General features: G+C 42.5%; 1 protein-coding gene across 3 annotated transcripts; it reads right to left on the bottom strand.

Moving 5' to 3' along the window:
• Positions 1-2,337: 2,337 nt before the first annotated feature.
• On the bottom strand, positions 2,338-234,961 carry SMS (spermine synthase). 3 transcript variants are annotated; one of them, XM_087871352.1, is made up of 11 exons: positions 233,020-234,961; positions 175,668-175,788; positions 171,944-172,034; positions 170,291-170,355; positions 167,482-167,657; positions 166,343-166,497; positions 165,446-165,535; positions 19,219-19,333; positions 16,847-16,926; positions 5,484-5,599; positions 2,338-5,015 (listed from the first exon to the last, which is right to left on the bottom strand). In XM_087871352.1, the coding sequence occupies exons 1-11, from the start codon at positions 233,066-233,068 to the stop codon at positions 4,976-4,978; spliced, it is 1,098 nt and encodes a 365-aa protein (XP_087727478.1). In that variant the 5' UTR covers positions 233,069-234,961; the 3' UTR covers positions 2,338-4,975. The 3 variants fall into 3 exon arrangements, 2 of the variants coding, with proteins under 2 accessions (XP_087727478.1, XP_087727479.1); XR_015728251.1 differs by lacking the exon at positions 16,847-16,926; XM_087871353.1 differs by lacking the exons at positions 16,847-16,926; positions 19,219-19,333.
• Positions 234,962-243,793: the final 8,832 nt, after the last annotated feature.

The raw sequence follows: 243,793 nt of genomic DNA, 5'->3' as shown, positions 1-243,793 counted from the left end.
TTTCTAGCGAATCTAAATCGCACGGCACAGCTGTTCCCACCCCCTCACTGTTCTGCTTACCTTCAAATGCCTTTTCTGCATGAAGCGTGCGGATGGTGAACAGCCAAGATTAAAATACATACAATATGAAAATTAAAATAATTTAAAACATGATTAAATTAATTTGGCTTCCCCAATTAAAAAACCCCTTACCCATAAAATTAACCTGTTAAAAGTTTTAAGCCAGCCTGGCTTGCTGAAATAGAAAAGTCTTCAGGGCCCGGCGGAAAGTACGGAGGTCCGGGATCAGTCGTATCCCTGGGGGTAGCTCGTTCCAGAGGGCGGGTGCCCCCACAGAGAAGGCTCTCCCCCTGGGGGCCGCCAGTCGACATTACTTGACCGACGGCACCCTGAGGAGACCCTCTCTGTGGGAGTGTATTGGCCGATGGGAGGTTATCGGTGGCAGAAGGTGGTCTTGTAGATACCTGGGCCCTAAGCCGTGGAGCGCTTTAAAGGTGAGAACCAATACCTTGAAGCGCACCTGGAACACCACCGGGAGCCAGTGCAGCTTGCGCAGGAGAGGTGTTACATAGGAGCGCCATGTCGTCCCCACAATCACCCACGCGGCAGACTGCGACCGGTCGGAGAGATAGGAGGAGAACCACCGTAACACGGTGCCTCCCACTCCCAACCCCTCCAGCCGGCGCAGCATGATACCATGGTCGATGGTATCAAAAGCTGCTGAGAGGTCTAATAGGACCAGAACAGAGGAGCAACCCCTGTCCCGAGCCCTCCAGAGATCAACCAATGCGACCAATGCCGTTTCCGTGCTGTACCCAGGCCTGAAGCTGGACTGGAACGGATCTAGATAAGACAGTTTCATCCAGGTACTGCGGGAGCTGTCGCGCCACCACACTCTCAACAACCTTCGCCACAAAGCGAAGGTTGGAGACTGGACGGTAGTTTGCCAAAACAGCCGGGTCCAGAGAGGGCTTCTTGAGGAGGGACTTCCATAAAACATTCTTTGAACTATTTCTCCCAACATGTCCAGTACATTCTACTCCAATATAAGAAGAACTAAAAATTAGGGCAAGAAGGGAATACTTTAAAATGAGAACTCATGTTGATTTCAGTTTTGAAATAAAATCCTGAAACATTACATTATGTGTGAGTGAAACTGCTGGAAACATTCCATAACCTATGTATGAATGAATCAAAATTGTTTCCTCTCTTTTTAGGAAAATGTAAGAAATTAGTTCTATGTATTTTTAAAAGGTAGCTCTAGGTTCATTATAAGCGTTGTATGACTTTTGCCTAGGGTTGCCCCTCCCCCCCGCCCGGGCAAGATAGGTGGCAAATACATTTAACAAATAAATGAATAAATTTCAAATCAAGACATGAGGGTATTTCAAAAAACACTATAATTAAGCATATTTAAATATATGTATCTTACAATTCAATGAAAACCTAGGTATCTAAAATGTTCTGCTTACTTGTTACAGATCTCCCAGCTGTCAAGGCCATCTCCATGGTGACCCACAGTGGCCAGAGGGAGGGACTTCTACAACCCTTGAAATTGTTGGGAAATGTGACTGATGACACATCTCGGGGGGAGGGGGAACAGGGTCAGAGCCGGGGTGTGAATTAAGTGAGATCAGAGTTGGCTTCACTTAGAACATGCCGACATGAAGCTCCTAATAAATAACTGGATTTCTTTTGAAGATTGGCTTGAGGCTCATGATTTAATTAGGGTATCAGTTGGATACCCTGACACCAGCTACATTTTATCACCAATTTAAAAAAGAAATTAAGAATGCCAACTGATCTTCAGAAAAATGAAAATGATAGCTTTTCATTCATCAAAATGATTAATTGAAAGTTTGCTCTTTATCATAGTTTAAGTGGCTTCATTCAACACATAATTCAGGAATTGTAATACAACTTGCTTTATATATCTAGTTTATTAGTATATGAGAACTTCAAGATGGTAAATTCCAGTGTTTATAATTCAGTGCCTGAATTATAAGGTCAGGATTATAATAGACTATCTTCTCTTAACTACATCAGGAAATTATTTCTGAATTTCTCCATGTAGTGCAGGGGTGGGTTCTACTTACCTTTACTATTGGTTCGCAATGGGATCGCTTGCGCACGTGCCTTGCTTCTGTGCACGTGCAGATTGCTTCTGATGATGTCAGGGTCAGTGAGCGGAGCCTCCCGCTGGTTTTACTACTGGTTCTATAGAACCGGTCCGAACCCGGGGCAACTCTCACTGATCTAGTGTATTGGTCTTTCATTAGAAATGGAGGGAAGAGTGTCTTCACACTTATTTTGGGAGCCAGTCTACAAACAAACTTCTTTAATTAACAAGAAAATAATTTTATTGAATGATTTTTAAGATTGAAAAAAAAAGGAATGATACATTTTAATTCTCTCTTGCTTTCTTATTGCATCAACATTACAATAAGAACTATATCTCAACTATTTTCAGGATCTGTTTATAGCAACACAATGAGCAAACAAAAAATCAGTACACACAGATTTTACAAAAATATAATTTCACACCATGTGCAGAAGCATACCGGGAGACATTGATCCAATAATCTAATAGGCTTCCACATGCATATTCAAATAGCATATGTGCTAATTGATGGCTTAAGACCAATAAGATTTATCCCATCCATATGGTTGGGCTCAACTGGCACAAAATATAAATACAAGATTCCTAAATGTCTCAGATCAACATGGTACACCAGAAATGTTTTAGGTCTAGACCACACTGAATGAAATGGGACGTGCCTTGTGCTGTACAAACTAATCTCCCATTTATCATAGATAAAACTGGTTAAAGGGTGAGTATCAGGTCCACCATCGTGTCCTGCCATTCTGTTGGAAGGGAGGAGGGGAAAGGAGGCTTGCTGGCATTTTCACATGCTTATGCTTTTGCTTTTGCTGTACTGCTTGGGAATTAGGGAGGGTCGTTGTCTGGACTCTCTCCCAGCAGGTTCCAGCCTGGTTTCAAGGCTGCCATGCCCTGAGGGTGAACTGTTATCGGCCTAGTATCTCAGCTTTCTCAAAACAATCGTGTGGCATCACACTGGATACCGGTGGACTGGTTAGCAGGGGTTGGGCTTGGGGAAACCAAAGAATTGCTTTGTGTGGGACTTTTCAGATTCTACCTTGCTTTCTTGCAATCACTTTCTCTCAGTAAAAGTTCTTTCGATTCAATTTAATGGATTTAAGAGTCTTGCTTTCCTGAGGGACCAGCTGGGGCAGGTCCTTACTGCGAATTTCTAGCATAGTGTCTATTTTTAATGTATATTTCTCTCTCTAGGAATATTAGTATCAAAGCTAAAAGAGCATGTAAGCACTAAGAACTCTTACATATATTTCAACTGTTCATATTTAATTTGGAAAAATAGTCCACCCCATAGTTTTAACAGTTGTTTGATCTACTATTCTACCCTACTTACAATAAATACGCAGACTGATTTTGATTGACATTTCAAACTACATTCTAGTTAATTCTTTGACACTATATTCATTTATTTTTTCAATCAATCACATTTATGTGGTCACCCATCTCACAACAAGCGACTCTGGGTGGTGTACAATAATGGTGTACCAATAATGGTACAACACTATACCATTATTAATTGGCTCGTAAATCTCTTTGCAAGTGGAAAGATAATGATTTATATCAGATTAAACAGATGATGAAAAAATAAACTAAACAGTTCATTCCTTCTATAACCAGGGTCAAGTACTTTCATGCTAATTCTTATGCAGCAAAAACATAACATATTCTTCGCACTATAAGACACATTATTTCCCCCCATAAGTGGGTGGAAATGTCTGAGCATCAGTCTGTGCAGCATTCGCAATATAGAGTGAATATTGTGGTGGGGGGAGGGGGGGTTGGTGCCAACTGTCACCGCCTGTCATTGCTGCTGCCATTTGCTGCCGCCGGGGAATGCTGGAGCCTTTGTTGCCAAGCAGTTGATTTGCGGTTGGATCGGCCTCCCGGAATACCACCGATCAGCTGTTCTAGGTGGCAGGGATTGCCAGCTCGGTCTATCACCGTTTGCCACCTAGAACAGCTGATTGGCGGTATTCCGGGAGGCCGATCCAACCGCCAATCAGCTGCTCAGCAGCAAAGGCTCCAGTGTTCCCTGGCGGTGGCAGCAGCTCAGCTCAGTTGACCAGTGGTGGGCACAAAGGAGTGGAGCTCTCATGAGCCATGTGCTGGGCTACGATAGCATGCTAAAGCTGATCAGGCTGTTTGCTACAAGGACGCTAGCCAGATAAATACTGGATGGATGCTGGGAGGCAGAGGCAGATTCCTCCCCCCCCCTCCCAAAGCTAATGTGCGTCTTATGGTCCGGTGCGTCTTATAGTGTGAAAAACACGGTAGATTTTAACACTACCATGATGTTAAATTATGATAGTGCTTTTGTGTCACTTTTTCATGGTGAAATTTTATTCACCATGAAAAAGTTGTAAAAATCGCAGTGAGTTAGAAAGTATTATTAAAAAAATAACATCTACTCTTAATTTCTTTCAGGGATGCAAAGTGATCATTTGACAACAAATGCACAAGTCACACCATGATTATTAAACTGATGAATGTTGAAGAAAAAAAAATCTACAGTATCACACTAAATTCTAATATTGACTTTTAAAACCGGTGTTCAAAGTTCTAAAATAAACATAATAAAATGATCACATTCTAAAGGTTCAGTGCATTCAGCAGCTATAATTTTGCTGCTAATTCAGCTAAGTTGACTTTCAAAAATAACATACTAGTTCATCAAAATATACATTGTGCATTTGCTTTTAAATTAAAATAATAAAAACCATTTAAAGAATTATCAATTGATAGTATGACTAAGTTTCAAAATAATCTACAGCATATAATTTAGAGTCAAGACGCCAAGACAAAGCATGTGGCAAGCCTACACATTTCATGCAGCATGTGTGGCGCAGTCTTTCAGCTTCAAATATCAGTCTTCTTCCAAACAGTATAAAATACCCATCTAAAAAATAGTCAAGGAATCCAATATTTTGTTTTCTCACAAGCTTAGTTTCCCAACATGTATAAGAAAATATCATTTCAAAATAATTCTTCATTACTTCCAAAATAAAACAAGAAACTCATTTTAGCATGTTACATCCTTTACATCTCAGATATAATTTTTTTTTAAAAAATGATTATACTGCTAAGCAGAAATTCTTTGATGATTCATTAAGACATTAAAATTATGATTGCTGAAGCATCAGGAAAACTTGTATTAAAACATTGTAACAGAATGTTAGTGTGTACAAATATTTGTATATTTGCAGGATTATGAGTTCTAACCCAAGAATTTCTTATATTAAGACAGTACACTGTGTTAAGCAATAATATAATTTAGGCTTAATGTGTCATTCTGGTTAAGGCAGCTATGATTTAGCACCAACTGAAATAGGATTGTTAATAAACATGGTTTCTTATTGAAGGATACAGCTCCATGTATGAGGGGACACATACAACTTCTTTTGAGAATTCCACAGGACAATATAATCTGCCAAGCTGTTCTTCATAGAGAGACAAGGCTTCTGTGAGGTTGACACAATTTCCCTGCAAGGGAGCAGGACAGAAAAAACAGTGTGTCAAACAATCTAGTGGATGGGCAGAGGAGACAATTAAATAAAAAGAAACATTTCATGAATTGGTTCTTTATTATTAGAAGACTTTATAATGTGAGCGTGCATAACTATAAATATATATTATAATGACTATTGCAACAAAGGTGAAGCATAAAAAGGGAAAAATAAGAGATTATTTTTACAAAAATAGTGACTAGGCAATGTATCAAATGCAACAAAGGCTATTAAATATTGCCAAAAGATAATCTTATACAGCATACAGCAATTAGAATAATGGAATATGAATGTTCCAAGGGCAGATAACTAAGGATATATTTTATTATTTTACTGCTATTAAAAAGCTTTTTCATTAAAAATACTTCATATTTTTGTTAATATATAAAAAGTGGAAGCTATCAAAAATATTACAGAATAATAGCAAAATATTATTTAAACAAGATCAAAATGTTACATAAAGCTTGGATAGTAATCTAAAATTAATCACAATCAGCAGTGGTTATTTGGTTCTGCTGTCTTTTACAAAGCATATAATTTTGCCCACATCAAATTAAGTAGAATAGTACATAAATAACCTGTGTGTATAATTTAAAAATCACAAATAGAAAAAAGGCACTAGGTAATTTATGGGACAACATACTGAAGTTGTTTAATGTCATGACCAAATCTATATAATGTGAGTAGTCCAAAGTCTTGTTTAATAGACCATCATTCTTGTTAACAAATTCTAATCAATATCTTCAAAAATAAGTAAAACAGAAAAGACAGCAGGCAAACCAAATTAGATGAATGAAAGATGTAATTATTTAAGATACTCAATATGCAACATTGCATTTAGCAAAGTTCATAAATTTCTTTTCTCTAACAGTATTTATATCAAGAACAGGTAATATTCCACATTTGATCTGTATAAATTCATTATTTAGGATGATTTGTTTATAATCAATTTATGCTCTTATATATTCAGTATACAAATTATGTATACTGTGCTTTAAAGGAAAATGAATGTGAGATAGAAGAAAGATTCAACCCTGAAAAGTATCTTATAGTTGGCAGCTGAAGTGGGGTGCGTGCAAGATCTGCCCACAAAGTCTGCACAAAGTAAGCTAACTGTGTGCAATGCCTGAAAGAGATTTAAATGCTTCAGTTAACATACTTATACATTTCTCTACCTTACGTAGGTTAATGTTTTCTAAACAAATGTATCATGTCATTTCAAATCTTTCCACTAATGAAAAAGAAATCTCTAATACAATCAAGTATATAGATATGATAGGGGCTTTGCTAATTCAGGTCCATATTACAATTTAAAACTATTAGTATTGCAAGTCAACAAGAATATAGGACTTTAAAATGGGCAACGTGGCTAAAATATGGATAATTAACACCTGGAACTGATTGCAGTTGCAATTTAAAAGGAAAATGATTGCATTTCACTAACATAATTCAAACAGGAGGATTTTTTTAAAGGAAAACCTTCTGAATCGTTTATTTACCTCTAAATCATCCAAGATTTTGTAAGGCTGACCAAATATTGGCCACACCTTCTCCTGTGACACTACTACATTTCTAGCTGGTCTTACGTGGCTTTTTAAAGATGAGGAGGTTGAATTGCAGTCCACGTCTCTTTAAACATTGACGCTCCTGCTTTAGAATTTAATGCACAAAGGTACTAGGATGGAAAATACCTCTGTAAAAAGCATGTACCCTGGCTCAGTTCCTTATCTTGCCATGCTAGATAGGGATAATAAGGTTTTTATTCTCAATAACCCCAGAAAATGCCAAGTTAGGAAGTCTAAATTTCAACTATCTAATTGGAATGACATTAAGATCTTGAGTATACCTCATGAGGCATACCTTGAATACTAACTTCCAGAGCATTTAATTTTCTATTTGAATTCCTATATATACAAAAGAATGTATGTATGTATGTATGTATGTATGTATGTATGTATGTATGTATGTATATATATATATATATATATATGTATGTATGTATGTATGTATGTATGTATGTATGTATGTATGTATGTATGTATACACACACACACACACACACATTTCATGTCATACTTTGGCATATGAATCTCAGCAGCCATTATGGAATTATAGGGCTTGATGAGCAAAACAGTTAAGTCATCTCATCATAAAGCCAGGTTCTCTCCAATAATTTTTCTCTAGGGAAACAAATGTCCAAAAATCTTGTAATCTTTACTATAGCAATTGTTCTGAAAGTTGGCCTGCTTTATTTATTTATCCTGCTTTAATGTATAAAATGAAATGAAAACAACTTATAAAAGTTACAAAATTGAAGTAAGCCACTTTAAGTTCTAGCACCAGAGACCAGGAGTCTGACTTCTAGGCTTACGCCTAAAAACCATTTGAGTAACTTTGGGCCAGACACTTCTTTTCAGCCCAACCTACCTCATAGGGATAACTGTTGAGGAAAAGCAGAAAGCAGGGATTCCAGGTATGTTCATCCCCTTGATTTTACCAAATATAACAAGGTGGGATAATGACATAACTATGTGGTATGAAACATTAAACTATACTCTTATAATTATAGTCTTTGGCTTTTTCAGAAAAATATTTTTTTTTTAATTTGGACATTTTGGCAATACTGAAAATTAAAAACTTTGAGAACCACAGAACATATATATATATATATATATATATGATATATATATATATCCTTAATAATGCCTAATAATAAATAATAGCCTGACAAGATTGTGTATTTTTATTACATCAAGTATATTTGTGATCTAATACATATTTAAGATTTTAAAGACTATCATTCTACGAAAAAGCTAATACTGCCACAGTTTTATCAGATTACATCACTCACAACTTAATTTAAATGTACCATATAGTTTAAGTCTCTGAATGTGTTAGTTGACATTTTTAGTAATAAAACCAGGGGTGAAATCTAAAATTTTTCCCTACCGGTTTTGTGGGCGTGGCTTGGTGGTGGGTGTCCAACTCAAAGTCACTCACAGCCATGCCCACTCAGTCACAAGACCCCCTCCCACCAAGCCACGCCCACAGAACCCAGTAGGAAAACTTTTTAAATTTCTATTCTGCCGGCGGGTCCTTACCTTTCTCCCGCGGCTCCGCCCACCTGCCCCATTCCCCAACTCCTACTGCCCACCTTTCTCCCGCAGCTGGCTGTCAGGGAAGGCAAATGCCCGAAAGGTACCGGAGTCGCTCAGTCTCCTTCTTGAATGAGCTGCTCTGGTCTGTGCGCCGGCTGCACAAACGCACACTGTTTATTTAAGTCACTCATCAGTGGCAGGTTGGGTATGCGCTTGTGCAGCCAGCGCGTGGACCAGAGCGGATCATTCAAGAAGAAGAGTGAGCGACTCCGGTACCTTTCGGGCGCTTGCCTTCCCTGACAGTCAGCCGCGGGAGAAAGGTGAGCAGTAGAAGTCGGGGAATGCATCATTCCCCGACACCGGCCTTGCCGTGGAGCCACCCTTTGCCGCGCGGCTCCGCCCACCCGCCCCATTCCCCAGAGTCGGGGAATGGTGCATTCCCCGACTCCTACTGCCCACCTTTCTCTCGCAGTTGGCTGTCAGGGAAGGCAAGCACCCAAAAGGTACTGGAGTCGCTCACTCTCCTTCTTGAATGAACCGCTCTGGTCCATGCACCAGCTGCGCAAGCGCAAATCTAACCTGCCGCTGAATTAAATAAACAGTGTGCACTTGCGCAGCCGGCGCGTGGACCAGAGCGGCTCATTCAAGAAGGAGAGTGAGCGACTCCAGTACCTTTCGGGCACTTGCCTTCCCTGACAGCCAGCCGCAGGAGAAAGGTGGGCAGTAGGAGTTGGGGAATGGTGCATTCCCCGACTCCGGGGAATGGGGCGGGTGGGCGGAGCCTCCAGCTTCCATTGCTACCGGTTCTCCGAACCACCGGCCATCATCACTAACTACTCACCCGAGCCGGTCCGAAGGAGCATTTCACCCCTGAATAAAACTCTGTCTAGTAGTCATATTCAATAATGGAGTGAAATGGTATTCAGGCACCAGTAAATAAGCTACCAAATTTTATACACTAAGCCAGAGTTGTGGTATGTGGTTATAGTTAAGCACAATAAAGAAAAACAATAAAATCACAACACAGTATAAGCCACAGCACATCAGGACAATGTAATGCTTAATTTTAAAATATTAGTTAACCTCAGCGCAACCACAATTTAATCAGTATATAATTAATTTTTAAAATGAGTCAATTACATTTTAGCAACAATTATGAATTTTTATGTCTCCTAGTGCTGTATTTGTCAGGTATGCTTCCTTCAGTATCCAGGAAAGAAAACCCCAAAGTCAAGCATTTTGAAGAATTTGGTACTTTTACTGAATAAGAAATGATTAACAACCCAGTTAAGCTGGAAGTGAGCAAAACGCGCGAAATGCATCTACTAAGCTTCTTCCCCCCCTCGTGTTTATAAATCCTCAGCCAACCCAAAGGTCTTCCAAAGGTCAGGTGGCAACATGTCTGGCAGCGTCATCCATCAGGAATGTCGAGACAGTTGGTCAGCCGTCCCCTTTTGAAAATACAGTTTCGATTCCCACGAAGTCCCCTCCTACAAAGACAAACCCCCTCCTGCTCCCTTCCCCCCCTTTGCTCCATACCTAATCCCTCCCCGTTTCTTATGGCAGCTGAAGCAGGCAAGCTGAGGCTGACATTCGGCCCCCCTTGCAGAAGAGACGTTAGTCCTAAATAAAAGGAAAGAAGAGAGAGAAAAACAGAATATATACAATGATTAGGGTTTATCAGGGTATTTGGTATAGAATTGTTGTACTTTCTTGGGAGCTCGGACATCCCGTTTATTTACCCATTCAGCCTGAGATAGTGGAAAATGTTTCCAGGCAATCAGATATTGGACTTTACCATGGTGTTTTCTAGAGTCCAAGATTTCCTTAACCTCAAAATGTTGCTCCCCTTCTATGAGAATGGGAATTGGAGGGGTGCTTTGATCAGGCCTTAGGGGAGATGAGTGTTCAGGTTTCAATAAACTAACATGAAATACAGGATGTATCCGTCTCAAGGTTTTTGGCAATTCCAATTCAACTGTCACTGGATTAATCAGTCTAATCACACGGAATGGTCCTACATACTTAGGCCCCAGCTTTTTGGACCTCTGGGTGGTTTGTAAGTATTTGGTAGACAAATAGACTTTGTCCCCTATTTTATAAATGTGAGCTGGGGACCTTTTCTTATCGGCTTGCGCCTTATGAGCTCGGTGTGCTTCATCTAATGCCTTGCGAGTCACTGCCCAGGTGCTCTTTAGTTGTTCAATCCAATCCATCAGGGAGGGATTTTGGGGATCATCTTGAGGTAACTCGGGAATGGGTACAAAATCCTGGCCCGATGCGACCTTAAAAGGGGTGAATCCGGTGCTACTGTGTACAGAATTGTTATATGCCACTTCTGCAAATGGCAACAAGTCTACCCAATTGTCCTGTTGGTAATTTACGTAACACCTAAGGTATTGTTCGAGCACCCCATTGGTTCTTTCACAAGCCCCATTTGTCTGAGGGTGGTGACTGGAACTCAATCCCTGTGCGGAGCCTATCAATTTCAAAAATTCTCTCCAGAAACTGGAAGTAAATTGCACACCCCTGTCAGAAATTATTCTTTTCGGAGACCCATGTAGTCGGTAAATCTGCCTAATAAACAGTTTTGCGAGGGTTTTTGCTGAAGGGATCTTTGAGCAAGGGATGAAATGTACTTGTTTGGAAAACAAATCAGTTACTACCCAAATGACAGTGCAGCCCTCACTGTCTGGTAAGTCCACAATAAAATCCATAGATATTAACTTCCATGGGGCGTTTGGTCTAGCCACACTTTGCAGTAATCCAGGGGATTTTCCTGGAGGTCTTTTAGCTGAGGCACATACTGGACAGCTAGCCACATATGCCTCTATGTCTTTTTTAAGTGCAGGCCACCAAAACTGTCTTTTAACAAGATGTAAAGTCTTGACAAACGCAAAGTGTCCTGCGGCTTTGGCATCATGAGCATATTTCAATATGGTCGGCCTTAATGTGGTCGGAACATACAATTTCGATCCAACCCAAGCTAGTCCGTCGCGAAGTGTGCATTCCTTCGAGTGGATTTTAAACCACTCGTCAGCTTTTAGCGCTTCTCGTAACTTTTCGAGTAAATCCCCCGAGAGTTCTGGATTGGTTTTACTCTGTGCTCTGGTAGTGACAGGTGTTGCCAATTGAGTTAAGGGGATCATCGGTTGAACCACTTCCTTCTTTATGCTGTTGTACTGTGGCAATCTGGAAAGTGCGTCCGCCATGAAATTTTTTCCGCCAGGAAGGTAACGTAAAGTGAAATTGAATCGTTTGAAATGTTGGGCCCAGCGTGCCTGTTTCGGTGATAGTCTGCGTGGAGTTTTTAATGCTTCTAGATTCTTATGGTCAGTCCACACCTCGAAAGGGTGTTTCGCCCCTTCTAAAAATTGTCTCCATGTTAACAGCGCCCATCTAACTGCAAACGCTTCTTTCTCCCATATGGCCCATCTCCTTTCTGTCTCGGATAGTTTACGGGATGTGTAAGCACAGGGTTGTAATATTCCATTCTCGTTCTTTTGCAAGAGTATTGCTCCTACGGCGACGTCGCTAGCATCAGCTTGTACTACAAAAGGTTGTTCTATGTCGGGGTGTTTGAGCACAGGTTCAGCTGCAAACAAGCGTTTCAGTTTTTCGAAAGCGGCCTGACAGTCCATAGTCCAGTCTAGTGGTTTCGAGGGTTTGGGTTTTACTTCCCCTTTGGTTTTTAGCAAGTTTGTAATTGGTAGTGCGATTTTCGCGAAAGAGGGGATAAATTGTCTATAAAAATTAGCAAACACTAAGAAACTTTGTAACTGTTTACGGGTGCGCGGTGCGGCCCATTCCATTACTGCCCGGACCTTTTCCGGGTCCATCTCTATTCCCTCATGTGATATACGATATCCAAGATAGTCGATTTCTTGATGAAATTCACATTTATAAAGTTTAGCATAGAGCTCAGCTGCTCTGAGTTTATTTAAGACCGCTCGAACCAATCTTACATGGTCGGCCATGTTGTCAGAATAAATTAGGATATCGTCCAAATAGACCAACACCCCCTTATATAGGTGTTCATGCAACACTTCGTTGATCAACTGCATGAATACAGCCGGGGGCCCCTGTAGTCCAAAAGGGAGTACTCTAAACTGGAAACATCCCAGTGGGCAATTAAATGCTGTCTTCCATTCATCTCCTTCTTTTATTCTCACTCGGTAGTATGCCTCTCTTAAATCAAGTTTGATAAAAAATTTTCCCTTCCCTAAATGGGCCAACATGTCCTTCATAAGTGGGAGGGGATAGACATTTTCCACGCAAATGGCGTTCATGTTTCTATAATCAACAACTAATCTGAAGGATCCATCTTTCTTTTCGCGGAACATTACTGGCGCTGCCACCTTGGGTTTGGCTCGTTCGATGAATCCCCGTTCTAAGTTTTTGTCAATAAAATTTCGCAATTCCCCCAGTTCCCGAGGTGTCATGTGGTATATTTTTGGTTTGGGAAGCTTCACCCCTGGTAGTATTTCAATGGTGCAGTCAGTGGCTATGTGGGGAGGTAGAGCATCCGATGCTTTTTCACTAAACACTTCCTTGAGGTCCCAATATTCCTTTGGAATTTTCTCTTCTCCCTCAATATAGTTAATGGCTACTGCTGCCCTTTCTGGTCTTATGTCGTCCCTTAGGGAGGGGCCTTCCTTTTCCGGAGTAGGTTCTGCCGTACGGATGCGCAGGACCCCCGTTCTCCAATTTACTCGTGGGTTCCATTTACGAAGCCAGGGCAGTCCTAGAATGAGGGGCCTTTCCATGCCAGGTGCTACGATAAAGCTGAGCTTCTCTACATGATTCCCCAACTGCAGTTCAAGGGGTTCGGTCATAAAACTAGCTGGGCCCCCTCCTGCAATCGATCCGTCTAATTGACAAAATGCAATGGGTCTTTTTAAAGTTTTCAATCTCAGTCCCATTTCCTCCACTACTTTGGGGCTAATTATGCACCTAGTGCACCCAGAGTCCAACAGGGCTAACAATTGCGCGTGAGTTCCTGTGGAGGGCACCCTTACTTCTACGGGGATGAGTAAGGGTTCTTCCGTGCGACTCACCCGTTCGTCGGTGTCAGAGTCGGAGTCCGTCTCGCTGTCATCATCATTGGTCGGAGTTCCCAACTCACCCTGGTTCCGGGGAGTGAACTCAACGACTTCTCCTTTCAGGGCGGTGCCGCGGGTTTTGGCGGGTATTTTATCGCCTTTCTTTTGGCTGGTCCCGGTGGCTTTTGGCGGTGGTTTGGAGAAACATTCGGCCGCCCGGTGACCCTCCTTCCCACATTTGAAACAGGTGAAGGGCTTTGACTTGGGTTTGGTTTCGGTTTTCCCGCCAGTCATCTTGGGCGGTCCCTTACGGTAGAAAGAGGATGAGTGGTCTCCCATTCGCCTACCTCGGAGTTCGTTCCGTTTCAGCTCGATCTCCACATCCTCAGCTACTATGTACCATCTATCCAAATCATCGGGGACCCCCATGCTCCTGCAGTCTCAATATATCTCTTCATTCAATCCATCTTTGAAGCTCTCCAAAAGAGCCATTTCTGACCAGCCTGTCATATAGGGTGCCAGTTCACGAAACTCTTGGGTATACTCTGCCACCGGCCTCCGGCCCTGCTGAATGCTCTTCATTCTGAGTCTCGCCTTTCGTTCGGCTAAATGGTCTTCAAAACGCCTTCTAAGGGCCCTCATGAACTGGTTGTAATTTCTCAGCAAGGGGGAGTTGTTATTGTGGAGAACCACCATCCACTCAGCAGCTACTCCCTCTAGGGCATTCGCGACGCCTCTGACTTTTGCCGCCTCTGTTTCGTAGTCCTCCCCCCAGTCCTCCATGTGGTTCCACACTTGGGTCAGGAAAAATCCCAAGGTTTTTGGATTCCCATCAAACTTCCCAGGAAGGGGGGGGGGATTTTTGGCTTTTTTCGTCTGCGGGGAGGGGCCTGCAAGGCTGGGGTTCTCTGGCCGGCTGCATCTCTCCCTCGAGCTGCCGAAGCCTGGGATGTTCCCTCCTCAAACTCTTCCTCTCCCCCGCAGGCTGTCTCTTCGCCCCCCCCGGGGGCCTGCTTCCCCCTTCTCCACAGGAATTTCAAAAGACTCATGGTTTTTTCTGCTTTCTTCCACATCACGGATAAGCTGCAAGGCTTGATCTATCATGAGGCGTTCCTTGTGCTGTTGCATCCACACTGCCTCTCTTTTCCGGGGTCTGGAAATTGTCACTCCCCGGGGTTCTTCTCCCCAGTCCGGCAGTCTCCCCACACCTTTTGACCATCTGGCCTCCTCCGTCTCCAGATGAAGTTTTTCTAACCATTCTGCAGTCTCCTTTTCCGACTGGAAGGCAGTTGAACTGGCTGCCCCCATTTTCTCTTCTCCATCACTCCCCCGATCTGACATGTTTGGATTTACAGTCCCCTCGGTTTTGGTCCGGGATGACTGGTTGTGACTTCCAGCTTAATGTCAGGTATGCTTCCTTCAGTATCCAGGAAAGAAAACCCCAAAGTCAAGCATTTTGAAGAATTTGGTACTTTTACTGAATAAGAAATGATTAACAACCCAGTTAAGCTGGAAGTGAGCAAAACGCGCGAAATGCATCTACTAAGCTTCTTCCCTCCCTCGTGTTTATAAATCCTCAGCCAACCCAAAGGTCTTCCAAAGGTCAGGTGGCAACACATCTGGCAGCGTCATCCATCAGGAATGTCGAGACAGTTGGTCAGCCGTCCCCTTTTGAAAATACAGTTTCGATTCCCACGAAGTCCCCTCCTACAAAGACAAACCCCCTCCTGCTCCCTTCCCCCCCTTTGCTCCATACCTAATCCCTCCCCGTTTCTTATGGCAGCTGAAGCAGGCAAGCTGAGGCTGACATTATTACTTATTCTAGTGCTTTTTAAACTAAAAGACTTTGTTTTCAATGATTAATAAAAATGGAGAACTTTTTGTATTATTGGAGACCAATGGAAATAGTAGTTCTGCACACCATAGTTTTTAAAAAATCTAATAAATGCCATCAGTGTGATGCATAGTTAAAGAAGTGGACTAGGCAATGGAAGGCCAGATTCTCAATAAGTGACATTAGGTCAGTCACTCCCTCTTAGTCCAACCCGCCACAGCGGGCTGTTTTGTGGGGAAAAAAGGAGGAACTCTTAAGCTGCTGAAATAAAGACAGAATATAAATCAAATAGATTACATATATAATAAAACTTTTCTTCTTAACTGGAGTTCTTGACACTTATGAGTAATTTAAAATTATAGAACTAATCATAATCAATTTGTCTCCGCATTTCAGAGGCATAAGAGAGTGTAACCTGAAATATAATTAATCAAAAGTTCTGGAAAGATTGGGCAAAGTTTGATTGGGCCAGGAGATATGTCAAGCTGGGACTTGGATGGCAGCAATGAGTGAAGGAGGGTAGATGATGCAAAGAGTTGGAAAAATCTGACAAAATGTAGCTGGCTCAAGACAGTTAGCAAAAATTCTGGAATGCAATGATTTTCTCCTAGGTTAGAGGTAGTTTAGTGTAGTGGTTGAGACATAAAGCTAGAAATTGGAAGATCTGAGTTCTAGTTCCGCCTTAATAATGAAGGCAACTGGCTGACATTGGGCCAGTCACTCTCTTTCAGTCCCTTGGAAAAAGTAACAGCAAGCTACTTCTGAAATTTTGCCAAGAAAACTGCAGGGACCTCTCTAGGTAGTCACTAGGAGTCAACACTGACTCAAACAAACAAACAAATCGTGGCAGAACATTTATCTCATACATATTCCAACATTTAAAGTAGGATACCTCTGTCTAACTTTACTTTAACCAAAGAGAAAACTTATCCCTGTGGAAGAAATGCAATTAAGTAAGACTGGCAAATATTCCATTAAAAGTCAAGTGTGGCTCCCAGGATTTTTCCATTTCAAGAGAATGAAACAATCTTAGCTTCTGATCGAACTCATCTTCAAAAAACAAAACAAAACAAACCACCTATTCCTGATTCACTACTTTCTGAAGCACAGCATACAACTTAATACTAGGCTTTGGTATTACCCTTTACTCCAAACTCACCCTAACATGCCTATGTACAAAGCCATCTAAACAAGGTTCTTTTCAAAATTCCCTATAGTTGCATTATCTACAACAATTCCACCTGTCATACCTGGGTGAAATATTTTCCATCAGGTTTCAAGACTCTCATTGAAAGGTCCAGAATCATTCGTAGAAACTCCCATGTGGAATCTAAATTTAAACGTACTAATTGTTTAATTAGAAATTGAATAATTCATAAATGTTAAGTGATGAGAACAACTACAATTTGCAACATCAGTGGATTCATGTTTGATTTTTAGGATACTCTGTAAATAAAAAGGCATGGAACTTCCTTTAAACATTTTTATAAATATAGGACAATTATTTAGAAAACAATTTCCAGCATTGCAGAAAAATCTATTAATAATTTGTATTTTTCTCCATTTTCCTCCACACCCCTAATATGCACACCTTATAAAACTATACTTCACATACACACTTACCTGTTCTATCTATCTCTATTCTTCAGATGTACAGTAAGTTACTCAACTACAAGAGATTTTCAGAAGAAACGATTGATAATAAACCTTGCAAGGGAATGCATAACAGCATCTTGCAAAGGAATGCAATCGCATCCCACCAAAGATTTGGATGTTCCCAATCGTGCTAGCTTTTTGTAAGGTATTAAGGACCTGGCTGTTCCCCAGATGTTTGGACCAGATGATTAGTCATGTTCTGCTGGTTAATGCTGGCTGTTTTGAACTGGCTTTTATTTTTGATTTCGGGCACTATATTTGGTTTGTTATTGTTTTTAATCCATGCAGGGGTGACATTTAGGCACAGATCCTTGGCCGCCCCCCTTCATCCCCAGCCACCCAGCTCAGCCCATTTACAGTCAGTTTTCCTCCTCCACTGGCCCTCCCCTGGCTATTCTCCACAGCCAATGGGCCTCTTGCCCTTTCTCCTTGCCTATTTGCCCAGGCACAATTTGGCTGCATGGGACAAATAGCCCCAAGCCAATCAGGTGGTTGGCAGAAGCAAAGGTGCTGCAGGGGTAGCGTGCAATTGGCGATCGCAGGGGCTGGGGGGAGGCAACGTGTGATGCAAGATTTTTTTAAAAAATACTGTGGCTACTCAAGTTTTGGGGTCTTGCACATCTGTCACGAGGACCGGAAGGAGGGGGAGTGGTGGCGGGAGTAGCAGAACTGGGGCCATTGGAGGGGGGCAGACAAGCAAGAGTGTGTTGGGGGGACCGAAGAACGAAGCCGGCACAGCTTCTGGCACTGCGGGGGAGTGGCTGAGGACGCAGCAGGTGAACAGCAAGGCTGGTGCAGTTTCTGTGATTGCAGGAGGTATGGGGGATGCAAGAGAATGGCAAGGCTGGTGTGGCTTCTGCAATTGCAGTGGGCATTGAGGGGAGAGCCGCAGGTGAATGGCAAGGCCAGTGAGACTTATGCGATTGCATGGATGCTGCAGGTGGCATGACAGGTGAATGGCGGTGGCACGCAGCTTGGGGGAGCCCTGCCATTGCCACTCCTGCCTGATGCCTAACAGGCAGTTCTGCTGCCCCCAACCCGTGTATCACGTCCATTCATCTGCCGCGTCCCCCCAGCCTCCTGCAATCACGTAAGCCGTGCCACCCTTGCTGTTCACCTGTGCCCCTCTCCCCATATCCAACTGCAGAAGCCATGCCAGTGTTGCTGTTCACCTGCCACAGCCCCCCAGCTGCCCCCCACAATGCCAAAAGCCACACAGGCCTTGCTCTCTTCCCCTCTTTCGTTGGAGCTGAGTTGCAAACCAAGCTGCCTTTGTGAAGCTCCCTTGAGACACTTCTCTCTCCCTTCCTGGTCCCCCTAACACACTCTTGCCTGTCTGCCCCCCCTTCCAGTGGCCCCGGCACTATTCCCACCACCCCTCTTCCTTCTGGTCCTGGTGACAGATCTACAAGGCCCCAAAATGTGTGGAGCAGTCACAGTACTTTTAAAAATAATCTTGCATTGAACGCTGCCCCCCCCCCCATCTGTGATTGCCCATTGCACGTTGTCCCTGCAGAACCATTGCTTCTGCCTGCCACTTGATTGGCTGGGAGCTATTTGTCCCGTGAGCCAAAGGCCCAGGTCAAATGGTGTCTGGGAGAATGGGCAGGGACGAAGGGCAGGGTCCATTGGCCATGGAAGGGCCAGCGGAGAAGGAAAGCTGGTTGTAAATGGGCTGAAGCGGGTGGCTGGGGGCAAAGGAGGTGCGACTAAGGGTCCATGTCTAAACATCCCATTCTGTCCTCGCACACTGCACACTAACCACTGTTGTGAGATGTGTGATCCTCCCTTCAGATTTTCCACTAGAACCTATGGAGGCTGGAGTAAATCTGTAGAAAGTAGTTCTGTATGAATAGACAATTATCTTCCCCAATTTGAGCTTTCTACATATTCAGACAAATGCCCCAAAGGTATTATTTTTAATAGGAAAATAAAGCAGAAATATAATAAAAGTTTAAAAAATAACCTTCTTCTGGAGATGTGGAGATTGGAATAGCTGTCAAATCGTTAATTACATAATCAAACATTCTTTCTTCTTTGGCATATCTCTTCAGGACTGGGATACAATCTTCTATTAGTACCTAAAAAAGTAGTAACATTTTGTCTAAACATAATAATAATGTCCATAAGGTGACTAACTAGCACTTTCTGAAGTAGTCATGATGAATGAAGTAACCCAACTCTTCATCAATTCAACTGTTCTGTCACCCAAGAAATCATGAACTAGTATCAATATAAGGCCTCTTATAGATCTACATTATTCAGAGATTTGTTCTCTATAATCAAGACAGCTCAAGTCTTGATTTATTTTTTTTATTTTATGTCAAATTTGGTGGCAACAGAGGAAGCATAGTTACATTGCAAAAATAGCAGGCTACATTGCAAAAATAGCAAGCTCTGCTGAGCCCCGCAAAATCCAGCCAGCAACTGCTGTCAGGAGACCCTATGGAGTCAAAGCCGCCTTGTAGGGGTGACAAAGAAAGGAGAGGCGCTTTGTGGACCACAAGGAACTTGCAATTTCCTCGTTAGGTCCGAAGCAAGCTCTCCTCAGTGGCAGCAGGGACGATGACCATTTTTGGCAAGTCACAAGCTGGGACAACTGGGACCATAAGATTTTTTTTTTTTAAAAAGTTTTTATTTTTTACACACAAACATTTAAAAATAACATAACACATAACAAATTTAAACAATTTTTAATCTTTAAAACTAAAATTACCATTTCTATACCTTCTTTTTGCCATACTGTTTATTTTCATCTATTTTTTACCAATATCACCCTTCATTTTCATCTCTAATTTTAACCAAATTCCAATTTTCCCTTCTATTCTATATTAAGCCCCTTCTTATTGTCATCTGTTTTTATATCCATCATCAGAATAATTAATTTTATGATGTTACAATTGTTCAATTCTTGTAGAAATAATGAACCCACTTGTTTTATAACTTACATTTTCTTAGCTAATACAGTCCAACATTTTAATATAATCAGTTACTTATGTAAATATCTTTTCCATTTATATATTCAAACACAAAAAGAAAGAAAAGAATATAAACATAGCTATTCCAATTAGTTCCATTTTCATACATCAAATAATTTCCCCATATATTCCTCCAAACCACATCTTAATAATTTCTACTTTCATCACAATATGCCATTACAAATATTTCATCTATTACAATTTCCATAATTAAATTTAAAAATAATCTGACTGTTATCCTCTACTTTCTTCCCCTATGTATTGTTTTAAATCCTCACTTAATCATTTTATGCACACCACCATAAATCATTAAAAGTATTTCAATTATTACATTTTAAACTTATTCATATTTCTCAAAGAAAAAAAAACAAAACACATCATTATCTAGATTTCAAAAATATAAATGATAATATTCCAATTATTGTACAATTCATTTTCACCATCATATACTTTATCATTATTTCTTGCTACAATTCACATTTCAATTCTAAATGTATACCTCAAATTCCTCTTTCATTTCTTTCTTCTTTTTTCCCTTTTCAATTTTATTTTTACCTTTTTCTTTCCCCTTTCCTGCACTTTAAAATCCTGATCTCTCTTATTTTGCCTATATTTCCCATTGTTCCCTCTCTCTTTTCTCTTTTTTTAAATTCACCACTGTTTAGCCCGCTGTTTAACCCAATATTGACATTCTGTATATCAAAGTTCTGGATTCTTCTCTTCTGCCCTATATTTCCTGTTGTTTTCCACCCTCATTCTCTCTTTTTTATTTTTTCACAGTAAATCCCAGTGTAATCATTTGAATTCTTTATATCCTTTCTGTTCCACTCTTCTTTCCATATTTGTCTCTTTCTATCCTCCCTATTTCTTTCATTGTTAATCCCAATGTAATCTTTAAAAACCTCTTTTTTATTATTACTATCCACATATTCAAATACATTTTCACATTTGGTCTCATTTTCTTTATCTTCTTTATCTTCAGCCTCTGTGTCTCGCTTTTCCCTCTTTGTTTCCTTGTCAGCTTGAATATGTTGTATCTCGTTTTTTATGTCCTCAGATTTTGATTCCCCATGTATCATTGTAATTATTTCTCTTATTTCCATTTTCCATGAGAAGTACATCGCTTTAATCATTTCTCTAATTTCCTATGCCATTTTATTCTTTTTAAATTGATATTGTTCCAATTTTAAAAGTTCAGTAGTATTCCTCCCCCCCCCACAAAGTCAAGCTGCTTGCAAACAAAGGAATCCTCCCCAAAGGTTCTCATGGCTGTTATCTGTAAAGTTCACAATTTTCCAAGACACAAACCAAGTTCCTTTTTGCTCCTGAAGGTGTCTCTCTGTAATCCACAATTTCCGGTTATCTAACAAGTATCCATTTTGTTTCACTATATTAACAGTCTTAACCAGTTTCTCTTTTTCTTTTTAGCTTTAAGAATACCAAGTCAATTTTGAAGTCCAGTCCAAATTTAAACAGGTCTTTTCTTTTCTTTTTTCCTTTTTCCTTTTGTTTATTCAGCACTTCTATTACAAGTCTTATTATCTATTCTCTTTTTATTTTTCTTAAAGTTCATGAGAAAGAGGAGAGAAAAAGGATCTAATTATTCCTTTCCGATCCTTTAATCAATCTTGGGGCAATTTCTTTCATTTTTAAAATTTTCCAAATTATTTTCTAGATCGTTTTGTTTAAAGGTCAATTTTCTGTTTGGGTTTTTTCCTTTGTCTCTTTAAAGATACACTCCAATATCCTCTTTTCTTCCCCCCATGCTTATTAGCCACCGTTTTCTCGCTAGGTTTTTTTTTTTTTTAAATTCCTTATTGTGAGTTTGCTAACACTCACCCGGCTCCAAAAACTCCATTCAATTTACCACTCCTGCTCCATTCTTAGTCCGGTTGCCCCAGCTTCGTGACAGCTGCAATGGCTGCCGCCCCCCGCCGCCAAGTCATAGAGAGCTACCTCTGAACATCAAGGAACTTGCCTGTTCCTTTTGGTCTTCCAAGGCGCCTCTCCTTCATCCCCGTCCCTACAGGACGGTTCTGGTCCGAAGACTCCTTGGCGACGGTTCGTCGGTCCGGGTTTTTGCGGAGCTCATCGGAGCCCGCAAATTCTCTGACTGTCTCACCGCGATGCTTCCGGTCAAATCTGGGACCATAAGATTTGTGCTGGAACGGTCCATGGACAGAGCATTGAAACTGGGTAAGATAACTTCCAATTCTTACTCTAAAGACTTAACTTTACAAGAATGTCAAAACATAATCTCCAAGCATTAAGGAAGTGGCAATTAAACACACAGAGAAGATTAAAGACTGAAAATTAAGAGACAAAAGAAATGCCCAAAGGAAGCTTTAAAATATAGAAAGCCTGGAAAAAAGCTTAAACAATCTGAAAGATGATTTTTGGGAGAAACTGTCTTTTATTTGTATCTTTAAATCCCTTGGATTTATTGGATAATCAGCTGTTTTTGACATACTGTTTAATGTTGGAGTTTGGAGCAGGAGAGCCATCTACTGGACAAAGAGGAGCACTACAGCGTGAGAACTTTTACTGAAACTGAGGAATGTCTAATACACATAACAGAAGAAAGTAAACAATACCTGGAAGGCAGCCTGACCTTGATTCTATTTTAGAAGACGATTTGGATATTTTGAAATACTTAGTGAATTTCTTTTCTTTTTTGAAGATTTTTAAGATGAACTAAATTGCAAATAACTAAACTCTTATTGAAACTGGTTATTGGATTGTGGACTTGAAAGATTGAAGGAAACCTAGTGGATTAATTTGGATTTGGATTATTAATGCTATTTGACAGAACATTCTATGAGGCAAAAGAAGAAAGGTGATAGAAGAAAAGAGAAAAGAAGAAAAGTTAAATAAGACTTTAAAATTTGGACAATTGGGAAGACAAATAACTGGAAAACCAAAAGGCTTTAAAATACTGAAGAACTTTAAAGATTATAAATCTAGGGCATTGGTGAAATCCATTTTATTTATTGCCAGTTCTGTGGGCGTGCCTTGGTGGGCATGGTGTGGCTTGGTGGGTGTGGCAGGGGAAGGATACTGCAAAATCTCCATTCCCACCCCACTCTGGGACCAGCCAGAGGTGGATTTGCCAGTTCTCTGAACTACTCAAAATTTCCACTTCCAGTTCTCTGAACTGCTGAAAATTTCCACTACCGGTTCTCCAGAACCTGTCAGAACCTGCTGGATTTCACCCTTGATCTAGGGGATTTGGGGGTATAACTATGGGATTGACTAAACCCTATTAATAATTGGCTCTGTTGGAGTTTTTAAATATTGAGACGTTGGAACCATAGAGGTATATTGAGTAATTTCTAACAAATTGTTATAAAATGGATTATCAGGGGATAATACAGGTATATGAAGAAATAATTTTGATGCTCAAAAGCATGCATGAAATTATAAAGAACAATAAGGAAACAAGGGGATTGTCTAAAGATAAAGAAATGAGTGTAGATGTCTCTCAACAACTGGGGGGAAAAGATGAACATGATATTCAGAAAATAGATGAGAAATTAGAAGCAGCAGTGGAAGAGAAAAATCAAAATGAGATGCAAGAAGATAATAAAGAGAAAGGATTGATAAATAGGAATCAAATAGATAATTCCTTAAAAGTTTATAATAGAACAGAGGGGAAAAAAAGAAAAATATCTTTAAAAAAAGGTTTAGAGAAAAAAAAGAAAATTCTTATCAAAAAAAAAAAAAAGGAAAGACTTATGGATGAGTGCTCAAATGATACAGCAGAAAGAGACAAAGGGCAACCCAAAGGAAATATTCAGTGGGTATAAAAATATCAAAAAAAGCTATAAGTTTATAAGAGAGAGAAATAAAAGGGTGATTAAAAAGTCAACAAATGATGGAACTCCAAAAAGGTTAAGAGATGATGGATAGTAATATTAATAAAATGGAAAAGTAGAAAATACAAATAGGGAAAATAGTATCATATATACTAAGAGATAATACAATTTATTATAATTAAAAATAAGCTAAGGTTAGAAGGTGGAAGTTTAGGATTAGGTAATCTAATTGTATTATTAATATTAACAGTGTATTAAAATATATTATGAACTTAAACTTTTAATGATTAGAAATTGTGGGGACCTTGAGATATAATCCCGGATTGATTCAATTTTGTTAATATTTAGTAGTCCTAGACATTTGGTCCTAGACATTTGGGATATTGAAATTATGGTGAAATAATGAATAATTTAAAAAATATTAAATATTAGTGACTTAGTAGGAGATAACAAATACATGGTGCAAAGAAATGTTACTTATGTTCAAATGAATTAATGGGGAAAATGATAAAGAATTATAAAAAGAGAATGGTATTGTTGAAATTGGAAGATTGGGATTATGCATACTTATTTGTATTATTATTGTTAGCATTGTTTAAAAAGGACATTAACCAAGTAAATACACTGTCCATAAAATATGCATGGTGTGAAAGGAAAACTGCAAATAAAACTTGAATTAAAATAAAAATAGATCAATCAATCAATAAGGCAAATCTTAAATAATAAGATGGGGGAACTGGAGCTCCAAAACTTTTTTAAAATATAGGGAGGAAAGGGATAAATAAAGCTAACATAATATTAAGCAAGCAAAATAAATAACAAGGTATAAAAACAAGCACAAAAAGGCAGAAAAAAGGATAGGAAAAAAAAAGATACAAAACTTTTTACACTTAAAAGACTCAGCAAAAAGAAACAAACTCATGGAACAAGTGACTGATACTATTGTGGTATGCAATATATGTTCCATGTATGTACTTATGCCCAGTGGTGGGCTGCAAATTTTTTAACAACCGGTTCTCTGCCCTAATCACTGGCTGGGTGGGTATGGCCAACTCAATGTCACAAAGGGGTGCTTTGCCTTGCCTGCCTTCTTATGACCATGGGGATGCTGCAACGGTCATAAGTGTGAAAAACGGTCATAAGTCATTTTTTTCAGTGCCCTTGTAACTTTGAATGGTCACTAAATGAACTGTTGTAAGTCAAGGATTACCTGTACAAAAATACAAAAAGCTTCTTTGCTTGCAAAAAGCTGTCCCTAAATACCAGTCATCGGATTAGAAATGGGGGAATACACACTGAAGATCAATGAGTCACAGCCGTCATGGAAACCTAGACCATTCTGTCTGAATACCTTCCTTTTCCTCAGCAATACCTGCTACCCGGAGTTACAAATCAGACAGGTTTCCAGAGCACATTGAGGAATTAAAATAGTTAAAATACAAGGATAACTATCAGCAGCCAAGTTACTCTTGCTCATAAAATGAAACCCTTTAGCAGAGAGGTCATTTAAGCTCTCCAGAAAGTGGGCGGGCATATTTGGGCTACAAAATGCCCAGCTAAAGAGACAAATTAACAAATTAATGTATTGAGTGAGGGCTAATCCCAATCTGCCTTTGTTCAGACCTTGCTGCAGGGTATTTTTGCCTATGAATATAACTACCGTATTTTTCAGAGTATAAGATGCACTGGAGTATAAGACGCACCTAGATTTTGAAGAGGAAAACAAGGGAAAAAAATAGAAAAAAAATGCATCCGGTTTTTGCCCTCCCTGGGCCCCAGGAGCACTCTGCAGGCCTCCCAAACCATCTCCGCGTCTCATTTTTGCGAAAAATGGGCCTGTTTTTGGCCTCCCAAATCCGCCACGCATCCTGTTTTTGCCCTCCCAGACCCTCAGGAACACTTTGCAAGCCTCCCAAACCCTCTGCGCATACTGTTTTTGTGAAAAACGGGCCCATTATTGTGGTCCGAGATAAAGAACTTACTTTGGAAAGGAGAAAGTGTGAATCAGGTATTACACATCAGTCACACAAGAAGAGCACGGTATTCAAAAAGAGAAGCCATCTTCTGGTTGGTGATTCAATTGTAAGGGATGTAAATTTAGGAAAAGATATGGAGGTTTTGAAAAAGGTCAGGTGTCTGCCAGGTGCTACTGCCAGCAGAGACAAGAGGTGTATTCTTAAAATAGTCATGAATGCCAGTAAGGACTGTGATGTTGATGCTATTATACATCTTGCCACAAATGATCTGTCCCAAAAGAATGTATTTTCTGTGCAGAGTGATTTCCAGAGCTTGGGGTATGAATTTAGTAGTATAGGTTGTAGGCTTAACTTTTCAGAGGTTTTACCAGTATATAAGGAACAAAAAGGAAAAGGCCAGCATGTAGCAGTTTAATGTGCCATTAAAGGAGTGGGGTAAAAAGAAGGCTTTGGTTTTATTAGTCATGATGTCTGCAGCTGGTCTGATGAAAAACTGTACAAAAGAGATGGATTGCATCCATCAAAGAAAGGGAGTTACTTAGCATTAAATCCACAGATTTTCTGAATAAACATTTAAACTGAACTGCGGGGACTGAGAATTGATTGATAAAAAACATTTCTGTCCCCAGCAATTCAAAATTAATAGGGTTATCGGTGCATGTAACATGGATGTCTGTGGGTAAGATTATCAGCCCTGCTGTCAAGCAAAACCAAGCATTTAATAGTGAGTGCCATACCATGTGCACTAATCAAACAAGTGGCAAGAAAGTAGGGGCAATCAGGCACAACACAGGTTATGTAGACAGCAAACACAGGGTAATGGGCTCAAATGTCTATACACCAATGCACAGAGTATGAGGAATAAACAGGGTGAATTAGAAATTCAAGTAAATGAGGGCAGATATGATATTGTTGCCATTACGGAAACTTGGTGGGATGAAACTCACAAATGGAACATACAGCTAGAGGAAGTAGATTAACTTTTTGCTAGTCAAAAAACTAAGGTATGTAGGAAGCACATCATAATAGTAATGGGGGATTTTAACTATCCTGACATCAACTGGGAGACAAACTCTGCACCAAGTGGAAGATCCAACAGGTTCCTAACAAACCTAGCAGACAACTTTGTTTCCCAAAAAGTAGAGAAGGGAACAAGGGGATCAGCCATATTGGACTTAATTCTCACTAACAGGGATGAAATGATAGAAGGTGTTGAAGCTACAGGAACCTTGGAAATAAGTGATCACGCAATATTGGAATTCAACATTATGCAAACACAAGTAGTTGTCAGATCTGTATATCTGCCATTCTTCGTGGAAGAAGGGGGGATTTGGAGTGTCACATCTAGTTCTTTTCCTAAGCATCCAATTTCTTGCCTGATCCTCTTTGTATAAACTTTACCCTGATTTATAACCATTGCCTGGCACCAGGAATCCCTGAAGAAATCTCACACCTCAGAAAAAGGGGGGAACGAGTGGATTGTAAAGGGGGGAACGAGTGGATTGTAAAATGACCCTGAGAAACTCTTCGAGAGGGCGTGGCTGGCATTGGACGATACGGTGTGGATTCTGGAGCTCCAGAAGACCACTGATATCCCAGCCGATTTTGGAGATCCCTAGGGATCATAGCTGTTTTGAAGGGACAGTGAAGAAAGAAGACGCAGGCTGGCATGGATAGGGAAAGAGCAAGTTCCCTGAAGTGCCGGCATTAGTCTTCGACCCATTGGCAAAGGAAGGCAGCCATGGAGCTATCAAAAGCCAGAGCTGAGTGATTGGCCAACTCAAGTCCCAACGAGCAATTAGCGGCTAATTTGGACTTGGGAATTTAAGCGGAGGAGAAAAAAAAAAAGAGGAACTTTAAAGTTAAAACGAAAGCCCTAAAAGAAATCTTCCACCTGGATTTAAAATTGGATTTTGAAAGAAATAAAAACAAGACAAGGGAAAAGGAGACAGAGGAACATTTTTTAAACAATAAAAAGATTTTACTCGGAAGAGAGGAAACGGGCATTATAAAATGAATACTTTGTTGCCAAAAGAGTTGTGAATTGAAGAGAGACATCTGCTGGAGGAGAGATTGTGGGAAAGAGCCATAGGAGTGTACAGCTGAAAAGATTAAGAGAAGCAGAGAGGACAAGGACTGAGATTGTGATAGCTCAAGTGAGCATTTGAACTGAACACTTATCTGGAAAGAAAAAGGAGATATCGCATGGACTTTGAAACTAGAAGTATAAGTAAATGAAAATAATAAATTGGAAAATTCTAGCCTTCTAAAGTGACAATATGGAGAATTGGGAGGATGAATGTGAGATATTAAGGGAGATGTTTGAAAAAATAAGAGAAGCATTTAAGGAAAATAAAGAAGCAGAGGATTGGTTAGAATGCAAAAAAAAAGAAAGAGAAAAGATGAATGAGAAGCAAGAGAAACAAGGAGAAAATATTGAAAAGGAAATAAATGAAAATAAAGATAAAGATGATTACACTGGGATTAACAGTGATAGAATAAAAATGGATAAGAGAGAATACATCTCAAAACTGAAAAGAAGAGAAATAAATGGGGATAAATAAATATTGAGAGGGAAAATTAACAGAGTGAAAATTAAAGAAAACAGGCAGAAAGGGAGATATAAGAAAAGGAAAAGGAAGAAGGTAAGGGAATGGGAGAAAGGGAGGAAAGCATCAAGAAATGGGATTGTGGAGAGTTTAAAAGAAAATGGTTAAGAGTCAGTGAAAATATTAATATGTTAATAAAGAAAAGGATGTTAGTTGTAGAAATTATATGTGAAAATACTGTTTAATGTAAAATAGATTAGTAGATGAAATGTGAAAAAAAATGAATTGTTTTTGATGTTGAAGGAAGCACTAAGGGGAGAGAAATAAAAGCAACAAAAGAATTAATTGAAATTAAGATGGAAATTGAAATTGAAATGTAAAATTGAATGAAAATAAAATGTTAGTAAATGATGTAAATGACAGACTTGTAAGAAGTAAAACGGAAGAAATACATTGTTAAAGCGAAAAAAGAAAGGATTGGAAGATTATTTTAACAAAGGTTTCAAGGAAAAAATGCAATAAGTTGAAATATTTGTTAATAATTAAAAAGTGGAGGGGAATTTCAAGTAATATTTTTAATAAATGAGGAAGATCGGGGTTGCCTGGACACCATAGTGGAAAATATTAAATTGAAAATGAATGCAGCAATAGAGAGAGGTGAAAGAGGAGTAGAGAGTAGAGGGATGGAAGAGAGGGGAAGAAGGAAGAGAGGGGAAATCGGAGTAGGAGAGAGGGCAAGACAGGAAGGAAGAAAGGAGGAGAAGGAGAAAGGAAGAGGAAGTAGAGAGAAGCAGGAGAGGAGGGAAAAAGAAAGTAAGAAGGAAAGAAGAGAGGGAGATGGCAGGATTGAGAAGAAAGATTGCTGTACAACAAAAAAGATGAAATGGAAGAAAGGCAACCCCGAACATATAAGATAAAAAATGAATGGATAAAAAATAAAAGAGAATAAATATGAATAAGCAGGAAAATTAGAATTTGAGGGTGAATGAAGATGTTGTTTATATAAGTAAGCAAAGAAATATTGAGATATGATTAAAAAAAGAGAAAAAAGAAAATTGTGGCAAAAATTGTAATTGAGTAAAATGTATTTGAATTTGATAAATTGTATAAGATAAGATATGGCCAATACTCTGTTCAAAAAAGATGTGGGTGAATGGGGGGGGGGGACCAATAAAACTTGATTTAAAAAAAAGAAACTCTTCATATCTGTTTCTCAGAGAGGCTGATGCAATTCGTATTCACACCTGCGGATTGGCTGGAATCCACATCAGAAGATGGGCAGAGGTTCCTAATTTCTTTTATCCTGAACTGCATGCCCTGAGGGACCCCAGAGCCTGCTTTGAGCTTTGACTTGCTTTCATCCCTTTCAATAAAAGATTCCTTTTGAAATACAAAGTTCTCAAGAGTTTGTACTTTCTTGGAAGGGGGGAGAAGCTGGTCCTTACATAAAGCAGGCTCTGCAATAGTGGTCAACCCAGAGAGAAATCCCCCCCCCTTAATTTCCACTCTACCGAGGAGACCCTGCAACAATGTCCAAATGAAGCAGCGAGCAAGGAGAAATCGAGTGCTGGGGAGAAACCTCAACAACCACCCAGCCAGACACCAAGGATATCGAAGCTGTCCTGGGAAGCCCCATAAAGTCCCGATGGTCGATCGGTGTAGGAAAAAAAGACAGCTGGGATGGAAGAGCCAAGGGGGTGACCCTTACCCACGGCAGCCATAAACCTGGGTGGAAAAAGGACCTGGAGGCCCTCTCCGATCAGGAAGAGCTGACTGAGCAACTACTGGCGGATGATCGACTGAAGCAGTACATCAACCGTATTGTGATGGAAGCCCTGGAAAATCTCAATGTTCAAGGTGTACAAGGTTGCCCACAAAGGAGAAAGGGCGGATCAGTAGCTGAGGAAATTCGAGCCATCACCCCAGACCCAGCAGCGGCTGACTAAGCAGATGACCAAGCCGGTGGAGCAGCAGCTGTGTCAGGTACCCAACTTCCCACAGTCCCAACCCAGGCGATCGTCCTCGGCCAACCCAGGGGCCCACAGCTAGAGAGGAAAGCCCCTCCCTTGGGGGTAAAATTTGACGGAGACCCCCAAAAGTTGGGATTTTTCCTGGCTCAAGTCCTCACTTACAAGAGTATGGGCAGAATTTCCCAACCCAGGGGGCACGAGTATGAATCGTTATCCTAGCCCTAGAAGGGGCAGTGGCCAGATGGATGGTGAGCCTCTACAACTCCGATGCTCCAGAGCTACGAAACTTCGATCAATTCATGACAGCCCTGCGCCACCATTTTGAAGATCCCCTAGCCGATCACAAAGCCCACGACCGCATCAGAGTCGTTAAGCAAGGCCGCCGTCCTGTAGCGGAATACACTGAAGAATTCCGGGACCTGGCTGGTCAAGTTGACTGGCCAGAAGATATTCTAAACTGCTGGTTCAAAGATGGACTCAATGACGACCTGCCTGCCTGGCCCGTGGCGCCCCTAACCGCCTGCATGAATGGTACCTGATGGCAGAGGAGGCAGAGATTGACATGACCCGAAACCAGTACCGCACCGGCAGGGCCTGGAGAAGATCCCCACCCCAGGGGAAGAGGGAGCCATTCAAACTCCAAACTGCCATGGCACCGAGGCCATCAGGTTGTTTTAAGTGTGGGAAGGAGGAGCACCGCACAGCAGAATGCCGGTTGAAAACCCCTGCTGGAAAGCCTGATCGCCTGTCAGGGGGGGAAGCCTCCAAAACCCAACCCCTGAGGAAAAGAAACTGCTGAGAAGCCGAGAGGAACAAAGTCAAACCAGAGTCTTGGACTTTAATTTCAATAAACTTAGAGAGAGCTTGGGAAGAATTCCATGGATGAAAATCCTCAACGAGAAAACAACTGAAGAAGCTTGGGAAATTTTGAAAATTGAGATTATAAAAGCCCAGTCTAGCACAATACTAATGAAGAAGAAAAATAATAGCTCTCAAAAGAAACCAGCATGGCTGCATAAAGAACTCTCTGACAAATTGAAAGATAAAAAGGACAAGTATAAAAAGTGGAAAGAGGGGTAAATAACTAAGGCACAATATCAGCAAATAGCCCGAGCCTGTAAAGATGAAATGAGGAAAGCCAAGGCTCACAATGAACACAGGCTTGCGACTAAAGTAAAAAATTTTTTAAAAAAGCTTCTTCCAACATGTTAAAAACAAGAAAAAAGTCAAGGAAACAATTGGCCCATTGCTGGGAAAGTGGCAAGAAAGTGACAAGCAACAGGGAGAAAGCAGAACTACTTAACTCAATTTTTGCATCTGTGTTTACACAAAAGGAAAAAATAGTCCAACCTATCAAAAACAGCACCACAAAAAACAGATTAGGAACACAAGTTAAAATAGGGAAGAACATAAGTGAACACCTGTCTACCCTAGACGAATTCAAATCACCAGGACTGGATGGATTACACCCCAAGGTTCTGAAGGAACTGGCAGACGAGATCTCAGAACCACTGAACTATATCTTTCAAAGATCCTGGAGCACAGGGGAACTGCCAGAGGACTGGAAAATAACTGATGTAGTTCCCATCTTCAAAAAAAAAAAAAAAAAACAGATCCAGGAAACTACAGACCTATCAGCCTGACCTCAATATCAGGGAAGATTCTGGAAAAAATAATTGACGAATTACCGAACACCTAGAAGCAAACAAAGTAATAACCAAAAGCCAACATGGGTTTGTCAAAAACAGATCACACTAGACTAATCTTATTGCATTCTTTGACAAAGTGACAAAATTAGTGGACCAGAGGAATACTATTGATATAATTTTCTTGGACTTCAGTAAAGCATTTGATAAAATAGAATAAAGTAGAAAAATGTGGGTTAGACAACATCACCACCAGATGGATTTGTAACTGGCTGACCAACCACACCGTATGCAGTGGAGTACCCCAAGGCTCTGTTTTAGGCCCAGTACTCTTCAACATCTTCATCAATGACTTGGACGAGGGGATAGATGGGGAACTCATCAAATTTGCAGATGACACCAAGCTGGCAGGAATAGCCAACACTCCAGAAGATAAGCTCAAGATACAGAAGGATCTTGACAGACTTGAACATTGGGCGCTATCTAACAAAATAAAATTCAACAGTGAAAAAAGTAAGGTTCTACATTTAGGCAAGAAAAACCAAATGCACAGGTATAGTATATATGGTACCTTACTCAATAACTGTGAGAGGGATATTGGAGTCTTAGTGGACAACCATTTAGAAATTAGCCAGCAGTGTGCAGCAGCTGCCAAAAAAGCCAACACAGTTCTGGGCTACATAAACAGAGGGACAGAATTAAGATCACGTGAAGTATTAATACCACTTTATAATGCCTTGGTAAGGCCACACTTGGAATACTGCATTCAGTTTTGGTCGCCATGATATAAAAAAGATGTTAAGACTCTAGAAAGAGTGCAGAGAAAAGCAACAAAGATGATTAGGGGACTGGAGGCTAAAACATATGAAGAATGGTTGCAGGAACTGGGTATGTCTAGTTTAATGAAAAGAAGGACTAGGGGAGACATGATAGCAGTGTTCCAATATCTCAGGGGTTGCCACAAAGAAGAGGTAGTCAAACTATTCTCCAAAGCACCTGAGAATAGAACAAGAAGCAATGGGTGGAAATTAATCAAAGAGGAAAGCAACTTAGAACTAAGGAGAAATTTCCTGACAGTTAGAACAATTAATCAGTGGAACAACTTGCCTGCAGAAGTTGTGAATGCTCCAACACTGGAAATTTTAAGAAGACGTTGGATAACCATTTGTCTGAAGTGGTGTAGGGTTTCCTGTCTGGGCAGGGGGTTGGACTAGAAGATCTCCAAGGTCCCTTCCAATTCTGTTATTCTATTCCTCTGTAAAAAAAATGGGCCTGGTTTGGCCTCCAGAACCCCCCATGCGTCCCATTTTTTCCCTCCCCAGTCCCCAGGAGCACTCTGCAGGCCTCCTAAACTCTCTGTGCCTCCCGTTTTTGGTGAAAATGGGACGCTGGGGGGGGGCTTCAGGAGGCCAAACACAGGGCCATATTCGGTCTATAAGACGCACCAAAATTTCCACTCACTTTTTTGGGGGGAAAGTGCGTCTTATAGTCCGAAAAATACGGTATCTATCTCTTTATCTCTTAAGCGCTGACATCTTCTGTGGGCTATTAAGGAAGGTGAGGGCTGCTTTCTCTCTCTAAGAAAACATGTTTCTCCATTTCTCATTCAGGGAAATATAGTCTTCCTTTTTAATATTTCTCAAAATATTTCATTCTTCTAGGAGAGGGGTGTATGCTAACTTTCTACAATTGGTGCCATGTTACTATGCCATATTATCATGAGAGGAAACTAAAACAAATTGGAAGGAGGATCCACTTATTATCAGTGAGTAATCATGTGCCTTGCCCACTCCGAAGCAATGCAAGAGACTCCTATCTCAAAGGTGCTTTTTCAAGAGGCAACTGGACTTTCTGGAAACCAAGTTGTCTCTTGGAAAAAGCACCTTTGTGACAATCATGACCTGGATGAAGAATCCCCATAGACAAGAGACTCCTGTGCTCAGTGAACTGACAAAGCACAGTTTCCCACCAGGAGAAGCAATCATTAGATCCATTTGCACCACTTAAAGATACCAGCTGGTCTCACTCACTTCACAAGATATCCTTAGGTAATCATCCAGATTTAAGGAAAGATCACATGCCCCCAGAAAGGTAGTAAAAAAATGCCTGATTTACAGAAGGGATGGCATAGCCATAGAAGAAATGGCTGAAGCTATGAAGTGTGATCCTAATTTGGAGTTTATCAAGTATTTTTGATCTTGCGTTCTGATATGAGTTTCTTGTAGACAAGTTATATCATTATTAAATTGTTGCAAATATGTAAATATTTTCTTTCTTTTCTGTGGTGAGTTCAGTCCATTCACATTCCATGACAAAAACTTAACCATCATGTATACTTTTTTGAAGCGACGAGCAGAATTGCCGGATGTCTTCCGAGGCCACCGACTTTGCTCTCCCCATGGCTTCACTGTGTTCTGTAGTACTCTTAGCTCCTTTTTTATATTGTTGTGCCTTAGCTCTTTCTTGCAATTGTTTTTCTTTGAGTTGTTTTGAAACCGCACGAGTTATTCGCTGGTCTTTAGCTTCAGCCATACGAGCTAGGTCCAAAGCCACATCTCTTGTAGTCAAAATTGGAGAGGATTCTAGCAGGGGCTCCTCCAGAAAACCTCCTACAGCACCCTGCGCTTCTATTGGATCTAATTCAACCTGCTTAAGCTGCACTTCCAACTCTTGCTGGGGTTGCTTCTCCTTATCACTCTCCTTTATCTCCAATACAGTAGATGAACGTGGAGATGGTGATCTCTCCTTAAAAACAGTATGGTAAAAATGTTCCGCTTTTTCGACAGTATTCAGTCGATATCTTTCCCCATGATACTTCAAAATTATACCCGTTGGGGCATCCCACCGGAATGGTATCTCTAATTTGTTTAATTCCTTTACTAATAAACCAAAGTCTTTTCTATCTTTCAGCATCTTTGGCGGTAATTCTTTATAAATTCCAACTTGAGTTCCCTCCACTTGCACAGAGGAAAGAAAAGATTTTTGCAAAATATCATTTCTCATTCTTCTATCTGTGAAATATATCACCACATCTCTTGGTAATTGTCTTTGTCTGGCCACCCACGAATTCACTCTGTAAATTTTATCTATTTTGTAAAAAATCTCATCAGGATTAATTTTTAACAACACAGCCAAGGCATCAGCACAAACCTGTCTCAGATCTTGCCGGTCACTCTCCTTGATACCTCTAATTCTTATAGCAAATTCCATGGACCGGAATTGCATCATCGTGATCTAGTCTTCAACTCTCTGCATTATATTATCCACATCAGCAATTTTAAAATCAGTATCCTTTATTTTGACATTCACTTCTGATTTAAAATCTTCCAATTTAGAATCCACTTTAATAATAATTTCTGACAGGCCAGAAACCACATTTGATAATTTATCAGTCACCTTATCATAATTCTCTTTCACCAAGTTTTTCATTTCACTAATTTCCTGCTTAATTTCTTGTTGAGATTTTTGAAATTTATCATCCATTTCCTGTTGGGATTTTTGAAAATTATCATCCAAAGCCTGAGTGATAAATTTTTTTAAAATTTCAAAATCAAACTGCTCTTCAGGCTTGTGTGTGGGGGATCCCCCCCCTGCTGCCTTGCTTTCCTGTTTTTTAGAAGCCATTTTGCCACGTAGGTTAGATTTTCTAAAAGGGGAAATCCTTTTTCCTCTTCCAACACCACAAAGTCCTCTAAAAAAGTCCCCCAGTTTTAGACAAATTAGAAGTAGAATTAGACTGTAAGATCAACTTGTTTTAAAAAGGGATTTTTTTCCCCCCTCTTCTCCTGTGCTTGCTACAAACAGCGCAACAATGTAACTTGTTGAAATAGCTTTAGGAAATCACTCTCCCTTTCAGCTTGTTAACTTGTTAACGCTGGAGCGGCGCCATCTTTTCAAGCCGCTTCCGCTCGTGTTAGTTTTTAGTCAAATCGGGAAATCACAAAGAGAAAGAATACTTGCAGTTCCTTGGTTTCAGGGTTCAGGTTTTTTTTAATTGGTAAAGTTAGTTTCATTCGATTTTCGTGTTTGCTGCTGCCGGCTTGCTCTGCAGAAAGCAGAGTCGTCCCACGCCACTCGGAGTCTTCGCAAGTTGGAAGGGAGCCGCGCCTGTTTCTCCCCCAATAGCAAACTTCTGGGGGCTCACAGGGGCTCAACCTGCGCCTTGCTTACTCTCTCCTTCAAATCCTGCAGATTCTGGAGTTTCCAAGCCGCTTCTCACGATCGAAGCGGCTCTACAAACGGTGGGGCTGGCAGTCCTTAAAAAGGCACCGTCTTCACTGGAGCCAGCAAAACCAAAAAGAATGGCGTGGTTATTTATATAAACAAAAGATTATCAGCTAAAATTATAGAAGTGGATGAAGGTGGTAGGTTTGTAGCAATTGAACTGTATACTGTACATGGTCAAATTCTTGTGATTGGAATTTATGCTCCTAACCAACAACAGGATCACTTTTATAAAATTTTGCATACTAAAATATTGCAATGGGATTATAGATCTATTTTGATTATGGGAGACTGGAATGGAATAATTGATTCTAAACTAGATAAAAAAAGTCTGGCGAAGTCTAGGATTAGACTACCACAAACTTTTTTTGATATGAAAGAAGATTTGGAATTAAAAGATGTTTGGAGAATACACAATTCAAAAGACTTGGATTATACTTTTTTTTCTGATAGACATAGATCCTTCTCAAGGATTGATTTTATTTTATTATCAAATGATTTACTTGTTAAAACAAAAAGAACTAAAATCTTTCCAAGAATTTTATCTGATCACAGTTCAGTATGGATAGAAATTGAGATTGGAAAAATTGAGAGAAGATCATGGAGATTAAATGAAAATTTGTTTAGATATGAAAAAAAATATAATAGACTTAAGAAGCAGATGAAAGAATTTTTTGAAATTAATTTGAACAAAGGTACCCCTATTGAAATTGTCTGGGATGCAAGTAAAGCGTATATGAGAGGGGTACTCATTCATATGAATTCCAAACATAAACTGAATAGACAAAAGAAAAGATTAGAAATTGAAGCAGAAATAAAGAAAAAAGAACAGTTACTTATCAAAAATCCAGCAGATGAAAGAATACGTGGTGCTATAAAACTTTTGAAAGATCAATTCCAAATGCTTATGGCGGATCAAGTTGCAACAAATTTACAATACGCAAAGCATAATACATTCTGTAATGCCAATAAACCGGGCAGATGGCTGGCTTATACATTAAGGAAGAAACAGAGTATGCGGACTATCGACTGTATTGATATTGGAGGGAAAGAAATTTATCAACAATAATTAATTAAAGAAGCTTTTGTAGATTATTATACTAAACTATATGCTAAAGATGATATACAGAATGGACTTATAGAAAAATATTTAGAAAATAAAAGAGTTACAAAGGTTACTAATCAACAAAAGGAAAGAATGAATCACCCTATACCAGTGGAGGAAATAATTGCAGCAATTAAACAACTGAAAACTGCCAAAGCTCCGGGAACAGATGGCTTGACTGCAGTGTACTATAAAACTTTGCAAGCAGAAATGGTGGAACAACTTAGAGACTTATTTTGTAACATACAACAAGGGGGTAAAATACCCCCATCATGGAAAACAGCTTATATTTCTTTGATACCAAAAGAGCAAGCAGGTCCTAAAAAACCGGAGAACTATAGACCAATATCTCTTCTGAATAATGATTATAAAATTTATGCAAAAGTACTAGCCAACAGGTTGATGCCAGTAATTCAAGAGGTGATTCATGATGATCAAGCGGGATTTATAGAGGGTAGATATATGAAGGACAATGTAAGGCAAGTTATAGATTTATTGGAATATCCTGAGAAGAATAAACAGATCCCTGCAGTGCTGGTTTTTTTGGATGCGGAGAAAGCCTTTGACAGAGTGGATTGGAATTTTCTATTAAAGACTTTAAAAAAGATGGACTTTGGGGATCAATTTATACAAGCAGTTTCAGCAATTTACCAAGAGCAAAAGGCACAGATTATTATTAATGGAAATTTAACAACAGATTTTAATATTGAAAAAGGAACAAGACAAGGTTGTCCGTTATCCCCTTTGTTATTTATTTTAACACTAGAAGTCTTGTTGAATACAATACGGGATTCGAACAGCTTGAAGGGTATAGTGATAAGGCAAGAGGATTACAGAATAAGGGCATTTGCAGATGACCTGGTTGTTACCCTTTCACAGCCGATGGAATCAATAATCCAGATGAAAGACATTATAAAAGATTATGGTACAGTATCAGGATTTAGACTGAACCAGAAAAAAACTAAGATGATAGTTAAAAATATGACACAAGATCGAAAACATGAATTTGAAAGGACGGCAGGCTTTGAGATTGTACCAAAGGTTAAATATCTAGGAGTTCAGGTTGCAGAATCAAATATGAAACTATTTCAAAACAATTATGAGGTGTTATGGCGAGACGTACGAAAAGATATGGAGACTTGGAAAAAGCTGCAGCTTTCGCTACTTGGAAGAATAGCAGCAGTTAAGATGAACATTTTGCCAAGATTTCTTTTTTTGTTTCAAATGATTCCGGTGCTTAAAAGTGATAAACAACTGAAAGAATGGCAAAGTGGAGTGAATAAGTTTGTTTGGAACGAGAAAAAACCGAGAGTGAAATTAAAAATTATGCAAGACGCTCCAGAAAGGGGAGGCCTTAAACTTCCAAACCTACAGTTATATTATGAAGCAGCAGCTTTGACTCAAGCAAGCGATTGGTTTGGAAGGAAAAAGACTGGAATATTGAATATAGAAAGCTTTGATCTTGATCTTGGTTGGCACGCTTACTTATTTTATGAAAATAAAGTGGATAAAGTATTTAAAAGCCATATACTTAGAGATTCGTTGATGAGAGTTTGGAAGAAGCACCGATTCAAATGGGATTACAAAATACCGTTATGGTTGGATCTTGGTCATATTATGTGGAATACAAATATAATGTCACTCGGGGGGGTTTTATATAAAGAAGTTCTTTTTACAGATGCGGGCAGATGGCAACTAAAGACATTAGAGACACTGTTGGACGAAGGGATTAACCTAACCTGGTTACAGTATAATCAACTTCAACTGAGATGGAAAGAGGACCAAAAAACTGGTATTATGTTGCATGAGGAAGAATTGGTTAGACATATAAAAGAGAAAGGTCCAATGCATATTAAAAGGCTTTACAATGTTTTGTTAGAAAGGGATTCAGAAACTGAATTGGTTAAAGATTGTATGATTAAATGGGCACAGAATTTTGCAGAACCAGTAATGTTGGAAACATGGGAGAAAATATGGGTTCAGAACGTTAAATTTACACAATCGCAGAATCTGAGGGAAAATTTCTATAAAATGTTTTACAGATGGCATTTAGATCCCAAGAAATTATCCTGTATGTATCCTAATGTTCAGCCAAAATGTTGGAGATGTGATAGTTTAGATGCTACATATTATCATGTTTGGTGGAATTGCAAGAAAGTTAAGGCTTTTTGGATAAAAATATGGTGGGTTATGCAGAATGTTTTGAAGAAAAAAATTCAATTTTCTCCACAATTGTTTTTATTGGGTATAGTAAAGGGTTTTACATTGGATGAAACTAAGTTGATATTATACATGATAACAGCAGCGAGATTATTGATAGGTAAATATTTGAAAAATGAAGCCTTACCCACCATTGAAGAATGGATTTTTAAGATGGCCAGTTTTGCGGAGATGGCGAAGATTTCAGCATATTTAAAAGATCGCTCACAAGAGACTTATGAATGGGAATGGAAAAAATGGATAGATTATGTGCAGAAAAAATACCAAGTTAGGAAGTATCAAATTGCTTTTTACTGAAAGTTATATAAAAATAGAAATGTATGAATTGTGAAGAGAGAAAAAATTATAAGGGGGTTTGAGGGGTTTTTATAAAAAAGGGGATTTTGATGGGAATATATTCTGTGGAAGTCAGAGGGGGAGGGTTAGGGGGGGTTTGGGAGGGGTTAGGGTGGGGAGTGAGGGGTGGGTTGGGGGGGGGAAAAGTGGGGTGAAAATGTAATTGTAAAACTTTTGCAATAAAAAAAAAAAGAAGAAATGGCTGAGAGGCAGGATGCAAACTCAGCCATTTCTTCTATGGCTATGCCAACCTTTCTGTAAATAGCTGTTCCAGCTGTGTTGGACTTATAACCCAAAAAGCTTAAAACAACCCTTTAACAATTTTTAAGAAAGTCAAGCCCCAGGAATAAAAGTACCACAAAAAACTCTGGGGGGAAGGGGAGGGCTCTGGAGAAGCTCAGTCTACAGACAGAAAGACTGGGCATAAGGCTTACAATGTAACAAGCTTAACCCAGAGGCAGATTCTGAAAACACTTAAAGCAGCAGGGCAATTAAATTAAGTATTTGAGTAGAAATACAGACATACCAGAATGTTTCCTTCTGCCTCCCTTGCAGGATTAGCGCTGTAAAGTGGGAAAAGATTTCTTCCAACAACCGGTTCTCCGAACAGCTCAGAAAATTAATATCAAGTTCAGGAGAACCGGTGTGAACTGGTAACAACCCACCTCTGCTTATGCCCAAAGAACACCCAAATTACACATGCATTAAATGTAAGCTATGTAAGGAATAAATTTGGAATGGTGGCCATATTTACAAATCAAAACTAGATTTTAAAAAGATAAGGAACAATTTGGCATAAACAGGAAACAATCGGAATTAGATAAATTAATATTAGGATTGGGAAGAAAAAATGATTATGAATATCTATAATTACTTATTAGGATACAAATTGGAAGAAAAAACAGTAAAGGAAACGATGATAAGTTGGGCTAGGAATTTTGGACATAACATAGAATTAGATAATTGGGAAAAATTGAGGGAGAAAAATTACAAATTGACCATGGCAGTATTACACAAAGAAAACAGTTATAAAATGCTTTATAGGTGGCATTTAGCACCAGCGAGACTGGCAAAAATGTACCCCAATTTATCACCCCAATGTTGGAGATGTGGTCACAAACTAGGGACATACTACCACATTGAGGTAGAAATGAGGTAAATATAGCCAATAAGAAAAATGTGAATAAAAGAAATAAGAATCACACCAAGTCAGATACATAAAGTCAGATCAAATATATGAACTCTGAATAACCTTCTCTATTAAACTTTGAGAGAACCTCTCTATTCACATTAGTATACGTGCTTGTTAGAGGCAGCTGAACTTCATTTTTGGTAAATATAACTTCTGATGAGGCCCAGCTGTCATCCATCAGGAAAGCTAAGAGTGGTGTTCTGGTGAATGACAGACTCGAATAAAGAAAAGAAGCTAAGCAATTAGTTCATGGATTTCCTCATAATTACTTGACCTATGACACTGTGTCAAACACACTGATTCTATACATCTTCTTAATAGAATCAAAAACTAAAAGGATATACATGGGGGACAGAAAGTCACTTATTGTTTAAAGTATAACCATAATTTCTGCATTTAAACATTACAGCATTTAAAGGAAAGTTGTAAACTATAAAGTGATGGGTTAAGTAAAGTTGTAATAGTTTAATAATTAGTAAATGATGGAGTAGTGAAAATGTGTAGCCACAATAATTTTATTAACTAGTATGTAATGGTTTGGTAATTAGTAAAGTGTAATGTAAGTATAATGTATTTTTAATGTAACCATATATGGAAGCCGGAAGGGCTCATAGAACTCTTTGTCTTGAAAACATATATAAATCGTGAAATCATAATTCGTCCTTGTTCAGTTTTGCAACAACCAAAAACTGCACTGAACCTTTGCGCAAATAAATGCATCTGTCTGACCCAGGAATGTGTTCCAGCCTTTCATTTCTATAACATTTTCTGGCGACCACGAAGGGACTGAAGGACTGAAGGACAAAGACAATTGTTCTGCCCTGACAGCTGCTCCAGCAGGGACCGACGCCTTCCCAAGGAAAGTCCACAGGTCGGCCACAAAGTCTCCATTGAAGTCTACAGAATCTTTCGGTGAGAAGATGCCATAAACCCGCTGCCAGACACAGACCAGTCAAGGATCCTCAGGTCAGACCAGATCCATACTTCTCCACAGGTGGCCACCAGGATGGAAGACAAGCCAGCAGGCAAGTATAAGTAAAAAGGGATACCTACCAATTTAGTGGTAGAAGAGAGGGCCTGATCACCCCCTTAGGAGACAAGGCGTCGTACTAAAGCCTCCAGTAAGGAATTTTTGGTTTGGGTGGTTAAACCTCTGCGGTTCTCATAGACGACTGTCAGAATGTCCAGCATCGTGAGCCAGGGATAGTGTTGTTAGGATGGGTTTGAATAATAGTGTCCCCAGGACACCGTTACAATGTATGTTAGCCAATTTTAAGAGTGCCTATAGTGGAACTTATGGTGATTTCCCGTGTGATCCCGAAACCTTGAAGATGTTGTGTAAAAGTACCTGGCCTACCTTTGGCATAAGGTGGCCAGAAGAAGGATAGTTGGATCCAATAGTGATATCCAAGGTACATCGGATCATTACCCGGGATGGCCATTGGGACCAATTCCCATACATAGATACATAGTGGCAGATTGCTCAAAAGGCAGCCCCCTCTTGGCTTAAGAAATGTCAGCAGGAATGTGTGAAAGTGTGTTTGATGAAAGAGAAAAATAAAACCAACAGAAAGATATTTAAAAACAAAGTTTTCAGTCAGGAGGAGGAGGAAGAAGTTAGTCGCCCTCCCCCATATGCACCACATCCCGTAACCCCAAGACAAAACCCCTATCCACCCTTGCCAGCCCCAAGACGAAACCCCTATTCACCCTTGCCAGCGGATATGGTGCCAAAGACCAGCTCACCCCGGAAACACCAACTACAAGCCAAACGGGAAGTCAAGAGTGATGGGGAAGAAGAAAGAGAAGAAGAATCTAAACCCATTAGTTCTCAAACTCGGAGCCAGATGAGTTTGAAGAAGGCAGAAACTCTGGCCCCCTTGAGGGAACTTTTAAGTCATGGAACTGATGCTCGGGGACTCCCCATCATTCGTCCCTTGTTTCAATATCAGCCATTTACAACTACAGATCTACTTAATTGGAAACAACAATATGGCCCATTTAGCAAAAAGCCCAATGAAATAGTGGATCTATTCAGTACAATAATGCAAACTCATAGACCCACATGGGGAGACATCCAGCAATTATTAAACACCTTACTCTCCCTAGAGGACCGAGAAAAATTCAAAATAGCTAAGAAAAAAGTTTTAACCCGAATGTTTCCAGGTAATGGAAATGCCGTGCAAAAAACAGCCGCAGCAGCAGAAGTTGACCCCCAGTGGGATCCCAATAGTACCCAACACCAGCCTCTATTAGATGCCTACCACCTCTTATGCATAAACGTTTTAAGAGAGGCAGCAAAAGGTCCTGTTAATTATGCCAAAACTGCTACTATACTCCAAGAAAAAGATGAAAGCCCTGAGACCTTTTTGACTAGATTAGTAGAATCCTATAAAATCCATACTGGGAAAGACATAGAAGATGTGACAAATAGATACCTATTGAATGAACGATTTATCAGTCAAAGTGCCCCAGATATCAGAAAAAAATTACAGAAATTGGAAGGAGCTCTAGGAAAGAACACCAGTGAACTCCTAGAAATTGCCAGAAAAGTCTACCTGAATAGAGATAGAGAAGAAAAAAAGAAGCAAGTTATTAGAGAAAGAAAGAAGACTGAAATGTTAGCTTTGGCCCTGGGAGGAGTTACCTTAGGAGACAACCAATGTGCCATCTGTAAAGAAGAAGGACATTGGCAGAGAGAGTGCCCCCGTAGAAGATAGAATCAAGAGGAGTATCCTACGGGCGTGGGCGACCTATGTTGAGAGGAAGAAGTTTTAGAGGGACCCCGAGAGGAGCTTTTAGAGGAAGAAGAGGTATAGACAGACGACAACTCAGCCAGCAGTACCAGAAGGAGGAAGTAATCGGCCTAGCCAAAATGGAATGGGATGACTGAAGAGGCCAGGGCCCCACGGACCCACCCCCAGAGCCAATGATGGATTTATGGGTGGGAGGACGTCAAGTCCGCATGATGATCGATACCGGAGCCAGCCAATCAGTAATTAATAAACAAGTGGCCCCCTTATCAAAGGAGAAAGTCAGAGTCCAAGGAGTGTCAGGCACACCAGCCACACACAGCCTCCTGAAACCGGTTAAATGCAAGTTTGGGAACGGTCTAGTACAGTGATGGTGAACCTTTTTGCCATCATGTCCCAAAAATGGGGGGAGTGTGGAGGGGTTGCGCGCATGTGTACCCACACTCACATTTCAATGCGCCCCACCCCCATGCATGCGTGCATGACCCCCCTGTATTCCGCCCAGGGCTGCAGAGATTTCTAGGAGCCTGGGGAGGCCGAAAATGGCCTTCCCACCCTCCCGGAGGTCCCATTTCTCAACTTCCGTTGGAACAGAAAATGATGTTTTTCAACCTCCCCACGCTCCAGAGCCTTTCTAGGAACCTGGGGAGGTAGAAAATGGCCTTCCCCAAGGCCTGAAAATCAGCTGGTCAGTGCGTGCATGCCCAAGATATGGTTCCATGTGCCACCTGTGGCACTCGTGCCATAGGTTCGCCATCACGGGCCTAGTAGAACACCAATTCTTGTATATGCCTGAATGCCCAGTTCCGCTGTTAGGAAGAGATCTACTTTTTAAATTGAGAGCCACCATGTCCTTCAACGAAAATGGACAGTACTTGACAGTGTCACATCCAGTGGAAGAAACTTGGCGATTAATGTTAATGCAAGACTCAACTCAGGAAACTATATGGAAAGAATTTAACGTTCCTACCCTGGGCAGAGGACAACCCCCCTGGGCTACCTAAATTTGCCTCCCCAGTAGAAGTTAAACTGAAATTGGGATACAAGCCCATCAGAGTACCCTAGTATTATGTTCCTCAAGAAGCGGCAGAAGCCATTCAAGTTTTAATTGACAAATACTTAGCCGCCGGGATACTTAGAGAATCTCAATCCCCATGGAATACAGCAATTTTGCCCATAAGAAAACCAGATGGGGAGTGGAGACCTGCACAGGATTTACGACCCGTTAATAATGCCGTGGTCACACTACATGCAATAGTCCCGAATCCCTACATTTTGTTGGGGACCATCCCTCATTCAGCCGCATGGTTCTCCGTCATAGACCTGAAAGACGCTTTCTTCACTATACCCTTACACCCTGATAGCCAAGACTTGTTTGCCTTTGAGTGGAAAGACTCTAAACTGCGTAGACATTGTCAGTATACCTGGACAAGATTACCCCCAAGGCTTTAAGAATTCTCCTACCCTTTTTGGGCATGCCTTGGCTCTGGACTTGCAGTACTTCCAACCTATTCAGGAAGGGGACTGTCTCCTTCAGTATGTAGATGATGTGTTAGTAACAGGAACCACTCAGGATAACTGTTTCAAGAATACCCAAACCCTCCTTGAATTACTGAAAGACTGTGGATACAGAGCTTCAAGGAAGAAGGCTCAATTAGTAAAGAAAGAGGTTACATATTTGGGATACACTCTGTCTCAAGGTCAGAGAAATTTAGGCTTGCCTAGGAAACAGGCGATCTTGCAACTGCCCCCGCCAAAAAATCGAAAAGAACTGTGAGGCATTTTGGGAGTCATGGGCTTTTGTCGCTTATGGATTCCCAATTTTGCCTTACTTGCCAAACCCCTGTACGCTTCAACCCGGGGAGTAGAAACAGACCTGTTTGAATGGAGCAAGGAACAAACAAATACATTAAGTCATTTAAAGGAAACACTTACATTCTCTCCAGCGTTAGGGTTGCCAGACCTTTCCAAACCCTTCCGTCTTTATGTAGATGTTCGTCAGAATGTGGCACTAGGGGTATTAACTCAACAGCAAGGATCATGGCAATGGCCGGTGGCTTACTTGTCCAAACAGTTGGACAGCCCGGCTCAAGGCTGGCCACACTGTCTTAAAATTTTGGCCGCTGTGGCAGAATTTATGAGAGACACAAACAAACTAACTTTTATCTCAGAAGTAGCAGTCTACACATCCCATGCGTTGCAAACTATCCTAGAAAACAAAGGACACTTGTGGATAAGTAACCAGAGATTGCATAAATATCAGGCTCTGCTGTTAGAAAATCCCCAGATAAGTCTTCACCAATGTGCCACTATTAATCCAGCTACTCTCATGCCTGTACCTGATGCATCCCTCCCGCTGCATGACTGCCTACATGTGTTAGATCATCAGTATTCCTGTAGACCAGACTTGACTGACACCCCTCTTCCAAATGCCCAGCTTACCTGGTTCACTGATGGCTCAAGCTTTATGGAAAAAGGAGCTCGTTATGCAGGATATGTAAGTTAGCCAACACGCAGTTGTTGAAAGTGCCCCTCTTCCAGTGGGTACCAGTGCCCAAGCAGCTGAGTTGTGGGGACTCACCGAGCATTAGAATTAGCCACAGACGGGGACTCCCGGTTGATGATTCGTGGCGACATGGCGTGGTAAGAGCGATCACTCCTCTCCACTGCCACTTATCGCTGCGTTTTGGGGACCCTTCGAGGCATGGGAGCTTGGAGGGCTTCGCGGACAAAAGTGAGGCATCTTAAATTGACTAGAGTAGTGCCATACAAGGAAAACCATTACAAAATGTTTCATAGATGGTATTTAGCCCCGGCCAGACTAGCAAAAATATATCCCAATATTCATCCCAACTGTTGGAAATGTGGCCATGGTCAAGGCACCTTCTTTCACATGTGGTGGACATGCCCGGAAGCGAAAGGATACTGGAATAAAATTAGGAGGTGGTTATATGAAATAATTGACGAAGATATTGAACTAACACCAGAGATTTTCCTCCTGGGAATAATAAAGAAGCCATATAGAAAGGAAATGACACATTTAATGATCCATATAATTACAGCCGCCAGATTGGCATACGCACAGTACTGGAAAGAGAAAACTCAACCACCACAAGAGCTTACAATTAAGAAAATACTCGAGTGCGCAGAGATGACTAAATTAATTTATGAATTAAATGATGAGAAATCAGTTTATTATATGGTGTGGGAAAGGTGGTACAAGTGGTTGTATGACAAAATGAAAGAAAGATCTAAAGGTGTGTTAAACATCGGTTAAAAGTGAGTTGAAATATCACCAAGTATTATTTATGTAAATAGTTAAAACACTGCACATCCGATATTAATTGAAAATGTTATTATACTTATGTGTTTTATGTTTTTGTTTGAATGTTTGTTTTTCCTTTTTTTCCCCTTTTTCTTTGTTTGTAAAAAACCTCAATAAAGTTTCTATAAAAAAAAAAAAAGTGAGGCATCGGCAGGCTGAGTGGTGAGTCGCAAACCCACCCAGTCGGACTGATATTCACTGTCAAACCAGCGCGGCGCGTCTGCCTTCTAATGGCGGACCCGAAGCTGCGAAAATCAACGAGACGGGAAGCAAGAAATTCCGGTGAAAGGGGTGACGGAGAGCACTCGTATTCACCTTCCCCCGAACACGCTTAAATTTGGTCTTAACTGTGCCAGCTGGATCGGATTAAAAGGATCTATAAAGGAACGAGCGGCAACTGCGAGAGAAGGAGGAAACGACATCTGAAAGGGTCCGCAGACAAGCCGGCAAGAGAGCAGGAAAGAGAGATTTGCGAGGCGGAGCAGCAGCGCTATAAGAAAGTGGATTTAACTTGCTGATCGGGTGGAACGAGAGAACTTTGAGGATTCTGAATGTGGATTTGATGATTGAGAGAGAGAGAGCAGATAGAGATTAGAACCGGAAGTGGAACCATATTGAAAATCAACGAAAAGAACTACAAAGGGCTAGAGCGACGAGAAGGACCTCCAGGAGAAGACAAGGAGAATAAATGAGCTAAAAATCTTGGAAATTTAAGATACAAAGAGACGGGAGAAGCATAAACTGGAGAAATTGGAATACTATTTTTCTCCACCTTGGCATTTACAATTGAAGACACCGCAGAGACTAAGAACAGCCAAGTAACTAACCATATTGATATAAGTTTTTTATTAATTCTAGTACATTAGCATACTTACATTTGTATTATTTCCTACCAGTCACTTATCTGTTCACATTTAGACTATTAGAAGAATCTATTTATATAACTGTTCATGAGCTTGATTATTTTAAATATTTAAATTATTGTAACCATTTATAGTTAAGGCATATTACCTTTTATAAATTGATTATATCATTTAGCATAATTACCGATAAATATTTGATTCAGGGACTTGCTAATTGATTGACTAATTAACTGATTGCTCATTTAATTACTTATATATATTAATTGATTGTGTATAAATCTATTTATATTTAGAGAACTAATATAAATAAGAATATATTTAATTGTCATCTGAGATTAGTTAAACTAAGTATCACTATCTGTTGTATTTGATTAAGTATTAGTAGAATTATAACTGAGTTAAGTTACTGACTGCTATATGATATAGGATTAATTATCAGTAGAATTGTATTTGATTGAAGAATAAATATGAACGGTATATATCAACTTGATTGTGAAAAGAGATTAGCACCTGAATAGATACAACTGGATTTAGACAGAAGAGACTAATAGACCTGATTGAACTATCCTGAGATTGAGTTAAGGAATAGATAGAGTAAGGAGGTAGAATAGATAAGAAATAATCAAAGGCTCATAGAGACCCTAGCAGACTAAAAGAAAACAGATCAAGCAAAAGGGAAAAATAAATAAATAACAATTAGTGGATGACCATCTGGAGAAACATAGAAAAAATAGTTAAAGACCAGGCAAGAGTGTTGAAGGAGATGACAAGCCTCTCATCTACAGTGACAAAAACTGGGGAAAAAACAACTCAAAACTTATCTAATCCTACGATTACGATGCAAAAGCAATGCAAAAGTCAACAGAAGGCTTATCAAAGACTGAAAAATCAGCCATGATCCCTACCATGCAAGGAATGCAGTCGACTCTTACAGTGATATAAGAGACAATGCTCATGATGCAGGAAAAGATGACTATCAATCATCTAGAATTGAAAACGGACATTAAAGTTATCGATCAAAAAATGAGTGACATACAGCAGACAATACAAATGAATGAACAGAAAATAAATAAGATAAGAGTCCAAAATTGAGCAACAGGAAAATAACTTGGACGCAGTAGACCAAAAGTTAATGGCGCAAAACAGGGAGCTGGAGGACTCGATTACGCAATTAGAGATGGACTGAGCCTCTTTCTATCTGCGCTTTCAAAACATCCCCAAAGATAAGGATGAAAACCTGGGTCAGGTTATGGCGGAATTAATAGTTGAGGTCTTACAACAAGACACAGACGAGATAATAAAAGAGTTAGACGAGGTATACAGGGTTCAAACTAATTATGCCAGACGAAACAAACTGCCTAGGGAAGTCCATATAAGGTTCGCGCGGAAAAAAGTCAAGGACATTTTCTACAATATGGTGAGAGAAGAACCAGTCAGCTATAAAGGAAAGGAGGTGATTGTGTTGAAGCAAGTCCCGAGGAGGGTGAGAGAACTAAGAAGAGATTACAGATTCCTAGCTGTTCAACTGAACAAGAGGAGCATACTCTTTAGGTGGATTCTACCAGAGGGTATGTTGATAACATGGCAAGGGAAGAAAATCAAAATAGGAAGTTTGGTAGAGGCCCAGGAATTCTTAGATCAACTGAGAGGTTCAGAGGAAGATCAGAGCAGTAAAGAGGAATTGGAAGCGATCAACACAGAAGAAGAACTCACCCAACAAAGAAGATCCAAAGAAGGGACCCCGGAAGAGAAAGAGACAGAAGAGAAGGAAAGTAAGGATGTAAGGAAGAAACAAAGACCACAGAGAGTTACACGCGTGAACAAGAATTAAAACAACACAAGGACACAAGAATGGATGACTGGAAACTTATATCGATCAATGTAAATGGCTTGAACGACTACAAAAAAAAGAAAAATATTCTTTACTAAATTAGCCCAGCAAAATGCGGATATAGTATGCCTCCAAGAGGTGCATATAAAAAAAGACAATGGAAAATTTTTGGAATCCAAAAAACTTGGAAATCTTTATACCTCCTTAGCAGAAAAAAAAGAGAGGGTTGGCTCTATATATTAAGAAAGAAATAAAGGCAGAATTGAAATATGCAGATTCAAAGGGTAGGATCCTGGCGATTGAAGTTAAAAGAGTGTTGTGGCCCCGCCCTCTGAGCCTGTCCCATCGGAGGAAGAAAGCTCCGAGCATGAGGAAGAGGAGTCAGCCAGGCCTCCCTCTCCAGGCCCCTCCCCTCTGGCATTGTCTCAAGTGCCAGCCGAGGGAGAGGAGACAGCTGATTCGGATCAGAGTGATAAAGAAACATCATTCCTGGACGCACGCCTCCGAAGGCGTGATAAACGTTTGCAGCAGCTTAGGAGGTGTGCTAGGGATTAGAACTGAGTCACTGGACCACACCCCAGAGACTATATAATAGAGGGTGGTGGTCAAGGATTTTTGTGACGAACAAAGCAAACCTTGGATAGTCACTAAAGCCTCGTCCGGAGCTGCTGAGAGAAAGATTTAAAGTGTCGGACATTTGGACTCTTGAGTATTTGTCTTTCTGTTTTACTTTGAAAATAAAGTCACTTGGCAGACGGTGTGTCTATCACTGCCAAGTGGGAGATAAGAACTGGGTGCGTTCCAAAGTGTTTCCTTAACCCTCGACTGGCTGGGTGTGTGTGTGTGGGTACGGGGACAGATCAGAGAGGTAATTCTTCAATAATAATAACAGCTATCTACGCTCCAAACAAAAATCTGAGAATATTTTATCACAAAGTACGAGAAATATTAAGTAAAATGGACAATAACAACATATGTTTAATCGGAGATTTCAATGGAGTGGTAGACCCGAATAAAGACTATAAAAGATCTAAAGGCCAAAAGAAAAAGAGGAAAACCTTACCAAAATCCTTTTTCGATCTTGTGGACGAACTGAATTTGGTAGACATCTGGCGAACCTTACACCCACATAAAAGACAATATACTTTTTACTCAAACCCCCAAAAATCTTGGTCCAGAATTAACATGATGTAGGCAAGTAGGAATATAGCGATGGACATCATGTCAGTCAAGATTCCACCCAATATATGGGCGGACCACAATCCATTGGAGATCAAATGGAGGAGCGGATATAAAAAGAGAAACATACGATGGAGATTAAACACACAATTTCTTTGGGATAAACAAAATATTGAGAGAATTAAGGGAGAATTAAAGGCCTTCTTTGACGAAAATGAAAATGAACCAAACGATCGAGGAATAATTTGGGACACAATGAAGGAGTTCCTAAGAGGATTGGCAATAGCATATGGAGCACATAAAAATAAAGAAAAAAGGGAGATCCAGAGGAAATTGTCAGAAGAATTGCAGAAAGCAGAGAAGGAAGTACAGCAGAACCCGGACAACGAAACGATGAAAGAAAATTGGATGATCATATGGCACAGATAAATATAATCGATCAGGAAAAATTGGCGTATGAAATCAAACGATCTAAACAATACCACTTTGAAAATGCCAACAAGCCGGGCAGATGGCTGTCCTATAGAATTAAAAAAGAAAAAGGGATTATTCACCAACTAGAAGACCAAGAGGGCCATATCATAAATAAGGAAGAAGAGAAATTGGAGATCATCTGCAAATATTATTCTACCCTGTATAAGGAAGAAGACATCCCCAAAGAAAAAGTAGAGCAATACTTATTGGAAAAAGAACTCCCACTGATTGGGGAGGAAGAAAGAGAGATGCTAAACAAAGAAATCACAATGACAGAGTTGAAGACTGTGGTAGCCAAATTGAAAAAGAATAAATCACCGGGACCGGATGGATTCCCAGGGGAATTATACCAAAATTTAGATTTAAAGGATATCCTCCTACCAAAACTATTAGATATTTTCAATGAGGCTTTGATAAAATTCAAAATACCAGAATCATGGAGGGAGGTGTATGTTACACTTCTGCAAAAAGAAGGAACAGATTGATAAAAAATTATAGACCGATCTTCCTCCTCAACACTGATTATAAACTTTACATGAGTATCATGGCGGAAAGGTTAAAGGTAATCTTAAATAAGATAATACACAGTGATCAAAATGGATTCCTGCCAGGGAGGCAAATAAGAAACAACATAAGGACAGTCTTAGATGTGTTAGAGTACTACGAGGAACATCCTGATAAAGAACTGGCGCTGGTCTTTTTAGACGCCCAAAAGGCATTTGATAATTTGAATTGGGAATTTATGAAGCAACAAATTAACAAAATGGGATTCGGACAAAATTTTGTGAATACAATAAATGCGATCTATGAGAAACAAAGGGCCAACATATTAGTGAACGGAGAACTAACAAAAACTTTCCAAATTAGAAAAGGGGTGAGACAGGGATGCCCCTTATCACCGCTTTTGTTTATTCTAGCATTAGAAGTATTATTAAAAAGGATCAGAGAAAACAAGCAAATTAAGGGACTAAAAATCAGAAAGGAAACATGTAAAACCCAAGCCTTTGCGGATGATGTGGCATTAATTATGGAGGAACCATTAGAAACAGGCGTTCAAATTTTGGAAGAAATTGGTAAGTACGGAGAGGTGGCAGGGTTCAAATTAAATAAATCAAAAACTAAAATGTTAACTAAAAACATGACCAAAGATCAAAAGAAATTGTTGGAGGAGTCAATGGGGATACAAATTGTAAAGAAAGTAAAATATCTGGGAGTATGGATCTCAACAAAATGCTCGGCCATCAAAGAGGACAATTATATACCACTGGTTAAAAATATCAAACAAGATTTAGAAAAGTGGGAAAAGCTCCAGATATCCTTTCTAGGGAGGATTGTGGCAATTAAAATGAGCATCCTACCAAAGATGTTGTATTTATTCCAAAATGCCACAGTTAAATTAGACAGGAAATTTTTCCGAGAACTTAATTCTATTATCAGGAAATTTATCTGGGGAGGAAAGAAACCTAGAATTGCAATTAGAAATCTACAAGATAAAAAAGACAGGGGTGGCCTTGGACTACCAATTTGGGAAATATATCAAAAAGCAGCACATTTAGTATGGCTAAAAGAATGGGCGACTTTGGGAAACCAAAGAATCCTGATATTGGAAGGGCATGACCTCCAGAAGGGATGGCATGCTCACCTATGGGAAAGAGAAAAAAGAAAAGGAACATATTTTTACAAACATAAAATTAGGGATACGCTAATGTCAACATGGGGAGAAATAAGGCGAAAACAATATACTCAAGTCCCCAGATGGTTATCTACGATGGAGGCATTAATCTACCCAAACGTACTGGAACTGGGCAAAACAGCGAAATACAAAGAGATATTAGATGGGGCAGGAATCTCAAAACAATGGAAGAACTAAAAGAACAGGGCACACATATAGATTGGTGGACATACACACAAATCAAATCACGTTATAAAAAAGATAAAGAAGAGCATGGCATAGAAACAGGTATCAATGGCTTTGATAAAATATGGATGGGCACGGACAATAAAATTTTGGCCAAACTCTACAACTATTTGGTAGACTATGATTTGATGGAGGAGGTAGTTAAGGATCCTATGATAGCCTGGGCTAAAAATTTTGGACAAACCATAAATTTGAACGAGTGGGACCAAATCTGGAACAATAATTTGAAAATGACCAGGGCAACAACTTATAAGGAAAAGCAATACAAGATGATATACAAGTGGCACCTAGCATCGGCCAGGATTGCTAAAATATACCCAAATATGACCCCAAACTGTTGGAAGTGCGGCCATCAGCAAGGTACTTATTATCATTGTTGGTGGACATGCCCACAAGCTAAAGAATTTTGGAGGAGGATACATAAATGGGTGTCAGAAATAATAGGAGAAACAATCAAATTAGAACCAAAAATATTTCTCCTGGGAATCTTGAAGAAAGAAATTGCAAGAAAGAAGAAATATCTCATCACACATATAATAACAGCAGCGAGAATCTCCTTTGCCCAACACTGGAAGGAGAAAAAGTTGCCATCCGAAGAGCATGTAATTAGAAAAGTACTGGAATGTGCCGAAATGAACAAATTGACGCTAGAAATTAATGACAGAGAAGAAACTGACTATTATAGTGTTTGGGATATGTGGTACGAGTGGCTGAAGAAAAGAAAAGCGACATGAAACTTGAGAGACCTAAAGAAGTTTAGAAGGGTGATTAACTAAATGAGTATATACAGGAGTTATACTATCGTAGGAGGAAATAAAAGGGAGTAAAGATGTAACTTTATGTAAAAGAAAGGTAATATTATATACCAAAAACTATAAAAGTAAGAAACCCTACAGGTAGTATTCTTGAATTAAGATAATGAATTAATACCATGTAAATAACAATGTAAATATTGTGAAGGTATAACTGTATATGTATATCAACACCATGAAACCGGAAATGATGGAATTGTACTGTAATTCTTAAACAATAAAAATTTATAAATAAATAAATAAAAAAATAGAATTAGCCACAGACAAGACTATTAATGTGTACACAGACAGTAAATATGCCTTTTTGACTATTCAAGCACATGCGGCTATTTACAAGGAAAGGGGCTTCACTGATTCTACAGGCAAATCAATCCAACATGCCCCTTTAATTAAAAGGTTGATTTCTGCTGCACAACTTCCCAAATCCTTAGCTGTCACCATTGTCCGGGTCATCAGAAGACGGACACACTCGTTGCACAAGGCAATCGATTTGCTGATAGAGAGGCCAAATTAGCAGCACACCTGCCCCTGGATAGGAATGATTATTATCTCTATATGGCACAAGAAATCGAATCCTACATTGAAAGATCTTATCCCACCTATACTCAGGTAGAGAAGGAAAAAGCTGAAGATTTGAAAGCCAATCTGGTGAAGGGATGGTATACCCTTCCAGACAATCGCCTAGTGGTACCAGTTTCACTCGCCTGGCCTTTAGTATCAGAGGCACAGCAAACCTCACATAGTGGCAAAACTGCTTTGGCCCAACAGTTGCAAGCAACATTCTACATACTTAACTTGCAGAGTCTGGTTGCCAAAGCAACTTTCCAATGTCCTACATGCGCACAAGTAAATGCTAAGCAAGGACCGCGTTTACCACCAGGACAGCAGCCAATCTCCTATTTACCCATGGACTATTTAATGGTGGATTTTACTGATATGCCCAAATGCAATGGTTATAAAGCGTTGCTCATTTTCATTGACACTTACTCTGGATGGATTGAGGCCTTCCCCACTCGAAATAAGTTAGCTATACAAGTAGCACGCTTTCTTTTAAAGGAAATAATCCCTAGATTTGGATGTCCATCTACCATCAGCTCTGACAATGGCCCAGAATTTGTGCAACGTATAAATCGCCACCTGGCTGAAGCTGCAGGCCTGAAATGGAGGTATCACTGTTCGTTTCGGCCAGAATCGGGCAGGAAGATTGAACGTGCGAATCGCTCATTGAAAGCAATCATTACCAAACTGTGCTTAGAAACCCACTTGCCATGGCTTCAAGTTTTCCCCATGGCCTTGTACATCTTTAGAACAGCCCCACGAACCAAATACCAGCTATCTCCTTTCGAACTTCTGTATGGGAGACCCCCTGCCTTGTTCAAGCACCACTTTCAAGGCTGGCCAGATTTAGTTCAAAAAGGGGGGGTAGAAGCAAGAAAATTACTTTTGCAGTTACAACAGCACATCAATCATGTCAACAAACTGAGGCATTATATGCAGGAATGTAGACCTCCCCCTATTACAACTGCAGGTCACAACTACAAATCAGGTGATAGAATATGGATAAAACATTGGAAAAATGAGCCTTTAAAACCTAAATGGAAAGGGCCATATACTGTTGTGATGTGTTCACCTCTTGCAGTTAAGACCTTGGAAGGAAGATCCTGAATCCACTGGACGAGACTGAAGCCCGCAGACCAGAGTGATCCAGTCACATACCAGGTGACAAAAACTGACAGGCCATTGGTGTTGAGGTTCAAGAAGAATACACCCTGCTGAGTCCTACCAGCAATGGACTCTCAACGCACGGTGGTGATTGTCAGCCTTGCTGAACCACCCCGGAAGCTGGTTCCCAGCACACGGCCGAAGCTTGGAACGGAGGAAGACAACATTCCAAGATTGTAAATTGTAATATAAAATCCCTTAACAGTGATAGTATCCAGTAAGCGCTTATTAAAAAAAAAACACTCATGGTTGAGGAAGATTGGGTGTGGGGACTCTAGGCAACCATTGGTTTAGCACTTCTGGGGGTATTGTTTTATATATATAAGGACCGGCTCTGTGGGAAACCTAGGGATCCGATTGATATTGACCTCACCCAAGTTACGTATACTTCTAAATCTCTTTCTGACCTGGTGAATTTGTAAACTTCGGGTCTTAAGGCCTTGTGGGTCTGGGAATAAGGTCACTATAATTTATTTCGGGCTGTGGGTCATATTAGCCAAGGGTCTAGTGAGTGATGCTAGCTTGAACAGTAGTTCCCCATGTTGTGTGGATGTTCAAGAAATTCCCCTTGTCCCTGTAGAAGGAATTAAAGGTGTCAAGAATCCCAGGGGAACTAACAGCATCAGGACACTGAATGGGGACACTTTGGGTCAAGTCTACTCCCGCCAACAACGTGGTATCAGAAGGTGGGGAGGGAGCCTTAGACCTAAACCAACTCCTAGACCTGAGGTCAAGAGTTTAACAATCCCGGTACATGGGGGAATAGAAAAGGAGAACGGGCCCATGCAACAACTAAGAAGAGGAGACTACATATCAAGGATACTGGAATTGGGTCAAAACCTTGTTAATCAGTATGACCCTACCCTAGGTCAAAAATGCTGGTTGTGTTTATCTGCCAGCCCCTCATCTTATCATGCCGTTCCTGTCAAGCCACAACTCTGGGCTAGGACAAAGGCTACAATAGTCCTTGAAAAAGATAGTAGAAACAAAGCACCAGTATCTCTGATACAAGGAGATTTTTATATGGCATTCCAACGGCTGGGAAAAAGCCGCCTCCCTATTGCTGGCCCAATAGCCACTGGTGTGGAACTCATAGGAACACCTTCTCTGTGTGTAAAGAGGTATCAGAAACCTGGTAGGCCTGTAGGATCCCTGACAGAAGAACAATGTCCATCAGAAGTGTACTTTGGCCCTAGAACGGACCTTATGGATGTAAAACTAACCAAAGATCTTTTTCCTTCTGCACATCACTCATCTCATCATAAGGTCACTTTCTCACTACCACCTACTGCCACCATCACAAGATGGGGAGGATGGAAGGGATCCGGGAATGTATCCCAGGAAAGGTGCCCCAGTCTATTCCAACCCCCCTCGCTTCCCTATCTGGCTCTCCATTAGATCCAGCACAGGCTTATGTATCCTCTTTCCCCCTGGGAATACTACCTCCCGATATCTTCTTGAAGGCCCAATCCTCAGAGACAAGCAAAGGGACCCTTCACTAGAAGTCCCATTACAGCCACTGGCTGGAATGTTTGTGGCAGGGACTTTGGGGGTCTGGACTAATGAAAAGAACCATCGGACCCATGCTTTCTCCATGAACATAGGCGTGTGTGTAGGGGAAAAGGGAGTTTTCTTCTTCTGCGGAAAAGATGCGTATTTATGTTTGCCAACAAATTGGACTGGAACATGCACACTAGTACACCTTTTTCCTAAAATAGGTGTTGTCAGTGGAGAACATACCATCCCTGTTCCTCTCATGGGGCATGTTCAAAAACGGGTACCAATCCTAGTCCCACTATTAGTAGTCATGGGAATAGGGACTGCTGTAGGAACAGGTATAGTGGTGTAACACACTCAGTAATACAGTTTCAGCAATTATCAGAAGAATTCCAAGAAAGCCTGAATCAAATAGCTGGGACCCTGGTAGAAGTCCAAGACCAGATAGATTCATTGGCAGCAGTGGTCCTACAAAATCAACGTGCCTTAGACCTCCTAACCGCAGAGAGAGGAGGTGTGTGTGTATTTCTGGGAGAAGATTGTTGCTTCTACATGAATAAATCAGGTGTGGTCAGAGGAATTGCCAAGGAATTGCAGGATAGGGCATCCAAGATAGGTCAAAGGTTACAAACAATGGACATGTGGTTTTCTTGGGTGCCTGGATCCGGGTGGATTAAACAAATGTTATTTTTGTTGATTTGTGCTGTGGCGGGCCTAGTTTTTATTCCTTGTGCAATCCCTGTGCTGAGACAGCTATCTATCAGAGCAGTGAAAGAGATACAGAATGAGAAGGCGTTCGTTTTGACAGAGTGCTTTCTTGAAGAAAAAGTTCCTGAAACAGACACATATGTCGAAATGGGGTCTGGGAGAGAATGGAGGGAGTACCTCCATAGATTAGGAGAGGAAAAAAAAAAATCCAGACAGACCTATATCTTGCTAAGATTAGTCATATGTTATGTGTTGTGTGGGATATTATATATTAGCTTTGTGTATTAAAGGACATAGAGTGTTGTGTAAGAAGTAATGGAAGTTTATGCATGGAAAAACTTCCAGAGGGGGGTAAATGAGGTAGAAATGAGGTAAATATAGCCAATAAGAAAAATGTGAATAAAAGAAATAAGAATCACACCAAGTCAGATACATAAAGTCAGATCAAATATATGAACTCTGAATAACCTTCTCTATTAAACTTTGAGAGAACCTCTCTATTCACATTAGTATACGTGCTTGTTAGAGGCAGCTGAACTTCATTTTTGGTAAATATATCTTCTGATGAGGCCCAGCTGTCATCCATCAGGAAAGCTAAGAGTGGTGTTCTGGTGAATGACAGACTCGAATAAAGAAAAGAAGCTAAGCAATTAGTTCATGGATTTCCTCATAATTACTTGACCTATGACACTGTGTCAAACACACTGATTCTATACATCTTCTTAATAGAATCAAAAACTACGGAAATACAGATATATGGGAACATCTGAAAGGATATACATGGGGGACAGAAAGTCACTTATTGTTTAAAAGTATAACCATAATTTCTGCATTTAAACATTACAGCACTTAAAGGAAAGTTGTAAACTATAAAGTGATGGGTTAAGTAAAGTTGTAATAGTTTAATAATTAGTAAATGATGGAGTAGTGAAAATGTGTAGCCACAATAATTTTATTAACTAGTATGTAATGGTTTGGTAATTAGTAAAGTGTAATGTTAAGTATAATGTATTTTTAATGTAACCATATATGGAAGCCGGAAGGGCTCATAGAACTCTTTGTCTTGAAAACATATATAAATCGTGAAATCATAATTCGTCCTTGTTCAGTTTTGCAACAACCAAAAACTGCACTGAACCTTTGCGCAAATAAATGCATCTGTCTGACCCAGGAATGTGTTCCAGCCTTTCATTTCTATAACAACATGTGGTGGATGTGCCCTAAGGTGAGGAAATTTTGGTATAAAATTAAAGGGTGATTGGAAGAGATTACACTCCAAAAGATAGATTTTAAACCAGAGATGTTCCTCCTAGGAATGATTGATAGAAAAATAGAAAAAAGTCTCTATTATATTATATTGCATATTCTAACAGCGGCCAGAATTACTCTAGTGCAAATGTGGAAGTCGACCAATACACCATCGGAAGAAACAATAATAAAGAAATGCGGCTTCTGCGCATGTCTAAGATGGCGCTCCGGCGCTGAATCCCGGATCCTTGGGGGGCGATGCCTCGGCTTGGGGGAACTTCGGGGGGGTCATTTTGAACAACTATGACCCCCGTTTGGGAAAAAGAGCACCTGGGGATCCCATTGAGAGCTTTGTGAGCTCTCCGGACCACCCCAGCTCCGAGGAGGACGACGTTGAAGCGCCGGCGGGTGAGGGCATGAAGGATGCGGCTGCGGGGGCGGCACTAGCACCGGCGGCTACGGGCGGTCGCGGCGGCGGTGGTGGCGGCCCCCTGACGACGGCGACGTTCGAGGCCCCTACGGAGGTTTCCCCACGCCCCTGGATGCCTCGAGGAAGATCTAGAGGCAGGGGGAGGCTGGGGGCGTCCGTGGGGAGGCCGACGGCGACGGCGGTGTTGGTGGCGGCGGCAGCCGCGGCGGCAGCTGCGGTGATGGCAGCTGATGTCGGGGCGGCTCCCAACGGCTTGCAGACCTGAACTACAGCATAGGATTCTTCAGCAGCAGCCTTAGACTGAGCTCTGGGAGATTGGAGAGTGTTGGACCCTTGGGGGAAGGGTTACCTCCATGGAGACCCAGAGACACCCCCCCCAGGACGAGCTGGATGGGGGGGGAACGAAATAGGGCAGCATTATCCATCAGATAATGGTTGAGGGATTGCAGGGGTCGGAAAAGAACTACAAACCTATGCGGCTTGAATTTCCCCTCCCTCTTCCTTCCTTTGGACCGAGTTTAGGCCTATGGGCCTTACTACGGTTACAGCTACCCATCTACCTTGGCCTGCTGAATTATTCCGAATTTTTCCCCTTTTACATCTAGCCTGTCTGAACTCCCTGCCATGTAAAATCTCTTTGACGTGAATTTACGAACTTAAACCTCCTTCTGAGCAGGATACTTGGACTCCCGGATGCTACTAATCCCAGGAGGGATACTGGTTCTATGGATGTAAGGCCAGTGGGAGGCGGACTATGGCTATCTTCACGCCCGGATTTCCATCAGAGTTTCCATGGGTGGCCTAGGTGAGAGCATGGCTGCCCTGGAAACTTCTGGGGTCGAATGATATGCACTTCCTTGGCCATTGTCGTGAGAGGACAATGGGCTTGATGGCCTAACCATGGACTAGAATTTTCCCTATGTTTGTAACATCAGCGGTACTCCCTTCCCTTGGACTTTGTCTCCCCTGATGATTATATGTATTCGGTGTTGGAACTCCTCGCCCTGCGAGATTCTCCCCTCTCGCAGGTTTGGCCCTCCACATTATCGAGGGCCTATCTCGATGACGGACTTTGGAGTCCAGAGAGATGGCATGGAGCAAGGAAGAATTTGTGGGGTTTTTTAGGGAAATTTTTTAAGATTTTAAGGGGTTCTGGGAGGGGGGTTTGTAATGATCTTTCTAGAGAAATTGGGAAGAAGACTCTGGGGGATGAGGGGGGGGAAATCCACCAGGGTCAGAGCCGAGCCCGGCACAGGGTACCGATTTGGGAGGTGTTGGTCGAGGGACTGGGAAAGGGATGGGGGACGATACCTATGAGGTCTGTACCATCAGCACGGTAGATGGGAGGGGCAGATATGGCGGGAGCAGGGGACCATATCATGTGTTGGGGGCTCGCACTCGCTGTTTGAGAGCAATTGCTTGCCCCGGTCCCCATGGCTCCTCTCGGAGACTAGGTGGCATAGACACTCAGGATCTGGGCCTTCGGCTGATGTTATGCAACGCCAGGTCCGTGGTTAATAAGGCCCCCCTCATTCACGATCTTATACAAGAGGGAGGAGCGGACCTGGCGGGTATTACGGAGACCTGGTTGGGCCCGGAGGGTGGTGTCCCTCTGGTTGAAATGTGCCCACCAGGCTTCAGAGCATTCCATCAGCCGAGGGCCCAGGGGAGGGGCGGGGGGTGGCGGTTATTATTAACGAGGATCTGGATCCGAGGGAGACCACTGTGCCTCAGATAGCCAGATGTGAGTCCCTCCTTGTGAGGTGGGGCCGTGGGGTTCAGATGGGCTTGTTGCTTACGTACTTGGCTCCCTGCCGCGTGGCAACAGCCCTACCTGAGCTACTCGACGTGATAGCCACGGTGGCAGTAGATACACCCAGGCTTTTAGTCATGGGTGATTTCAACTTGCCATCCGTCGGTGAAATGTCTGAGGTGGCTCGGGAGTTCATGGCTTCCATGACGGCCATGGACCTGACCCAGTTAGTTCATGGCCCTACTCACAGGGGAGGTCACACTCTGGATTTGATTATTGTCTCTGGCCAGTGGTTGAGTGGTCTTGTTATAGGGGATATAGACATGGAACCCTTGTCATGGACTGACCACTCACTCCTTCGCCTAGATCTTTGAACCGCGACCCCTCGCCGCAGGGAGGCGGACCCAACTAGATGGATCCACCCCAGGCGCCTGATGGATCCTGATAGGTTCCAGACGGAGCTTGGGCCATTTCCTGAGGATCTAGCACATGACTCGGCCGAGGACCTGGTAGCCGCCTGGGATCGGGCGGCTGGTGGGGTCTTGGACTGAGTTGTGCCTTTGCGGCCTCTGACCCGATGCCGATCCCGGTCGGCTCCTTGGTTTACTGAGGAGCTGAGGGAAATGAAGCGCCGGAAAAGACGCCTGGAGAGCGGTTGGAGGGCCAGTCTCGCTGAATCTGATCGAACACTGGTAAGGTCGCATATTAAGGCCTACCTAGTGGCGATAAAGACGGCAAAGTCTAACTACTTTTCCGCCTCTATTGCGTCATCAGGGAATCGTCCGGCCGCCCTGTTTAGGGTGACCCGCACCCTGCTCCATCTGGGAGTGCGGGAGGATCCCTTAGAAGGCAGGGCGGAGGATTTCGGACAATACCTGTATGACAAAATCGCTCAGATCCGGGTGGATTTGGACTCTGACTGGGTAGATCAGGGCAGGGTGACGAGGAACAGTCTTGAGAATGTTATCTGGGAGGAGTTTGATGCTGTGACTCCCGATGATGTGGGATTTTGGGGAGACTTAGTGCGGCCACATGTTTACTGGACCCGTGTCCCTCCTGGTTGGTACTGGCTTCCCGGGAGGTTACATGAGGCTGGCTCCAGGGCGTCATTAATGCTTCGTTGAGTGAGGGTCACTTCCCCGCTGCCCTGAAAGAGGCGGTGGTGAGGCCTCTCCTCAAGAAGCCGTCCCTGGATCCAGCAATATTGGCTATCGTCCTGTCTCCAACCTTCGCTTCATTGCAAAGGTTGTTGAGAGTGTGGTCGCGCAACAGTTTCCACAATTCCTGGAGGAAACATCCTATCTAGATCCGTTCCAGTCGGGTTTCAGGTCTGGGCACAGCACGGAAACGGCATTGGTCGCGTTGGTGGATGATCTCTGGAGGGCTCGGGACAGGGGTTATTCCTCTGTTCTGGTCCTATTAGATCTCTCAGCGGCTTTTGATACCATCGACCATGGTATCATGCTGCACCGGCTGGAAGAGTTGGGGGTGGGAGGCACTGTGTTGTGATGGTTCATTTCATTTCATTTCATTTATTAGATTTCTATACCGCCCTACTCCCGAAGGACTCAGGGCGGTGCACAGCCAAACAATAAAAACACATACAATACAAAATTTAAAAAATAGAATAAAATCAAATTAAATAATTTTGGCCCCGACAAATTTAAAACCCCAAACTTTTAAAACCAATTTAAAATTGAATATATAAATACTAAAAGATGTTTAAAATTTTAAAAATCTTTTATAAAAGAGGGGGAAAATTAGGCCAGGCCGGCCTGGTGAAATAGTAAGGTCTTTAAGGGGCGGCAGAAGGTGCGCAGATCCGGGATCCTCCGTATCTCTGGGGGGAGCTCGTTCCAGATAGTAGGTGCCCCCACAGAGAAGGCTCTCCCCCTGGGGGCCGCCAGTCGGCATTGTTTGGCTGACGGCACCCGGAGGAGCCCCTCTCTATGGGAGCGTACCGGCCGGTGGGAGGCTATTGGTGGTAGTAGGCGGTCCCGCAAGTACCCGGGTCCTAAGCCATGGAGCGCTTTAAAGGTGGTAACCAAAACCTTGAAGCGCACCCGGAAGACCACCGGGAGCCAGTGCAGCTCACGCAGGAGAGGTGTTACATGGGAACGCCATGTCGCTCCCATTACCACCCGCGCGGCCGCACTCTGCGCCAGTTGGAGCCTCCGGGTGCTCCTCAAGGGGAGCCCCATGTAGAGAGCGTTGCAATAGTCCAGGTGGGAGGTGACAAGGGCATGAGTGACCGTGCGTAAAGAGTCCCGATCCAGAAAGGGACGCAACTGGCGAATCAGGCGAACCTGATGAAAAATCCTCCCGGTCACGGCCGTCAAGTGCTCTTCTAAAGACAGCCGTGAATCCAGGAGGACGCCCAAGTTGCGAGCCCTCTCTTTGGGGGCCAATGATTCGCCCCCAATAGTCAGTGATGGCGTCAACTGACTATATCGGGACGTCGGAAACCACAGCCACTCAGTCTTGGATGGGTTGAGCCTGAGCCTGTTCCTCCCCATCCAGATCCGTACGGCCTCCAGGCACCGGGACATCACTTCAAGGGCATTGTTGGGGTGATCCGGGGTGGAGATGTACAGCTGGGTGTCGTCAGCGTACTGATGGTACTCCACCCCGAAACCACGGATGATCTCGCCCAGCGGCTTCACATAAATGTTGAACAGGAGAGGCGAGAGGACCGACCCTTGCGGCACCCCACATATGAGGGGCCTCGGGGTCGACCTCTGTCCCCCTGTCAACACAGACTGCGACCGGTCAGAGAGAAAGGAGGAGAACCACCGCAACACAGTGCCTCCCACCCCCAACTCTTCCAACCGGTGCAGCATGATACCATGGTCGATGGTATCAAAAGCCGCTGAGAGATCTAACAGGACCAGGACAGAGGAGCACCCCCTGTCCCGAGCCCTCCAGAGATCATCAACCAACGCGACCAATGCCGTTTCCGTGCTGTACCCGGGCCTGAAGCCCGACTGGAACGGATCCAGATACGTCGTTTCATCCAGGTGCTGGGGGAGCTGTTGCGCGACCACACTCTCAACAACCTTCGCAACAAAGCGAAGATTGGAGACCGGACGATAATTTACCAACATTGCCGGGTCCAGGGAAGGCTTCTTGAGGAGAGGCCTCACCACCGCCTCTTTCAAGGCGGCGGGAAAGTCACCCTCACTCAACGAAGCGTTTATAATCCCCTGGAGCCAGCCTCGTGTCACTTCCCGGGAAGCCAGTACTAACCAGGAAGGACACGGGTCCAATAAACAAGTGGTCGCGTTCAGTCTACCCAGAATCCTGTCCACGTCCTCAGGGGTCACAGGATCAAACTCATCCCAGATAACATTCTCAAGACCTGCCCCTGTCTCTCCCCCTGAGACTACCCAGTCGGAGTCCAAATCTTCCCGAATCTGAGTGATTTTGTCATACAGATACTGAACAAAATCCTCAGCTCTATCCTCCAAGGGGTCCTCCCGCGCTTCCTGGTGGAGCAGGGAGCGGGTCACCCTAAAGAGGGCGACCGGGCGATTATCTGATGACGCAATAAGAGCAGCAAAATAACTACATTTCGCTGCTTTTATCACCACTAAGTAATTCCTAATGTGGGATCTTACTAGTGTCCGGTCAGATTCAAGAAGACTGGCCCTCCAACTACTCTCTAGGTGTCTTTTCCGGCGCTTCAACTCCCTCAGCTCCTCGGTAAACCAAGGAGCCAATTGAGATCGGCGCCGGGTCAGAGGCCGCAAAGGCACGACCCGATCCAGAGCACCAGCAGCCGCCCTATCCCAGGCGGCCACCAGGTCTCCAGTCGAGGCGTGTGCCAGAACCTCAGGAAATGGCCCAAGCTCCGTCTGGAATCTGTCAGATTCCATCAGGTGCCTGGGGCGGAACCATTTTACCGGCTCCGCCTCCCTGCGGCGGGGTGCAGCGGTTCGAAAGTCGAGACGAAGGAGAGAGTGATCTGACCATGACAAGGGTTCAGTAACTATATCCCCTATATCAAGATCCCTCAACCACTGTCCAGAGACAAAAACCAGATCCAGCGTGTTTCCCCGTGTGAGTAGGGCCTTGAATTAACTGGGTCAGGTCCATAGCTGTCATGGAAGCCATGAACTCCCGAGCCATCTCTGACGTCTCGCCCACGGACGGCAGGTTGAAATCCCCCATGACCATAAGCTTAGGGGTATCAACCGCCACCGCGGCGATGACGTTGAGTAGCTCGGGCAGGGCTGTTGCCACGTGGCAGGGAGCCAGGTACGTGATCAGCAAACCCATCTGAACCCCATGACCCCATTTCACAAAAAGGGATTCACAGCCGGCCGTCTGAGGAACAGTGGCCTCCCTCGGTCTCAGACCTTCTTTAATGATAACCGCTACCCCCCCGCCCCTCCCCTGTGACCTCGGCTGATGGAATGCTTGGAAACCTGGCGGGCACATTTCAACGAGGGGAACCCCCCCTCCTGGCCCAACCAGGTCTCCGTAATACCTGCCAGGTCCGCACCCCCCTCCTGAACAAGATCACAGATGAGGGGGGCTTTATTTACTACGGACCTGGCATTGCACAGCATCAGCCGAAGGCCTGGGTCCTGAGGATCTATGCAACCTGAGGAGCGAGTAGAGCCTTGGGGGCCGGAGCATGCCACCGCTCGTAGACAGCGAGTGCGCACTCCCCTAACACGATATGGCCCCCTGCTCCCGCCATATCTACCCCTCCCACCTACAGTACTGATGTTCAAAAAAATATCCGGACAAGCTCTAACCCCCCCCTCGATCCCGGGTCCCCCATCCCCCACACCACGCTTCACTGCCAGACCCGACCCTCCCCCTTGTGGGTTATCCCCCATACCCACAGCCCGAATTCCAATCTGACCCTCCCCCTCCCTAGGACCCTTTAAAAATTTGACTAAAAATTTTGTTAGAAAACCCCTCAATCCCCTCGTTTTCACATGCCACCTCTCTGGGTCCCAAAACCCTTCCTTGAGATGGGCCCTCGATAGTGAGGAGGGCCACATCTGCGAGAAGGGGGAATCTCGCAGCGCAAGAAGATCTGCAGTCGTATACATCCCCAAAATGCAGCGATGGAGGCCCAAAGCTCAGACAGGGGACTTCACAAAAGATGTAACACAGCCAATTGTTCATCGATGTGCTGTTGGTATCTCAACTGTCCTCCCACAACAGCAGGAGGGTCCTAAATTATCTCCTCCAATGGGGGCGACCTCCGGCCCGCCCTCTCACGGTGGAACCCCACGGGACCGTAGATTGAAAAAGTTCTCCCACAGACAAGAGTCATGATGTAATAGAGGACCCCTCAACAGTTGCATCAGTTTGGCTGACCATGGTCGGAAGAAAGATTTATCAGTCTATCAGTCAGTCTATGAGTCACGCCAGGGGCGAAGATGGAAAATCCTTGGCAAAGTCTTATACTCAAGATCATATTCGAGTAAGTCCCGATGAAAAAGGGAAAGAAGGGAAGGGGAAGAAGGAAGAGGGGAAGAAAAGGGGGGGAGAGAGAAAATTCCCTCAATTAGGGCGAATAATAAGCCCATTTAGGCAGACACAGTACCTGGGAGGGGGAGGAGAAAAGGGCTGGTATCTATGTGACGGAAAACTCCTCCGTCGCCCCCCAGCCCTACATTCCTCAGATAGTTCAGTTCTTCCGGGATAACAAATCCAAACCCCAGCCTCCATTGGATGTCACAGGGGGCCTCCAGGTCCTCTACAGCTGCCAAGATATCCCGGGAGGGGGGTCTTTCTTCTCCGGTCCGTTATGCTCCTCTCAGTTTTCACCCTCTAGCAAGCCCCCCTTCTCCGGCAATAGGGCCTGAGAACAGCTCCAGTACTTCCATGGGGTGTGCCATGGCCCGGTTTAATGTTGGGGCCGGCCTCACCACCCCCGCTGATATCCACGCCACCATTCCCGGATTCCAGAGGCCGCTGAGGAAGTTCCTGAGTGGGGCAGATGAAATTTCAACAGGCTGCCACCACTCGCTGCCCCCCAGCCATACTTCCCCTTTCACCTTGCTGCTATCGCTGCCAACGAACAAACCACCATAGCACCTCTTTCGACGGCGTTGGAGCAGCGCGGCCAACTTCTTCGCCAGTGCCTCTAGGCATGTCCAGGGGCGAGGGAGATCTCAAAAACCCTCGCCCCCTCCGCTGACTGACCCCCCCGCCGCCAGCAAGCCACATCTCCATATCTCCGTTCTCCGCTCTCCACTCTCCGCTCGGCTCGGCTCCACTCTCCCTTCTCCTTCTCCTTCCCAGCAGCGCCGCCGCTCTCCACTCCCCACTCGGCTCGGCTCTCGGCGGCGGCAGCGGAGTCGGAGCAGCGCGGCCACACTCTCCCTCGCCGCCTCCGACTCCGGGGGCATCCAGGGGCGAGGAAGATCGCAAAACCCTCACCCCGAAGCCATCCGACCGAATCAGGGGTCGCTGATGGTCGAGCTCCCCTGCAGCACCCCCTCGAGCCCTAGAAAGTCCTCCATCCAGCCGCAGCACCTCACCTCACGACTGCCATCTTGCGCATGCTTAGTAATACGTCAATACGGTTCTCCTTTCTCTCCGACCGGTCGCAGTTTGTGTTGGCAGGGGGGCAGAGGTCGACCTCGAGGCCTCTCATTTGTGGAGTGCCGCAGGGATCGGTCCTCTCGCCCCTTCTGTTCAACATTTATGTGAAGCCGCTGGGCGAGATCATCCGTGGCTTTGGGGTGAGATACCACCAGTACGCTGATGACACCCAGCTGTACATCTCCACCCCAGGCCACCCCAACGATGCCCTTGAAGTGATGTCCCAGTGCCTGGAGGCTGTGCGGATCTGGATGGGGAGGAACAGGCTCAGGCTCAACCCTTCCAAGACTGAGTGGCTGTGGCTCCCGGCATCCTGATATAGTCAGTTGACTCCATCACTGACTATTGGGGGCGAGTCTTTGGCCCCCACTGAAAGGGCTCGCAATCTGGGAGTCCTCCTGGATAGGCAGCTGTCTTTGGAGGAACATCTGACGGCTGTTACCAGGGGGACCTTTTATCAGGTTTGCCTGATTCGCCAGTTGCGGCCCTTTCTCGATCGGGATTCCTTGTGCAGTCACTCACACCCTCGTCACCTCTCGCCTTGACTACTGCAACGCTCTCTACATGGGGCTCCCCTTGAAGAGCACCCGGAGGCTCCAGCTGGTCCAGAATGCAGCAGCGCGGGTAGTGATGGGAGCAACATGGCGCTCCCATGTAACACCGCTCCTGCGCGAGCTGCACTGGCTCCCGGTGGTCTTCCGGGTGCGCTTCAAGGTGTTGGTTATCACCTTTAAAGCGCTCCATGGCATAGGGCCTAGCTATCTCCGAGACCGCCTGCTGCTACCGACGACCTCCCATCGACCCGTGCGCTCCCACAGAGAGGACCTCCTCAGGGTGCCATCAGCCAAACAATGTAGGCTGGTGCCCCCAGGGGGAGGGCCTTCTCTGTGGGGGCTCCCACCCTCTGGAATCAGTTGCCCCCGAAGATAAGAAGAATCCAGGACCTCAATGCCTTCCGTCGTTCCCTGAAAACCCATCTTTTTCAGCAAGCCGGGTTGGCTTAAGAAGAAATTTTTTAAATTCTTTTAATTAGTCTGTGATTCTTAACTTTCGGGCCAAATTTATATATATTTTTAAATGTTTTAATATTTGTATTCTATGTTTTTTATCTTGGCTGTACACCGCCCTGAGTCCTCAGGGAGAAGGGCAGTATATAAATTGGAAATTAAATTAAATTAAATTAAAATCCTTGAATGCGCTGAAATGGATAAATTAACGATGGAGATCAAAGAAAGAGAAGACTCAGATTACTATAAAGTGTGGAATAGGTTTTATACATGGTTGGAAAACAGAAATCAAATTAAGAAATAAGAATATAAAGTGAAATTAGATATTAAATGGATATAAATGTAAATAATAATCCTGCTAATAAAACAGTTAATTATGAATATTTAAAAATAAAGAGAAGGAGCAGGAGGATAAAAGCTAAGAGTAAAGACAAAAGTCGATGCAGAAAGTTGTAAAATTGTATATATTTGTTAGTATTATATTTTAATGTCTGGTGTACATGTGTTTTTGTTTTTTGTTTTTGTCTCTTGGATTTCTTTTGCTATTGTGTGTTTGGTTTTAAAATGTAAAATACTCAATAAAAATTATTTTTTAAAAAATAAAAATAAATAAATGTAAGCTATGTGGATATACTGATGCCGGAGCGCTGTAAAGATTGAAATTGTGATACAAAACAAAGAAAACTGCTTAATAAAAACTATTAAAATAAATAAATGTAAGCTATGTGAACTACTAGAGGAAAACATAAGGGATGTCTAGCCAAACTCCAATCTACGCAAGAAAGCTATGCCCAAATTGAATCAAATAATGAACAAATAACTCCCAGAAGATTTGACCCTGTTGATAAACCCTTGGAAGAAGACAGATGGAGATATGTCATACATAGAAGAAAACACAATAATCAAAGAAGCAGCACACATCTAACAAACCCCTGCTACCCAATCTAACCCAATCAGAAGCAGCCCCATTAAAACTGAGCAACCGATTTCTCCCCCTAGTTGAAAATACTCAGACCCACAACCTCCCACTCAAAGAAAACATGCAAACATTTAGAAAAGAGACATCATCCAATACCCCTAAAAAGTCACATCAACAAACTCACAGAAAAGCACCCCAGACTGCACCCCCTAAAAAAGGAAGGCAAGTATTGGTGATAGGAGAGTCTATTCTCAAAGGAACATAGCCAGCCATCTGCAGACCGGACATACAATCTAGGGAGGTATGTTGTCTCCCTGGAGCAAAAATCAAGGATGTGGCAGAGAACCTAACCGAAATAATTAGGCCCGCAGATTACTACCCTTTTCTACTACTACATGTAGGGACAAATGACACAAAAAAGGACTTGAAAACAATATTGAGTGATTACGAGCAGCTAGACAAGAAAGTTAAGGAGTTAGGTGCACAAGTAACTTTTTCATCTGTATTGCCAACGAAAGGTCAACATCCGGTAAGAGAACAAACGATTCTAGAAGTGAACCATTGGCTAAAGGATTGGTGTTGCCAAAAAAACTTTGGATTCTTGGAACTGTACTACCTTCATGATGGGCTTTTGGCAAGGGATGGGCTGCACCTCACAAAGACTGGGAAGAATGTTTTTTTGGAAAATGACTGGTTCAATTTATCAGGAGGACTTTAAACTAAAATTGAGGTGGGAGGATGACCAATCTTCAGGAGCTAATTCCAAGCAAAAAACCCCCTAGAAAACAACTCAAATAATAAGGTAAGGAGGGATGGCAAGGAAGACAAACTCAAATACCAAATAGGTGACATAGGAAGCATACCCAGAGTCAGACATAAAGATCTCAAGTGCCTATATACAAATACACAAAGTTTAAGGAACAAACAGGGTGAACTTGAACTATTAATACATGAAGGTAGATATGATATAGTTGGAATTACAGAAACTTGGGACAAAACTCATGACTGGAACATACTGATAGAAGGATACAAACTGTTCAAAAAAACCAGACCCCATAAAAGAGAGGTGGAGCTGCATTATATGTAAAATGTGACTGTATTGCTACAGAAATGCACAAAACCAAAGACGAAAACCTTCTAGAATGCTTATTGGTCTATATAAAAGAAAAAAAGAATGACATTGCCATAGGTGTATACTACAGGCCACCCAACCAAGCAGAAAAGATAGATGTCCTTTTTGCTAACCAACTAACAAATATATGTAGGAAATGTCAGGGAAATACTTTTAATAGCTGACCAGCTGCTGTAAGGCTGTAAACTGAAATGATGATGCAATGAGAACAAGTCAGCAGAGTTATTTGACTCTTTATCACTTTAAAGGCTGTCTATATAAGAGAGGCCGTGTGGGCGTCTCTCTCTCCATATGTGCTTCCATGTTGTAGTTGATGATTGATCGCCTGGCTTTGCCTAATATGTGTATGTATATATTCCTTGTAGATAAACCATTATTTGAAAGACAAATCTCTGTTTACTCTATTTTGCTCCTGGCTTGTCTCAAAATACTCACACTGTGCGCACTCTGACAGGTTATGGGCCCAGTCCAGAGAGAAGGCCAGAGTGACTAGAGGAACCAGAGAGAAGAGAAACCCAGTGAGAGCTTGCTCCACTGTCACATGAGTTGTGCATTGTGGTTTGTTAGTGGTTAGTGCTTGTAAAGAAAGCAGGCAACATGGCCTCCATCGGCGTAATGGGAAGACATTTCTTGGTGTCTCGGCTGAATGAGACAAACTACCTCTCCTGGTGTGTAAAGATGGAGATGTACCTACGAAGAGAGGAGTTGTGGACGATAGTTACTGATCCATCCAGCAGTACTGGATGATGGGAACCGGAGAAGAAATGAAAAGGCATTAGCCAGCATAATTCTGGCTTTGGAGGACAGTCAGTTGATACATGTGAGGGGCCTCCAGTATGTGACAGAGTGCTGGTAGGCATTGCGCAGTGGGTATGTTAGAGAGACTGCAGGCAGTAAAGTGCTGCTGACAAGGAGATTGTATAAAGCACAACTGAAACCAGGGGAGAGCATGTCCACACATCTGCAGGCTATGAGAAAAGCATTCCTAGAATTAGAGGAAAGAGGAATGATGTTTACTGAGGCACACAAGGTATATGTGGTGCTAAGTTCGTTGGACGCTTCATGGGACATTCTTGTAACTAGCTTAGAGTCCATGAAAGAGAGGGACTTTACCATGATGTATTTGACTGGCCGACTGTTGGAGGAAGAACTGAAACTGCTGGAGAGGTGACCAGGAAAGGGAGGAGATAATGCTCAGCACAGGCCAATATCTGCAACATCCCAGGATGCCAACAGAGCAGCTGAGACTGTTTCCACAGTGAAGCGGTGCTACACATGTGGTTCTACAGAGCATCTCCAGAGACACTGCCCTGATAGGAGAAACAGAGGAGCAGCAATACAAGGGCGTAGGACTACTCAACATGAGGAGTGGTTCTTCATCATCGTTTTCCCTGGTAGCAACAGCGTTTGAAAACATCAGGACCACTTGGGTGTTGGACAGTGGGGCGAGTCAGCATATTGCTAATAATCCACAAACATTTTCTGGCTTGAGATCAGCTAAGCAAACATTTGTTAGTTTGGTCAATGGTCAACAATCTGCTATTAAAGGGGAAGGTAAAGTCTATGTACCTGAGATAGGAGAAACATTAGACAATGTCTTATATGAACCTGACCTAAATCATAATTTGTTGAGTGTTTCGAGGTTAGACAGTTACGGGTATGAAATACCATTTGCTAGAGGACAATACACCATCCGGAAAGGTGGAAGAATTCGTGCATGAGGGGTTAAACAGGATGGTCTGTACATTATAGGAAGGCAGGAGAATGGTTGTGCACAAACACTTACACCTTTCCTGATAGTGTATTGTCCTCTAGCAAACATATTTCATACCCTTGACTGTCTAATCTGGGTTGTCTCAAAATAGTCACACTGTGTGCACTCTGACAGGAAACACAATACAATAGTAATAGGGGTCTTCAATTACCCTGACATCAATTGGAAGTCTAATTGTGCACCAAGTGAGAAGTCAAATAGGTTCCTGACCAACCTAGCTGACAACTTCGTTGTTCAAAAGGTAAGGAGGGAACTAGAGGGACACCCATACTGGACTTATTTCTTACAAACAGAGAAGTGATAGAGGGAGTTGAAACCACAGGAACCTTGGATGAGAGTGATCATGTCATACTAGAATTTAACATAAACAAACATAAGCAATAGAACATAATGATACCAGAGTCCTAGATTTTAAAGGAGCTGATTTTAACAAACTCAGAGACAACTTGGGAAAGATTCCTTGGATGAAAATCCTTGAGGGGAAAACAACTCAAGAAGCTTGGGAAACTGAAAAATATGATCATAAAAGCCCAGCCCACAATACCACTGAAAAAGAAAAACAAGAAATCCAAGAAGAAACCAGCATGGCCCCACAAAGGTGTCTCTGACAAGTTGAAAGACAAAAAGGGCAAGTACAAAAAATGGAAAGTGGGGCACACAACTAAGACAGAATATCAGCAGATAGCCAGAATCTGCAAAGGCGAAGTCAGGAAAGCAAAGGCTCAGAATTAACAAAGACTTGCAACAAAAGTCAAAGATAATTTTAAAAAATTCTTCCAACATATAAATAACAAGAAAAAAAATCAAGGAAACTATCGGTTCACTAAAGAGAGAAGATGGCAAAGAAGTAACAGGCAGCAGAGGGAAAGCAGAGCTGCTTAACTCATTCTTTGCATCGGTCTTCACTCAAAAAGAAACTATAGCCCAACCTACCAAAAACATAACTGTAAAAGACACACTAGAAATAACAGTTAAAATAAGCAAAAAAAAAAAAAAAATAGTAAGAGAACACCTGTCTGATCTTGATGAATACAAATCACTGGGACCTGATGGATTATATCCCAGAATTCTAAAGGAGCTGGCAGATGTCATTTCAGAACCACTGTATCACATCTTTCAAAAATCCTGGAGCACTGGGGAACTACCAGAGGATTGGAAGAGAGCTCATGTGGTTCTCATTTTCAAAAAAGGAAAAAAACAGACCCAGGAAACTACAGACCAATCAGCCTAATATCAATACCAGTGAAGATACTAGAAAAGATAATAAAAAACCAGATATACCAATATCTAGAAACGAGTAAAGTAATAACTAGAAGTCAGCATGGGTGTCAGCCCTGGAGCCGTTTTCCTTGGAGTCTTCAGGGCTGCCACAGCGATGGCTGGGTGAGCTGTGGGAATGGGAGGGAGAGGTAGAGATACTGAGGGTTTTGTAACCAAAACAAAAGTCTTTCCTCTGAGATTCAGGGACATTCCCACCAGGTGTGAAGAGGTGGGACACAAGTCCGGATGAACTTTGGACTGTGACCTGATTGGGCCATATGATGATCTGAAGGAGCAGAAGGAGGGGAAAAAGTATGATTTTTAATAGGGGGTAACCTGGGGGATTTTAGATTCGGGTTTCCCCAGTTGTGCCAATGTGACATGTGTAATAAATCTGTACTTTGAGGAATATGCCTGCCTCGGAGTTTTGATTCTGTTGGGGGTGTTACATGGAACACTGACATTAAATCGAATCTACCTTTAAAACAATCAAGCAGCTCCCCGCACTTGCAGGGCCACTGTCTGTGGCCATGATGTCCGGCCACAATCCCAGGTTACTGGGTAGCACGAAGACTTGGGAACATGGAGAAGAGGCCAGAGGAGAAGCCCTCCGATGCTAGCAGGACTGTGACGGGAAGCAGGTCTGGGAGCATTTGCGGGAGCATCTGCTACCCCTTGGTGGCTGCGGTGGCTGAGGCAGCGGCAGTGGAGGCCGAGCTCCAGCAGGGTGCCTGACCCAAGGAGCAAGCACCCTGGCCGTTTGCACAGGTGAATCCCTCCCAGTGGGGCAATGCCACAGGGCTACCTCAAGAAACATCTCCTCGACTTCCGGGTTGGCGCCGTGGCGCCATGGACGGTCTTTTTAGACCGCCGCCCCCGCGATCCCGTTGAGCCGTTCTGACAGCGCTAATCAGCTGTCAAACGGCTTGAAAATCCCCCCTTCGGGAAAAGAAGGGGAGGAGAGCAGGTGGGTGAGGGTAGAGCTCCCCGAAAACCCCTGGATTAATTCCAGGGGTTAGGAGGGCGAGAGCTCCCCGTTCAGCCCACTGAAGCTCCGGATCCGGGGGGACTCTGTTTTTTACAGAGCTAGGCGTCGCGTCCAATTTCTGCTGTCAAACAGAAGATTAAATGATTTCAAAAAAGCAGGCGGAACGGAAGCAGCAGGACAAGCTTTTTGCAAGTATAATGCTTAACTCCGGGGATACAATGTTTCTAATTGGATTTTCTGAGCTGGAAGTAAAGATGGCGTTTTTTTGTTGCGATTTTAAAAGTGAAAGCTAGAAAGGAAAGTGTCTGCTAATAGACTCGTGCTCAGAGACTGGCTTTAAATTGCTGGATTAGATTTTAAAGAGCTGTTTGGGAAAAGATTATCTCGTTTGGTGATTTATAAAGAAATTGCTGAAAGTTGCTCAAGAGGATGGCTGTGACTTTATGACTTTATGGTTGTGGGAAGAAAGAAAATCTTTTTAAAATAAAATGGCTTCCAAGAAAGGAGATTTTGAAAGTGCTGGAAGCTATTTGGAGGTGTCAGAAATGAAACAGTTGTCTGATTTACAGAACTACAAGGATTTTGATGCAGAATTTACAGAATTTATAAAAGAAGCCATGAATAATCATACTGCAGCTATAAGTAATCAAACAGCAATTCTTAAAGGGATAACAACAGAAATGATTGAGGAGACAAAAGCAAGTACGGAGCATGATGACAATCCAGGAGACATTTTGATTGAAGCAGAGAAGGTGGAAGAATCTTCTCAAGAATTTTCAAGCTTATTCTCTGCTCTTTTTGAAAAAATTGATAGAATCTTTCAAAATTACGACTTGGTTTGGAAGAAAGTAGTAAATGACCAGACTTCCGAAGTTTCAGAAGATGAAGGAGATTTGCCAGTGGTATTTATACATTTAATAGAAAAGAAACAACTGAACTTTTTTTCACAAACTCTTGACAATCTTTGGTTTTACAGACGAAGGAATGAACTGATTTATATAAGCAAGAAGAGGCGATATGGGGGCTCTAAATCAGAGGAAATTTTCTCAAAAAGGGGACAATCTTTGCAGTTACATCAACCTCAAATTAAAATTAAAAACCTCCTCAAAATAGAAGTAGGAGGGATGCAGAAAGACTGGAAAAAATATAAAAAGAAAGCAAGAATGGAAGATTAACCTTTCTTTTTGGTTTTGCAGTTGTTCTATTCATGGTTAAAAATGATTATGTTTTAGGTGTTATAACTACTGAGGGGGAAAAAGTATAAATTTAAATATTGATTTTTAAATATGATGCATTAATGGTTAATTTATTTTATTTATTTATTTATTTATTAGATTTTTATACCGCCCCCTCTCCCGAAGGACTCGGGGCAGTGAACAGCCAAAATTAAAAAACATACAATATAAACATTAAAATACGTTTAAAACAGAATTAAATCCAAAATGGCTCCCCAATTTAAAACACCTTACCCATGACCCTATAATAAGACGAATTTAAAATTTAAAATTTCCACATTTAAAAAGGGGGAAGATTTAGGCCAGGTCAGCTTGATAAAATAGAAAAGTCTTAAGCGCGCGGCGGAAGGTGCGCAGATCCGGGATCCTACGTATCTCCGGGGGGAGCTCGTTCCAAATCGTAGGTGCCCCCACAGAGAAGGCTCTCCCCCTAGGGGCCGACAGCCGACATTGTTTGGCCGACGGCACCCGGAGGAGCCCCTCTCTGTGGGAGCGTACTGGCCGGTGGGAGGCTATTGGTGGTAGCAGGCGGTCCCGTAGGTAACCAGGTCCTAAGCCATGGAGCGCTTTAAAGGTGATAACCAGAACCTTGAAGCGCACTCGGAAGACCACCGGGAGCCAGTGCAGCTCGCGCAGGAGAGGTGTTACATGGGAACTCCATGTCGCTCCCATCACCACCCGCGCGGCCGCACTCTGCGCCAGTTGGAGCCTCCGAGTGCACCTCAAGGGGAGCCCCATGTAGAGAGCGTTGCAGTAGTCCAGACGAGAGGTAATGAGGGCATGAATGACTGTGTGTAGGGAGTCCCGATCTAGATAGGGACGCAACTGGCGGATCAGGCGAACCTGATGAAAAATCCTCTCGGTCACGGCCGTCACATGCTCTTCTAAAGACAGCCGTGAATCCAGGAGGACACCCAAGTTGTGAGCCCTATCTGTGGGGGCCAATGATTCGCCCCCAATAGTCAGCGATGGCACTAGCTGACTATATCGGGATGTCGGAAACCACAGCCACTCGGTCTTGGATGGGTTGAGCCTGAGCATGTTCCTCCCCATCCAGATCCGTACGGCCTCCAGGCACTGGGACATCACTTCAAGGGCATCGTTGGGGTGGTCCGGGGTGGAGATGTACAGCTGGGTGTCATCCGCGTACTGATGGTACTTCACCCCAAAACCACGGATGATCTCACCCAGCAGCTTCACATAAATGTTGAACAAAAGGGGTGAGAGGACCGATCCCCGAGGCACCCCACATATGAGGGGCCTCGGGGTCGACCTCTGCCCCCCTGTCAACACAGACTGCGACCGGTCAGAGGAGAACCACCTTAGTACGGTGCCTCCCATCCCCAACTCTTCCAACCGGTGCAGCATGATACCATGGTCAATGGTATCAAAAGCCACTGAGAGATCTAACAGGACCAGGACAGAGGAGCAACCCCTGTCCCGAGCCCTCCAGAGATCATCGACCAACGCGACCAATGCCGTTTCCGTGCTGTACCCAGGCCTGAAACCCGACTGGAACGGATCCAGATACGACGCTTCATCCAGGTACTGGGGAAGCTGTCCCGCAACCACACTCTCCACAACCTTCGCCACAAAACGAAGGTTGGAGACTGGACGATAATTAGCCAATATTGCCGGGTCCAGGGAAGGCTTCTTGAGGAGGGGCCTCACCACCGCCTCCTTAAGGGCGGCGGGGAAGACACCCTCACCCAATGAAGCATTTATAATCCCCTGGAGCCAGCCTCGCGTCACCTCCCGGGAAGCCAGCACTAACCAGGAGGGACACGGGTCCAACAAACATGTGGTCACATTCAATCTACCCAGAATCCTGTCCACGTCATCTGGGGTCACAGGATCAAACTCATCCCAGATAACAGTCTCAAGACCTGCCTCCGTCACTCTCACTGGATCTACCCAGTCAGAGTCCAGACCTTCCCGAATCTGAGTGATTTTGTCATACAGATACTGAACAAAATCCTCGGCTCTTCTCATCAATTAAAATGATTATGTTTTTTTTTTAAAAAATGTAGAAACTTAAATAATGATAATGGCTAAAAATGATTATGTTTTAGGAGTTAAAAGTTGGAGGGAGGAAAAAAGACTGAGGGGGTAAACGTACAGATTATGATTAATTAAGGTTTATTTTTTGTTTTAAGATTTTTAAAATATTTGAGAGTAAGAATGTAAGATTAATCTTTTTTGGTTTTCTAGTTTATGTATTAATGGTTAATTAAAACGATGTTTATGTTTTAAAATTTTAAAAGTTGGAGGGAGGAACAACGAAGGGGGAAAATGTAACTATTGAATATTTAAGGCTTATTTTTTGTTATAAGATTTCAAAATATCTGAATTTTGAGAAAAGTAGGAGGGGGAAAATGTTTTTGTAAATGAATTGAATACCTTATTGATATATTAAGAGAATTTTTAAGGTTTGAATGCTTAATATTTGTTAATGGTTTTGAAACTTTTAGAGTTATTGGATTATTTGCTACTTTGAGTCTATAAAAAGGGAGGTTGATGAAATTGTAAAAGGGGAGTTAAGGGGTCTTGGGAGCTATTAAATCTTGCAGTTAGCTAGTTTATTTTAGCGAATGTTTGGTGAAATCTATGCCCTGTTTTTGTTCTGGGAAGTCGGGGGTGGGGAGTGGTGAGGAGGGGTTGAAGATTGAGTTTAGAGATGGATTATGGATTAAAAAAATTTTTTTTTTGATGATAGTTCGAATGATTGCTTATATTGTATACTTGTTTGATCATAAAATAAAAACTTTTCTTTAAAAAAAAAAAGAAAGAAAGAAACCTCTCCTCAAGAAGCCTTCCCTGGACCCGGCTGTATTAGCGAATTATCGCCCAGTCTCCAACTTTCGCTTCGTTATGAAGGTTGTTGAGCGTGTGGTGGCGCGACAACTTCCCCAGTACCTGGATGAAGCTGATTATCTAGACCCGTTCCAGTCGGGCTTCAGGCCAGGGCACAGCACTGAAACGGCATTGGTCGCATTGGTCGATGATCTCTGGAGGGCTCGGGACAGGGGTCGCTCCTCTCTCCTGGTCCTATTAGATCTCTCAGCGGCTTTTGATACCATCGACCATGGAATCATGCTGCGACGATTGGAGGGGTTGGGAGTGGGGGGCACCGTGTTGCGGTGGTTCTCCTCCTTCCTCTCCGACCGTGTGCAGTTTGTGTTGGCAGAGGGGCAGAGGTCGACCCTGAGGCGCCTTGTATGCAGGGTGCCACAAGGGTCAGTCCTCTCGCCCCTTCTGTTCAACATTTATGTAAAACCGCTGGGCAAGATCATCCGTAGTTTTGGGGTGAGATTCCATCAGTATGCTGATGATACTCAGCTGTACATCTCCACCCCAAACCACCCCAATGATGCCCTTGAGGTGATGTCCCAGTGCCTGGAGGCCGTGCGGATCTGAATGGGGAGAAACAGGCTCAAACTCAACCCCTCCAAGACTGAGTGGCTGTGATTCCCGGCGGCCTGGTATAGTCAGCTGGCACCATCGCTGACTATTAGGGGTGAAACCTTGGTCCCCACAGAGAGGGCTCACAACTTGGGTGTTCTCCTGGATGCACGGCTGTCTTTGGAAGATCATATGACGGCCATGGCCAGGGGAGCTTTTTATCGGGTTCGCCTGGTACACCAGTTGCATCCCTTTCTGGACCAGGATGCCCTGCGCACAGTCACTCATGCCCTCGTCACGTCCTGTCTGGACTACTGCAACACTCTCTACATGGGGCTCCCCTTGAAGAGCACTCGGAGGCTCCAGCTGGTCCAGAATGCGGCCGCGCAGGTGGTTATGGGTGCGACTCGGCGTACCCATGTAACACCCCTCCTGCGTGAGCTGCACTGGCTCCCATTGGTCTTCCGAGTGCGATTCAAAATGTTGGTCACCACCTTTAAAGCGCTCCATGGCTTAGGACCAGGGTATATACAAGACCTCCTTCTGCCAGCAACAACCTCCCACTGGCCAATACGCTCCCACAGAGAGGGATTCCTCAGGTTGCCGTCGGTCAAACAATGCCGACTGGCGAAGCCCAGGGGGAGAGCCTTCTCTGTGGGGGCACCAACCCTTAGGAATGAGTTGCCCCTAGAGCTTCGTCTTAGCCCCAACCTACACACTTTTTGCCGTGCCGAATGTTTCTCCAAGCCACCGCCAAAAGTTTCTGGGGCCGGCCAAAAGAAAGGCGACAAAATACCCGCCAAAACCTGCGGCACCGCCCTGAAAGGAGAAGTCGTTGAGTTCACTCCCTGAAACCAGAGTGAGTTAGGAACTCCGGCCAACGATGACGACAGCGAGACGGACTCCGACTCCGACACCAACGATCGGGTGAGTCACACGGAAGAACCCTTACTCATTCCCGTAGAAGTAAGAGTGCCCTCCACAGGGGCTCACGCGCAATTGTTAGCCCTGTTGGACTCGGGGTGCACTAGGTGCATAATTAGCACCAAAGTAGTGGAGGAAATGGAACTGAGACTAAAACTTTAAAAAGACCCATTCCATTTTGTCAATTAGACGGGTCGATTGCAGGAGGGGGCCCAGCTAGCTTTATGACTGAACCCCTTGAATTGCAGTTGGGGAACCATGTAGAGAATCTCAGATTTATTGTAGCCCCTGGTATGGAAAGACCCCTCATTCTAGGACTGCCCTGGCTTTGCAAATGGAACCCACGAGTAAATTGGAAAACGGGGGTCCTACGCATCTGCACGGCAGAACCAACTCCGGGAAAGGAAGACCCCCCCCCCCCGAGGGACGACATAAGACCAGAAAGGGCGGCAGTAGCCATTAACTATATTGAGGGAGAAGAGAAAATTCCAAATGAATATTGGGACCTCAAGGAAGTGTTTAGCGAAAAAGCATCGGATGCTCTGCCTCCCCACAGGGCCACTGACTGCACCATTGAAATACTCCCAGGGGTGAAGCTTCCCAAACCAAAAATTTACCCCATGACACTTCGAGAATTGGGGGAATTGCAAAATTTTATTGACCAAAACGTAGAACGGGGATTCATCAAACGAGCCAAACCCAAAGTGGCAGCGCCAGTAATGTTCCGCGAAAAGAAAGATGGATCCTTCAGATTAGTTGTTGATTATAGAAACATGAACGCCATTTGCGTAGAAAATGTCTATCCCCTCCCACTCATGAAGGACATGTCAGCCCATTTAGGGAAGGGAAATTTTTTTACCAAACTTGATTTAAGAGAGGCATACTACCGAGTGAGAATAAAAGAGGGAGATGAATGGAAGACAGCATTTAATTGCCCACTGGGATGTTTCCAGTTTAGAGTACTCCCTTTTGGACTACAGGGGGCCCCGGCTGTATTCATGCAGTTGATCAACGAAGTATTGCATGAGCACCTATATAAGGGGGTGTTGGTCTATTTGGACGATATTCTAATTTATTCTGACAACATGGCCGACCATATAAGATTGGTTCGAGCGGTCTTGAATAAACTCAGAGCAGCTGAACTCTATGCCAAACTTTCTAAATGTGAATTCCACCAAGACAAAATCGACTATCTTGGATATCGTATATCGCATGAGGGAATAGAGATGGACCCAGAAAAGGTCCGGGCAGTGATGGAATGGGCCGCACCACGCACCCGTAAACAGTTACAGAGTTTCTTAGGATTTGCTAATTTTTATAGACAATTTATTCCCTCTTTCGCGGAAATCGCACTGCCAATTACAAACTTGCTAAAAACCAAAGGGGAAGTAAAACCCAAACCCTCGAAACCACTAGAATGGACTATGGACTGTCAAGCTGCTTTCGAAAAACTGAAACGACTCTTTGCAGCTGAACCTGTGCTCAAACACCCCGACATGGAACAACCTTTTGTAGTACAAGCTGATGCTAGAGACGTCGCCGTAGGAGCAATACTCTTGCAAAAGAATGAGAATGGAATATTGCAACCTTGTGCTTACACATCCCGTAAACTATCAGAGACGGAAAGGAGATGGGCCATATGGGAGAAAGAAGCGTTTGCAGTTAGATGGGTGCTGTTAACATGGAGACAATTTTTAGAAGGGGCGAAACACCCTTTCGAGGTGTGGACTGATCATAAGAATCTAGAAGCGTTAAAAACACCACGCAAACTATCACCCAAACAGGCGCGCTGGGCCCAACATTTCAAGCGTTTCAATTTCACCCTACGTTACCTTCCTGGGGGGGAAAATTTCATGGCGGACGCACTTTCCAGATTGCCACAGTACAACAGCATAAAGAAGGAAGTGGTTCAACCAATGATCCCCTTAACGCAATTGGCAACACCTGTCACTACCAGAGCGCAGAGTAAAACCGAACCAGAACTCTCGGGGGATTTACTCGAAAAGTTACGAGAAGCGCTAAAAACTGACGAGTGGTTTAAGACCCACTCGAATGAATGCACACTTCGCGACGGACTAGCTTGGGTTGGATCGAAATTGTATGTTCCAACCACATTAAGAACAACCGTATTGAAATATGCTCATGATGCCAAGGCCACAGGACACTTTGCGTTTGTCAAGACTTTACATCTTGTTAAGAGACAATTTTGGTGGCCTGCACTTAAAAAGGACATAGAGGATATGTGGCTAGCTGTCCAGTATGTGCCTCGGCAAAGAGACCACCAGGAAAATCCCCTGGATTACTGCAAAGTGTGGCTAGACCGAACGCGGAAGGAAATATCTATGGATTTTATTGTGGACTTACCAGACAGTGAGGGCTGCACTGTCATTTGGGTAGTAACTGATTTGTTTTCCAAACAAGTACATTTCATCCCTTGCTCAAAGATCCCTTCAGCAAAAACCCTCGCAAAACTGTTTATTCGGCAGATTTACCGAATACATGGGTCTCCGAAAAGAATAATTTCTGACAGGGGTGTGCAATTTACTTCCAGTTTCTGGAGAGAATTTTTGAAATTGATAGGCTCCGCACAGGGATTGAGTTCCAGTCACCACCCTCAGACAAATGGGGCTTGTGAAAGAACCAATGGGGTGCTCGAACAATACCTTAGGTGTTACGTAAATTACCAGCAAGACAATTGGGTAGACTTGTTGCCATTTGCAGAAGTGGCATATAACAATTCTGTACACAGTAGCACTGGATTCACCCCTTTTAAGGTCGCATCGGGCCAGGATTTTGTACCCATTCCCGAGCTACCACAAGATGATCCCCAAAATCCCTCCTTGATGGATTGGATTGAACAATTAAAGAGCACCTGGGCAGTGACTCGGAATGCATTAGATGAGGCACACCGGGCTCATAAGGCGCAAGCCGATAAGAAAAGATCCCCAGCTCACATTTATAAAGTGGGGGACAAAGTCTATTTGTCTACCAAATACTTACAAACCACCCAGAGGTCCAAAAAGCTGGGGCCTAAGTATGTAGGACCATTCCGTGTGATTAGACTGATTAATCCAGTAACAGTTGAATTGGAATTGCCAAAAACCTTGAGACGAATACATCCTGTATTTCATGTTAGTTTATTGAAACCTGAACACTCATCTCCCCTAAGGGCTGATCAAAGCACCCCTCCAATTCCCATTCTCATAGAGGGGGAGCAACATTTTGAGGTTAAGGAAATCTTGGACTCTAGAAAACACCATGGTAAAGTCCAATATCTGATTGCCTGGAAACATTTTCCTTTATCTCAGGCTGAATGGGTGTATAAACGGGATGTCCGAGCTCCCAAGAAAGTACAACAATTCTATACCAAATACCCAGATAAACCATAATTATTGTATATATTCTGTTTCTCTCTCTTTTCTTTCCTTTTATTTAGGACTACTGTCTCTTCTGCAAGGGGGGCCGAATGTCAGCCTCAGCTTGCCTGCTTCAGCTGCCATAAGAAACGGGGAGGGATTAGTTATGGAGCAAAGGGGGGGGAGGGAGCAGGAGGTGTTTTTTTCCTTGTAGGATGGGACTTCGTGAGAAACGAAACTGAATCTTCAAAAGGGGACGGCTGACCAACTGCCCTACATTCCTGATGAATGACGCTGCCAGACGTGTTGCCACCTGACCTTTGGATTGGCTGATGATTTATGAACACGGGGGGGGGGGGGAAGAAGCTTAGTAGATGCATTTCGCGCGTTTTGCTCACTTCCAGCTTTAACTGGGTTGCTATTCATTTCATATTCAGTAAAAGTACTAAATTCTTCAAAATGCTTGAGTTTGGGTTTTCCTTTCCTGGATACTGAAGGAAGCATACCTGACAGACGCATTCAGCAAGCAAGAGTGCAATTCTTTGCCCCCTCACCATCCCAATGACTGGGCAATAGAAATCGTGCCAGAGCTAAGTTACCCAAGCCAAAGATGTACTCCATGACCCCCCAAGAAATGGATGAACTGAGAAAATACATCGACACCAACCTGGCGAGGGGCTTTATCTAGCCCGCCAAATCTAGAATGGCAGCCCCAGTACTTTTTAAAGAGAAAAAAGACAGGGGGTTGAGGCTCTGCGTGAATTTCCCTGGATTAATGCAGTGTCAGGCCTGGAAGCCATCTTTGTATTGGATCTTCAGGCCTGCCACATTTAGTGCTGTGGGAAACTGGGAGGGAGGATTGTATGGAGCAGGGGAGATATATAGTCATAATAACATTCCTTTCTCTGAGAGTCAAGGACATCTTGCCCTGCACCTGGAGTGGTGTGACTGGGAGGCATCTCCAGTTGGGATGGTGCGTTGACTGGGCCATGTGATGGACATGTGGGTGCTGGGCAGGGACTTGGACTTTTCTATGAGTGGGGAAAACCTGGAAGTTTTCAGATTCGGGTTTTCCCAGATGTGCCAATATGACATCTCTAATAAAATGGAATTTTGAGGAACTTCTAGCCTCGGAGTCTTCTTTCGTTGGGGGTGTTACTTGGAACCCTGACACGTTGTATGCATGGAAAAAACCTACCTCCTACCCCCAATGAAGGACATGCTAAGCCACCTAACAAAGGGCAAGGTGTTCACTAAACTAGACCTGAGAGAGGCATACTATCGAGTGTGGAGTAAGGATGGGTACAAGAGGAAGACCAGGGTGGATAAAAATCAATGATTTTTTAAAAATTTTTTTTAAAAAGTCAGATTTTTTTTTATTTAAATCGGATTTTTTTTATTTAAATCGGATTTTTTTTATTTAAATCGGATTTTTTTTATTTTTATCGAATTTATTTTAATAAAAAACTTTTGGGGTAAAAATCTATCGTAAGATAGTTTTCTATTTAAGATACATAAATAATTTAGTTTATTCAGCATGAAATGGAGCTTAGTTATGTAGCATGAGGCTGTATATTCTGCAACACTGGGACTATCGGTGAGTCAACAGTGGGTCAAAGGAGTAGCAGAGATGACAGTTGCTCTTTAAAAATTATGATTTAAATCGAGTTGATTTAAATCAAGCCTTTTTACTAGTGATTTAAATCATGATTTAAATCAACTTGATTTATTAAAACCCCCAGGGCCAGCTCCAACCCTGCGCATATGTATCCATCAAATCCACCCAGAGGAAGACCGCCTTCAACTGCCCATTAGACAGCTTCCAGTTTAAACTCATGCCATTCAGATTACAGGGAGCCCCCGCTGTCTTCATGCAGCTGATCAATGAGGTGCTCCATGAGCATCTGTATGAGGGGGTCTTAGTCTATCTGGCTGAGATTCTGAAATTCTCATATTCAGCAAGACAGTGGAGGAACATCAAGTCCTGAAGAAACTCCTAGCAGCAAAGCTGTACACGAAACTGTCAAAATGCGAGTTTCACAAGAGTTCCCTAGACTACCTGGGCTACCGAGTGTCAAACAAGGGAATTGAGATGGACCCTGGAAAAGTAAAAGTGGTGTTGGAGTGGCAACCCCCACACACCCGTAAGCAACTCCAGAGCTTCCTTGGGTTTGCCAACTTTTACAGGCAGCTCATTCCTGCTTTTGCTGAGGTAGCCTTGTCCCTGATGGAGCTGCTGAAAATGGGGGGACTCCCCAAAGCTACTGCCGAGCCAACCACTGGCTTGGTCCTTGGACTGCCAGCAAGCATTCGAGAAACTGAACAGACTCTTCGCAGAAGAGCTCATCCTGCAGCACCCCGACCCCGAACGGCCATTTATCGTCCAAACCGATGCTAGCGACATGGCTGTAGCAGCAGTACTCTTGCAACAAAACCCCCAGGGCCAGCTCCAACCCTGCGCATATGTATCCACAAAACTCACAGACACTAAGAGACAATGGGCAATGTGGGAGAAGGAAGCCTACCAGTTAGATGGGCACTCCTCTCCTGGTGGCACTTCCTGGAAAGAAGCAAAGTACCATTTGAGGTTTGGGCTTATCACAAAAACCTTGAGGACCTAAAGACCCAGTGAAAACTCTCTCCCAAGCAAGTTTGCTGGGCACAGTACTTTAAACGTTTCAATTTCGAGCTTAAATACATCCCAGGGAGAAAGAACCTGCTCGTGGACACCTTGTCAAGAAAGCCACAGTCTAATAGCTGCACACCATCATTCCCCCCCTCTCAACCAATGGCTCAGGTCACCACCAGAGGCCAAGCTAAACACCGGGACGACCCTGGAGGGGATCAAATGACATTGGCATTGAAGTCTGCCCTCCCAACTGACCAGTGGCTTGCCGACAAGGACACCCTGACATTAAGGTATGGGCTAGCCTGGAAGGGGTCTAAATTGTATTTCCCCGCCAGCCTGAGGCTCCAAGTCCTAAAACGCAGCCATGACTCCAGGCTGGCCGGCCATTTCAGATTCCTAAAAACCCTTCATCTGACCAGGAGACAGTTCTGGTGGCCCAAGATGAAGGCAGACATACAGGATTATGTTAAGAGTTGTACCATGTGTGCCACCATGAAGATGAGACCAGGAAAGCCCCCCAGACTCCTCCAAACAGTGACAGACCCCTGCTGGCCGTGGGAGGAAATTGCTATGGACTTTATATTTGAGCTCCTGGAGAGTGGAGGAAACACAGGCATTTGGACTGTGATTGACCTATTCTTGAAGCAAGCCCACTTCACTGCCTGCTCAGGATTGCCCTGAGCCAGAAAACTAGCCAAGATGTTCATAAAACAGGTATACCAACTGTACTGAGTGACTCACAAAGTCATCTCCAACCGGGGGGTCCAATTCACGGCAAAGTTCTGGAGACAAATCTTGAGGTTGATAGGATCGACCCAGGGCTAAGCTTGCTTTCCATCTGAGCACAAATGGGATATCTGAATGTGTGAACGCCAAAGTGGAGCAGTACCTGAGATGCTACATGGACTATCAGCAGTCCAACTGGGCGGACTTGCTGTCCTTTGAGGAGGTGGCTTACAACAATGCAGTGCACAATAGCACTGGGTTGACCCCTTTGCAAATCACCAGTGGTATGGAATTTGCCCCTATGCCTGAGCTGCCCTGAGAGCTACCCTTATCCATGACCCTGAGAGAATGGATGAAATCGCTGAAGCTGGGCTGGGAAAATACCAAGCAAGCTCTAGCGGAAGTGGCAAAATTGTACAAAAAGCAGACAAGCCCCCCCCCCCCCAGCCTCCCTACCAGGTGGGAGATCGCATATACCTGTCAACAAAGTATCTCAAGCTGATGGTACAGCTTAGACTCCCATGACTGCTACGGAAAATGCACCCAGTCTTTCATAGCAGCCTATTAAAGCCAGCGGCCAGCTCACAATTGAGATCAAGGGATAGGGCAGCCCAAAACCTGTAGTGGTGCAAGGCGAGACACACTATGAAGTTAAGAAAATACTGGATTCCAGGTTGTATTGTGGGCACCTGCAATACCTGGTCCATTGGAAAGGTATCCTTCGTCTGAGGCCACCTGGGTTAAGTGTTGAGCTGTAAAAAGGTGGTTATGGTTGATGTTACTAACCCCCTCTCATTCCTCTCGTTGCAGGATGTTTTCTTCTGCTGAGGGGGAAGAAGCCTGTCAGCTCTGGAGCTGTTTTCCTTGGTGTCTTCAGGGCTGCCACAGCAATGGCTGGGCAAGCTATGGGAACGGGAGGGAGAGGTAGAGATAGTGAGGGTTTTGTAACCAAAACAAAATTCTTTCCTCTGAGATCCAAGGGTGTTCCCACCAAGTGTGAAAAGATGGGACACAAGTGGGTTGAACTTTGGACTGTGACCTGATTGGGCCATGTGATGGTCTGACGGGGCAGGAGGAGGGAAAAAAATGTGGTTTTTACTAGGGGTAACCTGGGGAATTTTAGATTCGGGTTTCCCCAGATGTGTCAATATGACATGACTAATAAATTTGTACTTTGAAGAATATGCCTGCCTCTGAGTTTTGATTCTGTTGGAGGTGTTACTTGGAACCCTGACAATGGGTTTGTTAAAAACAGATCATGCCAAACCAATCTGATTTCATTTTTCAACATAATGACTAAATTAGTAGACCAGCGAAATACTGTGGACAAAATATACTTAGATTTCAGCAAGGCTGAACAAAGTAGACCACAACCTACTTCTTGGTAAGCTAGAAAAAAGTGGGATAGATAGCAACACCATCAGATGGATTTGTAACTGGCTGACAAACCGTACTCAATCAGTAGTCCTTTTTTTTTTTTATTGAAAAGTTTTATGAAAAATACAAACATTTTCACCCCCCACCCCTCCCCCCTCAACCCCCCCTCCCCTTCCCACCCTCCCTTCCCCTCCCTCCCCCCACCCCCCTCCCTAGACTTCCCAGAACGAGCACAGGGTATAGCATTCACAAACCAAGTACTAAAATGTGCTAACAAATTATTACATTTCATGTTCTCCCTAGGTCCTTAACTCCTTATAACTCAGAAAAAACAAACATAAACTACTTAATATTATTTCATTCATAAACTATATGAATCTTCTTATTCGGATACTTCTTCTGTATGTAATCAATCCATTTTCTCCATTTCGATATATATCTCTCATTTGAATGGTCTTTAAGGTATGATGAAATTTTTGCCATTTCCGCCAAATGCACAACTTTTAATGTCCATTCCTCAATAGTAGGTGGATCTTCCTTCTTCCAGTACTGTGCCACCAGTAACCTGGCAGCTGTTATTAAGTTCAAAACCAGCTTAGTCTCTATTACAGTACAATCCGTAACTATTCCCAACAGAAAAAACTGTGGTGTAAATTTAATTTTTTTCTTCAAAATATTTTGAATAATCCACCATATTTTTATCCAAAAAGCCTTAATCTTTTTACATGTCCACCATATATGAAAATATGTAGCATCTTCACACTCACATCGCCAACACTTGGGTTGTAAATTTGGATACATACAAGCTAGTTTTTTTAGGTCTAAATGCCATCTATAAAACATTTTGTAAAAATTCTCCCTTAAATTTTGTGCTTGTGTAAATCTTACATTTCTAACCCATATCTTTTCCCATGTTTCCATCATTATTGGCTCACCTACATTTTGTGCCCATTTTATCATACAATCCTTGACTAAGTCTGTTTCTGAATCTATTTCCAATAATGCATTGTACAACCTTTTTATGTGCATTTGACCTTCATCTCTTATTTGCTTTATCAAATTCTCATCCTGCTGCAAAATACCAATTTTTTGATCTTCTCTCCATCTGGCCAGCAGCTGTCCATATTGAAACCAAGTCTTAATAATCCCTTCTTCTTTTAATTGTTCCATGGATTTTAACTGAAGTCTGACTCCTTCCTTATAAAGGAATTCCTTATATGTAATCTTATCTTGCTTTTGCTCTAAATTTATGTTCTCTATCGCGTGTCTGGGTACTGTCCATATTGGTAACCTATCATTTAGTTTATATTTATACTTTTTCCAGACACGCAATAGAGCATTTCTTAATATATGACTTTTAAAAGTCTTATCTACTTTCTTATCATACACTAAGTAAGCATGCCAGCCATAAACCAAACCATATCCTTCAATATTCAATATCTTTTCCTCCGTTAAGTTTATCCAATCTGTGATTGCTGAGAGGGCAGCAGCTTCATAATACAATCTTAAATTGGGCATCTTAAGACCACCTCTTTCTCTAGTATCTTGCAATATCTTTTGTTTGACTCGTGGTTTCTTCCCTGCCCACACAAACTTATTTATGCCCTTCTGCCATTCCTTCAAGTTCTCATCTTTTTTAAGTATAGGTATCATTTGAAAGAGAAATAGAAATTTTGGTAAAATATTCATTTTTACAGCAGCTATCCTTCCCAGCAAAGACAGTTGTAGTTTTTTCCAGTTATCCAACTCTTTCTGTATTTTGTGCCATAATGGTTCATAGTTATACTGATATAATTTCGTATTTGTAGTCATAATATAGACCCCCAGATATTTAACCTTCTTAACTACTTCAAATCCTGTTAACCTTTCTATCTCTTCTTTTTGGCTCCTAACCATATTTTTAGCTATTATTTTTGTTTTAGCTGCATTTATTTTAAAACCAGATACTTGTCCATATAAGCAGGTTATATCCATCAAGGCTGTAATCGATTGTACCGGTTGGGTTAAGGTAACAACCAGGTCATCCGCAAATGCTCGTACCTTGTATTCATGCTGTCTAATTTTAATTCCCTTAATTGTATTCATCTCGCGTATCTTGTTTAATAAAATTTCCAGCGTCAAAATAAACAATAACGGGGACAAGGGACAGCCTTGCCTTGTTCTTTTTTCTATGTTAAAAACATCTGTTAAACCACCATTAACTATTATTTGTGCTGTTTGTTTTTGATATATTGCCTTAATAGATTGTACAAATTGTTCTCCAAATTGCATCCTTTCTATTAGTTTTAGTAAAAATTGCCAATTCAATCTATCAAAGGCTTTCTCAGCATCCAAGAACACAAGCACTGCGGGGACCTGGTTGTTCCTTCCCAAATACTCTAATAAGTTAACAATTTGCCTTACATTACCCTTCATTTGTCTACCATTTATAAAACCAGTTTGATCATGGTGAATCATTTGCTGCATGACTGTCATTAAACTATTTGCCAAAATTTTTGCAAATAACTTATAGTCTGTATTTAATAATGAAATTGGCCTATAATTTTTAGGATCTGTATCGTCATGCCCTTCTTTTGGGATCAACGAGATAAATGCTGTCTTCCAAGTTGGAGGTACCTATCCTCCCTGTTGTATATTGTTAAATAATTCTTTCAGCGGTTCTATCATTTCCTCCTGTAAGGTTTTATAGTAAATAGCCGTCAAACCGTCCGTCCCAGGAGCTTTACCCACTTTCAACTGCTTAATTGCTAACGCAATTTCCTCAGAAGTTATCGATTGATTTAAACTATCCCTCTGCTCATTTGAAATTGTATAAATATTCTCTTTCTGCAAATATCTATCTATATCTATATCTTTAATTTTATCACCAGTATACAGCCTCGAATAGAACTCTAAAAAAGATTTTTTAATCAATTGTTGCTCATAAACCTCTTTACCCTTATATTTTATTCTCTCTATTATCCTTGATTTTTGCTTTTTCCTTAACAAATATGCTAACCACCTGCCTGGTTTATTGGCATTGTAAAAAGTATTATCTTTTGCATATCTTAAATTAGTTGCCACTTGATCTGCTATTAACATATTAAATTGACCTTTCAATAAATTGATTGCCTCTTTAATTTTCTTATCTGTTGGATTAGCTACTAAAGCCCGTTCCTGTTTACTAATCTCATCTTCTAATTCTTTTCTTTTTGTCCCCTGTTTCTTTCTATATTTATTATTCAAATATATCAAAATTCCTCGCATATATGCCTTACTTGCATCCCATACCATTTCCATCGATGTGCCCTTTTGCATATTCATAACAAAAAATTCTTTCATAAATTTTTTACACTCTTTTACATTTTCTTCGTACCTAAACAAATTATCATTTAACCTCCAGGACCTCCTAGGCCCTTTCTCATACTCCAATTCCAGCCAAACTGGACTATGGTCTGTCAATGTTCTTGAGCAAATCTTCGTATTTTTCACCCTAGATAAAAGATCGTTAGTAATTAATATAAAATCAATCCTTGAAAAGGATTGATGTCTATCTGAAAAAAAAGTAAAATCTTTTTCTTCCAGGTTTCTTTCACGCCAGATATCTCTCAACTCCCAGTCATCCATCATTTCCCAAAACGCTTTGGGCAATTTTGCTCTTGTTGACACATTTTGTTTAGGTCCCATCTTGTCTTTTTTAACATCCAAAACACCATTCCAATCGCCTAACAGGATACAAGTTTTATATGCCCAGTGTGTCAATTTTGAATGTAGTAAATTATAAAAGTTTTCTTGTTGTTGATTTGGGGCATAAACTCCGATTACAAGTATTTTTTCTCCTTTTACTAAAAGTTCTATCGCTAAAAATCTTCCTTGATCATCTGCTTCAATTAATTTAGCAACTAAGTCTCTTTTCAAATATATAACTATACCATTTTTCTTTTCTGGTGCTGCTGCTACGTAAGATGTACCAAGTCTTGCATTAATCAGATATTTTTGATCTTGTATTCTTATATGAGTCTCTTGTAAGCAAATTACTTCATTCTTAAATTGCTTAAGATAGTGAAATATTTTTCTTCTTTTCTGTGGAGAATTCAAGCCATTAACGTTCCAAGTCAAAAATCTAGTTCCCATCTCTGGGCTTTTGGAGCCTCTGAAGCAAGTCCTGATGCTCTGATCTCATTTGAGTTTTAGATCTTGCTCCCCCCACTGCTCCTGTTCTAGTAGTATCTTGAATCATTTCTTGAGTTGCCATCTGGGATTGTTGCTGTCTTAATTCTTCCTTGAGTCTAGCTGTCACCGATCTGGTCTGTCTTTGATCCTTTGGTAACTGCGAGAAATCAATCAGTGCCAACTCTTGAGTAGCCATTTGAATTTGTATTTCTTCTTGATCAGCCAAAGCTCCCCCCTGAACTACTGTCAAGAGCTCTTCTGTCTCAGCTTCCATTACTTCTTTCTTTCTTTTGCCTTCTGGTGATTTAGTTGATTTGGGTGTGTCAGCCTTTAATACATTAGTATGAAAATCTCTTGCTTTCCAAATTGTATTAAGCCGATATCTCTCTCCTGAATAAGTCACCACAAGTCCAGTTGGCACCTCCCATCTGTACTGTATCTGACGTTTTCTCAGTTCATCCACCAGAAAGGCATACTCCCTTCTAGCTCTCAAGATCTTAGGGGGGATTTCTTTCATTGTCATTACTTCCTGGCCTTCCACCCGAAGCTTGTTTTTAAAAGTAGCCTGTAAAATTTCGTTGCGTACTCTCCTTGTAGTAAAATATATCACAATGTCTCTTGGTAAATGTTTCTGTCTAGCAATCCAGGAGTTAACACGGTACAGCTTGTCTATCTGCCAGCCCAGATCATTTTTGGACTCCCCCACCAGCGGTGCCAATGCCTCAGACATCATTTCTCTCAAATTCTCTTGTTTATTCTCCTTCACCCCTCTAAATCTTAAAGCAAATTCCATATCTCTGTATTGTACCATTATTACATCGTCTTCAGCCCTTTGAATTCTGTTTTGAGCTTCTCCTATTTTGCTATCCAAAATTTCAGAAGATTGTTTAATTTCATCAACTCTGTCATCCACCATCTCAATATTGCCTGCCAGACACTTAAATGCCATTAATATATCATCCCTAATCCCCTGATTGCGAATTGCAATCTCATCTGACACAGCCTGTATCTTTTCATTAGTTTCCTTAATTTTTTCATTAGTTTCCTTAATTTTTTCATCAATCACATCAACAATTTTATTTTGGGTGATTTGGAGAGCTTGTTGCAACATTTCCAACGTTAAAGTCTGTGGATCCGCTGGAGGAGCAGAAACTTGTGATCTAGGAATATGAGCTGGGGAGCTACCAGCACTCCCAGTTCCTTTAGTAGGAACAGTTTTTACAGACTTTGAGGCCATTTCCAGTTTGAAATTAGTCTTTATATTTAATTTAATTTAATTTAATTTAATTTAATTTAATTTCCAATTTATATACCGCCCTTCTCCCTGAGGACTCAGGGCGGTGTACAGCCAAGATAAAAAACATAGAATACAAATATTAAAACATTTAAAAATATATATAAATTTTGGCCCGAAAGTTAAGAATCACAGACTAATTAAAAGAATTTAAAAATTTTAAAAATTTCTTCTTAAGCCAACCCGGCTTGTTGAAAAAGATAGGTTTTCAGGGAACGACAGAAGGCATTGACGTCCTGGATTCTTCTTATCTCCGGGGGCAACTGATTCCTGATTTAATCAGAGTCAAAAAGAAGAGTTCCTCAAAAGATTTCCCAATGTTAATTAACGTTTAAAATCCTCCTTCTGTCAGCACAAAAGCTTTTTTTTTTCCCAAGCAAAGGACTGCCAGCAAAACGAAACTTTTCCTGTAACTTTCCGTTTCCCCCACCCTTTCAAGCTTCAATCGCCATATTGTTGCAAAGTACTAAGTGATTACTTCTGAAGGAGGCTCTAGGCATTGGAGTTAGGTAAAAAATACTTGCAGTCTGATTTCTCCTTGCTCGTTCCGCCTGCTGTTAGTTCAAGATGTTAATTCCCTCATTTCCATTCAGCAAGATTGGTCGCGGCTTCTAATTCCGCTAATTAGCTAATTAGCGGAGACGTCCCTGGTCTGGAGCGGCTTGACAGGCTTTTAGGGAGCGCGCGCCCTTCGCGCCCCAGGATTTTTCCTAGGGCGTTCGGGGGGGTTCTACCTCCACCTGCCTGCTCTTCTCTCTCCCCTTTGCCCGGGAGAGAATTTCAAGCCTCCAGACAGCGTTTGTCGGCTGTTCTGGGGCTTTAACGGAGCCAGGGAGCAGACGCTCTCAAAAGAACATCTTTCGAGGCTCGCGGAGCCAGCGGAAGTCCTCAATCAGTAGTCCTTAATGGTACGACATCTACATCAGCGGTCACCAATCAGTGGTCCATGGACCACTGGTGGTCCGTAAGAAAATTTTGGTGGTCCACAGAAAAATTATTTGCATTTTTTATATTGCACTAAATACTATTTATCTTTTTGAAAAATTCATATTATTGGTCAGCGGGATTTAAAATTATGAATTTAGTGGTCCCTGAGGTCCGAAAGATTGGCAACCCGATTTACATGGAGGGAAGTAATCAGTGGGGTACTACAAGATTCCGTCTTAGGCCCAGTAATCTTCAATATCTTCATAAATGACTTAGGTGAGGGAATAGAAGGTAAACTTACCAAATTTGCAGATGATAGGAATAGCCAACAAACTAGATCAGTGGTGTCAAACTGGATTTCTTCGAGAGCCAGATCAGCATTGTAGCTCTCCTCCGCAGGCCGGCGGGGGAGATGGGACGAACTCCTACTGCAGCACCCTGCTGGCCAAAACAGAGCAGCCCCCCCCTCCTCATTTGGCCTTCCCAGCCTCCAGCAGCATTCTGCTGACCAAAAATGGGTCACTCAGAGGTCTCATGAGACCCCTGTGCGGCCCATTTTTGGCCTCCCCGGCCTCCAGCAGCACTCTGCCGGCCAAAAGTGGGCCATGTGGAGGCCTTGTTTTGGCCTGCACGGGCACCGTGGGCCGGTCCTTTGATAGTTCCAGGCCTGCCCCATGGGCCGGATTTAAGTACCCCATGAGCCAGATATGGCCTGTGGTCCTTTAGTTTGACACCCCTGCCCTAGATGATAGGTTCAAGATCCAGATGGATCTTGACAGACTTGAATACTAGGCCCTATCTAACAGAATTAAATTCAATGTAGAGAAAAATAAAGTCTTACACTTAGGCAAGAAAAACCAAAAGTACACATATAGACTGGATGAAACCAGGCTTAATAGCAGTTAACTGTGAGAGGAATCTTGGAGTCTTAGTGGACAACCAATTTAATATGAGCCAACACTGTGCGGCGGCAGCCACAAAAGCCAATGCAATCCTAAATTGCATTAACAGAGGGATACAATCAAGATCAAGTGAGGTACTAATACCACTCTATAAAGCCTTAATATGACCAGACCTAGAATACTGCACCCAGTTTTGATCACCACACTATAAAAAGATGTTGAGACTCTAGAAAGAGTGCAAAGAGCAACCAAGATAATTAGGGGACTGGAGGATAAAACATACGCTGAACAGTTGCAGGAACTGGACATGACTAGTCTAATGAAGAGAAGGACCAGGGGAGACGTGATAGCAGTGTTCCAATATTTGAGGGGTGTCACAGAGAGGAGGGGGTCAAGCTATTTCCCAAAGCACCTGAAGGCCAGACAAGGAATAATGGATGGAAACTGAACAAAGGAAAGATTCAACCTGGAAATAAGGAGAAATTTTCTGACAGTAAGAGCAATCAGCCAGTGGAACAGCTTGCCTTCGGAAGTTGTGGGAGCTTCATCACTGGAAGCTTTCAAGAACAGACTGGACTGCCATCTGTCAAAAATGATGTAGGGTCTGCTTGGGTGGGTGGTTGGAGTAGATGACCTACAAGGTCCCTTTCACCTCTGTTAATCTGTAGCTGTAAATTAGAAATTGAACATGGAATTTTTTGCATGCAAAGCAAGTGTTCTAATATTGATCTAAGGATCTCTTGCTGGAGTTTGAACAGAGAAATCGTGATATAAACATCATTTTTTTCTACTTTCATAACTCTCAGAAAAGGCAAGCCAAAAGATAGGATTTTGGAACAGAGGGGGCAGCTACACTCTGCTAGGCTACTCAAATGGGGAATGAGCACAATCTTTTCTTTAAACAGCATTCCAGTCTCCTATAAATAGCATGACTTGTCTTCTTTGTTGTGTCAACTGTTCAAGGTGTGCTTCTTTTGCAACTAAACAGTCTTGGATCACTGTAATACTGATTCGTTTGCCATTTCTTTCCTCCATAGATTGTATTTAGTCTGGTAAATCTCATTGGGATCACAAGCCCCTTTACCATTACTGGTATAGTAATGATTCATGAAGCCAACAATAAGTAGATGAGGGAAGAGTTTTTCCTCTTCTCTTTGCTGCTCTCTAATTGTCCTGTAATACCTTCCTATTCAAAGTCCCACTGTTTGTTCTATGAAGAATTTCTGGATCTGCTTCAGATTTCATACTGATGGAATGCAGAGCATGCAAAGGTAGCATATCCCCTCTATCTATACCATGCCAGTCCAGAACTTTGCCCACTGTAAAATATATTTTTGTTCATGCTCATATCTAATAAATTTCAGCTTATTTGTTATGCTAAATAAAGTTATAAAACTTATGTTAATATACATACTGTCAAACTTCAAAATACGCCCTGTTGTCGCTTGCCACAGACTATGGGGGGTTGGAATGCCAGCCTAGAAAAGGAATCATCCCATAGGAACCAAGGTCATCACAATAGATGTTTGGCAAGAGCCTGAAGGAGTTGCCATAGTGACACCAGAACACCTAATTGGACAATGTGACCTGGTAGAAGGAGGGGAGGAAAGAATTCATTTTATAATTAGGCAAAAACTGCGGAATTAGAGTTGGTTTTGCTTCATGCATGCCAAAATGATATTCTCAATAAAGTTATGTTCAAAGAGTTCTGATACTTTCGAATTGCTGGCTTGGTTGGGTTCGTCAGTCGGAATCTTAACATTAAACCAACTCTCACTTCTCAGACTTTAATCAACCAACAATCCCTTCGGGGTCCTGAGCCCCAGCCACTTACCTGGTCACCCTGGGAGGACAGCAAAGACTCAGGGAAGAGTGCTGAAATGGAACCCAAGGAAGAGCCCGCAGTGAAACCTGATGTGGGCCTGATGAAGGAGGGAGCGGAGTGGGACGAGTCCACAAAGTAGAAATACCAGCCTGCCACAGCACCCAATGATGTCTTGCAGAACTATGCCTCGGGGTTAAGCAGCTGAGGGAAAGTTTCTGCACCTGGAAGTGTGCGGAGCAGAGTTGGCGCGGAGGATAGAACCATTGGCTGAGGTTGAAGCCCAGCCAGTCCCGCTGTCCCAAGTCGGAGCCCATGAGTCCCTGCGCATGCGTAAGATGGCGGACCTCCGAGGGGCTCGCTGTTGAGGTTGATGGGGAAAAGGAGAACTTTGGAAATGTCGGAGGCTGTTTTAGTGATCTTGAGCCCCACGTTCAGCATGTCGATGGTCTGACGGTTCGGATGTGCCATCCCTTATCGGGATTGGCCCTGGGATGGCAGAGCTACAGCGAGGAGACGTAATCGGAGCGCTGTAAGGAGGGCGGCGGCGGCGGCGATGGCGGCCTCCACGTTGACTCCACAGCCGCGGAGCCCCGGAGATCGGGCATTTCATCCTACGGACTGACTGTAGGAGGTGAAGGAGTTAAGGTGGTCTGGGGAGTCTAACTGAGCCGGATGGAGAACTGAGGGAGCCGAGGGAATCATCTATAGCGACCCAAGCCTCCCTTCGATTTGACGGTGGCCGGAAAAAAGCTGGGCTGCCAGGGGAGGGGGGGTGCGGGAAGGCGATGGACCCGGCACCCGGAGGCTCGGAGGCCTGTTGGCCGCTTCAAAGTTATTTAGCCCAGATTTGAGGCTCGGGGTGTATGGCCCAGCGGTCAGCTGCGCCTGAAAACCCCCTACATGGACTGAGACCTGGGAAGATCGTGGCAGAATTTGCTCAGAGAAAACGGGCAGGACTATTGGGGGTGATTTGGCCCGGAACATCGAAGGGAGTTGGGGAGTGATAGAGGGGGATTTCCAATTACCATCTGGTTTCCCCCTTGGATTCTCCCCCCCCCCTATGAAAATGGCCTCCCCCCGTTGCTACCTGGACTCTCTATTAGGTCGGCCCATTTTTCCATCACTACTGACTCTGGGACTTTATTATCACCCTCCTGGATTTTTATGTTTGTTCTCTATCTCCTTCTGCTGCTGGCTAGTTTATTCCTGCCGTCCGATTTCCACCTTTAGGCCTTGGCTCGGGGGAGGAGAGATTGCAGGCTGGAGGGAGAAGCTGAGAGTCCAGGTCAAGGACTGCTGCTCCATCTGCAGGGAGAGAGTGACTATTGTTGGCCTTTTACATCCAGCCGCGGTGAGAGAACGGCTGTGGCCATCCGCCTGCACTGCAACCATCTGATCTGGTCGCCCCATCACTGTGAGAGAGTGAAGGGGCCCCAGCTTCATCCTGGCCAGCCTCTTTTGCCATCTCTCACCTCAATGACTATCTTTAAATTTCGCTGACATCCGAGGTTCCCCTTTTCCATCTCATCATACTTGTATGGCTTATACCTCGGCAGATTTGCTTGCGCTGCGAGATGCCCCCCTCTCACGGCGATGGCCTTCCACTCTATCGAAGGCCTACCTTAAGGACGGGCTTTGGAGCCCCGAGAGGTGGCATGTTTTAAAGCGGGGATTGAGGGGTTTTTTAATTAGGGTTTTTAATAATCTTTTAAGGGGAACTGGGAGGGCGACCAAAGGGGATGGGGGGGTAATCCACCTAGGTCAGGGCCCAGCCTGGCACAGGGTAACGGTTTGGAGGGCGCAGGACGAGGGATTGGGAATGTCATCAGCACGGTGGATGGGAGGGGCAGATATGGCGGGAGCAAAGGACCTTATCTTGTGCCGGGGGTGTGCACTCGCTACTTGAGAGCGATTGCACGCCCCGGTCCTCAAGGCTCCCCTCGGATACTAGGTGGCTCAGATACTCAGGACCTGGGCCTCCGGCTGATGCTGTGCAACGCCAGGTCCGTGGTAAATAAGGCCCCCCTCATTTACGATCTTATTCAAGAGGGGGGAGCAGACCTGGCGGGTATTACGGAGACCTGGTTGGGCCCGGAGGGAGGGGTCCCTCTGGTTGAGATGTGTCCACCAGGCTTCAGAGCATTCCATCAGCCGAGGGCCCAGGGGAGGGGCGGGGGGTGGTGGCAGTTATTATTAACGAAGGTCTGGGTCCGAGGGAGACCACTGTGCCACAGATTGCCGGATGTGAGTCCCTCTTTGTGAGATGGGGTCATGGGGTTCAGATGGGCTTGCTGCTTACGTACCTGGCTCCCTGCCGCGTGGCAACGGCCCTGCCCAAGCTACTCGACGTGATAGCCACGGTGGCAGTTGATACACCCAGGCTTATGGTCATGGGTGATTTCAATCTGCCGTCCGTTGGTGAAACGTCAGAGATGGCTCGGGAGTTCATGGCTTCCATGACAGCCATGGACCTGACCCAGTTAGTTCATGGCCCCACTCACAGGGGGGGGACACACGCTGGACCTGATTTTTGTCTCTGGTCAGTGGTTGAGTGGTCTTATTATAGGGGATATAGACATGAAACCCTTGTCATGGTCAGATCACTCACTCCTTCGTCTGGACCTTCGAACCGCTACACCCCGCCGCAGGGAGGCGGACCCAATTAGATGGATCCGCCCCAGGCGCCTGATGGATCCTGATAGGTTCCAGATGGAGCTTGGGCCAATTCCTGAAGATCTGGCACACGACTCGGCCGAGGACTTGGTAGCTGCCTGGGATCGGGCGGCTGGTGGGGCCTTGGATCGAGTCGTGCCTTTGCGGCCTCTGACCCGGTGTCGATCCCTCGCAGCTCCTTGGTTCACCGAGGAGCTGAGGGAGATGAAACGCCGGAAAAGACGCCTAGAGAGCGGTTGGAGGGCCAGTCTCGCTGAATCTGACCGAACACTGGTAAGGTCGCATATTAAGACCTACCTAGTGGCGATAAAGACGGCAAAGTTTAACTACTTTTCTGCCTCTATTGCGTCATCAGGGAATCGTCCGGCCGCACTGTTCAGGGTAACCCGCTCCCTGCTCCATCCGGGAGCGCGGGAGGATCCCTTGGAAGGCAGGGCGGAGGATTTCGGACAATACCTGTATGACAAAATTGCTCAGATCCGGGGGGATTTGGACTCTGACTGGGTAGATCAGGGCAGGGTGACGAGGAATAGTCTTGAGAATGTTACCTGGGAGGAGTTTGATGCTGTGACTCCGGATGATGTGGACAGGATTTTGGGGAGACTTAGTGTGGCCACATGTTTACTGGACCCGTGTCCCTCCTGGTTGGTACTGGCCTCCCGGGAGGTTACACGAGGCTGGCTCCAGGGTGTTATCAACGCTTCGTTGAGTGAGGGTCACTTCCCCGCCGCCTTGAAAGAAGCGGTGGTGAGGCCTCTCCTCAAGAAGCCGTCCCTGGATCCGGCAATATTGGCCAACTATCGTCCTGTCTCTAACCTTCGCTTCCTGGCGAAGGTTGTTGAGAGTGTGGTCGCGCGACAGTTTCCACAATTCTTGGAGGAAACATCCTATCTAGATCCGTTCCAGTCGGGTTTCAGGCCTGGACACAACACGGAAACGGCATTGGTCGCGTTGGTTGATTTTCTCTGGAGGGCTCGGGACAGGGGTTGTTCCTCTGTTCTGGTCCTGTTAGACCTCTCAGCGGCTTTTGATACCATCGACCATGGTATCATGCTGCACCGGTTGGAAGAGTTGGGGATGGGGGGCACCGTATTACGGTGGTTCTCCTCCTTTCTCTCCGACCGGTCGCAGTTCGTGTTGGCAGGGGGGCAGAGGTCGACCTCAAGGCCTCTTATATGTGGAGTGCCTCAGGGGTTGGTCCTCTCGCCCCTCCTGTTCAACATTTATGTGAAGCCGCTGGGCGAGATCATCCGTGGCTTTGGGGTGAGATACCACCAGTACGCTGATGACACCCAGCTGTACATCTCCACCCCAGGCCACCCCAACGATGCCCTTGAAGTGATGTCCCGGTGCCTGGAGGCTGTGCGGATCTGGATGGGGAGGAACAGGCTCAGGCTCAACCCTTCCAAGACTGAGTGGCTGTGGCTCCCGGCATCCCGATATAGTCAGTTGACTCCATCACTGACTACTGGGGGCGAGTCGTTGGCCCCCACAGAGAGGGCTCGCAATCTGGGAGTCCTCCTGGATAGGCAGCTGTCCTTGGAGGAACATCTGACGGCTGTAACCAGGGGGACCTTTTGTCAGGTTCGCCTGATCCGCCAGTTGCGGCCCTTTCTTGATCGGGATTCCCTGTGCACAGTCACTCATGCCCTCGTCACCTCTCGCCTTGACTACTGCAACGCTCTCTACATGGGGCTCCCCTTGAGGAGCACCCGGAGGCTCCAACTGGTCCAGAATGCAGCAGCGCGGGTAGTGACGGGAGCAGCCTGGCGCTCCCATGTAACACCGCTCCTGCGCGAGCTGCACTGGCTCCCAGTGGTCTTCCGGGTGCGCTTCAAGGTGTTGGTTATCACCTTTAAAGCGCTCCATGGCATAGGGCCTAGCTATCTTCGAGACCGCCTGCTGCCACCGACGATCTCCCATCGACCCGTGCGCTCCCACAGAGAGGGCCTCCTCGGGGTGCCATCAGCCAAACAGTGCAGGCTGGTGACCCCCAGGGGGAGGGCCTTCTCTGTGGGGGCACCTACCCTCTGGAATCAATTGCCTCCAGAGATAAGGAGAATCCAAGACCTCAGTGCCTTCCGCCGTGCCCTTAAAACCTTCCTTTTCCAGCAAGTCGGGCTGGCCTAATTTTTTAAGTGTTTTTAAGTGTTTTGTTTATTGTTTTTAATTAATGGGGCCAAATTTATATATGTATATTTTAACTGTATTTTAATATTTGTACTTGATGTTTTTACTTGGCTGTTCACCGCCCTGAGTCCTCAGGGAGAAGGGCGGTATACAAATTCAAAATAAAATAAAAAAATAAAATAAAATGACTGGCTGCTGCAGCAGGGGCAACTAGCCATCCCAGAAAGCCACTACCTCAACCAGCCCTGCCCCAAGGCAGGGTCCTGCGAGACACCACCGAGCTGCAAGCCCACCTGCAGGTGCTGCTGGCCAGCTGCCACCCCAGCTGGGGTGGCCCAGTGCCCAGCCATGGCCCTACCCCCCTGGACTTGGATTGTTCCCTGGATACTGGGGGTTTCCACCCGCAGATCCTTCACCGATAAAGGCCACACTTGACAGAAGCCCAGAGAAACTGTCATTCTTCCTGAACCAGGTGTGGGCACACTTAGGTAGGTACGCCCTAGCCTATCCCGATGAGGTGATAATGGTGAACGTCATGACAAAGACACGCCAGAGCTGGAGAACATCGATGCTTTCTTGACAGAATTGAGAGACATGTTCAAAGATGAGACCCAACTCCAGAAAGCTGAATCGGAGATACGGGCTCTCAGGCAAAGGAATCCACCAGTGGCAGAATACATCCATGAGTTCCGGAGAGTTGCAGGCAAGCTAAGGGGCTGGCTGGAGCAGCTACTGGTCTATCGCTTTAGTGATAGCTTGAATTGAGAACTATTCCACACCTGCCTGTCCTGGGGAATACCCGACCAGATCCATGATTGGTACAGGATGGCAACGGTGGTGGACCTCAACATAAGAGAATACAAAAAGCATAGGGGTCCCGAAGCCAAACCCAAGAAGATCCAAGAACGGTGCCTACTGGGACAGAGACCAATGCTTCACTGGTAGCTGCCTCCTCAGCCCCTCTGGGACGTGAAGCCAGTTTGTGTTTCCGGTGTGGTCAACAGGACACAGGGCAGCCAAGTGCATGCACCCACTCCCTGAACAGCAGTGAGGACCCTCGCCAAGTCGAAACCGCAGTGAAAGGAGCGAGAGAAGTCGAACATGGCACACCTGGTCATAGAGGTCTCCTCCCCCTCAGTGAAGGGGAGGGAATTCCGACTGAGGAACAGCAGCCGACCCTTTACAAGAATGAGGATGAAGGGGAGAGTAACCCGATGGTAAATGGAGCCATCCGCCCCTTTTCAATCTCATTGAAGATCACGGCACCAAGTTCAGGAGCCAGGGGAGAGATAAAGGCTCTCATAGACTCAGGCTGTACCCGGTGCTTAATGAGCTTGCAGATGGTGCTGAAGCTGGGGATACAAGTGAAAAAGCTGTCCCAATCCATTCAAATAGGCAGATGGCTCGGTGATAGGAGGTTCTCCTGCAACGCACCTAACAGAGCCCATGCAACTAGAGATAGGGCAACCCTGAGAAACCATCCAATTCATGACGGTGCCAAAAATTACAGGCAGTAATACTAGGATTGTTCTGGTTAGACAAGTGGGGCCCTACTATATGGTGGCAGAAAGGAGAGAGATGAATGGCTCTGGAGAGAGGACCCTTCCGTTCAGCAGGAAACCCGAGCAAAGGGGTTTCGAAGTGGTGGAAGTTTGAAGAGGGGGAGCCCAAACACTTGAAGGCCCCTTCTGAGCAGCCATCAGGGATCCTGCCCATCCCTAAAAAGTACAGAGACCTGGGTAAGGTATTCAGCAAGAAGGAATGTGACGTCCTACCCTCCCTTCCCCCACCGACTGCACTATTGAAATCCTGCCGGGAGTGAAACTCCCCAAGCCAAAGATGTACTCCATGACTCCAAAAGAGATGGAGGAACTGAGGAATTATATTGACAAAAACCTAGCCCGGGGCTTCATACAACCAATCAAATCCCGTGTAGCGGCCCTACTGCTGTTTAAGAAACATGGATCATTGAGGCTATGTGTGGACTTTAAGGAAATAAACGAAGTGTGCATGGAGAACATGTACCCCCTTCCCCTAATGAATGGATGATCTCTGGCGAGCTCAAGATGGGGGTCATTCCTCCATCTTGGTGCTACTTGACCTCTCAGCGGCTTTCGATACCATTGACCATGGTATCCTTCTGGGACGACTAAGGGAGCTGGGAGTGGGAGGCACCGTGTTACGGTGGTTCTTGTCCTATCTCTCTGGTCGATCACAGTCGGTGTTGGTAGGAGGACAGAGGTCAACCCCTAGGCCCCTGAGACAGTGGCAGAGGAAAAGACACAACAATATTTAGAAAAAGTGGAAATACCCAGAATTCCGGAAAAGTTTTAAAAAATGTTAGAAGAAAGAATATCAATGATGGAATTAATGGCGGGAATCAAAAGACAAAATAATGGAAATGGCATTGGTCGCGTTGGTGGATGATCTCTGGAGGGCTCGGGATAGGGGTTGCTCCTCTATCCTGGTCCTGTTAGATCTCTCAGCGGCTTTTGATACCATCGACCATGGTATCATGTTGCACCGGTTGAAGGGGCTGGGGGTGGGGGGCACCATTCTCCTCCTACCTCTCTGACCGGTCGCAATCTGTGTTGACAGGGGGGCAGCGGTCGACCCCGAGGTGCCTTGCGTGTGGGGTGCCACAAGGGTCGGTCCTCTCGCCCCTTCTGTTCAACATTTATGTAAAGCCGCTGGGTGAGATCATCCGTGGCTTTGGGGTGGAGTTCCATCAGTACGCTGACGATACTCAGCTGTACATCTCCACCCCAGGCCACCCCAACGATGCCCTTGAAGTGATGTCCCAGTGCCTGGAGGCCGTGCGGGCCTGGATGGGGAGAAACAGGCTCCGACTCAACCCTTCCAAGACCGAGTGGCTGTGGCTTCCGGCGTCCCGATATAGCCAGCTGGTGCCATCGCTGGCTATTGGGGGCGAATCACTGGCCCCCACGGAGAGGGCTCGCAACTTAGGTGTCCTCCTGGATCCACGGCTGTCTTTAGAAGAGCACATGACGGCCGTGGCCAGGGGGGCCTTTTATCAGGTTCGCCTGATACGCCAGTTGCGCCCCTTTCTGGATCGGGACTCCCTACGCACGGTCACTCAAGCACTTGTCACTTCCCACCTGGACTACTGCAATGCTCTCTACATGGGGCTCCCCTTGGGGTGCACCCGGAGGCTACAGTTAGTCCAGAATGCGGCCGCGCGGGGGGTTATGGGAGCGACGGGGCGCTCACATATGACACATCTCCTGCGCGAGCTGCACTGGCTTCCTGTGGTCTTCCGGGTGCGCTTCAAGGTGTTGGTGACCACCTTTAAAGCGCTCCATGGCTTAGGGCCGGGTTATCTGTGAGACCGCCCACCGACCGGTTCGCTCGCACAGAGAGGGCCTCCTCAGGGTGCCGTCGGCCAGACAGTGTCGGCTGGCGACCCCCAGGGGGGAGAGCCTTCTCTGTGGCAGCACCCGCCCTCTGGAATGACCTACCCCCTGAGATACGCACGATATCAGACCTCCGGACTTTTCGTCGGGCCCTGAAAACACACCTATTCCATCTAGCTGGGCTGGCTTGATCCCATCCTCTCAGTTTTAATTGAATTTGGTTTTAATTGGGTTGTTTTTAATATCTTGGGCCGAAATTATTTAATTGTTTTTTAAATTGTTTTTAAATTTTATATGCAATGTTTTATCTTGGCTGTACACCGCCCTGAGTCCCGCAGGAGAAGGGTGGTATAGAAATAAAATTATAATAATAATGGGAAGACACCGGGTCCGGATGCATTACCAGCAGAAGTATACAAAATATTACAAGCTGTATTAAGCGATGTGATTCTGCAAGTATTCAATGAACTATTACTTAAAGCTAAGATTCTGGACTCATGGATGGAGGCATACATAATCTTGATACCAAAAGAAGAGGCAGATCTGCAACAAGTAAAGAATTATAGACCAATATCCCTATTAAATGCAATTATAAAATTTTTGCAACAATTATGGCTAAAAAATTAAAGAAACTTTTAAATGAGTTTATATATTTAGACCAAAATGGCTTTTTACCAAAAAGACAAATTAGAGACAATATGCGAATTATATTAAATATATTAGAGCATTATGAAGCACACTCAGAGAAGCAAGTAGTGTTCTTGTTTTTAGATGCACAGGCAGCGTTTGACAACGTGAATTGGCAATTTATGATAACACAGTTAAAATGATGGACTTTGGGGATAGATTTATAAGTATGATCAAAATTATATATAAAGATCAATCGGCAAAGGTGATGGTCAATGGTGAAATGACAGGAAAAGTAGATATTAGAATAGGAACAAGGCAAGGATGCCCTCTATCTCCATTATTATTTATATTGACATTAGAAGCCTTAAATAGAAAAGTGAGACAGGAAAAGGATATATAAGGAATGAACATTAAAAAAGAAGAATATAAATTGCAAGCATTTGCGGATGATTTGGTGTTTATTATGGAGGATCCAATAGAGACAGCGCCAAAACTGCTGGAACAAATAGAAGAATATGGAAAAGTAGCAGGATTGAAAATCAGTAAGGACAAGACAAAAATATTAGTTAAAAATATGAGAGAAAATAAAAAAAGGGAGATAATGGAGAAACTGGAAATTCAAATTGTGAAGAAAGTGAAATACCTGGGCATTCATCTGATGTCAAGATATGCAACTCTCAAGCAAGATAATTATTATAAACTGAAAAAACAAATTGTGATAGATTTGGAGAAATGGAGAAATCTGCAACTATCACTAATCGGAAGAGTAGCATTAATAGATGAACATATTACCAAAACTATTATTTCTATTTCAAACTATACCAATAAAATTGGAGAAAAAGTACTTTGAAGATTTGAAGAGAATAACATGGACATATGTGTGGCAAGGAAAAAGAGCAAGGAGCAACATAAAAATGCTGCAAGATGCAAGATCTAGAGGTGGGTTTGGACTACCGAACTGGGAATTGTATTACCAAGTGGCAGCATTAACATGGATTAAAGAATGTACTCTATTGAGGAATATAAGACTATTGATGTTGGAGGGACATGATTTACAACTAGGTTGGCATGGTATGGTATGGTATGGGAAACAAAGGATACATGGATATTTCCAGAGACATTATGTAAGAAATGGTTTGTTATCAGTGTGGGAAAGAGTGAAAAAAAAACATTATTTGAAAATACCAATGTGGCTTTCCACAATAGAAGCTTTGACATATCCAAATATTGTTAATATGGGGAATACTGTTAGATACAAGGATATTTTAACAGAACGGGGAGAACTGAAACAAAGGCAAGAATTAGAGAGTCAAGGGATTGAGACAGATTGGTATACAAGATTGCAAATACAATCAAGGTTTGAAGCAGATCGTAGACAATATGGTTTTAACTTGGGGAAATCAGAATTGGATGAGATATTGATGGGAACAGATGAAAAAATGATTAAAAAATTATATAATTATTTATTGCGGATTAGATTATAAGATGAAGTAAAAGAAACAATGATAGCATGGGCAAAATTTTTTGGATATACTATTGAACTGGAGAAATGGAAACATCTATGGGAAAGAAATTATAAATTAACAATGGCAACAGCTTGTAAAGAAAACCTGTATAAGATGTTTTATAGATGACACACTCCACCAGAAAGATTAGCTAAGATGTTTAAAGATAAATCAACCAAATGTTGGAAATGTCACCAATTGCCGGGATCATATTATCATATGTGGTGGTCATGCAAAGAAGCAAAGTACTATTGGGTTAAAATACAGACATGGTTAGAGGGAATGCTGCAGCAACATATAGAGTTAAGACCAGAGATATTTCTATTAGGATTATTATCGGAGAAATATAGTAAAGAAGATACATATTTGATTATCCATATAATAACAAAGGCCAGAACTGGATTTGCACAGAATTGGAAAGCAGATAAAATCCCGTTGGAAGGAGAAATTATAAAGAAAATTTTAGAATGTGCAGAAATGAATAGACGAACACTGAGAATAAAAGATAAAGAAGAGTCGATGTATTTCAAGACATGGGGAAATTTTTATGATTGGTTAGAAAAGAAATATGAATAAAGGTATGGAGATAAAATAGATAGGGAAAAGATGAAAAAGAGAAAAAATAATTAGAAGAATAGAAACTGAGACGATGCCTAGGTACAGGGAAAAGGGGGAAGGGGGAGGGAAAAAGTGAGATTATTATAAAAGTATACACAAATGATGAAATAGATGTAATTATTAAAAAATAAGAAACTGAAATGAACTGGATGCAAATAGATAATCGGGGCTGCTCGAAAAGCAATCTAGATTGAATTGAAAAGGGAAACAACAAGAGAGAGGGAAAGGAGTAGAGAAAGAGGAAAGAAGAAGAGAGGAAAGGAGAGGGAGAGATAGAAGAGAGGGAAAAGGAGAGGAAGAAAAGGAAAGGGAAAGAGGAGTAGGAGAGAGAGCTAGAAAGGGAGGAAGAAGAGAGGAGTGGGGGAAGGGAAGGGGAAGTAGGAAAGAGAAGGAGAGGAAGAATAAGAAAGTAGGAAGAGATGGAGGAAGGAAGAGAAGGGGAGGAGAAGAGGAAAGATTATGGTAAAATAAAGGAGGATAAATTGGTAAAAGAGCAGCTCCGAACAACTAAAAATGAAAGTTAAAATATAAGATGAATGGAAAATGATGGATAAAAGATTGTACACTCAAATATGCTTATGAAAAATAAAAATAAAAAACTCTTTGGGGAAAAAAAGGAAAAGGAAGCTTTTGCTGTGAGGTGGGCATTACAAGCAATTCCTTGAAGGGAGTAAAGTGCCTTTCAAGGTCTGAACTCACCACAAAAACTTGGAAGCACTGAGAACCCCTGAAAGCTCTCCCTGAAACAAGTCTGGTGGGCACAATACTTTAATCAATTTGACTTTGAACTGAAGTACATCCCAGGGGGGAAGAATTTAGTAGTGGATGCCTTGTCCCGCATGCCATAGTACAAGAGCAACCAATTAGTAGTAGTAAATGCCATCCCCACCCCACCAAAAAAACAACGAGTAACACAAGGCAGTAGGCGAAAAAAAGATCGTCAGACCCCAGAGGTGAGCTGACTGAACGGATGAAAAAGAAATTACTGTCTGATACCTGGTTCGGAGCCCCTAGAAGTAAACTAACGTCGAGAGAAAGAATGGCATGGAAGGGGGACAAGCTATATGTTCCCAAGAGCCAAGTCTTGCAACAGAGCAACAACACCAAGCAAGCTGGCCACTTCAGATTCTCAAAGACTTTGCATTTGATTAAGAGACAGTTCTGGTGGCCAGGGATGAAGAAGGACATAAGAGAGCTATGTGAAAAGTTGTGCAGTGTATGCGGCAATGAAAAAAAGAACAGGGAAGAAGCCAGGTTTATTGCAACAAGTGGCAGAGCCAACCTAACCCTGGGAAGAGATTGCAATGGATTTCATAGTCGAGCTCCCAGAGTGATGGAAACACTATGATTTGGACAGTAATAGACTTGTTTTCCAAGCAAGCTCATTTCAGCGCTTGTTCGAGCCTTCCATCCGCTCAGAAGCTGGCTAAACTGTTCTTCAACACATTTACTGATTGTACGGGGTGCCAAAGTGGATCATCTCAGACCAGGGGGTCCAATTCACCGCTAAGTTCTGGAGGGAGTTCCTAAAACTAATAGTATCATCCCAAGGGCTTAGCTCGGCATTTCATCCGAGCACGAATGACACCATGGTACGAGCGAACAATATCTGTGTTGCTATCAGTAATCTAACTGGGCAGACTTGCCATTTGCTGAGGTTGCCTACAATAATGCAGTGCATAGCAGCATGGGACTCACCCCTTTTAAAGTAGCTACAGGGGTGGACTTCATGCCTATGCCAGAGTACCCTAGGGAGCCCCCCTTTGTCAGTAAGTTTGACAGAGTAGGTGGGTTCCCTCCAAAATGCCTGGGGTAATGTAAAGCAAGCCATAGCAAAAGCAACCAAAAGTCAGAAAGTTCAGACAGACAAGAAGCAGTCACCCCAGAAACCATTCTACATAGGGGAGAAAGTATATTTATCTACCAAATATCTAAAGCTGAAACTACTTTGCAAGGAGCTGGGTCCAAAGTACTATAGGACCCTTCCCTATAGTAAAGGTCATAAACCCAGTCACAGTAAAGTTAAAACTATCCTGCCTATTAGGAAAAGTACATCCTGTGTTCAAGGGTAGTCTGCTTAAGCCAGTGGTAGGGCCTGAGCTAAAACCAGTGGCTAAAATTGCCCCAGGTCCGATCATGGAGCTAACAGGGGGCTGCCTCCGCCCCTTATGCGCATGCCCAGGAGGGGCCTGGTGTCCTAGGGGACCATCTTGCTACCAGGCAGCCTCAAGGGTTGGAGCTAAGGCCCGGGCGCAGGAACCAATGCCATCTGTGGCCCAAGTGGACTGCTCGCTCGCGTGTGCTGGCGTTACTGTTTGAGGGCAGAAACAAAGCCTTCAACTTAGCAAAGCCCTCACACCCGTGTCCAGCTCACCAGAGCTTGCCACGCCAGGGGAGGAATGAGACCTGTTGTCTCACAGAACCACCGCCACTTGAGCAGGGAGGAGAAAAGCGGTGAGGGTTCGTGCCGGCCGACCAGCCAGGCGGGGAGTAGGTTGGGCCAGGTTGGTCAGGTGCCAGCAGCTTGAGTGCCTGGCTCCATACGAGCTCGAGGATGCCGCATGTGTTTTGGCAACATCCTGCTTGCTTTTCGTTGTCTGGTTTGGTGTGTGTGTGCGTGTGTGTGTGTTCTTAAAGGGCTTTCACTGCTTGGTCCAAGCCTTTGCAAGCTGAGGTGACTGCATGCTTTGGGTTTCTTTGCAAAGAGACATTGTGCTATGCCAAGTTGGTTTGATCCCTTGGTTTTTTTAAATGGCTTTTTCAGCACTTCCTCTTGCTATCTCTTTTTCCTCGCTTTCCTCTTCTCTCCCACCTGGCACCCTAACAAGGCTCATGCTCCTTTCTTTGTGCAGCTCCCCAACTTTGCAAGCCTGCTCCAACCAGGCTTGGGATGGAGGAGGGGAGAAACTACCTTTCCCCTCTTAAGCACTGTGTCTCCAAGGGAATCATTCTCATTTGCACCTTTTCCAAGACTGCTTGCCAAGTTGGTTTGGTCTCTCTCTTTCTCTGCCGCTCCCCATCCCCCTCCTTTGTTTTGAATGGTTTTTGCAGCACTTCCTCAATGTGCTGGATCTTCGGTTTGTTTTGCTGGAAGGGTGAATTGTCTCTTCTCCCCCACCTTTCTTCCCACTTTCTTAGAAGCAGAAAGTCACAGGTCTAATCTGGAAGGGAATCACTGTGCTGAACCATTGAAAAGTGCAGATGCTGGTCATTCACCCTCTTTCTGCTTCCCCAGGTCTTTAATTGGGGGTTTTCTCTGGAACAAAAGCAGAGAGCCTCTTCCAGTGAAGATTCCTTTGTGTCTTCTAATTTTCTTCCAGAGCAGAACAAAAAAGCCTCATCCTATGAAGCTTTTCCATGTTTTTATTCTGATTTTCTCCTGAAGCAAAAGAAAGCCCTTTCTAGTGAAGTCTTCCCTGTGTGTATATTCTGATTTTCCGCTGGAGCAAAAGTCAGAATCCCATTGTCAACCCTGGAGCCATCTTTGAGCAACTTCAGGGTTGCCACAGCGAGGCTAGCTGGAGCTGTGGGAAGGAAGGGGGGAGTAGAGATATCTGAGAGGGATATGTAGCCAAAATAACATTCTTTCTCCTGTAAACTAAGGACACACTAACCAGCACCTGGAGGCATCCATGGTGGGGAGAGAGACCTGATAGAGGCATGTGATGGATGTGTGTAATCTGGGGAAGAACTTTGGACTTTGAACTGAGTGGGGAAAACCCAGGGGACTTCAGATTCAGGTTTTCACCAGCTGTGCCAATATGACATGCCTAATAAATCTATACTTTGAGGAACCCTGCCTTGGAGTTTTGATTTCCTATGGGCTGTTACTTGGAACCCTGACATTAACCCAAATCCCTTTTTAAAAGAAACAACAGCTCCCCGCATGTGCAAGGCTGCTGTCTGGAGTTCTGAGCTCCAGCCATTTACCAATTCTGCCAGGCAGTGGGAAGATTCAGGCTGAGAAGCCAATCCTTGGAGGGGCTACCGGAGAAGTTCAGCCAGCTGAGCGTTGGCAGCCTGGGCCAGCACCCTCTAGCAGGGCGGGGGTCATGGTTTCGACCCAGCCAACATTCACCTTCTCAAGTAAGGGGAACGTGACACCCCACAGGGGAACTTCCCTGTCGTTCTATTCGGCGCAGAGTGGGCTGCGCCAAAGCCTCCCGAGACGGGCCCGATCTACAATATTGACAGCTGTCAACCTGTCAGCTGGGCCACTAAGCCAATTCAGCCTGCCTTTGCGAAGAGGAGTCTCTGGGCTGCCGGGGTCAGTTGGCCAGCCGCACCAGCCACCCCCAAGGCTCCCACCTGTTAACCAGATTCCCCCTGGCTGGGCCTTCTACCAGGCCAGGGGTGGGTGCAGTGCCAATGGACGCCAGCCTCAGTTCCTCCATCTGCACCAGATCAACAGCTGCCAGTGCCACTACCTGCCACACCATGTTTTAGAGCTACCTTTGATGGAACCCCAGGAAAGCTGGTGTATTTTCTCAACCTGATCTGGTCCCACCTTGACCGTATATGGGGTCTAGTACCAATCCAACCGAGACATGGTTGCCATAGCTGACAACATGAAAGACGATGCAGCCAATTGGATAGCCCAACTCCATGACTAGGCATCTCCCAAGCTTGACAATGCCGAATTTGTGGAAGACACCAACCAGGGACAGGAGGCCAAGGCTGAAATCAAAGAAATCAAGCAAAGAGGCCGCCCTATAAAAGAGCTGGTCTGGGAGTTCCGGAGAGTGGCAGGAAAACTGCGAGATTGGCCGGAGTGCCTCTTTGTCCATTACTTCAAGGAGGCCCTGGACCACGATCCCTGACAGGCCTGCGCTTATCGAGGCACCCCAGACCGCATACAGGAGTGGTACCGAATGGCAGTGGCCATGGACCCAGAGGTCCACCCTTGCCATAAGCCCGCATCTGAAAAGAACCCCAAAAGAACTCTGCAACAGCGGTCTGGTTCACAGCCTCCAGAGGAGCAAAAGCCAACACCGACCACAACCATCAAGTGCTTCAGGTGAGGCCAGCAAGGGCACCAAACATCTGAATGCCTAGCCCGGCCTTGATTCTGCAAACTAGAACCTCAGCAGCAGCAGGAGCCAAGAGAACCCCATAGAAACCGACTAAGAAGGGGAAATTCACCCAGCAAGCCATCCCCTGGCCAGGAGCAAGGAAACTCCGGCCACCGGAACCCCACCTGCCACCACCGGGGACAGCACCAATTATAGTGGAGATGATCCGATGGTGAGTGAAGCCATCTGCCCCTTTGTCATCAAATCCTGAATAGTGGTCCCAACAACAAGAGCCCAAGGGGACATTGAAGCCATCATAGATACTGGCTACACTAGGTGACTTATTAGTTTCCAACAGTCCAGAGGCTGGGAATAGCCACAATGCCCCTAGCGTGCCCCATACGCTTCAAGCAAGTCAACAGGACATTAATAGGGGGAACCTAGCCCCCAAACCACTGAGGTTGGGGTTGGGTTGCCACTGGGAGATCATCCGCTTCATGGTAGTGCCAAAAATGACTGAATCTGTTATCCTAGGCCTAGCCTGGTTGGACAAGTGGACACCCACAATTACGTGGGAGGGCGGCTAAAGGAAACTAAGGATAGGGATTGGACCGCTACCAACTCCCTCTAACCAGGAAATCAACCCCGCAAAGCTGCACCATGGCCCAACTGTCTGCAAGAAAGCCGCAGTCATCATGACGGCACCACCAGGCTGCCCCCTAGTACCAAAGGAATACAAGGACCTGGCTGATGTGTTCAGTGAGCAAGACTGGAACACCTTTCCCCCTCACCGACCGACTATGCAATAGAGTTGGTGCCACTGGCTAAGCTTCCCAAGCCCAAGATGTACTCCATTATCCCTAGGGAGATGGACAAGCTATGGAGTTATATTGACACCAACCTGGCGAAGGGTTTCATCCAGCCAGTCAAGTCCTGGGTTGAGGCCCCGGTGCTGTTTAAGGAGGAAAAAAGATGGCTCAAGGAGGCTCTGCGTGGATTTCCACGATATTAACAACATTTTCGTGGAAAACACTCTGCCCTTAATCAAGGACATGCTAGCCCACCTAACAAAGGGAAAGGTGTTCATCAAACTTGAACTATGGGAAGCGTACTACAGAGTCCACATTAAAGAAGGGGATGACTGGAAGACAGCCTTTAACTGCCCGTTAGGCAGCTTCCAATTTAAAGTAATGCCGTTCGGATTACAAGAAGCCCCCACAGTCTTCATGCAGCTAATCAACGAGATGCTGCATGATCAGCTCTACAAAGGAGTCCTAATCTACTTGGACAACATGCTCATTTTCAGTGAGACCCTAGAGGAACATGTCAAACTAGGGTGCCAAGTCCTTAAGAAACTCCTTGCAGTTATGCTCTATGCGAAGTTATCAAAATGCGAATTCCACAAGACCTCCCTAGACTACCTGAGCTACAGAATGTCAAATGAAGGGATCAAGATGGACCCAGGGAAAGTAAAAAGCATCTTAGACTGGCAACCCTCATGCACCCACAAGCAGCTTCAGAGCTTCCTTGGGTTTGCCAACTTCTACAGACAGTTCATCCCTGCTTTTGCTGAGATGGCACTCCCACTCACCGGAACTGTTAAAAACAGGAAGGGGGATCCCAAGCCAAAGCCCAGTCAGTACTTGGCCTGGACCCTAGACTGCCAGTGAGCCCTCAAGGCCCTAAAGAAACTATTCGCCAAGGAACTGATCCTCAGGCATCCCTGAACCAGAGCAACCATCCATGATCCAAGTGGATGCCAGCAAGGGGTCCTAGCGGCGGTGCTATTGCAAGCAAATCCCCAGGGATAGCTACAACCCTGCGCTTATACCTCCAAAAAGCTCACCGATACTGAGAGACGCTTGGTGGTGTGGGAAAAGGAAGCCTACGCTGTCCACTGGGCTCTCCTCAGGGAGTAAAGTGCCATTCGAGGTCTGGACTCATCACAAAAACCTAGAGGCACTAAAGGTGCCATGAAAGATCTCCCCCAAGCAAGTCAGGTGGGCCCAATATTTTAAGAGATTCAACTGCAACTTAAAATATATCACAGGGAGAAGAATCTATTTGCTGACACTCTGTCAAGAAAACCCCAATTCAACAGTCGCCAAGAGGAAGTCATTCACATCGTCATCCTCACCTCCCAGCCAGCGGCCCAAGTCACCACCCAAAGCCAAGCCCAGCAACAACCACCTACCAGAGGAGACCAGATGACAGCGGCACTGAAGACTGCCCTCTCCACGGACCTCTGGTTCAATGATAACCGGGACATCCTGACCCTTAAAGATGGACTGGCATGGAAGGACACCAAGTTGTACATCCCCACAGTTCTGAGACTCCAAATTCTGCATCGCAGCCATGACACCAAACTGGGTGGACATTTCAGCTATCTAAAAACTCTGCACCTAGCTAGATGGCAGTTTTGGTGATTGAAGATGAAAAAAGACGTTGAGGACTGTCACTGCGTTATTTTATTTCCCAGCTGAGCTTCATCATTTCTGGACTGTCAGACTCTCCGTAGCTTTGCCAACTTCTTATCAGTAAGCTACGTGTTTCCGTATCCACCCACATTCCTTCACTTGCTCTTCTCACTCTTTTTCCTTTGTTCTCTTGCCAAGGTCCGGCTGACATAGCCGGCAAGAATTATTTTCAAAAATGTAACAATTAACTTTTCTTAGTTAGTGAGGTGTTTTATTTTCTTTATAACAAATAAATGGGTTTTATTAGAAACCTTCCTTCGCGTTTCTTTTCGGAATATTGCAAACAAGGATAAGCCTCAATTCATCTCCTCCTCTAAACCAGGGTAATTAGTCCCAGAGCCAAACATGGGATTAATAAATGCCCTGACAAGGACAATACAAAAAGTTGTGCCACCTGCACAGCCATGAAAAAGAGGCCAGGTCTCAAGGGGGCCTGGGTTACGACACGGCGGAACAACGTGAACTTCGGGGCTTTGGAGTGAGCGCCGATATCTCAGCTGTTTTGGGGGTCCATAGGGGACCATAGCCGACCCGTAGTGTCGGTGAAGAAAGGGGGCACAGGCTGGTGTGGATAGGGAATCTACAAATTCCCTGTAGCGCCAGCGAAGAGCCTTCGACTCTACAGCTGGGAAGACAGCCATTGAGAGCTGTCACAAAGCTGGAGCGGTCACGAATAAAGGGGAAGAAAGAGGAAACGAGGCACATCTGGGTGAGAAAGAAACTGCTGTCTTGGAAATAAGACTTCTACTTTTTAATAGATAACCTGAACTATTAAAAAAAACTAATTAGAAACGAAAAGGAACGGCAAGAGCAAAGGGGAGGAAGTGGATATCTGACTACCTCCCCATTTCCGGATTAGCGGCGAAAGAGCGATGGCTGTGAATAAAAATTAATTTTCTTCCCCAGAAGCAAAAAAAACAGTCTGGGGACTTCGTAGGGGGCTCTACCTTGTCTCGCCGGCTCTCCTCCCGATTCCTCTGGATCACGGAGTTTTTCAAGCCGCCTCTCAGCTGTGGAGGCGGCTCTTTATGGGCGGCGGGGCTGGCGGTTTTGAAAGGACCGTCTAGCGACAGCGGTGGCACCAACCGGAAGCTTCTGGGGAGGAAGCAGGGTGAGGCTCCCTATCCAGCTCGCCGAGGCTCCGGTCTCCGGGGACAACTCTGCATTTAGCAGAGCCAGACGACGCGACCAACATAACAAGCGAAAGCCAAGAGAATCCTTAAAAATAAGCAGGGTGGAATCTGGACTTCAAACTTAAACTGCAAGTATTTTGACTAGCCCTGTGAATGAACTTAACAACTGAGAAAGTAAAAGTTTGTTAAAATGGCATCCGGCTTTAGCAATAAGGAAAGCTGAAAGCGAAAGTGGATCTGCCTGAGTGTCTATTGCGCTACAAAGTAACAAAAAGTAACAGCACTGGCCAGAAGAAAAGGGAAAAGTTCTTGTAAAAGTGATTTGATCCGTTCCCCCTCCCTTGAGACTTGACTAAAGCTGGGGAAATTTTTGAAAGGATTCTGTGGTGAGAGGGGAGGCAGGACCTCTTTCTTAGAAAGAATCAGCTTGCGTGGAAGAATGTCTTCAAAGCAGACAAAGCCAGCTAAAGCTGCAGGGGGGGGCTCCCCCACTCACAAGCCACAAGAGCAGTCTTTAAGTTTGCAGACACAGAGCCAAACACAGGAGATTGGTTTTAAAGACTTGAAGGAATTTATTGCTGTGGCTCTGAGGGAACAGAATGAAGTTTTGGACCAGAAATTTGAGAAATCTCAACAGGAATTCAAGGAGGTGGTTCAAGAAAAATATGACAAGATGAAATGGGACATACTGACAGTTGTGACTGGCTTGTCAGAAGTAGTTGTCCAGATTGATAAAAAAGTGGAAGAACTTAGTTCAGAAGTAGAATCCAAAATGAAGGAAGCTGATCATAAAATTTTTAATGTTGATAATAAAACGCAAAGGATTGAAAATGAAGTGACAATGATGCAATTTAGATTTATGGAGTTTGCTGTAAGACTCAGAGGCATAAAAGAAAACAATACAGGATTTGAGAAGGGTTTGTGCTGATGCCCTTGCTGTGATGCTAAAGGTTGACCCTGAGGAGATTTTGTGCAAGATTGACAAGGTCTATAGAGTGAATTCCTGGGTGGCAAGGCAAAGACAATTGCCCAGAGATGTGGTGATCTATCTTACAGACAGAAGAATAAGAAATGATATCTTACAAAAGTTTTTTGTTTCTACTATTCAAGTGGATGGAAGGGAGACTGGGATCTACAAAGAGCTGCCACCTAAGATGTTAAGAGATAGAAAGGATTTTGGATTTTTGGTGACTGAATAAAAGAAACAACAAATTCCATTTAGATGGGATGCCCCAGTTGGTATAATACTGAGGTATCAAGGAGAGAGATATCGATTAAATACTGTTGAAAAAGCAGAAGATTTTTATTACAATGTTTTCAAAACTGGTGCAACATCCTCAGTGTTACGTATAGAGGAGGGTGAGAAAGAGAAGCAATTCGAACAAGAGCTTGAAGAGCAGCGGAAACAGATGGAGGTGGAGGCAACGGAAACTCAAGGAGCAACAGGGGTTTTTTTTAGATGTACCGTTGCTGGATCTTCCTCTAGAGGCTATAGGTGAACCACCTAAAAATACAAGCGGATCTCGACCTGATGTCGTATAAAGCTAAAGACCAGCATATAACTCGAGCAGCTTATAAACAAATGGTAGAGAAACAACAACAGCAGAGGTCTAAGCCACCACAAGGCAAGCAGGGAGTCAATGGTAAAGCACAAAAATCCGAAGCCATGGGGGGAGCTAAGCCAAAGACTACTAGTTTGGAACAGAAACTTCAGCAAATGCTCTTAACGTTTCAGGAGACTTCAAATGACAATTAAGTTTTTATCTTGGAATGTAAACGGACTGAACTCACCACAGAAAAGAAGGAAGATATTTCATTATTTGAGACAATTTAATAATGATGTTATTTGCTTACAAGAAACTCATATTAGAACACAAGATCAAAAGTATTTGATAAATTCTAGATTAGGAGTACAGTTTATAGCCTCAAATTTGGAGAAAAAGAATGGTGTAGTGATTTATATAAATAAAAGATTGCCAGCGAAAATTATAGAAGCAGATGACTGTGGAAGATATATAGCAATAGAACTTTTTACAGACAATGGTCCAATTTTGGTGATTGGAATTTATGCTCCTAATCAGCAACAAGAAAATTTTTATAAAATATTGTATTCTAAAATATTACAATGGGACTATAGATCTATCCTACTTATGGGAGATTGGAATGGAGTAATAGATTCTAAAAAAGATAAGAAGAGCTTGGCAAAGTCATGTGTTAAACTACCACAGATCTTTTTTGATATGAAAGAAGATTTGGAACTGAAAGATATATGGAGAGTGCATAACCCAAAAGAACTGGACTTTACTTTTTTTTCAGATAGACATAGATCCTTCTCTAGGATCGACTTTATTCTACTTACGGATGACTTACTTTTAAAAACAAAGAAAACAAAGATATTTCCGAGGACTTTATCTGACCATAGCCCGGTATGGATAGAAATAGAACGAACATTGTCTTACCTGAATGTTCCTTTTCGGAGTACTGCGACTGCAGTCCATAGCTGGGTTTCTTCATCTTCAGTTCCTTTTGACTGGGTGATATTTTAAATATATCTCTCTCTTCGTCCTGTGGCCACGCCCCTTGTTCCCATAATGCACCAGTCTTTGAACAAAGGCGCGACCACCTAAAAAAGTCCAAGAAAACAGCAGAAGGAGGAAAACAAGAACAAGTCCAGAACGGCTCAGACACCAAAGGCCAAATGATAGAAACGCAACCAGGGGAGGGAATGCACTGCAGTCGCAGTACTCCAAAAAGGAACATTCAGGAAAGACAATGTTCGTTTTCCAGAGTACTGCTCCTGCAGTCCATAGCTGGGATATACCCAAGCCCAGAAAAAAACAAGGGTGGGCAACTAAATGACTCCGGAGTCCTGCGTCACCAGAACAGTCTGCAGAACTCGACAGCGAAAGGAAGCCTCAGCGGAGGCGAAAGAATCCACCCTGTAGTGTCTGATAAAAGGTGTCACCGAGGACCAGGTGGCGGCCCGGCAAATGTCGGAAACAGATGCCTGAGTGGCCCAGGCCGCAGTCGTCGCCGCACTACGAGTAGAGTGAGGCAAAATCCCAGATGGAACCTGCTTGGCCTGGCGTTCATAAGCAGTAGAGATGCATGCCTTAATCCACCTGCCCACGGTCGATGGAGATATTTTCTGGCCCAAGGACCTCGGATGAAAGGAGACCAAGAGGGCCTCCGTCCTCCGGAACGACTCAGTCCTGCGAATATAACGACGGAGGGCCTTGCGCACGTCAAGAGTGTGCCAATCCCTCTCACGTTGGTGCCTGGGCGATGGACAGAAATCAGGAAGGATTAATTCCTGGGCGCGGTGAAAATAAGAGTTCACTTTCGGCAAAAAAACCGGGTCCAGTCGAAGAACAACAGTATTGGCGTGGAAAATACACAAGTCTTTCCTGATTGACAGAGCGGAAAGTTCGGATATCCTCCTGGCGGATGTGATCGCCAAGAGGAAGGCGACCTTATAGGACAAATATTTAAGAGAAATAGAGCCCAGCGGTTCAAAAGGGGGACACATAAGCGCTTGAAGAACAAGAGAAAGGTCCCAGGTCGGGTATCGACGAACTGGAGGTGGACGTAAGTTCACAGCCCCGTGCAAGAATTCTCTGAGTTGGGGATGCTGAGACAGAGACGAATAAGGTGGACAGCGAATGACAGTGGACAAAGCAGCTGTCTGTCGACGAAGGGTAGACGGCGACAAGCCCTTATCCAGCCCGGATTGTAAGAAACAGAGAATGTCCACGATGTGAGCCGACGTAGGGTCCACCAAGTTGTCAGCACACCAGGCGCAAAAGGCCCGCCACGAGGCCTCGTATATGCGCGATGTTGAAGGTCTACGGGATGCCTGAATAGTGGCTATGATGGAATCGGGGAGACGGTCCTTGCGCAGGATGACCCGCTCAAACGCCAAACGGCCAATTGGAGCCATCCTGGATCTGGGTGGAACACTGCTCCTTGGCGCAGAGAGAGACGGGTCGGTGGAATCTCCCACGGGGGGAGCACGGCCAGAGCCACCAGGTCGGCATACCATGGCCGACGAGGCCAATTGGGTGCCACCAGCAGAAGTTCCGCACGTTCTTCCAACAACTTCCGAATGACCTGAGGAATCAGCTGAATTGGAGGAAAAGCGTACAACAGGCCGGGGGGCCAGCGACATCGTAGAGCGTTGTGATCCTCTGCCATCTGAGATGGGTAACGAGTCACAAATCTGGGAAGTTGGGCGTTCGCCGGACTGGCGAATAGGTCCACCACTTGCAGGCCGAAGATGGTGGTAGCCTCCTGAAAGATCTCGGGATCCAGCTGCCATTCTGACTGGTCTATCAGTTGCCTGCTGAGCCAGTCGGCTCTGACATTGTCCACGCCCGAGATGTGATCGGCCTTCAGAGATAGAACGTGACCTTCGGCCCAAGAGAACAGTTTCTCTGCTTCCAGCATCAGGTCCCTCGACCTCGTGCCCCCCTCTTTGTTTATATGGGCCTTGGCTGAGATATTGTCCGTGAGGACGAGGACATGCTGGCCTTGCAACAGGGATTGAAATTGACAGAGAGCTAGGCGAATCGCCCTCAACTCCAAGATGTTGATGCTCAACGTTTGTTCCGAAGGTGACCAGCGGCCCTGTACTATCTAATCGTTGAGATGGGCTCCCCAGCCCACGAGGCTGGCATCCGAGGTCACTGTCAGTCGATCCGGGAGCAGGAACTGAGTGTCGAGGGACAGATTGGGACCTGTCCACCAGTTGAGGGACAGGGAAATTTGAGGAGGAAGAGAAACCTTGTGGAGAGAATCGCTGCGGCCCGTGCGTTGAAAGGGGAGCAGGAACCACTGCAACGGCCTCGTGTGTCTGCGCGCCCATGGCACTATCGAGAAACACGAGACCATTTTTCCCAACAACTGGGACAGATGTAGAAGAGGGACAGACCGCTTGGATTGAATGAGCCGAATCAAGTTGCGAATGCTTTCCGCCCTGTCCGGTGAGAGGGAGACCTGGCCCCGAACAGAGTCGATCACCGCCCCCAAGTGTTGGAGAACAGTGGTCGGGTGAAGGTGACTCTTTGGGAAGTTGACCGAAAACCCGTGGTCCTGAAAGGAACCGATGACAAGATCCAGGTCCCGAGATGCTTGGCTTCTGGAGGAGGACAGGACTAGAATGTCATCCAGATAGCACAACACCCGCACAGGTAACATTCGGAGAGCAACCGCCACCACCGCCACCAATTTTGTGAAAGTCCTTGGAGCAGATGACAAGCCGAAGGGCATTGCACAGTATTGATAATGGTCCTCCCCAATTTGGAAACGTAGGTATTGGCGGTGGGCTGGGAGGACCGGAACGTGTAGATACGCCTCCTTGAGATCGACAGACTGGAGGAGGTCGCCCCGTCGCACTCCAGCAAGGATGGACCCCAGGGAGTGCATCTTGAATCTGCGGTAGCGAACCGACAGATTCAACTGCTTCAGATTTAAAATGGCTCTCCAACCCCCTGAATGTTTTGGGACCAAAAAGAGAGTCGAATAGAAGCCCTTGCCTTGCTGATCCAGTGGAACAGGTTCTATTGCATGGATAAGAAGCAGGTGGAGAACTTCCTTCCACAAGAGAGCCTCCTTGTCGGGGGACAGGTGGGTCGGGCAGCAGACATAGCGAACCGGCGGACATCCCAGAAACTCGATGGCCAGGCCTTGAGAAACCATCCGAAGGATCCAGGCGTCTTTGGTTGAGCGTTCCCATTGGTGGCTGAAGAGTTGAAGGCACCCTCCAATGGGATCCTGCAATCTGTAGTCATTTTCTTTGACGGGCCTGGCGGAAGCCCGCTCCACGGAAGGGGCGTCTGGAGCTGCTGGTCCTGGATCTGTCTCTAAAACGCTGCCTGTCTGACGAGCGGTCGGTTCCAGGAAAAAAACTGCGCTGTGAATAGGGACCGTAGCGCCTTTCCGGTCTGCGGTACAAAGATGCTGGCATCACCTTCCTTTTGTCCTTGTCCTCGACCAAGACGGGGTCTAGGGCAGGACCAAAGAGGTTCGGGGCCTTATAAGGGGCCGCCGCCAACTTCCATTTTGCTCTGGCATCAGCTCTCCAATTTCTGAGCCAAAAAAGCCTGCGAGATGTCACAGAAGAGGCCAAGGCCCTCGAGGCGAACTTCACCGAGTTTAATGAGGCATCCGCCGAATATTCGGTGGCAGCTACAATTTTATTTATGTCCTGGTGAAGACGTGTGTCTTCAGGCGGCAGTCTCTCTTGAAGTTGCTTCAGCCAAAGCAACATGGCTCTATTAAAGAACGACATGGCAGTCGCAGTCTTAATAGTCCAAGCCAGGGACTGATGTTCCTTACGAAAGGAGAGTTCAGTTTTTCTGTCCTCCGCTTTAAGAACGTCCAAGGCGTCCGAAGACAAGATAGAAGAGGAAGAGAGACTTGCAATCGGAGGATCAACCACAGGTAAGGATAACAAGGTGTCCAATTCCGGAGCTCCACAGTACAACTTTTTGTCCAGGCTAGTGGGGCCCATTAAGGAGCCCGGCTGAGACCAAGGGGACTGTAAGACATTGGAAAAAAGCTGAGGGCAGGGAATAAAGTCCTTCCCTGGTTTTGATGATGAAAACAAGGCCTCAGGGGGGGCTGCAGAAGAGGACGGTTCAGCAGGCGGGGCTCCCATATTGGTTGTCTCGGGCTTTATGAAGCAATGATTGAAATAAAGAAGGTCGGAACAAGCCGGAGAAGGCAGGAATGTCCGGTGTAAGACCCTCATCTTCTGAGAATTCCAACTCCTCAGGCAGCTCCTCCCCCTGGTCGGAGTCCCCAGAAGAGGCGTGAGCCAACCTCGATGGGGACCTGGAGCGAACAGGTACATTGAAGTGATAAGCAGAAGGTGGGGCTGGAAGAGGTTGCTGAAGAGCGGATTGCTGAAGTCCCGCAGCCAACAGAGAGGAAAGAGCATTCGAGAACGCTGCCTGGAAGTCCACCTGGGGGGCTAGCATTTGTCCATCTGGTCCCCGAAGCCCTGCAGCAGTCGGTGTAAAGGTCGCCTCCGCCCGACGGGAGGATGGAACCTGGCGTTCTGTCAGACCCACAGCCGAAACATCGGGTAAGGACAATGAGGTCCTTCTGGAGAGACCACGATGAAGCACAGGCGGATCCTCAGCTGAGGAACTGGCACGGTCTGGAGCAGGGTCCGTTCCGAGAGTAGTTGAAGCGTCAGGAACCAAATTGTGACCCTGCTGAAGCGGCTGTTGATCAGTGGCGAAGACAGAAGCCAACGTGGCCTGTCTGGCCCTATCACACTGCCTCTCGAGCGCTCTATGGCGACGCTGGGCGTCCTTTTCTGCCGCTGACGAATGTCTGTGCTGGCGAGATTCAGCAGATGTGGAAGTAGACCTCCCCCGCGAATTAGGTCTGTGCTTGGATGGGGCCCTAGGTGGAGTGGGCTCCCGCTCCGAGTCAGAGGACAGGTAGGAGTCCGCCATCCAGAAGGTAAGTCTATATACAATAATAATCAACTTTTCTTTTTTTCTTTCTTTTTTTTTTTAAAAAAAACAGCAGGAACTATGTACAAAAGACACCAGTCGTCAGAATGGTGAGGGGTGTGTGTGCGCTATAGGCAATAAGGTAGCGCAGGTGACAGGTGCCAAGGGAACCCCCAGGAGTTAGTCCAAGAACTTCCTCAGAAAGGGATAAGGCAAGCCCTTTGGTCCCAACACAACAGGGACAGCAATCAAGGCAGAGGCCGTAAATCAAAGGAAAGGTTCCGTAGGTAAAGTCCTTCGAGAAGGCAATTAAAACTCAGCCGCAGGGGGGAGGTCGAAGGCTACGAGCCGGGAGATCAAATAAAATGGCCGCCGGAGCAAACGGCAGTCTCAAAATGGCGCTCCCAGATCACAGGCGGCAGAGGACAGCAACGCCTGACACAGAGTGGTCGTCACAGGCCAATTAATGCCACCACGATAGCGCCCGCCACTCCAAACCCGGCTCCAATACACTGAGGGCACCGCCCGGAGGACGGATGCCCATCTCGCTCACCACCAGCAGGGCTCAGGATACCGCTGGAGTCTCCGTAGATCGATAAACGAAGCGTCTTCACAGCGCGGGAAAAGCGGCCGGGAAAGGAGGCAGCCGAACCAGCTATTTTTAGCCTCAACACACTGACGCCGATATCACATCAGAGCCTGCAGGGCAAACCATGCAGGGCTCCGGAGCCGCCCTTACGAGAGCCGAAGAAATAAAAGCAAAATAGAGGTGCGGGGGGGTGAATAAGCTATCCGTAATCCCTACGCTCACACCGGCGGCTAGAAATGGAATCATTTCTCCCCGTCAGAAATCCCCGGGGAGAACGGACTGGAGCCCCAGCGCCGGTTCCTGCACCCTGCAGCTTCCCTTAAACAGGCTCTCACCGATAAAAAAACACTAATAAAAATAAAGGAAAGCCTAAACGCCAAAAGAAGAACAGTAGAATTGTGCACGAAGAGAGAAAAAACACACCAGTCTCCAGTGACTGAGTGAAAAGACTGGTGCATTATGGGAACAAGGGGCGTGGCCACAGGATGAAGAGAGATATATATTTAAAATATCACCCAGTCAAAAGGAACTGAAGATGAAGAAACCCAGCTATGGATTGCAGGAGCAGTACTCTGGAAAAACGGGAAAGAATGAGAGAAGATCGTGGAGAGTAAATGAAAACTTGTTTAGATATGAAAAGAATGTAAATGAACTTAAAAAACAAATGAAGGAATTTTTTGAAATGAACTTGAATAAGGGTACCCCTATTGAAATTGTTTGGGATGCGGGGGGTACTGATTTATATGAACTCTAAACATAAATTAAATCGACAAAGAAAAAGATTAGAACTGGAAGGAGAGATAAAGAAAAAAGAGCAGTTGCTTATAAAAAATCCAACAGATGAAAAACTACAAGGAATTATAAAACTTTTGAAAGATCAATTTCAAATGCTTACAGCAGAACAAGCAGCAACTAATTTACAATTTGTGAAACATAATACATTTTGCAACGCTAATAAACCGGGCAGGTGGTTGGCTTACACATTGAGGAAGCAGCAGAGTACTCGGACTATTGGTAGTATTGAGTATGGAGGGAAGGAAGTATTTCAACAAAGATTAATCAAAGAAGCCTTTCTAGATTATTATACTAAACTATATGCTAAAGATAATATACAGAATGAACTTATAAATAAATATCTAGAAGAAAGGAGAGTTACGAAAATTTCTAGTGATCAAAAGGAAAGAACGAGTCTACCAATAACAGCTGAGGAGATTATTGTTGCTATTAAACAACTGAAAACAGCTAAAGCTCCAGGAACGGATGGTTTAACTGCGGTGTATTATAAAACTCTACAAGCAGAAATGATTGAACATCTTAAAGACTTATTTTGTAGCATACAACAAGGGGGGAAAATACTCCCTTCATGGAAAGCAGCTTTTGTCTCTTTGATACCAAAAGAGGAAGCAGGTTCTACAAAACCGGAAAATTTTAGACCAATATCTCTCCTGAATACGGATTATAAAATTTTTGCAAAAGTATTAGCCAACAGATTAATGCCAGTTATTCAAGAGGTGATCCATCATGATCAAGCAAGATTTATAGAAGGCAGATACATGAAGGATAATGTAAGGCAAATTATAGATTTATTGGAATATCTTGAGAAGAATAAACAGATCTCTGCAGTGCTGGTGTTTTTGGATGCAGAGAAGGCCTTTGATCGAGTGAATTGGAACTTTCTATTAAAGACTTTAAGAAAGATGGATTTTGGGGATCAGTTTGTACAGGCGGTTTCAGCAATCTATCAAGAGCAAACAGCACAAATTATTATTAATGAAAGTTTAACTACAAATTTCAGTATAGAAAAAGGCACAAGACAAGGTTGTCCGTTATCCCCGTTGTTGTTTATTTTAACTCTAGAAGTCTTGTTGAACACAATACGGGACTCGAGCACTCTGAAGGGAATAGTTATAAGGCAAGAGGATTACAGAACAAGGGCATTTGCAGATGATCTGGTTGTTACCCTAACACGGCCGATGGAATCAATAATTCAGATGAAAGGCATTATAGAAGAATATGGTATGGTATCAGAATTCAGACTGAATCAGAAAAAAACCAAGATGATAGTTAAAAATATGACAGTTGATCAAAAGAAGGAACTGGAAAGGAAGGCAGGCTTTGAAATAGTATCAAAGGTGAGATATCTAGGAGTTCAAGTTGCAGACTCAAATATAAAACTGTTTCAAAACAATTATGAGGTGTTGTGGCAAAAGGTACAAAAGGATATGGAAACCTGGAAAAAACTGCAGCTGTCTCTACTTGGAAGAATAGCAGCAGTTAAAATGAATGTTCTACCTAGATTTTTATTTTTGTTTCAAATGATCCCGGTGCTTAAAAGTGATAAACAGTTGACGGAATGGCAAAAAGGAGTGAATAAGTTTGTTTGGAATGAGAAAAAGCCAAGAGTGAAACTGAAAATTATGCAAGATGTTCGTGAAAGGGGTGGTCTTAAACTTCCAAACCTGCGACTGTACTATGAAGCAGCAGCATTGACACAAGCAAGTGACTGGTTTGGAAGGATAAAGACTGGAACATTGTATATAGAGAGTTATGACCTCGAATTTGGTTGGCATGCATATCTATTTTATGATAACAAGGTGGATAAAGTATTCAACAGCCATATGCTTAGAAACTCCTTGATGAGAGTATGGAAGAAGCACCGGCTCAAATGGGATTATAAAATACCGTTGTGGTTGGATCTTGGTCACATTATACGGAATATAAATATAAAGTCACTCGGGGGGGGGGGTTTATATAAAGAAGTACTTTTTTGTGATGGGGGCAGATTGCAACTAAAAACATTAAACACATTGTTGGAAGAAGGGATTAATTTAACTTGGTTACAGTATAATCAACTTCAATTGAGATGGAGAGAAGATCAAAAAACTGGATTAATATTGCATGAAGAAGAATTGGTTAGACAGATAAAAGAGAAAGGCCCAATGCATATTAAGAGGGTTTATAATGTTTTGTTAGAAAGAGACTCAGAAAATGAATTGGTTAAAGACTGTATGATAAAATGGGCGCAAAATTTTGCAGAACCTGTTATGATGGAAATGTGGGAAAAAATATGGGTTCAGAATGTTAAATTTACGCAGTCGCAGAATTTGAGGGAAAATTTTTATAAAATGTTTTATAGGTGGCATTTAGATCCTAAGAAATTGTCGTGCATGTATCCTAATGTTCAACCAAAATGTTGGAGATGTGACTGCTTAGATGCTACATATTATCATATATGGTGGCCCTGCAAAAAAGCAAAGGCTTTCTGGATAAAAATTTGGTGGGTTATGCAAAATGTTTTAAAGAAAAAAATTCAATTTTCTCCTCAATTGTTTTTATTGGGCATAGTTAAGGGCTTTTCAGTGGGTGAAACAAAATTGATATTGTATATGGTGACAGCAGCTAGGTTATTGACAGCTAGGTCAATATTGGAAAAGGGATGTTATGCCTACAATTCAAGAATGGACTTTGAAGATGGCCAGTTTTGCAGAAATGGCGAAGATATCAGCATACTTAAAAGACCGGACTCAAGAGACTTATGCATGGGAGTGGAAGAAATGGATAGATTATGTGCAGAATAAATACCAAACTAGGAAGTACCAGATAGCTTTTAGCTGAATGTTGTGTAGAAATGTATAGTATATAGGGGGTAAAATAGCTTATTGTTATGTAGAAATGTATAGTACACAGGGGGGAAAATAGAAGGGTGGTAAAGTATGATATAATATAACGTGGACGGATTTCACCTTGGGGAAGTCATGGGAGAAGGGGAGGGTTAGGGAGGGAAGGGGGGGGGAAATGGGAAAATTTGCATTTGTAAAACTTTTTCAATAAAAAAAAAATAATTTTCTTAAAGAATATGAACTGATTTGGAAAACAATGAAAAGCAGATTGGGCAGAGTGAATTTAGATTGAAATACGAATGAATTTTGGACTTTAAATTAGATGCTGGAAATATCTAAGGTGGAACAAATAGACTTTAGATCAGTGTAAATAAATTGTGAAGCTATATAGTGCTACCTAGTGGTGAAAAAAAAATATATTTTTTTTTTGGAAGTGTGGGAAGAACAAAGAATGACCTTGAATATCATTTGAGATAAACTGTCTTATGACTTAGTGGGAGTAAAAGAGGAGAAGGGGAAGAAAAAAAAGACTATCAACTGAATAATAGACTAAAGACTATTTTGTTTGAATTATTTTTTCTTTATACGTATTATCTGCTGGTATACTATTTTTACTGACTATTTGAAGTGAAAATTTTTGGATCTCTTCCTTTTTTCTATTTTTGTTCAAAATTTGAAATATGGAAAAACTAAAATTTGGATATTGAATTTTTATTTTCTTTTTTCTTTCTTTTTTTTTTGATTTGCATGTTTTGACATTCAACATTTTATATTTTGGATACTTATTCTTTTTTCCTCTTATTATTTTTTTTATTGCATTTCTATATTCATTTTTACTATAATTAGATTTTTATTTTTTTATTTGCTTATTTTTTTCCTCTTTTTTTACAGTTTTGTTTTTTATATCTTTTTGGCTGATTTTTGGACCTTTTGCTTTTGTTCTTTGTCTTTTGATTCTTAAAATTTTTGACAGTTTTTTTTTCTTCCACATCTTTGATCTTTTTTTTCTTTTTCTTTTTTTTTCTTATTTTAGTTTCCCTCTATGGGGAACATTAGTGTTTGGTTTAGTTAACACCATTTTTTAAATGTATGGATTAGGGTATCATGAACCTGAAGATCTGCGGTGACCAGGACGATAAATGTGGATTATAAGTATTGATTTACGATATTTCGATTATAAATTGGGCGATTTGAAAGTAAAGACTAAGATGAAGAAGCTACCACAACATCTATCATCACCATCAATAACAGCAGCACCACCTCTGCAGCTCAAAAAGCAGTAGAAACAACAAGACAACAAGACAAAACCAACATGGAATTAAACAGCATGATACAGGCAATGCATGATGATCTTAAGGAAATGAAAGAGAAGATGGAAAAAAATGAACAAAAATTGATTAACGGTGGAAGAGAAAGCAGAAGCAACAGAGAAAAGGGTGGAGGAGATGGACTATAGACTTACAACCACAGATAAAAGCCAGGAAAAGACAATTATACAGTTGGAAATGGACAAGGCAGACTTTTACTTAAGATTTCAAAACATAGAGGAAGAAGAAAAAGGAGAGAATTTACTAAAAAAAAAAACTGCTAAAAGCGGAAGTTATGAAAGAGGGTCCAGAAAAGATAATTAATGAGATAGACGAAATTTACACAGTATACACAAGATATCTACATGTTAAATTTACCAAAAAAACGCTGAGAACAGAGATTTTACAACTTATGAGGAACACAACGATACAATATAAAGGTAGAGATATAGTGGCATTGAAACAAGTTCCAAGAAGAGTGAGAGATCTAAGAAAAGAATACCAATTTTTGACAAAACATTTGATTAAAAAAGCAGTGAGTTTTAGATGGTTGATACTAGAAGGAATCTTGGTGAACCTACAAGAACAAAGGCACAGATTGGACACAGTAGAAAAGGCAGACCTATTCTAACAGCAATATATAGAACAAGAAGAAATGGTGAAAGTGAGAGTAGAAGAAGGGGCAAGCTGCCAGGAAGAGAAAAAAGAACAACTAACAGAGACAACCAAGGAACAAGAGGAAAGAGCATTGAGAGAGGGGGCAAGAGCGAAAGAGATAAAAGAACAAAGGGAAACAAGAGTGATTAGATCTACTAAACAAATAAACAAGTAAAAATGGAAGAAAAAGTAAAAGTAATATCAGTGAATATAAATGGATTTGTCACTGCGTTATTTTATTTACCAGCTGAGCTCATTATTTCTGGACTGTCAGACTCTCCGTAGCTTTGCCAACTTCTTATCAGTAAGCTACGTGTTTCCGTATCCACCCACATTCCTTCACTTGCTTCTTCACACTTTTTCCTTTGTTCTCTTGCCAGAGGTCCGGCTCAGATAGCCGGCAAGAATTATTTTCAAAAATGTAACAATTAACTTTTCTTAGTTAGTGAGGTGTTTTATTTTCTTTATAACAAATAAATGAGTTTTATTAGAAACCTTCCTTCGTGTTTCTTTTCGGAATATTGCAAACAAGGATAAGCCTCGATTCATCTCCTCCTCTAAACCAGGGTAATTAGTCCCAGAGCCAAACATGGGATTAATAAATGCCCTGACATTCTGATAGCACGAGGATGGTCTGATTTATGGCTTTTTCCTTGTTTTTGTTACTTCTGATAAGAGCGCATAGGCAATTAGTTTTTAGCTACTGAGGTATGCTAATTATTTTGCTAAGATGCCGAAACAGAAGACGAAAAAAGGAAAAATGAAGCATAGAGCTTTATCCTCTTTGGAAGAAGAACAGGAGATAGTAACGCCCTCAAGATTCCAGCCTCTTGCTACGGCTACACAATTGGAACAAGAAGGTGCCATGGGTGAAGAAGATCTGAAAATGCTTTCGGAAACACATCAAAGGACAGATATCAGAACAGCTGCTTTTGAAGATAATGAACTGCGACTGAGGTCGGTAGCTTTTTCTTCTCAATTTGCATGCTATGAATCTATTCTACCAGAGCCCACAGATTACGATGTGCTTGGTGCCAGGCCAAGAAAGTTTCCACAAACGGCAAAGCTTTTTCACCCCCACGCAGAGAGAGAAGTAATTCATTACTCTTCTCAAAGCCCTGAGCTCACCCAGCGTGAGATGGCCATCAAATCCTATCGTGAGCATGTAAAATATTATGAAAATGAACTGTCTCGATTTAAGAGAGATTTGTTTATGCTTGAACATGATAAGGAAGAATCCCGTGACTTAAATTTTTCAAAAAGCGCCATATTGTCTTCTTGCTCAGAGCCAAAGACACTCCCCCTGGTGGATTCTGTGTCAGGCCAATTAAGACAGAGGGCACTGCATACGTCACATGAAAGTCTCCCTGATCAAGTTACATATAAACCTGCCACGCAATCATTTCTTGAAACTGAGCTGCCCGAAGGTGCAGCACCATCTGCTGGCGAAAGTAATTTACTACAGGAAGCTGAAAGAGAAAGGAGCTTAGATGAACATTTTAAATTACTACAGCAGACCCTGGAAAACCTGTCTCTAACTCACTCAGAGATTCAAGCTGAAACGCCACAAGTGTCTCCACGGGCTCAAACTCCAACACCCCCTGGTGGTGATGGTGTCCTTTTAGATGGAACACAGGCAAACTTAATGCAGCAAAGGCAAATGATTGCATCTCCAGCAGGTCATGCCAATATTGCAGCTCAAGCACAAATGGCAACTGGAACACAGCAGATTCCAGTGCATCAGCCACAGCAGCTACAAATGCCTGCATATGTGCCCCAGCCACAAGTGCAAATAGGGCCACCTCCTGGCCCACCTCCAATGGCACAACCAAGACCATTTTTAGGTCCACAACAGGCACAGCAAATACCACAGGCATTTCTGCCAGCACAGCCAGCATACCAAGTACAGGCTCCTTACCAGGCATTTTCTGTCTCTCCACTAACTGGTGAGTCAAAACTAAAAATGTCTGAACTCCACGGTTCGAGATTGAAACCTGGTGAACAAATTGGAGGACATTTGACCAAATTGAAAGGACTGAGAACAGAATTGAGAGAAAGGGGCCATAACATTGAAGATATTCAAATGATCAGCATCATTATTAACTCTTTGAATTATGAATGGAAAGATGCTGTTACAAAAATTAACCAAGTCCCTATTGCTCAACACACAGTGGACAATGTCTGTAGACTTTTAATTGAAGAAGAGGCATTCATGTTGGCCACGCCACACCTGAGAGGACCACCCGCATCAAGAGCTCCAGCTAAGCGCCCCTTCCGAGGAAGGACCTACGCTCCAAGGATGCCAAGATGCAACACCTGCAATCGTGTGGGACATGCCACCCGGGATTGTCCCCAACGAGTTCCAGCTCCCGTCACATACCAGCCCAGAGGAACAGACTCCAGAGGCAGAGGCAGAGGCGGAAGACAAGGTCGTCGTGGTCCCCGGCGTGATCCACAAACTCCACTCGCCACACTGGCTTTAACCAATGATCCACAACCTCAACCAGAGTACGACAGACGACTCCTGTGGACTTTGGACAGTGGTGCAGCATTGCATGTTACCTACAGAAAGGAACTTTTCACAGAAATGCACGAGCCTGAACCAGAACTACGTGAACTTTATTCTTTCTCCAATCATCCTTGTCAGGTCAAAGGAAAAGGAACTGTTTATGTTGAAGAGCTCGATGCATTCATCCCTGATGTTTATTACATACCAACAGCAATCAGTAATTTGCTTAGTCAGTGTCACTTGTCTAGAATGTTAAAGTTCCAAGTTCACCACCTTGAAAAAGCAAGTTACATAGTTAAAGATGGAGATATTGTTGCTGAAACCATATTAATTGGTGGTGTTTATTACTTAAAGCCAACAAAAATAGAATTGGTAAACAGGTTGCTCAGAGCAAGCCTGAGGTTCCGCATAAAAATGTTAATGTTGAGAATTCACTAACAGGTAAACCTTTGCATTCCAGGTGTATCCACAAATGGCATAGAAGATTGGGGCATGCCAGTTTCCGTGTTCTTAGGAAGATGCCGGAGTTCGCAAAAGGTTTGGATCTAAAGGGGTGTAAGGTGTTTTTGGATTGTGCTGTATGCAAGAAGGCCAAATCCAAAGCAGCAGCCATTCCCAAACACGCTACACGCCTGTCAACACGCATTTTTGATTTGGTTCACATTGACATAGTTGGTCCATTCCCGCCATCATTTGGTGGTAGAAAATATTTTCTAACAATTGTTGATAATTACTCTAGATATGGATATGTGTATCCTATGAAAGAAAAATCAGAGACTTTTCAGATCTTTAAAGACTTTGCAACCCTTGTTTCTACCCAACACCAAGTTCGCATCGCCAGAATCCAGAGTGATCGTGGTGCCGAGTTCATGTCTCAGCGTTTCCAGTACTGGATGCGTAAGAATGGAATTATTCATCAGACTTCACCCCCTGACACACCGGCTCACAACGGAGAGGCACTGCAAACCATGATGCGTTGTCTCCTAGAAGACGCCAATCTTGATAAGATATACTGGGGTGAAGCTATCAAGTATGCAAATTACATTGTAAACCGTACTTGGAGCAGTGTAATAAATCAGACTCCTTTCTTCATGTTGTATGGCTACAAGCCCGATCTTAAAAACATCCATATTTTTGGTTCATACGCTATGGTGAACATTCCCTTAGCTCAAAGAAGAAAAGGAGGTCCAGCAGCAAAAAGACTGAGATTTATGGGTATTGATGATAACTCAAAATGGAGCAAATTTATTGACTCTAAACATGTAATTGTGATTTCCCAATCTGCTAATTTTGAGGAAGATATTGACTGGTCCAGGATTCATTCCAATGATCCTGGAGTTTATTTTCCCAGAGATGATACTGCTGATGCCACGCAGATTGATGATCAAGATTCCACTGATTCTTCTCAACCCGATGTTCCGTCTTCGCAAGCCGCGGATGCTGACGCTAGCGACGAAAGTGAGGACGAGGACGAAGCAGAAGAAGACTGGACAGTTGTTCCGAGACGTTCCAAGAGGGCCACAAAAGGGATCCCTCCACAACGATATTCTTGGCAACTGACAAAAGCACCCTTGCCTTTGATTTGCAATGTCACGCTTCCACCTGATAATTTCACACAAATCAAGCAGCTCCCTGATTCAGAGCAAGACAAATGGTATGAGGCAATGCAGGTTGAAATGGACAGTCTAAAGAAACTTAAAGTATTTACACCTGCGAAACCTCCAGCAAACAAAAAGATAATTGGCACTCGATGGGTCTACAGAATCAAAAAGAAACCAAATGGTGAGTCACTGTACAAAGCCAGACTTGTAGCTCAGGGTTTCGCTCAACGTTATCCTGAGGACTACACAAATACTTACTCACCGACAGTCAGAACTGAGAGTGTAAAAATTGCTTTAGCAACTGCAACTATCCTTGGTTTAGAAGTTTTCCAGTTTGATGTTGACACGGCTTATCTACATGCAGACCTAGACGAAGAGATCTACGTGAGAAGTCCTCCAGGATTCCGACAGCAAGAAGGGGATACCTGGTTCCTAAACAAAAGTCTCTATGGTCTGAAACAATCTGGTTTAATGTGGTACTTATGTCTTACTGACAAACTAAATTCAATGGGCTTTATTAAGTCCGAAACTGATGAGTGCGTGTTCACAAAAAGATCTAACAATGCATATGAGATAGTTCTTGTTTATGTTGATGATATTGTTTATATTGGTCCAAATAAGCAAATGAGTGAAATTTTTGCCAAAGCTTTGCAGAGATACTTCACATTGAAATCATTAGGTCACATTAGCACTTATTTAGGTGTTCAGATTGAAAAAACACAGAAGGGGTTTAGTCTTTCACAAGAAGATAAAATTGAACAAATTTTGCATCATTGCAACATGAAAGATGCTAACACAACAAAGACACCCATGCAAACAGATTTTCACAACTTGACACAAGAAGAAAGTCCTGAGTTCGAGGATCAAACACTTTATCGTTCAGTCATTGGGTCACTGTTATACATTAGTAGTTGGACCAGACCCGACATTGCACTTAGTGTTAATCTCTTATCACGACACGTAGGTAAGGCAAAACAGTTTCACTGGACATGTATTAAGAAATTATTGAGATACCTAAAATACACTAAACACATGAAGTTATTGTTAGAACCAACACATACTGATTATGCAGAATTATGTTGTTATGCAGATTCTGATTGGGCAAGTGATAAGAAATCACGCAAAAGTACTTCAGGTTATATGATGTTCTTAAATGGATGTCCTGTTTATTGGCAAGTACGTAAACAGAATTTTGTTTCTTGTTCATCTACTGAAGCTGAATATGCTTGTGTTTCAGATGCATGTAATTCTCTAACTTGGTTTGATGCTTTAGTCACAGATATCTGGACACACCCGATCCGACCGATCACCGTGATGGAAGACAATGAATCGGTGGTTTATATTTCTGAATCTCATTTTACAGGTTCTAGGTCCAGACACATTGACATCCGTTATCAAAACATAAAATATTTAGTGAAAAAAGGTTTTGTCAAAATGCAATATGTATCTACACATGATCAAATTGCTGATATGCTCAACAAACCACTTCCAGGAGCTCAACATGAGTATCTGCGTGAGAAGATGTGCCTTATTTGATGATGAACTGATATTCGCTCAACTGGCAAAAGAAGGGGAATGTCACTGCGTTATTTTATTTACCAGCTGAGCTCATTATTTCTGGACTGTCTGACTCTCCGTAGCTTTGCTAACTTCTTATCAGTAAGCTACGTGTTTCCGTATCCACCCACATTCCTTCACTTGCTTCTTCACACTTCTTCCTTTGTTCTCTTGCCAGAGGTCCGGCTCAAATAGCCGGCAAGAATTATTTTCAAAAATGTAACAATTAACTTTTCTTAGTTAGTGAGGTGTTTTATTTTCTTTATAACAAATAAATGAGTTTTATTAGAAACCTTCCTTCGCGTTTCTTTTCGGAATATTGCAAACAAGGATAAGCCTCGATTCATCTCCTCCTCTAAACCAGGGTAATTAGTCCCAGAACCAAACATGGGATTAATAAATGCCCTGACAGGATTAAATTCAATAATAAAAAGAAGAAGAATATTCAACAAATTAGAAAAAATTAAAATTAGAGATTATATGTTTACAAGAAGTTCATATTAAGAAATAGCATAAATGAACAACAGATACAGACTCAGAAAAAAGATTTTGACGTGGGAGATTTAAAAGAATTTATTTCTAAAATTCTGGATGATAAATTTCAAAAATCTCAACAGGAGATAGATGACAAACTTCAAAAGTCACACCAGGAATTTATGCAGGAAATTAATGAAGTTAAAGATATGGTGAAACAGAATCAAAATAAGGTGACCAAAAAAATATCAGAAGTGGCGTCTGGCCTGGCAGAATTTATTATTAAAGTTAATTCTAAAGTTGAAGAATTTAAATCAGAAGTTAATGTTAAGATGAAAGACAATGATTATAAAATTGCTGATGTTGACAATAAAATGCAGAGAGTTGAAAATGAAATTGTGATGGTACAATTCAGGGCAATGGAGTTTGCAATACGGCTTCGAGGAATTCGAGAAGAGGATAGACAGGATTTGAGACAGGTCTGTTCTGAGGCTTTGGCCAAGATTTTACAAGTTAATCCCGATGTGGTTTTTCACAAAATAGATAAAATTTATAGAGTGAATTCTTGGGTGGCCAGACAAAGACAATTGCCCAGAGATGTGGTCATATATTTTACAGACAGAGAAATAAGAAATGACATCCTGCAAAAATCCTTTTATACCTCTGTGCAAGTGGGGGGCTCACGAATTGGAATTTATAAAGAACTACCTCCTAAAATGTTGAAAACCAGAAAAGAATTCGGCTTTCTTGTTAAAGAATTGCAAAATCAACAGATACCATTTCGGTGGGACGCCCCAGTTGGTATAATTTTGAGATACAAGGGAGAAAGATATCGTTTGAACACCGTGGAGAAGGCAGAGCACTTCTACACTACTATTCTTAAGGAAAGAACACCATCCCCACGTACATCTACAGTTTTGGAGATTAAGGAGAGTGATGAGAAGCAACCTCAACGAGAATTGCAAGAACAGTCTAAGCAGGAACCAGAGGAAATGCAAGGCGCAGAAGGAGGTTTTTTGGATGAGCCTTTGCTGGAATCTTCTCCAATCTTGGACCCGGTTCGGATGATTGAAGTTAAGGATCAACATATAACTCGAGCTCAATCTAAATTACTTAAACAAAAGCAACAACAACAACAGGAAAGACAAGACAAGAAGGGAGCTAAGACTACTACACAAGAGACTGGAGCCATGGGGGGAGCGACTCCGAAGATCGTGGATGATATTCGGTTATTCTGCTCTTTGCTCCAGAAAGATGAAGATGATGCTTAAGTGTTTATCTTGGAATGTGAATGGGTTGAATTCAGCACAGAAAATGAAGAAATTATTTACATATTTGAAACAATTTAATAATGATATAATTTGTCTACAAGAAACGCATATTACAGTTCAAGATCAAAAATACTTGATAAACTCCAAATTAGGAATACATTTTATATCTTCAACGTTGCAAAAAAAGAATGGTGTGGTTATCTATGTAAATAAGAAATTTACGGCTAAAGTTATAGAAACAGATGAAGATGGTAGGTTTGTAGCACTTGAATTACTTACAACATATGGCCAAATTCTTTTGATAGGAATTTATGCTCCCAACCAACAACAGGATTATTTTTATAAAATGTTACATACTAAAATACTAAAATGGGACTATAGATCTATTTTAATTATGGGAGACTGGAATGGAGTAATAGACTCTAAATTAGACAAAAGAAGTTCAGCGAAATCTAGGATTAGGTTACCTCAGACCTTTTTCGATATGAAAGAAGATTTGGAACTAAAAGATATTTGGAGAATACATAATCCAAAAGAACTGGATTATACTTTTTATTCAGATAGACATAGATCCTTCTCTAGGATTGATTTTATTTTGTTGTCAGATGATTTACTTGTCAAGACAAAAAGAACAAAGATTTTTCCAAGAATTTTGACTGACCATAGCCCAGTATGGATAGAAATTGAGATGGATAAGGTTGAGAGACGTTCTTGGAGATTAAATGAGAATTTGTTTAGATATGAAAAAAACACAACAGAACTTAAAAAGCATTTGAAAGAATTTTTTGAAATAAATTTGAATAAAGGTACCCCAATAGAAATTGTGTGGGACGCAAGTAAAGCTTATATGAGAGGGGTACTTATCTACATGAACTCTAAACATAGACTGTTTCAACAAAAGAAAAGATCTGAATTGGAAATAGAAATAAAGAATAAAGAACAGTTACTTATTAAAAATCCAACAGATGAAAGAATATGCGGTGCTATAAAACTTTTGAAAGACCAATTCCAAATGCTTATGGCGGAACAAGTTGCAACAAACTTACAATATGCGAAGCACAATACATTTTGTAACGCTAATAAACTGGGCAGATGGTTGGCTTACACATTGAGGAAAAAACAAAGTATACGGACTATTGATAGTATTGATATTGGAGGGAAAGAAATTTTTCAACAAAAATTAATTAAAGAAGCTTTTGTGCACTATTATACCAAACTATATGCCAAAGAGGAGGTGCAGAATGGACTTATAGAAAAATATTTAAACGATAAAAGAGTTACAAAAATTACTGATCAACAAAAGGAAAGAATGAATTATCCTATAACAGAGGAGGAGATAATAGTAGCAATTAAACAGCTAAAAACAGCCAAAGCTCCTGGCACGGATGGTTTGACCGCAGTGTATTACAAAACTTTGCAAGCTGAAATGGTGGAACAACTCAGAGATTTATTTTGCAATATTCAACAAGGGGGTAAAATACCCCCATCATGGACAACAGCTTACATATCTTTGATACCAAAAGAACAAGTTGGTCCTAAAAAACCAGAGAACTACAGACCAATATCTCTTTTGAATACAGATTATAAAATCTATGCGAAAGTACTAGCCAACAGGTTGATGCCAGTAATCCAAAAGGTGATTCATGATGATCAAGCAGGATTTATCGAGGGCAGACACATGAAGGATAATGTAAGGCAAGTAATAGATTTATTGGAATATCTTGAGAAGAATAAACAGATTCCTGCAGTGCTGGTCTTTTTGGATGGAGAGAAGGCCTTTGATAGAGTGGATTGGAATTTTCTACTAAAGACTTTAAAAAAGATGGATTTTGGGGATCAATTTATACAGGCGATTTCAGCAATTTACCAAAAGCAAAAGGCACAGATCATTATTAATGGAAGTTTGACAACAGAGTTTAAAATTGAAAAAGGAACAAGACAGGGATGTCCGTTGTCCCCATTTTTATTTATTTTAACACTAGAAGTCTTGCTAAATACAATACGGGATTCTAATATCTTGAAAGGTATAATGATTAGGCAAGAGGACTACAGAATAAAGGCATTTGCAGATGATCTGGTTGTTACCCTATCACAACCAATGGAATCAATAATCCTGATGAAGGACATTATACAAGATTATGGTAATGTTTCAGGTTTTAGACTGAATCCAAAAAAGACTAAAATGATAGCTAAAAACATGACACAAGATCGTAAACATGAGCTTGAAAGGAGGGCAGGTTTTGAGACTGTACCTAAGGTAAAATATCTAGGAGTTCAGGTTGCAGAATCAAACATGAAATTGTTTCAAAATAATTATGAGGTGTTGTGGCGAGAGGTGCAAAAAGACATGGAGACTTGGAAAAAACTGCAGCTGTCTCTACTTGGAAGAATAGCAGCAGTTAAGATGAACATTTTGCCAAGATTTCTTTTTTTGTTTCAAATGATCCCGGTGCTTAAAAGTGATAAACAACTGAAAGTCTGGCAAACTGGAGTCAATAAGTTTGTCTGGAACGAGAAAAAGCCGAGAGTGAAATTGAAAATTATGCAAGATGTTCCAGAAAGAGGAGGTCTTAAACTTCCAAACCTACAGTTATATTATGATGCAGCAGCTTTAACTTTAGCAAGTGATTGGTTTGGAAGGAAAAAGGCTGGAATATTGAATGCAGAAAGTTTTGATCTTGAATTTGGATGGCATGCTTACTTATTTTATGATGACAAAGTTGATAAAGTATTTAAAAGTCATATACTTAGAGACTCTTTGATGAGAGTTTGGAAGAAGCACCAATTCAAATGGGATTATAAAATACCGCTATGGCTGGATCTTGGTCATACTTTGTGGAATACAAATATAATGTCACTCGGGGGGGTTTTATACAAAGAGGTTCTTTTTACAGATGCGGGCAGATGGCAGCTGAAGACATTGCAGACACTGTTGGATGAAGGGATTAATTTAACTTGGTTACAATATAATCAATTACAATTGAGATGGAAAGAGGACCAAAAAACTGGTATTATGTTGCACGAGGAAGAATTGGTTAGACATATAAAAGAGAAACGTCCAATGCATATCAAAAGGCTTTATAATGTTTTGCTAGAAAGGGATTCAGAAACTGAATTAGTTAAAGATTGTATGATTAAGTGGGCACAAAATTTTGAAGAACCAGTGATGTTGGAAACATGGGAAAAAATTTGGGTTCAGAATGTTAAATTTACACAGTCGCAGAACCTGAGGGAAAATTTCTATAAAATGTTTTATAGATGGCATTTAGATCCCAAAAAGTTGTCATGTATGTACCCTAATGTTCAGCCAAAATGTTGGAGATGTGAATGTTTGGATGCTACGTATTATCATGTTTGGTGGACCTGTAGGAAAGTTAAGGCTTTTTGGATAAAAATTTGGTGGGTCATGCAGAATGTTTTGAAGAAAAAAATTCAATTCTCTCCACAATTGTTTTTATTGGGTATAATTAAGGGTTTTACATCGGGTGAAACAAAACTAATATTGTATATGACAACAGCAGCAAGATTGTTGATAGGTAAATATTGGAAAAATGAAGCTTTGCCCACTATTGAGGAATGGACTTTGAAGATGGCCAGTTTTGCAGAGATGGCGAAGATTTCAGCATACTTAAAAGATTGTTCACAAGAGACTTATGAATGGGAATGGAAAAGATGGATAGAATATGTTCAGAACAAATATCAAACTAGAAAGTATCAAATGGCTTTTATTTGAAAATAATGTATTAGAAATATTTTAATGTAATGAGGGTAAAAAGAAAAACTATAAAGGGGAGGGAGGGGTTCAAGTTTTTACATAAGTGTTATATTAAGGGGGGTTTTTTGTGTTTTTTTTTTATCTTTCTTTACCAGTTATGAGTATATTATAGGGAAGTCTGGGGGGAGGGGAGGGTTAGGGAGGGTTAGGGAGGTTGGGAAGTTTGGGGGTGGTGGGGGGGGGAATAAGGGGTGAAAATGTAATTGTAAAACTTTTGCAATTAAAAAAAAAATAGCATAAATATCTATTGGAGCAAACGAAACTGGGAATATTATATAAAACACTTGCCAGTCAAAGTAAAAGAGGGGTTGCATTATACATTAAAAAAACAATTCAATCCAAACAGATATTTGAAGATGAGGAAGGAAGGATATTAATGGTTGAAATAACTATGAATAATAATAATAAAAAAACATTGTTAGTGGCAATATATGCTCCAAACGATAATCAAGAAGAATATTATGGGAAATTACATTAAAAAATAATAGAATATGAATATGAAGAGATATTATATTAGGGGATTTCAATGCAATAATGGACAATGAGTTGGACTATAAACCTACAAAACCAAATAAGAAGGTAAAAACATTGCCAAAAACTTTTTCCACAATGATAGATAAATTAAGCTTACAAAATGCTTGGAGATGAAGTTATCCAAAAGAAAAGCAGTATACATTCTATTCAAATAGGCATTTGTCGTAGTCAAGAATAGATATGATGTGGATGTCAACAGAATTGATAGCTAACATTCAAGAGATTAATATTGGAACAAATGTATGGGCGGACCACAATCCAATAATGATGACATGGAAAGGGGAAAAAAAAGGAAAATCAGATGGACATTAAATCAAAAATTACTAAATGAAAAAAATTTCCAACAATATATGGAAAAAGTATCAAGCATCGCAAAGCCCGATTGATCCAGGAAAGCTCCTTTTCCAGTTGCGGGGTAGCAGCTAAAGGTGCCGAGGCTGTGGCAGTTTCAAGGAGAGAGAAGGAAGAGACAGAGGATCGGATCGGTGAGAGACTTAACTTTTAAATAATACAGAGAACACCCTGAGAGGACAATGGACTTGGAGATTGAGAATAAGAGGAAATAAGCGACGAATTTAAAGTGGGAAAGTTTTTTTTTTCCTGCTATATTCCACTTGGCTACTTAGTGAGAAGGACTTAATTGCTTTACTTTTACTTTTACTCTCATTGTTGATTGAGACTGGAGCTGACTTGAGAGAGAGAAAGATCAGTAGGTTGTATACATTGCGTCTTTTTAAAAAAATAATTGGTGGACTTTGGTTGCTGTATTTGAATTGAAGCTTTCCTTTTTCTATTTTTCTTCTTTTCTTCTTTTTATTTTTTTTTCTTGGGAATTTTTTATTAATTTTAGAAGAAAGACAAGAGAGTGTACAACATTGCCACCTGCTGGAAAAGAAACTTCGTTTGGATGTCTATTCAAGTAGCAGTCTAGTGTTACATTGTAGACAAAACAGAGGCTGTCATGCTAGGCTGATAAGGCTGGTAAATAGCAGAGAAAGTGGCTTATCTGTATTATTTATACAGGTGCTTGTAATGATATTACTTGAAGCCGAAGCAGAAGCCTTGAAACAATATAAGAAGACCTTGACTTTTTTTGTAACTGCTACTTGTCATCTTTAACTTCCTTTTAATATTGTGGCTAGACCAAAATATCATTCTCTGTATGCTTTCTGAATATTAAAAGGACTATATTTTCCTTTTCTTTTTTGGCTCCTTCTTTTTATTTTTATTTTTTAATTTTATATACATATATTTTTCCCCCTCTTTTTTGTTTTTAAAATTTTGGCACAATAATATTGGATTAAGGCAAGCAAGAGCATGAAGACGTGTTGTTTTTGGATTTTTGTTTTTTTATTGTTACCTTTGGTCTTTTCTTTTTCTTTCTCCTTTTTTTTTCCTTTTTCCTCTCCCCCTTTTGTATTAAGGATTAAAGTTTGGAAGAAACTGAAGAATTTGAATTGATTGTTTTTTCTTCTTGCTTTTTTATTTTTCTCTTTTTTCTTTTTACTTGTCTTTTTGGAATACTTTTTCCTTTCTTTCTTTTTCTTTTTCGGTCCTTTTTTTTTCTTCTTATTTTATTTGCAACCCTATTGGATTACAAAATGAGTAGAAAAGTTGCAACAGTGGGAGCAGCAGCGACTACACCATCCTCTTCACCATCTGGAAGTCAACGTATTATCCAAGCAATGGTGCAACAGGAGAAAGAGAAAGAATCATCGACTCAAACAATTATACAAACACTTCAAAGGATGGAACAACAACAACAAAGGATGGAACAACAATTATTGAAGACAGACGAAAAAGTCCAGCGGATGGAACAACAACTGCTTAAAACAGATGGAAAGGTGGTTAATATTCAACAAACAATGTCAAAATATGAAGAAAGGCTGGTAAAACTGGAAGAAAAAGATGATCAAAAAGAAAAAAAATTAAGGAAATAGAGAACAGATTGGGAGAGATTGAACAAGAAACAACTGCTTCAATTGGATGGGAGATGGATAGAGCAGAATTTTTCTTAAGATTTCAAAATGTAGAAGAAGAAAAAGGTGAAAACTTGGCAGATGTTATGAATGGGTTGTTGGCTGAAGCTCTAGAAGTAACCAAAGAGAAGATGATGGATGGGATTGACGAGATTTATCGCGCTCATACTAGATATGCAATGCATAATAAACTGCCAAGAGAAGTACATATAAGATTCACAAAGAAATTGATTAAAACATAAATTCTCCAGGCAGCCAGAGATAAGACCTTGAAATATAAGGAGAAAGAAGTGACAGTTTTGAAACAAATCCCAAGAAAAGTGAGAGAGTTGCGAAGAGGATACCAATTTTTGACAAAAAATTTACTGCAAAAAGGAATTAATTATAGGTGGTTAATTCCAGAAGGATTAGTTTTGACATGGCAACTTCAAAGATACAGGTTGAACCCAATTGATAAAGCTAGAGCTTTCTATGATGAATTCTTTAAAGAGAAAGAAACTGAACTAGAAGTCGAAACCCAATCTGCAGTTGCCCCAATAAAATTTACAGAAGAAGAACTGGCAATGCTTGAGTCAACAGAAGGAGCGGTCGGCGGGGTCATGGAACATAAGGAGCAACGGGAAGTTAGATCAACAAAACCTACATATAAAGTATGAATATGGAAGAAAGAAAACTAATTTCAATAAATGTAAATGGACTTAATTCGGCCAATAAAAGAAGAAAAGTATTTCATAAATTAGAGAAATTAAAATTTGATATAATTTGTTTACAGGAAGTACATATTAAAAAACAAAATGAACAATTATTGATTCAGCCAAAACGTGGGAAAACCTTTTTATCCCTGTCACAAAGCAAAAAGAGAGGAGTTGCTCTATATATTAGAAATACAATAACAGCAGAACAGAAATATGCAGATCCAGAAGGTAGAATATTGATTGTAGAAATAATTGATAACAATACGAAGCTATTTCTGGTAGCAATATATGCCCCAAATAATAATCAAAGTGACTTTTACAGAAAACTTCATAATAAAATAATTGAAATGGACTATGACAATATATGTATGATGGGTGACTTTAATGGAATTGTGGACGAAAAACTGGATTATAAAACATACAAAATAATAAGACACACTAGAAAGACGCTACTGAGATCCTTTTTTAAAATGGTAGAGGAAATAAATCTGAAAGACATATGGAGGGAGAGAAATGGACAAAATAGACAATATACTTTTTATTCTGACAGATACTCATCTTGGTCTAGATTGGATATGATACGGATAACAATGGACTTGATTCTAAACATTCAACAAGTGAAGATAGAATCAAATTTGTGGGCAGATCATAATCCTGTGACTGCCATTTGGAAAGGGCGGAAAGGAAGAGCTAGATGGATCTTAAATAATACAATACTAAAAGAGAAAGACTTTGTACAGAAAACGGAAGGAGAGTTGGATTTCTTTTTTAAGGAAAATAAGAAAGAAGAAACATTGATACAAAATCGTTGGGACACAATGAAGGCCTATGCCCGAGAATTAATTATAGATTATACTAGGAAAAGAAATGGGAAGAAAAGACAAACTTTTAAAGTATTGACCGATGATTATAAAAGATGTGAAAAGGAATTCCAGAAAGACCCACACATGAAAGATATTAAAATTAAAATGGACATAATAAAACATAAAATAGACTTGCTGGAAAAGGAAGATCTAGCTCAAAAAATAAGAATCACCAAACAGAACTATTTTGAAAATGTGAATAAGCCTGGAAGATGGCTAGTTTATAAACTGAAAAAGGATAGAGAATCAAAGAAAATAACGCAATTACTTGATGACCAAGGACAATGTAAATTTGGCAATAAAGAGATGGGGAAAATTATACAAGAATATTATAGACAGCTTTATAAAAAAGAGATAATAGAGGAGGAAAAAGTGATAAGGTACTTACAAAAAGCAAATCTACCACAGATTCCCAAGGATATTGAGGAGATGATGGAAAAAAACATTACGATGATGGAATTAACAGAGGCAATTAAGAAGCAGAAGAATGGAAAGGCACCAGGACCAGATGGCTTGTCGGTTGAGTATTATAGGACGCTAAAAGAATCCTTAAGTCTTCCATTATTGGAAGTTATGAACGAAGTAATGACAAATAAGGAAATAACCAAATCATGGACTGAGGCTTATATCACATTGATCCATAAAGAAGATACAGACCCACAACTAATCAAAAATTATAGGCCTATATCTTTGCTAAATTCAGATTACAAAATTTTTGCTTCAATACTGGCAGAAAGACTTAAGAGATATTTGAATAATTTTATACATTCAGATCAAAATGGATTCCTACCCAAAAGACAAATTAGAGATAATATAAGAATAATACTGAATACTTTAGAATATTATGAAGCACATCCTGAAAAGAGATGGCTTTAATATTTTTAGACGCTCAAAAAGCATTTGACAACGTGAACTGGTGATTTATGATGTTACAAATGGAAGAGATGGGCTTTGGTAGGAAATTTATTCAGGCAATTGAAGCTATATATTCTAAACAGACGGCAAAGGTTATGATTAATGGAGAATTGACTGATTCTATTGAGATACAAAAAGGTACTCGTCAAGGATGCCCATTGTACCCATTGTTGTTTATTTTGACACTGGAAATTTTAAATAGAAATATCAGAGAAGAAAAGGAGATAAAAGGTATGAACTTTCGAAAAGAAGAATACAAACTACAAGCTTTTGCTGATGACCTGGTCTTTATTATTGAAGAACCACTAGCATCAATTAAAAAACTGATAGAAAATATAGGAGAGTTTGGGGAAGTTGCTGGTTTGAAAATTAATAAAGATAAAACAAAAATAATGACTAAAAATATGTTAAAAAAACAAAAAGAAGAATTGATGGAGATTTCCAAGATGCAGGTCACAAACAAGGTAAAATATTTGGAGATACATTTGACAACAAGGTGTAGCTCACTTAAAGAAAATAACTATAATAAGCTTAAGCAACAGATAGGTTTAGACGGTGAAATGAGGAAATTTGCAGTTATCTATAATTGGTAGGATTGCAACTATTAAGATGAACATTTTACCTAGAATTTTTTATCTTTTTCAGACTATTCCAATAAAATTGGGTAAGGAATTTTTTGTAGATTTGAACAAAATGGTGTTGAAATACATTTGGCAGGGGAAAAAGGCAAGAATAAAATTTAAGCTGTTACAAGATGTTAAAATGAGGGGTGGTTTTGGATTACCAAACTTCTAATTATATTATCAAGCAGCTAATTTAATGTGGATTAAAGAACGGATAACAATGAAAAATACTAGATTATTGAATTTGGAGGGACATGATTTGTTGATGGGTTGGCATGCCTTTTTATGGTACAAAGGAACTAAAAAACAGGGGTATTTTAGAAGACACCAGATACGTGAAGCTTTATTTTTGAACTTGGAGAGGATTAAAAAATATCATTATTTGAAGATTCCAGTCTGGGTATCGACAATTGAAGCCTTCTCATATCCAGTGATATTTAAAAGAGAACAAATTGTTAGATACAGTGAGTTATTGGATGAAAAGGGTGATCTTAAGCTAAAACAAGATTTAGAAGATCAGGGATCTAAAATGGATTGGTTTTCATATATGCAAATATTTTCTAGATATCGAGAAGATCTCAAACAAGAAGGTATTTATAATGTTTGACTACTTTAGATAATATATTAATGGGTTCTGATGACCATGTAATTAAAAAGTTATATGGATATTTGTTAGACAGATCATTCGCTCCTTCACTTGGACTTTCCTACCGCTTCCCCCTGCCGCAGGGAGACAGAATCGACCAGATGGTTCCGTCCCAGGCGCCTGATGGATCCCGAAAGGTTCCTGACGGAGCTTGGGCCATTTCCTGAGACTCTGACACACGACTCGATTGAAGGGCTGGTGGCCGCCTGGGAGAGTGCGGCCGCCGGAGCTTTGGATCGCGTCGTGCCTTTGCGGCCTCTGACCCGATGCCGATCTCAATTGGCTCCTTGGTTCTCTGAGGAGCTGAGAGAGATGAAGCGTCGGAAAAGACGCCTAGAGAGCATTTGGAGGACTAGTCAATCCGATTCAGACCGGACACAGGTGAGGTCTTATATCAAGACCTACCTAGTGGCGATAAAAGCGGCGAAATCTAACCATTTTTCCGCTCTTATCGCATCTGCAGAGAACCGCCCAGCCGCCCTGTTTAGGGTGACCCACTCCCTTCTTCGGGGGGGAGTGCGGGAAGATCCCTTGCAGGGTCGTGCTGAGGATTTTGTGCAATTCCTGCATGATAAAGTCGCTCGGATTCGGGATGGCTTGGACTCCGATTGGATGAGTCCAGGGGAGGAGACGAGGGTAGGTCTTGAGAATATTATCTGGGAGGAGTTTGATCCTGTGGCTCCCGAGGATGTGGACAGGGTTCTGGGTAAGATTAGTGCCACCACATGTTTATTGGACCCATGTCCCTCCTGGTTGGTACTGGCCTCCCAGGAGGTTACACAAGGCTGGCTCCAGGGGATTATAACTGCTTCTCTGAGTGAGGGTGCCTTTCCTGCCGCCTTGAAAGAGGCAGTAGTGAGGCCCCTCCTCAAGAAGCCTTCCCTGGACCCAGCTGAATTAGCCAACTACCGTCCGATCTCCAACCTTCGTTTTGTGGCGAAGGTTGTTGAGAGCGTGGTGGCACGACAGCTTCCCCGACACCTGGATGAAGCTATCTATCTGGACCCGTGCCAGTCGGGCTTCAGGCAGGGGTACAGCACAGAAACGGCATTGGTCGCGTTGGTGGATGATCTCTGGAGGGCTCGGGACAGGGGCTGCTCCTCTGTCCTAGTCCTATTAGATCTCTCAGCGGCTTTTGATACCATCGACCATGGTATCATGCTGCAGCGGTTGAGGGGGTTAGGAATAGGGGGCACCGTTTTGCGGTGGTTCTCCTCCTTCCTCTCCGACCGCTCGCAGTTTGTGTTGGCAGGGGGGCAGAGGTCGACCTCGAGGCACCTTGCATGGGGAGTGCTGCAAGGGTCGGTCCTCTTGCCCCTTCTGTTCAACATTTATGTGAAGCCGCTGAGTGAGATCATCCATGGTTTTGGGGTGAAGTGTCATCTGTACGCTGATGATACTCAGCTGTACATCTCCACCCCAGACCACCCCAACGATGCCCTTGATGTGATGTCTCGCTGCCTGGAGGCCGTGCAGGTCTGGATGGGGAGGAACAGGCTCAGACTCAACCCATCCAAGATCGAGTGGCTGTGGCTTCCGGCGTCCCGATATAGTCAGCAGGTGCCATCGCTGACTATTGGGGATGAATCCTTGCACCCCCACAGAGAGGGCTCGCAATCTGGGCGTCCTCCTGGATACACGGCTGTCTTTAGAAGAGCATATGACAGCCGTGGCCAGAGGGGCCTTTTATCAGGTTTGCCTGATTCGCCAGTTGCAGCCCTTTCTGGACCGGGATGCCTTGTGCACGGTCACTCATGCCCTTGTCACCTCCCGGCTGGACTATTGTAATGCTCTCTACATGGAGCTCCCCTTGAAGAGCACTCGGAGGCTCCAACTGGTCCAGAATGTGGCCGCGTGGGTGGTTATGGGCGCAACTCGTTGTGCCCACGTGACACCCCTCCTGCGCGAGCTGCACTGGCTCCCAGTGGTCCTCTGGGTGCGATTCAAGGTGTTGGTTACCACCTTTAAAGCGCTCCATGGCATAGGACCCGGGTACCTTCGAGACCGACTTCTGCCACCAATAGCCTCCCACCGACCAGTTCGCTCCCACAGAGAGGGTCTCCTCAGGGTGCCATCGGCCAAGTTATGTCAGCTGGCGACACCCAGGGGGAGGGCCTTCTCTGTGGGAGCCCCAGCCCTGTGGAATGAATTGCCCCCGGAAATACGTAAGATCTCCGACCTCCGGGTATTTCGCTGTGCACTGAAGACCCTGTTGTTCCGCCAGGCCGGGCTATCGACATGATAATTTTAAATTTGGGGTATTTTAAATTTCTGGGGTTTTAAATGAAGCCAAATTTATTTAATAATTTTTAATTTTTAATTGATGTTTGTTTTGTATTTTTAAATAGGCTGTACACCACCCTGAGTCCTTCGGGAGAAGGGCGGTATAGAAATAAAATTATTATTATTATTATTATTATTATTATTATTATTATTATTATTATTATTATTATTATTATTATTATTATTAAAATTGGAAGAAGAACAAGTTAAAGAATCAATGATAGCATGAGGGAAAAACTTTGGTTATGGTATTGATTTGGAGAAATGGCAAAAATTGTGGTCACACAACTATAAAATGACAATGTCTACAGCATATAAGGAGAATTTGTATAAGATGTTTTATAGGTGGCATTTACCCCCAACGAGGATAGCCAGATGTTCAAGAATAAATCGGAGAAGTGTTGGAAATGTCATCAGACCCCAGGATCCTATTACCATATGTGGTGGACATGCATAGAAGCAAGGAGATTTTGGACTAAGATACACACGTGGTTGGAAAAAATGACATATTGACTTTAAACCAGAGATATTTTTATTAGGGATCTTACCAGAGATATTTAATAAAGAACTGCAATATTTAATTGTGAATATTTTAACAGCGGCTAGAATTATATTTGCAAAAAGCTGGAAAGGAGAGAAGACAATTGCTGATGAAGAAATTATTTAAAAAATATTGGACTGTGCTGAAATGTGTAGATTGACATTTGAAATAAGAGAACAAGAAGATAAACAACATTATTTGATATGGGAGCTATTTTATCAATGGATAGATAATAAAGAATGAAGATGAAATATTACATATGATATGAAATTTGGATAAAATGTGTAAACATTTGTTTTTAGTTAGATGAAAGAACATTTGTCACAATTGAAATTTTGAAAATGTTGAGAGCACGAAATGATTTTAACCGATCGAATTACTGTCTAAGTATATGGAAAGATGATGTTTTTTATGTTGTTTTTGTTTAAAAATAAAAAACCTTTTTTATAAAAAAAAAAATAATTGAAAAAAACAGAATTAATAAAATACAAGAGATTAATATTGGAACAAATGTATGGGCAGACCACAATCCAATAATGATGACATGGAAAAGAAAAAAAAGGAACATCAGATGGACATTAACTCAAAAATTACTAAATGAAAAAAATTTCCAACAATATATGGAAAAAGAACTAACTTTCTTCTTTAAAGAGAATAAGAAAGAGGATACATCTTTACAAAATGTGTGGGATACTAGTAAAGTATATATTAGAGGATTGACAATGACATATTTAGGAAAACGAAATAAACAGAACAGGCAAATGCAAAAGAATTTAGACGAAGAATATAAGCGATTAGAGATGGAATAGCAAAAAAACCGCATGACAAAAAGATTAAAAATTTGTTGGATTTGAAAAACGTAAGATGAATTTAATGGAAAATGAAGAATTGGTGAATAAAATAAAAGCTACAAAGCAATTTTTTTTTTGAAAATGCAAATAAACCAGGACAATGGTTAGCATATAAAATGAAAAAAGAGAAAGAAAAGAAATTAATAAGTCAATTAATAGATCAAGATGGAAAGATATGTTACAAAAGTGAGGAAAAGGATAATTAAGAAATACTACAATGAATTGTATCAACAAGAAACAATAGCAGAAGATGAGATAGAACAATATTTGAAAAAAATGGAACTCCCTAGAATCCCGGAAAAGTTCTAAAAACTAATAAGAAAGAATATCTATGATGGAATTAATGGAGGGAATTAAAAGACAGAAAAATGGGAAGACACCAGGCCCGGATGGATTACCAGCAGAGGTATATAAAACCCTACAAGATGTATTAAGCAATGTGATGCTGCAAGTATTTAATGAATTACTACTTAAAGCCAAAATTCTGGACTCATGGATGAAGGCATATATAACTTTAATACCAAAAGAAGAGGCAGATCTGCAATATATACAGAATTATAGACCAATATCTCTATTAAATGCGGATTATAAGATTTTTGCATCAATCATGGCTGAAAGATTAAAAAAAATATTAAATGAGTTTATACATTTGGACCAAAATTGCTTTTTACCAAAAACACAAATTAGAGATAATATGCGAATTATATTAAATACACTAGAATATTATGAATTACATTCAGAGAAACAAATAGCGCTATTGTTTTGAGATGCACAAAAGGCATTTGATAACGTGAATTGGCAATTTATGATAAAAGAGTTGAAAATGATGGATTTCAAAGACAGATTTATAAATATGATCCAAATATAGACCAAGCGGCAAAGGTGATGGTAAATGGGGAAATGATAGAGAAAATAGATATTAGAAAAGGAACAAGACAAGGGTGCCCTTTATCTCCATTACTATTTATATTGATATTAGAGGTTCTAAATAGAAAAGTGAGACAGGAAAAGGAAATAAAAGGAATGAGAATCAAAAAAGAAGAATATAAATTACAAGCATTTGTAGATGATTTGGTGTTTATTATGGAGGATCCAATAGAGACAGCGCCAAAACTATTAGAGCAAATAGAAGAATATGGGAAAGTAGGACTGAAAATCAACAAAGATAAGACAAAAATATTACCATATTTTCCGGCGTATAAGACGACTTTTTAACACAGGAAAATCATCTCAAAAGTCGGGGGTCGTCTTATACGCCTAGTACCCGAATCTGAGTTCCTGGCGCTGACTGATGACACTACGGGAGCACCGACAACATTGAGGGGAAGCTGTGCCGATCTCTTCAAGGCTGCATGCCGCTCAATGCTGGACCCAGCTGGTTGCTACACGGAGCTTCCCCCACCGTCCCAGGCATCCAGGGGGATATTACCGACGCTCCGACTTCCCCAGCTGACCCCCAGTGATGGCGAGCCCCACCTGTCTGGGGAAGTTGGAGCGTCGGTAATATCCCCCTGGATGCCTGGGGGAAGCTCCACGCAGCAACCAGCTGGTTCCAGCATTGAGCGGCATGCAGCCTTGACGAGATCGGCACAGCTTCCCGAATCTGAGTTGCTGGCGCTGACTGATGATGCTACGGGAGCGTCGACAACATTAACAGGAAGCTGTGCCGATCTCGTCAAGGCTGCATGCCACTCAATGCTGGAACCAGCTGGTTGCTGCGCGGAGCTTTCCCCAGGCATCCAGGGGGATATTACCGACGCTCCAACTTCCCCAGACAGGTGGGGCTTGCCATCACTGGGGGTCAGCTGGGGAAGTTGGAGCATTGGTAATATCCCCCTGGATGCCTGGGGGAAGCTCCACGCAGCAACCAGCTGGTTCCAGCATTGAGTGGCATGCAGCCTTGACGAGACTGGCACAGCTTCCTGTCAATGTTGTTGGCGCTCCCGTAGCGTCATCAGTCAGCGCCAGCAGCTCAGATTCGGGAAGCTGTGCCGATCTCGTCAAGGCTGCATGCCGCTCAATGCTGGACCCAGCTGGTTGCTGCGCGGAGCTTCACAGCAGAGAAGAAGCTGGATTTTGCTTTCCATTGCAGACACCAGATCGGCCCCCTGCAAGCTCTCGTCTCTGGAGGAGCCCGACCAAAGTTTCCAGTGCCACTTCAGGGAGCGCTCCTCGAAAGATGAGATCTTGCAGGGGACTGATCTGGCGTCCGCAATGGAGAGCAAAATCCAGCTGCTCCCCAGACCAGTCACCATTTACCGTTCTGAGTCCCAAGCAGCAGGAAACGAAGGCTGCCTTGCACCGCAAATATACCAAGGCAGAATCCTGATGCTGCACTTTCAGCAGAGATGAGGGCTGCCTTGGCCATCGGCTGTCGCAAATATACCAAGGCGAATGCTCATGCCGCACAAGTTCAAGTAGTACTTCACTCCCACACTTCTTCCGGCCCCCAGTCTCTCAGGGAGATGCTTGACTTCCTCTCAGCCCCAAGACATTGGCTGGCCATTGAGATGAGAGAGAGAGAGAATGAGAGAGAAAGAGAATCAGAATGAGACAGAGAGAAAGAGACAAAGAATGAAAGAGAAAGACAGAATGAAAGAGAATGAGAGAAAAAGACAGAGAGAATCAGAGAGAGAGAGAGAGAATGAGAGACAGAAAGAGACAGAGAATGAAAGAGAGAGAATCAAAGAATCAGAGAGAGAATGAGAGAGAGACAAAATGAAAGCGAATCAGAATGAGAGAGAGAAAGTGGGGGGAGAGAGAAAGGGGGACAGAGAGAAAGAGAGAATGAGAGAGTGGGGGGAGAGAGAAAGAGAGAAAGAGAGTGGGAGAAAGAGAGAGAAAGAGGGTGGAGAAAGAATGAGAGAAAGAGTGGGAGAGAGAGAGAAAGAGAGAATGAGAGAGTGGGGGAGAGAGAGGGGGGAGAGAGAGAAAGAGAATGAGAAAGAGTGGGAGAGAAAGAAAGAGAGGGAGAGAGAGAGAGAAAGCGAAAATGAGAGAGAGAGAATGAGAGAGAAAGAGTGGGAGACAGAGAGAGAGAGAGACAGAGAGGAGGGAGAGTGCCTGAAGGACCCCATCCCGTACTGGAAGTCCAGATGATTACATTAACAGTAACAATATTTAATCTTCCTGTATTTTTAAAGCTTTTATATGTTTCCGTCCCCTATTGCAGTGCAGGCTCCAACATGTTGTACTTACTATAGCCTTCAGCACCCATACAAAAAAAATTCATATCCCTGGTTTATGGTTAAGATGCCCAATTTATGGTATTTCAGCCAGAAGTAATCTGCATTATACCGGATAATGCACTTAAGTTCAATTTAAACCTTAAGCAGAATGGCTTGCCTCAAGTCTTTATGACTAAGCATGTCTGCTTTAACCAGGCTTTATGCCAATACTATGTAATTGGAAACTGTTTTTAGTAAAACCTTAAAAGTGTTTTTCTCCCCTCTTTTTTAAGAAAATGGATGAGGAAGGATATAAGTACAGTGTGCTTTGTTGGCTGAGTAAAATTATTATTGTCTGAACCGCGAAATTTAAAATTATGAAGTTGGTGGTCCCTGAGGTCCCAAAGGTTGGGGACCCCTGGCCTAAGACCATCGGAAAACACATATTTTTGATGGTTTTAGGAATAACTTTATCGTTGGGGGTCACCACAACATGAGGAACTGTATTAAAGGGCCGCGGCATTAGGAAGGTTGAGAACCACTGCCTTAGCTGCTTGCCTTGCTTCGCTTGCCTTGCTTTGCTTGCCTGAATCCATTCCATCAGCAAGCAACTCCATGCCTGCAATCAAGCAGGCAGGGAGTTGTGGACTTCAACTCCCAGAATTCCTCAGCCAGCAAAACAAAGCTGGCTGAGGAATTCTGGGAGTTGAAGTCTACAAGTCTTAAAGTTGCCAAGGTTGGAGACCCCTGTTCTATTGGGTAAGTTTTTTTCCCCTTTGGGATCGTTAAAAAAAATAGTTAATTGGGGTTTTTTTTAGTTGTTCTTTTTTAGACCTAGCCATTTAAAGTTTAGGAAGTTTTAAATTTAGCTTTCATATAAAAATAAAAATAAAATAAAATTTGTGCAGCTTTCTGAGATTTAGTGTGTTTTTGTAGTGTTTCACTCTAACTACACAAACACACAAAATCTCACAAAGCTGTATGTGGAATTTTGTGTGTGTAAAGTGTGAAATTTGTTTTTTTGGGCTTTTTGTGGCTGTGTGAGGTTCCTGCTTGTTGCAGGGGCCATTTTGGGTCTAGCACAGCTGCTTTTACATTGTGGGTGAGCCAGTTGATGTTTTTTTAATTTTTATTTGGTGTGCGTTGGAAGAGGGGTAGTCTTATACGGTGAGTATAACCCAAACCCTATATTTTAACAGGAAAATTTGGGGGTCGTCTTATACACCCAGTCGTCTTATACGCCGGAAAATACAGTAGTTAAAAATATGAGAGAAAATCATAAAAAGGAGATAATGGAGAAACTGGACATCCAAACTGTGAAGAAAGTGAAATACTTGGGCATTTATCTGACATCAAGATGTGCAACCATCAAGGAAGACAATTATTATAAACTGAAAAAACAAATTAAAACAGACCTGGAGAGATGGAGAAATTTGCAATTATCACTAATGGAAAGAATAGCATTAATAAAAATGAATGTAGTACCAAAACTATTATTTTTATTTCAAACTATACCAATAAAACTGCAGAAAAAATACTTTGAAGAGCTGAAGAAAATAATGTGGAAATATGTGTGGCAAGGAAAGAGAGCAAGAATAAACGTAAAAATGCTGCAAGATGCAAGAACTAAGGTGGGTTTAGCCTACCGAATTGGAAATTCAATACAATCAAGTGGCAGCGCTAACATGGATTAAAGAATGGATCTTACTGAGGAATACAAGTCTATTGACCATGGAGGGCCATGATTTGCAACTGGGTTGGCATGCCTTTTTATGGTACAGGAAACAAAGGATACATAGATATTTCCAGAGACATTATGTAAGAAATGGTTTGTTATCAGTGTGGGAGAGAGTGAAAGAAAAACATTATCTGAATATACCAATGTGGCTTTCTACAATAGAAGTGGTGACATACCCTAATATTGTAAATATGGGGAATATTGTTAAATATAAGGACATCTTGACAGATCGGGGAGAACTGAGACAAAAACAAGAACTAGAAAGTCAAGGGACTGGGATAGATTGGTATACAAGATTGCAAATACAATCAAGATATGAAGCAGATCGTGGACAATATGGTTTTAACTTGGGGAAATCAGAACTGAATGAAATATTGACAGGAACAGATGAGAAAATGATTAAGAAATTATATAATTATCTATTGCAGATAACACTAGAAGATGAAGAAGTAAAAGAAACAATGATAGCATGGGCAAAGAATTTTGGATACACCATAGAATTGGATAAATGGCACCAACTTTGGGAAAGAAACTATAAACTAACAATGGCAACAGCTTACAGAGAAAATTTGTATAAGATGTTTTATAAATGGCATATGCCACCAAAAAGATTATCTAAGATGTTTAAAGATAAATCAGCTAAGTGTTGGAAATGTCACCAGTTGCCGGGTTCATATTATTATATGTGGTGGTTGTGTAAAGAAGCAAAACATTATTGGGTAAAAATATAAGCATGGTTAGAGGCAATGTTACAGCAACATGTAGAGTTAAAGCCAGAGATATTCTTACTGGGAATTTTACCAGAGAATTACAGTAAAGAAGATACATATTTGATTATTCATATAATAACAGCAGCTAGAATTGTATTTGCACAAAATTGGAAAGCAAATAAAATCCCGTTGGAAGGAGAAATTATAAAGAAAATGTTAGAATGTACAGAAATGAATAGATTAACACTGAGAATAAAAGATAAAGAGGAGTCGATGTATTTCAAGACATGGGATAAATTTTATGATTGGTTAGAAAGGAAATATGAATATGGGTATAGAAATAAAATAGATAGAGAATAGATGGGAAAAAACAATCAAAAAAATAGAAACCCAGATGATGCCAAGTAAAAGTAGAAAGGGGAGGATAAAAGGAAAAAAAGTGAGATGTTATAAAAATGTACACAAATGAGGAATTAAAAATAAATATTAATCAAATCAAATAAGAAATTGAAATGAGAAATAGAAAATCGGGGCTGCTCAAATACCATTTTAGATTGAACTAAAAAGGGAAACAACAAGAGAGAGGGGATGGAGTAGAGAGAAAGGAAGGGAGAGGAGAGGAGAGGGAGAAAAAGAAGAAAGGGAAAAGGAGAGGAAGAAAAGGGAGGGGAAAGAGGAGCAGAAGAGAAGGCTAGAAGGGGGGAAGAAGAGAGGAGTGGGGGGAAGGGAAGGGGAAGTAGGAAAGAGAAGGAGAGGAAGAACGAAGAAAGTAGGAGGAGAAAGAGGAAGGAAGGGGAGGAGAAGAAGAAAGGTTATGGTAAAGGTAAATGGTAAAAGAGCAGCCCCCAAAAAGTAAAAACTAAAAATGAAAGTTAAAAGATAAGTTGAATGAAAAATGATGGATAAATGACCGTACAGGTAAATGTGTTTATGAGAAATAAAAACTTTTTTGGAAAAAAAAAGTAAATAAATAAAAAAAAGAGGCCAGGTCTCCTTCAACAGAAGCAACCCGTCCATGGGAAGAAATTGCTATTTATTTTATAGTCTAGCTCCCGGAGAATAGCGGGAACACAGTCATTTGGACAGTGATTGACTTATTCTCCATGCAAGCCCATTTCACCACCTGCAAAGGGCTGCCCTCTGCCAAGAAATTGGCTCAGATAAAACAAATCTATCGGCTACATGGGGTCCCCTGGAGGATTACCTCAGATAGGGGAGTCCAGTTCACAGCAAAATTCTGGAAGGAGTTCCCGGGAGCCATAGAGTCCACCCAGGGTCTCAGATTGGCTTTTCATCCAAGCACTAATGGGGCGGCGGAACGAGTGAATGCCATGGTGGAGCAGTATACTTGAGGTGCTATGTGGATTATCAGCAATCTAACTGGGCGGACCTGCTGCCATTCTCGGAGGTGGCTTACAATAATGTGGTGTAAAGCAGCACTGGTCTGACTCCGTTCCAGATTACTAGTGGCATGGAATTTACCCCCATGCTGGAACTGCCCACAGAACCACATCATCCATGTCCGAGTGACTGGATGGAGTCCTTGAAGCAGGGATGGGAAAACACCAAGCAAGCCCTGGTGCAGGTGGCAAGAACCTATAAAGCACAAGCTGACAAGCACCGCTCCCCCAGCCACCTTTCCGAGTTGGTGACAAGGTGTACCTGTCAACGAAGCACTTGAGGTTGAGACTGCCAAGTAGGAAGCTAGGACCTAGGTTTTGGGGGCCATTACCAATAGTGAAAGTGATAAACCCTGTGACCGTGCAGCTTAGCCTCCCACACTTCCTAGGGAAAGTGCATCCGGTTTTTCATAGAAGCTTGTTAAAGCTGGTGGTAGGCTCCCTGCTAAGGCTGGTTGACTGGGTAGCCTCAAAGCCTATGGTAGTGAAAGGGGAGATCCACTATGAGGTGAAGAAAATTTTGGATTCACACCTGCCATCGGGGTCAACTACAGTACTTAGTCCACTGGAAAGGCTACCCTGTCTGAGGCTACCTGGGTTAAGAGTTGGGATGAGAAAGCGGACAGATTAGTCAAGAAGTTTCACCATAAGTTCCCAGGGAAACCTACGGAGCTGCCTGGAGGGGGCCGAGGAGGCTGAGAGAGATCAGTTTAATTCTCTATGGTCTTTCTTTCCTTTTTTCAGGACGTTCTCTTCGCATGAGGGGCAGCCTGTCAACCCTGGAGCCATCTTTGAGCATCTTCAGGTTTGCCAGTACAGTACAGTACAGTACAGTACAGTACAGTACAGTACAGTACAGCGAGGTTGGCTGGAGCTGTGGAAAGGAAGGGGAGGAGTAGAGATAGCTAAGGAGGATATGTAATCAAAATAACATTCTTTCTCCTGGGAACAAAGGACACACTCACCAGCACCTGGAGAGGCATGGAAGGGAGGCATCCGAGGTGGGGAGAGGTACCTGATTAGGGCATGTGATGGATGTGTGTAATGTGGGGAAGAACTTTGGACTTTGAATTAAGTGGGGAAAACCTGGGGGACTTCAGATTCAGGTTTTTACCAGCTGTGCCAATATGACATGCCTAATAAATCTATACTTTGAGGAACCTTGCCTTGCAGTTTTGATTTCCTATGGGCTGACACCCATACTTATTTCAGTCCATGCATGGCCCACCATTTAATTTACCACTTTTGTCTGTGCCTCTTTCCCAAACTGTACACTTGTCTTAGTCACACACACATACACAGGTCCATGGAAAAATTGTCTTCCATGAAACCGGTGCCAAAAAGGTTGGGGACCTCTGAATTAGATAATACAGGGTCTCTACAGGAGAGCACTTTTAAGGATTATGTATTAATAGAAAAGTAATTAACTTACCTCTGTTCCTAAACGCTAAAGCTGTTGCACATAAAAAATAGAGGAGCTCTGATCAACTATCATAGCCACCATTTTGACAGTTTTGCTGTATTGTTGTCTGTGGACACCCCCACTAAATGCAAGCATGGGATAAACTGAGCCAGGTTTGTTCTTAGTCTTTTAAGTGGCCACAAACTATTAGCAAAAGTGGCATTAGATCACAAAGCAAGGAGGCATCAACAAATGTTTGCCCTTTTGCATTTGAGCAACAAGAAACGACAGGAAAGGAGAAAGGGAAAGAGCAAAGACAAAGAACAAAGAAGGAAAGACAGCAAGGAAGGAAAAAGGAAAGAGGGAAAGAAGAAAGAAAGGAGAATGAACAGGAAAGGAAAAATAAGAGAAGGAAGGAAGGAAGGAAGGAAGGAAGGAAGGAAGGAAGGAAGGAAGGAAGGAAGGAAGGAAGGAAGGAAGGAAGGAAGGAAGGAAGGAAGGAAATTATAATGGGAGGGAGGGTCTGAGGAAAGTCCTGCCTTAGCACTTGGCCATCAGCAGCCCTGCTGCCCTGGTGGTCTCCCATCGTATCGCTGAGGATGCTTTGGTTACAAAGCCAGGTCTTCTCACATGGAGAAGGAGTGAACCTCCCTCTGACCCACACACTTTGCCCGCCCACCCACACCATGAGCAACCTGGCCAAGCACAGCAAGCACAGCAGCAGCCTCAAGGAGGAGATAAGCTCAGCCGGGCGACCCTTGGGGAAGGCTGGGCAGGGTTGGGCATTTGCCCTCTACTGCCCAGGCTCCAGGCAGCCTGCACCACCATCCAGGGGTCCTGCACGTGACCTGAGAGGGATGGCAAGGCTCCTCTGGTAGACAAGGGTTTGGCGTTCACCCTGGTCTCGCCTTCCTCTGCTGTAGACAATGGATCCCTCCAGCCACCCCAGGGTCACCCTGGCCATAAGTGATGTCAAGCTGGTAATGCCCACCCCAGCCAAGCCGACACCAGCCTCCCCTCTCCCCGAGGTCAACCATAAGCCTGATGCAGCCCTCAATGAAATAGAGTTTGATACCCCTGCACTATGAAGTTAAACGGATTCTGGACTCCAGACTATTCAAGGGGAAACTCCAATACCTAGTCTAGAACATGAAGGAAGATAGATTAGTAGAGAAATTCTATGAGAAATATCCCCAGAAGCCAAGGAATCCTTCCTAGAGGCCAAGGAAACCCTGGAGTAACTAACGTATGTACTTATTATTTTCCACTTTCTAGGGTAGGAGTCCTCAAACTAAGGCCAGGTACGGCCAACCCAAGACATTAATCCAGCCATCAGGGGACCCAGAAGATGCCCCACCCACCTCACCACCCTTCGGCCCCACCCTTCAGCCAAGCGCAGGACTTACCTTAGCAGGCAGAGTGCTTGTAGGGATGAGGGAAGAAAAAACGGGCCGTGCGGAGCTCCCAGGAGGCCTTCGTGTACCTCGTTTATGGCCAGCAGAGTGCTTGTGGGATCGGGGAAGGGAAAAACGGGGCCAGGAGTCCTCTGAGGGACCCATTTTTGCCCTCCCCCACCCCCAGAAACACTCTGCCGGATAATAAAGGGATGCACCTTTTACCGAGGAAAGAGCTAGATTTACCAGGGACTTCAGTCCACCATCAAGCCGAAGGGTCCCAATGGAAGAAGCTGTGCCTGCTGCGTAATTACGCGTTGCTTCCAAGAGTTGCGCTTAGTGCCAGGTACCTGCACACTTTCCATTCATTCTGGGTGAAACAGAGCAGAAGCAGAAAGGGGTGGGAGGCCTGAAAGCACGCAGAACCCCAGAGCGGCGCTCTCCTCTGGTGGCCAAACTTGCACAGAAGTGGTGCATCCCCCAATCCTGGGTTGGATGCGGGGCCCGAGGCAGAGGGGATGGTGAGCAGGCGGCCCTCAGTGGAGAGCGCCACCTTGCACTAAGCACAATTGTTGGAATAGATGCATAATTACATGGCAGGTACAACCTCTCCATTGGGACCCTTCGGTTTTTTCTTCCTCAGCAGAGCAAAGGGTGGCAAATTTTTGAGTTCTTTCCTCGGCCGGTAGCTCTCTTGCCCTACAGGTCAGCCACCTTTCGCTCCAGGGCACAATGTTGTCAGTTGCTCTGAATGAGCCTCCTTCCTTCCTTCCTTCAAGCGTGCTCCAAGCAGGCAAGTAGCTGGCCCAAAAGAGGCTCCTGCAAGCCGGCGGGCACCTGTTGGTGAAGCAGGGCTGGCGAGACACAAGTGAGAGAGGGACCGGGCACCACAATAGCCACCCCCACCTCCTTCTTCCCCTCCCACCGGCGCTTGGCTGCCCGCCCTTCTCCCACTTGTCGCTTGGCACTTACAGGGCTGTGGCCAGCGAGGCTGACTGCCCCCCAAAGCAGGATGGCCGTCTCCACCCCTGGAGAGGGAGGCAGGAAGGGCTGGCTGGCTGGCGGATCAGCGCTGCTGAGCTCCCACCTTAAGGCTTCCTCACCAGATCTGTTCCGACTGATGCCTGCCAGACATGGGAAACCCTTGCCTGAACCTGTTGCACACGTTCAGCACATGCGGAGGAAGCTCCGGGGCGGCCAGTGATATCCGAAAAGCGGATTGAGATTGTCACAATGCAAATAAAATAGAATAGAATAGAATGGAATGGAATGGAAATAGGAGAGAATGGAATGGGAATAGGGGTGGGATGGAATAGCAATAGCAATAGGATGGAATGGGAATGGGAATAGGATGGAATGGAATGGAATGGAATTCAGCAAGGTTTCTCTTCCCCACCCCCTTTGCTCTTTTAGCACGCTTTGAGAGAGAGAGAGAGAGAGAGAGAGAGAGAGAGAGAGAGAGAGAGAGAGAGAGAGAGAGAGAGAGGGAGGGGGGAGGGAGGGAGGGGGAGGGAGGGAGGGAGGGAGGGAGGGAGGGAGGGAGAGACTTGTTGATTGTAACCTCCTTGGGGCTGAGAAGAATTGCTGCAAAACTGAGTTTTCTGAAGTGGACCACTAGACTCGAAAACAAAAAATGATCTAGTAAAAAGAAAAGTCAAACAAAAGCAAATAAAACACCCCCAGGAGAAAAACAAATTAAAGTTTAATTTGTATGTATTATTTAATGGACTGCTAAATTGGCAAAATGGACTGATAAATTGGCCACGCCCATCCAGTCACATGCCCGCCTAGCCATGACCACCTAGTCACATGACCACATAGCCACACCCACCCACCCAGTCCGGCCCTCCAACAGTCTGAGAGACCGTGAAGTGGCCCCTGTTCAAAAAGTTTGAGGACTCCTGTTCTAGTGGGGTCAAAGGATGGGAGAAAAGAATTCATTCTTTAATTATGCGAAAACAGCAGGAACTAGTTAGAGTTGCTTTTGCTCCATGCATGCCAAAATGATGTACTCAATAAAGTTATGCTTAAAGAGATCTGACTGTCTCGAATTGCTGGCTTGGTTGGGTTCGTCAGTAGGAACCTTGACACATACAGCCAAAAATAATGACAGATAAGAATAAATATACTCTATTACTATTAGTAATAGGGACACGATCAGTGAAGTAAAGACAAGGATAGAGAAAGCTTGAACAGCATTCTTCAAAATGAAAAAGGTCTTCTGCAGTCACGACATAAGCCTAAGACTGATAATCAGGCTTGTCAGATATTATATCTTTTCTATCCTGTTCTACAGAGTAGAGAGTTGGTCTCTGACAGAAATCCATTTGAAGAAACTAGAAGCATTTGAAATGTGGATTTACAGATGGCTGTTACTGGGTTAACAAAATCACAAATGAGGAGGTGATAAGCCACCTGGGAAAGCAAAGGGAAATCATCAAAGCCATTAAAAAGTGAAAATTAGAATATTTTGGACATGTGATGCGACACCCAGAAAAATACGGCATCCTTCACTTAATCCTCCAGGGAAAGACTGAAGGCAAACAAGATCCAGGCAGAAGAACATCATGGCTTCAAAACCTAAAGGACTGGTTTGGACAAAACTCAGCAGCACTTTTTCATGCTGCTGTTGACAAAAATAGGATTGCCAACATGATCGCCAATGTCCGATGACGGATATGGCACAAGAAGAATTACTATTAGTAACAAAACATCAATGTTTCAATTCAAGACATTATCCCCTATTCCAAAAATATTTCACATTTATTTATCATTCACTCATTTACAAGATTTAAAAGCCACTGATGTTGAACAGTGTACAATTCCCTTTGCTCCCCTAAAACAAAATGGCAATTGAAACCAAACCAAAAAACCCAGTGGTTCCAAAATGTTAAACCTCCTGCATATTTAAAATATAGTAGCTGTATTAAAATAGAGTTAGCTCTATTTTAAGGACATCCTGCATTTATATACAATTCAGATCATTACCTCACATCACCAATATTGATAATAGAACTTATATACCGACAAAATTGGCTTTAGATATAAAAAAGCAAAGAGTATAACAAATAATTGAACTTATTTCTATGTACTTTCCAGAAACAAATACTTTTATGAGAAAACCATACAATGCTATAAATAAAATATATACCTGATAGCATTCTCCTTTTATATTGTCCAAGACATCTCCACATGTTTTACGCATGTATTTTCGACACCCATCAATCACCATTTCGTCAATGTTTTTGATACTAATAAGAATGAAATAACTCATTTTGTTGTTACTATAACATTCTTCATAATGTTCTTTGTTTCTGCCTTGAAACGCCTAAATTGTATAATGAACATACCACTAAAACATTAATAAATTGAGAGTTTTCCTGGAGCCAAATAGATTAAGTGAAAATATTCTTAGAAACGCACATATATTTATTATAATTCTTTGACATATGACCTGATATTAATCAGAGTATTTTAACCAATTGCATCATCCATCCTTAGAACTGAGCCACTGGCAGATATGATGGCCATCCCTGTAGATTGTCTCTCCTTGCCAGATAGAGTAAAATGGGGTCCCCAACCCTGGGCTTGGTACCAGGTTGCGGAAGTGGCGGGTGAGCAGGAGCTTACCTGCTGCTCACGTGCAACCATCCCCTCTTCCCCCCACCCCCGCTGCTAGTCCACAAAGCCAAAAAGGTTGGGGACCACTGGAGTAAAGCAACTCTTAGTTGCCTGAACAAAACTCTATTATAGTATATTTGTTACATAATATTTAGACCAGATTAAAGATGTTATTTTACACAAAAATGTTGTATGATCATCAGAAATTCTTAAGTACAACAATTTTAAAAGTAACAAGAAATCTTCAATTGAATTATAAAATGCTATACAATTTGAACCAGATTTAAGATAATAGCCAAAGTTTTAAATAATGCTCTAAACTAAGGAATCAAGATAAATAATAAACCAATAATCTTTGTTCCAAATAGAATGGGATGAAGACTTTTGTTTTTATATTAATGATCACAGGCTCATATCAAAAGGATATCTCTACCATGGTGACCATCTTTGGTTTCATTTTGACAATTTCATACAATATTCCTCCATCACCACCTCCAAGAATGAGCACTTCTTTGTTGGTGTAATCTTCCTTTCCACTCCCCATTATAGCTTTTGTATATGCTAGGTCACTTTCTGCCAGATCTTAAAAAGCAGAAAAAGAAACTTATGAATATACACAAACATAAAACAATCTTTTCATAACAATAACCATTTTGATACTTATAACTAATTAGTTAACTGACAATTTATATTATACAATGGATATTATATATATTTATAGTTGGTTAGTCTTACATTCATCCTTTAGAAATTAGCAAATTTGTAAGGGTAACTTTATAATTATAGGTAGTCCTCAACTTACAACCTTAACTGAGCCCATAATTTCTGTTACTAAGTGAGACATTTGTTAAGTGAATTTTTGCTCCATTTTATGACCTTTCTTGCCACAGTTGTTAAGTGAATGATTGTAATTGTTAAGTTAGTAACATGGTTGTTAAGTGAATCTGACTTCCCCATTGACTTTGCTTGTCAGAAGTTTGCAAAAACTACAACCGTCATAAATATAAATCAGTTGCCAAGCACCTGAATTTTGATCACAGACCATGGAAATGCTGCAATGGTCTTAAGTGTGAAAAACAGTCATACGTCACTTTTTGTCAGTGTTGTAAGTTCAAACGGTCACTAAACAAATTGTTGTAAGTCAAGGACTACCTGTAATAAGTAGAAAGTTGAAAGAGGGGGTAGATATTTTGCAACTTTCAAGACCTAATGCTTTGCTCTGCCTGGTAGGCAAAAAGGTATTGATTTATATCAGTTATATACTTATATTGTATATCACAATATAAGTATATAACTTATATTTATATTTTATTTTATATCATCCAAGAAAAAATGTGACAAGCATCTAATGATCCTTTCTTTCATGACATATGAATATAATATCAATTAATTCTTACACAGAATAAATGTTTAGCAATTTAAGAAAAATAATCCTAGAAATAGGCAATTCCAAGCCCTTAATAAGCCACGGGTTATGGCTTGTATTTAGTCTGGCAATTTAGAAACATTGTCTGGCCTGATTCAATAGCAAATGCATGTATTTTATTTTAAACTGATAATACTCACTAACATCCCCACTGAGGATAAGAATATTTCCAAATTGTTTTGAATGTAAAATTTTAATATTCTGATAAGCTGATTCTTCGTCATATACAACTTCATCTATGTCATATTCCACCAATCGCCCATCTGCTGTAGGCCAGTATCTATCAATGGCATCCCCTCTCATAATGACTGGCAAGCTAAAGGGAGGGAGGGAGGGAGAGAGGGAGGGAGGGAGGGAGGGAGGGAGGGAGGGAGGAAGGAAGGAAGGAAGGAAGGAAGGAAGGAAGGAAGGAAGGAAGGAAGGACACATTTTATTATTGTCAGACAACCTTAAATAGCAGCTTCCTAAAGGAACTATTATGTTTGAATAGATAGACAATCCAATGCTACAAGCAAAATACATATTTTAAACTAATAAATTAAATAAATTCATACATTTAGCATATTTTCTTTACTATTTTCTACTTTCCAGTGCTGGAAATTAGAAAATTACAATAAAGAAAATGTACTAAAGCCTTTTACATTCTAAATTTACATTTAATTCTAAAATATCTAAACCTATATTAAATTATCTTCAGAAATCTATTTTCTAATTTCCAGCATATTTCTAGTTTTTCATATATGTATGTAAACATATATTAACTACTAATGAGAAGTTTGTGTACAATATGACTTCACCGACTATATGTGTCCATATAAACTACTATTTCTTAAACCGGGATATATAGCATTAAATAGATTGCCAGGGAAATCTGTCTATGTTTGTTCTGAGTGCTATTAATACTATAATGTATAAAAGATAGGAAATTAAAAATTAAATGAATCATATTTTCTTGATCACAGATAATAGGAAAAAAATCTTATTTTTACTCATTCTAATTAAAATTGTCATATATACAGTATTCATAATAATATATTTGGTAAAAAAGAAGTTTCTGGCAGAATTTCCTTATGTCCATGATTAAAGAAGTTTCATGCAAATTTAAAGACTTTTTAAAAATTTCATTTTTGAATAAGCAGCAATATATTGATTTTGGAAATTTATAAATGAATTAAGGGGCCAGACGTATTTGAAAGAATATTTCCTGTGGGTTGCTTAAAAATTAACAGAAATATATACGAAGATTTTGAAATTGATTGCAAGAAATTTTCCTGTAGGAAAGTGTTGTTGATTAGAAAAAAAAAAGAACATGAGAAGAGGGGACTTTGAAGGTTAACTAGAACAGAGTGCCCCAATTATTCCGGGTTGACGGCCGGAGTGGAGGGGGGAGGGGGGAAAGGGGACGATTTTGTCAGAGAGGAAAGCACATGTATGCGTGTGCATGAGTGCCCACAATGTTCATGGCGACCCTTCTGCAAGTGGGGCCACGAGCACCCATGACAACTCACATGACTGGGGTCGCGAGCACCGGTGATGATTCTTGCACCAGTGGATCCACATGCCCACGAGGAGGCTAGCATGAGTGGGGATGCAAATGCCCACGACGATGCTTGCAAGTGGGGCCATGAGTGCCTGCGATGATGCAAGTGTGAATGGATTGCGAGCACCCGCAAGGAGGCTCACGCGAGGGGCGCTGTGAGCGCCTGCAACCATGTTTGCATGAGTGGGGCTGCGAGTGCCCGTGACGACGCTTGCATGAGTGGATCTGCGAGAGTCCACAACATGAGCACGAGTGGAGCTGCGAGTGTCAGTGATGACACTCACATGAGTGGATCTGCAAGTGTGTGATGCAAGCGCGAACAAGGCCACAAACACCTGTAATGACACTCCCACGAGGGGCCACAAGTGCCCATTATATCACTTGCACAAATGGGGCTATACGCACAAAGGTGCGTGCACCGCCCGGCCCCTCACATAGCCTAGTAGTGATTAGCCCGCAGCCTGGTAGTGGGCTGTGAACCACAGGTTGGGGACACCTTGATTAGTGGGAACCAGAGAGAACTAAGATTTACAATTAAAAGCAATAAAAACTCATGAATTCAACAAACCAATATTATTTGACTATGGAAGAATTCAAGGATATTTGGGAACAATACACTCAGAAATTGATCTAAAAATTGTCCGTTACTATAAAATTGGATTTAAAAGATGCTATAGAAGAGGAACAGATTTTACTAGATAATATAGAGGTGAGGCTGATTTGAATATGGATCTGAAAGTGGATACAAAAATGCCAGACAAAAAATTAATATGGAAAATGATGCCACACTGCATTTATAAATGAAATTGCCTGTTGTCTTAAAAATTAAGGGGGACATACAAATAAAAACCTTGTGAAGGTGTTTCTGAGAGGAGACAAAGAAAAAATTATAAGAAATCAAGTTGTGGGGCATTATTTGATGGGATTAAAGATCAATTAAAGATTAAAACATTTGATCTAGGTTAATATATAGTATATACAGTATATTCATAAGAGATATTTTATAGACACATCAGAGAAGATGATAAGTTACTGAAGTTGTATTTGTTATGGGTTATTTTTTATATACATATTTTCTTTTTTTCCCCTTTTTTTCTTTGCACTTTTAATTTTTAAAGTTTTACTTTTTATATTCTTCTTAGTTTCTATTAGTTTTTTATTTGTACACTTTAATAAAAAAATATTATAATAATTTTTTGGTTGCTTTCCCTTAATTTAAATACATGGAAATAATAATCATCTTACAAGTCTGTCCATTAGCTAACTAAATAATGTTAGCACTGTATAAAAACTCTATACTGTATATAATATAGGAGATAGTTTAACTATCACTTTGATTTCAGAGTAATTTATTCAGTCATGTCCTTCACTGTTATTCATATTTAAGAGATGCATGAAAGCTTTCTTACCGCTTTATCCTTTTGATACTTTTATGAAATAATTCTTTCATTTTTTCTTCTACTTTATTTAGAAGCTGCAGGAAAACATATGTGTATAAACCATAGTAAAAACATATTATACTTAAGAATTTGAAACCACTCTTAATTATTACAAATATTGGACATCATTTTTATTATTCAATCGACTTTGTATAGCTTATGTTCAAGTACCAAAACATCTTCTTGAACATTACTTCAAATACAGATTTTCATATGCATCCTGAAGCAAAGCTGAAATTTTGTCCACTTTTCTTTATGTGGTTCAGTAAAACAAAGTTTTCGGTAAACAAACAAAAAAATGTTAGTAATAGTTTGCATTATTTATTTGATTTATATCCCAATTCCCCCCCACAAAATTCTTAATTAAATGGTGATGTGTTGTCCTAGTCTTGTACTTTTACACGCTAGTATTTTATTTTCCCTTTTTAGCAACAATTCTGGTCATTCAGATGACTTTTATATTTATTTATTTCCTGTTGACAAGGTCTTTTATATAATTTGTAATATTATGAAGGCTTGTTATCTAACTTCAATATTATGGAAGGAGACTCACAGTGAAAAATATAATAAGCCTGATTATTGCATCTGCTTATGTCTACTTGTTTTTGTTCTTTACATATGCTGTAATGAACTGAAATCAAACTAAACTGATGCTAAATGCAAATCCTTAAAATTATCTCATGTTTTTCTGTTGGAATAATAGCAAGACTAGCTCGTCTTTTTTTAATAACTCATCTAATTAGGTTCCATTATTTATAACATTTTCAACTTCACTCTCAAAAGGCTATGAAACAGACTTAAAAATCCTCTCTGTGAAAGAATGGCTAAACTGTGAGAATATGTAAAAATAAATCTGACAAAGATACTCCATTTGGAGACTATATCCAAACTATAATTTTATATAGCGAACTGAACCATATTAAGTGTGAGCTTCCCTTTATATAAGCCTTAACATTTCAATTGTATAGGATAACTTAAATCTTAAATTACTGTTTCTGATATATACATTCTGTTTAGAGATCAATATTGATTTTAGTATTTTAAAAACGATATAATACACTTAGTTACTTATAGTTAATCGATGAACTTCTGAAAAATTTTAATTTCTATATCTGTAAATTCCATTTAATCATTTGTATGAATAACATTTATTCATTTGTATGATCCGGCCCCCAGGCCTTGAGTTTGACACCCCTAATCTAAACTCTTCACTTTTGTTTCCTGGAGAGGTTTTTTTTTTGGGGGGGGGGTTGGTATTAAGTCAGCAATGACTCCTAGCAACTGCTTGGAAAAGATCCTGTTCTTAGCAAGGTTTTTCAGAAGTGGTTTGCCATTGCTTGCTACCTAGAGCTGAGAAAGAGTGACTGGCCCAAGGCTACCCAGATAGCTAAGGTCTAATTAGAACTCATGGTCTGATGCATTAGCCAAGCCTGATGCTTAAAAACTACTCCAAACTGCCTCCCCTATAAGACTTCACCTAGTTCAATTTACAATTTATCACTGTAAACATGATACATGTACGACAAATGAAGGGAAAAGCTCAGCTAAAAATGTATAAAAATATTTTTATTTCCTCTTTTGATAAAATTATTATTTATTAATAAAAATTAATAGTTTACTCACCTGTTCTGTTTCTTCTTTCTCATTCAAATCATTGCAACTCTGTACATCAACCAAAACCAAACCATGAAGATAAATTCTCAGATTCGCAAAGCTAGACAATAAAAAGAAAAGTATAAACCCAGAATTTAATTTACTAAATAAAATCCTAATTTAAGAAGAATTAGTTTTAGTTCCTAAAACTCTCTCTATATATGTGTGTGCTAACGAATACATTCCTTATCTGCACAGTAAGTTAGTGTTCTAATTAAAAAATTATATTCCCTTCTTTTTTTAAGAGACATAGCCAAAGTTCTCAAATAACTTGGCCAAAGATGTCACCTGGAAGACATCAGATTGGCAATAGTTCCTCTTTATTTTAAATAATTATTTCTTCTGCAACAACTGAGAAATTACTACCATCAAACTGTTACTTGTTCTTCTGGGTCAATTATTCTTTGAGTTTTTGCTGAAAGATGGCCATCTGCGTATTTTACTGCTTTTTTTTTTGTCCGCTATCTTAATATTTTGTCTTAATATTTATCAACTTTCAAAACATAGTTTTAATAAATATCTTAAAAATCTATATATCACATATTGGGATTAAATAATTATCAGTGCTCTAAAAAGAGCTAGTATGTTAAGCTGCAGGAAGCAATAGGGGGTCTTTGAAAATAAAGTGAAAATCACTTTTCCTCCAGTATTTGATTATACTTCAACAGATTGTTTTGATTAATTACTGTGTTCAATCACCATTTTATATAGTGGGTGATTTTTTAAAATGTGTTATTATATATTTGATTTGTTTTTTTTTTGTTGTACACTGCGAGAACACAGGTTTTCTTTAGTGTCCCTTTAAATCCAAATAGCAAATCAATCAATCAATCAATCAATCAATCAATCAATCAATCCTTCAAACTAAAACAGAACATCACTGATCTTTGAAAACATCTGGGCCAGAATACCCATGGTTCCAAAAACTTCATTAATGAAATAAGATTTGTTTCTGACTCCCCTGATGTTCTTAAAGTCATTCACAGCTTTAGATCACTCCTAAACTGATAAGAACAAAGGATATCTTATGCATTTGGTGTCTCCAGAAACATACTTAACATAGAACACAGAGATTGATCTGGAACTCCCAAGAGGGAGTTTATTATCTGTTTTTCTGTCAGATGGCTAAAACCAGTAGAGTAGGCCTCTGGGAATATAAACAAAATGGTGTTTTATTTGAAATGCTCAGCACTGATTTCATTATTGGTGATGTAACTGATTTAATTGCTAACTTATTTTTGCATTTTGCACTTTCAGTTTTATTTTACCTTACTGTTATTAGCCTCTTTGTACTCTATAATTCATTTATTTAAAACCCTAATTAAAATCATTTTAATTATATAAATATATGTGCCTTTATTTATCAAAATTAAAACTGCAAGGATGTCTACAGTAGTTGTATCGTATCAATTCAAGAATACCAACATATCCATGCAACAGAAATACTAAAAACATTGTGAATTTCTTCACAAAATTTGTATTTTGTTAAGCTTTAAATATCCAAATGCAGGTAGTCCTCAATTTATGACAATTGAGCCCAACTTTTCTGTTGTTAAGTGAGACATTTAAGTCAGTTTTGCCCCTTTTTATGACTTTTCTTTCCACAGTTGTTAAGTGAATCACTGCAGTTGATAAGTTAATAACCCAGTTGTTAAGGGAATCTGGCTTCTCTTGTCAGAGGGTCATAAAAGATGGTCACATGACCTTGGGAGACAGCAATGGTCATAAATATGAACCTGTTATTAAGCCACTGAATTTTGATCACATGACCATAGGGATGCTACAAAGGTCATATGAAAAATGCTCATGTTGCTTTTTTCAGTGCCGTTGTAACTTTGAATGGTCATTAAATAAATTGTTGTAAATCGAGGACTACTTATATATTGTTTTAAATTGTTAAAACCTGAGCAATCAACAACAAAAATCAATGCAATATAATTCATAAAAAAAGAATTACAATTTCAGACTTTATTTATTTATGAAACTTATTGGCCACCCATCTTACCTTAGGTAGTTCTGGGTGGCTTACAATCATAAAAAATAAAAACTGTACAATTTAATTTCATGTTAAATGTAACATGTTAAATGTAATATAAATGTGACACAAACCAATGTACCATATTTTTCGGTGTTTAAGACGTACTTTCTCCCCCCACCCAAAAAAGTGGGTGGAAATGTCTGTCCATTTTATAGAACAAATGTTGCCAAAGCCCCGCCCACCTGCCAGCCCCCACCCTTCGACCTCTGCCTCCCACAATTTGCCTCCTTGCAGCAAACAGCCTAGTCAGCTTCAGCACAGCCTGATTTAGCACAAGCAGCTGATTGGCGGTTGGATCTGCCTTCCAGAATACCGTCTATCAATTGTTACAGGCTACAGGAATCGCCACCGGCCATTGCTGCCATCGTCGCCCATCATCGCTGGCGCCTATCGTCACCTCTGTGCACCCCATTTTTGGCCTCTGCATGTCCCGTTTTCTGCCTCCACACACCCCATTTTCGGCCCATTCCAGGCGGCAGCGATAGGCCAAAAACGGGGCATGCGGAGGCCAAAAATGGGGCGGCAGAGGCGGTGATAGGTGGTAACAGCAATGGTCAGTGACGGAAGTGATGGGCGGTGACAATCCCTGCAGCTTGGAACAGCTGATAGGTGGTATTCCAGGAGGCAGATCCAACCACCAATCAGCTGCTCGTGCTAAATCAGGCTGTGCTGAAGCTGACCAGGCTGTTTGCTGTTTGCTGCAAGGAGGCAAATTGCTGGGAGGCAAAGGCAGAGGCAGATTTTTTTTTTGTTTTCCTCCCCAAAAGCTAGGTGCGTCTTATAGTCCAGAGCGTCTTATAGTCCGAAAAATACAGTATATTGCTATAATCCAAAAACGGTTCCCAAGTTTCATGAACTCAAAAAAACATATATTTTCTTTTTTCCATGTTATTTGTATTGTTATGAATCAAAACTATTTCATATAAGACATTTTTGAAGACTTTGCCAGAGTTCCTTTTAGAGACAGATTTGTTTACGACTGGAGAAAAAAATCTTCAGATCTCCAAAAATCAGACTATCTCCCTCTACAAAATCAAAAAGTAATTGAAAAAGATCTTTTGTCAAACTTTGCGCTGCTATTTCAGCATAAATAAAATGTTTATCTAAATTTTAAATTTTGTTGCTTTTGTTGAATTAATTTGATAACATTCTCCATTATGCTAACTTGTGAGTAGGTCGAAAATTTGTGATAAAATAGAGGATTAGTTGATTGTTATGAAAAAGGGGCCTCCTTTGATTTTGTTGTCTCTTCCTAGAGATATATGATGAAACCATAAAAAAAATCTATCAACTAATTTAGCTACTTACCAAAATAGTCTCTAGGCTGATATCCCTCAGTTTGGTAATAAGGTATCTGTAATATTCTACCCTTCTCCAAAAATTAATTATTTTCATCCATTAAGACATTAGAACATCAAGTTAGAGCTTGCCTAACAATAAGCTTCAGCAGTATGTTATTTTTATTAATATAAATGCCATTTTCTCTATTTTTCATAACACAGTTAATTAGAAATTAACTCTTAAAACTTTTTAAAATATAAAAATTAAGTATACACTTCATTTGCTTCTTAGAGGAAACCTTGACAAACTGTTAAATAATTGATAATTATAACATACCGGTACTTCAAAAATCGGGTATATTAAAATTCAGCTTACCAGCCATTTTTATTGACGTATGTTGCTAGGTAACCATGATTTTCCCAGTTATGAATAGTCTCTGTCATTCCCTCCTTTTGGAAGATAGATTGTAGACTTTTAAAAATGGCATTACAATCAGCTAGATAAAGAAAAAAAAATAGATTAATAAATACATAGAAATGTTATTTAGTGCATTTTGTCATATTCTTATCATATTTATGAGCATAAAGATGACTGTTCAATTTCTATACCATTTATCAAGTATTGGAAAACCAGTTGTTAAGATTCCTTATGTATCTTCTTTTAATAAATCTTGATAAAGAAATTTTGTTTTCTGTGAAGGTGGCATACCTAACAACTTAAAAGCATTTTTAGTAAAGATTTGTTTCCTAATTGTTTAAAAACAGAACAGAATAGAATTCTTTATTGGCCAAGTGTGATTGGACACACAAGGAATTTGTTGTCTGGTGCATAAGCTCTCAATGTATACACAAGCAGAAAGTAATAAATCAGGACCACAAAATACAATCAATAAATCAATAAATCGTTAGAGATGTGCTATGTTCCTTCTTGCTTCAAACTCCTTTCTAGATCGGAACTCCTTATGCACGGTCACTCATGCCCTCGTCACCTCCCGTCTGGACTATTGTAATGCTCTCTACATGGGGCTCCCCTTGAGGAGCACTCGGAGGCTCCAACTGGCGCAAAGTGCGGCCGTGAGGGTGGTGACGGGAGCGACGTGGCACTCCCATGTAACACCTCTCCTGCGCGAGCTGCACTGGCTCCCGGTGGTCTTCCGAGTGCGCTTCAAGGTTTTGGTTATCACCATTAGAGCGCTCCATGGCTTAGGACCTGGTTATTTACGGGTCCGCCTGCTACCACCAATAGCCTCCCACTGACCAGTACGCTCCCATAGAGAGGGGCTCCTCCGGGTGCCGTTGGCCAAACAATGTCGACTGGCGGCCCCCAGGGGGAGAGCCTTCTCTGTGGGGGCACCTACTATCTGGAACGAGCTCCCCCCGGAGATACAGAGGATTCCGGATCTGCGTACCTTCCGTTGCGCGCTCAAGACTTTCTTATTTCATCAAGCTGGCCTGACCTAAGTCTTTCCCCTTTTTAAATGGAAATTTTAAATTTGGTTTTAAATTATTGGGGTTTTAAATTTGTTCAGCCAAATTATTTAATTCGTTTTAGTTTATTTTAAATTTTGTATTTATATGTTTTATTCTATGGCTGTTCACTGCCCTGAGTCCTTCGGGAGTAGGGCAGTATACAAATTCAATAAAATAAATAAAATAAATAAACACTCTACTATCATTCCAGTGCCAAAGAAGCCCACCATCAAGGGACTGAACAACTACAGACCAGTTGCTCTGACATCTGTAATTATGAAAACCTTTGAAAGGCTAGTGCTGTCTCACTTGAAAACCATCACGGATCTGCTGTTAGACCCCCCTGCAATTTGCATACCGAGCAAATAGATCAACAGATGATGCTGTTAATATGGCTCTGCACTACATCCTACAACATCTTGAATCTCCAAAGACCTACGCGAGGGTCCTCTTTGTAGACTTTAGTTCAGCATTCAACACCATCACTCCAGACATTCTTCTAAGATAAACCAGCTAGCCGTATCTGAACACACTTGTAAATGGATCATAAGCTTCCTAACAGACAGGAAACAGGAGATGAAGCTAAGCAGAATCACATCAGATGCCCTTACAATTAGCACAGGGACCCCACAAGTCTGTGTATACTCTCCACTTCTCCTCTCTCTATATACCAATGACTGCATCTCAAACAATCCATCTGTTAAACTACTGAAGTTTGCAGATGACACAACAGTGATCGGTCTCATTCGAGACAATGATGAATCCGCATACAGACAGGAGGTTGAACAACTAGCCTCGTGGTACGACCAGAACAATCTGGAACTGAACACACTCAAAACCGTAGAAATGGTGGTGGACTTTAGGAGAAACCTCCCATACTATCACCTCTTACAATACTAGACAACATAGCATCAACAGTAGAGACCTTTAAATTTCTAGGTTCTACCATATCTCAAGACCTAAAATGGACACCCAACATCAAAAATGACATCAAAAAAGCACAACAAAGAATGTTCTTTCTGCGCCAACTCAGAAAGCTCATACTGCCCAAGGAGCAGCTGATACAGTTCTACAGAGGAATTATTGAGTCTGTCATCTGCACCTCTATAACTGTCTGGTTTGGTTCTGAAACCCAAAAAGACAGACAGAGACTTCAGAGGATAATTAGAACTGCAGAAAAAACAGTTGCTACCAACCTGACTTCCATTGAGGACCTGCATACTGTACGAGTCAAAAAGAGGGCTGTGAAAATATTTACAGATCCCTCACATCCTGGATATAAATTGTTTCAACTCCTACCCTCAAAACAACACTATAGAGCACTGCACACCAGAAAAATTAGACACAAGAACAGTTTTTTCCCGAACACCATCACTCTGCTAAACAAATAATTCCCTCAACACTGTCAAACTAGTTATTAAGTCTGCACTACTATTAATCTTCTCTTCGTTCCTATCACTCATCTCCTCCCACTTATGACTGTAACCTTGTTGCTGGTATCCTTAAGATTTATATTGACTGTTTCCCTTTGACTATCATTAAGTGTTGTACCTTATGATTCCTGACAAATGTATCTTTTCTTTTATGTACACCGAAAGCATATTATTTTATTTATTTATTTGATTTGATTTGATTTGATTTGTATACCGCCCTACTCCCGAAGGACTCAGGGCGGTGAACAGCCAACAATAAAATACATAAATACACAAAATTTAAAAACCCGATAAAATCAAATTAAACTTTTTGGCCCAGACAAATTAAAATACCCCAATAATTTAAAAACAGATTAAAATTTACATATTTTAAAAAGGGAAGAGATCAGGCCAAGCCCGCTTGATGGAATAAAAAGGTCTTCACAGCACGGCGGAAGGAGCGCAGATCCGGGATCCTCCGTATCTCCGGGGGGAGCTCATTCCAGATGGTAGGTGCCCCCACAGAGAAGGCTCTCCCCCTAGGGGCCGCCAGTCGACACTGTTTGGCTGACGGCACCCGGAGGAGTCCCTCTCTATGAGAGCGTACTGGCCGGTGGGAGGCTATTGGTGGTAGTAGGCGGTCCCGTAAATAACCAGGCCCTAAGCCATGGAGCGCTTTAAAGGTGGTAACCAGAACCTTGAAGCGCACCCGGAAGACCACCGGGAGCCAGTGCAGCTCGCGCAGGAGAGGTGTTACATGGGAGCGCCATGTCGCTCCCATTACCACCCGCGCGGCCGCACTCTGCGCCAGTTGGAGCCTCCGGGTGCTCCTCAAGGGGAGCCCCATGTAGAGAGCATTACAATAGTCCAGGCGGGAGGTGACGAGGGCATGAGTGACCGTGCGTAACGAGTCCCGATCCAGAAAGGGACGCAACTGGCGAATCAGGCGGACCTGATAAAAAATCCTCCCGGTCACGGCCGTCAAGTGCTCTTCTAAAGACAGCCGTGAATCCAGGAGGACGCCCAAGTTGCGAGCCCTCTCCGTGGGGGCCAATGATTCGCCCCCAATAGTCAGTGATGGCGTCAACTGGCTATATCGGGACGTCGGAAACCACAGCCACTCGGTCTTGGATGGGTTGAGCCTGAGCCTGTTCCTCCCCATCCAGATCCGTACGGCCTCCAGGCACTGGGACATCACTTCAAGGGCATCGTTGGGGTGATCCGGGGTGGAGATGTACAGCTGGGTGTCATCAGCGTACTGATGGTACTCCACCCCGAAACCACGGATGATCTCGCCCAGCGGCTTCACATAAATGTTGAACAGGAGAGGTGAGAGGACCGACCCTTGCGGCACCCCACATATGAGGGGCCTCGGGGTCGACCTCTGTCCCCCTGTCAACACAGACTGCGACCGGTCAGAGAGAAAGGAGGAGAACCACCGCAACACAGTGCCTCCCACCCCTAACTCTTCCAACCGGTGCAGCATGATACCATGGTCGATGGTATCAAAAGCCGCTGAGAGATCTAACAGGACCAGGACAGAGGAGCACCCCCTGTCCCGAGCCCTCCAGAGATCAACCAACGCGACCAATGCCGTTTCCGTGCTGTACCCGGGCCTGAAGCCCGACTGGAACGGATCCAGATACGTCGTTTCATCCAGGTGCTGGGGAAGCTGTTGCGCAACCACACTCTCAACAACCTCAACATATGCACCAAGACAAATCCCTTGTGTGTCCAATCACACTTGGCCAATAAAGAATTCTATTCTATTCTATTCTATTCTATCATCATAAATCATAAGATACAACCCTCAGTGATAGTCATAGGATACTAAATAAAAGCAATCAACATAAATCATGACAAACAACAAAGTTATAGTCATAAGAAGCTAAAGAAATAAGCAATAGGAAAGATGAGAAGGATAATAGTAATAGAGTCCTACTAGGTAGTTTGACATCCTAGGGCATAAAACAGTGTTGTGGGAATTAGTTGTGTAGCAGAGTGCAATGACCTATAGCAGGAGTCCTCAAACTATGGCCCACGGCCCGCAGAAGCCATTATTCCGGCCCGTGCGGGACGAGGCTGCCCTGCCCACCTCCACCCTTCAGCTGAGTGCAAAACTTACCTTTGCGAGCCCTGCGGGCTGGAACTGGAAGGTTAGGCAAATGTTTTTGGCCGGCAGTGCTTCTGGAGGTGAGGGAGGCCAAAAATGGGCCACACAGAGGCCTCCTGGGGCCTCCGCGCAGCTGGCAGAGTGCTGCAGGAGGACTGAATTGGAGGAGGGCCGCCTGCTCGCCCACCCGCTGGCTGGATTAGTTTTCAAGTTTCAAGCGACAAGAGATGAGTTAGTTTTGGGGAGACCATAGGATTGTTCCACCTCCCCGCCAGCCACTGGTCTTCAGTGCACCACTTCGTCAGCCTCTGGACATCAGATTCCCACCACCCAGCACCAGTTCAAGGGTTCCTTCCCTCCCCCAGGGGACAGAGAGAGAGACAGACAGAAAAAGAGAAATAGAGAGAGAAATAGAGAGGGAGGGAAATGGAGAGAGAGAGGGAGATACTTGTTGATTGTAAGCTCCTTCGGGCTGAGAATTGCTGCAAAACTGAGTTTCCTGAAGTGGACCACTAGATTCCTAAACAACTTAAAAAATGATCTAGTAAAAAGAAAAGCCAACCAAAAGAGCAACATGCAAACAAAAGCAAATAAAACACTCCAGGAGCAAAACAAATTAAAGTTTGTGTGTATTGTTTAATGGACTGCTAAACTGGTCACCCCCACCCAGTCACATGACCACCTAACCATGCCCACCCAGCCAGTCCGGACCCCCAACAGTCTGAGTGACCGTTTAAAAAGTTTGAGGACCCCTGCCCTATAGTGTCATCCTGAGGGAAGAGGTTGAAACAGTTTATGTCCAGGATGTAAGGGAGTCCGTAGATATTTTCACAGCTCTCTTTCTGGCTCATGCAGTACACAGGTCCTCAGTGAAAGGCAGGCTGGTTTCAATTATTTTATTCTGCAGTCCTAACATTGAAGTCTGCCTTGTTTTGCTATGCCAAACCAGACAGTTATAAAGATGCAAATGACAGGCTCAATAATTCCTTTGTAGAACTATATCAGCAGCTACTTGGGCAGTCTGAGTTTTTTGAGTGGTACTATAGGAAGAACATTTTTGTTGTGCTTTTTTAATAATGTTAGGTGTCCATTTTAAGTCCTAAGATATTATAGAACCTAGAAATGTGAAGGTCTCTATTATTGATACTGTGTTGTCTAGTATTGTAAGAGGTGGAAGAATAGGAGGGCTTCTCCTAAAATCTACTATCATTTCTATAGTTTTGAGTGTGTTCAGTTTAATATTGTTTCGGCTGCACCACAGGACCAGTTGTTCAACTTCCCATCTATATGAAGATTCACCAGCTCGAATGAAACCAATCACTGCTGTATCATCTGCAAAGTTCAGTACTTTCAGTACTTTGAGAAATCCTTTGAGATGCAGTCTTTAGTATAGAGAGAAAAGAGTAATGGGGAGAACACAGAGCCCTGGGGGCAGTGGTGGGATTCTGTTGGTTCTAGGGGGTTCAGCCGAACCCTTTGTTAAATTGCTGGCTCGCCCCGCCCCTTGCCCCGCCCCTCCGCACTACTATTTATTGCCAATAAATGGGGCGAGTGAGCCAGCAATTTAACAAACAGTTCGGTGTTTTTTTGTAATTTATTGGCCCCGCAGCACACCGAACCGTGTTAAATTGCTGGCTCGCCCGCCCCTCGTCCCGCCCCACCTCCCACCTGCGCGGCGCCAGCCTACCCTAGCCAGGGGTAGGCAATTGTGGCTCTTTTACAACCTGTGGACTTCAACTTCCAGAATTCCTGAGACAGCTTGGCTGTCTCAGGAATTCTGGGAGTTGAAGGCCACAGGTTGTAAAAGAGCCACAATTGCCCACCCCTTCCCTAGCCTGAGTCCACGTGGGCTGCCACGTGGTTCCCCACCGGCTCCGGACGCAAGAGAGCAGGGTAGAGAAAGCAGCTTGCCGGAGAACACGTGAACGGCTCCATGTGGTCTATAAGTCAATGGCTGCTGCTTCTGTCCCCTGCTGCTTCTTGCCTGGGAGAGAAAAACTTCCAGAGCATTAAACAAAGGTAAAAGGGAAGCAGGGGGAGGGGGGGGAGAGAAGGAGAGAAAGAGGCTTTAATTTGCTTCACATCGGAGGCTGGATGTGAAGTAAATTTGTTTTCATTCACTCTGTGTTCCTCTTTCATGCAAAAAAAAAAAAAAAAGCCCGATCTGATCTGGAGCCGAATGTCATTAGAAGCAATGCTGTCAGCTTGGAGCATTTCATTTCAGTCTTCCAACTGGGCAATGAATTGAACCTCCTCCCGTAAAACAGATGCAATGTGGGTTGTTTGTTTGTTTTAGCAACGTGGATTGTTTTCCTAGGGCAGGGGTCTCCAACCTTGGCAACTTTAAGATTTGTGGACTTCAACTCCCAGAGTTCCTCAGCCAGCTTTGCTTTGCTTTGCTGGCTGAGGATTTCTGGGAGTTGAAGTCCACAAGTCTAAAAGTTGCCAAGATTGGGGACCTCTGCCCTAGACCATTTTAGGAGCAAAGTAGTGGGTTTTGCTGGCATTTAAGGAGGAAAGGAAAGGAGGGAGGAAGAGAGAGAGAGAAAAGAGAGAAAAAGAAAGAAAAAAAGAAAGGAAGGAAGGAAGGAGGGAAGAAAGGAAGGAAGGGAGAGAGAGAGAAAGAAAGAAAGAGAAAGAAAGAAAGAAGAGAAAGGCAGGAAGGAAGGACCACAAACAATGGCACTAGACGTGGTTTCAGAAGATGCTTTGAAACAGGATAGCAATCTAGGGCTGGAAGGGACCTTGGAGGCCATCTAGTCCAACCCCCTACTCCAGCAGGAAATCTTATATCGTCTAGATTGTTTTGGTGCCTCCAACAGAGAGGAAAATTGCCAGAAAGAAAAGGAGTTTACTAGGACAAGGCTGCCATGCGGAGGAAGGCAGAGATAGTCCTTGACTTATGACCACAATTGAGCACAAAATTTTCGTTGCTAAACAAGAGCGTTGTTAAGTGAGTTTCACCACATTTTACTCAATCCATGACCTCTCCTGGCTCTAACAGTCATGTGCAAGCTAGGTAGGGAAGAATATCTGAAGGTGTGTGTAATGTTCTAAATGTATAGAAGTTATAGTTAAATGTGTGGCAGAAAGTGGATTCTGGGTGTGTTTTTCCAAATGTAGTAAGTGAAGTTGAATGTGTATAGTTTTAAAAGAGCTCTCTGTGTGTACATACACATACAGTATATATAGTAGGTAATGTATCCTTTTGTGTGCCTATATACACTCTCTACTATGTAATATGTATGTACACATATGGCATATGTACATAGGATTAAATAGTATATTTTGGATGTTCAGTAGTAGTAAATAAATAGACAGGGAAATTGTTTTTTTTTTTTAATAGACTTTATTGAGATTTTTTACAGAACAAAAAGGAAAAAAAATGAGAAAAACAAACAAACAAACAAACAAAACAATCATTCAAACAATAACATAAAACACATAAATATAATAAACATTTTTCAATTAGTATCGGATATGCAGTGTTTTAACTATTTACATAAATAATACTTGTTGATATTTTGACTCACTTTTAACCAATATTTAACACACCTTTGATCTTTCTTCCATTTTATCATGCAACCACTTGTACCACCTTTCCCACACCATATAGTATACTGACTTTTCATCATTTAATTCATAAGTTAATTTAGTCATCTCTGCGCACTCGAGTATTTTCTTAATTGTAAGCTCTTCTGGTGGTTGAATTTTCTCTTTCCAAAACTGTGCATATGCCAATCTAGCGGCTGTAATTATATGGATCATTAAATGTGTCATTTCCTTTCTATATGGCTTCTTTATTATTCCCAGGAGGAAAATCTCTGGTGTTAGTTCAATATCTTCCCCAATTATTTCGTGTAACCATCTCCTGATCTTACTCCAATATCCTTTCGCTTCCGGGCATGTCCACCACATGTGAAAGAAGGTGCCTTGGCCATGGCCGCATTTCCAACAATTGGGATGTATATTGGGATATATCTTCGCTAGTCTGGCCGGGGCTAGGTACCACCTATGAAGCATTTTGTAATGATTTTCCTTATATGCCACCGCTCTAGTCAATTTAAGATTTCTATTCCATGCCTCCTCCCATTCCCCGAAATTTATATTGCACCCTATATTTTTCTCCCATGCAATTATTTGATTCTTTGTAACCTCTTCAAACTTCTCATCGCTTAGCAGATAATTGTATAATTTTGCCAGAATCTTTTTATTTGTTCCCATCAGAACTTTGTCCAATCCATTTGGTCCCGGTTCTATACCATATTGTTCTTTGTCCCTCTGATATCTGGATTTTACTTGTGAGTAGGTCCACCAATCTAAGGTTATTCCTTGCTCTCGTAAGGTATCATTTGGTTTAAGCCTCCCTCCTTCATCTAGAATATCTTTATATCTAGCCATTTTCTCCCTCTCCCACCTATTTGGGTGAGTCAGGGCCTCCATCGTTGAGAGCCAATTTGGGATTTTCTTGTAATGTTTTTGTCTGATCTGGGTCCATGTTTGTATCAAGGAATCTCTAATTTTATGTCTATGGAAATGTGTCTTCTTTTTCCTCTCCATTTCCCAGATGTGGGCGTGCCAGCCTTTTTGCAAGTCATGGCCTTCTAGAGTAAGAATTCTCGCATTTTCCAGGGTGATCCAATCTCTTATCCAAACTAGCTTGGCTGACCTATAGTATGTTTCCCAATCCGGGAGTCCAAATCCACCTATATCTCTTTTACCTCTTAAAATTTTAATGGAAAATCTCGGTTTTTTCCCCTCCCATATAAATTCTCTAATGATTTTGTCTAATTCTAGAAAGAATTTTTTATCTAAATTTATTGGTATATTTTGGAATAGAAATAATATTCTGGTGAGGATGTTCATCTTAATTGTGGCTATCTTGCCCAAAAGTGATAATCTTATTTTTTTCCAGTTATCTAGGTCTTGTTTTATTTTTCTAATTAGGGGAATATAATTATCATCTTTCAGAGTCGAACATCTTGATGTAATCCAAATTCCTAAGTATTTAATTTTTTTGGCAACCTGTAGTCCTAATACTTCTTCTATCTCGTTTTGCTGACTCTCAGTTGTGTTCTTAATCAATACTTTAGTTTTAGTTTTGTTCAATATGAAGCCTGCCACCTCTCCATAATTACTTAATTCCTCCAGTACTTTAGGTCCCGACTCTATAGGGTCTTCAAGGATTAGGGCAACGTCATCTGCAAATGCTTGTATTTTATAAGTCTCCTTCCTGATCTTCAATCCTTTTATTTCATTGTTAGCTCTAATTTTCCGTAGAAGGACTTCAAGGGCCAGAATGAACAATAGAGGGGATAGGGGACAGCCTTGCCTTACTCCCTTACTAATTTGGAATGTTTTAGTCCTATCCCCATTCACCAGGATACTCGCCTTTTGGTTGTTATAGATGGATTTGATCATCATTTCAAAATTTGTTCCGAATTTCATAATCTCAATTTGTTTTATCATAAATTTCCAATTTAGGTTGTCAAATGCCTTTTGAGCATCGACAAAGATCAGAGCCATCTGTTTTCCGGGGTGTTCCTCATAGTACTCTAGCGTATCTAGCACAATTCTCATGTTATCCCTAATTTGTCTCCCCGGTAAAAATCCATTCTGGTCTTTATATATCCAATTATTTAAAATCTTTTTCATTCTTTCCGCAATTATGCCCATGAATAATTTGTAGTCTGTATTTAGAAGCGAAATTGGTCTGTAGTTTTGAATTTGTTTTGGGTCGGCACCTTCTTTCGGCACGAGTGTGACATGCGCCTCTTTCCATGACTCTGGAATTTTATGGTCCAACAGTGCGTCATTAAAAATTTCTACTAATTTCGGTTGGAGTATTTCTTCTAATTTTTTATATATTTCCCCTGGGAATCCGTCAGGTCCTGGGGCTTTATTGTTTTTCAATTTGGAGAGGGCTATTTTTAATTCTTCAATTGTAATCTTTCTATTAAGCATTTCTTTCTCTTCTTCAGTTATTTGTGGGAGTTCTGCTTCTATCAAATACTTTTCTATTTTATCATCTGATGTCTCCCCTTCTTTATATAGAGATTCGTAATATTCTCTCACCCTATCTCGTTTTTCTTCCTCGTTAGTCAATAATTTGCCCTTAGAGTCCTCTAAAGTATGGATTATTCCACTTTCATTTTCCTTTTTTAATTTATAGGCCAGCCACCTCCCCGATTTGTTAGTGTTCTCGAAAAGATATTGTTTCGTTCTTTTCATTCTTTGTGCTAACTCTTCTTGCTCCATGATATTTACTTTATGCTTCCACATCATCCAATTTTCTTTGGCTGCTTCATCTTCTGGATCATCTTGGAGTTTTCTTTCTGCTTCTCCTATATGATTTAAATAGTCTTCCAGGGTCTTCCTTTCTTGTTTATTTTTATGGGCGGTGTATGAAATCACAACTCCTCTCAGGTAGGCCTTCATTGTATCCCAAACTATTGCACGGGATGTGCCTTTATTTTCATTTTCCTTGAAAAAGAAATTTATTTCTTCTTTGAATTTTTGTATACAGTCCTTGTCGCCCAGTAATTTAGCATTGAGCCTCCACCTCCGTTGATATTTTCTCTGAACAGGCTTCCATCTAATCTCCAATGGATTATGGTCTGCCCAATCATTTGGGTTAATTACAGCTGTTCCAATTTCTAACCCCAAACTCCTACTGACCCATGCCATGTCAATTCTAGACCACGACTTTTGTGGGTTTGAAAAGAAGGTATATTGTCTGTCATTTGGGTGCAAGGTACGCCAGATATCAATTAGATCCAATTCATCAACTAACTCAAAAAAAGCTCTCGGTAAATTTGTCCTTTTATTTTTTTTTACTTTATTGCTCTTGTGGTCCTTCTCCGGATCCACGATGCCATTAAAATCCCCTATCATACAGATTTCATTATATGCCATTTTCACTAATTGTTCGTGAAGTTTCTTAAAAAATTCTCCCTGTTTTTTATTCGGGGCATAAATGCCCACTAATAATACTTTGGAATTCCCTCTCTTAATTTCAACCATAAGGATTCTACCCTTTGTATCTTTGAATTTCAATTCTGCTTCAATTCCTTTTTTAACGTAAATAGCCACCCCCCTCTTCTTTTTCTCTGCCAGCGAATCAAATGTTTGACCAAATTTTTTATATTCTAGACATTTACTTTCTTCTTTTTTTATGTGTACCTCTTGTAAACACATTATATCAACATTTTGTTTACTTAGTTTTGTTAATATTCTTTTCCTCTTTTTATATTCATTTAGTCCATTAACATTTACAGATATTAGCTTCAAGTCATTCATCTCTATACCCCTATCTGATTATTGGTTCTTGTTTGTTTCTTACGGCCCTTACTGGTCTTGCTTTCTTCTCTTTGGCTTCTTCTTCTTCTTCTTCTGTCTTCTCCTCTACAGTTGCTTCGTTTGTATTCTGTTGGTGTAGGGCTTCCTCCCCCACTACTGCTGTTTCTAGTTCTTCCTTGCTCCCCTGCTCTTCTTCCACACCTCTTAACTGGTCAAGGAAGTCTTGTGCTGTACTCAGGCTTTCTATTTTTATTTTTCTTCCTTGCCAGGTTATTAGCATCCCTTCTGGGAGAAGCCACCTAAATAGTATCTTTCTTTTATTCAACTGTATGGCCAAAAATCTATATCCCTTCCTCATCTCCCGGACTCTTCTTGGTATCTGTTTTAAAATTATTATTTCTTTTCCTCGGTATGTAATCTGTTCATCCCTTGCCATGTTGTAAAGAGTATCTCTAACTTTTTTCCGTGCGAAGCGGATATGTACTTCTCTAGGAAGCTTGTTCCTTCTTGCATAGTTAGTCTGGACTCTATATACGTCGTCCAGCTCCCTGATTATCGCCTGTTTGTCTTGGTGAAGTGCCTCAGCTATCAGCTCCGCCATCTTTTCACCTAAGTCTTCCTCTTTATCCTCGACAACATTCTGAAATCGTAAATAGAAGGATGCCCGGTCCATCTCCAATTGAATTATTGTATCTCCAATCTCTTTATTTTGGCTCGTTAATGTTTGGTCCACAATATCTAATTTCTTTTCAGTTTGGTCAATTCTTGTTTCGGCTTTTTGAATTCGCACTTCATTATTAACTATTGATGTTTGGATATCATTCATTTTCTGGTCCAATGCATGTATGTCTGATTTTAATTCAACATGGTTATTTAACAGTTTTTCTTGCATAGCCATCATCGTTTCTTGAATCAAAGTTAATGATGCTTGCAGAGTTTGCATTGCCAGGCTTTCTGTTGATTTTTGTGTCGCCGGAGAGGTTGTCGCTATAGTGGGGTTAGAGGGGGTCTTTTTTCCAGTTTTCCCCACTGTGGATGCCATGCTTGTCATTTCTTTCAAAATTTTCTTTTGCTCTCTAATTATCCTATCAATATTACACCAAATTTTCATTCGCCAGTTAGCGCCTCTATTATCTTTTTTTTTAATTATTATTATTATTTTATATAAATGTATATTTGTATATATATATTACTGTATCTACTTTTTCCTTCTAAATTTATAAACAAGTATAACTAGTTTTCCAGTGGGCAATCAATATCAATATCTATACTGTAATTCTAAACTCCTCCTCACAGTGTATTATTTAAGTGTATTAATTATTAAATTGGCTTAATAAATATAGGTTAAATAGTTCAATACTATATAAATCAAAATATCAGTTAATCAACAGTTTACAATCAATATATCGAATGTAACAATATAGCAATTAATTTGGCTAAATATTGTACTTTTAAATACTTAAATACTTAAAATACTATAAATACTATAAATAGAGACTTTTGAATATTTAATTTTAAATGCAATTATGATTTTAGATACTATAAAAATACTGGTAGATACTATAAATGCTAAGCAGCTAAATAAGTTTATAGAAAGATTTAAAATATCAAAGCTTGAGAGTGTATAAGTCCAAGAAAAAATCAATTTATCAAGATATGTTCAATTTTAACAGTCAGGATACTGAAGACAGAATATCTGGAAGTTCAAGTGCTATTATTAATTAATTTTTATATATATATATATATATATATATATATATATATATATATATATATATATACTCAATTTTTTTTTTTTTTGCTCAGTCTCTGGTCTTCTGTAAGCTCAGGACGTTCCTCCAAGTTCAGCACTCTATGGTATTTCTTGCTGCCAAACTGTCCACCGCTAGGCAGATTATTCCTCCGTCCTGTCACACTAATGGCTGAGCTTCCTGTTCATTGCAAAAAAGAAAGCCAGACTCGATCCACCCAATTTCAACCTCCACTGGGTCTGCTTGTATTCACAGTAAAAAAGGAAAGAGGAAATAAATGCTGGTGTTAGATTTTCTCACCGATCCTCTCTTGGCGCGCCCACTGTCAATACAAACTTCCTTTCTTATTTCGATGCCGGCTCGTCGGGCTCTCTCTCTGCCAGGATACTCAGGAAACTTTCAATCGCCGCCTCTCTCGTTTGTGAGACGCTCCTGCCCGACTTCACCGGCCCCTTTCTTGATGTCTTCTCTCCTCGATGCAGGGAAGGTGTGTGTCAATCCTCACTGCAGCATCCGATCTCTCTTGCTTCCATCTGGCTGCTGGTTACCACGGCTTCGCGTCGGCCATTAATTTGGCCGACTCACGCGTGCTGGATTAGACAGAGCCGCCCGGTCTTGCGATCAGCGTTTTGCGCCCGCTTTCACACTCGTCCGGCTCGCTCTCTCGTCCGTGGGGCTCTCCGGGCTCCACGCCCCTCAGGGGTCCCCAAAACACGGTGACTGATGGTGTTGAGGAGCAGCGGTCACTCTCTCAACGCCATATCGCCGCGGGTCACCAACCGGAAGAAATAGACAGGGAAATTGTATCTCGTTGAGGCCTTTGAGGTGAGGACAGGCCAAGTACCCTAACCCTAACCCTTGACGTGAGTGATGTCAAGTTGGCCACGCCCACCCAGTCACATGACCATCAAACCACGCCCACCAAACAAGCCACGCCCACAGAACCGGTAGTAAATGGACTACTCAGACGGCTGAAAAAGTTATTTTTGACCGGTCCTCGCACTTTTGACCAGTCCTTGAACTTACGACTGTCCTCACATTTTACGTTTTGCGCCCTATCTTGTCACCGTGGTGAAGAGAAGTAGTGGTGAAATGACTGACACGGTTGTTAAGAATGCTACACGGGCATAAATATGAGGATGGTCATAAGTGTGAGGACCGGTCAAAAGTGCGAGGACCAGTCAGAAATGACTTTTTTCAGCCCTCTGAGTAGTCCCTATGCACATAGCCACGCCCACCCAGTCACATGACCAGCTAGCCACGCCTACAGTCACATGACCAGCTAGCCACGCCTACAGTCACATGACCAGCTAGCCACACCTACCCAGTCACATGATTGCCAAGCCACACCCCCAACTAAGCCACGCCCACAGAACCTGTTGTTAAAAAAATTGAATCCCACCACTGCCTGGGGGCACCTGTGTTAATTGTACAGGTTGATCTGATGTGATTTTGTCTAGCTTTACCTGTTGCTTCCCATCTTTTAGAAAGCTTATGATCCACACTGACCAAGTGTGATCAGTTAGCTGAGTCAGTTTAGTGAGAAGAATATCTGGAATGATGGTACTGAATGCTGAGCTGAAGTCTACAAAAAAGACCCTTGCATAGGTCCTTGGAGATTCAAGATGTTGTAAGATATAGTGCAATGCCATATTAACAGCATCATCTGCCGATCTATTTGCTCGGTTGGCAAATTGCAAGGAATCTAACAGCAGATCCATGATGGTTTTCAGGTGGATCAGCACTAATCTTTCAAAGGTTTTCATAACTTCAGCTACATGGGATGATAGTAAAATGTTTGAAGCAAGAAGAAACATCTCTAGTGATTTATTAACAATGTGGGTATAGATGGGGAAACAAACTTTCAAGCAAGGAGGAGTTACCTTGTCTGGGCCTGGTGCTTTTCCAGGCTTTTGTCTGTGAAACAGACCTCACACATCTTTTTCTGTGATCACCAGAGGTGATGGGCTCAGAGGGATGGAGTAAGTTCAGTCCATATTCTTATTTTTATTATTGTGATTTCTTACAATACAACTTTTGCTTATACTGTTTTCTATCAGATACTGTTCCTTACACTGTTTCCTATCAGGTACTTAGGAGCCAAGGGCTCAGCAGCACAAGGAAACAACAATCAATGACTTCATATCCAGCTATCAACTCCCTAATTAACAACTAAAAGCTACACACAACCAGGCACCATATAAATACAACAGGTAGAAGAGTCCAGTGCACATATTCTAGAGTGAGAAAGAGAAGTTCCCTGATGATGGGCTCCAGCACAAGCCCAAAAGCTTGGAAAAATAAAACCTTTCGTCCTGGTGACTGACTCAGATTGGATCCTGCAACATTATCCTGGGACACATATATTTGTCTTTATTCGCAAGAGATATGGGCAGCCATATCCTATCCTGTTTCCTATTTTTTTACAGTACCTTAAAATACGTCTATACCAGTGGTGGGTTCCTCCCGGTTCTGTCGAGCCGGTAGCGGTGATGGTATGACATCACTGAACCGGTTCTGCCCCCCCGCCCCCCACTCCCCCGCCTCCCCCACCCCCCATTATTCTTACCTTTTATTTGGCCCCACCCCCACTCTATTGCTGCCTCTTGAATCCCAGCTGATGGCTAGAGGGAAAAGCTTCAAAGGGCTGCCCTACAGCTGATCAGTGTTAAAAGAAAACAAATGAGTAGACCGGTGCCTGCAAAAATAAATGGGTACACTAGTGCCTGCAAAAATAAATGGGTAGATCGGTACAGCCTTGCAAGCAGTTAAAAGCCTGGTAGACCAGTACCTCTGCTAAATCCTAAATAATTGTCACATGACCATCAAGCCACGCCCATAAAATAAGCCATGCCCACAGAACCGGTAGTAAAAAAATTTAGAACCCACCCCTGGTCTATACTGTAGCTGCATATATTGGGTAATTCAGAAGCACAGTAATTAAATACATTTTGAAAAATAAATCAAATGATTTGATTAGCAGTGTGGATGTTTCTCAAAGTGGAAAAAATGTCAACTGAGCTTTATATTCATAGTTTACATCAGGGTGTCAAACTTGCAGCCTGCGGACCGGATGCATCACACAGAGGCCACGCCCACCCCAGCTCCACAAAGGCAAAAGCATTGCGATATGTCACATGACGCGATCAAGTTTGACACCCTTGGTCTATCTACATAAAGCTATCATCTGAAGTAAAAAAAATCTTTCCTATTGCCCACCATTTCTTACTCCTAAAAAAATACTTCTAAGTTTACATGAAAAGCTTGAGGCCAAGGTCAATTCTTTTAACAGATGACAATGAACATCTGTTCATTGTGAAGAACATAATATTCTTTTTCAAAGTAAACAAAATATTCCTCAAGTTAATTTGTAATTTAAGTTAAAGATCATTTTTGCATTTAATACTTTGATTTCTCCTTTGTATTTAATCATAATTTTTCAAGTCAAATCACTGGCCTGTTATCTAAAGAACTAATTGTCAGCTAGCCTGCTGCTTGCTGCCATAGAGAAGTGGGGAGGGATCAGTGGAGAATTGTTAACTGCAGCTTTGCAACTCTGGTCTGGATTTCGCCTATCTCTCCAAGGCCATTTCTGTTAGCTCTGGTATGCAATGGCCTCTGGTTGCCTAGCTACAAGGGGGTTGGGCTGTACAGTTTGTTTCAAGTTGCTGTTTTTGCACGCTTTGCCTCAGAGCTTGCCTGGAATTGCTTACTTTCAATTTGTTCCTAGTAAAAATAGTTTTCTCTAAATCTATGTAGCCAAGGATTTTTCTTTCCTAGGAAATGGACAGAGGCAGCCCTGATACTAATGAATAAAAAAGACAAGATTACAGGTAATTTTTTCTTATTCAGATTACTATTAACACATTATTGATAACAAAGCCATATAGTTTCTACCTCTATAACGATCTCATTGTGTAATTTACATTTGTATTTTTTTTTCTCAGAGAATTCAAGAGAACATACTTTTTTTCATTTCATCTTCAAAACAAATCTCTGAGGCAAACTGGACTAAGAGAGAATTATTTCCCCAAAGTGAGACCTCTGGTCAAGATTAAAACAAAATAAAAAGCCATTGACAGCAACAGTCAAATTTGAGAGGATACAGGTAGTCCTCACTGCTCTGTCAGGAGACGGGGTTAGTAACTGAGGCGACACAAGTGAGTCATAACAAGCTCTTTTAATGGCAACAACTCTGCTAACAACAGCTCCAAATAACCGGCAACGTTAACTGCATCTGACAGCTCTTTTATATGCGGCTGTCAAATAGCATTAACCAATCAAGGGGCACAGAACTCCCGCCCCCGATGTAACTGCTTCTCAGCCAATCAGGGAAAGGCATCTCTGTCATCAGGGTAGCGTGCCGACACAACACCCCTTTCCTCCTGGATTGAGCATGCGTAGTCCGCAAGGTTTGCAGGGCGCCTGTGGATTTGCTTGGATCATTGCAGTTCGGGGGTGGCGGCCTGCAGGGCAGATCGCTGCTCTTCCTGTGGATCTATCGGCTGCTCTCCAGGAACCTTGGCTGGGACCGCTTCTTCTTCTGGTAAGTCTGGCGGAGGGCTGGCTGCTTCAGGTTTGTATGCAGCGTAGTTATTTGCTGTTGGGGTGTGTAGTGAGGCCTCTGGGAACGCATGCGAGTGTCTCTTTCCACAGCCAGTTGGTCAGTTAGAAACCGTCTTCGCAACTGGTCCACATGGTGCTGCCAAGTTCTTCCATCCTCGAGTTGGACCCTGTAAGAACAGGGGCTTGTTACTTGGGTCACCCGTCCCGGTAGCCACCGCGGTTCGCCCCTGTAATTACGTGCATAGACTAGGTTTCCCTCTATAAATGTCCTAAAGAGTTGGGAATGGTCCTTGGGGGTTTCTGGTGAGTAATTGGGGTGTAGCCGGTCTAGCGTTGTTCGAAGGCGACGGCCCATCAGCATCTCGGCCGGGCTTCGGTTGGTGGATGGGCACGGTGTAGAATGTTGTGCGAATAGATAGGTAGACACCCTCTCTTGCCACCCACCTGGTCCTAGCCTGGCCAATGCCTCTTTGGCTGACTGCACGGCTCTTTCAGCCAGGCCATTTCCAGCCGGATGAAACGGGGCGATCTGTGCGTGGCGTATTCCTAGGGTTAAGAATAGCTGGAATGTAGTAGAAGTTAATTGTGGGCCATTGTCCAAAACTAGCACATCAGGGAGGCCGTGGGTAGCAAACATCCTGCGCAAAACTTGGATGACAGCCTCAGAGGTGGTGGAGGTCATTAATACTATCTCTACCCATTTCGAATAGGCATCCACCACAATAAGGAAGGTGCGGCCCATATACGGGCCCACAAAATCTATATGAATGCGCGACCAAGGGGCTTTAGGGCTTCCCCATTCCTGGGGAGGGGATATTGGCTCAGCTGGTCTAGACCGCTGACATTTCTGGCAACTAGCGACCCACGCGGTAATGTCCCAGTCTATCTTGGGCCACCAGATATAACTCCGACTTAGGCCCTTCATCCTGACAATGCCAGGGTGGCTCTCGTGTAAGCACTCAAGGACAGAGGGTTGCAACGTTGCTGGGATTACCATCCGATTCCCCCACAACAGACAGCCCCGCTGGACAGACAGTTCGTGCTGTCTTAACCGGAACGGCAGGAACGACTCGGATACTTGGCCTGATGGCCACCCCCTTCCTACCCAGTCGAGGACCTGAGCGAGGGCGGAGTCCCTTACCGAGTGAGTTGCAATATCAGAGGCAGTCACGGGGGTGTGGAGTTCTTCAATGAGAAGAACTGAAGGGGCGGGGGCAGGATCCTGGACAGATACAGGTAAAGGGCAGCAGCTGAGGGCGTCTGCATGCGCTATCAGCTTGCCGGGGCAATAATGCAAAGTGTAATTATAGGCCGACAAGGACACTGCCCAGCGAGACATATAGGGAGAGAGAATTAGAGGAGTTTGATGGTCCCCCGCCAGAAGCCCTAAAAGAGGCTTATGATCCGTCACTAACTCAAAAGGCCAACTGTAAACATAATCATGGAACCACTTGACAGAGGCAAGGCCTCTCTATCAATTTGGCTGTACCTGCGTTCCGTAGAGGACAGGGTCCTCGAATAGTAAGCGATAGGAGCTTCTAGGCCATTGGGGAGCCTATGGCTCAACACAGTGCCAATACCGTACGGGGAGGCATCGGCGAAGGGGAAGATGAGAGGTGTACTGGATTAGGACAGCCAACGAAGTAAGCAAGTCTTTTACAGCCTGGAAGGAGCGATGTTCCGCTCAGCCCCAGGACCATGGCATGTTTCTGTCCAGGAGCCTGTGGAGAGGTTCAGCCACAGTAGTCTTATGAGGCAGAAACACACTGTAAAAATTCAAAAGCCCCCAAAAGGCTTGCAGCTCAGACTTACAAGTGGGGATGGGGGCCTGTTTAATAGCAATCGCCTTTGAAGAGTGGGGTGGATGCCTGTGGCATCAATAAGGTACTCTAAAAACTCTATCTTTGGAACGCCGATTATACACTTGTTTTTTTTTAATTTGAGGCCAGCCTTCCGGAAACGCAGTAGGACTGCCCGAACGCGTTCGATGAACTCACTCTGATAAGAAGCGGAGATGAGAATGTCATCGAAGTAGGGGACGACCCCAGGCAGTCCCTGTAACAGTCGCTCCATTAAGTTCTGAAATAACCCTGGGGTGATGCTAATTCCAAATTGAAGAAACACTCCCCGGTGGGTCACAATGGGTCTGTGCCTCCACTGAGGCATCATCCACCAGGAGCTGCTGGTAAGCCTGAGCTAAATCCAATTTTGCAAAAATGGAGCCAGGGCCAAGCGAATGGAGCAAATGCTGGACTACGGGAACCGGATATGGATTAGATTGTAAAGCCTTATTGAGTGTACATTTAAAATCCGCACAAATGTGAATTGAGCCATCAGACTTAATTGGAATTACAATTGGAGTTTCCTACCTAGAGTGATCGGTGGGTTCTAAAATGCCCTGAGCTATAAGTTTGTCCAATTCGGCATCTACTTTAGGGCGGAGAGCAAATGGGACCGCCGAGGCTTAAGCCGAATAGGGACCACTTGAGGGTCTAAGTTTAGCGTGATAGGGGAGCCGACATATTTACCCAGTGAGTCGCTGAAGACGTCCACGAATTCGCTGGACAGGACATTGTAGTCGCTCGATGATGTGGAGTGTATGCCAGAAATGCCAAGACCCAGAGTGCTGAACCAATCTAACCCTAAAAGGCTGGGAAGAGAAACATCAACAACAATTAAGGGGAGGCGGCTGGTAAAAGTGTCCTTTTCAACTAAGAAATGGCCGTGTCCAATGATGGGGATGTAATTCCCCTGATAATCGCGAAGCTTGACTGGGCATGGATGGAGCTGGCTTTTGCGCAGGATGGGCAGCAGCTTCTTAATGGTGGTCCAGGAAATGATTGATTTGGCGGATCTGGTATCGACTTCCATCTGGCAGGCAACCCCTTCAATCTTGACCGTCAGAACAAGCTTGGTAGCCTCAGGGCTGTTTTTTCGGGTGGTCACTTCAGTGACTCTGTGGCTGCGGGAAATGGCAAAACAATTCTCGCTGATGGAAAATGGCTTCACAACGGAACGCTTGTTCTTGGTTAACAGAGGGGCTTGCTTGTATGAGTGGCAAAAGCGTGCTAGATGGCCCGGTTTTCCACAAGCAGCAGATCAGAAACGACAAGTCGCTCGGGGATGATTTTCACCACAACTGAGGCACGAAGCGGAGGAATCTTGTTTCCCTGTTGGCCCCTTCATTCTGGTGGCGGATGCCTTGAAGCGACTAATGTCTGACTCATCTGTAGCCTCATCGGAGGTGATGTCCTCGAAATGAACGGCCGTGGATTGACCAGCAAGTGTGGAATTTCCGTATGTCTGTGGCGGACTTATGGGACGTTTCCGCTGCCTGTGCTTCCTCAAGGACCGTTTGAAGGTCCAAATCCTTCTTTGCTAGTAGCCGCCTCTGTAATCTAATGTCCCTGACTCCGCTAACTGTTCCACCAAGGCATCTTCCAAGTCCCTGAACTCGCAATCTAGGGCGGCCGTTCTGAGGTGAGCCACATATAGATTGATCGATTCTCCTTCCTCCTGCAATATTTGCCTCAGATTAAAACGGCGGGCTATGCAGGACGGAAATGACAAGTAGTGGCTCCTCAGTTTCTCCCTCAATGCTTCCCAGGGCACAGGGTGGACGAGCTGAGGTGCAACTAAGGCTCTGGCAGTTGCAAATACTTCAGGACCACAGGCATTTAGAAAATGTGCTCGTTTGCGGCTACTGGAAAGATCGGTGAAATCATTTGCTTCCAAGAAGCACTCGAACCTTTCCTCATAAGCTTCCCATGCATTAAACGGGGCAAAAGTTGGTGGAGCCATTCCTTATGACCAGTATACTTGTATATTAGAGTTGTTTGATTGTGACGTCCCGTCACCCGTGACTGATGGCAGTGCTGTCTCAGAGCAGCCATTCTGAAATGGACTTCGTTCACCGGTCACCTCAGAAATCCCATCCTCATCGCCAGTGCTCTGTCGGGAGACGGGGTCAGTAACTGAGGCGACACGAGTGAGTCATAACAAGCTCTTTTAATGGCAACAACTCTGCTAACAGCAGCTCCAAATAACCGGCAACGCTAACTGCATCTGACAGCTCTTTTATATGTGGCTGTCAAATGGCATTAACCAATCAGGGGACTCGGAACTCCTGCGCCTGATGTAACTGCTTCTCAGCCAATCAGGGAAAGGCGTCTCTGTCATCAGGGTAGTGTGCCGACACAACACTCACTTAATGATCACAACTGGGACCAGTAGCACCATTGTTAAATACCGCAATCACTAATAAAGTATTGGAGTTATTAAGCAAAACATCATGTGACTATGATTTATGATTTTATTTCTACCTTCTCTATTCTGTCACAAGTCAGTTGCAGAGCACACAACTGGTGATCATGGGGCTGCAGAATGCTGCAATGATTATAAGGGTATTCTGGTTGTGAAGTGTCCAAATGATGATCACATATGACCATGAGATGCTGCTATGGTTATAACAGCTTTTTTTATAGCAACATAACAGTTGCCAAACAAGACAGCTAATAAGCAATGACTATCATACTTACCTTTATAAAACTTATGTCTTCTTTTTTATAGAACTAAAAATTAAACTGCAGTTAATCAATCAAACAATCAGTTTATTACAGTCTTAGACCAGAGACCAGAACAAATAAAAACGGTCAGTAAATATACAATTAAAAATTCTAGTATAAAATAATAAATAACTAAAATCTATAATAAAATCCAGTCTGTCAATTATACATGGTCTAACTATACTAAAATTACAATCCATAAACTGTGTGGCCCATTGTAGGTTCAACGCTAAAAGGGAAAAAACTAAACAGTGCAAAGGGTTTGCTACATTTGTTATACAACATAACTATGGTGTAAAAGACACGTGTTTGCGACAAACCTGCAGTTAAATAATAGAATTATGCTAAATTTGCAACCAGATATTTATTTCACCCACGAATTTGTAAATACTTAATGTAACTATCCTATTCACAAATTTATTTATTAAATATAGCTTGTTATCATTAAACCTAAGATTAAATCACATACTGGTGTTCTCTCTTTCCTGGGATAAAACATTTATGAAATTGGACTGGAAGAAAATGCAAATACAAAAGATATAAAAGACTGAGGAACACCATTTTCTTCATCAATATACACATAGTCCTTGCTTAACGACCCTCATTGTGATGGAAACTACCAGCACAGAATGAAGCAATTGTTCGGCAAAACATATTACCACACTTAGTGATGCCAGTTCCTGTACCGCTAGTTGCGGTCGATAGGTGAGGACTGCACCATCATTAGGGCAAGGACCTCACACTTCTGCCCTGTTGCGTTTGCCTCTGCTTCAACACCTCCCATTTATCTACCTCCCCTCCATCTTTCCCCTTTTGGCCAGCTGCTACACTCTGCTACTGCCTATCCTTGTTGTCCCCAGTTGACCTTCCCTGTCTGTTTCTGCAGCTAAGGAGGAGCATCTAACTGAAGCAGCTGCTGGCCCTTTGTGAAGCCTTACAGCATCCCCACCTTCTCCACGTCCCACTGGCCCATCCATACTCCCTAGCACCCACCCGCAGCACCTATGAACTGGCCATGCTTCTGATTTGAGATTGCCACCTTTTTCCACTTAACAACCGACATGGTCCTATGGTTACAACATCAACTGGGACTGCCATTGCTAAGTGATGCAATCTTGTGATATCACAGCTTATGACCGCATCTAGACGGCACCAGATGGGGAATGATTAGTGCATAACCTAGAAATTCTTTGATGTAACAAAATCTAGGGGCAAGATCTTGGCAAACCTTAATAATACAAAGAAACTAAACATATATTTGGTTATAGAACAGGAATAATTGAAATCCAATATAGTCATTCCAAAAGCATACATGTAAAAGAATAAAGGGCTCCTTTTTACCAGCCTTTTGTAGAAGGTGATCTCTACCAGAAGCTGCCAACTTTTGTAAAATCTACTTTCCCTACATTGTCAGTTTCTGTTCACAATTCATGCTATCACTGCTTGCAACTCATGACTGGAAATCAGTTTACCGTTCTAGGACATATCCGTATTACTTTCTAAATAAACTTCAAAACAATTCTTCAATGTTATAACAGGGTTTTTTTATTTAGAAGTTAATGAACAGTAAAGGAATCAGCTTCACTAGCAGTTAGTAGAGCTCTCTCTATTCAGGACAATACTAGTACACTTTAGAAATAATTTTATTTTTAAAATTATTTTTTGTTGAACAATAAGTAGCAAACATTAGCAAGTAATCCAATTTTTTTTACTACCAGTTCTGTGGGCGTGGCTTGGTGGGTGTGGTATGGGCGTGGCAGGGGAAGGATACTGCAAAATCTCCATTCCCTCCCCACTCTGGGACCAGCCAGAGGTGGTATTTGACAGTTGTCCGAACTATTCAAAATTTCCGCTATTTGTTCTCCGAACTGCTCAAAATTTCTGCTACCAGTTCTCCAGAACCTGTTAGAACCTGCTGGATTTCACCCCTGATAAATCCACAATATAGCCTTAAAAGGTAAGTAGATCTAAACAGATAATTGTGATTCATGCTTCTGATGTTTATTTATTATTTTATCTACAGCCTTTTTCTAAAATGCCAATTGAAGACACTTTAGTAATCCATATCTTAACTGTTAGATTATTGAAGGTTTTCCAGTGTTGAGCAACTATTTAGCTATCAAAATTAAGAAAACAAGGGAGGACTTCTGGTTGATGTCACGGTGAGATCAGGCATGAGGAGCAGGTCTCTGTGCTCCCATGCCAAATCCTCCCCGTTGGTGGGCTCTGAGAGGGGAGGCAAAGCAAAGAGGGGTGCCCTGCGTGGTTGCGTAGAGTCGCAACTCTCCTGCCTGACCTGGGATTTTTCTTTCCCTCTCAGCCACAACAAGAAGAGGCAGCCTAAACATGGCTGCCACGACGCTGGGGCAGCCGAGGAACACCTAAGACTGGTGCTGGAGTGGAGTTACTGAACAGTGATTGGAGCTGGTTGAGAAGATCTTTTTTGCATTTAGTCCCTGAACTTAAAGGGAAAAAAGAAAATCCAGAGAAGAAAAGAGACTCTTATAAAGACTCTTATATACCTTTTATAAAGTGGCTAATAACCACTTAATAGAGAGAAAAATACTAGACCCGAATGAAAGGAACTGAAGGGAGAAAAGCTTTTAAACTGGGTAGGCGTTGTTATGGAAAGGCATTATAATATGCTGGAACTATGTACCTGAATTGATTTGAATATCTAATTTTGTCTCTATGAACTGAATTGAATTTGGATTTTAATTTATCACATTTGAAACAACACTGAAACCTCTGTTGATGCTGCCATCAACTGGTGAATGGAATATACTACGCACCTACAAATCTAGGAAAATTTTGACAGAAGAAATAAGCAACATCTTTTTGAAGGATTGTGGTGATACTGTCCTGTAATTAATTACTTTACTTTTGTGATAAGGAAGACTTTTAAGTAAAGTGACTTATTGTGTGGAAACTGTCTGGACTATTTAAATGGAATTGATTAATAACCCTGAATGTAAAGAACTATGATTATTTAACTCTTTGATGAGCAAAACTGGAACTGAATATATTGTTTGTGGCGCTGACTAAAAGTGGACTTATTAAACTAAAACAAGATGCCTTTTTTTATTAAAAAGTTTTATCAAGCATTACAAAAAAAATTTCCCATCCCTCCTCCCCCACCTTCCCTCCTCCATCCACCCCCCATCCCTCATCCCCCCTCTTCCTCCAACCCCCCTCCCCCCACCCACCCACCCCGGACTTCCCAGAGCAAATACAGGGTATAACATGCAGAAATTTTTGCCATCTCTGCTAAATTCACTACTTTTAATGTCCATTCTTCAATAGTAGGTAAGTCTTCCTTCTTCCAATACTGCGCCACCAAAAGCCTGGCTGCTGTTATTAAATTTAAAATCAATTTAGTCTCTATGACTGTACAATCTGTAATTATACCCAACAGAAAGAACTATGGAGTAAATTTTATCTTCTTTTTGAGAATGTTTTGGATAATCCACCATATTTTTATCCAAAATGCCTTAATTTGGGACTTCCGGTTTGCTCTTCGTAGCCACCAGACGGTCCCTCGGGACCGCCAGCCCCTTCGCCTGTAAAGAGCTGCCTGTACAGCGCAAAGGCGGCTCGAAAAATCCCATTTCCAGGAGGAAATGTGGGATAGAGCAGGTGAGTGTAGGTAGAGCTCTCCGTAACCCCCAGGGTTTTTTTTTTACTCTTGGGGGCGGGCGGAGGAAGCTCCCTATAGCACTCGCCGCCCGCTCCGGGCGTTGGGAGACTTCTGCCTTTTTGCAGAACAAGGCTACGAAGACAAGCTTTTTAAGATATTTAACAGATTAACTAAAGATGATGAGATTTGGATCTGGACCTGTGACCCTAAATTGCAAGTATTAATACTTATTTCGCAAAGGATATTCAACAAAGTAAAAAAGACCTTTTAAAATGGCGATTGCCGAAACTGGAACAGGGAAGCTGAAAAGAGAAAGTCCTTCCGTTTCTTATTAAGTCACAAAATAGCAGAATAAATGCTCCTGGCTACATTTGAAGGGATATGAGCTGGACCTGTGACCCTGAATCGCAAGTATCTCACTTATTTTATAACAATTATTGAAGAAGGAAAAGGAAAAGGAAAAAAGAATCTTTAAAAAGGGCGATTGCCGAGGCTTGAGAAGGGGCTGAAAGGGAGAGTCCTTCCATTTCCTATTGAGATACAAAGTAGCTGAATAAATACTTTTGGCTACACTTGAAAATAAAGCTCTACTTTTGTGTTTTTTCTCTTCCTGGAGATCTGATATTGATCTTGGTTGGAAAGAAGTTTTTTTTCTCTGCTGCCTCTCTTTTCTTTTTTTTAAGAAAAATAGTTTGTCTGTGTTGAAATATGGCATTAAAGCCGGACAAACAAGCAATGGGGGGGGGATTCCCCCATTAACAAATTACGTGACGAAGTTTTAAAGCTCCAGTCTCAGAAAACTGATTTTAATATAATTGAATTTCTTTTGGAGGAGATTGTAAGAAGGGATGAGATTGTGAATCAGAACTTTGAAAAATTTAAGCAGGAAATTAAAGAATTAGTGCAATTAAAGTTTGATATTCTGGATCGAAAGATTATAAAAATGGCTAATGGCTTTGCAGAATTTATGATTAAGTTGGGTGAAAATACTAACTTATTAGAGTCTAAAGTGGAAGAAATTGAGGACAATTTGGACAATAAAATACAAAAAATTGAAAATGATTTGACAAACATTCAAGACAATAGCTCAGAAGAAAAACCTAAAATGGAGGTTGAACAAAAGTCTTGTAATGCAGAAAATTTACAACAACAGATTGAAAGAGAGGTTCTAATGGTGCATTACAATTTTACAGAATATGCGATCAGACTGAGAGGTTTGCAGGAAAATAACAGAGATGATTTAAGGAAAATATCTTCTGAAATTCTGGCTGGGATTTTAAAGGTTCAACCTGAGGAAGTGTTTTGTAGGATTGACAGAGTTTACAGAATAAACTCCTGGATTGCAAAGCAAAGGCAATTGCCTAGAGATGTGGTGATTTATTTTACAGATAAAGAAATTAGGAATAATATTGTGCAAAATTCCTTCAATTCTACTTTGCAATTGTATGGAAGAAAGATATGGATCTACAAAGAGCTCCCCCTCAAGATGTTAACGGAAAGGAAGAAATTTGGTTTTCTGGTGACTGAGTTAAAATACAGAAATATTTCATTTAGGTGGGATGCCCCAGTTGGCATAATATTGAGATATCAAGGAGAAAGATACCAATTAGATACTGTTGAAAAAGCGGAAGAATTTTATCAAAAAATTTTGAAAATGAACTTAACATCTATAGGCACAATACAGGATAAGCAGAAGGAGTTGGAAATAAAGGGAAAACATCGAATTACAGAGGTTGCGGTAGACAAATTGCCTTTGGATTCTCTCGATACCCCAGCTGGATTATCTACAAATATGAGAGAAGCGGCATCTGATTTCAACGTGATGATTCACCAAGTCAAAGACAAGTATGGAAATCAATTAGCTGACATACAATTGGCAAAAAAGAAATATGAGATACAAAAACAAAACCAACAAGATCAACTTATAAAGCAGAATGAAAACCGATCAGTTGATATACAACTTGTAGAAAGGAAAACAGGATGGAAATTAAACCCACAAAAAGAAAAGAAAAAAAGAAATAGGTCTCACAAAAACAGAAATTTCTAAATTAAGCAACGGTGAAGCCAGTGATTTTAAAAAAATGAATGAATATGTGAAAAGATAGTGGAGGCGAAGTATTGGTTAATATCATCCTGAGGACAGTGACAGACCTCTGCAATGCCGTAATTTTGGGATGTGAAAAGAGCCTTAAACTGTTGGATTTGAATTATCTATTTTGGATTTCTTTCTTGTATTGATAAATATATTATAACTATTCTGAGCTACAAGGCAAGAGAGCTACGTTGGGGCATGCAGAAGATCTGGTTGTTACCCATTAGGACGATGGGAATTAATAATCCTGATGAAAGCCACAATTACAACTATATGGAATATAATCATAATGTCACTCGGGTGGTTGTTTTTACTTTTATATATATATGAGGATATTCATTACTGATGGGGGCAGATGATGACTGAAGACTTTGAACAAACTGTTGCACCAGGATGCTACGTTACCCAATTATGGATGAGGGACTCAACAATCCAGTGGAAAGACATCAAAGAAGATATTATATGGATTATAAATTTAAAGTTATTGTCCTTTTTTTTTTTAAATAACGGAATATATACATATATATATATATTTTTTTAGCAGAGTGGGCAGTGGATTAAAGATATTAAGAATTGTTGTGCATGGTAATTTTGTAGGAAAGTGGGTGGAAATATGTTAGTTTACTGATTGATTAGTTTAAGAAAAGGGATGTTTAAGTGATATATTTAGGGCAGTGGAGGAAATGGATAGAGTTGAATAAATGTTAAATTAGGATTTATGGGGAAGGCTGCTTTGAAATGTTATATTAATATACACAAAGAATAAATGTTAAAGTAGGATTTATTATATAGTCTTAAAGTGGAAGGTTGCTTTGAAATGTTGTAATAATATATAGATATAAGTTTTGGGGAGGACAAAAAGGGCAGATTATTGCTAAATTGGGAGTTATAATAATATTATGCTAAATTAGAAGTTATCATACAATGTTATAGTAGACTGCTTTTTTTTGAAATGTATGGTAAAAGGGGAAAGTAACAATATCAATAATATTTTTAGTAAGTAAGGGTCAGTATATAGAGGAGGGAGTAAGGAGATGGTAAAATATTATGTAATCTGTTATGAATTAGGTTTTTGGTGTGAATGTCACTGCGTTATTTTATTTACCAGCTGAGCTCATTATTTCTGGACTGTCAGACTCTCCATAGCTTTGCCAACTTCTTATCAGTAAGCTACGTGTTTCCGCATCCACCCACATTCCTTCACTTGCTCTTCACACACTCTTTCCTTTGTTCTCTTTCCAGCAAGGTCCAGCTGAAAGATAGCCGGCCCGAATTACCTTCAAAAATGTAACAATTAACTTTTCTTAGTGAGGTGTTTTATTTTCTTTATAACAAATAAATGAGTTTTATTAGAAGCCTTCCTTCGCGTTTCTTTTCAAAATATTACAACAAGGAATAAGCCTCGATTCATCTACTCTAAACAAGGGTAATTAGTCCCAGAGCCAAACATGGGATTAATAAATGCCCTGACATTCTGGTAGCACGAGGATGGTCTGATTTATGGCTTTTCCCTTGTTTTTGTTACTTCTGATAAGAGCGCATAGGCAATTAGTTTTTAGCTACTGAGGTACGCTAATTATATTGCTGAGATGCCGAAACAGAAGAAAAAAAGGCAAAGTGAAACCAAGACCACTCTTCGAAAATGATTTGATTGATCTTTCCAACGAAGAGGTGGCAGACAGGAGGTTTCCAGATTTCCAGCCCCTTACTACAGCCACACGCCTGGAACAAGAAAAAGCCGTGGGAACAGAAATGGAAGGAGATAAGACAGAAGCTGTTTTTGAAGATGATGATTTACGACTGAGGTCAGTAACATTTTCTTCTGGTCTTCCAAGCTCTGAAAAAGTCTTCCCAGAACCTTCTGAATTTGTAAAGCTCGGTGCAAGCACTGCTGAGCAAAATTCCTCCCACGCAGAGAGAGAAACAATTCATTATTCTCCTCGAAGCTCTAAGCTCACCCTGGATCAGCTGGCCATGAAAGCCTACCGTATAAAACTCTATGAACAGCAGCTATCCCAGGCAAAAATGGCTATATCTATGCTTGAGCAAGATATGGGAGATAACTTAAATTTTTCAAAAAGCGCCATATTGTCTTCTTGCTCAGAGCCAAAGACACTCCCCCTGGTGGATTCTGTGTCAGGCCAATTAAGGCAGAGAGCACTGCATACGTCACATGAAAGTCTCCCTGATCAAGTTACACATGTCTTACATAACCACTCCTACTCTAAAGCATACAATGCCACGTATGCAAAGCTGCCCAAAGGTGCAGCACCATCTGCTGGCGAAAGTAATTTACTACAGGAAGCTGAAATGCCACAAGTGTTTCCACAGGCCCAAACTCAAACACCCCCTGGCGGTGTTGGTGTCCTTTTAGATGGAACACAGCAAAGGCAAATGACTGCATCTCCAGCAGGTCATGCCAATATTGCAGCTCAAGCACAAATGGCAACTGGAACACAGCAGATTCCAGTGCATCAGCCACAGCAGCTACAAATGCCTGCATATGTGCCCCAGCCACAAGTGCAAATAGGGCCACCTCCTGGCCCGCCTCCAATGGCACAACCAAGACCATTTTTAGGTCCACAACAGGCACAGCAAATACCACAGGCATTTCTGCCAGCACAGCCAACATACCAAGTGCAGGCTCCTTACCAGGCACTTTCTGTCTCTCCACTAACTGGTGAGTCAAAACTAAAAATGTCAGGACATAATTACAAAGCCTGGGCCAGTGAGATTACACTATTGCTTCTTAGAGAAGGCACTCATTTTATGGTATTTAACCCACCTGCTCAACCTTGGACTTATGCAATAAGAGATTTAGAGATAAGGGCTCGCACAACATTATTGATGTCCATGGATACTGAACTGCAGGTCACTTTTCCACCAAATACAACAGCCCGACAAATTTGGGCTGAATTGGAAAATTGCTACAGGCCTATCTCAATTGAATCTTCATGTTTACTCATGTCTGAACTCCACAGTTCGAGATTGAAACCTGATGAACAAATTGGAGGACATTTGACCAAACTGAAAGGTCTGAGAACAGAATTGAGAGAAAGAGGCCATAACATTGAAGATATTCAAATGATCAGCATCATTATTAACTCTTTGAATTATGAATGGAAAGATGCTGTTACAAAAATTAACCAAGTCCCAATTGCTCAACGCACAGTGGACAATGTCTGTAGACTTTTAATTGAAGAAGAGGCATTCATGCTAGCCACACCACATTTGAGAGGACCATCCGCATCAAGAGCTCCAGCTAGACGCCCCTTCCGAGGAAGGACCTATGCTCCAAGGATGCCAAGATGCTACACCTGCAATCGTGTGGGACATGCCACCCGGGATTGTCCCCAACGAGTTCCAGCTCCCGTCACGTACCAGCCCAGAGGAACAGATTCCAGAGGCAGAGGCAGAGGCGGTAGACAAGGTCGTCGTGGTCCCGGGCGTGATCCACAAACTCCACTCGCCACGTTGGCTTTAACCAATGATCCACAACCTCAACCAGAGTACGACAGACGACTCCTGTGGACTTTGGACAGTGGTGCAGCATTGCATGTTACTTACAGAAAGGAACTTTTCACAGAAATGCACGAGCCTGAACCTGAACTACGTGAACTTTATTCTTTTTCAAATCATCCTTGTCAGGTCAAAGGAAAAGGAACTGTTTATGTTGAAGAGCTCGATGCATTCATTCCTGATGTTTATTACATACCAACAGCAACCAGTAATTTGCTTAGTCAGTGTCACTTGTCTAGAATGTTAAAGTTCCAAGTTCACCACCTTGAAAAAGCAAGTTACATAGTTAAAGATGGAGATATTGTTGCTGAAACCATATTAATTGGTGGTGTTTATTACTTAAAGCCAAAGCCTAAAACACAAACACAGGCAAGTATGCAAACTCCAAAAGGGCAGAGCACAGGCCCAGAGAGAGATGCTCCAGAGAGAGATCCTGTTGCTATTCCAAAGGCTCCTAAAGCCAACAAAAATAGAGTTGGTAAACAGGTTGCTCAGAGCAAGCCTGAGGTTCCGCATAAAAATGTTAATGTTGAGAATTCACTAACAAGTAAACTTTTGCATTCCAGGTGTATCCACAAATGGCATAGAAGATTGGGGCATGCCAGTTTCCGTGTTCTTAGAAAGATGCCGGAGTTCGCAAAAGGTTTGGATCTAAAGGGGTGTAAGGTGTTTTTGGATTGTGCTGTATGCAAAAAGGCCAAATCCAAAGCAGCAGCCATTCCCAAACACGCTACACGCCTGTCAACACGCATTTTTGATTTGGTTCACATTGACATAGTTGGTCCATTCCCGCCATCATTTGGTGGTAGAAAATATTTTCTAACAATTGTTGATAATTACTCTAGATATGGATATGTGTATCCTATGAAAGAAAAATCAGAGACTTTTCAGATCTTTAAAGACTTTGCAACCCTTGTTTCTACCCAACACCAAGTTCGCATCGCCAGAATCCAGAGTGATCGTGGTGCCGAGTTCATGTCTCAGCGTTTCCAGGACTGGATGCGTAAGAATAGAATTATTCATCAGACTTCACCCCCTGACATACCGGCTCACAATGGAGAGGTACTGCAAACCATGATGCGTTGTCTCCTAGAAGACGCCAACCTTGATATGATATACTGGGGTGAAGCTATCAAGTATGCAAATTACATTGTAAATCGTACTTGGAGCAGTGTAACAAATCAGACTCCTTTCTTCATGTTGTATGGCTACAAGCCCGATCTTAAAAACATTCATATTTTTGGTTCATATGCTATGGTGAACATTCCCTTAGCTCAAAGAAGAAAAGGAGGTCCAGCAGCAAAGAGACTGAGATTTATGGGTATTGATGATAACTCAAAGTGGAGCAAATTTATTGACTCTAAACATGTAATTGTGATTTCCCAATCTGCTAATTTTGAGGAAGATATTGACTGGTCCAGGATTCATTCCAATGATCCTGGAGTTTATTTTCCCAGAGATGATACTGCTGATGCTACGCAGATTGATGATCAAGATTCCACTGATTCTTCTCAACCCGATGTTCCGTCTTCGCAAGCCGCAGATACTGACGCTAGCGACGAAAGTGAGGACGAGGACGATGCAGAAGAAGACTGGACAGTTGTTCCGAGATGTTCCAAGAGGGCCACAAAAGGAATCCCTCCACAACGATATTCTTGGCAACTGACAAAAGCACCCTTGCCTTTGATTTGCAATGTCACACTTCCACCTGATAATTTCACACAAATCAAGCAGCTCCCTGATTCAGAGCAAGACAAATGGTATGAAGCAATGCAGGTTGAAATGGACAGTCTAAAGAAACTTAAAGTATTTACACCTGCAAAACCTCCAGCAAACAAAAAGGTCATTGGCACTCGATGGGTCTACAGAATCAAAAAGAAACCAAATGGTGAGTCACTGTACAAGGCCAGACTTGTAGCTCAGGGTTTCGCTCAACGTTATCCTGAGGATTACACAAATACTTACTCACCGACAGTCAGAACCGAGAGTGTAAAAATTGCTTTAGCAACTGCAACTATCCTTGGTTTAGAAGTTTTCCAGTTTGATGTTGACACGGCTTATCTACATGCAGACCTAGACGAAGAGATCTACGTGAGAAGTCCTCCAGGATTCCGACAGCAAGAAGGGGATACCTGGTTCCTAAACAAAAGTCTCTATGGTCTGAAACAATCTGGTTTAATGTGGTATTTATGTCTTACTGACAAACTAAATTCAATGGGCTTTATTAAGTCCGAAACTGATGAGTGCGTGTTCACAAAAAGATCTAACAATGCATATGAGATAGTTCTTGTTTATGTTGATGATATTGTTTATATTGGTCCAAATAAGCAAATGAGTGAATTTTTTGCCAAAGCTTTGCAGAGATACTTTACATTGAAATCATTAGGTCACATTAGCACTTATTTAGGTGTTCAGATTGAAAAAACACAGAAGGGGTTTAGTCTTTCACAAGAAGATAAAATTGAACAAGTTTTGCATCATTGCAACATGAAAGATGCAAACACAACAAAGACACCCATGCAATCAGATTTTCACAACTTGACACAAGAAGAAAGTCCTGAGTTCGAGGATCAAACACTTTATCGTTCAGTTATTGGGTCACTGTTATACATTAGTAGTTGGACCAGACCCGACATTGCACTTAGTGTTAACCTCTTATCTCGACACGTAGGTAAGGCAAAACAGTTTCATTGGACATGCATTAAGAAATTATTGAGATACCTAAAATACACTAAACACATGAAGTTATTGTTAGAACCAACACATACTGATTATGCAGAATTATGTTGTTATGCAGATTCTGATTGGGCAAGTGATAAGAAATCACGCAAAAGTACTTCAGGTTATATGATGTTCTTAAATGGATGTCCTGTTTATTGGCAAGTACGTTAACAGAATTTTGTTTCTTGTTCATCTACTGAAGCTGAATATGCTTGTGTTTCAGATGCATGTAATTCCCTAACTTGGTTTGATGCTTTAGTCACAGATATCTGGACACACCCGATCCGACCGATCACCGTGATGGAAGACAATGAATCGGTGGTTTATATTTCTGAATCTCATTTTACAGGTTCTAGGTCCAGACACATTGACATTCGTTACCAAAACATAAAACATTTAGTGAAAAAAGGTTTTGTCAAAATGCAATATGTATCCACACATGATCAAATTGCTGATATGCTCAACAAACCACTTCCAGCAGCTCAACACGAGTATCTGCGTGAGAAGATGTGCCTTATTTGATGATGTACTGATATTCGCTCAACTGGCAAAGAAGGGGAATGTCACTGCGTTATTTTATTTACCAGCTGAGCTCATTATTTCTGGACTGTCAGACTCTCCGTAGCTTTGCCAACTTCTTATCAGTAAGCTACGTGTTTCCGCATCCACCCACATTCCTTCACTTGCTCTTCACACACTCTTTCCTTTGTTCTCTTTCCAGCAAGGTCCGGCTGAAAGATAGCCGGCCCGAATTACCTTCAAAAATGTAACAATTAACTGTTCTTAGTTAGTGAGGTGTTTTATTTTCTTTATAAACAAATAAATGAGTTTTATTAGAAGCCTTCCTTCGCGTTTCTTTTCAAAATATTACAACAAGGAATAAGCCTCGATTCATCTACTCTAAACCAGGGTAATTAGTCCCAGAGCCAAACATGGGATTAATAAATGCCCTGACAGTGAAGAAGTCACAGGGGGGGATGGGTGGTGAGGGGGGGTTAGGGAGGAGGGGGGGAAGGAAAAAAAGGGGAAAATTTGTATTTGAAAACTTTTTCAATAAAAAAAAATGCCTTAATTTTTTTACATGTCCACCATATATGATAATACGTGGCATCATCACATTCGCATCTCCAACACTTAGGTTGCAAACTTGGATACATACAGGCTAGCTTTTTAGGATCTAGATGCCACCTATAAAACATTTTATAAAAATTCTCTCTTAAGTTTTGGGCTTGCGTAAACTTTACATTTCTAACCCATATTTTTTCCCACGTTTCCATCATTATTGGTTCTTCAATATTTTGTGCCCATTTTATCATACAATCCTTAACTAGCTCTGTTTCTGAATCTATTTCTACCAATGCATTATACAGCCTTTTTATATGCATTTGACTTTGGTCTCTAATTTATTTTACCAAGTTCTCCTCATTTTGCGAGATACCAGCTGTCTGCAATTAAAGTAAGATCGAATCTCGCCAGGCTCAAGGCTAACTCAGCCTTCCATCCTTTCTAAGGTAGGTAAATTGAGGACCCAATTTGTGGGAGCAATAAGCTGACTTTGTATAAATACACAAAAGTATGAAGGCTATTGCTTAACGCACTGTAAGCCGCCCTGAGTCTCCGGAGAAGGGCGGCATATAAATCAAATTTTTAAAAAAATACCAATTTTCTGATCTTCTCTCCATCTAGCTTGCAGCTCTCCATACTGAAACCATGCTTGAATTATCCTTTCTTCTCTTAACTGATTCAAAGATTTTAGTTGTAATATACCTCCTTCCTTATTAAGAAGCTCTTTATAAGTAGTCACATCTTGTTTTTGCTCTACACTTATATTCTCTATCGTGTGTCTGGGTATTGCCCACATTGGTAACTTATCGTTTAATTTATACTGATACTTTTTCCAGACACGCAGTAAAGCGTTTCTTAATATATGACTTTTAAAAGTCTTGTCCACTTTCTTATCATGTAATAAATAAACATGCCAACCGTAAACCAAATCATATCCCTCAATATTCAATATTCTTTCTTCTGTTGAATTCATCCAGTCACTAATTGCTGACAGAGCAGCTGCCTTTCTTTCTTTTCTTTCTTTCTTTTATTAGTTTTATATACCGCCCTACTCTCGAAGGACTCAGGGCGGTGAACAGGCACAAAATAAAATACATAAATACAAAAGTTAAGAACATAATTAAAACCAGATTAAATAATTTAGCCCGAGATAATTAAAAATCCCAATAATTGAAAACAGATTAAGATTTGATTTAAAAGAATTTTAAAACAGGGGAGAAGATTAGGCCAGGCCGCCTTGCTGGAATAGGAGAGTCTTAAGAGCACGGCGGAAAGTGCGCAGATCTGGGATCCTCCGTATCTCTGGGGGGAGCTCGTTCCAGATAGTGGGTGCCCCCAAAGAGAAGGCCCTCCCCCTGGGAGCCACCAGTTGACATTGTTTAGCTGATGGCACCCGGAGGAGCCTCTCTCTATGACAGCATACCGGCCGGTGGGTGGCTGCTTGTGGTAGTAGGCGGTCCTGTAAATAACCAGGTCCTAAGCCATGGAGCGCTCTAAAGGTGGTAACCAAAACCTTGAAGCGCACCCGGAAGACCACCGGGAGCCAGTGCAGCTCGCGCAGGAGAGGTGTCACACGGGAGTGCCATGTTGCTCCCATAACCACCCGTACGGCCGCACTCTGCGCCAGTTGGAGCCTCCGGGTGCTCCTCAAGGGGAGCCCCATGTAGAGAGCATTACAGTGTGACTGTGTGTAGGGAGTCCCGATCCAGAAAAGGATGCAACTGGCGAATTAGGCGAACCTGATGAAAAATCCTTCCGGTCACGGCCATCTAAAGTGCTCTTCTAAAGACAGCCGTGAATCCAGGACGACACCCAAGTTGCGAGCCCTCTCCGTGGGGGCCAGCAATTAGCCCCCAATAGTCAGCGATGGCGTCAACTGACTATATTGGGACGTCGGAAACCACAGCCACTCGGTCTTGGATGGGTTGAGCCTGAGCCTGTTCCTCCCCATCCAGATCCGCACGGCCTCCAGACACCGGGACATCACTTCAAGGGCATCATTTGGGTGGTCCAAAGTGGAGATGTACAGCTGGGTGTCATCAGCGTACTGATGGTACTTCACCCCGAAACCACGGATGATCTCGCCCAGTGGCTTTACATAAATGTTGAACAAAAGGGGCGAGAGGACCGACCCTTGTGGCACCCCACATGAGGGGCCTCAGGGTCGACCTCTGCCCCCCTGCCAACACAGACTGCAACCGGTCTGAGAGAAAGGAGGAGAACCACCGTAATACAGTCCCCCACACCCCTAACTCTTCCAACTGGTGCAGCATGATACCATGGTCGATGGTATCAAAAGCCGCTGAGAGGTCTAATAGGACCAGGACAGAGGAGCAACCCCTGTCCCGAGCCCTCCAGAGATCATCGACCAACGCGACCAATGCCGTTTCCGTGCTGTACCCAGGCCTGAAGCCCGACTGGAACGGATCCAGATACGTTGTTTCATTCAGGTACTGGGGGAACTGTCACGCAACCACACTCTCAACAACCTTCGCAACAAAACAAAGGTTGGAGACCTGACGATAATTAGCCAACACTGCCGGGTCCAGGGAAGGCTTCTTGAAGTGAGGCCTCACCACCGCCTCTTTCAAGGCAGCGGGGAAGTCACCTGTGGGAATGCGGTGGCCATAGTACATGTATAGACCAGTTTAACTGGTTGGACACTTGTATGGAGCTTAGCACCGAAATAATCAAACTATGAAAAGCGGGTTCATATGGATACTCTCTGAAGGGCCCTATTCATTCTCTCTTTGTTCTTAACATAGACTGTATTAGCAAAGCCAGAGATATCTCCTCCTGCTACATTCCTGAGGGTTGAGGTAATCTCTGAGAGTGGGGAGACGAGGAGATGGGCCTCTCGCCTGGTAGTAACTGGTACCAAATAGCCAGAGTTATGATTCGTTTTTGCACCTTTAGTATCGCTTTCCTATCTCTTGTATGTAATATGAGATGTGTAGCCATAATAACGCCTTCTGATGACGCTGTATTTTGATGATTAATAAAAGAGAGGTCTGGAGTCAGCTCTGGGCTCTCTCATCCCGAGAAAACGCTTGTCCTGTGTTTTCCTAAACTGGACCTCCCATGAGAAGCCCGCCAGAATGAATGCAACATCTGGTGACCCCGACGTGATAACCCTGCTTGTGGCTATATGTCTCTTGGCAATTTCATACTCATTCGACTGGAAGAAGCCTCTGCAAACCAGGGCCGGTCGTCTGCGGACGAAGCACCCTCCCATAAATCGTGAGTATGGAGGCAGAATTGCCAAGTACCCCGACATGATAGCCCTTGAGGCTATACGTCTCTTGGAACCCCTGTTCTCACCGCCTGGAAGGGGCTGTGCACCACGATTTAGCCTGAAACACGGCGACAATCTTTCGTGAGTATGGGGGGGAGGTCTTTCCAAGCAGCAGACGCAGTATCTGAGGAGCTTGGTGAGATATCCAAGACTAATATTATTGTTTTTAAAAAGATAATGGGAAAGTTCTGCCCGTGATAAAAAAGAATTTGATTTACCTTCTAAAATACCTTTGGCAATAAAAGGGCTCTTTAAAAGTGAATATGTGGAAGCAGATGGGAACATGCCTCCACAAACCTCCCCAGCCCTGAAAAAAATTTTTTGCACTCTGGAGATTAGTTATAGAGTGTTTAATGATACATTAGAAAAAAAAGACCCACGCAGACGCACGGCATGAAATTAAACATCAGCTCATTCTGAAGGAGTCAGTTACACCCCCACTAAGCAGAATTTAAAGAAACAGTTAGACAAAAAGAAGGGGGATGGAATATAGAATAAATTCTTGAATTGCTTTCAGTGTGTCTGCCGGCTGCAATTTTGCAAGCTTCTTCTGAATGTGCTTAACAAGCCTTCAGAAAAATGCTTGTTTCTGGCAAGCATCAACAAGCCTTCTCTAACATAAAGAAAGAAAGCTAAAAAACAACACCACTTAAAAGCTATTGTTGGGCTGGGAAAAAATCTTAATTCGGCAGATATGATTAAAGTGTGTCAGGATATAGGAACATCGTATAAAACTAATTTGTTAGCACTGCCTTATCTTCAGGCAGCAAAACCTCAAGGAAAAGTGTAAAAATCCAAAAGGTGGGGCATGTCTGTAACATCTAGCCCTCAAAACCCTGGTTATCATCGTATAGATGACATTTTAATTGGAGCACAAAAAATACAATCTAATTGGCTTTTTGAAAATACAAAATGATTTATTGTAAATGAATTGCACATTGCCCCAGAGAAAATAGAGCTCCTTATCTGTATGTGCAATCTCTTTCTGCTCCGGCTTTTAAAGTTACCCAAAGTTAAATTTGCAACAATTACTGGATACTATTAATTGGGACTGCTCATATTTCTCTTTACCTATGCATTTACTTAGTCCATTATTTGAGTTATTGACTAAAAGAAAAAAGCCAGGAGATTTAATTCTGTTTTAGAACAGCAAAAAGTACATTGCTTTATTTGTCTCATTACCATCTAAAAATGTTTTACCCTTTATTTAAGCTATTGCTGAAATTATAACCTTGGGGCGTACGCCAGACTGTCGAAGAAATGGAACTGATCTAATAAATATTATTCTTTCTATCTCAAAATCTGACTTTTACTTTTATCTTCAGAATAATTCATCTCTTCAGTGTGCTCTAACTGATTATGTAAGCTGTATTTCATATCATTTGCCTAAAGATCCTAGGTTTATTTGCTTAATGTCTTTCTCCAGAGGAGCCATTGCTTACAAGAATACTCATGACGACATCTGGAAAGAATCTTACACTAATTGTCTGCGACTATCTTAGCTTTCACACTTTTTCTCAACAAGCTTTTAATCTGATCTATGACTCTCAGTATTTGAACTAATCAACTTGAAGTGATTTCTGTTAAAAATATTTTGTCGATGTGCATCTATAATGATAGTGTGTGGAATTGATATGCTTGGCTGGCCAGCAAAAACTGACTGGGTTTGAACTTGAAACTGTGGAAAACCGGACAATGGTTATGGGCCCAAAAATTCACCATTGTGATTAAGACTGTTGCCTGAAGTTTTTCACTGTTTTGGGAATAAACTAGTTCATTGAAATAATTTGAATGACTGATTCACATGAAGGATGTATTATACAAAAGGTCTGATTGCAGTACAGATGTGAATGGGTGTGTATTGGATTGCATGAAATGTAATTTTGTGTATAAGCATTTTTTCCCCTTTCTCTGCCTTCCAAGGAGGAGGGAGGCTTGTGTGTTTTAAAAATTTTTTCCTTTCCCTCACCCCCTCCCTTTTTTCCCTGGGAGATGAGAGGCACGAAAGAGGGGGGGGGGCTATGGTTTCTCTGTTCTTTTAACCATTTTTTTTTCTCTCAGAGAACCAGCCAGAGAGGGGCGGGGTATAGGTGATATCTGATACCTGCCTTTGCAGAGCACTGAATGGCTCAGAATGCAGTATCTTCTTTTTCCTTCTGGAAATTTTTGACGTTTCAAATACTTTCATACCCAATTCTATTTCAGAGTATTGACTCAAAGTACCTCATTTAGATTGTTTGTTTATTTTTGAAGCTGTTTTTCTTATTGTTATGTTTTTATGTCTACGTGCATTTTGCATACTTAACAGATGACATGTTTGTTCTTTGTTTGTCTGTTGTTTGTTTGTTTATTTGTTTGTTTCTTTGTCAGCAGCATAAACTGCTGCCATTTTTAGGAATTATCACAGAGATGAGTTAGAAATTACAATATGTAGACAGAGAGATAAAATACTTAGGACATTTAATTAATGAAAGAAGTAACACCTGAAGAGTTGAGGAAATTTTTAGGATTGACTGGATATTGTAGGCTGTGAATAGATAATTGTGCTATTTTGAATAAAGACTGGTATGCAAAGAACCCAGTGTTATAGGGAATGTAAGAGAGAGTTAGTGAAGGAAAGCAGAAAGTTGACTTTTGGAAGTATGCTTATTTTTTATTTGAATCAAGCTCAGTTTACAAAAAGATTTAAAAGGACGATTAGATATTGGTGCAGAGAAGGAGTTGAATTGTTTAAGAAAAAGTTGGTTTGCACAGACTTGGGCTGGCTTGGAAGTCAGAATGGCAATGGGAGAAGGACTTGAATGTTTAGTGTTATAAGGAGATTTGTTTATTGGAAGGTTATAGATATTGTGGGTAGCGGAGACAGAGATTGGAAGAGGGAAATGACAAAGCTGCAACTGCGCTCATGGTTATATCTTCCATCACACCATGGGACAGTCATGCCTATTTTCATCAAAATAAAAAAGCATTGGCGAAACAATTTGGTCTCACGGCAGCTGAAGCGACTGCCATCATACAACAATGTCCTACCTGTAGTCAACAAGCTCATTCTATCCCTATGGGTGTAAAACCTAGAGGACTCAAAGCTTGTGAAATCTGGCAAATGGATGTGACTCAATACCTTTCCTTTGCCCCATGGAAATATTTGCATGTTTCCTTGGATACTTATTCAGGACTTATTAATGGCATTCCCAAAAAGGGGGGAAGCAACCAAACATGTAATAAATCATTGTTTTCAGACTTCTGCATCGATGGGATGCCCAATTGAAATTAAAACTGACAATGGATCTGCTACACCAGTACTGCCTTTGCAGACTTTTGTAAGAAGTGGTCCATCACACACAAATTTGGCTTATAAAATTGAAAGAGGAAAAATGCCTCGGCCTCCCAGCCATGCAAAACAAACTCAATCTTTGTTTATATACTTTGAACTTCCTTAACCTGACTGGACAACCTCCCACATCGGCTGCGACCCGTCATTTTTCTGCTTATCCATCAGCTGCCCTAAAACTGAAGGTCTATTTCCACCAACTACCTGATCCTGCATGGAGAGGACCTGCTGACCTTATTACCTGGGGCCATGGATATGCTGCTGTCCAGGACAATGATCCCATCATTTGGATCACCGGAAGACACGTAAGACCATTTCATTTACAACAAAAAGAAGGAGAAACTCCTGGTGCTGAGATTTAAGGAGAAAACAGCCTTGCTGAGTCCTCCTGGCAACAGACACTCAACGCATGGTGGTGACCATCAGCTTTGCAGGACTACACCGGAAGCTAGTCCCCTGCGCGCAGCGGAAGATTTCATCAGGAGAAAAAATACCTTCACATTGTACATATACATTTTAACACTTCCTTACACATACTAATGTTAGTAGAATTGTTTTTCTAATTTTGCTAGTAATTTTGTTTCACACGTATAAGTGACTATGATTTGTTTATGGCCTTGGACATTGTTAGCTTTGGGACTCTCAAGTGACCATGTAAGGAACATCAAATCCCCACATACATACACTTCAAGTCAAGTACGCTCCCGCCAGAAACGCATTGTCTATGCACGAGGCCCTTACTTTCTACCTAAGTCTACTCCACCACCTAAGGTTTCCCATATTGACATTTCCAGCTGAGGGGGGAGTGGATAAGGACAATGGGCCTCTGTAACAATTGCATAAAGGAGACTATTCTGGAATTAAGTCATGATCTTGCATCTATTGCCCCTACATCTCATGATCCTTCATGTCAGCAGCCTCTACATTCAATCATGATGGGACAGTAATAAAAGACATTCAAATAGCTGCTAACTGGACAAACTCCACTACTCCTATTTCCTAAACCACACCCACTACTGACACTGGGTGGCTCATTAAAAACTCAGATATCCAGAGGCATCTTGCCCAATCTTGGGTGGCAATGAACTATTGGGATCTTCATTTATTAAATAACTGGACAGTATATATGTTCAACGAGACTATCAAGGTGCTGAAGCTGATGAATAAAGAACTGGCTGAAATCAGGGAGGTGGTCTTACAAAACCGATATGCTTTAGATATTATGTATCTGATTATCAGTATAACATCACTCACACCATAGAACATATGGAAAACTTGATCAAAAAACAATCCCTTATCATCCAATGGATCTGGCGCCATTGACATCTGGGCTGCTCTTTGGTCATGGCTCCCGGATGGTTCTTGGTTGAAATCAATAATGCCAAATATTGTATCTATAATTGTACTGCTTGTTTTGCTTTGTTGCTGTATCCAATGTCTCCCCTCCCTTCTGCAAATGTGCAAAGGTTTTATTCCCTCCAATAGGAAGGACGTCCTGATAAGTGAAACCAAAGCCCTTCTGGAACTGGAGGAACGAATCAGGAGTGGTCAGAGAAGGTGCTCGGGACTTGCAAGATAGGGCTTCCAAGATAACTCAGAGGTTACAAACTCCTGACATGTGGTTTTCTTGGGTGCCTGAAACCGGATGGATTTACAATTTGTGTGAGCGATTTGTGGAAATGTATAACTGGAATACAACTCAGAAACATGATGGCCTACCTCGCTTGACATCTCCTGGCCACTTTTCCACTAACTTTGTTCACCATAATAAAAGGATGGGTGAGCTAAAAACATTTGCAGAAACCAGATGGCTGAAGAACATATTATCTACTGTACTCATGCTCATTGCTTTGCTTATTTCTGTATGTTGTAGTGTTCAATATATTCCTGCTTTGTTTGCTATGATGATAGACATGTTTTCCAGGCATAAAGAGAACATCATAATAACAACACAGCTGAACCCTGTTGCAAAAAACAAAAACAGAGGAAATGTGGGAATGCGGTGGCCATAGTACATGTATAGACCAGTTTAACTGGTTGGACACTTGTATGGAGCTTAGCACCGAAATAATCAAACTATGAAAAGCGGGTTCATATGGATACTCTCTGAAGGGCCCTATTCATTCTCTCTTTGTTCTTAACATAGACTGTATTAGCAAAGCCAGAGATATCTCCTCCTGCTACATTCCTGAGGGTTGAGGTAATCTCTGATAGCGGGGAGACGAGGAGATGGGCCTCTCGCCTGGTAGTAACTGGTACCAAATAGCCAGAGTTATGATTCGTTTTTGCACCTTTAGTATCGCTTCCCTATCTCTTGTATGTAATATGAGATGTGTAGCCATAATAACGCCTTCTGATGACGCTGTATTTTGATGATTAATAAAAGAGAGGTCTGGAGTCAGCTCTAGGCTCTCTCATCCCGAGAAAATGCTTGTCCTGTGTTTTCCTAAACTGGACCTCCTATGAGAAGCCCGCCAGAATGAATGCAACAGTCACCCTCACCCAACGAAGCATTTATAATCCCCTGGAGCCAGCCTCGCGTCACCTCCCAGGAAGCCAGCACTAACCAGGAGGGGCACGGGTCCCATAAACATGTGGTCACGTTCAGTCCACCCAGAATCCTGTCCACGTCCTCAGGGGTCACAGGATCAAACTCATCCCAGGTAACTCAAGACCTGCTTCAGTCATCCCCATGGAACTACCCAGTCGGAGTCCAGATCTTCCCGAATCTGAGTGATTTTGTCATGCAGATATTGAACAAAATCCTTGGCTCTACCCTCCAAGGGGTCCTCCCGCACTTCCTGGTGGAGCAGGGAGCGGGTCACCCTAAACAGAGCGGCCGGGTGATTATCTGATGATGCAATAAGAGCAGCAAAATATGTACATTTTGCTGCTTTTATTGCCACTAGGTAATTCTTAATATGAGATCTTACCAGTGTCTGGTCGGATTCAGAAAGACTGACCCTCCAACTACTCTCTAGGCATCTTTTCCGGCGCTTCATCTCCCTCAGCTCCTCAGTGAACTAAGGAGCTAGGTGAGATCGGCGCCGGGTCAGAGGCCGCAAAGGCACGACCCGATCCAGAGCTCCAGCGGCCATCCTATCCCAGGCGGCCACTAGGTCCCTAGTCGAGGCGTGTGCCAGAGCCTCAGGAAATGGCCCAAGCTCCATCTGGAACCTATCAGGTTCCATCAGGCGCCTGGGGCGGAACCATCTTACCGGCTCCGCCTCCCTGCGACGGGGTATAGCGGTTCGAAGGTCAAGGCAAAGGAGAGAGTGATCTGACCATGACAAGGGCTCGGTGACTATGTCCCCTATCTCAAAATCACTCAACCACTGTCCAGAGACAAAAATCAGGTCCAGCGTGTTTCCCCCTGTGTGGGTAGGGCCATGAATTAACTGGGTAAGGTCCATAGCTGTCATGGAAGCCATGAACTCCTGAACCACCTCCGACGTCTCACCCACAGATGGCAGGGGTATCAACCGCCACCGCGGCGATAACGTCGAAGAGCTCGGGCAGGGCTGCTGCCACGTGGCAGGGAGCCAGGTACGTGATCAGCAAACCCATCTGAACCCCATGACCCCACTTCACAAGAAGGGACTCACAGCCGGCCGTCTGAGGAACAGTGGCCTCCCTCGAACTCAGACCTTCTTTAATAATAACCGCTACTCCCCCGCCCCTGCCCTGTGACCTCGGCCGATGGAATGCAAGGAAACCTGGCGGGCACATTTCAATGAAGGGAACCCCCCCCTCCTGGCCCAACCAGGTCTCCGTAATACCTGCCAGGTCCGCTCCCCCCTCACCAATTAGGTCACAGATGAGGGGGGCTTTATTTACTACGGACCTGGCATTGCACAGCATCAGCCAGAGGGCCGGGCCCTGAGGGTCTGTGCAACCTGGGGAATGGGTGGAACCTTGGGGGCCGGAGCGCACCACTGCTCGTAAACAGTGAGTGTGCACACCCGACTCGATATGGCTCCCTGCTTCCACAGTATCTACTCCTCCCACTCACGGTAGAGATGTTCAAAGCACTATCCGGACAAACTCGACCCCAGGATCCCCACCTCCCACGCCGTGCTTCCTTGCCAGGCCCGCCCCTCCCCTTAGTGGGCTATCCCCCATGCCCACCACCCGCATTCGAATCAAACCCTCCCCCTCCCTAGAACCCCTTAAAGATTTAACTAAAAAATTGAATAACAAACCCCTCAACCCCCTAGTTTTCACATGCCACCTCTCCGGGTCCCAAAATCCATCCTTGAGGTAGGCCCTCGATAGAGAGGAGGGCCACATCTGCAAGAGGGGGGAATCTCGCAGCACAAGAAGGTCCAATGTCGTATACATCTCGAGGTGTAACAATGGAGGCACGGAGCATAAACAGGGGTCTCACAAAAGATGTAACATACAGGTATTGTTCAATGAGACGCACTGGCACTTCCACTGTCCTCTCACGACAGGGGAAGGGTCCTGACAGATACAATCCAATAGGAGGGACATCCAACTCGTCCTCACACGACGAGCGGCCTACAAATGACCTTAGATTGAAACGGAGTATTCCTCCCAGTGGTACAGTCAAGATGTAATAAAGTCCCCCTCAGATGTTGCCTCATTGACTAACCAAAGCCGGAGAGTCAAAAGCTATCAGTCTATCAGTCGGTCAGTCAGTCCAGGGAGAGAGATCGAAATAGTCTCTGGCATAGTTGTATACTCGCAGATCATATTCAAGTAATAGTTCCGATAGAGGGGAAAAGAGGGAAAAGGGAAGTGGGGGGGAAGGAGAGGAAAACCCCTTCAATTTAAGGGCAGCTGGTAAGCCCGTTTCATAACATATGCAGTGCCCAGGAAGGGGGGAGAGGAGGGGAGGGGATAGATATCAATGCGACGGAGGGATGCCCCTCCGTCACCCCCAACCCTATTTCCTCAGTTTTGAGGAGGCCTCCAGGTCTTCTGCACACGTTAAAGGTCTTCGGTGAGGGGTCACACATCTCCATCAGGCAACTGTCTGTGCCCCTCTCCGTTTCCTCCACAGCAGCCCCCTTCATGCCGGTGTTTGGCCAAGCGTCCAGTGTTTCTAATGGGGTATGCTGCGGCCCTAGATAGTCTCAGGGCCGGTCTCGCACCCCCACTGATGCCAATTTCACCATCCCCGGTTCCAAGGGACTGCCGTGGAGATTTCCAGGTGGGGCAGATGAAAAAAAAATTCAAGCGGGCCATCTTCCCGCTCACTACCAGGCTGCCATGTCATCACATCACCGCCTTCTCCTTCACCTTCTTCGCCGCCACGAGCGCTACCAGCGGGCGGCCGACAAGCCAGCATTCCCCCTGGCTCCTCCGGCTCCTTTGGCTTCGCCACACTCAGGAGCCAACGCCCAAGGCCGACGCAGCCACAGCCCTCCGCAACCGAGCCGAGCCCAGTCCGATGCGCCCGAGGACGAGCCGAGCTGGATCCGACACACCGAGGAGCGAGGGAGATCTCCAACTCCTCGCCCCAAGCTCAGCACTCCCCCGGGCTCCTCTGGCGCTCCGGCGTTCCGCAATACTCCCCCGGCTCCTCCGGCGCCTCCAGTCTCGCCGCGCCCAGCCGAACACCAACACCCAAGGCCGCCGCAGCTACAGCCTTCCGCAGCCGAGCCGAGCCAGCCGCACAAGCCCAATGCGCCCAAGGGTAAGCCGAGCCACACACAATACGCTGAGGGGCAAGGACGGTCTTAAAATCCTCGCCCCAAACTCAACCGGTCAAACCAGGGGTTGCTGATGGTCGAGCGCCCCTGTAGTAACCCCCTGAAGCCCCGAGGCCATCCATCCTCACGCAGCACTCGGAGATGTCACCGCCATCTTGCACATGCTCAATTGAGAAATATAATCCTCATAATATAATCTTAAATTGGGCATTTTGAGACCTCCTCTTTCACGTATATCCTGCATTATTTTTTGTTTTATTCTGGGTCTCTTCCCTGCCCAGACAAAATTATTAATACCTTTCTGCCATATCTTCAAATTTTCATCTTTTTAAAGTATTGGTATCATTTGAAAAAGAAACAAAAACTTAGGCAAAACATTCATTTTTACTGCTGCTATTCTTCCTAACAAAGATAATTGTAATTTTTTCCAATTTTCCATCTCTCTCTTTATTTTTTGCCACAACGGATCATAATTATGCTTAAATAATTTCGCATTTGATGTTGTAATATAAACCCCTAAGTACTTAACTTTTTTTACTATTTCAAATCTGTTAGCCTTTCTAATTCATCTTTTTGATTTGTAGTCATATTTTTAGTTATTATCTTCGTTTTCCCTGCATTTATTTTAAATCCAGATACTTGTCCATATTGATTAATTATATCCATTAAACCTACAACCGACTGTAATGGTTGGGTTAAAGTAACAACCAAGTCGTCTGCAAATGCTCGTAATCTGTAGTCGTACTGCCTAATTTTAATTCCGTTTATTTTATCCGATCCACGTATTTTACTCAACAAAAATTCCAAAGTCAAGATAAACAATAATGGAGACAAGGGACATCCTTGTCTTGTTCCTTTTTCTATATTAAAAGTATCTGTTAAACTACCATTAATTATTATTTGCGCTGTTTGTTTCTGATATATTGCCTTAATAGATTGTGTAAAATATTCTCCAAGCTGCATCTTTTCTATTATTTTCAATAAGAAATGTCAATTCAATCAATCAAATGCTTTCTCCGCATCAAGAAATATTAGCACCCCAGGGATTTGGTTGGGATTTGCCTTACATTACTCTTCATTTGTCTACCATTTATAAAACCAGTTTGATCATTATGAATCATTTGTTGCATGACTGTCATTAACCTATTTGCTAGTATTTTAGCAAAAATCTTGTAATCTGTATTTAAAAGTGATATAGGCCTATAATTTTTTGGCTGGGTGTGGTCTTGCTCCTCCTTTGGAATCAGAGAAATAAAAGCTGTCCTCCAGGATGGGGGTACATCTCCTCCAGATTGTATGTTGGTAAATAACTCGAGTGGTTCCACCATTTCTAACTGCAAGTGTTTATAATAAATAGCTGTCAAACCATCCGTCCCAGGGGCTTTACCCACTTTCAACTGCTTAATTGCAAACATAATCTCCTCAGAAGTTATTGGTTGATTTAAACCCTCCCTTTGCTCTTTTGTAATTATAGGAATATTCTCTTTCTGTAAGTATCTATCGACATCTATACTTTGAATTTTATCACTAGCGTACAACCTCGTATAAAATGCTAAAAATGCTTTTTTAATCATATTTTGCTGATAAACCTCTTTACCTTTATATTCTATTTTCTCTATGGTCCGTGACTTTTGTTTTTTCCTTAACAGATATGCTAACCATCTCCCTGGTTTATTAGCATTGCAAAAAGTATTGTGTTTAGCATATTGCAAATTAGTTGCGATCTGATCTGCCATTAGCATATTAAATTGCCCTCACAGTAAGTTAATTGCCTCTTTTATTTTCTTGTCTGCTGGGTTCAATATCAAAGCTTGTTCTTTTTTTTTAATTTCCTCTTCTAAGTCCTTCCTTTTTTTTCCTGTTTACGTCTGTGTTTATTATTCAAATATATCAAGATACCTCTCATATATGTTTTACTTGCATCCCAAACCATTTCCGTAGATGTACCCTTATGCATATTTATAATGAAAAAGATGTCTTTTGGGGGGAAATGAGTGAGATTTCAAGAGAAATGGCGTGGATGTTTCATGTTTCAAAGCATCAGGGATACCATGATAAAGAAGAATCAAAGAGAGATACAAGACTTAATCCAAGGCATAAGTGACAAAGTAGAAAATATGATACAAGTGGCAATGAATGAAGCTCAAAGAGTCCAGGAAAGAGAGCAGACAGCAGAAAGAATGGAAGAAAATATAGAACAAACCACCAAATAAAACAAGAGGATGAAAAAAACTTTTTGAGAGATATAAAATGGAACTGGAATTTTATAATCTGGAAGATGTTTTTGAAAGGGAGATAGGAGCATGGGTGGATACTCTGAAGATATGGTAGCCTAGGAAGATGGAAATAGGAGAAATATTTAGATGGAATAATGAAGATACAGATGTTGACAGAGACAAAGATCCAGGAGAGTATGGGAGGAAAGCCAAAATACGAATAAGAATTGAATTATTAAAATGGGCAAGGGATGATGGATAGAACTATTTTTTCCTTTTTTTCTTTCTTCTTTTTTCTAATATAATGATGGCCTATTTAAAAACTAGAAATAGTGGCTTCCGGTTTGCTCTTCGTAGCCACCAGACGGTCTCTCGGGACCGCCAGCCCCTTCGCCTGTAAAGAGCCGCCTGTACAGCGCAAAGGCGGCTCGAAAAACCCCATTTCCAGGAGGAAATGTGGGATAGAGCAGGTGAGTGTAGGTAGAGCTCTCCGTGGCCCCCAGGGTTTTTTTTTTTACTCTTGGGGGCGGGCGGAGGAAGCTCCCTATAGCACTCGCTGCCCACTCCGGGCGTTGGGAGACTTCTGCCTTTTTGCAGAACAAGGCTACGAAGACAAGCTTTTTAAGATATTTAACAGATTAACTAAAGATGATGAGATTTGGATCTGGACCTGTGACCCTAAATTGCAAGTATTAATACTTATTTCGCAAAGGATATTCAACAAAGTAAAAAAGACCTTTTAAAATGGCGATTGCCGAAACTGGAGCAGGGAAGCTGAAAAGAGAAAGTCCTTCCGTTTCTTATTAAGTTACAAAGTAGCAGAATAAATGCTCCTGGCTACATTTGAAGGGATATGAGCTGGACCTGTGACCCTGAATCGCAAGTATCTCATTTATTTTATAACAATTATTGAAGAAGGAAAAGGAAAAGGAAAAAAGAATCTTTAAAAAGGGCGATTGCCGAGGCTTGAGAAGGGGCTGAAAGGGAGAGTCCTTCCGTTTCCTATTGAGATACAAAGTAGCTGAATAAATATTTTTGGCTACACTTGAAAATAAAGCTCTACTTTTGTGCTTTTTCTCTTCCTGGAGATTTGATATTGATCTTGGTTGGAAAGAAGTTTTTTTTTTCTCTGCTGCCTCTCTTTTCTTTTTTTTTTAAAAAATAGTATGTCTGTGTTGAAATATGGCATTAAAGCCGGACAAACAAGCAATGGGGGGGGGATTCCCCCATTAACAAATTACGTGACCAAGTTTTAAAGCTCCAGTCTCAGAAAACTGATTTTAATATAATTGAATTTCTTTTGGAGGAGATTGTAAGAAGGGATGAGATTGTGAATCAGAACTTTGAAAAATTTAAGCAGGAAATTAAAGAATTAGTGCAATTAAAGTTTGATATTCTGGATCGAAAGATTATAAAAATGGCTAATGGCTTTGTAGAATTTATGATTAAGTTGGATGAAAATACTAACTTATTAGAGTCTAAAGTGGAAGAAATTGAGGACAATTTGGATAATAAAATACAAAAAATTGAAAATGATTTGACAAACATTCAAGACAATAGCTCAGAAGAAAAACCTAAAATGGAGGTTGAACAAAAGTCTTGTAATGCAGAAAATTTACAACAACGGATTGAAAGAGAGGTCCTAATGGTGCATTACAATTTTACAGAATATGCGATCAGACTCAGAGGTTTGCAGGAAAATAACAGAGATGATTTAAGGAAAATATCTTTGAAATTCTGGCTGGGATTTTAAAGGTTCAACCTGAGGAAGTGTTTTGTAGGATTGACAGAGTGTTCAGAATAAACTCCTGGATTGCAAAGCAAAGGCAATTGCCTAGAGATGTGGTGATTTATTTTACAGATAAAGAAATTAGGAATAATGTTGTGCAAAATTCCTTCAATTCTACTTTGCAATTGTATGGAAGAAAGATATGGATCTACAAAGAGCTCCCCCCCAAGATGTTAACGGAAAGGAAGAAATTTGGTTTTCTGGTGACTGAGTTAAAATACAGAAATATTCCATTTAGGTGGGATGCCCCAGTTGGCATAATATTGAGATATCAAGGAGAAAGATACCAATTAGATACTGTTGAAAAAGCGGAAGAATTTTATCAAAAAAATTTGAAAATGAACTTAACATCTATAGGCACAATACAGGATAAGCAGAAGGAGTTGGAAATAAAGGGAAAACATCGAATTACAGAGGTTGCGGTAGACAAATTGCCTTTGGATTCTCTCGATACCCCAGCTGGATTATCTACAAATATGAGAGAAGCGGCATCTGATTTCAACGTGATGATTCACCAAGTTAAAGACAAGTATGGAAACCAATTAGCTGATATACAATTGGCAAAAAAGAAATATGAGATACAAAAACAAAACCAACAAGATCAACTTATAAAGCAGAATGAAAACCGATCAGTTGATATACAACTTGTAGAAAGGAAAACAGGATGGAAATTAAACCCACAAAAAGAAAAGAAAAAAAGAAATAGGTCTCATAAAAACAGAAATTTCTAAATTAAGCAACGGTGAAGCCAGTGATTTTAAAAAAATGAATGAATATGTGAAAAGATAGTGGAGGCGAAGTATTGGTTAATATCATCCTGAGGACAGTGACAGACCTCTGCAATGCCGTAATTTTGGGATGTGAAAAGAGCCTTAAACTGTTGGATTTGAATTATCTATTTTGGATTTCTTTCTTGTATTGATAAATATATTATAACTATTCTGAGCTACAAGGCAAGAGAGCTACGTTGGGGCATGCAGAAGATCTGGTTGTTACCCATTAGGACGATGGGAATTAATAATCCTGATGAAAGCCACAATTACAACTATATGGAATATAATCATAATGTCACTCGGGTGGTTGTTTTTACTTTTATATATATATGAGGATATTCATTACTGATGGGGGCAGATGATGACTGAAGACTTTGAACAAACTGTTGCACCAGGATGCTACGTTACCCAATTATGGATGAGGGACTCAACAATCCAGTGGAAAGACATCAAAGAAGATATTATATGGATTATAAATTTAAAGTTATTGTCTTTTCTTTTTTTAAATAACGGAATATATACATATATATATATATATATTTTAGCAGAGTGGGCAGTGGATTAAAGATATTAAGAATTGTTGTGCATGGTAATTTTGTAGGAAAGTGGGTGGAAATATGTTAGTTTACTGATTGATTAGTTTAAGAAAAGGGATGTTTAAGTGATATATTTAGGGCAGTGGAGGAAATGAATAGAGTTGAATAAATGTTAAATTAGGATTTATGGGGAAGGCTGCTTTGAAATGTTATATTAATATACACAAAGAATAAATGTTAAAGTAGGATCCATTATACAGTCTTAAAGTGGAAGGTTGCTTTGAAATGTTGTAATAATATATAGATATAAGTTTTGGGGAGGACAAAAAGGGCAGATTATTGCTAAATTGGGAGTTATAATAATATTATGCTAAACTAGAAGTTATCATACAATGTTATAGCAGACTGCTTTTTTTTTAAATGTATGGTAAAAGGGGAAAGTAACAATATTAATAATATTTTTAGTAAGTAAGGGTCAGTATATAGAGGAAGGAGTAAGGCGATGTTAAAATATTATGTAATCTGTTATGAATTAGGTTTTTGGTGTGAAGAAGTCACGGGAGGATGGGTGGCGAGGGGGGGTTAGGGAGGAGGGGGGAAGGAAAAAAAGGGGGGAAAATTTGTATTTGAAAACTTTTTCAATAAAAAAATAAAAATAAAAACTAGAAATAGAGGTAGAAATAAGAATATACACCCTTATATGAAGGACTATGTATTAACATAAATATATGTTTTAACATTAAGATTAGTAAGAGTGACTTGACTAGAAGCCAGAACAGAGATAGAAATAAGAATTAGGGGGAATATTAGTAGTTATAATTTCTGTATAAATTAAAAATAAGTAATAATTAGATGGAAAGTTGAGAGGTTGAAAGATGGTATTACTATGTTATGTTCAAGAAGATCATTGACATTAGAATGGAACACTGAAATATTGAATAACTACTTTAAAATAATCAAGTACATTAATATTAGGATTATATAAGTTTAATTAATGTAATAATTGATTGTTATTTGTGTTAACACGAACCATACCCAGAGGCCACACTGTTCATATATTGATGTTGATAAATGTTTAAAAATAAAAACCCAATAAACCTTGAAAAAAAATTAAGAAAACAATAGGTGCCTTTATTTTAAACATAAGATTCAATTCCATAAATAAATGTAGTAACACTATCTACATTTAGAGTTAACTAAGAATATAGAAATAACAAACTTTTTAATGCAGACATGTATTGTAGTTTTAGCCAAAAAGCAAGTCTGTAAAAACAAGAACTATCTACCATCCTAATTTGCAACAATTCTTACAATATTTTCTAATATACAACCTGTTCAGCCAAGACTATTGAGTTTTGTTAAAAAAAACTCTGTAAGAAAGACAATGTACTTTTCAGGTTTCTGTAGCCTTATATAGTAGTTAAATGAAGCACATCAACAATGCATACAGCTGTCACACAACACAGGTATAAAACAAAATGCAAATGTGGAAGTGGAAGTGGAAGTGGAAAGGAACTCACTGCTGTTTTGTGGTCAATAGTTGTATGTGCATTCCAGTAAAAATCATAAATGTTTTAGTTGTTTCAATATGTTTCATCGCAATACAACAATTTACTTTACCAGTTCTATAGTATATCATATGTGATAAATAGGTTATTAATAGTGTCATTCACAAAAGATTTGGCACCATCCAGATACTGCTAAGGAAGTTAATACATCAGTTAACACATATATTATAGCCCAGGTCAGGACTCAGACTCTGAGTCCAAAGCTGAAAAAGCTGCTTCAGTCGAGCCTGCATAATGTCTATTCAGGAAGGACAAAGCCAGACAACACATAAAGCTGATCAATCACCAGCACTATCTGAGTAACTGGACCTGTCAGATAGGGACCCTGCACCAGACAAGCAGAAGGAACAGCAGAACAGAGGAAACCTGTTGGGTTACTTGTCAAGCAATGGAGTAAACCAGTATTTTTCAACCTTGGTAGCATGAAGATGTGTGGACTTCAACTCCCAGAATACTCCAGGCAGCATGTTGACTGCTGAATTCTGACAGCTGAAGTCTACACATCTTCAAGCTGCCAAGGTAGAGAAACACTGAAGTAAACATTCTGATTGCTGATAGCTGGCTGCAGCCTTTAAAAAAATATTTTCTTTGCCTATGTTCTCTGAACTAGCTGATAACCTTGACAGAACGATTTTGGATGACTTTTCTGCACACTCCTCTTTAAAAACAAAATTCACAGGCAAGCACTGTCTTAAACAAGTCATTCCTTGCTATTGTCCTCTGAAAGTAAAATTGATAATCTCCTAAGAAATCGTGTGTGTGTGTGTGTGTGTGTGTGTGTGTGTGTGTGTGTGTGTATGCACAAACACACATACACGCACAAAACCTGAAGCAGGACAGCATGTCGTGGTCTTTAAATTCTATTGCTTAAAAAGTACCACCAAATGCATCTCCCCACTTAGTTTTTAAATATTGCTTTTTTTTTATTTGAGATTCATTTACATAAAGATTGGCCTATTTTTTTATGCAAAATAATTGCAATCCTACTGGTTGTAAAAAAAATGTACAATATTTGAATACATTTCTTAAATGCCACTAAAGGTGAAGTGTTCTAAACAGATATGGTTGGATTCCAGCCTTTTGGAAAACATTGGGAAATAGCCCAATTCCAATTTAATACCACCCAAAATAATTAATAATGTATACGTACAAACAAATCCAACTGCCAGATAAAGACATTAGAATAATTATCCCAAATATTTCCTTCTCCAACCAAGAGATAAAACATCCAATATCCTATTTCTTTATTTTTTACAATTATTTAAAATTAGACACAGTTTCAGTCCAATTTATCCTTGTAAGAAGGCTCCTATTCTTCCATGTCCTGTACAATACATATTGTTTCTATTATTACTCTATTAAACAAGCACACCATTTCCCCTCTACTATACAGCTAACATTTTCTTTTTAGCCCAATTTCCAGTAGAGCCTGGAAATCATTAACTGGACCACCTCTTCCATTAGCACCTACCAGCTGAGGACCTGTCCCTTGGCAGCAAGACGTGCAAAATGAACAGATGCCTATTTCTACTGGACAGAAACAGGCAGCAATTATCAAATCAGACACACACACACACACACACCAAAGGCACGGGCTCACATTTGCAATAGCAGCGAATGCTTTTTGATGTTTTATCCACCCACCCCGGGCTCACATTTTTAAGTATGTAAAGGGAGTATGCCTGGAAGGGAGTGGAAATATCTTTGCCAGCCTATTTACGAGAGTAAATCATATTCGGGTGAGAGGAGGGGTCTGTTCAGGGAAATGAACGAGACAGACACATGGCAAGATTTCACCGACGAGAGGCCATAAAGCACATGCGCATGGTTGGAAACGGAGCCAGAGGCTTTTAGGCAATCTGCATTTACGAAGGGGAGGAGCTGCAGGCACGACTGTTAGAAAATAATCGAGTATCAGAAAATAATTGTAAACGGGGAGGGGGGAGAGGAAAAAAACCCGAATATGTCGGGTAATCGAAGATTCGGGAGAACAGAAGGTTCAAGAGTTGGTGGTGAAGGAGACCCGGAGAGGGAATATGCCGCGTATTTGGGGACGGGAGGACGAGAGCGAGCAGGAAAGAAACACGCCGGGGCAAAGCTGGCAGGCTGCCCCACTCTTCCCACGCCGACCTAGGCAAGACAACTCGCTCGTTCGCTTGTCTCATTTGGTGCAGAGGCCTGCGGAGAGCCATGGCTCTTGCTGCAAGCCGTTCGGACCTCTCCTCTCCCCCGTTGCTGAGGAAGGGAAGGAAGAACAATTATGGGCCCGTCAGGCAGCCGTGAGTGGGTGGGTAGGCCAGAAAGGACGAGTCGCCGGAATGAGGTGACTCACCTGTGGCGCTGAGCATGAAGTCCAGAGTGCTGTGTCGCGCTGCTGCCATAATGAAGTAGAGGCCTGTGCCATGCCTGATGGAACGGCCGTGGCTGTGTTGCGAGTGCCACTGCCTGCCTGCGCGATGTGCGTGCGTGTGTGTATTAGGACGCTAGGTGGAGGCCGGGGTTGCCGCCGCCGTGTGAGAACCCGAAGGGGAGGGGCAAATGACTGGAAGCGATAAATCGACGCCGAGGTGGGGGGATTGAAAGCGACTCCGCTGGGGATTCGTGGGAGTCGCGGGCGGCACCTCTCCATTTGCTGTTTTAGGAAGCCTGAAGGGGTGAGCTGATGGCTTTTGTTTATAATCGGAGACAGATTCACTACTACAGTAGTAGCTACTACTTTGGCTTCGAGGCCTTCCTGCAAAATAAAGGCGCTTCAAATAACACATTTTTTTACGTAATGACTCGAATGTTCTTATTCCAGGTTCTTTGGATTTCTTATATACGTTGCGCTTCAGTTTATTCTATGATGGCTAAAGCTGTTTCAACAAATTGAGGCTGGGGTAATGCAGACCAGGTCTAGTGTCCTCCTACGTCGCAGTTTTATTTTTCAGTTCCAGAAGAAATTCTGAAACGTATAAGAACAATGTTCTTTTAGGCATTGTTGGAAGAAATATCCATCTGGTTCAGTTCCAAGTGGGGGGAAAAACACTGGAAACATGGAGGCTGATTGGAAAGATTGTTTAATGAAGCAGAACCATCCAGCACATGGTCCTGGTGTTGCAGAAAAATAAGAAGCTAAGTTTCGAGATCCAGAAAAGCTTTTTTATTTTGGCCAAAAGGTTCAGACATGCATTCTATTTACATTCTGAACAAAAGACCTTCTTTAAGACACGTATCTTTATAGTAACGAAAAACAGGAAATGTGAAATAAACCTACCTGTTAGGCTCTCTCCCTCCTCCCATTATTGCCTGAACAGGAAGATTAGTTAATTTCTTGTGGTTTGACTTTTTGAACTCTCCAACTGTAGAAAGTGAGTTAGCTCTGTGGTTTTTGAACTCTGAACTTTTTGAACTCTGCAACTTTCTCAAGTCAAAGGGGCCCTTCAGAGATCCTCCAAGCTGACCCCGTATTATTTCACTCTTATATCTAAATTTCATTTTACGTCCTACCTTATCCTCCCTTTAAGACTATTTTACTTGGTTACAATTGAGTCTTACCTATTACAGAGCTTAATTCAACAATGCAAGCATATAACATTTGACATAACATAATCAATTCAAGATAAGATACATAATAGTGCAAAAGAAAGACAAGTAATACATATGATTTTCAAATCTTATTCTCTGAAGCACTTTCTCTAATTACCCAGTTGAGAGTTGTACATATGTTCCTGCATCAGAAACTTCATTTTCATCAAAGAGATCAGGGTCAATTTTACGGTCTATAAGACATTCCACCAAAATCAATTCTTTTTCAACTCATCTCTTTCACTGCTCTCTTAGCTAGTTGTCTGAACACAGGTATTGCACAAGAAATAAAAGCCAGGCCTGTCACAATAAAAATAACATCTGTCTACAAGCTGTTGCTTGTAACTTCTGACCCATTCTGGATGCCCGGTCCTTGGAACTCTCTCTGACCACACCTGACTTTTTGTGTAGAAAAACCACCTTTCGGTTGTTAAAAGGTCTATGGCACGCCAGTTTTGGAAGACCACTGCTGCCAAAAAATCTATTTGGTCTTGGACCTTGACCAAGGTTCCAGCAATTTGGTACAATTGCCTAAATTGTATTATGGAGTGTGCCATCCACCTACACCAAGAGTGGCACCCTTTTTTGAACATACCCCATGAGGGGAACAGGGATAGTGTCCTCTCCACTGACAACACCTATTTTGGGGAAAGATGGATATGTTCCAGTCCAGTTTGTAGGTAAACATAATTACACATTTTTCCCACATAAGAAGAAAACTCCATTTTTCTTTACACACACCTATGTTCATGGAAGGGACGTTGGTCTTACCGTGATACGTTCCTTCTCATAGTGTAAAATGGGAGGTGCCAAGCTGGGGATATTGTAGCTCTATGTCCTGAATTGAAACGTCTGAAGATCCGCCTCCCTGGTGACGTCTCTTCAGTTTGTGCCAACGAAGCCAATGTGAATGGTACGCAGTCCAGGCGAATGGTACACAGTCTGAAAGATAGAAACAACATGCTCCACCAGGGGAGCCGGTCCAGGCAGACACAGACAGGGTGGGGCTGGCACCTCCCATTTTACACTATGAGAAGGAACGTATCACGGTAAGACCAACGTCACTTCTCCATAGTGTAAAAATGGGAGGTGCCAGGCTGGGAAATACCAAAGACTGGCCAGCCCTCAGGGTGGGAACTGTCCTGGGCCGACGACCCTGGATCTTCATGAACCCGCTGCAGTACTCGTCTCCCAAATGCTGCCTCCGCCAAAGCGAAGGAGTCAAGTCTATAGTGGTGGATGAAGGGAGTGGGAGAGGTCCACGTGGCCGTCCTACAGATGTCCTCCACAGACGCTTGGGTAGACCAGGCCGCTGTTGTGGCAGCACTGCGGGTGGAGTGGGCCATTATCCCCTGAGGCACCGGGAGAGCCTGAAGCAGAAGAGATGCATGTCCAGAGCCAGCGCCCCACCGTGGAAGAGGTCACCCTGTGGCCAAGAGTCGACGGCTGGAAGGAGACAAAGAGTGCCTCCGTCTTCCGGAAAGAAGAGGTCCTAAAAATGTAAATACGGAGGGCCCTCCTTACATCCAAGGTGTGCCAGGTCTGCTCCAAGGCGTGCCGAGGCCGAGGGCAGAAGTCTGGCAGGACCAACTCCTGTGCTCGGTGGAACAAGGAGTTGACCTTAGGAAGGAAGGCACGGTCCAGCCGCAGGACCACCCTGTTGGGGTGAAAAATACACAGGTCTTTCCGCACCGATAAAGCCGCCAACTCTGAGATCCGTCGGGCAGACGTGATGGCCACAAGGAAAGCTACTTTACACGAGAGGAGATGGAGGCTAGCCTCCCTCAATGGTTCAAAAGGTGCCTTTGTTAATGCCTGAAGAACCTTAGAGAGGTTCCAGGTGGGATAACGGTGAAGAGGCGGTGGTTTTAAATTAGCCGCTCCACGCAGAAAAATCTTCACCCTTGGATGGTGAGCGAGGGAACCCCACTTCCCAAATGTCAAGACCGTGCCTAGCGCAGCCACCTGTCGCTGTAGAGTGTTAGTGGAAAGTCCCATGTCCAACCCGTCCTGTAGGAACTCAAGCACCTCCACCACCAATGCCGAAGTTGGACTCAAATGTCTGGAGGCACACCACACTGCAAACCTGTTCCACGTGGCCTCGTAAATACACATGGTGGAGGGCCGCCTGGCCGCCTGCATAGTCTTGATGACCCTGGTCAGAAAGTTCTCCCTCCTCAAGAGCCCCCACTCAACCTCCAAACGGCTAACTGCAGTCTCTGCGGGTCCGGGTGCTGCACCGGACCTTGGCTGAGGGCGATTCTGATCAGGGGAATCCGCCAGGGCTTGATGACCAACAGGTCGACCAGGTCGGCGAACCAAGGCCACCTGGGCCAGTGAGGGGCCACTAACACCATCTCCGCCCCCTCCAACAACAACTTTCGAATTACGGCTGGGATCGGGTAGGGGAGGGAAGGCGTATAGGAGGCCCTTGGGCCACGGGGTCTGCAGAGCATCCACCCCCGCTGCTCCCAGGGCAGGAAAATGGGAGAAGAAAAGGGGAAGTTGTGTGTTCGCTGGAGAGGCGAAGAGGTCCACTACCGGGTGACTGAACCGGTCGACTACCTCCGCAAACAGGCCGGGATGGAGCCTCCACTCCGAGGGGTCCACTAACACCATCTCCGCCCCCTCCAACAACAACTTTCGAATGACGGCTGGGATCAGGGGTAGGGGAGGGAAGGCGTATAAGAGGCACAGGGTCCGCAGAGCATCCACCCCAGCTGCTCCCAGGGCAGGAAAACGGGAGAAGAAAAGGGGAACTTGTGTGTTCGCTGGAGAGGCGAAGAGGCTCACTACCGGGCGACTGAACTGGTCGACTACCTCCGCAAACAGGCCGGGATGGAGCCTCCACTCCGAGGGGTCCACTCAGCCAGTCGGCTTCGACGTTGTCCGTCCCGGCGATATAGTCCGCTGTCAGGGACAAAAGGTGAGTCTCTGCCCAGAGACAAAGGGTCTCCGCCTCTCATATTAGAGGCCGGGAACGAGTCCCCCCTTGCCTGTTGATATGGGCTTTTGTCATTGTATTGTCTGTGAGAAGGAGCACATGTTGCCCCCTCACCTGTGGAAGAAAGGTCTGGAGAGACAGACGGGCAGCTCAGAGCTCCAACCAATTGATCTGGTGGGATAGTTCTAGGTGCGACCAACGGCCCTGGGCCACCTGGGATCCGCAATGGCCTCCCCAGCCCAGCAGACTGGCATCCGATGTTACCACCACCCTTCGGGGTTCCCTGAAGTAACACCCCTTCTGGATGGCCTCTGACGTCCACCAGGTTAGGGAACGTAGAACCTGTGGTGGAACCTGAACCCTGATCTTGGACGAGCTCGTTCCCGCCTTCTGAAAAGGGAGCAAGAACAACTGTAGTGGTCTTGCATGGTACCTGGCCCAGGGAACTATGTTTAAACAAGAGATCATTTTCCCCAACAGTTGGGACAGTTGGTCTACCTGAACCGTCTGGGACCCTTGAAGCGACTGAATCAGCGCCCTTATACTGTCCTTCCTTTCCTGGGACAGGAAGACCTGACCCGCTTGCGTGTCTATCAGGGCCCCCAGGTGAACTAACCTTGTGGAAGGTACCAGATGGCACTTTGCCAGATTCACTGAGAATCCATGGTCCCTCAGTACCTGTATTGTCGTGGCCAAGTCCTGTTCTGCTCGCCGCTGGGAGGATGCCTGTAGGAGCAGATCGTCGAGGTAGCATTGAATTCTGATGGGAAGGGACCTGAGATACGCCGCCAAGACAGAGAGAATCTTGGTAAACGTCCAGGGGGTGGAGGCCAGCCCGAATGGCAGGGCAAGATATTGGTAGTGACGGCCTGAATAACAAAATCTCAGGTATTGACGATGCTCTGGCCAAATTGGGATGTGGAGGTAGGCTTCGGTCAAATCTATGGAGGCCAAGAAGTCTCCCTCCCTGATTCCCACTAAGATGGAATGCAGAGAGTGCATAAATGATATAATCGTTGAGACCCTTCAAATTTAGAATTGCCCTCCCCCCCACCCCCACCCTGAGGCCTTTGGGATGACAAATAGGATGGAATAGAATCTGCACCCCCTCTGCCCCAGTGGAACCGGCTGAATGGCCCAGATATCCAGCAAATGCTGGATAGCTGATTCCATGAGTCCCCGCCTGAACAGGTCTCCAGAAACGGGGCAACGGAGGAAACGCCTCGGAGGAGGTGAAAGGAATTCGAGGGAGAGCCCTGCTCTTACAGTCTCCTTCACCCAATTGTCTGTTGTCAGGTCATCCCAGCGGTCCACAAATAGGACTAGCCTGCCCCCAATAGGAGCCAGAGGCGGGCAGTCACTTTGATCTCCTAGCTCCTCTGCTACCAGAGCCCCTGAAGGGCTTGTTGGGCGGCTGCTGGCGACCCCTGGAAAAGGTAGATCTATCGGCCTGGAAGTTAGGTCTAGAGTAGTAAAAGGGCTGTTGCTGACGGGGAAAGCTTGGCCCGGCTCCCCCCTGGCGGAAGGAGGGCCGCCTATAGTAAGGAAAAGAACGGAAATCTGTTCACCTGCCCTGGGACAGGAGTACCTTTCTCTTATCCCTAGTCTCTATGAGCAGGGGATCTAAAGCTCGGCCAAAAAGAAACCCCCCTTCAAAGGGACCTGAAGCCAACTTCCACTTGTTCTTCCCATCCATGCGCCAATGGCGTAGCCAAAGTATACGCCTGGCGGTCACTGACGAAGCCATGGCCCTGGCGGAAAACCTGGCAGCAGCCAATGTAGCATCCGCCGTATATTTAGCTGCTGCTAAAATCTTAGAAAGGTCTTGATGGGTCCGAACATCATCTGGTGCCAGATGGCCCTGTAGCTGGCGAAGCGATCTGACTGATGCCCTGGTGAGGAAAGATGCTGCAGAAGAAGCTCTCACAGCCCAGGCATCCACCTGGTGCGCGCAACGAAGCGCTGTCTCCTCTCGCCTATCTTCTGCCTTTAAGGCGTCCTCTGCATCAGGTGGTAAAACAGAAGAAGAGGTGAGAGCCGCCACCGGAGCATCTACCTTGGGGACCTCTAACAGGTTAAGCATGTCCGCATCCACCATAAACAAATGATTGTCCAGACCTGAGGCCCTGGAAGGAAGACCTGGGGCCGCCCACTGTCTACGAATCATGTCCAGAAACATTCCCGGGATAGGAATAGTATCTGCCTCCACGGCCTGCTCCATGAACAGGTAATCATCCTGCTCTCCAGTACCCAAGGTACCAGAAAGCGATGGATCCGGGCCCAAACGAGCTGTGGCCCTAGCCTTTGTCAGAAGGGGCTTCAAAAGGGCTGGATTAAATAATCCTTTAAATGCAGGCATAGGTGGTTGGTCCTGATCCCCCTCAGAAATCTCTCCTTCCTCCAGGAGGTCCTCCTCATAGTCAGCCAATTCAGAAGGGGAGGGGGAAATCTGCCCTTGGTAATCCTCAGTAGGGGCAATATAGCCCTGGGTCTCTACCTCTGGTCTAAAGGCGTACATTTGGGAAAAAACCTGCGATTGAAGCTGCATACCCTCTGCAATGCCTCTTCTAATTGCCTCCTCTACCCAGGACTTCATGGAGTTAGAAAAATCTTGCTCCCCCCCTTCACCCTGGCGAAGGCCAGCCGCTATGGGGGTATAGGTGGCTTCAGTGCATCTACTGGACACAGAAGGACTGGGATAGGCTGAGGCTCGGGCTGTATCTCTGGAGACCACTGCCTAGATGGCCCTGCCACAACAGGAGAATGCACAGTTTGAGGAACTGCAGCATCCACACCTTGACTATGTAGGAGAGGAGCAGACACAGAAGCTGGAGGGGGTTCTGTAGGTGTATTAATGGCAGCAGCCTTCGCGAATTCTCTGTCCAGGGCACGTTGCCTAACTTGGGCAGTCTTTTCCTCAGCCTTGGAACGCCCTGAGCGAGCCCTGGCCTTGGCCTTGATTTTATTAGCTGCAGCAATGCTGGCAGTTTGTGGCCTAGAAGCAGCTCTGCCTCTGATAAGAGGGGGAGACCAAGAGCCCTCAGCAGAAAAGGAAGCTTGCCTGTCAGCATCCCCCATTATTCTCAAGTCAGTTGACCTGTCCAGTTAATCACAGGACAGCCAAAGTCTCTCCAAACCGTGAGGAAAAAGAATTATACTGGCCTGAAGTGCTGACAAAATGGCTGCCGGAGGTCCCAAAATGGCCGCTTTCAACTGCCACAGTTCAAATAAAAGTTGTCTGTGAGGGCAAACAACAGCAGCAGGTCAGGCTGCAAAGCAAGCCCGCAGACAAAAAATTGCGCTGGTCAGCAGTCCAAGCTTCCCTCCGTCAAGCGGGGAGCCACCAGCGCTGTGCCCAATGGTAGCCGGGGGATCAAGGCCGCCCGGGCAAACTGCCGCCAGAAATTGCGTGGGAACGAAAGCCGCCGTGACTTAAATCCACCTCTGAAGGGCTCTGGCGACTGGCACTTATCTTCCCCAGCTCCTCGAATGCTGCCCCGGCACAGAAATTAACAATAGGCAGCGCCCAGGCTGAATTAGGCTGGCGCGGCTGCAGACGGCTCCAAATCGGAGAAAAAACAAGCAAAAAGCCACTCCGCCTCTCAGCTGATTAGCGGCGATAAAAGGGACGGCGCGGCAAGCTGAAACGGCGTGTGCGTCCCACCTGGCTCCAAACACAGCCTCCTGCAGTAAAGAACAGATTGTATAGGGACCGGGGCGAAAGCCAGCCGGCTAGCCCCCTCAGAGCTTTAAAAAGTCAGGGGAGGTTGGGGGAGATTGACAGCCACCCCCCGACCACGCTCAATCCGGAATTGGAGAGATCCCCTTTAGCCGGTACCTGCTATTTCAGCCGTCATAAGCAGGTCAAATTTAGAGAAAACGAAAAAAGGAAAAAATAAAATTCCAGGGAATTAAACTAAATCCAACTCAAAGCTCAGGAGCTTAAAGGTTGCAACCATGAGCTAGGCTGAGTTGAAACAAACTGAAGAGACGTCACCAGGGAGGCGGATCTTCAGAAGTTTCAACTCAGGACATAGAGCTAGAGCATACAATATCCCCAGCTTGGCACCTCCCATTTCTACACTATGGAGAAAAGGTATGGGATCGTTGGTTTTTTTTTCATTAGTCCAGACCTCTAAAGTCCCTGCCACTAGCATCAGTGGTGGGATTCAATTTTTTTAACAACCAGTTCTGTGGGCGTGGCTTAGTTGGGGGTGTGGCTTGGTGGTCATGTGACTGGGTGGGCGTGGCTATGTGCATAGGGACTACTCAGAGGGCTGAAAAAAATCATTTCTGACTGGTCCTCACACTTTTGACCTGTCCTCGCACTTATGACCATCCTCACATTTATGCCCGTTGCGGCATTCCTAACAACCGTGTCACTCATTTCACAACTGCTTCTCTTCATTATGGTGACAAGATAGGGCAAAAACGTAAAATGTGAGGACAGTCGTAACTTCGACAGTCGTAACTTTTTCAGCCCTCTGAGTAGTCCATGTGCACAAAAGGACTACTCAGAGGGCTGAAAAAAGTGATTTCTGACAGGTCCTCACACTTTTGACTGGTCTTCCCACTTATGACTGGTCATCATTTATGCCCATTGTAGCATTCTTAACAACTGTGTCACTCATTTCACAACTGCTTCTCTTCACCATAGTGACAAGATAGGGCAAAAACGTAAAATGTGAGGACAGTCGTAAGTTTGAGGACTGGTCAAAAGTGCGAGGACCAGTCAAAAATAACTTTTTCAGCCCTCTGAGTAGTCCATATGCATAAAAGGATACAGCAATAGAGAGGGTTGAAGGAAGGGAAGGGAAATTAGAGTAGGAGTGAGGGTAAGAGAGGGAGGAAAAGAGGAGGAGAAGGAGAAAGGAAGAGGAAGTAGGGAGGAGAAGAAGAGGGGGGAAGAGAAAGTAAGAAGGAAAGAAAAGAGAGAGGTGGTAGGTTTGAGGAGAAAGATTGCTGTACAATAAAAAAGATGAATGGGAAGAAAGCCAACCCCAAACAAATATAAAGATATTAAGATAAAGAATGAATTGTTAAACTTTAAAGAATAAAAAAGAACAAATATGAATAAATAACAATAGTTAGAAACACATACAAACATACAATGTATTTTCTTTGAACAGAGTATTTGGCCAGTTCACAAATTTAAACAGTGTTTAGTCATTTCAATTAAATTTACAATTTCTATATTTCCTTTTTGCCATATTTATTCCTCATCTATTTTTTTTAAAAAACCAATATTATCCTTCATCCTCATCTCTAATCTTAATCAAATTCAATTTTTCCCTTCTATATTATACCCTTTCCCATTGTCATCTATTTTTATATCCATCCTCACATTGGTTAATTATGTAATTATGTAATACAGTTGTTTAATACAAATTCAACATTTTAATATAGGTCAATTAGTTATATAACTATCTTTTTTGTATATTAATCAATATGAGCATGAATATTCCAATTATTTCCATGCAATCCAATTTTTTACAAATCAATTAATTATATTTACCAATAATAATAAACCAAATAATTTCCCCCATATATTCCTCCAAACCACAATAACCATTTCTGCTTTCAACACAATATACAATTAATAGTATCTCAATTATTACAATTCCCTAGTTAAATAGAGCTTTTTTTCTTTTGTGTTTTAAAATCTTGAACTCTCCTCTTTTTCCCTAAATTTCCCATTGTTTGCACCTTCCTTTTTTGGTGAGGAGAAAGAAAAAGAAAAAGAAATCTCTCTCCCTGCCTCATTTTGTCACGTTGCAGCAGAGCCTGCTTTACTTTCACTTTCCTTTTAGCTAGGGGAAAAAAAAATCTGCTCCAGCACTCTTTGCAGCAAGCAAAGAGCTTGCAAAACAAGAGCTTGCAAACGAGCCTGCAAAACAGCTGAGAGCGAATCAGCTGAGAGTCGGAGGCCGATCTAATCATGCTAATTAACCTATGCTGAAGCTGAAAGAGGCTGGTTTTTTCTTGCTGTTTGCTTGCAAGGAGGTAAGTGCTGCGAGGTACAGGTCAAAGGGGGGGGCCACCCTCCTTGCCACTTAGCCCCCCTGTCGCCCCCCCCTTTGCCTCTAGCATCCCTCTGCCGCCCCCCTTGCCGCTTACTGTCCCCCTAAGGCATCCCACCGCCCCCCAGGGGGCAGTACCACCCACTTTGGCAACCACTGGCTTAACTACTTAAAAACTGGTTCTACTAAAGTAGAATCCCACCACTGGGTCTACCCATTTATATTTGCAGGCACCGATCTACTCATTTGTTTTAACACTGATCAGCTGTAGGGCGGCCCTTTGAAGCCCTGCGGCAGCTGCAAGACCAATAAAATTATAAAAAAATACCAAACCGTTTGTTAAATTGCTGGCTCGCCCACCCCTCGCCCAGTGGTGCAGAAGGGCGGGGCAAGGGTCGGGGCGACCCAGCAATTTAACAAACGGTTCGGCCGAACCACCTAAAACCGGCAGAATCCTACCACTGACTAGCATGCCAGTCAGTGGCTGCAATGGGACTTCTAGTGTAGGGTCCTTTTGATTATCTCTGAGAATTGTGCCTTCAAAAAGATAACGGGAGCTTGCATTTCCAAGGGGA

Source organism: Pantherophis guttatus, chromosome 5 (assembly GCF_059756535.1).
Source record: "Pantherophis guttatus breed Tessera chromosome 5, ASM5975653v1, whole genome shotgun sequence".
NCBI classification, from domain to species: Eukaryota; Metazoa; Chordata; class Lepidosauria; order Squamata; family Colubridae; genus Pantherophis; species Pantherophis guttatus.
This window is presented reverse-complemented; position numbering and strand designations above follow the sequence as displayed.

Excerpts from the sequence above, each read along its gene's own strand:
- SMS (XM_087871352.1), bottom strand. The coding sequence starts at position 233,068 with ATGGCAGCAGCGCGACACAGCACTCTGGACTTCATGCTCAGCGCCACA. Across the intron at positions 175,789-233,019 it reads CTTCATGCTCAGCGCCACAG|CTGATTGTAATGCCATTTTT; the intron begins GTGAGTCACCTC and ends TTCTTTATCTAG. Across the intron at positions 5,600-16,846 it reads ATGGAAAATATTTCACCCAG|GGAAATTGTGTCAACCTCAC; the intron begins GTATGACAGGTG and ends GCTCCCTTGCAG.